Genomic DNA, 288358 nt, shown 5'->3' on the forward strand with positions numbered 1-288358 from the left:
CCACCCTTTTAAGGACTTTTATACCAGCTCATGTTACAATCTGGATTTTAGCATATTTATATAGGGTGTCCCTTCCCCATGGCAGATTTATACCCTGTGAGCAGTCACTTCTTCAGGCTCCTGAAGAGACATCCCTCTCTCTTCAGAATGAACAATCCATTGAGTTTTAGGATTAAAAAAATTATTTGAAATCCCCTTCTCAATTCAGTGTCAGAATCAGTCCTTCCTCTAGCAGCATATGGAACAAGCATGATTTTGTTCTTCATTTCTCAAGGCTGAACAACTGAGGTTTTTCCTGGAATTTAAACTAAATTAATGACTAATACCAGCATAAACAAAACAACTCTTCCAACCCCCCCAGTTCTTTGGTATTGCTCTTTAAGGACAGTCATAAAGCTGCAAAGAAAGAGACAGAACACTCAATGGCTTTTAAACAAATGCTACCACATTTTAAACATGTGCGCGTTTGCCAAAGCTCTAAGCTTCTATTGCTCAAACCACTTGTGGTTTCTCAGCACTTCTTTTTTGAATGATTGTGTCTTTATAAAATAAACATGTTTGAGACTAAATTACTTGTGTGTCTTTTGGGAATAATTATAAAATTAGCTCGTTCTAATTTACACTTGTGGGTTTTAAAAACATAGCCAAATAGCATAGTGAGTCTCCTGGTGAAACCAAAGCCTGGCATGTCAAACATGGTTTAAATCACACACATGGACTTTGATTTTCTCAGTGCAGCAGTCTGATCTCTACAGCAGGCTTATTCCTTTCGTTTTGACTTCTAATTCTCCAAATAAGTAGTCCTTTTGTGGGTCTCCAGAGACATTAATTCAGTGTGCCAACAGGTTGTGCAGTATATAACACAAGTAATTCAACTCCAGGCACAGAGCTGTGATTTTCAAAATGTACTATCTCCACGTGTGGTTTCAGTAGTTTGCAATATGTTGTTCATGCATGACGCACAGAAGAGCTTTGGTTGCTGAATGTCTCAGTGCCCCAAACACGATGGACAGATGTGCTACAGCTCCAACCACATTACCTAGGAACGTATTTAAGGTCCAATTAATACTATTCAGGGGAGCAACACCCGATATATTTTAGCTGTGTGCCTCAGTCTCACTGATTTCAGTAGTCTAAATTAAGTTTTTACAGGAAGAGAAATTATCACATTATCACAATGCTTCTGTTGTTCTGTCCTGGCACAACACGTTACACTTTGTGCATTAGGTAGTCACAGCAGCAGATAATAACTTCCAGGGAACTGCAACAACCAACCTATTTACAAAGTGTTTCCTGCTATTCTACTAGACAACACTGGTTGATGTAGTCAGTGTTTTCATACTAATATGCCAGGATTCAGTTAAAATAGTCTCAGTCAGCTACTGGCAACTCTGGAAAATTAAAATCTTATTCAGCTCCCTCCTCTTCTACTCTGGGCTTGCTACACAACACCTTTTCAACAGTGGATTTACAGCTCCATGAATCCACAAGATGTACATTTGTGATGAAAATAGTTCATCTCATTTAATGCCATAGGTTTGTTTTCACTATCAGTGGCTAGAACTTCTATTTGGCATCCCACAGCTTGCCTTTTTATCCAAGGCCAGGGGAGACGCAAAGTGTACTTTCTGTACCAAGATAAGGTGAGTTTAGTTTCTGTGTTTACATCCTGCTTTTTATCCCTTGAGGCTGCAAAGGTTACATTACCCTGGCCTTGCCACCACTGTTTAACCTTATTTTCATCTTTTCATAAATAGCTGAATAAGTCTTTTCTTAATCACATCACAACTAATACTTTAACCAGCACGTTTTCCATGAAGAGTCTGTGGTGTCAGGCTTGTTCCACATTTCTCAAGCACTATAAATTCTCCTTCCTCTACATTTTAACTACCTGTTCCCCCTCTGCAATATAAGTATATATCTCAACAGAATCTCACTCCCAGTCTGACCCAAACTTCAGTCCAGCTAGGTATAGTAGTAAATCATACCATCAACCCCATCCCTCACTCCCTTTTCCTCCCCTACAAAAAAAAAAAAAGGTTCCTGCACATCTTCCTGCCTTCCCCAATGCTTGCTGCATCCCCAGTTTGAGAATACCTGTACTTGTCCTTATTATGCACACGTGTATGAACACATGTCTGCATATAGAAACACATGCATATTGATTTACATAATATTTATATCTGTATATGTGCCTATTGAACAAGTCTATATATGTGTATATTCTCACACACATTTAGGTGGTTGTGGCAGGGTGCAAAGCACTACACTCTACACTGCCTCTTTTTAACAACCTCCGTGGCACATTTTTCCCACTGCATTCTCAGGGGTTGATTCTTTCTCTAACCCAATAAAAAAGTCAACAATAAACATTGTATTTAACAGCCTGAACTACACATGGGGTATTTTACCAGCATGGTTTTCAAGTGCACTTGAGTTTACCTTCTGGCTATTTTGAAGAATGAGTAACTCGTTCCACTCCATTCAGCAACATCCACTCCTCCCCAGCCTCCCTCTTTTGAACTGATCACCTTTTAGAAACAAAAGAAAATGAGCCACTATGTGAGAAAGAGGTGCATTCCCCAGAATTAAGGTTTTAGTTGCCTTCCTGAGCTGAAAATGGCCTACCAGTAATCTAGAACAGACTATTCTGTTAGAATATGAAACAGGAAAGGTAACAAAATGTCCCCTTGCATAAATTTCTACACAAATCAGCCTTGCTCTGTTGATATTTGTTCCAAATTATAACATGCACCTATAAACTGAATCATGAGAACAGTTGCTGAAAGATAGTTCCCAGACACAAAACATCACACACTTCACAGGCTCTGTGACTCCACTTGCAGCTTTATACACCACTGAAAACATAAATACCTCTCGATTCTCCTCCTTCAATGGAAGAATAACAGTAAATCTTTCCAACTGTAGTTGCTGGCTGTTTCAGAGGCCTGGCTTAGGATGTGGATAATTAGATTACAATCAATTAGTGGAAATATCCAAAATAAACAAGCCAAGACAACATCCAACTTCCTGGAAAGTTAAGCTCCCCCAGCAACCCAAACATTTCAGGAGAATTAAAGCTCTGCTCTTATTTTAGGAAAACAGTAACACTATTTTCCTCGCTTCGTTCACAATATAATGCTTATTCCTGCACTTTGTTTCCAAAAACATCACAAAGCAGGTCAAGCTCCTTTGAGGCAAATATTATTTCTGGGGACAGCATTTGCTTTCTGACACAGCTCTCTCTTGAGGGAGAAGACTGACCAGAGTATGCATGTGTTTGAGCATAAACCAGACAAGTATGGAGAGTGCTGCTGTCCCAAGGGGTTTTTGATTTAAGGCTCAGGGAGGAAAGAATTAGGAAGAAGTGGGGAAGATTGGAAGATTGTTGGCTTGAACTTGAACTGCGTTCTGGTGAAAAAAATGAAACTGCTTATCATAACTGGGAGAGAGGATGGAGGAAAAGTTGAAGGGCAGTTTTTGGCCTTCCATTCCCAAGTTTTCCCAGCCTGAGCTAGCAGCCTGCTGGCACGTTTTTAAGCAGACTTTTAAAGCATTCGTCCTACTCTCACACCCAATTTACAGACATGAACTTTGTGTATAATACAGAAGCATATCAGGTTGAAAATAAAGCTAAATTAATACTCAAGGGCGTTGCTTTTGGAGCAGACTGCAGGTAGAGCAGGGAACAGCTAACATTATTTCCCTTCATGAAGCCTGCAGCCACTGCACAAGTATTTAAGCTGCAGTAGTAATTGTGATATGGGGAAGCATCACAACTTAACAACTACAACTAACTTTCCATGGCAGTGTTAGCTGATCCTGCCTGTATAGCTCAAATTCCTCCCATAGTTACACACAATCACCAGTTCACACAGCCAGAAACTGAATCTGCCACTGATTAAGTTTGGGCATTTCTGTCATTAAGTGCAATCCTGCTGGATACTGGTAAATTTAAGTGTGAACTCCAATCTCTTCCACTCCCACGAAGAAACAGAAAGTGAGCAAAGTGCTGCTGCTTTGTTTGTGCAGCCATGGGAAGAATACAACTCAGAGACTCCAGATGTACTGATGTTTTTTTCTAAATAGAGAAGGAAAAGCAGCAAGTCCAATTCAGCCTATATATATCTATATATTAAAAATATATGTATGTATAAATAAATAAATATACACATATATATCTATATATCTGAGCAAGGCTTAATGGATTTACAAGCATGGAGCAACCTCTAAGAAGCAATAACTTCTGCTCAAGGTTCAGAAAATACAAGAGTACCTTGTTTCACCAGAGAACTGTGCTTTATCCAGGCAACTGATTCTCACCAGGATGGGAAGAAAAGTATTTGACTGTAACCAGCAAGTTAACACTGAAGGTACTATTAAATATTTAAGTTTATGTTCTTTCTTTGATTTATTTATTACTTTACATGAGTTTCCCAGTGTAGGAAAGAAGGGAAAAAAAAAAGAAAGGAAAAAAGAAATCCTACTCAATTAGACCCTAACACAGTAAATTCTCATTTCCTTGAACATGGGTTTTCCCACAATGAGATTAAACTCAGGCCACAATAATTTCAGTACATTATTATTAATACATTTTCATGTATGTTAGCATAGCAATTTTTCACCCTGCATCTTTAGCAATTTAACACATTCCTTCACTAGGAGTCTACAAGTCCTTCAATAAATGTATCACTTCAGCAGGAGATGGAGATTGATGGAGAATTCTTCCAACAACAGTTTACCCTGTGAGATTATTCATGGTGAGTAAATTCAAAAATCATGAGCATTTGAAATGATGGGCAATGGCTTCACAAGTCACGAGGGGGAAGAAGGACAGGAGCAGCAGGATTTGAAGGATTCTACAGAACCCAAAGGCATTTTTTTTCATTTATCAGTGGGTAAAAGATTAAAGCTAAAGCCTAAACTCTGAAACTAAAGATTCTGAAAGAACATTTCCATACCAAAACTGTTTTAACTGTGATTTGCTAAGCAAGAAGGCAGCGTAACTCCTAATGTCTATATCCACAGTCATAACGATGTGAAGGTGATTACAGCTTTCTCATCCCCTAGCGTAGTAGACTATATACAAGTAAGTATTTACACTTTCTTTAAGTTGCAATTTTAAATTATGAATTTACATTTTTATGAATTTACATTTTTATGAATGTACAAGTACAGTAAGCACTTGTAAATTCATAAAAACTGCTTCCATCCATAGTGGCATGATAGCGCTGCTTTAAACTACTGTTCAAGAAAGTTGTATCATGCTTACAGAGAAAACCTCAAAATCAGCCAACTCAGCACCAACACACAAATCTGATTTTTGGTCAGTCTTCTGATTTCTCTCCACCTTTGTTAGAGTTGTCTTTTTGTCTTTTCTAAACTATTCAACTTTCAAGAAGTAGACTTATGCTGTGCTGTTCCTGATAGCCCAAACATCAACAGAGAACTGGAGCCTTCATTCTACCATCCTGTTAAATTCATTGCTGAACAAGTCAAAAGTGGATCTGCAAATGCAGTCATTGAATAGGCAGTGATGTGCTTGGTTAAAGCACATTACCACCTTCAAGGAGAAACTGCAGTCTCTGTCACAGGATGAATCAGAAATAATCGTCTTTGAATTCCAGCCCCTTTGAACAGAAATTAAGCCACACTTTTGCTCTCTGCCTGCATTGCATGAAGGTCACATGGATGGTCACTACTACACCAGAACAACCCCACAACGAGCAGTTGTCATGTCAAACCCACCCCCACTTTCCAAAATTTGACAAGTGGAAATAAGGAAAGACGGTCCTATGTAGATTTCTGCATCAAAACCTATAATTACGAGTTCAACACTAAGCTGCATGCTCTACTTCTAAATGTTTCTTGCAGGCTTTAATTCAACACAAACCTATAAAAAGTCAGACTTTTAGCACAACATGAACAAAGAGTCATTAGGATTTGTCTGTCCCTTAGGCATGTCCCTAAGAAGATTCCAGAGTTTTATCCTCTTCTCTGTCTCGTACTTCTGACAAGCACGATAATTATTTGCTGCTTAATTTTGAAGGTGTTATCTCAATTAAAATAGACCTCAAGGTCCTTCTCTGCTCACATCAACCCTCTCTCACATGACAATACAGAGCAGTGAAGGTAGCAGCAGGCAAGCCTACACATTTCTTTGACAAGTGACATGGAGAAAACTCTACTGGTTTTAAGACCACTTGCTGAGTTTGTGGAGGCATGATGAAGTAAAATTAGGCAGGCCAGTTCTGTGGCACATGGAAAATATCACAAATACCAGGAGTAGAACAAATTGCTCTCCACTTTGTCATGCTGATCTACAGGTACCTGTTTATCTTCAGAGCCTTTACTGATACCTGTGGTAGAGTTACACATTCCATTCCCAATACAAGTTACATTATCACACATTGCACTTACTACAAAGCACAAAAGTTGAGAAAAATAGCCCAAAATAAACAAACCCTCCATCGACAAACTTTCTATGAGCTCAAAATTATGAACAGTGTCTTATCCTTATCAGCAAATGCTGTCTTACCTTTATCAAGAAAAGCTGAAATGTCCCTTTCTCCTATTCAGCTCTCAGGAACAAAAGAAACAAACTCCACCCTGTGGGCAAAGAACATTTTTTTACTGATTAGCAATATTCTGAAAAATGGTTTAAATCATTACAAAATAATACAGACCTTCCAATTCTTGTATGATACTCAGGCAAAAATATGATGCTCTCTGGAAAAACACCCACTGATGGCACATAAGTAGTTATGTATTTACTACCTTATTTTAAGACATAACATGCAAATGCTCTTATGAACTGCAGCCCACTGATGGCAAAATATTCAGCAATACTAGTATACAAGAAAAATTACACTTTTATATATTAGGTCTACTTCCAAAATAAAATGGCAATATTTCAATCCACTACACAATCTTCAACTGCAATTTTCCTTTTCATCTTAACAAAGGACGCAGAAGAATGAGATTACATGATACACATGACTAAAAATAATTCTGGATCCCCTAATAATTTACATATTTTCTAAAATAAGGATCAACACTCCTCCTTGTTGTAACAAATGCACAAACTCAAGCCCTTCCATGGAAGTAGGATGGGATTTTTATGGCAACAGAAGCTAGAAGTCTTAGGGTAAGAGCAAGAGTCTTGGAGCCTTACTGCTTCTCTACATGCAGTAGAGAAATTGAGATTCATTTATTCTGCAGTATAACCATAAAAGCCTCACTGAAGTCCTCAGCAATTGCAGCTTCAGTCAGCTTCAGAGGACTGAAGACAAGGCTGGAAAATTAACCATGGAGGCTAGAAGCAAAAGAGAAGAAGAAGATAGAACGGCTGCAGAAGGATGATGGTGAAGGCTGCTGGAGAACAAGCATATTAAAGTTTTTGTTGCAAGGAAAAGAAATTTCATATATTGAACACAAAGCACAAGAGTAGAGAGGGAAGGAGAAAAGGGAGACCAGAGCCTCATTGTATTTGCTCTTTAATTAACTACCCAATTATTACACTAGAATGTGGAGCAGAAATTATTCATTTAGACAGCTTCCCAAAAAATTTACAATCATAGAATCATTTAGGTCGGTAAAAGACCTTTAAGATCATTGAGTCCAACCATAAATGTCACTGCTTATCTTATCTGAAGTAGTTTTACATATATCAACACCAATTCAAGAGTTACATAATGGTTCAAACTCATTCCTCTCCCAAACAGTGGCCAAATACTTACATTTCCTTCACAGTGCAAGAACACCTAGAAATCTTACAAGGGCATAAATACAACTGACTTGCTGATAATGGCCAATTCAAGTAGCTGTCCTTGTTCCTACAGCACGTTTGTCATTCTGCAGTTTCAAAAACCTGATGTTTGAAAGGAAAAATTAATGTTGTTTGTTATTAAAGAAAATACCCAGGTAATTAAGAGGCACTAATCAGATGTTATATTTTAAATATGCAACTAGCTCATAATGACATCATTATTTCACAGTATACATTACCATTTCCCTTTTTCTGGGATAAAAGAAAATCTCGATTTTTTTTTTTATTCTGTGAACAGTCATGTATAAAAATCCTACTGAAGTAGTTGTGATCATTTGTTTTTGCTTCTAATTAACAGAGACCAGCTGCTAATGGTGAGTCTGTGACCCCAAAAATACCTCTAACTTTGATATCTTGGAAACTCACATGCATCTCTAACATACATTAAAACTCAGTAAAATTCACTGGAGAAATTTTGAAAGCTTCCTTTGCATTGCTGAGTGTTTCCAAAGGGCACAAATATTAGGGATTCTGCTTTTTCACATGCATTAATTTGCGTACATAAGGTCATATCTGTTCTGAAATACTCTGTTAAATTGTGTTTACACGTCCTAGAGGTTTGTCTGGTTTTTACACAGGGTTACAGGTAGAAAAGATTTGGTTTAGCAACTTATTTTCAATCCAATGTGTATCAGTATTTCGTCACCAAATTATTTTAACAGCACACACTTAACAGAGCAACTTTCAGCAGCATTAAAAGCTTTCCCAAGTTAGTAAACCTCCCTGAGCAAGCTCTCCTGGCCTCCTCCAAGCATTCACACAGCTCTGGAGCTGCCACAGCATTCTCCTCGCATCCAGCCTGTGCCAGGGACTGACAACCCTGACAGTGAGGAGCCTTTTCCCCATGTCCAATCTGAACTCATCCAAATCTGTTTGACTGTGCCTTCCTACACAGTTAAAAGAGGGGTGGGGACCTCATTGGGAGCTGACAATTTATGCAAGCAGTTGCATTTCCACAATCTTTTTCTGAAGGAGTTTAAACAGGGTGGTTGGCAGCAAAAGGATGACAGCTTCTTCCCTTCAGCTCCCACAAAGGGACAATAATATCCTCCTTTAATTTTGCCACGCTCAGCAACAGGCAAAAACATCATAGGGATATTTTCACATGGCTTTCCTGTTTTCTCAGATCTCTGGAAACCATTTTCCTAGACCTTTTTACTCTTTTTCTCAACTCCATCCTGCAGACACCAGGGATTGGTTTCAAGTAGGTAAACTCCACAGGTGAATGTCCCCAGTAATCACAGCACAGCCTCTCCTCCTTGAAACAATTTCCATATATAACCTTCAAGCATTGATTCTGTCTTATTTTTAAAGGAGTCCTTAAAAGAAAAATTTTCCTATGCTAAGCTAGAGTTAAATACACAAATGATGATATATTCCACTATTGACTGACAAGACTGGTCTCTCTTCCTGCTTTATCCATAACACTGCATGTAAGTTCCCAGCTTCCAAAAAACATGTTGTCCTATTTGAGAATGCTTTTCAGTCTTCTGCTTAACTCACTTAATTTTTTCTAACTGTGATCTAGAGGAGCTGCCTAGCAAACAAATGGTTCAGCTGGCATTTAACCATATATTACCTCTATGGGCTGGCTTAAAAATATAAAGACCTTTCTTAATTTTATTCTCAGAAAGATAGAAAAGACAAGAATGAGTAAAAAAAAAAAATTAAAAAAAAAACAAACTTAAAATTAAGCTGTACAGTTCACACTGTCCTTTACCAGACCAATGCAGCTGCAATTTGACATCCACGTGCCCGACCTCAGAACTGGTGTATAACCAATACAATGCCCATAAAAATGTGAAGAGGATTCAGCCAGCATTTACTCTAAACTGCACAAAAAACACTTGTATAATTCTGAACTAATTTATCTTTCCTCTTGACCCTGCAAGAATAGACACAGAAAGGTGAACTTAGCTCTGACCGATACAATCCAGGATTTCACAAATATGCTGATATTACAATGAAAATATGGAAAACACTACAGGAACCATAAAAATGTCCTGTTTCATAAGATAAGGAAGCTTTTTGCTACAATTAATATTTGTTTTGACTTCTTAAATGAAGCTAAGTAGTGTTTTCATTGTTCTCTCACAGCTTTTTCAGAAGGAACAGCTGCTCTGACAATCCAAGGACCAAAGGCTCCACAGCCACTGACAGGAAGGTGCCCTTTCCCCCTCCTGCCATTTGTCAGCCTTAGAGGCATAAGCTGAGAGAGAAGCACAGATTGGAATGATTACACAGAAAGTTTGCAGCTAATTAAATACATTATGCAGCATCAATAGTATTTGAAATCTATGGAGAAAATTAATAGGTGCCATTAGAAAGTTTCTAAGGGAAATAGATTACAGAAAAGTGTTACAGCATGAGGAATACTTGATTTCACTTGAAGCAGCCTCCACAAGACACCGAGAAAAACCCCAAAAAACAAACCATGCACATAAAACTTTGTGAGTATCCTTTTGCAACATGTGTGAATATAACATATAGAAATACATGGCTTGATTATAGAAACCCAGATAATTCTTCTGGACATCAGTTTTCAACAGTGGCTTCAGTTCTCAAATTACCCAACATTACAATAGTAAGAAATCAATTCAATGCATCTGCTGCTGTCTCTGCCTACCAGCTTTATAAGGGAAAATTAGAACTGCAGTACAGACAAGATGGTGAGTAGGCACATCAATCTAATTACAAGTAGACAAAAAAAATTGAATCTTAATATAAATCAATTCCTCCCCTCCTAATAGACTACATGATTTCATATGACAGGATCACATAAGATACAGCTTTTACTGAGACCAGATCATTTTGAAGTTTAGAGTTTTCTAGTGGCATATCAGTGAGACAAGCAGAGGCTCTAAATAATAATAATTTACAAAAAAAAAAAAAAAAAAGGCACCAAAAAAAAACCACGGAAGATTCTGCAAACAATTGAATTGACATGAATCTTTATCTGTGAAGAAGTGAATTTTGGAAGGACAAGATTCTAGCAGGAAGTTGTCATCAGTGACCACTGTAATCAGTGACAATTGTTAAGTCTTGTATTCCACCCCCCACACAGTCAAATGCCAAAGCAAACTGCAGCACATAGCAATAAGGTGCTGACAATCTGCCACCTTCACCATAATCCACAGATATGGATAAACTCTTCTCCAGAGCTCTTCCAACTTTCCTTTGGCTGCCAGTGTTTAACTTGTCAGGAAAAACACAAGGCCCTTTCTTAAAACGCTGTTACAGAATACAGTTTTGCTATCCACTGAATGCTCGCCTATTTCAATGCATTTCTTATTACTTCCTATTTTCTGTACTTACTGTGCTGCAAATTAGTGCCATCTGAGAGATTCTCCAAGATGCAGGCACTAAAAACACCACAGGTGATCTGTGCAATGAAGCCCTTGTCTTGCTCATGGTTTTCCAATCCCCCTATAACATCCTCTCCCTCTCTGTGGCCCCGTGCCATTCAGGCATTCACACACTGAGCCTTCTTTGCTCCTTGTTAGAATGACAAGCACCTATCTAAACAGAGAGCATGAAACACGATCCACGTGTTTTCAACAGAAATCCAACAAAAAAAAGACACTTCAGGCTGACTTTTGAAATAATATGTTTAAATATTTTCTTAGTAGGAAAGAGTAAGCTGTGCTCCTCCAGTCGGAAAAGTCCCTGCAAGGGCACTGCAAAGATAAGGAGCATGGGGAATTTGGCTTCCGTGTTTGCTGTCACTGTTTCCATGGCACACAAGTACCACAAGTCAGATGCTCAAGGAGTAAAGTTTAATTCATAATTCATGCAACTAGGGGAGAGTTATCCCAGGATTAATAAGCTACAGAACAATCATAAACAACCAATACAAGGATCAACATTGCTTGATATTGTAACAGAGTCTGTGTTTGGAGATTTTGAAGTTTTGGGGAGAGTTGTTGGTTTGTTCAGGGTTTTTTGCTCTTTTTTGTTTTTCAGATACAAAAATCTTTGGTATTTGAACATCTGAGAAGCAGCTCCAATGTATAATTAATAATCCACTCGACTTCAGAGGATCTTAATTCTTCCATATCAGCCGAAATACAGTTACGTTGTACTTGTTAGCAGTTCCTCCATGGAAAAGAAATCTAGCAATTAAACATATGTAATTGCTTAAATCAAAGTCAACGTTTAAAGATTTTGAACAAAGTCTGAGTACACACAAAATGTGACAGTATAAACATCCCTTACATTTACATGGCTCTATTGAGACCTATTAGACTTTTCATAATATTAGAATATTATATTCTAGCCAGCCACAAAGGTAGTACTTGAAACATTCTAGTGCTGTTTTTAACTCCAAAGTAGAGGAGAAAAGGCACTACAAAAATCATGTGTGTTGACATTGTGAGTCATCTATGTATGTGCTTTAAAGTAACTACCAGTATTATTTTGGGGCACATACATTTAAAGGGAGAGTCGGAAAATGCATTTCAAAGGACTAAGATTAAGAGTAGAACTGTGGCTTCCACCTACACATAGCAACTGGAAATTCAGTGCCAGCCTCAGGCCCAGGCTGAGTCCAAAGATCTCTCTTGCTCTCTACACACCAACTGGCTGGCACTATTGGTAGAATGCTGGGCCTGTGTAGTTACATTTTCCACTGACGGGGACTATCATTAGAGATGAAAGGAGCCCTAGGCTACAGGCTGTAAAGGAGAGTGGGATGTGCTCCCTGAGATTTGTAATGATCCCTACCTAAGAATGCTGGAGGAGACAGAACACAAAACTATGGGGTGCTGATGACAAATGCACGTGTGTATGTTGGAAGGGCATTTGACTTGCTCGATGTCAACTTGATGATGTCCCCAGAGGGGTCTAACAAAGCTGAGGCACACAAAATCAGGTCTGAGGAAGGACATGAGGGGCAGCAGGTGCCCACTGGCCAGCTGCACTCTTCTGCAGTGAGTGCTGATGCAAGAGTGATTGCTCAATTGCTAAGGACAAGCAGCCTGCAGGTGGTTCTCCCAGAGACACCGAGGGCCACAGCAGTGCCAGCAGGATCCCCATGACAGAGGTCCAAAAAGGAACTGCAAACCCAATCCCCTTCTCCTCACTGCATCATAGCGTGTCATCCATGAGAAAGAGAGAGATGGTGTGTCCTAATCAACCCATCTTCTCAGATTAATCTCTAAATCGGTGTTGATACAGTAGGCCACAACCATGGAATGCCTATTAAAACAGAAAAATGTTTATCCAATTTTGGGTGTGTTCTCTGTGAATGTGAAACCTTCCATTGAAGCAATAGGATAATGAAAATAGTGAAATATGTTAAAATTATCCATGCATGTGATCATGCCACTGAGAAAAATAATAACTATGATGGGACAAGGCTACCAAAAAGAGTTACAAAACTTCAGTGCTTTTTCTCCCTTTTTAAACCAGGCTAACAATGTAAATAGATAGCGAGAAATACCCAGAGAAGTGAGAATTACAGTCCCAATACAGGCTGAGGCAGTGAAAAACGCCATAAAAATCAGAGTAAATTCTAAATCCTTGTTTACAACATGACGTGCTATGACTTCTAAACAAAGAACACAACCTTTCTCTCTTATTTTTAGACTTCATAGAAATCTCTGCATTTTCCATTAAAAATAACACCACACACAGTAAATAAAACACAGTGAAGGGGGGGGTTGGAGGGAGGGGGACACAACAGGGACCCCCTTTCTGAAAGGGCACAACCACGTTGCTAGGTAAGCTACAAGAGAAATGACAGCCAGATTTTCTCCATTTATGAACAAAATTCATTGCCTTGAAGGAAGGAGAGAAAAAGGATGGGGGCTTCCATTGCAACTTGGTCATACAATGGAATTTCAAACTAGATGGCCAAAACCAAACAAACATGCACATGAGAACAAGCACTGCTTTATTGATGAAATCTCACAACTGCAGTAAAAGACTGGAGAACAAAGTGATTTGTGAACCAAATGGTTCAAACAAAAACAAAAAAAACCATGCATCTCACTACAGGACAAAAGTTACGAAGTCACTGCAGTAGAAAAGCAACTTGAACCTTGGAGCATGTTTCCTTTTGCTTGTGTTTACTTAGGAGTTGAGTGATTTCAAACTACATAGGCAGTATACTAAATAACAGTCACAGGGTTTCTGTGTGTGTATATGGTGTATGTGCAAAGATGCGTCTGAAAATTACATCAAGATTGGGAATGATTAGAAGCCTTTTGCCACCGAAATGCTGCACAGGCATGAAGAATGTATAACATTACTCTTGAATTATTAAGGGTCAGAAGGTCAGCCCACGTTTGCAGACCTTTCCTCTAAACAAGGTTACCACAGTGACCTCCTCTGAGCTGCCTGCCTCCTGGTGTATTTTTGCCCATCTCTGCTCCAGGTTTTCACGTAGCTGGAATTCCACAGATGGTCCCCATCGCCCCCAAAGAAATGTTCTTTCCAGATGAATTCCCCAGAACAGAACTTTATTTCTTTGACAGCAGAGGGCTATTTTCCAGAAATTGATGATTCCCAAAAGCACAACAACTAGCTAATATTTAGTCACTCCATCATCTTAGAAAATATGGTACAAGTATAAAAAACATTTCAGAAGGCAGTGACATTCTAATAAATGCTGGAAGCTCTCTGACCAGCATTTGATAACTGTACATTCAAAGACTTGAGAGTCCCTTCTCATCATTTCAATATCAATAGTGTATTTGCAGTAAAGCCTATGCTAATGTCATGCTTCTGAGGTTTTAGTCAACAATTTTAAACATGGTATTCTAATGTCCTTTGTTGAACACACAGAACAGTCAATAGTTCAATACTCCAGTGTCTCCCTTCTCTTACTATTTCATTTGTTGAAGTTAATGATTAGCTAAGTTGATTTCCCCATCAACCACAGCCCCTGTGTTTCTCAAAGTTCCTTAAAGATTACTTCAGTAAGAAAAGACATTATGACACAAAGATAAAAGCGAAGATATCCTAGTACATAATTTTCCAGCTGAAGGGCCACGCCTCAACACACACAGCTGTGCCCATACACTCTCTTCATGCCATCACAGTGTTTCTCGATGCATGCACATGCACCCTTCAGCAAAATAACCCACACTTAGCACAGAACATTTGCATTCAGACTGGCAACCTTTTCCAGGATTTCTGCTTGCCCCTCTGGTGAAATACTGCATTATATATTCTACACAAGGAGCAAAACACAGATTTCTTCCTGAAAAGAAATTTGGTATAATTAATAATAGAATCATTATAATAAAGAAATAACTTGTGTGTATGAAGAGTGGATGCTCGTACATGCTAAGTGGACTTACTGTGACTATGTTTTTCAGGAGAGATGAGAAATCCTGTAACCCAAGATAATGCAGAAATATGTATAAGGAAAATCTTTAATTTCCTACATTAGTATAATACTTTAAAGGGAAGTCGTCAAAGAGAGGTGAGCATAAATACAATGTGAATAAAGGAAATCTTGACTTAATAATTGATTTTTAATCTCCTTTGCATTTATACTTCACTGACCTTAAAAAAAATAGGCCTCATTTTCACTGCCTGCCGTAACCACTGCAACAAACATTAACTCTAAACCAAGCCAAAGCAGGATTTAAAAGCAGTGAAATAGCTTGCTAAAGATACTTTAGGTGAGTAGTAAAATGGGTTAACCCAAATGCTCTTTGATTCAAAATGAAGTTGTCACTAAAAGGTTCCCATGAGAAAGGTTTCCTCCACTTGTAGCTCAGATTTTTAAGGGTTTCAAGTTCACTGCCCCTAAGCCTTCCCAGGAGCTTCACAGAAGGTGAGTATTATCATCTGCTTAAAAATAGGATTCTGTTGAACAACTGAAAAAACAACAAAGAATACACTGAGATGGCACCTGTTGGGATTTTTAAATGAGCCATGGTGAGCTCCTTGGTAGCACCTCTGCAAATTGCTCCTCTCCCAGGTGAAAACCCCAAGTGCTTTAATAGGTAGAGGCTGCAGCATGGGGGGCTCCAAAGCATTAACTGAAAGTAGCCCAACAAAAAGTCCTTCAACACCAGTGAAGGCTGGTATAAACCTGCCTGGTAACTCCAACAGTATTAGCTAATAGTTTAAGATAAACTAATTTCAGGCTTTTCTCTAATTCTAAATTCAAAATTTTCTGTTACAGACTTAGCTAGTGAAAATTAAGATGAAATTAAGATGAAAATTAAAATGTTCAACCATTTCCTCAAAGACTGAAATTGAAGTTGCCTCAAAGCCAATGCATCACTCTCTTTTTAAAGAAACACACCAGATCAAATTTTAAAAGGCAAATCACTTTTAACTGAATGTTAAAATATGTTAGAAAAATATAAAATATATTAGAAAAACTATTGGAAACAAAATATATTAGAAAAATAAAAAATATATGAAAATATATTAGAATTAACACTAATCTTGAATCTTCAAATAAGATTAAATGTTCTACTTTTGCTATACCACTCCTCATAATTGCAGACCTATTATTTTTTTTCACCTTTTCCAACAATTTTGGCAATGCAGACAGACAAATAATTTTTCTTGGTTTTCCCTGCTTCCATTGTAGCTGACTCAGGCTTGGTTTCAGACGTCTGCAAAATATATTTGATGTCTGGACTACTAATCCACAGAGGTTTCTTTTTCAACTTGTTTCCTTGGAAGGTGATGGAATCAATTCTATTACTGTTATTTTCAGAGAAAAAAAAAATTGATAGAAGTTCAAACACTACTGTTTTGTTTTAAATAGAGCCAGCCTTTGAAATTCAACTACCTGCCAGTGGTCTAAAATGCCTTTTTAAGCAGTTCACATAACATAGCAAGTAATAAACATAAGGCAAAACTCTAGCAAGTATAAAAAGATAGGAAAACACCCACATGCCATTACAGCCTATTTCGGCCTACACATGCAGTATAAATCAAGCATAAGGTAACAGTAGCTTAACTAATTCTATTAATCTCTATGAGTAAGCGTTTCATTTGGCCATTTTCACATCCTGTAATTATTCCAGAGGAAACGCAGGTTAAAGGTTCAACTAGCACTTAAAATGTCTCCTAAAACATAATTATATATACAAGACTTAGCCTGTGGGTAAAACTGGGAAACCTACAACACAAAGCATTTCTTTTTCCCAGATAAACTGCTGAGTCCAATTATAACAATAACATTTTTTTATCATTATTAATACTTGGTTCTATGCAAAGTGTATCTCAAAAGGAAAAGCTGTCTGCAAGCTGCACAATTTGGGCCATAAAGCCTGAGTATTCAGCCATAATAAATGGTTAAAACCACATTATGAGCCCACTCTTCCAGTTCACTCAAAGGAAGGATCACAAAAAACAAAGTCAGAGTTGTCAATTGCTCCACGTTCTGTAGGGGATCACTGCAATGGCACAGGCTTCAAGGGCAGCCCTGTTTGTTTAATAGTAAAATATGATTTCAAAAACCACAAAACATCTATTTGCTTTCTTTCTTTTGGAACAGGAACTGATTTCCAAAGATGGAAAAGGAGTCCACAAACTGTGTGTGCCATGATGTACCTGTTTATCTAAACTGCTCTTAGGGAAGGGAAACAAAAGAAATCAAACAAGCAAACAACAACAACAACAAAAAAAAAAAAAAAAAAAAAAAAAAAAAAAAAAAACCAACTGCAGCAACAAAAAAGAAACCACACCAAAAAAATCAACAAAACAAAAAAACAGAACAAACCAAACAACTCCATAAATTTAAATTACTGGGCATGCAGTAGGAAAAGGCTGAGAAGAGGTGAGCACTCAAAACAGGCAGGAATTCAAGTCAAACAGATAAAATACTTCAGGAGAATCTTGCAACTTGTACCTACAGAGCCCATTAATCTCCTCCTTCCTATTCAATATGCATACTAAGTGCTATATGCAGTATATATTAATTTGAAACAAAGACAGTCAACTGTATTAATTAGCTATTGGAAATTTATAAAGCACATAAAGAAAAGGCCAATTGCCATTATAAAGAAGACTCTGATTCTGCTCAGCTAAGGTCTCTTAATTTTTGGATGTGAAAGTATCAACGCGAGGTGTTCATAATGAAGTCTGTAAGCACCAATTCAAAGTCTGTGTTCTGGAAAACAGATAATCTTCTCTACTTATTTCCAGAGGTGCAATTAATGGAACCTTACAAGCAAGTTCCAAGTCTTTAGTTTAAAAGTAAGAAAAAAAAAAATTCAGCCTGAAAAGCTCGTGAAAGGAATATTAGTGTTAAAAATGCTCTAAAATCTCAAATTAGTAAATACTGGAGTTAAGGCTGTTCATGAAGCACGAATTTAAGCCTCATATATATTCCTTGCAATGGCTTTGCCCAATATTAAAAAGCAAGCCATCTATGCAACCAAGGGGAAAAAAAGAGAGACAAACCAAAATACCCCAAGTTAAACAGCAATGCTCCTGTGACCATCTTGTTTCAGATAATGCAAAAGTCAACAAAATCACTGTAGCACTTCATATAAAAAGATTGTATAAAAACTTGAAAAGAGGGGTTTCAAAAGATAATACGTAGCTACTATAGTGTCAAGTTGAAACTTAAATACAAAAAGCAAAATGACCATATTATATACTGAGAAAGAATTTTGGTTTACATATTTTTCCATTATTTATTTTTAAAAACATTCCACAGTTTTACTATTAAACCCCCAACCACCCTAACTGGTTTTGACATATTTTTAGAGTTCTTCCAATGTTTTTCATTCCTTGGCAATTTTTCTTCAGACTTGTATTAACATCTCACTCACCAACACAGACAGCTAATGGATTAGTACAGGTATCTGCCAAAGGTGGCAAGCACCAAAGTAGAGGAAACATAACAAAGCCCAGTGTATGTTTTATGTTTTGGAAACACTTCCTAAATGTTTTAACCTTCCAACATCCAGACATACTGCAAGATCAGAGAGCACCATGAAAGGATTCCCCAAGTATCTCCTACAAAGTAAAGCATAAAACTGTGTTTTCAGTAAGATACCTCTTTGTCACTAAACCTGAGTTTCTGGTTGTTCCTCACCTAATCCAGTTTATATTGATGATATCTAGGGGATGAAGAGGGAATGGAAATATCCCAATGCTGTTTCAACAGTTGTACTGTGAAGAAACAGCAGAAAACTCCAAGGTCTCCCTGACCTTCCTGCACTCTGGGGCAATCTGTACACAAGGACTAAGTGTTCTCACACAGCTCCTGCTCTGTACAGGGTACTGATCTTTTTGTTAACACTTGGATTCAGGTGTTCTTGTCCTACTTCTCTTTTGACAAAAGAGCTATTCATGTACATTGTAATCCCAGCACAGCATAGGATCCTGTCCCAAACACAGGTCTGTTTTCTCAGTCCATTTCCCTTCCTTCTTCCTTGCTCAATATCAATCCCTGGAACAGGCTGCCCCACCTGTGCAAGTGTTCAGGCCAGGCTGGATGGGGCTCTGAGCACCCAGGTATGGGTGAGGTGTCCCTGTCTGTGGCAGGGGGGTTGGAACTCAGTGGTCTTTGATGTTCCTTCCAACCCAAATTCTATGATCTTAGTGACCCTTTAGACTGGAAATGGGAATCAACTCTCTGCATTAATAATGCTTTCATTTTGATGGTAAAATTGGCAAAAGATCTGGGCTTGAACATTTTGCTTGCTGGCAGGAGTCAAGTTCTATTGGTTTACAGTAGGAACACCAGAAGCAGCTTGGCTTAAAACATCATATCCACCCATGGTAGGCTCAAGATTTCCCTTCCTCTTTCTCTTCCAGTACCAGTGATTTGTTACATTTACACAGAACCCCATTCCTGCTGCTGAACAGTAGTGAGTCCATTGCCAGTGCTCACTGCTGGCTTTTTCCTCTCTGTCAGTACAAGAGGCACACCTGAGTCATACTGAAAGTTTGCAGGGCAAGAGCTGAAGTCAGTGCAGATGATGTGAGTTATTCGAGCATTCCAAACATGTCTCTTCTCAAACATCAGGCACTTGATGCATCTAACAATAAGATATATTTTTTAAGAGAAAGGCACACGGCAAAAAAAATGAAGAGGTTTACATGGAATCAGAGTGGATTCAGAAATCTCTAGCAATGGATCTTATTCAGCATGCAAAGATTTTATAAATCAAGTGCTAGTTTTTCTCAAAGCATAAGGCATCTAGAAAATTTGCATAAGAAAAAGAGTGTTCAATTAATATATACAAATATCAGAAGTATGCTGATACTTAAAACTGGGGAAATGACAGTCAATTAGAAAGAAACATTAATCAAAAACAGTATGAGGATGCATTCATTGTCAAATGTAAGATTTTCTTTTGGTTGAAGGAATGTATGACAACACACACCTGTTGTTTACAACCTTACAACGTTGCTAATGAAAAGGTGCCAATGCAAACCAACTCATGAACTCTCCACACTGCTAAGTAGAAAGAAACCAAGGCCCTGACTCAGCAAGCACCTACTTTTTCTGGAACAGGCTACCCACCTTGAAAGTTCAAAGCACCGTCTCACCCAAAATGAGCTGTCAGCCTACAATAACATTTCAACACTTGGGGCTAGAACAAGAACCTAGGAAAAGAGTCACACCAACATGTGTACTCTGTGAAGAATTGTGATGCATACTTTCGGTTTATTCCTATATTTACTTTATTCCTACTCAGAGGAATTAAGTTCCTTGTTATTTTTGTCATAGATGATGTGCTGTGGCTCAGTCACTGCCCTCTAGAACAGCTCTTGGCCATGGGGTTTCTACAGCTGCAGTTGAAGGGCAGAGTTAAGACTGATGGCTGCTCATTTCTAGAAAATGCTCAGTGCTGGTGATGGTGAGGCATGGTGTGCTCTGTAAGTCACAGGTTACTTCAGCTCTTCTGTACAAGGGTCCTACCTAGCAGGACAAGTGTTAATCAGCACCAGTTTATAATACCTTATCCAATATGTCCCATAATTATCTTCCTCAAGAACACTGCCATCACAGGCTAGTGCTCAACCTAATGGTGCAAGATGAAACACAGAAATAACCACCTGGGAATTAGCTATACAGCTTTCCATTCCCATTATTGACAGGAAAGAAAGGATGGGATGAGCAAATTAAACACTTGCACTAATTATTATTGCTTTGGATTATTTTCCCTAGAAGCTCAAAACCTCAAACCCTAATCAATGGTCTTCATCAAAGCACAATTCCAAGAAATCAAGAAAATCTCCAGCTCTTGTCACCACAATCCCATTTGACCTAGGAGTGGGTACAAAACTGCCCTGGGCCTTCTGCAGCCAGCCTGCACACAAGCCAGGGCTCTGCCCCCAGGTCCTGCAGGCACAGCATCACATTTCCCTGCAGCACCCCAAGCTGCTGTCGCTACTCCTGATGCAAAGCTGAGCATGTCTCTGAGCTCTAGAGTTTAGTATTAGTGTTTTCAAAACACATCAGGTTGAGAAGGGAAACAGAAACTTGCTAGATCTGCTCACCTCTGCTTATCTTAAATGCCCTGATCACTAGGAAGATATTAAGAATCTTAAAACATACGTGTGTTTTCCAGATTTCTTCTGTACAAGCTGCTATTATAAAACCAGATTTCATAAGAGGATTTTGTGGATTCAATAAAAGCAAGCATCTGGTGTCTTCTTAGATTTCATTTTTCAGAAGAGACCTGCTCGCCTGTAAGAGAATTTCCCATAATTTTGTCCTTTGCAGAATACTTAAAAATGTATGGTTTGATTTACTGAGCACTTCCCAGTTACACTGTTACCTCACTCTACAGATATACGAAACCCATCCATCTAAGCCTGCAATCTTTTATTACACTTGTGAAACTCCACTATGGAAAAATCAGGCTGATAGTTACATGGACAGGGAGCAGAGCTACAGCAGGCACACCACACTGACAAAGTGCTTTTTTAAGAAACAGAACTGAAGAAATGATGATGGCACTGACATTAAGTAGCAATTAATAGATATTAAGCAGTAAACTTAGAACTGAAGAAGGTAGTTTACAACAGGCAAAAACATATGACTATTGGACTGAAGTGTTCAATGTTTGAGAACAGTTTGCTTGGGTTTGGACACTTCTTAACATGTACATACAGAAAATTTCAGTCCCACGAACACAAAATCACTGTATTCCATTTTTGATAATTTCTCACGCTTAACAAATTAATTTTTGTTTCCTTCCATTGTGCAAATGCACAGAGAAACTGCCTCACAGGCATGTAAGTAAACACAAATATGTAGGTAATTTTTTAAAACCTTGATATTGCCCTGCCTTCATTTGTGAATGTTGCAAGGTGAAATTTAAGTTGTGAACTTCAGCTGAAATAGTCATAATACAATAATACACTCCAGAACATATCAAGGCATTAAGTACACTAGGTATCAAGCAAATAAATGAAAGGCGCTTTTTTTTCATTACATCAATTATTAATTACTATTTCTGGATAAGAAAGCAGCTTCTATGGTAATCAAAAGGATAATTCATCTGTTGCTGTTAGCTCACCTTCTGGTTGTAACTTCCGGATACCGCATCATATGATTTAAAATGATCCTCAACAAGTTATTATTAATTTGACATTTATACTGGTGCCATTAGTATTAATTTTCAGTTCTCATTCTGAAGAACAAGGATTTTAATCTAATAATTCCATGACTAAATACAATACTAATACTAATTATCAAAGCAACCATGATTTTAAAGTTATTATAAGAGTAATTATTTTTACAATTGGGCCTGGCAACTCAAGAGGACAGAGCTGATTTGCTGTTTTATAAATGGTATGTTTTCTGTGTATATTTCATCCTTATAACAATTAGTTTTCTCTAAAGACTGGAGGTTCAATAGCTGAATTTGAAAAACTTGGCTTCGCTCACCTGGGTGAATAAATCCTTGTCCCACAGAGAACAGAATAATTTTATTTCCTTATTATCAACTTCCTCTGAGATATAGAAAGTCCTCTTTAAAATACTGCCAGATACTAAAAAGAGATTTAGCATTTCCTTAAAACAGGAAGATTTGTGGTAGGAGATGAGCTCCCCATTATCCATCTGTTTCCAGTTGGTTTTATTCGCATTACCAAACTTTCCAGATGTCGTGCTCTTCATCCTTTGTCCCTCTGGAACAATAAACCATGTTCCTCTTACAACTTCTTTATATCTAGCCTTATATCTAAGCATGATAAATAATTCTGAAATGAGACGTGTGTTAAATTCTTATTTTCTGTAGAGATTTCCAAGACCAGCATTCACCAATTCCCTCTCATGAACTCCCTACCTACCAGAAAGAAAAGGATGGAGAGTGCTTCTTGGTGCAGGGATTTGGGCACTGGGGAGCAGCAACATGGGGTTAAGTCAGCTGGAAGTAAAACTAGAGTTAGTTCTGCCTCCAGTGAGCCATTTATACATACTGAAAGGCAGAAGCAAAGAAGAAAACAAATGACAGACCTGCAGGTGTGCTAACAAATTAAAACTGGAGCAGGAAAAGAAAAAAAACCTGCTATATCCTCTCAGCCCTGCCTCACCTCTGCACTCCCTGTGATGTAACCTTTCTTCTAAGGGGAGCTGCACACAGTTGGTCTAACCCATAATCAGGCAGGGAATATCTGCACAGGCTGGCATGACCCTGCTGCTGCCCCTAACCAGTGCCAGTTGTCACCTGGAACAAGAGTGCCCAGGCTATTAAAAGATGGAGAAAGGAAAAGAACTGGCTTCTCCCTTGAGCACAAACAGTGACACAGAAACAGACATTACCTGCAGCTATCAAGTATGTTGGAGTTTAAAAGTTTTCAATGCTACATGGTACTGTCTTCTGGTTTCTCAGGAAAGCACTGAAGAGAAGGTTATTCAAATAAAAAACTTGTTCTTCTCTACTTGCATGACTTCTCCCAGTGTGAGCTACCATAATGCACTGGAAAAGAGAGTATTTGTGAGGTTGTCGTGTGCTCTGCGTCAAAAAAGTCAGAATCATAAAAAGTCTTCTTAAATCTCCAAATTGTATTTCATCTCTGTACGTGTTCCACTTGGAATTTTCCATATCTAGTAAAAATGCTGTTCTTTCCTTTATGAACAACAGGAATTTTTATGTTATGTTACCACGTTCCTTCAGACTAAGAAGAGGAAGAAACTGAGTCATGTAGCTAAGGCGTCAGTATTTTAAATATACTGGAGAGAGCTTTCCACAGAAACCACACATACAATTTACATTTATTTTTTTTATAGAGAAAACATAAGCCATGATGTTGCTATGAAAAGGTTCCTGTTGCAACCATGCTTTCCGAAATTAAAAATCACTATAAAAGAAGCAAGCTTCTGTGCTTTGTATCCTCAAAGTGGAACAGTGTACTTTTATGACTGCAATGAAATTGTTTTCCTGAGAAAAAGACTGAATGGAATGGAAAGATTGTCACATCCAAGACTTGTGCTCATCATGGATATACACTCTGAAGTAGAGCAGAGCAATCTCACAGTCAACAAGAAGTTGGGTAGCGCTGCATATTCAGAGCAGGGAAGTAAGAAGGGTCTTGAGACACAGTGTAAGCATTGAAAGGCAACACAAAGCTCAAACACAAATTCAGAAACTCTGGAAGATCTTGTGAAACAGAGGACTCCACAGAAGTACCCTGGTAGATCAGGTCTTTGCTTTGGAGTTCACTCTGGCTTACAAAAACTTAAAAACCTAAAGACACCTCTAGAGAAAAAGAAAACTGACATGAAGTATACTCCAGAGACAGATTTTATTGTCCTAATGTTTTTTTTAATGATCACATCTCCAACCTTATACCATTCTAACCCTTTTTACTAAAAGAAAGCTTCTGGTTCTTCTTTTAAAAATTGCTTGGTAACTGCAGTCCCCATGAGGAAGTAACTTGCCTAAGGCAGTAAATCTAAAACCTGTTATGGCAAACCAACACTGGCAGTCCACTGCAGGCTTGGGATCTGCGAGTCTGGGCCACAACTCCTACATAGCTTCAAAAGGCAGTTTGCATGTTGGTATTATCAGCTCTCAATATATAGGAGAAATATACCTGGTCAGAATGACTTCCCAAATGACCCTGCCATCCTGCACAGATTTTGCCTCCCTGTGCAATTCCAGTTTCTTCTGACAATTCCCCAACAACCACCTACCCTGCTAGGGAGAGGGTGGTGGGAAAATACCAACTTTTATAATCCAATCAGAACTCACAGTTTTGGCAGCTCCTGAGCTTTTGTCATGTGGACAAAGCCCCTACAGCCGGCTCTGCGAGGGCTCAAGCCAGATTTCTTCCAGTTTAAGAGCTGGGTTCCTGCTCTGGAGTGAATTATCTTGAGCTGGTTTTCCTTTTTGCCTATTTTTCCCCAACACTTTCTTATTAAACTAAAAGCCCAGCACACTATCACTCCCATATACACAGCATGCTGGGTGCACTTACAGTACACATTTATGCAAAGCCTACATACAGTAACTGTGCTATTTGCCACACTGCAAGCAGACTGCCTGAGTGCATCCAGAAGAGTTTCTCCCCATCCCAGTAAATTCTGCCCGACTTGTAGCAGCAATACCAGGTCAGATGACGAGCTCCCCATTTCCAGGAGGCAAAGACCCAGCTCTCAGTCTTTCTTACAACTCACTGAGTCAGGGTTTCCCCCCGTTGGCAACTAGAGCCCTCTAAACCACTGTGCTTTGTGGCGGGGGGAAAAAGGGGCATGACAAGCAGACCAGAAAGCAGCTGTTGACACAAAGGACAACCCTGAAGTCAATGCAGAGCATTGTAACTCCGTTCTACACCTGCTAAACCTCTTCCCTGAACCTTATTAGAAACAGCGCTCACCCAGGCGAGGAGGGAATTAGAGGGTCCCTGCAGCGCACTCACACCACGGGGAGCTGTGCTGGAGCAGCCCTGTGCTGGAGTGTTTTCCAGCACAGCCTCTCCCTCTGAAAGGCACTCACTTTGCAGGTCAGGATTCTGGCAAGCCCGCTCCTTGGCAGGGCTTGCAGCTCGCACAGTGGCAGGGTGAAGTAGCCACAGCTGTACCAGCTGCACGTTTAGTGCTGAGCACAGGCTCCCAGCAGCTTGAATAATACGAGTTCAGTGCAGCAGGCAAGATTACACATTAACAACCACGAGCAAAACAGGAGCAATTAGAGAACGGCTAGGGAGTGCTCAAATGTGTAACCAGATACTCTCACAGCCAATACATATCAATACAGCATATAAAAACACGCTCAAGGACCACAGCTCTCTCCCTCCGAGTGTTGCAGTTGGGTGGTCTTGCAATGAAAAGGATGTGTTAAATCACATTGTGTCCACCCACAAAAGAGAGCCGGCCATAAACTGGCTGCTGACACTTGGAAAGTGCTCCAATCAATGCTGCCAGTAACTGGAGTAACCCTGAAGAGGACATTTCTGGACAAGGTGATGGCTGACTGTGGCTTCATAGGAAAGCAGCACTGGGAGGGACCTCCTGAACGATAGGTCTGGTGCCTAATTTCCTCCTTTTTCACCCAAATCTCTCTCCATACAAAACAGTGGAATGCTCTATACCTACACATCCATAGCCTGGCAGCTGCTTTGCCAATAACAATCCACATTTTCCGCTGCTCCCGATCCCACTACACAACATGACGCACTACTACTACAGAGACTCCAAAACACCAAGCCATGAAAAAAAAAAAAGAAACTGCACCAATTCACAGGTCCTAAAAGGAAAAGGTGAGAATAAATGTATTCATGTATAGGCAGGCACAATTCCTGAGTGATAAAGAGCAAACACTGTTTAACAGAATGAGTAGGCACAATGCAGAAGGGGTTTTTTTCAATTACATCCACCAGGTTACCTGTGGAAAAGACTGATTTTCAGAAAAAAAACATAAAACCACAGATGGTTGACTATGTAAAGCAACTGCTTCTAAAATACTGAGGAATAGCACTAAAATAGGCAGCTTGGGAAGTTGGACAAGGACTGGAAGACTATGCAGGAAGCTGGAAAGACTATAAAGGAGATGACAGGAAAACACAGATAGAAGCACAGAGATGCAATATGTGAGGGGTAGAAAGGAAGCTGGAAGGACAGTAACATTTTTGATGGGCTGAAACATCGGACACATGAAAGGAAAAATCTCCTTTTTTTTCCACATTCAAGATTTCAAGACATTCATTTTCTCACTCCTATACTAAAGGGATGTCAAAAAGCGACAGATTAAACAGAAGTCAAGAGTTAGTGGAAAGCCATGAAGGAAAATGGCCATTCTTCTGCCAAATGACTCTTCACCCCACAATTTTGAATTTCTAGGAAATGTACATTTCTTTGACTGTCAATTGGCTTGTGCTTTTTATGTCTTCTGGGATAAAATTAACAGGCCAGTGAATTCTACAAGCAGTTTTAAAGAATACTTACCAGTCTGCTTTCAAGATTTCTGGAGAATGTGAATTACCAAGTATGTGGTTTTATTTTAGAAACTTATAAAGCAAAAACAAAAATTGCATTTTCTTCTCTGAGATTAGTTAATGAACATGTAAATAAACATAGCCAATGTGACATCAAAATTCAAAAGAATTTAATATCCTGAAGTCAGGACTAGATAATTTACATTCCAGAGCTCTGGAAACACCAGCCCATGAAGCAGGAGGTGTGAAAGGAAATATTTTAATAGGTCTCTGATGCTGAGGGTGGTGCCATCTGATTGGAAAATAGCAAATATAATACCCACAACATGAGAAAGAAAAAAATGCAGTCTGGGCAAACAAAGTCCAGTTATTCTGATCCCAGAAGAATGCATGGCTTTAGCACAATTACTCACAGAGGAAAAAAAGTGTTGAAGAAATTGAAGTAAACAGAAATAAATACAACTGCACTAAAAAAAGAAGAGAGAAGAATGTGTGACTAACTTTTTTCTTTTCTAAAATGTGAGTGTCTTTAATAGACATCATTTATCTAGCCTTCAACAAAGCCGGTGCTAGCATGACATAAGGAATTCTTTAGTGAACTCAGAGGGGAAACTTGAAGTACATATTAGCAGTATGAACGGACTGAGTAGCTTATAGAGCTCTAAAAAGGGAAAACACACACCATGTGGAGATTATTAGTGTACCTCCAGAAACATTCGTTCAGAAAGTAATTTTATTTAATACTTTTACCAGTGAACTTAGCAAGGAGAAAAAATAAAAAACCAAACCCAGGAGTACCTTATTAAAAACAGCTTCTAATGCAAAGTCAGGAGATACAATCAAAACACAGAAGGACCATTTAGAATATCACACAGAATTTAATGGATAACTTTGAGATATGTAAGCATGAAGCCCTCCAGCATAAAATGGAAGGCTAGGTGCATGGAAGCACCAGGAAATGAAGCTATTTATCAACTGGAAAAGTTCAAGGAGGGAAAATGCCTTGTTGACCATACTCATTGCTAACAGATTAACTGTGACCTGCCAACATAATGCAGACATGCCAAAGGCAAACACCATCTGAAAAAGTATCAGGAGTTGTGTGACCAGCAGAGATAGGAAAGCAGAAATGTCCCTGTACTTCAGGAACAGCTCATGGAAGTCTGGCCACCCCCACTCCAGAAAACTGACTACAAACCAGTGGCAGAAGAGGCTTCCAGGATGCTACAGAAGTGGAGAGCCTCTCCTAAAGAAGATGACAAAAAGCCCCCCCAAAACAACCAACCAACAACAAGAAACTACTGAGCAAAACTCTCCCAACATTTATTTTGCTGGGGCTAATAACCCCTCTACAAGTATCAAAATACAAAAGACACCAGCAAAAATTGCCTTGCTTGGCACTTGAACTTCCACAACTGGTTGTTTAGATAGGAACCTGACACTTGATACAAGTTTCCTGTTTGCTGAATTTGGGATTTTAATGATACCATTTCTCCCTGATTACATGCAAATCTGCAAATAGCTTACATTCCTCCTTGCAGAGAATTTGAACCCCACTGAAGTTAACAGGGTACAAAGGCCAAAATCTAAATACCAGACACCCAAATATTAAAAATTCCAAAGGAATTCAGACATAAAATTCTTAGAGTCTTTTGACTGGAATCCAGTACTGAGTTCTGTTAGGTCCCAATGAATAACCAAGCTGAACTAAACAAACAGGAAGAAAAGCCTTCCCACCCCTACAGAAGAGGACTCACATTTGTCTGCCTGTGGTGCAAGCTGAGTGGCTGTGCTATCAGCAAGGAAGATAGCACTAGACTTTGGCCACAAGAAACCCTTCAACTAAAAAGGAAACCAAACCAAACTGAACTACCTCTACCCACCACTCCACCCCAAAATAAGAAAAATCAAAAACTATAACAGAACCTATAAACGCAAGCTGAATTGTTCAACCTGGGCCCCTGAAGTGAAATTTGGGCACTTCTAAAGAGGGCAGGCTGATTTCCACAGGTGCTGAGCAATCCCTCTGCACTCAGCTTACCTCGTGTCAGCACGGGGCTGTCTCCACCATCACTCCCCCCCTGGCCCAGCTGGCTGGGTTGGGACAGCTGTGGTCCATAAGTCAGGGCCAGGGTGCATTTAAGCTCTGTGCACAGGCTCCACAACACCTGCCTGGACCACGAGGCCAGGAGCACATCCCTTGAAGAAGCAGAAAGTGAAAAACCTTCTTTCCAGCCTCGACATACTCAATATCCTAGTTTGATACATGTCTCAACCTGTTTTAATCAAGGCAGTTCTGCCTGTTTTTCCTCTGCTGTTCATTTTTGGAAGTTACTCAAATATTTCTTACTGTTCATAAGAGCTGATGCTAGCCCAATGTGTCCTTGGTTTCTTCTCCTAAACACACCCCATTTGCAGTCCTTAAAAATACTGGCGTGACTTTAACTGCAGCCTTGATCTGTGCTGGGGGTGCTTTTGATATCACTGATGTTTTAAAAAGCTAGGATATGCACAACAGTCCTTCACATAGACAGGCAAGATGTAAATAACTTTTTATATCTGCATAGAAAATTTCTCTTTCAATAGAAAATTTCTTGGGCTCCTATTTGGACTAAACAGAACTGAAAGCAGACTTGGCAAAGCAAGAAACTGCTCTTGATAGCAAATGGAAAGTAATAAAATACTTGCAGTTCTTTTACTTCCTTCCAGTTCCTGTTCAAAACCAGCTTATTAAGTACTTTTGCAGTTGCCCCAAAAGGAACAGCAATTTATACAATCAATTTTTAAAGGCATCTATAAATATATAGTTCTTCTAAATACCCTATCTCTGATATAGCTTACTGGACTTGTTTGCTTAAACTCTCTAATGTCTACAGTAAAAAACAAACAAACAAAAAAAAACCCACATAAACTTCTCCATCAGTACACAAAGTGGGAGAAAGTGCTTCCATACTTGAAGTTTCTGATAGCTTTATATCCATCTAACAAACATCAGGAGTGAAATGAGACAAGCATTAGGAACAATCTGCTTTAAAAAGGACATGTGGTCAGTGGATGAACAAGATAAAACCAAAAGAAAATACAGAACATGAGGGTCAAAACAAATAAGAAAGGGGGAAAAAAAACCCTTAAGGTTTAATTTTCAAAAATTTTCAAGAAAACCCAAGATGTGAAAAAAGAGAATAAAGCAAACAGAAAACTTCAAAGATTGCCAAGTTGTGTCCTGCCACAGGTGTGTGCAAGATCCCTGTTACACTCATTTCACTGACTTCAACTGGAATGTCCTTAGGCACCATACTTTAGGCACAACGTGTCTGCCAGGTGCCAGTGGCTCCATGGAGCAGCATTGCTGGACAGCTAAAATGGCAAATTTACTGTCCAAGTAAATTGGTGCCTGATGCTTAGCACTAACATGAACACATCATCTTGCCAGAACAGAGCTGGGCTGGGTTATGGCACGCAGCTAAATATTGTACACTGAAGGAAAAATACACATCCAGGAGTGGAAAGTTGAAGGCTAATTCTCAACCAGAGCAGATATTATGGAATGTGTTCTTTCCTGAACATGAAACATGAAGGAAATCAGTGTGAAAGAAAGCAAAAAATGTATTCATTCTTCCCTGCCTCTTTGGAAGAATAAGGCCTTCAAATGGTTTCTTGCTTTATCCAAGAAAACGGAAAAAGGGAAGTAGGCGGTGGTAACCAACCAGTAAATTTATATACTACCTGAGGGGAATTCCATCCATTCCTGTACCCTGTGTATTCCCATAAGTCCCAAACAGACCAGTGTACACACTCTGATTTCATGACTCCATATTCCTCCTCTAAGTTGCAGACCCTTTTTCCAGGAGATCTGTTCCCAGTGCCTCCACCACTGTTGGAAGCGAGGTCCAACACGAGTCAAGCACACCGTGAATGCAGTGAAAGGTTCATGTGAAACATCGTCTCCCCTGCTGGAAATCTACCAAAAGGAGGGGCTGATGCTCTTCTGCTTGCACAAAGATTCTTTCAGTGCAACACTATGCAGTTGGTGCCCAAAGAATTGTGGTTTATAGCTCCCTTACCAACAAGTTTATGCCCTCCCCTTTTTCCTCTCCTAAGCACACCTTTAAGACAATTCCCAAAATATTTCACTTATTATATTCAAAGAGTCACCCCACCTATCTAGTAACATGGCCAGTGTGGATGATTTTCCAAAGCTATCAACAATGATCCCAAAGTTTTATCAGAATTGGGTTTACAGAGTTACTCTACAGAAGGTGGTGCCATGCACAAAGGAGCAAAGTGAACAAACTGTCCATATCTCCATGCAAACCGGTAAGCACACAAAGCTTCACAGGATGTGCAGCTGATGGGGCTGCTTGGAGGCAGGAATGAAGCAGGAGAGTCAGGAGAGCAACATGACTTAGGGAAAAAAAATTCTAGATTAAAAATTTGCAGCAAGGCGGCAGAATGGGACCAGACAATAATCATGACGGGAGGTTTTTTGGTTTTTTTTTTCCCAAATAGGATATGTAAATCCAGTACAGAAAAATTAAAAGCTGACAAAATATTCCTCCCAATAACACAGTGTAATTTATGAACAGATCTTTTAAGCTACAAAGTTGTAACAGGTAGGGTTATAAAACAAGAATTATTATGACATTCTTTAGTGAGGCCCATGCCAGTTTACCTTCATTCCAAAGATTCATAAAAGTTTTTATTTAGGAACAGACAGAGCGCTAAAAATGATGTTGCTCTCAGCTTTGGTGAATTTCCACTTGCTGTGGCATGCTACTAAAATTTGGATTCATAAAAATTATTACTTAAGTCTAACAGAAAATGTTTTGTTTAAGTTATTTACACTCGAATAATGGCTTTCAAGATTTTTTATTCTTTAAGGTATATAAAAATATATTGTTTAGTTGACAGCAAAAGAAATTATCTTTCATAATTTCAAAGAAGTAGGTTACCATAAAGGTTTTGTAACATTTTAAAGGGACATTTTCCACAACACTGTGAAATTTAATTCATCTTGAGAAAGAAGATATCAACATTTATGTACAAAGAGGCACAACCCATGATACATAAATTAGCATCTGCTAGATCAGTTGCACACTTCCAACCTGCATATACCAGTTACACTCAGGAATCTTTGTTAATGTCAGTAAATCTCTTATTCATCTACTGATTACTTTTTTTCAGTGCAATCTAAACCTTGTTCTGCTGCTGAATTCCTCCAGATAACCCAAAATACACCCAGGATACAATTTGGTTGCATCACTCTGTGGCTGCAGAGCTAATGTAAGATTTCCTAGCCCTCAAATTCTCACTTTAAGCTAATAATTGCAATACTCTGTACTTTACAGCTAGGTAACTAAAATGTGTTATGCCCCTTTTCTAAGATATTAGTATCCTTACTTGAAAAAAGTGGAAACCTGAAGAGTAACTTCAACTGTTCATACATGAAGAAATATGTCAAGAATCCAACGCCGTCTTAGCTGGCCAGATGATTTAAATACGTGCCTGTCTATCTGCGTTTCATAAAATGTTGTGTCACCATTAGCATGTGGCACTTGGGGCTTTTCAGTTACCTTCAGGCTAGGGGTCACGTTTCCTATATATGATGTAGAGCACTTGGCCCCTCCTGGGAGCTACTGGAAGCGAAACGGAACAACTCTGTGATGGGTTATTTCCCAGGGAATGAGCACTGGATCAGCTTTCCTACACATGCACTGATTTTGGAACAAAAGCAGTTTGAGATTAAGCACTTTTCAACCCAAAGACATGACGAGCACAGGACAGGACCTAGCCTCACTCCACAGCAGCTGTCTGAAGTATCAACAAAGTAAAAAAGGGCTCTCCAGCCTGGGCAAGCACCTGCAGAAGCCACTGAACACCAAGAAGAGTCAGGCTGAGTAGAGCACCAAGAGCAGCACATCACTTCCAGCCACAGAGGAACATGGATTTGCAATGCTTGAAGAGCACAGTTACTCAGCAAAAACAGAGGTTCTGTTTAAAAGCATTTAGGTGTCACAATAAACTGATGAGTCGTTTCGATGCTCACAGAGATTTATGTGGATCAAAAACTGTCAAAACTATTCTGGCCTTTGTACAAGCTCTCAGGAAGAACTGTAGATTTGTCTTAGATTTAAATCACATTTACCACTCTTGCTTTAGCAAAGCATCAACAGCAACTAACTCTCCATTCACAGATTTTAATATAGGAACTACATGGGGAAACAAAACCCATGACATTTGAAAGTACTTTACTCCATCTGAAATTGATGTGCTTAACACACAACCTAAAGCTGTTTCTTAAACAATCCTTTGTAGCATTTAGGTAAACCAAACACTTGCTAAAACAAGCAAAGTAATACGCAGTCAACACAATGTTGGGAGTTTGGGCCTTTTTCCACAATTTACAATTCAGAAGAATCACAATCAGGTTCTCTTAAATGCTATTTAACTATCTTCATGAGCAAAGCATCTGTAGCATGCCCATCAGACTCACAAAAAAACAAATCAAGAAAAGCTAAATGAGAAACCCTCTTCAGCAGTGGGAGAGGAGTTCCAGCACTCTGTGGGGGAAAGTGTTATTGTACAGTAGCTCATATTCATGTAATAATTTTTAAATGTGCTGACACGCCATTACTGTGCCAGAAAAGTGGTGTGGCTGTTGCCTCTTGCACTGAATGTTGGATTTGCTGAATGTGAAAAGCACATATCAGTGGTTCCATGCCCTGAGATCGCAGAAGGTTGATGCAGGGAGTCCCAGCTGACTGGATTAATTTTGTCCATGGCCAAGCATAACACTGGTTTAGAGCCTCACACTCTATCAAGGGAGAAATTCTAATTGGATCTAACAAAGAGCTCACTGCTTAGGCACACGTGTCAGAAAATAGTTTCCACATCACATAAACGGTACTGCTAAGGAGAATTATAAAAGGACATTTTCAGAGCTCTGGAATAATGACACATTATATTACACACATCGCTTTCAAGTATATTGCCTTCAGGAAAGTATCATGTAAATTATGAATAATGCATTCACTTGGGTAACAGTAGGTATGGTGAATCAAGGCTGGGCTCAGACACAGTTACTGCCATTCATTTCAGCTTTTACTTCACTACAGGATAATTTCTGCTACACTTCACTACAGGAAAATATGATGGAAGACGCTTCACCAGAATCTTATTATTTAATCTTCAAAATTACGTACTAGAAGGGAATAAAAAATGATGGTGAAAAAGCAATGTAAGGCCATACGAGGCTGGAAAAAACACTTAAATTGTGGGCAAAGAAAAACTGCATTGCAACTTCCCACTGAAGTCCTTTCCACCCTCCTCTTCTCGGTGGGAGGCATCTCAGTCTTCATGACTAAATGTGCACAACACCAGAATTATGAGTTGAGAGTACCACACTACCACAAACCTCACAATACTATTCCCATCAACCTTTCTTCACCAACCCATGCCTGGCTCTCTGCTCATGCCTCTCCCCCATTTACTTTCCAAGTGGAATAAGCCTACCTGGGCATCCCCTCTGCTCCAGCAATACAGGAGAGAAGACTGACAAAGTAAAATGTGCATGGAATCCTCCCCCACCACCATCTTGCCCAAAATATTCAATGTTATCACAATACTCCATAACATGTTAAAACCTTTTTTTTTTTGGTAGGAGTACCAAGAAGGATTTGAAGTTTTCAAACATCAGTGACAGAGCACTGGAACAGACTGCCCAGCAGGGTTTTAGAGTTTCCCCTCACTGGAGATATTCAAGAACCATCTGGATACAATCCTGTGCCATGTGCTCTAGGATGACCCTCCCTGAGCAGGGAGTTCAGACCAGACGACACGCTGTGGTGCCTTCCAACCTGGCCCCTTATGAGATTCCATGAAATACTACCACAAGATCATGCATTTCCATTGCAGTTAGGCTATCTTTTACCTACAGCCTGTTTAGGGATGCTCAAAAGTTTGCAAGCTGGACCCTGGAGCTGAGGGCTGCAAGGAGAAGCAAATGCATGGTGTGACAAGTCAGGTGTCTAGAATTCTCAAACTCCTGAGACAAATGGATTGTCTAGATGCAAGCAACTTATAACAAATCAACAGGAAGAATCCTTTAAAGTCTTTAGAGGTTGCACCATTTATTTGTGCTCAGTAGCATTGAGCATTGGAGCCCCCTTATCTCAAGGAAGGTGCTGCTGATTATAATTAGAGGAGAATACTGACTGACCAGGGGGAAATACTGGCACTGTAAAATTTCACTACAGCCACCCCAGCAGTCAGGGGTCACTGCCACACCACGTAACAGCAGTCCTGTACTGCTAACACTGGAATTTCAATAATGTGGACACACATACAGACAGAGCAATTAACCTTGCTGGGGGGGAAAAGGCAAAAGAGAAAGCACATCACACCAGAAATAATCTGATTTGGCTCTGTATTGAGGATGCCAGCCTTTGAAAAATAGATCACATTTTCATTTTTTGCAAGTCCTTGCTCTTATCTATAGTAGCCCCCCACCTGCCCAATTCATATTCCTGCCCTACTGATGAGAGAACACATACTGGCTGTGACAGACTTCGTAGTTCCTCATGCTGTGAATTGCTTTTGTGGTGAAAGTAGCGTTGATGACAGAGATGATTTCACTATTGCTGAGCAGAGGTTACTGGTGTCAAGGCCTTTTCTGCTCCTCACACTGCCCTGCCAGGGAGCAGGATGGTGCTACAGAAAAGGCTGGGAAGGGACAGAGCTGGGATAGTTGACCCCAGTGGACCCAAGGGATATTCCATACCATACAGCATCGTGGTCAGCAGTAAAAGGTGGGAGAAAAAGAAGAAAAAAGGCATGTTTGGAGTGATGCCATTTGTTCTTCCTGATATTTGTGATGAAGCCCTGAATTCCTGGAGATGGCAGACCAACCACCTACCCACAGGACATAGTGCACAAATTCCTTGCTTGGCAGTGCAGCTTTTCCTTTATCTGGTAAACTGCCTTTACCTTACCAAAAGTGTTTTCTCACTTTTGCCCTTCCAGTTTCTCCCACTCTGGTGAGTGAGTGGCTGTGTGAGGCTGAGTTGCCAGCTGTGGCTTGCCCACAACTCAATGTCAGTACAAATCTCCCCACCTAGTGCCTTGCTGCAGCTACATCTTCCAGGAAACAAAGACACTGGCCTTGCCTGCCCTGGCTAGCATACCTCAGCAAAGAAAGCCTAAAAGGGCATTTGATTGTTGTCTACCAGCAAGCCACAGTAGAGGTAGGAAGGCACAAATAGCAGAGAAGAAAAAGCAGCATATCTGCTAAGGGCAGCCTCAAGCCCTGTGTATGAAACAGTCATGATGATGCCCAGGTTGGAATTGAAAACAAATGTCCTCACAACTCCACAGAAACCATCAGGAAACACCCTCCATGCAGGGGAAAGAGAAAGCAGGCATTCAGCCTTCAGAAGAAACTTGCAACCTTTACATAAGGAATTGTGTAAGAGATGAAAAGGCAGAGAACTGGAAAGTGTCTCAGGAAGTCTCATTGATCTGCTGCCAGGAGAGGCTCGGAGAGCAGCCCAGAGCACAGAGAGCTCCCTCCCCTAGGTAGCTTCTTCTGGAGCAGTCAGCCTATAAGTAGGAAGAAGAGGAAATGAATCTCAAAGGCTTATTTTGATGTTGGGGTCCATATACATTAAAAAAGGCATATTTTTCTGTGCATCTCAAACCATTCCATAATAATAATAACAACAACAAAGCAAAGAGAAGTGGCAGTCTTTAAAAGGAAATAAATATTTCCTTTTAAAAAGATGTGATTTACCTCCTATATAAGTTCACCTACAAGCCCTGGTATTATTTTGATACCCCCCAAAAAAAGGACCCTGGGCTTCCAAGTATTCATTGCTCTGTCATAAAACACCTTAATGTTAGGCTAGAACAAACAGAACTGTCGTCAGGAGGGTCCATTTCCCAGCACTGACAAGGGGGAAGAGCTAGAGAATTAAAGTTAACTGTTCATAACCAGTGCATGACATAGAAAGACGAAAATCAAGTGGATGGACCCAGGCAGTTTTCCCTGTCAGAATGGGCTATTAAAACCCTACTAAGAAAGATAATAAAAAAAGACTTCACTGGCAGTTAAGGTGTGAGAGTCTTAGCTCCTAGCTAAACTCTTCTACTTAGTAACCTGTCTTCAAGTGAATTACAACTCACTTAATTTCTTTAGACTTCAGAGGAGTGCTAATTCCCAAATTCATGGGTGAACACATTAACTAATAGCTCGTAAATCACTGTAATTATTTCCAAAGTTGCTCTCCTCTCTAGCACTTAAACCAGAAGATGTCATTTTTATTTCAGGCAAATATTCTTCACCAGTGTTCTCAAACCACCCAGGAGTGGAGCTGTGACTCATCCATAATGCTGAGCCTGTGGCTGCTTTCACCTGGCTGGTCTGGTCTTGTGGGGGGCTGGCAATGCTGAGCCAGCCAAGGACTCTCCAGGAACATTACACACACGCTGCTCAGCCATTCCCATCCACCTCTCAAGTGGGACTTGAATTATTTTGTCTACAGGTTTCTTGTTTTGCTTTGAAACATAATGTTCAGACAAAGACTTTCCTGGGCTTTGCAAACAGAGAGAAAGGTAAAGGGGTGGTAAGATAAAGTTTTGGCTTGCCAAATGAAATCATGATCCTATTAAAAAACAAGCAAGTTTGACTAATGAGAACCCAATGACATCATCAAAACATCTTAGTTTCCTTCAGTAGATGAAAGGCAATTCATAAATGAACTCTGAAAAACAGTAAAATTAGAGAAAGGTAATGTAAATATCAGGGCATTTTCTAAAGAAATAAGTGAGCTGTGTTCAAAGCAACATGGAAGCACTCAGACCAGCACCAACATTTATTGAGTACTCTGCTCATTTCTCCCTTTGATACTCAGGCGTTATTTTTCCTGTAAGTTGATGTAAACTTTGAAGTTTTGCACAGGATCTTGAAAGAAATACAGAGTGTAACCAGCTGCTACATATGATTCTCTAGCTAGTGGCTGCCATGTATATTACATATAGAAAGCATAAAAGAGAATAAGTTGAGCAATGTAAACTGCCAGCAGGGAAAGTCTTTGAAAACTTATACAAGATAAAAGCATCTGTAGTCTCAACACTAATACTCTGTAGTCCAGCACAATGATAAAAAACAGCATCCACTGGAACAGCTGGAGTCCACTGCATGGGAGCAAAGCCAGTATTTGAATAAAATTAGCTCTGACTACTCTCAAGCTGTCTGAGATTCACTTCCACATCCACAATAACCCTCTTGCAAAAGCCAGCCCACTACAGGAACCATCTTTTTTCGAAGGGTTGGAATCTAGGAGGCAAGGGAGCTGCACAAAAAGGTGTTACCGAGTAGAAAGTAACCCTGCAAAGCAACACATCTGACACTGCACAGCAACAAAACTGCTTTGCCTGTATGGGCTCCTCTTACAGCTCTAAGTAATGCTTGTATCCTCTGTCTCCTGCTGCAGACTCTCCCAGGGAATTCCAAAGTGCACAAGGAGTGCTGCTGGCTTGGCCAGTGCCCACGGGCAGCCTGGGCACTCACGCCAGGCTGAGCCAGCATCCCTGTCTGTGCCCACCCTGCGCCACGGGAAGTGGCCAAAACACTTCTGCAGAAGGCATCAGTGACAGGGACACAGCTAAGTTAAACACAACTTCTCTCCTATGAAATGGAGTGAAATTGTGCCATCTGTGTTGAACTTGCTGTGTTTAGCAGGAGTTGAAGTACACTCACACAAAGGGACCACCTGAATCTGCTTCTTGCAAAAACGCCTTGCCCATGGAAAAATTGCTGAGAGGGGAGGCAGCAGATGAGCCCTTGCATGCATGTGGGGACATTAACTGAAGGTGACCAGTCACAACTGCAACATGGAAATACAGAGGGAGGGGTATATAACACACCACAACAAAACAAGCAATAGTGGAATAGGTTACTGCATTCCAGGTAAGTGTTTGGTGTGGGCAATGCAAAAGCAGTTTACCAAAATGAAGTAAGAATTGCTAATGGAATCCCTCTGGTTTACATATCTAATTTCCTTGCTTTCAGACTGTTTTAAAATGCTCATCCTGAACCATCTCATAGAAGAGGAAAGAGAAGAAGAATTACAATATTGTACTTTAAATCATGCAAAAAAACCCAGTATTATGATCTAAAGTAAATGTCATTTTTACAGCTAAATTACAGAACCACAGCATAACCAGTGAAAATGAAAATTATTTTATAACTGGAAATTGTACTTTACTAACTGCAATCCACAAACTGCTGGGTTTTGCAGCTAAAATCAGTAGACTTCAATACAACCAGGCAGAATTCTGTGGAGAGGACAAAAACATCTTCCTTTGCGTGCTCTACCTGTACACAGGCTACACTGTTAAATACTGGAACACGGTCAGAAAGTCTGACAGTCACTGAGTAAGACCAACCTAACGCTTGACACTGCAGAAATACAAAAAATTGGAGAATTTGGAGAGTAATAAAAAGAATCTTAGGGGCTGAAGAACTGGATCCATAATGGGAGATCAACATACCAGTTGACTACATACCAGATTAAATAAAAGATGACATGAATGTTTCAAAACAATGTCCTGAAGTAATCAAAACACCTCATAAAAATAATTTGTGCCTGCAAAACCAGTAACTGCTATAAGAAGCAGAAAAGGGGTCTGAAGTTAATGGATGTTCTTTAAAAACAAAAGTTTGTTCCCCACATTTTCTCCTTGTATCCTCAATGAGGGCAGAAAAAGATGGAGCTTCACATATCCCAGGACATAAGAGGAAAAAGCAGAAGAGGGAGCTAATTTTCTGAGAACAAAATTGCTCATCTGTGGAATAATAAAATAGTAACTTTTTTTATCCAAAAAGTTTTTTATCCAAAATCTCCTATCCACCTGTGGGAAAGTGTTAGAAGGCAAGAGGATGCACTCCAAGAATTTCTGGGCTATAAACAGGAAGGGCGACTAGAATTATTCAGACTTTAAAGTTTGTTTTATTTGAAAATGGGAAACTACCCACAGTTACAATAATTTGCATATCCAAAATTTCTTTCACTGTTGATTCTGTTGCAATTCATCTCCATAGCTGATGATGTAAGAACTATAGCTGGGAAAAGATGATTAACAAAAAATAAGGCAAATGAAACTGCACACTCTCAAGATCAATAAAATAACCAAGTCAGCTTTTGTAATTTCTGTATTTCCAGACTTTTTGGTCAAGCAGAATGGGACACTGCAAAAATGCACCACTGCACATACCTGACTGTAGCACTTGATCATATTTGATCATATCCATTAAGATAAAGCCAGATCTCCTTCCTGTCGGCAGTTTTGAAGATTTCTGAATAGCTAAGGATGCTTGCTTCCCATGAGTTTAAAGTGGTTTATTCATCATCATTCAAGTTTCTCAGTGTATTTTTTGGATAAAAACATATTTTAAAAATCTATAAAGAAACAATGACCTTCCAGCTTGTGATATCATTTGCCTCTTTTGGCAGGGTCATTTTGAGCTGAACTAAATCAGCTGTTGCTTTCTTTTCAGACCTTTCCTATCATCTATTGCAATTCCTTCCTTATAACTCATGAGCCTAGCGTCTGCAGCTCCATCTCATCAAGTACCCTTCTGCCTGCTCCTGAGCACAAGGGCAGCTTTCTGCTTACTGCAGGGTCAGATTTAAGGGCTAGAGCTTAAGTCTGAATAAACAAGTTTGGCTGAAGATCAATCAAACAGGGAGTTCTGTTAAATACTCATTGTGAAAAGCCTCATTATTTCTCCCAGTGTCAGTCCCCTCCAGGACCACCTTCTCTAAGGGATGGTAAAGAGACAGCACCGCAAATGTTTTGTGCCAGAACCCCCAAATTGAAAATTAATTTCTGATGAGACATTCCCACATTTAACCACACATCTGGTAAGTAAGGAAAAAAGTATGGTCTGAAATTAGCCAGCCTGCACAAAGACCAAGCAATACCAAGCTTCATTTGAAAAGAAAATCTGAGTGAAAAAAACATCATGTACATTCAATAAATAATAAACATATTAATTTTGTTAGTCAGTCAGCTGGCCCCAGCATATGTTGACGACCACCTACAGAAAGTACACAACCGTTTCAAGAAATACTATTTTGAGAGCAAACCTTCCTCAAGAAAATGTAATGACCAGATGTTTAAAAGAAATTTTAAATCCTTTCAGACATGAAGAAAAAGTAAGGGCTTAGAGAAAAAAATAAAGTCACAATACTCAAGACAGACAGGAATTTGAGAAACTCTCAAAGCAAAGAGCTCAACATGATTTGTATTCTCACTATTCTGAGGCCCTGTTTCCTGGACAATTATAGCATCAAATGGACCTCTATGAAAAAAAAAAAGGCAATGCAGCTTTAAAGATGGGGCAGAGAATAGCACCCATGGAAACCACTTCCAGAATGGTTTATATCTACTATGGTAGCACTACTTAAGAAATGTTATGGCTCGAAGAACAAAGTCTACATGGGTTCACAGGCTTTGCAAAAGCAGCTGATCAGCAAAATGCAGCAGTCACAGAATCCGCATCAAATTGGAAAAACTCAGTAAAAAGCATTCAGAGATGCAACTGGGGGTCCTGCCCAAGCATTACTTTCCAAAGTGACCCAAAGGAAGTGCAGCTGCCTCAAAATCTTGATGAGAAAAGGGAAATGACTGAGAAAAAGCCCACGTGACTGTTATCTGTGCCACAGGGGATTATCTCCATTTCCAACTCCCAGAAGACTGCTGCAATGAAATGAGGCTTCTCTACAGTCCTCAGAAAGAGGCAGAACATATTATTTTTACATATCATCTTTTTGGCCTCAAACAATGGGAACATTGTGAGTTCTACCATGCTAAAAGACAGAAAATAGATTCTGGCTAACTTCACCTGTGCAAGGGCTGGTTTTGAACTAGCCCCATCAACAGGAGTTAGGAAGCATTCCCCACAATGATAACCTAATTCAGTCAGGACCAGGAAGGACAGAAGGAGGCAAGCCACAACACTGCAAAAACAAGAGTGTGCAAGACAATTTCAGCAAGACTGTCTAGAAGAAGAACATTCTATTGTTTGATGTATGCTCCTAGTATTTTTATGCACTCTAAAGCGTATCTGTCATGCATTCACTGGTGAACAGGATTGTATTCTTTGTATATGGTACATTCAAGCAAAAAACAGAGTTACATTTATCACTTTGTTGATAACCTTCCTTGATTAATGGATTTGGAAAAGAGTTGCTATAAACAGACATTTTTCATCAGATAGGAAATTATTATCATTAAGTGTCATGAACACTGCTAAGCTAATACTGAACAGAAGTCTTCAAAGTACACAAAGGAGCATCTCCTAAGGAATGAGTGCAGTTGAAAAATTTGAGACTGGCTTATTTGACAGCAAGCACAGAAGCTGGCTGCTTTTGTTCAGGAAGGAATATCATCAAGAGAGAGAAGGAACTGGGGAAACATAAAAAGAGGTTAGCAGCTGGAAGAGAACTGAAATGGCACAGGAAGAAGGGGAGGTAAAGTCACTGAAATAGAAATAGCATGTCCATTTGTTACAGAAATATGGTAACAGCTTCCATCAATTAATTATTTCACCCATTAAATAGGCAGCCCATTCATTTTACTTCTAACAAGTCAATTAAAGAGTTATCATTGCAACACCTTTAACAAGAGTGCCTCATACTTAAATGGAGTAAGTTTAAAATGTATTTTGCAAGACATATTTCTTTTTTATTATTTCTTTCAACTTAAATAGTACAATTTCTGTCTCAGAGTATAAATACAACAAATCACAATAAAATTTTCAAACAAGCTATGCAAATATTTTTTTTTAAATCTGACTTGAAAATGTTTTTTCTCTAAGAGTTTTACTAAAGAAATATCACAAAGAAGTTACTGTATTGGACTGATGCTTCACCTTAGACACCTTAGGGAAAATATGGAAAGGATGATGAGATTCAGAAAAAAGTTGTTCTGTGCAAAATCTTTCACCACTCCTGACATGTATTTATTATTCATTCCCTACACCTCTCCTTATCTGATGGCACAGCTTACAGACTGCATGCCATTTAAGATGCAGTTTGAAGTTGCTGGCAACTCCTCTGTGATAATTTCCAGTCCCCACAAAATGAAAAGCCACAGCTTAGTCCATTCTTACACCTACAGGGAACAGGTAACTGGATCGACTTCTGTTAGAAAGCAAAAAATCACCACCAGGATTGATGTCACCAGGAATGGACACAGGAATTGCTGTGCATATCCTTCAAGGATTTTATTACAATCACTTCCAGTGTTCACCATTATCTCTAACCATTGGTAGAACATGCAGACAGCTGCAGCCTGAAGCAGCCTGTCCCTTGTGTCCTTGGCCAATGTCAGAAGCAGAAGCAGGAAGAGTCTTGACCTTTTCTGAGTGTTTTCTCCCCAGGGTTACACTGGCAGCACTCACCTTTGGCTATACCTGCAGACAACATTAAGGACTTGTTTCAGGGTACTGAAGTTTCCCTGTGTTCAGTGCCCTGGGGATCAAAGCACGCAGCACCAGTAACACATCTCCTGTTGGGCTCTACATGTTGTACCACTGTTATCAGCCTGCTGAGGTAACCTCTGCAGGACCTCTGTAGGCATGGCTGTGTTTGGATCTTCTCTGTTCTACCTCCCAGCTACTGACTTAAACCAAAAGCTAAACCTCTCCATCTCTAGCCTTGGACATCCCTTAGGCACCATTTGCACATACAGCTTTTTATAGGAGTCACAGAGAAAAGGAATTAATTTCTGTGGCAGACAGCATCTACAATTGTTCATTGCTGTGCTAGCCAGCTAGGCTAAGCCACACTTCACCAGAGGATTACCTCACCTTGTTTGAGGACAGGGAGTGAGGTTATGTCACCTCACAGCTGGAGCAAGAGACAAAACAAGGCAGGTGCCTTTGCACTGATGCAGACCAGGCACATTCCCACCTGCTGAGAGTGCTGAGGACCCTGTCTTTCAGCAAGAATAAAAAGAGGAGCTAGTCACAGCAGCTCCTCAAAAGCTCCAACTATTCCCAAAGCAACTGCCCATTTAGATCCTTAATTTTATGGCAAAACACTTCTAAAAGCTTAGGTCAGCTTTCATGCCACTAGTTTATCCTTCACACTACTACTTTTGGTCCATCAGAGTACTTAGAGTTTACTTTTCACCTCAAGCCAAGTCCAGCATTTAAGTATGATAAAAGAAATCCCAATCAAACATTTCAAAAGGCATTTAAATACATGTAAGACAACTTCTGCCTGCATGCAAAGCCCCCACCAACTTCTAAAAGGATGTAGCATTGATTATTAAACCTGTGAGAATATATCCATCTACACGAGTAGAGTCACAGCATTTCAGTTTTTATGAAATTTGCAGTAAGAGAGAAGAAATGCCAAGAATAATTCATCTAAACAGCTTAAAAGCCGCTAAGGAAAGAAATTACATTGTGATTAATAATTTCAGCATTTGAGAGCAGAAGGACAGTTTAAGATCAAACCCTTTTGACAGGCTCTCATTTGTTCACACCATTCCAAGTCACATTGTCTGAACTGGTAAGGTGAATCAGGAAAATTGAGTTATGCACAAACTTGTCACAGCACATGTCACAGTTGAGATGGCCACAATACACAGAGTAGCACCAGACAATTCCAGAAAGCTTCAGTCCATGCACAGTAACACCATACCTAACCAGAAGGCTTCAGGCACCTGCCCATACAGAGTATCATGGTGTCACTGCAGAAGGCTGCAATTATCTGCCCTTCTTGTCCTTCAGCCCAGCCTTTGTGCCCCTCATGTCCATGCCCTGCACCTGTGTGCCTCTGTTCCCTTTGGTGATGGGTCAGTGCCCCTGGGCACTCCATGGCTCGTTGCTGTCAGTGCTGCTCACCTGCTGCTCACAGCTGCAGCCCACTGGGGATGGGGCTGGCCACAGCCCCACCCCAATTACCACACACTGTGTGTACCTACACAAACTGTGCAGAAATCTACCCTTTAGCAGAAAGCTAGAAAAATGTTTATGCACAAATTAAGCACCAAGTTCAGTAAAAACGATGGCATTTTGTACACACAAAATCTAACACGATTCAAGCATTAAAAAATACAAATAAAGTTTACAATCCAGAGGATTAAAAACTATTCTTTGTGTTGCTTTGGTTTTGGGGTTGTGTTAGGCTTCAATTAAATTAATTTTCAATTAAAATTTTTTCTGCAAAACCTTAAAAACATCAAGTCATAAGAAAATTCCACACATTCAAAACACAGGCATGTGTACCATTGAGATCACGTTGGTTCTTGTCAGGAGAGAAAATTTTTTTCAAAATGAGGCAGTCTTAAGAAATTCCATAATTCAGTTTTAGAGAAGTTTGATTACTCCCTGGCAATGTATTTATGAGTTAAAAAGTTATCTTCATATTTTTCATTTTTAATTGGAGTAAACTACTGATTTCTGCATGTCCTCAACCAGCAGCCTCCCTACTACAATGAACAGCCCAACAATACTGCATAATCCCCATTGTAAACAATAATTCTGGGGTGTATTTTCCATGGCTCTGACTTAGTTGTGGAAGACAAGGAATATAGACAAGCCTAAACAGTTGTCATACGTGGTTATCAGAAAAAAAGTTGATTAGCTTCAGGATTAAAATGTGCTCCTCCTCCTCTTCAAAGGCACAAATGTGAACCTACGTGCTGCCGTGACAGCTGTCAAGGAAAGCACAAACCTGTCCCTTCCATAAAATACAGACTTATATTTCTGATGCCATTGCTGCTCACAAGCAGAACTCACATGCCCCACAAGAATATTTAACCTCAATGTAGACCCACAAGATTTACCAATTAATACCACAAATCTGGAGGAAAACGCCGGTGCTGCTTTCTTACTCTAATAAAGCGATTATGTCTGCAGCAAGACAAACTCAAAAAAGAAAATTAATACCTGTGGAAAGAAAGACTAAGTGACTCTGTTGGGATAAGGGAAAAGACTCAGTTGTCCAACCAGTTTTCTATCCAGAGAGGAATGCACACATCTGCACCATGAGCTGTCTCCAGGAGAACACTGTGAAATGGTGGTGAAGGCAGCAAAGTCCAGCTGGAGGCCAGTGACTAGTGGTGACCAGGGTTCTATGATCCTATGGATGTTTCCTACCACTAGAAGTTCACTTCATGTGAGAGTGATGGGTGTCCTGTGAAAACCACCAAGAAATCACAGAGGCAATCTTAAAACAAAGCCCTTCTTACAGACCAGGATTTTAAATCATACCAGGATTTTAAATCCTAAGCACAACACAGATTTCAAAGTTTCAATTTCATAACAGTTGCGAGGCACTGAATGCAGTGGCCCTGAATCCCTACCCAGGAATGTTTGTGAATAAAGGAAACAGACAATTTGCATTAATATTTTAAGTGATGAAAGGCGAAACAATCTCCTGAGTAACTTTAGTTTTATCCTGTCCATCAACAGCAGCAGCTTCGACTTGACCTTACTCTTAACCCAGGGTCTCAAACCACTTTAAAACATGTACCTGTGACTGCAGCCCATTGGACAGAGATACAGAGATGACAAGGACCCCTCCTGTGGCATGTCCTTGAAGCAGCACAGCCCTCCTCAGCTTGAAGAGCTCCTCCAATTCGATTTTCTGGTAGGACAAGACCCTACAAGACTTGCCTATGGATAAAAGAAGTCTATGATGCCTGCACACAATTGTATTTCTGCAGGCTATAAAAGTCTTGCTCTACTCATTTTAACAAACTACCAGATAGTTATGCCTGGAGAGAAATTCCCTGTTAGGGGAAAAAACCCTACTCATCCAACTTCAGTAGCAAATGCAAATAGCTAATTAACCTTATCTCCATTACACTGTCCTGATTTTGCAATACATCTGGCAAGGAAGCAAGTATTTTTTTGCCTTGTCCAAATCTTCTCACATACTTACAGAGCCTAGACTCAATGGGCTCTGGAGCAAATCTGACCAGCAAAGATTTAGCACGTACGTATGGGTATTCCCTCTGACCTGTACTCTAGATGCACACCTCTGCATGCCATTCCATCATCACTTTACTGGGGAAGAGACAAATTGTCACACACATGAAGGAAGCTGTATTTAACTATCTAGTTACAAATAAAGCTGTATTTGTTTACCTAGGAGAGACAAATAAACAAAGTAGCCAGATCCAGCCCATATCAATCCAAGGCAAATAAATATACTCTTTCACCCAGTAGTTTTTTCCCCTAAAAGACATATGTGCCCAAACTATGACATTCTGCATTCCCTTTTGTGGTCCGTTTTAAATACAAAACTTCTTCCTTGGCTGAAATTGGCAAGGATAAGGGAAAGCAAATTGGACAAAAGGTCAGATTATAGTGAAATGGAAATATTTATCGGAACAGCTACTTCTGCCAAGGAAGATAATCACAAAGGTAGCATCTCCTTTGATCCTTAATTGACCTGTGTGTTTTTAATTAGGAAGCAGGGGAATTAACCTAGAGCTAATTACAGTCTTCATTTTACAAACCTGTAAGTGCGTAATTTTATTCACATAAGTATTCCTCAGTGAAGTTATGCATGAACAAATACGTTTGTAGCTTCGGGGAATAGGTCTTGAATAACTTAACCTTTTAAAAACTTTTAAGTGGCTACTTTACAAATATGTCTTATATGCAATCTATTTTGTATTTTAGGCTTTAGATGTGACATTTCTCTGAACACCAAAGAATATTTCTTTTTGTGTCAGCAAAACAGCAACAGTTATTTCTGTGTTAAGGAAATAAGTGGTAGCTCTAAAGAATGAACACTTTTAATTATGTGCCTTAATCCATCCTGGTCTGCGAAACTGCAATCTTTTGCTTAATGGCATCACAGAGTAGAGGTTTGTAGCAATGCATTTTGACTTCACTGAATTAATTTTAATGTGTAACACAGTCGGTTTCAGGGGAAGAAACTTCCTGAGGCCTGTGTCAGTCATGTCCCTGCATACTAAAACTCATTCACTATTGGAAAAGCTTTCTGGAAAGGCAAACCCACGCTTCCTGGTGCTCTCCCCATGCTCACATCGCTGCTCCAACCTCTTCATTACATCCAGAGTTTGCAAACTCTGTGGACCTGTATCTGCAGTCCTGCAGGCTACCACAGATAACTCCACAATTCTGTAATGGGCTCGGAATTGCGACCGTGACTTCCATGCAAATGCCCTCCCTGCTGGCCACTGTACCACCAGAAGAGGACTTGCTTTGCATCCCGACTCAACAGAAAATAACTCCTTCAGCCTGCTTTCCCAAGGCAGTGTTTAGACTTGCTTATCTGTGGATAAACACGTCTGCCAGACCCTCTCTAGTAAGTTTTGAGTCTATTGGCCAATTATAACCAAATCTGACATAGGCTTGGAGGATATTCACTGTGACAAGCAGCAGCAAGCAGGCAGCCAGGCTGAGCATACAGCCCCTGTGAGTGATCCTGTGAGAGAAAGGCCAGAGCAGTGACAAACTGGGGACCCCAGCCTTGAGACACAATGCCAAAGGGAAGAGGTTCCTTTGGGTTTGGCTGCTTATCACAATCCTGCAGCACGGTCTGTTGTGCATGACAGCAGTTAGAGCATACTGCCTGTGTTACCACAGACACACTCTGTGCACACTGTGTAAGCACTCACACCTGGGTCTGCATGCACACTCGGGCATGGGCTGATCATAAAGAATAATTGATCACATAGGAATTTATTTTTTTTTACAGCTTGACGAGGTGTTGACGTTTTAAGCAGAGAAAAGTAAGCTCGGTAATGTGACGCATGAAAAAACTGGTATAATGTAATCAAACACTATATTATAAGGTATTTCAGTTACCTCAAAATCATTTCCTTATTACAAAAGAGTCCAGCACTTCCAGATCCTGTCACAGATAAATATTTTCTCCTTTAAGGCACTCAAAAGAACGAGGTTGTTGATATATAGCACAATGCGATTCATAGATACCATCAGAATGTTACAATTTCAAGACTTTTTCAAAACTTATTAGCCCTCATTACATTTTTGCTACCTCAACCAAATACAAACCAGCAAGAGGAAAGAGCTCACCAGAATCAAGCCCGATCTGAAACATGCACTAGGAAAAAAAGAGCTTGACACATGAACCTTAGACTAAGCTGCAGTGTTTTCAAATCAGTTTCCTCCAAATTTTGCCTATCAGCAGCAAGCTTCTCAGTTTGTTTGAGACAATTTAAAAATAGCTCATATCTTCTGAAAAGGAACAAAAATCTGAATGGTAATAAGTCTAAGATATATTTTATAGCTTGCTTTATGGGGTAGCATGAATAGGTCTTATTCATTTGTTTCTGTTCTATATTTGCCATATTTACTGCACATTTTAGCACTTGTGAGTCACATTTTAATATATCTCTCAATCCCCACCAACTTCAAAAGTTAAAGTAATGACACCCAAGACAACCATGTTGGTTTATATGCTATCCTACCCTTGCAATTACCCTAAGATTGGTAGAAAATACCTACTACAAGTTTTTGGAGGCTTTTCTGGCTTGGCCCATATTCTGTTTGAGGGCTGTAAACTTAGAATGGCTGCTGTTAGCAGCAGCACATGCTGGACCCAGAGGCAGCCCTCCACTCTCCCCAGCACACTGCATCAAGCATCACATTTGTAAGACAAAGCAAAGCAGCCCCTTCCCCACAGGATTTACAGTCTGGACAAGTGCTTTGCAGTCAGCATCAAGCAATCAGCTGTTAAGACACAGAGCAGCTCATAAAGCTTCTTCTAAAAAAAAAGTTCATCCTATTTCTTGGGAGTAGTAACACATCATTTCCCACCTGAGCATCAGACTTCCTCTCATTGTTTCCTTACACCTGGCAACAGATATTGTGTCTTACTTGTTGAAGGTTTCTTGTTTTGTAGGAAACAATGCACAGGGAAGAATGACAGAAACAGGCAAGAAAGACTAGACGCTGGGAACAGCCTTTGTGAATCTGTCAGCTTACATCATCACCAATCAAAGCTCTTTCAAAGGGAGTTTCAAAACTTGAGGGCTCGATTCTGTCAAGAGATGAATGCTCCAGTCTTGCTGCAGCAAAGGCCCCAGCACATGCATCACTTTAATTACACAAGTGCACCAATTAAAACACACCCCCCTCATATCCTTAAAATGAAGCATGTATTTAAGAGCCAGCTTGCAGCCAGAGTGTTCAGCATACTGACCCACAGGAAGGACTGCTACAAGTCAGGATTACACACACAGATAAGTACAGATACAGCTATCCCAAAGGCCTGAGGGGCTTTTTTTTCCCTGATTGCACAAGTGTCAGTCAAGGGCAGCTCAGCTGAAGCCAAGCAGGGCAGTAGGTTGTGGGAAGAGAGTCAAGGTCCTTAGGTTGTATTTACTGTGATGGATTCCTTATTTTGAAATAACTGCAAAACTGTTTCCTAACAATGCAAAATTTCAACACAAAAACCAGAGGATCTTCTTACAAACACATTATGAATCCATCATATCACTCTAATAATAAAATGCTGGTTGGGTTTTTTCTTGCTTTCAAAAACCTCTGAAAGAAACCCACTGCACATGCAGCCTCTGCCAATAAAAGAGAGGAGGAATACCTTGTGCTGTAAAGCCATGCTGGTCATCAGACAGAGGAGATTTTGTCCCCTGTAGGCAATCCCATGGTAGCCATTCTGTCACACTAGTGCACACTGCTTCCATGAGTTACTCACAGGGACTGTAGCTTTTAACATCCTAACTTTTACATGCCTGTCATTCAAAATGCTCCGTTCTCAGAAAATAACTATGTCTCTGCTCATTTCCCTCCTCTTCAGCTACACTTAAAGCAATGTAGAAAAGAGCATTTTGGTCTGAAAAGGGGACAACAGAGAACACACTGGAAGTATATAAAAGTGTGAATGGGGCAGAGAGGAACAGAGACCAGTTCTGCACCAACTCTATATCAAGACATAAGTACTATCAAAGGCTCAAAATAAAACGCTATAGGCTTTGACACAGAGTAAAGTTAAAGCTATGAACTTCCTTCTCACAGCACATTGTTAAAAGTTTATGCAGCGTCAAGGGGCACTCAGAGCAGTTCATGGAAAGGAAAACTCAGTGAGTGCCATAAAGACACCAGCTCTGCCTTAGATAGCATCCAAGCTGCAAATCATTGCATGCTGAGAGAGCCTTTGGCAAATTATCCTTATGGGCCTATCTTATTTTTAGTCTCCCTCAGGCGCTGCTTTTTGCGCCATCAGACCCAGGACGCTTAGACAAACCTCTGGTTTTATTTACAAGAGACTCCTGAACAGTGACACTTTCTGTCATTTACATTCAGTAGGTCCTTAAATCGAGTGGTTTAACGCTGTTTGCTGAACAACACCTCCGAAGGCATGGACTGCTATAATCCGGCCGGTAAATCAGAGTTCACGTCAGTCCATAGCAAGGGACAAAGTGTGTGAGTTAACGATACCGTACTGCTGCGTGAGAGATTCCCGCTTCCCGGAGATTCACAGAGAGAGGGCAAACTATCTCCATCGTCCCCAGTTACCAAACAAGATGTACCTTAACAAACCAGCGTTTTGATTTAAAAGTTCACTTCGGGAGCGCTGCAGACCGCCAGCCTCTGACGTGCGCGCGTAACGAGATCGTATCGAGCCCGGCGCAGCGTGTGCTCCGAGGGCAGGTCCGGCAGCCCGCTCCAGCCGGCTGTGGCTGCCCACACGCTCACCGCAGCTGCTGGCCCCGGGGCAAGCTCGGGCAGCCCGAGGCGAGCGCTCCGAGCCCCGCACGGGACGGGACGGGGGCCGGGCGGCCGCGGCTCCCCGAGCGCCCGGCGCAGCTGGAAGGCTCCGGGCGCGTTCGGGGCGCTGTCCCCGCAGCACTCGGGACCCCCGGGACCCCCCTGCACCCCGGGCCGCCCCGGCCGCGCAGGTGCCCGCCCGCCCCGCCGCAGCATCTCCGCGCCGCAGCGCCCGCTCCCCGCCCGGCTCCGGCTCCGGCTCCTCACCGCCTGCGAAGGCTCCGCGGGGCTGCTCTGCCGGGGCTGCTCTGCCGGGGCTGCCGCCTCCTCTGCCGGGGCTGCTGCCGCTCTCGTCCCCGCCTGCCTCCCGCGCACACCCCCTTCCCGCCCGGCTCGCAGCCGCTCTGCTCGGGATCGGGGTGGCTTGGGGCTTTCTCCCCTCCTCTCGCCCTCTCCAGCTCCCACTAGTGCTCGCACACCCGGCCAGTCGGACCAGGATTCGCCGCCGCCTCCTCCTCCTCCCGCCCCCCCGCGGCTGCCGCTGCCCCGGTGACTCCCCGGGCTGCAGGGGCAGGTTGCCCTGTCCATTCATCACCAGCCCGGTACCCAAGGTTTCCCCACACACACCCGCCCCAAGGGTCCCCGCGCTCGGCTGGCGGGACGGGGAGATTTAAGAGAAGCGAAGCAATTTACTGGCAGGATGAAATTAACAATCGAGATAAAGCGGACAGCGTGGGAACAGGCGATTGAAAGAGGAATCGCCCATACGTTGCATGGCGTTTAGAGCGTCAGCAATAATCTGTTACTAAGTGTAGGCAGCACCACAGCCCCGATGTGGATACTCCTGCTGCAAGTTGAACTACATCCCACAGGCAGGCGAGAGCCATCCCGTGCTACCTTATAGCCCAGGCTTTCTAACTTCTGTACTATCTTATTACTGCTTCCCTCTTTTCTACCTTTGATGAAAGGAAATAACAGATCAGCAGTTTAAGTTATCATAGTAGAAGTTTAAGACCACAATTTATTCCATTATGACACGGTATGATGGGGAAAATGCAAATTTAAAATGGGAATGTTCAAGGGATAACTACATTAGCAATTTAGTGTGCATCAGGAGCGTGCTTTAAAACAGAGGTGGAGCAACCTCAGTGCACATACTGCAAGCAGTAAGCCAAAAAATCTCGGTTGTTAATTTAATCCTGGGAGTGCCCCTGATGCACTGAGGGGCCAGCAGGCATCCCATGCATCAGGTGAGGTGGCAGGCAGTGCAAACACCCTGGCCTGAGCACCAGCACTTTCACATGGCAAATCTACTGGGCCACGCTCACTAGGCATGCAGACACCAGCTAACCTCATTCATCATTGCAGTTTCTCACACTCAAGTTGACACACTCCCCCATTGCTCAAGTGGGTTGGTGCATTAATGCTACCTTCACATACTCAGGAGCTAATCTATCCCCCTATAACTCAGAATGTTTAATTTGCAGAATATTGCTCCAATATTTTGGGCCAGAGACACAGAGAGAGGGGAAACTATCTCCAACTGCATGTCTCCCTGTTCTTGGGCCCAAACCTATCTTCTCCCTGCTCCTGTAGGCATGGGGCCTTTTTTCCACTTCACAATAACCTCAGTTAATTGTAGAGACTGACATGGTGGAAGTCTTATTACTAGCCAAGGCAAATGCTGAAAAGCTAGCAGAAAGCTTGTTCCAGCAAGATTTCTGCACTATTTTGTGAAATCAGTGCATACAAATTGTCCTTGTGCACTTCATGCTCCATGCTTTTTTTTTTGCCTATATCCTAGCCACAGCTCACTATAACACAGGTATATTGTCAATTGTGAACCCAAGATTTCCCTCTCAGCAGAGATACTTCACTTTTCAACTGTTTTCCCTCTTCCATTTATCTCCTACAGACAAAAAAAGAGAGGACCAAGGCAAACAGAAGTACTGGCTCTCCTAGAAAACAACTGAATATCTACTGCTGCTGCAGCAACAAGAAAAACCTAGAAATCAGAAAACTCAAAGAGAAAAGAAAAACACACCCTCAGGAAGTAATAAAGAGAAGGATGAAAAGGAAAAGAAGACATAAAAACAAATAGGAAGGAACAAAAGGAAGGTGTAACTGAATAAAAAGCGCCATAAAGTGAAACAGTTGGCAGTGAGAGAGAGACCTTATGGACACCTTTGCTTCACACTGACAAACTGAGAAAGTGAAAAGTTTTGTTTCCATTGAAGCACCAAAGTAATTAACTCTTCACTGAGTATGTGAGAATCAAGGATTTCTGCTACAGCACTCCAAAAAGGGGAAAGATTTTACCAATTTCCTTGAAAACATACAGCAAACCTTCAAAAATGAATGCCCTTCTTAGCTATGATAAATCAGCAGCAACAGAAAATATGCAGACCTGGACTGAGCTCCAATGAAGGCGTCACAATTTCTCTCTTCTTCCCACAAGCTCCAGTTAATCTCTTCTAACTGGATCATTTCAGCCACCATTCTTTAACTCCTAATTATATCAGACCTGATTATACCAACACTTGAATGAAAATGCTCAAAACATCAGGCTCCCGGAGACATTACTGAAGAGGAGATGTAGTGTTGCCCGACAAGACGCTGTTGAGACTGCTGGGTAATTGTCTAAATCTTCTATCATTGCTAAGGTAAACACTTGAAACCACAGAAATGTTTGAGCCTCCCAGCAAAGCTTTTGGCGTGCTTTCACCTTCCTGACCTCTAAGTGTTGAGCACTCCTCTGCAATTTCTTCTCATGCTGCGTGTTGCCAGTGGAGGAGAATCCTCCCCTCGCCCCCCCAGCCACCCTAAACACATTCAAATAAACCACCCAGTGGAAAAACAAATATTGTGTGATCTCTTCACCTTTTGTCTGTGTTTGGGAAAGACAACATAAGCCTTTCTATTTCAGAAGCAAGTTCTCTCCCGCGCTTTCCAAAACAGCAGCAGTGTTCTCCCTGCTCTGCGAAGAGCCTGGTGGCTCTGGGCTTTATTTGTTTCTTCTCCTTGGTAAACAACTTCATGGAGTCTGTTTGTCATTCAGTGGCCCTGTGGATTTCACAAAGGAAAAAACATACACATGAAACCCATTTCCCTGTTGATCAGATATTACGATTTTCCTACTGCACCAAAGCTGGAAGTTTTGGTAATACAAAAAAAAAAAAAAAAAAAAAAAAAAAAAAAAAAAAAAAAAGAAGCATTATAATTCCAGATTAAATAGAGCTTGTTCTTTACTTTTCAGGCAAGGTAAGATTATTCACAGCATTCTTACACTTCCATTACACAATTGCATCCTATTTTCAAAACTCTACACCAAACTTCACTTGTCTTAATTTACTCACAGATTACAGCTGATGGCTCTCTACCATCTGTTTCCTGGAGTACAGTGTCTGTAGTGCCATGCTGTGATTTTCAAATCAGCCCTTAAACTGTGATAAACAGAATATCAAAATCCTTCATCAGCCAGCTAATAAATTACTTAGGAAAGAGATAATTACCACCATGTCAAAAATGCTTTTGCCCATCAGCTAATATAACATACTGATTACCACACAATACCTCATGCAGTAGGCTTATAAAAAACCCCAAACATGTAAAACACGTTTTAATTGCCAAAACTTGATTCTAACACTATAAATAAGCATAGCTTGAGTCTGCAGATGTGCAGCACAGTCTTGTTTCATATTTGCTGTGCAAACCCTAGAAGCTCTAGGATCAAATTCACTTCTTGTTACCTCACTCTGCCTTAGGATACACACGTATATATATGTGTTTAAATATGTAGTACACTGGAAGTAAAACGCTGACAGCCCATCTCAATAAAAGGAGAGGAACAAGAAGAAAGGGTACATGTTTCCCATGTGAAATGGTAATTGTGAGAGGGACAGAGAATTGGAAAGAACATAAAAGGCACTATATTTGAACAAAATTATTTAAGACAGCCATTCCCAAACTGAGATCCAGGGACTAACTCCCTCCTGGGGAGAGCAGCTGGCTGGCTGCCTGCCTCAGCATCTTTCACCAGCAAGAGGAGCCAGCAGTCAGCCATAACATCCTCCACAAGTTTTCAGTGTGCTGGAGTCCTCTTATGAATTTCTGGCACTCACAATCCCTACTGATTTAAATGGGGCTTCAAAGGCATCAGAACTGAACACTAGACATCTTCACTGAGTAAGAAAATTTACAGTGCAAAAAACCTTCAGAGGAAATTTGAAAAAATAAAAACAGAGGACTGTCTCTAGAACAACAGCGTGGGGAAGAATACCCTCCAACTGAAAATAAATCTGTTTCCTGTGATGTTTTTAACTGCAGTTAAACTACTCAAGTCTTAAACTGCAGACAAAACATCCTGGATTTTGGGTACATCCCAAAGCACCCACGTACACCTTGCTGATGGCAGTACTGCTCCCAAGTCCAGTAAATGGACTTGCACACAGAGCTCTTCACATGCCTATGGTTCCCAAGGATTTGGACCACAGACTGCACTTTCTTGTGGATTTTGTTATTGTTTCTCCAAACTTCAGCAGTATTTTATAGCTTCTGCCCTCTCAACCACTAACTATTTTTATAATATGGATTAATCCCCTTTTCAGTTTAAAGAAACAGCTGAGATAGCAAACTTTAACAATTTCATATTCTAAACTCTAATTAGTTTAATGTAATGTTATTTGTTCAGGAGTGTTGCTCCTTTAGTCAAGTTTCAGTATAATCCCAACATAATCCCCAATTTTTTTCCCCTTTTACATCTCATGCTTCTCTGAAACATTTTAAATGTTTTGATCTACTAAACACTTACTGGGTGCCTTGTTTTTTGCTCAGCATTTTCTTTGATCACTTCTTTGAAACTTAATCCAACAGGTGTTATTTTAATTAAAAACAAGTCTGTCATCATTCTTTTATAATAATTTCATTATTACGGAGTACATTTTATGTTTTTTCTTCCTCTTAAAATTCCTTATTGAGGACTTGCACAATAGATACGTTTTTTGTAATTAGTTTGTCATGTCTACATAGGGTGTGCATATATACTTATTCTTCCTATACTGTAATGTTATTTGATCTTAGTGGGATTTCCTCTTGGATTTAAAGCCTTGAAAAGAGATGGACCTTCTGGAGAGCATAAAATGACCAATTTAATGCAATAACAACAGCAGTTTTCCTTGAATGCAGCTGTGTTGTCACAAGGCATAAAATTTGACCTTTCACACAAAGACAGCAGAAGTTCTTGGTATTCCCTAAGACATCAAAACAAGGATCAGGGCTCAGTCTTGAAGCAGCCATAAAAAGTTCTTGGAACAAAACTGTTTAAGCTATTTCACTTTTATCCAGCAGGCCATACGACTGCCTGGTGACAGCCTGACGAAATCTGCAGAGTTTGCATGGTGAAAGGCACATTTCTTTGTTGGGATCTTCCTTTGGTCATGTTTTGCCTTTTCTGTGTCAGGCTTGATGGAAAAATGGGAGTAAGAAAACAGTGGATTTCTACACCAGGGACCCACCCAAGGCAAGGAAGTCCCATGCTGAGAGACTGTTTCATTCTTGCAGTGGGAAGGAACAGGGTCTCAACCTTATTTTAAATTTGGTTCCCTTTTATTTGCAGGCACCCATTTTGCCTGCCCCAGGCTCAGCCATACAATGCATTTCTCCTATACCCCAACTGGAATGTGTAAAACCACAAAAGGCATTCATTAACTCATAAAAGGATCCTTTTCATTTGCTCACTGTTGTATGGTGTGGAAAGCAAGGAGAAACAAGCCATGCAAAACAAAAGAAAGCTGACAAGTAGAACATTGCATGTCAGGGATAAAAAGCCACTAAGAGCCAGGGAATTGTCATCACACTGGAGTTACATCAGACTATAACCATCTCCAGCACTATTTCACTAGCTCTCCCCATACACATCACTGTTGCATAGTGATCTGTCAGTCAAATAACTCTAAAAATAACAGCCAAATACCCTTGAAGTTATGGAACTCCTTCCTTCCTTCCTTGATGTGCCATGCTTTCAAGACCTGCCATGTCACACAATCCATTGGACTGCTGCTCTCCTGCACTGCAGAGATGATTTCCAGAGATTTAGGATACTGCCTTTCTCCTGATGAGGCTCCAAAGAGAGAGTCCTTTGATGAGTCAATGACAGAGCACTACACCAGGTGAAAGCCAGTGGGTTCAATGTCCATAAAAAGCAAAGTTTGTCTTCAGTTCATTATTTAAAAAAAAATAAAATTTGCTAGCAAGAAAATGTTTAAAACGGTTTATGAATCCAGAAATCAGCCACCACATTCCCTTCATAACTTTGGCTTTTCCATGCCTTCACACTACTCAGGTTTAAAATATTCACCATTGTATATTCTCCCCTACACAGCCTGACTACATATTGAAACTTGGAGAAGCCAGTCATTTGGCCAAAGGTTCCTATTACAGCTTCTCTTCTAAAATAAAGAAAAATATCATAATAAAAGCACTTAAATTCTTGTAATGCTATCAGGAGGAAAGAGAAAACTTTAAAACCAATTTTCCATCATAAAAATGGCAACCAAACAACCCAGAAGTAAATACTATTAAAGAAGCACGCACAAAAAAAAAACCCACCATTTAGTGTAATTGTATACTGAAAATTGTAGGGGATGTAAGAGATAGAAATAAAAACATCATCTGAGAAAGGACCCTCTGCACTCAGATTGAAGCTCTCAGCTAGAGGCTGGAGACACTGTCCATGTTTTCCCGGTCCACTCAATCCAGTTATTCCATACATTTCCAGAGGAACCATGGAAACATATTCTGTCCTACCCTGGCTTCTTAGGAGAGAGATCCTGAGTTTCTCACCAGCACCTTTTACCCCAGCCACTCTCCTGGACTGAGTTGCAGCTGTCATTATGTCCTTTATAAAGGCTGCTGGAGATGGGACCACGCATCCAACGAGGATTTCAGGGCACTGCTTGGTTTAGGATGCTTTACTGAAAGGCTGAACTGAATAAACTCAAATAGCTCGCTTTTACCAGAATCCATGAAAAGAAATGTTCTCAGTTTCAGGACCGCAGAGTAACTGGATAACAAAAGATATAGTTGTTGGCATAGGTAAGGAATGGGAGGACCAGTGAAATTACCCAAACTCTCTAGGAAGCAAGAAGACACTGCATGGAAAGGGGATTACAGTTATTTTTCTGCTGCATTCTGTGACTCAGGCCAAAAAAATAGCAGGATAATAAAGTGGGATTTTTTTTTTAATTCTCAGTGTAGTGCTTAGCTAGAAAGCCACCTATAATGGAGAGCTCTTATTTCACAATAAGGATGTAATGAAACTGAAAATGGTCTCCTCATGCTGCCAAGGTGACAGTAGTAAAAGTCTCTCAGAGTCCTAAATATGTCTTAGCAGATAAAAGTTGCAAATAGGCATAAATGTTGGCAGCCACCACTAATGAATGCTTGCTAAACTAATATGTTTTTCAGCAGATCAGCAGGACACAGACATCTCCAAACCCAAGCATGGAGACCACAGTTAGCTGTATTATTTCATGTCCTGATGCTGTGCTGGAAGCAGAACACAGCAAGAGGGGAGCAGCTGCCACTCTAGGAACTATTTTTCCAGCAACAAATAACTTCCTTGTTTGATAGTCAGTCTATTTCTGCTTTCCTTCATTCTTACCAAACTATTTTCCCTCAAGCAGCTTTTTCCAGGCCCTGGGCACCACATACTCTTGCACAGGAAATAAATGAATTAATAGCTTCCGTGCGACTTTGGGGTAAAATGAGACATATAATGGAAACCCATTTCTTCTCTCTTCTTGTGCTACCAGTGTGGTGGCATTGGCTAAATCTGATGTTTATTGCATTTTGTTTAGGCAGATTAAAAGTTTTTAAAGGCTTGGCTATCAAAACTGATAAGCACACCTAGGCTACCTGCAAGCATTCAGGCAGTATCACGCATGCACAGGGGCGTAATGCAGAGGAAGAATTGCTTCTAGTGAAATACAACCTTTCTTGCATCAGAGTAACAGAAACCCCCTTTAAACCTTTTCATAATGCTATTATTGTAATAAGAAGGAGCAGCACACGAGGGACACAGTCCCTTTCATCGCTATCCACCACAAAGAGAACATATATGAGATCTCTGTATTTTACTTCCAGCTCCCAAAGTGAAAGGGAAGTTATCCTGTAGAGCATCAGCTCCTGCTAGTTCTGGAAAGTGTTTTACAACATGGAAATGCAGCCTACAAATCCCTTCCTACTCAGCCCTTTTCAACCCATAAGCTCTCAGGCTGGAGCGGTCCTTGTAAGATTTAAGGAATGGATGGGAGGTTGTGGGCAGTGTCTGAGCCCCACCAAAGCCCCGTTTGGGGGGCTGAAATGGAAGGGAAACAGCACAAAAGAGTATTCCATGAGTATTCCTCAGCAGGCACATTTATACTGAGCACAGGAAGCACTGACCACCAGAGGCAAGGCTCAGAGGATGCAAATACTGAAAACAAGAAAGACTGTCCTGTTGGCTGAGTTGTGTCCTTCCCTGCCTCCCACAGACTTGCTTTTTACTCCTGAAAACAGATATTCCTGTGGGATTAAAGTAAGTCTCAGGAAGATACACCAGACTGGAGGAAAAGAGTTTTTTTATTCTACCTTTCAACCAGAGGATCCAGTTTTCTTTTGTAAAAAACACCCACACCTTTTTCACAAATATATCTAGGAAAAAGTTTATCTATGTCTTCAGCATTAACCCTTTGAAGTTTTAGAGATGGCAGAAACGTGTGGTTGTAAATCCAGAGACAGCACAAACATAGTTTGGATTCATTTTATGTTTTGAACAAGGGAAAGGAAATTTAAACCATTCCCAGAAAGGAAAAAAGCCACCGTCCCACAACTACAAGCTGAAGACTTCTATTATTAAAGCATCCACATTTTTCCTGCATTTATTTATAAGCATCATGGCTTAGAAAAATTGCTACTCATGTGAGGTGCTGTTTCAAGGTTGTGCCACATTACAGAGAAAGCATTTAAAAATATGCATATTTGGTTTTTCCTTTTTATTTTCCAGACTGGGGAAAGCTGCGTGCATTTTTACAATTGGAGATTATTTTTGTGAACAGCGCTAAAGAAAAAAATTAATAATCTATTAATATCTTTGCCCTAAATTTTCAAGTGGTTACTATTTCCTCTCGACTTCCCCCTGAATGCAGTCAATAATGGGTAAATGCTGGACCCCTGTAACTCTCTGGTTATAGCCCCTTACATTTTTCTGGTTGAGGTGCTGCAACATAGGAGGAGCTGGGTTTTTCCTCTCTCTTTGCAATGCTTAGTCTATGACAAATAAAGGTTTTCATTGAACCTTTTATGTTAGACATATTATTTAACAAAGTGTTTATCAAACACCTGGAAAATCACTCTCCTTTAAAACTTTCATGATGGAAAAGCAATTACCCTTTAAGCCATGCTTCAAAGTCACTTCACAAGAATCCTTTGGAAGCAAACCTCAGCTTTCTCTCCTCCCTAACACCCAATGTCACCCAACAAGCGTGTAAACTACAGCTGATTTTATTATTTTAAGATCTAGTAATCAAATATAGATGATGATTTTATTTTTTATTTGAAACCTATGGGTAAATTAAATCTTTAAATAGATCAGAATTAACTTGGTTTCAAATATTTCTCTTCCTTACCAGGGTTTGAATTTGTACAGCTATTAGAGCCAAGTATGTCTTCAGCTTTTTCCGTACATCAAAACAAAGAGCAAATATGAATCAAAGGCCTTGAGATTCCAGATGAAAGAAAATGTAAATTAAAAGGTCTGTGTGTAGGGAAGAAAAAAAGTAAACTAAAAGGCTTTATGGCAAGGAAATAATAAGAAACAAATTTTAAAAATGCAAGGAAGAACCAGGCCAACAATCCACATCTAACAATCTGTACTCATCTGAAAGCATAAAGCCTTACCTCCAAATTGGAGACACAGGTGTTTGGTGGATGGACTATCCAGTGGAGAAGGTATTTGGTCAGTGGCTCTATGTCCTGGTGGGGGCTGGTGACAAGCAGTGTCCCTCAGGGCTCAAAGTGGCACTCACTAATACTTTTATCAAGCACACAGACAGCGAGATCAAGTGCACCCTCAGCAAGTTTGCAGATGACACAAAGCTGAGCAGGGTGTCTCACACAGCAGAAGGAAAGGATGCCATCCAGGGATGGCACCAAATTGCTTTCTTGCTGCTGCTCAGTGATGCTCTCCCCGCCTTGCCCTGCCTGAGTGAAGGACACCGAGCTGCCAGGCTGCAGGGCCAGGGAGCAGCAGGAGACAGGGCTGGAGAAAGCTGTGCTGGGAAAGAAGAAAGAGGGATGCAGCTCTGACCTTCAAGGGAGACCCTGGGTGGGATGTGTGGGTGGAAGTCCCACCCAGGGCTTTTCTGGGCAATTAAGGCTCGTTAACATAATCATATTGGTAACAGGTGGGGAGCTTGTGAGATTGCTTAAGGCTGGATCTCGTTCTCCAGTTTATTGTTTTGCACAGAAAAAATGCAAACATCAAAAGCTGAGACTCTCCCGAGGTCCCAGGGATAAGAAATCTCCCTGAACTTGCCCTGCCTGAGAAAAGATAAGGACACACAGGAGGCTTCTCCAACTATAACTGGAGCACAAACAATTTAACATGAGACACTGTTGACTTCCTCTCTTTTCCTTTTCAAGAAAATGTATTCTCTTGATGTGTTCTGAAAGTCACTGAATTTGGGAGCAGGAGACACTTTATACTGGAGCAGGGAAGGGAACAGACTGTGCTGGATAAACTGGCATAGTTATGCTTGGGTATCTCACAAAGGCACAACAGAAATTCCAAATAGTACTAAACAGTAAGTTACAGCAGGTGCAAAACTCAGGGACAGTTTATCTGGTTTATCAAGTCTCTGCAAGGAATGAAAAATAAAATTAAACTGAAAGCCACGGTTTGGTCAAGGTCAAATACTTTTAAATTCATTTTACCACTGTTTAGGATTCTAATTCCTTGATAAATCATGAGAAAACAATGAGATCACCCTCAGTATCAGTTCCCTAAGTGAAAGATTGTCATATTGCCAATTTGCACATATATAAAGGCACCTAATAATGAAATATTATGGCTCATAATCTTCAAATACCCCAATGAAATTCTCAGTTTGCAGACATGAGCCTCATCAGAGCTACACTGTTCCCACCAAAAACAAAGCTATTCCATAAATATTCACTCCATTTACCAACACTGCAACATTTACCAGAAAAAAGTACTGCTGAGGACTACTAAAGTGGACTCTAATTTCACAGTTCGCAGTAGTGATAAGGTAATGTTTGAGATTTGTTCTTTGGACCGTATGCTCACCATTTATAGGATGTTTCTATTGTTTCCTGGATGAAAACAATCCCTTTTACAAATTGTAATGATGCTGCTTCTGCATCCTATGTAAGCTACCCTGAAGCATTTCCCAGTCTCCAAAGTGAGATGCATCAGCATGAGATGAGCACATGAACTGGAGCTCAGTGACGTTTGAAAATCTGGCTGAAACAGGGGAACAGATTGTTGTCAGCCATAGCTCAGATAATAAATTATGTTGTTTTAAACATACTGTCTGAGCCAGGGCCATGCCTCTATTTTTGCTCTCCAATGTGCACTGCCTTGTGCTGCATTCACAGCACACTGACAGCATATTGAGAAGCTTTGTTTCTGGAGCCTTCCATGTTGCATCATCTTGATTCAATAGGACTTGCACATGCCATAAAATGACTTGTTCCCTCATCAGTGTACTCTGCCATGCTGGATTGAGCTTATGGGGCTTGGAAAAATTAAGCCTTTTGAGTGAAACTTTGCTGGTGCCAAACCATCAGTAACTTTGCTTTCATAGGTTTATTCTCACAGAATAAAACTTGTTCCCTCAAGAATAAGTTTCTACCAAGGCCTCAAAACAAAAGTACCTGAGTAATGCTGAAAATCATCAAGTATGAATCCATGCAAAATATTTCCCATCCCAATCCCTTTCCAGCCAGGGGCTGTGTATTTGCTCACCCATGCCCCAGGCAGCTGACAGGGCGGCTGGCCCGTTTCCCCCAGCCCAGGAAGCACTTTCCACCACACCCAGGGTTTCTTACAGGTCAGAGCTTTTTATTTCAATTATGAGCCTTGGGCAGAATGTCAAACAAAACAGTTATTTGCTTAGCTTGGGCTACCACCCTGCCTCTGAAACTCCTTCCTTTCAGTTCCTCTGCTTTGGGGACTATTGTAGGACATTGCCTGAAACTTCAGCAGGGAGCATCTGGACATGCTTTGGACAGCTTCTGCAGCTGTACAGGGCTGACTGGCCAGGGCTCTCTCCAGCCTGCTTAAAGAGCTGCCTTTCGTGGGGAGAAAACTCTCTCTTTGGCACAGGACACTACAGACTCAACCCCTGTAGGCTTTCAGGCTTTTGATTGCAGATGTCAGGAAGAATTGCTCTTCTCCACACAGGTATGTATCCACTCATGAATCCTGGTGCCCCTCCAACCCTCACACCTCTCCCAGGGACAGGAAGCCTGACACAAGCTGGACTAATAGCAGAGCCAAAAGCTGTTCCTACATGCCTGTCTGAAGGAGCCTTTAAGGCAGATTTTTTGACAAATTTGGGAGCAAGAATAGAGTGTGGATCACCTTTCCAGATCAGCTACCTGCATTTTCCTTCCTTTTGTTTTGGAGTCCATCACTGATTAAAGAGTATTCCCATTTTATTCTCTGCTTCTAGTGAGCACCAATAATTCCAGCATGCCAAAGTGCTTTATTTGGCTTACAGGGCTCTTCTTAAGGACCAATGTCTAAAAAATCCCATTGATAAGTTATATGTAAAAGGCCAGACTGTGCAATTCATATTTTGCCACAAAAATTATGCGGGATAGATTTTTTAAAAATCTAGCACTGCAAGTATATTATTTTGTCCTTTTCTGGGAAGAAAAAAAATGAGCCTTTTTAATGTTTGGTCCCTCTGGAGCCCCTTGGCTTTTTCCCACATCTTCCAGATAAGGAAATCAACCTAAATAAATATTTGGCTTGAGTTAAAGGTGATGTCTTCAGGGAAGGGCAGCAGCTTTGCTTTTCCAGGGAGGCCACTGGGATGCAGTGGCCCTCCCACCTTCTCTGCTCACATACAAACCCCTTGAGTTAGGGACCCTCTGCATGTGTGACCACAGGACTCGGGCAAAAAAGAGCTCTTGTCTTTCACAGAGAAACATGCTAACAAATAAAAAATATATGGCAGGAATCTTCCTTTTAATTCACCATCATTTGGGAGTTGGTCTTTCCATAACCTCAGCATCACAGGCATTGCTCTTATTTTCTTTGTGCCTGTTTAAGAGGAACACAAAACCATCAAGGGACAGATTGCTGTACTAACTCAGTAATATAGCAAGGCACCACAAAAAAAAAAAAAAAATTGCAGTATTTTAGATATGTGAAATAATTTTTCCTAAGATAAAAGTTGATTTTTCTTGGACTGCGAGATGGGATATTACCAGGGTTGTCAGCATTTGGCTCACAAATGACAAATGCACAGTGTCTGAATGGATTTTTCTGGGGGGAGCTGAGGGGTGTAAACTAACATTCTGAATTAGATTTTTATGAACCATGAATATGAGCATTGACAAAAAGAACCTTTTTAGCTCTGAGCTTTCCATGACTTCGCTCTTTATTTCCAAAGCTGCTTATGACAGCTTATTCATTCCCTGAGATTGTTTATTCCTGGTAAAAAGAGTACACCCAGCCCAGTGCAGATATACATGCAGATAAGCAGTTTTCAGCCCAGAAGGGTGGAGAGTTACTTCTAGAGGACCATGAAAGGACAACAGAAAAAACTATTTCATATGCACTAATCTGAAACATGCATAATTTCTGGAAAGAGACTCAGTATGACTGAAAAAAAAAAAAAACCCTAACAATATTAAAAAGATTGAAAAATTCTGACATGGATAAAGAAATAATTTGCCAGATCTGGAAATCCAGAGGGGATTGTGCCAGGAGGCCTCAGTACCTGCTGCTGAGGTCTTGTGATACTACCCAGCCTTTTGTAGTAAAATTTTTTGTTTTGGCTTCCACAGTGGGATAATATAAAGGAAACAAGAAAAAGAGAGATGGTGTTAATACAGCCTGTTGTAAATAACTACACTGCATATTCATGATCTGAATCAAAGATACACAATTATACTTTGACTTAAACAAGTCCCTCTAAGATTATTTAGACAGCTGCAAGAAAATACCTTCACTTCGAGTGCGCAGACTTTGTGCCAAAAATTGGCCTCAGTGTAGGCCAAAAGTGATGACCTGCTTGCAGTCATATATGGCATATACTCATGTATGGTATGAGTACATGGGCTGAGGAAGTCTTGTGTCATATTGCTTTTTCTGCTCCACTCTGTGATTCAGCAGTTCTCACCTGGAAATGAAATTGAGGTAAATTCAATTATTAATGAAAAAAATAGCATATGGCCTTGAAAAAATTTCAAAGTACTCTTTACAGCATGCCCTCTGTCTCAAGGCAAGAAGTAACCCACTCCTAGCACAGAATTCGACATCCACATATCTCCTTCTGCTTTAGCATTTGTGAAGAAGTTAGGCTGCACTTTGTATAATTTGCAATATTCATTCCCCAAGTTGTCCCTCCTGTCTCCTAACCCAGGTTTTTTCAACTTGCTCTTGACAGTCTTAATAATTGGAGTTACTTGAGACAAAAACTCTGAGCTCCCCTAATAAGCAGAGTGGGAATCACCAGCAAGGACTTACAAAACAAGCTGCTGTATAAATACCCAACACTGTAATGCAGTATGTGCCAGCATGGCATTTAGATCCCTTAATACTGGTTTTCCATCAGAAAAATAAAGACCAACACATATTTTATACAATGACCACTACTACTAAATTGCATTAATTAATCTAAAAGGCAAAGAAGCTTTGTTTTCTAAGTGGTTTCCTCGTGGTCAAATTATTAACCTCTTTAGCTGTGAATGAAATTCAAAAGCACTGTTCACATCTGAAGGATCTCATTTCACATCTGTGGAATGCAGGGAATTTCTGAAAGGCACAAAAGTATTAAGCACAGATGTGCATCCATTCATTATCCACAAGACAATGCATACAATATATTAGTCAGTCTTGGAAAACCTCTTGCCAACTGCTGATCTGCAAGAGAAACCTGCAAATAATTTCGTGGGGACTGGTCTGTGGTCTATCTATAGTCAATCTGTGACACACCAGCATCCACTTGAGGAACTGTTGATGAACATTTTTCATTTATGCCTGTCTTTGCCAGATGCAGGGGTGGACTTAGGAGAAAGACTTTCTTCTCACCATGGTTATGCCCATGGGGCATAAGGATATCTGTCCCAGGATGTGATCCAGGGACAGACCTCTCTGAGATGAGATAGATAACTGGGGACACAGTGCAGGGCTTTGGTCTGTAAAGCCCCACAGGGCACTGAGCCCATATCAGGGATGCTCACAGCAGTACCTCACCTCAGGGCAAGAGACTTGGGGCTGTCAGGGGTCAGGGCTGGAGTGAAAGCACTGAAATCTGACAGAAAGAGGAAACTCAGGGTGGAGTGGTCTCATCCCACTCATAATTCTTTACTTAAAAGGTGGTTGCCTTAGGAAGTGCTCTATTCCATCGCTGAGGATGGATTGGAGAGGACAGGAAGAAGTTCTAGGCCTACCTATGCACTGAAGGACTCACCCATGCCCCCGGCTGCTGGGACTACACAAGTGATCTGGGAGAACAAAAGGAAAATCCAGGAATTTTCACACCTCTCATCTGGGCCAATTAATACAGAATTATTACTTTTATTTTTATTTTGCTCAGAGACAAACTGAAAGAAAACAAAGCTCTATAGCATGAGCTCTTTCACAGATGGAACATTCTGACCTTGTATTCCCTTCAATATTGGAAGAAATATCCTCTCACTTGGTGAATAATCTGACTAGGATGTTTAATGAAAAAGAAGGCCTTTTTCTCTTCTTCCAGCTATTCTTTAAGAGGCAGAGGCAGCTGTGTCTTCATTTTGTGAGGAACATAATCGTTTCAGTATGTAGCAGGCATTTTCTGAGAATGCCTACAACTGGACAAAAGCAGTAGTTGGGCCTTTTAATGCTTTGTGTCCTGGGTTTGATTTTTTCCCCTTTTCTGAAGGAATCACTATTTATGGGAGTAGGTACCACACTGTTTGCAAAACCTGCCAGGTCCATTCAGACTTAAATATGCCTTTGAAAAGGTTTTCACAGACAACTGCTACACTTCACTTTGGGGACACCAAGATCAGCTGTTGCTAAGGACTTCAGGGGCAAATAGCACTGTTTAAAGACCTTGATGCATTTCTCTTCATTCCATGCTAACAGCTGGGTTGCTTAGTCATGTGAAGAAGAGGGCGAAATGTTCAAAGGTTCCACCTGAGGCACCTGGAGAACATAACACCAAGCAGGAAAGGTCCTGGAGGCATCAGGTACCTCCAGAGTCAAGTTGCAGCTTAGCCAGCTTTTTCAGAGCAGTTTTGAATGGAGGTTCCTAAGATGTTTATGGCCTTTTCCACTGCACTGGTTGCTGGTAGCAGTAGCACACAGATGGTTTTTGTAGATTATTATAAAAAAAAAAAAAAAAAAAAAAAGGATGGAAAATGCCAGTCATGCCAGTTTTCTCAGAAGTTCTTTCCAAGTTTCTGAAGTGTACAGGAGTTGGCAACCTCATGGCCATTACTACCTGCAACTTCTTTCTCACTATGCCAACAGTGAGATGGAAAACCCAGGCTACAGCCTCAAAGCCTCTCATCAAATGAAGGGACCTCATCCTTTACCTGGATCAGTGTCATCCTTGGCAGATTAAAGAAGAGCTGCAGTGTCTGCCTGCACTACAACAGCGTGAAAATGGAGAAACCAGACTAATCCTGACAATAGCTATGACTCTCCTTGGAGAGGGTAGTCCTGAGCTGCTCTTAGGCAGGAAAGGATTACCATGACAATGTGGTTGTGCCAGGACAAATGTTTTCCCCATCATTTTTATGGTGGGGCAGGCCAGCTCTGCATCACACCCTCTTGAGAGCTCATTACATCTGGGTTTGGGTTTATGAAATTCTTTGATGCCCCTTGTTGCCACAAATCCAGTCATGTAGTGGTGGCTATCAAGTCACCAAAGCATGGTTGTGGCAAGGAACTCTGTATTTCAGGAGATGCATCTGCTAGTCATTCCTAGGCAGTCATCTGATGCTGCTAGATTATATAATGAATTTGAATCTGGCAAGAATGAACAAGAATTCTATAACAAAAGCAGAAACCTGTTTCACATACTAGATCAAAACAGGCAGGAATGATGGAAAGAAACTGTTTCAGAACTGAACTTCACACATTCCAGTTGCAAAGCTTGGCAGACTGTCAAGAGACTGAGTGGAGACTCTGGTCTGGGAAAAGGGAGTACCCTGTCCCAGCAAACTCCACAACATCCCAGCCGATGGCCAATGGCACAGACCCCTGACTGAAACAAGGCTCTCAGTCATGCCTTAAAAAAATGACAGTGTCAGATCCCAAGTGTCAGCAGGAACCTGATTGCTTCTTGTGCTTGCTCCCAGTGCAGCACGTGACTTTTGGGGCTGGCTCTCAAGCACTCAGCAGAAGTTGATAGGCTGTGATTTATGATCCGTTATATTCTTCCCTGTGGATCCCAAGCGCGCAAGGATGCTCAATGAGGATTAGAGCTATTCCCAAGGCAGGGAAACCAATGACGAGCAGGAGGAGCCTCTGACCTGCTGCTCGGCTGTGCCCTGCCCCACAGCTTTATGGGAAAGGTAGTTCTTTGGGAAAGCCACTCCAGAGAGGCAGTGTGACTAAAGATATGAACAGGAAATCCTGAGCAATGATAGGAGTGGATGCTGCGCTCACTCATCTCCCATCAGTTTAGGATATAATATGGACAATTGACTGCAATCTCCTTATTTTCCATCAGTTTCTTCCAGGACGGATGCACAAAGTGATGCTTCACTCTGCAAACTGAACAAGAAAGTGGCCTCCTGCACATTTTACCTTCACTCCTAAATTCTCAGTTATGTATGTATGTATGTATGTATGTATGTATTTATCTGCATACCTATAGGCATGTTCACAAATTTCATATATTCTGCATGTTCACAACATGCACTGACAATTGTTTAATTCTATCTTTTGTGCAACAGAAGGCATCTAAAATGTAATGGCCATACCTTGATCATTTTGTTCCAAAAGAGAGGAACTGCAGTCAGTAAGACCAGGACAGTAGTGAATACATCTTTGATGCTGGTATTTTTCCAAGCACTGATCCTTTTTAAAGAGTTATTCCAAGTTGGGGAATAGCACTAAACTTGAAAATACTGAGCTCTGTAATAGAGTTGCTGCATTTATTACTCTGACGTGGCTTTGGACTCAGGCTCTGATCTAGCATCTGTTTGAACCTCTGTGTTCTGTATATGGTAGGAGAGGGGTGAAAGAGTCAGGGTCAAACCACAGATCTGGTGGTTTTCTCCATCTGCAGAGCTCCAGCTTCTTGGCACCATTTGGGAGGGGGACATGTAGCCTACAGGGTAACTGTGCTGTTGGCCTCTTACTATGTCTCCTTTGCCAAAAAAAGAAAAAATAATCCTTACAAAATATACATAGTGATGAGAAAGGGATTCAAAACACCGAGCTTGTTGGTGTAGCTGCCCCCTTGCCTATTGAAAGGCAGAGCTCAGCAGAGCTCAGAAACGAAATCTGACTCTCAGTTGTTATAACCATGAACCATTTCTTTCTATGGAGCTGTGCAACAGACTGGAACTCAGGCAGTAAAAAGTGCTTGTGTTGCCACCCACCAGGTGTCTAGAAGGTGGTCTGCTACGCTCACATTCGCTGAATTAATAAGGCCACTATACCTAGAAAGCCCAGAAAGTGACGTCTGACTTCCGCATACAAGAAACCAACATTTCAGTGCAACTCCCTCATATGGATTTTATAACCAAATCCTAATTACTGATCAGTCCTTCTCAAAAATCTGCTCTGAATCAAGTGCACATCAGAATACTTAATTGGCAGAGTTAAAAAACATCAAATCCAATAATCAGCATTGCAAACAGAAACACAGACAACGTATGATTTTAGTGACTAATATGTTGCTGTTATTTTCAACTCAAAAGACCAAATATGTACTATTTTCCCTGTGTTCGGCATATGAGAAAATCCAGATTATATGCACTTCAATTTTCATCTGTTTCCTATCAAACAGTCCACTTGCATTTCACTCATAATGGTAAAAGCAAGGCTAAGCCATTCAGCAACTGACTGTCACTTCCTGAGCCTGAGCTTTAATCTCATCTCAGACTGTCCTGTAACAACCAAGATAATACCTGAGAAGTGATGGATCAATCCCTTCACTGTTCAGAGAAAAATGAGGTATTTTTTTATTGTACTTGAGAAAAAAATATGAGAAACAGATTTTGAGCTATTTGAAAGTGCCAATTTCTTATAAACTTGAAGGATATAATGATTGGCATTTTACATTTCTATCAGGACACCCACTGGCAATTAAGTTCCATGTCCATAATGTAAGCTCCTAAATATATTGGGCACATCATGGAAAGATTGATACTTCTTTAATGATGACACTGCCAAGGTAATAAAACCTTACACCACAATGTTACCTCTTAATACCAAAAATATACAGAAATAAACAAATAGAACATGTTGAGAAATTATACAGAAACTCTGTTAAACATTTTAAAGGGTAATAAAAATGCCTTTGGCCCATTAAATGCACTCTATTGACTACATGACCCAGTGCCAAAAGGTATCAAAGCCTTTACAAAGAAAGAGAAATAAAAGAAAAAGGTCTAAGAACTTGGTAGTGGATGTTCTCACTGAATAATTAAATGAATGTGCTGGGCATAACCCAGGAAAAAGCATATGGGCCGTTTCATCTTACAGAGACGCCAGTGCACACACATATACATGCACACATTATGTAAACACACCTATATTTATACCCACAAGCACACTTGATATGGGCATGAGAGCCCACCTGAGAGTTTGCCAGGAATATGATACAATCAATTCTCATTCTGCCCTTATCAATTTAGCAATGTAAATCTTTTGGCTTTCTCCAAAATGTAAAACTCCAGGGTACATTCTAATGTTACGTTAAGAAACCTGAATCACCTATTAAAAAATCTTTTCCCTTTTCTCCATTATTTTTACTTCTAGCAGTTGAGCGAGTTTCTGCCCAGATGCAAAGAAGTGTCCTACAGTCCCAAGTCAAATTTCTTCTGAGCACTGCAATGCCCTGGGACATTGATTTATCCAGATCTGCAAATGACAGATCAGACTTTGAAATAAGTATTTCTTTTTTTATTTCAGAACTGATTTATGACTAAAAAAATATTACATGTTTTAATGTCTGTATCAATGCATATTTTTCTGTCTCTTGTGCAGCAAATTCATGAGGCAAGATCTTAATCCTAGAACCAACCGTTAAAATGACACCTACTGTAAATTCTTCTGAAAAGTAAACTTTTCATCTAGAGCTAAAAACAATTCCAGATGCTGTTCTATCCCTAAACCTGTGGATCTCTTTCTAAAAGGAAATGCTTTGGGTTTTTATACTGTACATATGTCTAGCTGCAGTAATGAACACCTCAAACCTTGTGATTGCATTTGCTCTGGCATCTCTTAATGTGGCCAAAAGAGACAGGACAGGCCCTGTGCATTAAATGATTATTGGAAAACAGTATAACTCCAAATGATACTTTCCTTCAAGCTTCTGAGATAGTTTCTCTGCTTTACATCTTCCTTGTAAAGATTTCTTTTATCAGAATTTCACATGCTCTACCAAAGGAAAATAACAACCCACAATGATCTGAACTCTGCCACATACAAATTGCAACCCATTAAATGTTACCTCTTGAAAGATAACAGGGGACTCCTCTGTCATGTTATTCTCAAGTCAGCTGTCTTTTTAAGGATCCAAAACACATAAAGCATCTCCCAGAGTCACTCTGAGTTTGGATCCTTTTAGTACCAGTTTTATAAAATAAATCACTATCCTGAAGTGAAATGATTTGGGTAACTCTGTGCAGGTGAAGAGGAAATTGATGACTTGCTTGGAAAAATCCAAAGACAAAGGAAACACAGATGAAAATTTTCACTTTGCTGTTTGAAACAACCACAAAAGGTTGGGAAGTCAGACTGGGATTACTCCAGCAACTGTGTACACTCCTCTCTTTGTACAGGAATGGTAATTTAATCTATTTACAGTGACTTGTACCGTGACCTCTGGAAGGCGTCACAATAAACTCAGAAAGGATCTATGAAAAACATGCTTGAAAAATTCATATCTAACCACACGACAAAAAGGCTGGCTTCCTGTTTGAGACAGATGGAAGAGATTTCACATAAAGCCCATGTAGTTGCATTTTCTTGTGTTCAAACCCAAAACAGCTGAGGTCTAAGTGACTTTAAATCACTAAATAGTCATTTTTTCCCTTTACCTAATTTAATTTTTCTCTTGCTGTTGAATTTATGCATCCTTCAGCTGCTAAGCCAATATGTGGCATGTGACCTTCAAGGAATTTTCCATGAACATTGCTATGTAGGGCTGGAGTCAGGTTAAAACAAGATGTACATACACATGGAGGCAAGAGTAAGCATCTCTCCTATGCTCATTCTAATAGCTTGGGCCAACTGAAACAATATTTTCCTGAAAAGTTTGAAATACTATGAACTCCACAAGCGTAAGATTTCAGATTTGGTCTCTTATCCATCCATTTTTCTCCAAGAATGTTGTTGGAATTGTGTAAGTAATAACAACATTGCATAATTGACAGGGGAGAAAAAGGGTATAATAAGGCTTAGCAGCACAGATAGTTTCTTATCAGGCAAACCAGGAATGAGAATGTAGACATGAGTAAGAATTTCATAGATAACATTTGGCAGCTGGCATAAACCATGGGTAGGATGAATGAGGTGAACCCAGAATTATTGCAGATTGGCTCTTCTGCTTCAGCAGTAACTGAAGAGCTCATAATGCTAATCCTGCATGGAGTGTTATCATTAATTAATAGAGTATTAGCATTAAAATACACATAGTTCAACCTTCTAAGCTAATACAGCTCACACTATCCTGTCAATTCATTTGCCAAGCTAATCAGTCATTAACCACTCTTGTGTTTCGTCATTTATTTAATTTCCACACTTTGTAATATTTTCATTCACACCTCAAATCATAGAAGGCTATTAATGAAATGGGAGGTGGTTTGATACGGTATTTTCAGCAACATTTCCTGGAAAGTGTGTAAAATTATATATTAATCCAGTTAAGTCCTTGCTTTCCATCAAGGAGAGCATTTCTCACACACAAACGCACAAAATTGTGCCTCAAAGTGTGAAATTAAAATTATAATTCTTTGTCTTCTTGATAGGATCACGGGATAATTCCATTGGGAACGCACCTGCTGAAGTGTCTGGCCCAGCTGCCTGCTAGAAGTGAGGCACACCAGGTTGCTCAGCCATTCAGAGATACAGCTGGGACTCAAAAACTTGGAGGAATGGAGACTACACAGCCTCTCTGAGCAACATAGTACCCAATAAGATGCAATTAATTTCATGGGCAAATCCATAAGTCACACTCTTTTTGAGATGTACATCCTTTTACTATATAACTTCAAAATCAAGAGGATGAAAAAGAACTGAATAACATCCTCATCTCATTCTATTTTCCTTTTTTCATTTTTCACACATTTAGTTTTTCATTAGTTGCACTTTATGAAACTTATCAGTGTGAGGCTTTTCGTACTTGTGATCCAAAGTACAAATGTTTGAAAATGAATAGGGTATTTTTACAGAGCCAAGATATTTCTCTCAACAGTTGCATCTGAACTTATCTGAGACCCCTGGGACTGCATACCCTGCTTCCAGACGTGCCTCTATTTGCCCACAGAGTGTGTAATGGCAATAATAATAGCATCAGCCTGGTGTGTGAGCCCAGCCTGCTGCTCTCCCTGGGGCCTGCAGTGAATGAGCACAATTGCTCAGCTGACATCTCCACTATTCTTGAAAGCAAAGCTCAGCTAGACCATTTAGTCAACCCTGACTGTTCTGATTTTGCATAAAAGATCACATATTAACTGCAACTCTTTCTGCTACAAGAACTCCATCATCTGTAGCAGTTTTATAGAGCACTTTTTTTTTTCCTGTGAGCTTGTGATAGTTTTTTTTCCCCCAGTGATAGTAGAAAAGGACCTGATAGGGGCCATGAAACTTCTGCTGCATTGCAGAGCAGTTTTTAGGAAAGGTCCTGCTAGTTGGCTATTTTTATTTTCTGGCATCATTAGATGTTTGGAAAAATGCCCTGAAAAATTGAGTCCAGGCACATTGACTTCAGAAATTGTTATATATTAACCAGAAATTTCCTCTTTCCCCACCTACTTTTAAAATTTTTAACAGTGGAATATATTGAAACATGCAGAGAACTGTAAGACAGCCAAGAGGACTTACATAAAACTTACTTAAATGGTCCACTTCTGCAGCGGACTAAATCAGAGGAAATATCAGCTAGGAAAGAGGATATCTAAAGAAAGTGACTGCAAAGTGCTAGTAAAAAAAAAAAAAAGTGTGATATCCCTTTCAATTCCCTTTTTCTACTCTCAAAGAGCCACAGCTAATTGGATTGCTTTCTGAAAGACTCCCACTTCACTCCATAGAAACAAACAAACAAAGAAGTCACCCTTTCTTCCCTTGGACCAGCACAGGATATTTGCAGGCTGAGTACTTGAAGGGCAGACTGGTCCTTTGGAGTTGCATTCAAATGCAGTCACTTCAGTTGGGTACCGAGCATCTCCTGGGAGATGTGACAAGCGCTGAAATGTGTATGACAAACCCCATTCATCTGCCCCCCCGCACTTCACAGCCCAGCATCTTTTGTCTGCGGGGAGGAAGGGAGTGGAGTGCCTCCAAGATGAGGGCAAGGTTGGAAAGCGTGATCAGAGCCTGAGTGCCCTGGCATCTGTTAGGAGCACAGGGAGTTGAAATGATATTTCTAAGAACTCCCGTGACCGTTTATAACCGCGTATTCCAAGAAAACTCCCAATATAGTCGCCGTGGTGAACAAAGACTGCAGGCTATAAGCAACAGATGAGCTAACCTTCCTGCCTTCTGGGGCACATTTCCTTTGGCCTGGAGCAGGGATAGCCACCCTGGGGCAAGGTGGGGAGGCACTGGTGGGGAAGGGGACGAGTGGGTGGCTCCTGCCCTGCTTTTGAGGCCAAGGCACAGGCAAGAGAACAGGACTGAAGCATTCCTCGCTGGAACAGCAATCCTACCCACCCTGCTCCCATGGCTCCTAAAGCTGACCAAGGCTGGGGACACTACAGCAACAGATCTTGGCTTCAGCCACAGCTGCTCTGTGGCACAAAGGGATGTGCTCCTTTTTGGCTCATTTTCTGCCCCAGGATAGGCAGAGTGGGAGCCCCAGGAGATGCCGCACACATCCCAACCACCTCTCTTATTCCAGCTTCTCAGTGGTAGAATTTTGGAAGAAAAAGCCCCACACTCTGCTGACAATCCTAGCACCCAGCAAGCAGGCAGTGCAACCATCACTTGAACTGCTTTCCTCAAAATACCCTCTGAGCCTGAGCTTTGGTTCATCCGGCATTCGACTAATCATATCAAAGTCCTTACCTACGCTTTGTTTCTATTTTTATTTCCCCCTGTAATATTAGCTTCAGATGTCACTGTTTTTGCTTACTTTTTAATTAAAGACTTTGACATTTTTAAGGCACTTTTTATTTCCTATCTTGGCAATATTCAAAGGAGGGCTACACAGATGGGCAAATAATCATATCAAGATCTGAGGCAGCACTTCCCTTCATCTTGGTCCACTTGGGTAAACTCACAACACATGCCAGTGTGAACTATTCTTGTAAAGAAGACAAGGGCTGTAAATCCCTGCTGAAACTTCTTTGGGAAGAGTAATTATGGCTATGCAAAAGTGCCATATATTAAATATAGTACAGGTGAAATTTGCTGGGAAGGGCTCTGACCCTAATTTGTAAGTTAAACAGATGGTACCTATTAGAGAGGCTCAAATTCTGAGCAAATGTAAGATTTTAAGACAATATAATTTTATATATCATTTATACAGCAATTTAACATGTAATCTCTTCAGAAACACCAAACCCTTTTCAATTCCACAGTCTCTGGCCTTTAAAATTAAACAAATTCCCTTCAGTTACTCCTAGGTATTCCATGTGCAAAGGTACTGTAATATTTTTTCTTATTTCTGAATAGGTGTTCTTAGACAGCGTCTTTAAGTGAGCTGTGCAAAGATGCAAACATTTGCTGTCTCCATTCTCCTTTACAAAGCCCCTGCATCTGTCTTCCTCACCCTTTCCCCAGGGAGAAGGGAAACCAGGAGCCCCACAAAACAGCAATGGCAGCCTGAACCACCCCTGAAATGCAAACATGATAAATGTGATGGGGCTGATCCTACCTTGGGTGGTCATGAGTTAGGAACCACAGCTACAGAACCTCATTTCATTGAAGATATCCATGTCCTTCCTTGCCTTGTTGCAAAGATTTTATGCCACAGTTGGCAAATGATCCCAGCAAGCTCTGGGATATCAGTTTTGTTAGAATAATTTGCCACTGAATTAAGTTTCTCTGTAAATCTTTCATTTCTTACTATGCTCTAGTGGATTGGGGGGCACCTGAGACTCACTTGTAAAACTGCAGGTGTCAGGTTTCTAGCACACAGTGTAATTCTCACAAGGAGCTTTAAAAGTTAAAGCCACTCTCCCACATGAAGGTGGTCTAATTCCTGACAGGTAAGGCTGCTTGGTCCCACTGTACTCCTTCCCATGGCGCTGCCTTTGGCTCCTCCATGGCACTGCAGAAGGAAAACCCTGCCTGCCAGCTGGGCAGACTGGTGAACAAAGCCAAGGACATCATACATGGAAAAACCTCTCCAGCTCAAGTGGGGAAACTCTGACAAAACACAAGGGGTTTTAAGATATCCCCTAGAAAAACAGCAGCTGCTTTCTTATAAAAAGATGCAATGGTAACCAGCAGTTGCAACCATTCAGGCCAAGCCCTGTGGCAATTCCACAGTTCCTGTCTCTGCTGCTGTGTCTGCAACAGAACCAAACCTAACCAGCTTCAGATGGCCTCTTTTCTCTTCACATCATCTATAAATATCCATTTCCTCCTCTAATTCGAGTATAAAACTCCCTTAGCTTGAATCTGCCCAGCTCTGGATCAGTGAAATGTTTTAGATTTGACATCTTAGACCTCCGTGCAACAAGAACTGAAGTGTCACTGCTGCTGACTTGAAGGCAGCGTTGTTACTCCACAGGGTGTGTGGCACATGGACACAGACCTGGGAAGCAGCAGGACAGCACAGTCCCAATGAGTGCAGCTCTTCTGAGCTATGCAGACACATAATTTCAAATACTAAATATGTCAGTGGTCCAGAACCAAAAATTGCCATTTGCTGGCTCTCAGGCAGCCATAACTTTCAAGAGAAGATTCACACTGGAACTGGAATCACATGAGCAATTGCACTGATTCAACATCACATACATTTGTTACCATCCTCAAATTCAGCCACGCAGAGTAATAATAACGGTATGAATCATTTTGATAAAATCCACCTTTTACACATAATGACAAATGTGAGTAGCTTAGAAAATGTGCAGATTGCCTGGATCTGCATGCAAGAGAAGAGGTCTGCTCAATTTCAAAATAATAATAATGAAAAAAAAAATGGTTAGGAATATAAACATTGATAAACTTGCCTTACAAATATTATTTTAAAGATACCTGTGACAGACTGCTTGAAGTCAAAGCCTAATACAGCAGTTATCTCCAAGGGGACTTCTTTACATAAGTTTAAGAGGAAGCACGTGATTCAGAGCTTTGCTGGGTTCCAAGCACATTGTCCTAATAACAATCACCTGCAGTCTCTGCCTTATTCCAGCAGGCATTTCCCTGTCCAAATCTGAGGCCACAAATCCCAGAGTGCTGTAACAGAGTTGCTCTGAGTGACCAAAAATGAGAAAAGGGCTGCAGGCTGTGCTTTGTTTTACATCTTTATGAGGCAGAACATAAGTTTTTCTATACTTTGCATACATATGCAGAGTATTATCCATATGACAACCATAACAAAAGAAAGAAAATTAAAACCAGAATTATTGGAATTAATACAAAATAAACAGTTTGCTTAATATCTCTGTCTAATTTATCTTATGACAAAAGTGGAGCAAATGCTTCTAAGTTTGGGGGTGTGGTGTAGATTAGGAAAAAAAAGTAAAATATTTAACTTACCTCACCTGAAAGCAACCTCCTCTTTGATCTTGTTTAGCTTGAATTGCCAGCACCACTTCTTCTCCAGGATCATCAATTCCTTCTCCATCTCTATTTGTTCTTTTCCATGGAGCTGCATGGTATTAGCTGCTCGCTGGGGTTAAACCATGACAGGTCTTCATTTCTGCTGTGTAGCTGCACAGACACTGTAGATTTTACACTACTCAGGTCATATCCCTGACTGCTGTGCTTGGCCTTTGTTGCTAATAGATATTCTCTTGGATTTACTTTTACACCCCAAACCTCTAACAGTTTGAGCTTTCAACCAGACCAAGAGCACTGATATGAACACAATAGCATCTGTCTTTGCTGTTTGGATCATATTCCATTGAAAGAACATCTGTAAGGCTGAAAAGTAAGACCCTGTTAGGTAGCAGATGGTGCCAATTCAGTCCTCTTTGGATACAACCTCTGGTTACTGAGTGCTCCAGTTTTCCATAGCAGTCCCACTGCCTGCATGGCGTGTTTTGGCTGAGATGTAGATCCTAATTTTTAAGGATGCTGGAACTCAGATGAACAAGCTCCCAGAAAGCTGATGGATCAAAACGGAAGTAAATTTACACTATTTTTTATTATTTATAAGTATCAAACTATGTATAACTAGAAAAACACTGAAAATGCTTGGTGCACTGAAATGTTCCCCAAGTTGACCCCATGTGCTTTTCAGAGCCCCATCTCTATTCTGCCTCATGAGGGCCTGCTGGAGCTGGACAGGCTCCAGGTGAAGGAAACCTGGACAAGGAGGGAAAAGCAGAAGCTCTGAATGCTTCCTCTATCCATGGTCCAGGACACCAGCCTGGCCAAAGCAGAGTTGCCTGAGACCGCACAAGGTGAGCGTTTCACTCCTCCAGCATCCCCATCAGCCAGCTGTGGTACACAGCCCTGCAGAGCCATCTCTAACCACAGCTGGGGCAGGTGGCCAGGGAAGGGGCAGGGCGTCCTTCCAGATGGACAGGAGCTCCAAACAAGGCAGCACTGACAAAATGAGAAAGGGGAGATCAGATTCTCAAGCACTTAATAATACCCAGCTGACAAAGACTATGCAAATCTATAAAATCCACAGACCCAAAGAAGCAATGGATTTGCTTATCCTTGAGCTACACCAAAAAGCTTCCAGAAATGTGTCAGCTCCCAAAGCAGATGGATGCCCCTTGCACAGGGACATGGTTTAGCTCTGGCACTCAGTGCTTCATTGAACAGCATTTTAAACAGCATTTGAAGATCAGAGGTTCCAGCTTTACACACAGCAAAACACAAAAAACTTCATGGTAGTAATTAGGTGAGGTTGTGCAATCCATTTCACCCCCCCCCCCCCCCAAGTTATGGTGCTGCTTGAGATGCATTCTGTTCTCTTAGCCCCACAGAGCTGCTGTGCAAAACCTTCAAGTGGGCTTTAGCAGAGGTGGCCATGCCAAGAGCTGAAAGAAGTTCAGAGATACAAAGCCCTAGGGGAATTTGAGATAGGGCTGCTACCTACAGACAGCACAGAATGGGATGGTGTAATCTGAAGCAGCAGCTGGCACTGTAAAGTTAAACAAATCTCACTTCAGCCTCTGGGCAGCCCCAGATCAGCTGATGACAAAAAAGGATTTGCTTGTGCTTGTGTACATCATGAAGATAAAAAAAGCTATTTGACCCCAAAGAAAAAAGCTGTCAGAAAAAAATGTGCACAATTTGCTGATTAATATAAATGTAGAATAGAGAGGGAAAGTGTCTTCCCATGAAACTGCAAAGTCTGTGTGCATCTTAGGTTCCCCTTCAGAGCATCCTCAGCTCCTGCCAGCTGTTTTCCCTTGCCATGCCCAAATTATCCCAGTTTTTCAGACCATGTGCCCTTGCTCTGTTTCTAAACTGCTTCCTACTGTCACCTCCTCTTTCCTCCTGTCACTATGCCTGAGTCCTGCCCTCTGCTGTAGCTCACTTTTCCCTTCTGTCTTTACAGTGACTGAAAGCACAATCAAAAATTTCTGTGCAGCACACTTTTTCTCCCCTCCAGGAGAAAGATGGGAGCTTACTGTATATACATCATGGCAAGACATGAAGGACAGAATAGCAAACATGTTACTGTTCAAAAAAAAACTGATTTGAACACCAATTCCCATCCTGATTGATTTTGCAAACCCCTGCCATGAAGATATTAAGAGTCTCCTCTCAACATGCTCCCTGAAAAATAAGTCATTACATCAACATAGACACATATTGATAAGAGTAGACTCACACTTGCCCTCAACAGTGATTATCCTTGAATATATACTAGTTTAAAAACCTAACCTATATATAAGCCTCTGAAGATGTATTTTTGGGTCTCTGGGTGTGTGAGAACAAAGGGTCAGGGTCACCAGGGTGCTGCTGGGTAGAGGGAGGGGAGATGACTGGCAGAGAGGCAGCAAGCAGGGGGATTTGTTGGGATGGACTGGCTGGGTTTGTAGCTCCTGCCAGTGCCAGGACCTATCCAAGGAAGAAGCTGAGGTCTGGATGCAGGTGGCAATCCACAGCTCCCATACACTGATTTTCATTTAACGATTTGCACCCTTTGTGTAGCAGAGCAAAGATCACCACATTACTGCCACAGCATCCCAAATTATTACTCCCAGCTCCATGGTAATGCACCATGCTGTATAAATAGTGAGGCAGTGCTCCCCCAGGACACCACAATCCTCAAATGCTAATTACCACTGAGCAGAAAAAGACAAGATTCTCCTACTTACTGCCATGCAACTGCCTTTAAGATGAATATGGTGTTAGGAAACTTATGCCAAAGCTCTACAACCTTGTAAAGGATTTCTTTGGGGGGGTAGCATATCATAGGCTTAATCTGAAACTGACTGCCACCACAGACACCCACTTGGAAAAAATGAAAAAGAAGTATCAAAAAATAACATGCAAGATTTAAAGACAGATTTGCAGCCTTATTGTAACATCATTTAACTTCCACTTATACATACTGATATATTTCAGAAAAAGTCCAGCCTATTTTCTACTCCAGATAACACTTGTCTGAATTTCCCTGAATCCTCTGCTGACTGTCAGTGGGTAGCAATTGTGGAAAAAGTAGTCACATGTCAGGTTAACTTCACTGTGGTTGCTCAAAGCCAAGTGTAAGTCCAAGATTGGATCCTAGGTAAAAGGAAATCCTGATAAAACCAAGGTCCAAATCCTTTATTCTGAGCTTGCTCTCTTGACAAATGTAAGCATAAAATTAAAATAGCTTTGATACCAGTCATTTTTAACTTGGAGGGAAGTAAGTTGAAATCAGTGAGGTTGTACCTGTTTAGGTTATCCATGATTTTGGCCCTATACTTGTTTTCATGTGTATCCCTTTTGCTTGATGGATTTCAAGGAAAATAAAGACTTTATCTGGGATATAATTACATTTTGGTCTAGTATCTCGAGTTATTTTTCCAGCGGAAACTTCTGGGTGGGAAAACTTGACACTTCAAAAAGCATGCCAAAATTTAGTGCAAGTTTATATTTACCAAAGGAACATTTGACATTTCATTGATGCATCACAAAGAGAATAAGGGACACACCTGACAGGATTATCTCGTAATGAAGTATTTTAAAACAAACAATGGCACTGCCCAGCAGTAAGAAAAAGCAAAGCAAAGGCAGGAGAATTGAAAAGGAAACAACTCTGATCTACGGAAAGCGTGAATATTACTCACAGCACAATGACACAATCCTTAGTCTCACAGTGCAGGAGAAAGCTTGGACAAAAGCATATCCAAAATGCTGGATATTTTTCAATAGGTCGAGGGATTTTCAGTGCAAATACAAAAGTGCTTTATTACAATTGCATACCCTATCGTCTTAAGTATTTTCAAAAATCAGCCATGCATAAATTTTAGTGTGGTGATTTTAAATTTCTTTAGAGATGTTTTTGCTTTCACTCCTTATTATTATAACATGCCTTTCTCCCACATGACCTCTAAAGACACAGTGGTTTTCTATCCCCAAACTACCATACACAAAATAGATTGGGGCTTATCAGAGATTTGCACTATTTTTCAGTTTCCTATCTAAGCCAACCTCAACTTTCCTGGCAGATAATAATGAAAAAGACCATTAAGCAAAGCAATAAAGAGTAATATAAAAGCTCATTATAAGCCCAATTCATAAAATTACAAGCTGTAGTGTGCAGTATGCACAAGTAAAACTGAAAACCAAGTTCATGCATACCAAACGAGATTATAAATTAGCTGTTGTTTTTCTGTCTGAGAAAAGCCATTCTTTAATGAGCTTGGAAACACAGCTAAATATTTTCTTTCATAAATTCAAGAAAAAGCCATACCACTTTTGAGACTTCTGCTGGGCAGCTTTTTCTCGTCTCCCTTTTCCTCTTTTAAATTTTAAATATTGCATAGGAACCATTTGCTCTGTGCGGTTCCCATAGTTAGGACCAAACCCTTCTCAGAGGAATTTTGGCACCTTATTAATTAGCTGGTTATGAGAAGGAGCTGCACTCTTTCAGTGACTCCTATTTCACCATCAGTAAAGTGTGATACCATAATAAATTTCCATCAAGCAAACTATTTCTGGTAATTCCCCCTAATTAACACCAGACTACTAATAATAAATTAGGCCCTATGTGTTTCTGATATAACCAAGATCTTGTCTGAGCACAAGATATTAACCGACGTCCCAAGAAAGTAAAACTTGAACCTAAATTAAGCCTTTGCTGGTAAAAGGATTTATATGCAATTTTGTGAGAAACCCTTTGAAGATCTCATATAGAGCATTTTGACCAGCAAATATTTTGAGTGACAGAGAGATTTGTTCTGTGCTGAGCAGTGAAAGTGGATTTATTGTGAAAACACACCATTGCGTTTTAAGCCTATAAATCTTACACTGGATTACAGCATCTTAATGAATGAATGACAGATCTCTTTTTTTTGTTGGTCGGTGCATTTTAATGTTACATGACGTTGTGATTGATAGAAACCAAACCTTTGCCATTAAAATGTCAAATGCAGACTTCATGCCTTTAAAAATTTGGCTTCTGGAGCTTAATGTACTGTTTGCAAATAGACTTGCATTTGTCTCGCTCATAGCCTAAAGACTGAAGGGGAGGCAAGTTTTCTGTAAAGTTGCCTCTAAATTTTATAGAGCTGTGTGCAGTGTTTTCCTTTGCCTGTGTAAATAAAGGCAAAAATACAACAGTGCATTTGCCTGTTTAAGAGATGCTCAGCTAAGGGGATTCTTAGACTGGTATTATCATGAAGGAATTGGCCCTGTCTGAGCAGACAGTTAAGTGTCCCATGGTGAAAACAGACTGCTGCATGCCAAGGCTGAGTATGGTATCAGACAAGGCTTGCCAGAGCAGGCAGTATTTCCTTGGACAGTGTCAACTTAGGAAAAATATTAAACCTTTCCAGAGAAACAGAGCAAAGTATTCTAGACAGGCAGCAGAATGGAGAAAGGATAGCAAATAAACAGCAATTGGCCAATGTAAGTTTTACATTGTTACATATTCTACAGCGTTCAACACAGTATTTACACCCTTCCATCCATTTCGAAAAAATATGAAGAATCAGAGACTCACCAAGGCTGAAGGGACCTTGACTAGTCCAAGGGCTGTATCCAGTTGGGTTTTGAGTATCTCCAAGTAGAGAGACTCCACAATCTCTCTGGGCAACCTGTGCCAATGTTTACCATCCTCACAGTTGTCCTCTCACTACAGAGCAAGCCTGGCTCTTTCTTGACTCCCCTATCCAGGCATTTGTAGACATTGATGAGGTCTCCCCCGAGTCCTCTCTTCTCCAGGCTGAGCAGTCCCAGCTCTCTCAGCCTCTCCTCGTCTGACAAATGCTCCATGCCCCTCATCACCTTCCTTGCCCTTTACTCCAGTACAGCTGTGTCTATGGTGCTGGTGAGACCAGCACTGGACTCAGCTCTCCAGATGGGTCTCACCAAGGTTGAGCAGAGAAGGATAACTTCTCCCATCTGCTGGCAATCCTCTGCCTAATGGACCCCAGGAGGCTGGTGGTCTTCCTTGGCTCAGAGGAGTTATCACTGGCTCATGGTCACCTTGGTGTCACCAGGACTCCCTGGTCCTTCCCTGTAAAACAAAGCTAAAAAACCCATAAAACCTGGAGAATGAGCAGCTCAAATGCTATGTATTCATGTGTACAATCACGGCTTTCCTTTACTGGCTATGATTCAGGAAAAGAAAGTATCCAACGACCACAAAATAAGTGAAGACAGAGAATTTCAGGTTTTGAGTAGGGTTTATTTGCTTGTTATGTTTTTCAATTGTAATTAAATTTTCAAATGTGAACAGACAAAATTTAATGCCAAAGATTATTAAACACAAGCAAAGAAATCACCAGGACTTAACAGCTGGTAATTTAGCATAAAACAATGTTTGCAAAGCAGCTGGCATGGCTAGATGATGCAAGTAGCTCTAGAAGAAATAGGTACACAATTAACAGACCAACACACACTGAACCACAACTCAACTCCTGCTTTTATCTTTATGGCATTGTTATATTAAGCATTTATATTTACATGTAATCCTGAATTATTTCATTACAACATACTGAAACTGTCATCATGGATCAATTATTCACTTATAAAGACATTCTACCTCCAAACAGAGTTAAGCCAAATTCTCTCACAGGCAGTTTTGGAAAAAAAACAATGACTGACTGAAAATGCATGCAAAGATCTACAGTAGTTAGGTTACTAATATATCAGTTCTGACTCTGTAACATTCCCTCATGACATGAGTGCTATAGGTGTGTTGTGTGAAAAGAAGTTGGGAATCTCACTAAATCCCCAAATGATATTTTGCTATGTCAAATCTGCATTCAAATGCACATTTATACTTATGTCTCTCAATGCACGTGCATATGTGTGCATGTAGAAAGAAGTATATTTAAACACATACACTCAGACCCCAAAAGATTCTAGAGGTAATGGCAGGCTTCAAATAAAACAAAATAATACCAGGATGAAATAGTTCTAAACAACAGCAACAAAAAAGATAATAAATATTCAGTGAGATATATGGCATATTATAAAGTGCTCTACTAAAATCTCACTTATTAAAATAATGATAAAAATTATGTTCCTTTTAATTGATTTATATAATTTGGTAAAGCCATTAAATATTCATTATCTATCAGTGACTCTATGCCTCCTTTAAAATTTTAAACAAATAGATAAAAGCAGAAATTAAAAGGCAAAGCAGCTAAATGAAGCAGTTCTATTGGAGCCTTTCAGGCTTTTGTCCTCAAATTCATTAACAACTGCAAAATTTCAAACCCTAGAGCATATGGATTAAAAATCAAATTCCAATTAAAATCATGAGGCTAAACAAAGTTAATTGGATTTTAAGGACAATGTCAAACTGAGAAGTTTTTATCCTACGTTAAAATTGCAAGGTTTGAATCGCAGAAATTACGGAACGCCTTTTCCTGTGCATTTCCTCCTCTGTCCTCACACATGTGCAATAGAGCTCCACTGAAACCTAGTCTGTAGGTCTCATTTCTCCACATTCCACTTAATTTTAAAAGCAACCTGGATTATATTATACTGTATCTTGTCCAGTCTGCTTCCACCCTTCTGTTTTTCAGCCAAACTCACAAAAGGGTAGATCTACAAGAGTGTGTAAACATTTTAAACAGCTTTATACCGTACCTACCACCAAATTTCTTATTTACCAACATTCATCAAATTTACCAAATTTCTTCTGTACCACTGGAAGTTAAAAAAGAAACATGGTTATATTGAGTAAAAACAACTTCAGGAAATAAAGTGAAACAGCCCCATGATGTGAACCTGTCTCACTGAATTAATAAAAAGCCAAATATTTTTTCATATTTCAGTACAGCAATTTTGGTTTTCTTTCCTCCTTTTTTGCTTATGTTCCTCATTACAATTGCTTTACTCAACCATAGCAATTTTTTTTGACATTTTTACCCACGGTTTTATGGATAAAACTATCCCTTGAATCAGTAAAAAAACCCACCCCACAACAACAAAACCAGTAAATGGTTATTTTTAATGTCTACTAGAAAGAGCACTAAAGACTAACAATTCAGCTCTGACACCCCAGTTGAATCAAACAGCATGTAAATTCAGTTTCCTTCAGGAATCTGCTCTGGTCCCAAGAGAGCCCCCTTGACTGTTGTGCCATTCTGCTCAAGCAAATTCACCCTGTACAGAGGAGCACACCTCCTCCCTGGCTGCCTGCAATTGCTCCAATTAAACCAGTTAAGCCCTAATTTGAGGCTAAGGGGGACTGAGCTGGTGCACTGGTCCTGCGCTGCCTCCCTGTGTGGATGCAAAATTCCTATCAAGCCACAGAATCAGCTGATCTGGCTAGCGGCAAATGCAAAATGACAGCATTGACTCTCTGCTCCCTTGCAAGATCTGAGAGGTACTGAGCTGCTTAAACCAATGGAATATCATTTAACAATACACCCCCTACATCTGGAAGAAAAGCGAAAAATAAATCCTTAACTAATAAAAATCCTAACAGCTGAGCAAGAAAGTTCAGTTTTCAGTACGCTACCTGGAACACCACCAATATACATATTCATGAGCTACGTGGTAAAGAATGTACTGAGAAAAAAATGTCCTCAGTTGCACTTCAGCAGCTTCCCTCATTCAACACCAGAATCTCACATTCTGGGTACAAAATGCTGTTACCTGCAGATTCAGCACAATTTCCCCTTTACAAGGCACTTAAAGCTACCTAAAACCTGAACTGCAAACAGAAGAGTTGAAATCCCTGCTCCCTTAAGATTTGATCTGACATTTTCATTCTATCAAACACACTCTCAGCAGCAAGGGATTTTGGCTAGTGTTCTGGTAGTACATGAGTACAGAAAAGTATCCCATTTATGTTTTAAGTGGCATCTTCTTAATATTTTTTTTACCAGCATAGCCACTTAAATACTTTGTGAAAACCTCTGTCCCTTGCAAACCCATCAGAAATTCAAATGCAAAGGCACAGGTACATGTAATCTTGTAGAAAGCTTCCTGTATACGAATATCAGATTTAAAAAAAAAAAGAGTTTTGGAACTATATATTTTTTGTAATCTTATCTTTACTCTGAGTTTCTTTTAATGGAGTTTAGCTGCAATATTTCTGGACACACTTTAAAAACATCACTGAAATAAAGTGATCAGGATTGCTGAATCCAATCTCCTTTTATTTGTTGAATAGCAGCAAAACTGAGACCTCTAATATCAGGTATTTACTTTGATAGATGCTTCAATTCTCATAATGAAACAGATAAATGTGGTCATAAAATCACGAAATACAGTAATGTGCGAAGTGTAGAGATAAAGACACGCTAAATGTTTGGTTTGGGTGCAGCTCCTGATACCTTTCTTTTTATGAAGCAAAATCATAAATTATAAACACTTGGAAAAATTAGTGTACAATCCTTTCTGCAGGTTTCCACATCACTTTTACATTTTTGAAAAATTTTGTATAAATAATTTTAACCAATTATTGAACAGGGACATTTTAACCTTTCTCCTCAGTACATTTGTTACACAAGACGAACTCCAAGTTTCAGATGTTGATAGAGTGGGCGTGTTTCTTGCACAGCGGCTTGTCCTTCTTGGAGAAGAAAGTCTGGCCTTCCAAACTGTCACTACATACCTGAAATGGAGTAAAAACCAAAAGAACACCCAATTCAGATGGATTAATTACACCATAACCATTCAGAATGCCAAATCATGGTATTGTTCTATGCACAAATACATTCAAAGAGTAAGAATTACCTTTTTTTTTTTTTTTGGAATCCTCTTTTTATGTAATACTAGTGGTTGCTTTAAGCATAACCTTTCTTAAGACAAAAGGTGCTTAAGTGGGAACAGAGTTAGATTCAGAATTTAAGGGAAAAAAAATGTTAGATTCAGAATTAAAGGCTTCTCTTTAAGGTTTTTTTGGTCATACAATATTAGCAAGCAATACCTTGGCTACAGTGTCCTTATGTCAAAAGCATTGTTACTACTTTGGAAACACAGCCCATTCCCTTGGAACCTTCAACACTTACTCTGAGGAAGTAAACGTTGAGGGTTAAATGCTGGGACACAGGGCTGCAATCCAGGACACCTTGTTCACACCCGTGCCAAAGGCTTACAATAGCAACACACCTTCCAAATAACTGGGAAAGCACTTTTTGTTTGGGCGCAGGGGATTGAGAGAGGCTAGAGCTGTTAACTCCCATATGGGTCAGGCTAGCACTGCTGCCAGGGTTTAAAGGCAGACCAGCTTTACTTACGGAGCATACAAAGCAGGTGTCATGCCAAGTGTGGCCCAGGGCTTCAAGAAACCTGTCTCCAGCTTCAATGGGGAATTCACAGCCGTGGCACATCGTACCAAAGAGGGCATAGTAATCTGCAAGGAGATACAAACAACTTTTAAAACATTTGCTGAAAAGCAGGACTGACCCTTCAAAAGCTTTGCTCTTCCACTGGCAATACGTTTGGACTTGTGAGGTTTATTAGACTGAGTATACTGAATAAAGAGCTCCTAGCTCAAAAGCCTGGGATGTTGACTTCTTTCTAATTCAGTTCTCTTCCTCTTCCTTTAATGTGGGCAATGCTTCCATCTTCCTGGTGTTTCATTTCCTTGAGATCAACAGTGGGCTGGAGTGGGGGAAATGCACTCCTTGAGAGCACCCACGTGAATTCTACATATTCCTTACGTTCTCTCCAACTCCGCTTTGAAACCACACCCCAGCTGTTCACACTACAGACCTTCTCAGAGAGTAATGAACTCCGACCTACATCCTGGTACAATTTTTGTCCCAGACTGCACTACTCAAAACCATGTAATCATTAGCCTTCTGTCCGAATTAGAGTCTAGAAATCTGGATCAAGTCAGAATACCTTTCTAGTCACCAAAGTACATTACATGACTTTTAAAAAAACCAACAAAACAAAACCCCAAACCAATCCAACAAACCCTTCTTCTTCATTACTATGAAGAAGCTTCTCCAGCAATCTCAGGGAGCAGAGACTAAAACAAATGGCATTGAACCATTAATTTTCCTCAACCCAAGTTGTCTGTCTTTTTCACTTATTTCAACTCTCAAACACCCCATTTTGGGAAGCAAATGTTTTATTCCTGCAGAGACAGCAGTGGCATTAGTGCTATAATATGAGAGAATTTGGGACCAGCACAGTACCATGGCAAACACATTATGTCTTCATAAGATGAACTACAGTCAAAGTGACAGCCATAATGAAGCTTTGGACTCCATCTACCAGTAACAGAGTGTTACAACCATAGTAACGTTCTGCCTCTGACAGGGAAATTAGATGCCAGGGGTCATTTTCAAAGGAGAATTATAAGGGATGGGAAGCTGGGTAGAAGTGGATTTTGTTTCTCACCTAGACTGTAAACATCTGCGGAAGCTCTAATGCTTACTGCAGCAGAGCCCAGAGAGGATCATCAGATGTGTCAAGCCCAAGAGAAAAGTCCTGGTTTTGTTTCCTAAGATAGTGTTTTGTGTGATGACCTCCCTGTAAATGAATCATCATAGGAGACACCTCAAGAGGACGGGGAACACAAGTGCTCCAGAACAGCAAAGCCCTTGAGAACTGCCAGGCAAGAAAATGCTTCACTGATCACCTCCATTAATCCATGCTACTGGAATGAATTTTTAAGTGTTTAAGAAGAACGACAAAAATATCAAATTGTAGGACAGATCTGTGCAAAACCCCTGAAAAACATGGTCTCATGACTGTACTCTTTCAGCTCTTTACATTTGTGGTCATACAGAATCTTACTGATATTTTCCTGGTGCCAGCTGTTAAAATCTTTTGTAAGTTGGCCTGTGGTTGTGCTGATAAGCTTATTGGCTTTTCTTCTGAAGAACGGGCAGTAGATAAGGCAGAATGAAGGGCATCAGCTTTCTTTTGCATGCTTGAATTGCGATAGCACAGAAGCCTTCCAAGGCAGACTTCTTACAAAGTCACATATCAGTGCTTCCTGCACACAGCATTTTCTAAACTAGGCTACTAGCTCTGCACTTAAAAAATGTTCAAAGTTGTAGATATCCAGACTTTTATTTTAATTTTAGCCTCAACATCTAAACCCAGAACATTCTGCAGATTAATCCCCCCTTTAATACTAATAGCTGATGCTGTTATAATTTCAAATACAGATTTAAAATTAGAACTCTCCTTTGCACTAGGAAGAAGGAAAGTTGGCAGTGACATTTACTCCTTATTTCTTTAAAATTAGTCATAGACTCATAACTCCAGCTGGACTGAAAGTCTTTGAAAAATTAATATAACTCAAATTAACATCTAGTTAGTGAGCCAAAGCCATTACAAAGTATCACTGCCAATAACACCTCACAGATTGTGTCTGCATTAACTTGCACTAGCAACTTTTTATCTCAGAAATAAACTTTGCAAGAAGTGTGGTATACTTGACATCTTACCACAGTTTTTCCCACTCACAGTATAGAAAAAGGCACATTTTGCACAGGAATTGTAACAGTAGCACAAATCAATGCACTGCACGACATGTGGGTCATTTGGTGGCAGGAACAAGAATTGAACCTTGAGAGAACAAATCCTGTCATGAGCTTTCCACCCAAAGGGGAGTTATTGATTCCTCCAGTACTATTTTTGAATCATCAAATGGTTTCAGGATTAGGGGCTTCACATGGCTTCAGGATGAAATTTCACCATGCTGTCACACTGGAGGATGCCACTCACATACCCGTTTCCTCTGCTGCTCCACAAATTCAATAGGAGCAACACCCTACCCTACATTTGTCATCCAGTTAGCAATAGCCTACTGTGTCCTTTTGTATCAGCCAGCATCTCATTAAAGCAGCTCTTACAAGAGAAATTTTGGATAAATTGGCCTACTTTCCTCATGCTTATAGTGCCTAGCATTCTCCCTGGCACCCACTGTGAACAAGTCTGGGATCAGCTCAGAAGGAAATCTAAGCTCCAAAGAGGTCATTAGAATTTCATGCTAAATCTTTTTGGGTCAATCCATTTCTACATCTAGTGAAACTGCAACGTTCCTAAGAGTAGAAGGAAAACTGTAACAAGGGTCCAACTGACAGCTCCAACACAGCATGCACTGTGAAAACAGATAAATTTGATACAATTTTGTCTCTTTTCAATTTTGAGGGAATTGTTTTACAAATTGTTTATTTCTTTCCTAGCTCAGAAGGGTACATGGAAAGTTTTAAGCAAACTAGAAAACCAACTTAAATAAACACTGTTCATACTACTAATAACAGGTTGACAGGTGGCTCAGCATTGCCCAGAAATGTCCACTCACAGCCCAGAAAGCCAACTGTATCCTGGGCTACACCACAAGAGGAGTGGCCAGCAGGCAAGGGAGGGATGCTGAACCATCTACTTCACTTGAAGTCCTGCATCCAGCTATAGAGCGTCCAAGATGGGATGGATGTAGACCTGCTGGAGCAAGTCCAGAGAAAGTCACACAGATGCTGAGAGGAATGGAGCACCTCTCTGAGGAAATGCTCAAAAGAATTGTGGTTGTTCAGCTCAGGAGAAGAGAAGGCTCCAGGCAGACCTTACAACACCTTCCGGTACCTGAAGGGGGCTTAGAGGAAAGCTGTAGAGGGACATTTTACAAGGACACGTAGTGATAGGACAAGGGGGAATAGCTTTAAGCTGAAAGAGTACATTTATATTGCATAATAGGAAGACATTTTTTTACTGTGAGGGTGGTGAGGCACTGGAACAGGTTGCCCAGAGCAGCTGTAGATTCCCCATTCCTGGAGATGTTCAAGGCCAGCTGGATAGGGCTTTGAGCAGCATGGTCTAGTGGGAGGTGTTGGCAGAGGGGTTGGAACCAGATGATCTTTAAGGTCCCTTCCAACCCAAACTATTCTATGAATTTATAAAAAATGTTATGATTAGCTGGGAGTGCTAAAAAACAAACCAGAAATGCTCTGAACTTCTAGACCACATTGTTCATGTAATATTGCTCATCCATCAGACTTTCAAGTGCTCTAACTGTATCACTGTATTTTTCCCCTGACAGTTTATTATCCTTGATCCTGCAAAAGACTATGTGGACAGACTGCTTACTCTTGGAAGCCCCTCAGGCTGTGAATAAGGCTATTCAGAGAAAACCACATTACTCCACTGGCATTTGCTTGTGTTTGGTAAATAAGCAGATTCACATAAACTTCAGATTACTTTAAAGCCAACCAGAAAGTCACCCTAAAACTAACACTTTGATGTATCACTGATACTCCAGCTTGAGGACTTGACAGGAATAGGTAAAAATCAGTGACAAGAAGCCTGCTACTGCTGAAGCTGATGAAGAAATCCTCACCAAGTCCTCCTGCTGCAAACTAAAGGGTCTACAGCAGCAGTTATTGCTTTGAATTGACATATCAAAGTTATGTGAAATTGCTGGGGCGCTTCTAATGTGTAGCTTGAGAAAAAGGAATTTTTTTTTCCCCCAACCTTACTGAGCTCTGCTTTCCTGCACAGCTGCAGTAAACTTTGGTTATGTTGCTTCTTACCCGTCTCACAGTAGGGATCACCATCTTCTAAGTGAAAAACATTATTGCGGATGGGGTTGTGACAGGCCACACACACGAAGCAGGAAACGTGCCAAGTTTGTTTCAAAGCATTTATTACTTCCTGTGGGGATTAGAAAAAGTGTTAGGAACACATTATTTCGATGTGATGACTAGAATTGTGGTAGCCATGCCTCCACACTTGATTCATTTCAAGAATACTTCGTTTCCTGCTGCTACTTTGAAAATGGGTTGTGCACACAAGTTCTGCAATGTTAAACTTAACGAGGTGCTTTACTTATGGTACATCTCCTTATTTTTCATGAGCAATCCTTTGGGGTCTTTGGAAGGCTTGACAGAGAGTTGGACAAATTTTGACAACTCATTTGTTCAAATTCTTAATTTTGATCAGGATCTCACCTATAATGGGCCCCTGAAATAAGAAAAGCAGCCTCTCTCCCTTCTCTTGAAGTCCATGAAGAGTTAATCAGAAGACATCACACAGAAAATTACAACTGTTCTGTGCTGTTTTGGAAGATGCTATAGTGCCAAATATGACTTGAGAATTGTGCTGCCAGAGCCCTGCATGGCCCCAGTTACACAAGAATGCAGACACATTGCTGTCTGCAGCGAAACAGCAGCCGATCAGCTGGCAGGCTCAAATGAGCAATATCAGTGCCCAGTAGGAGAATGCATCTTTCCATCTACATTAACACTGGGAACATTTCAGTACTTCTCATCTAGCAAGCAGTGTGTTCTTAATGCTCAGTTCACCTAAAGGATTTTTTCCTTTTACTTCCATCCCCCACTTCCCCCTTCCCATTCTGTAAAAAGCTGCCAATTAAAAGCGTGCTGCTCAGGAAAATTTGGTAATGGCAACAGCTACTGAACAGGAAAACAGGAGCTGAGCTCAGGAGAGCCAAGGAGCCTACAGCACCTTTTCTCAAAGACACTGAAAAGGTTCAACATTAGAAGACCCAAAGGCATATTTTTATGTGATGAGAGCAGAAAAGGTGTCTCAAGAGTATATTTGAAAGAATGTAGACTGGGCCAGGTAAAATGGAATTTCATAGCAGAGAAGCACTGAACACTGCGATTATAGCTCCCACCAAAGAACAGGCCACTTGCTGGTCACTTACCCCAAGGATCTTCCTCTGGCACTTAGAACACTCAGGGGCAAAGAACTTCTCATAGCAGACCTCACAATACAGCATCCCTTTCTCTTCCACAAATCCTATGTATGCCATGGAGGTTTTGCAGTGGGCACAATTAAACTCCTCTGGATGCCATGACTTTCCCAAAGCCACCAAGAAGGGTCCTCTGATTAGAAAGAAGAGATATTGTCAGCAAAAGCACCTGGACTGGCTCCTACAAAAGCTGTTAATGGATTTATCTGCAATAGCTCTGTGCCATTACTACACTGTTCACACACATACATTGCTCCATCCCTCTTTCCTCCTACAGGCTCTAAGAAAGCTCCAAGTGTTGACTGTATCCATCTCCACTGAACTCTCTACTAGAAATGCCTGCCCACAATAAACACTAATTCTTTTCACTTCACTGCATTTCAGAAATCTTATTTTAGAACTACATTAAATACAGTGCTGAACTGTCTGCTGGGGAAGTGAAGAAGAAGAATGTTTTCCATGTTCCCAATTCCATCTATTGCAGAGAGATATTTGACTCAGTGACATGATCAGCTCTCCTATAGCCTGCCTTCGTATTGAGACTACAAGTATAAGTAGACTTGACCCCACAAGGAGCAGATGACATCAGTTTCTTCTGAGACAAAAATTCAATCACTCTTCCTATCCAACAAGGTTCTTACAGGATAATCCATCATAGTTATAGGAGGATTTTTTTTGTACTAAACTAGGTCCATTTTTTCCCAAACACGCAGCTTCCTCTATCATTTGCAAATGCAAAACAACTATACTTATAATGCCATTTGTCTGGTTAATGCAATGCAGTTAATAAGAAAAGAAATTTATCCATTTTTTCAGTCAACAAAAAATTCTTAGTTTGTAACTCATGAATCCCAGGTATGTATCATTGTCTCTATATTAATTTGAAAATATATTCAGAATGTCAATCTCTTTAGAGATTTTAAACACATTTACTTTAACGAGGTGCCTCTAAGGCCCTACCAACACTCAACTTTCCAGAATTTAGGCTTCAGATGAATTTTGTGGTTCATCTCCTTCACCAGATTTCCTGTTTTTCCAACACCAATAAAGATATAATTCTTTCAAGTAGTGAAAAGTGAAAAGATGTAATTCTTACACTTTTTTTTTATCTAATGCTGTGCTTAAAAAAACCTGAAAGGTACTACCATGACCACCTGCTGCTTAACAGTTTTTTGGAAATCAAATAATCTACAAGAACATTTTTGTGTAAGATTTTCATATGAACAAAGCAGCAGCAATAAATAAAAAACCCCAAACAAATAAGAAAAAAAAACCAAAAAACACACACACCCACATCCCCCCCCCAAATCCACTTTGAAATTTGCTTATGTTGACTCTAAAATGGAAATATAGTGGGCTGAGGACACAGGGCAATTTCATCAAGGATAGAGTGTAAAGACTGTAATTTCTCTTCTACATTTTCTCTGGCAATGCTATGTATTTTCAGCAGGATCTGAAGTCCAAGACAAGGGACTCAAACAGACTTAGGACAGACTCAAAGATTTAGGATAACCCAAAAAACCCTGTAAGATGATGAACATACTTAGTCTGGGTCGGTTTCTTTTATTCCCCCCTGTTTATTGGAGGGAACAGAGTGGAAAGGGGCTCCTGAAGAGAAGCTTTAAGGAGGGAGCTGGGGCTGAGTGCAGCTCTCCAGCCCCTCTCCCAGCGGATGCCTGAGCAGTGCAAATACTGACCTAACCCGATACCCTCCCACTGCTCTACAAGCACCTTTTTACATCAATGCCCTCTCAGTTATGTACTGATCAAACAATACAAGCCCTTATGTACAACAAAGTGCCCTCAGAGCGCCGTGTCAGCACAGGCTAATTGAACAGATTCATTAACACGGGGCTGACACTAAAGACGCTCTCCCGGCTCCAGGTAGGATTGAGTTTCTGGCCATCTGCACTGAAATGACAGGCTCAGCTCTGCAATGGGAAGCAGGCATGCCAGCAACAGGAGGAGAAGGAATTTTTACGTCTGCTGCATTTAGCTCTCCAGAGTTTACAGCCCTGACATGTTGAGGTCAGCCCCTGAGGACAGTGCTCAGGAACGCAGACGGCCCAAGAGCAGCCCGAGAGCACACCTACGGAGTTCCTCTCCCAAAGCCCCCTGACAGCTGGGGCTGTGCCCTGCACAATGTCTGCGAGGTGTTCCATTAGTGCACTGGCTCCCTGTGCACACATGTCCAGAAGAGCACTTTCTAAATACAATTTTACTTTCAATCAGGCCGCAGTTTAAACATGTCAAGCTGATACTGTGGCTTAATCATTCCTGCAACTTAAAAGCTGCCCAAAGCACATGGAAGAAAAAAAAAAAAAAAAGAAAAAAAAATACCTGCCATGTAAAATACACTAAAACATGATATTCAGAACTTGGAGGTGTTCCCAGTCTCTGCATAATTTTGCCATCAAAATGATAGCTTCCAGTAATGAAAGGTATTTATTTCCTCTATTAATTTGAAAAGGACTTAAAAGCCCCAATTTGAGTAAGGGGCAGGATGCCCACTCTCACACAATCTGACAGAAGTAGCTAGGGGGATGCAATGCTAGGAACATGGCTGTAGATTCTTCATCCTTCATTTCTTCCCCATTTAATACCAAAACCAGTAAAAATCTCACATGCCTCCATCAACTAGAACATATTTGTAAAAGCAGTGCTAAAAACCCATGTTCCTACTGTCCAAATGGGATATGGGATGACCCAACTGGCAGCAGTTGGCTATGAATGTGCCTGTGCCCCAGGCTACTTTGACATGCTGAGCATTTCTGAACAAATTTCTGACATCACCACCTAGACCACGTGAACAGAACTCAGAGATGAAAACAAACTAATAATTTATTTATTATTTCTTGGAAAGAAATTCTGATTGATTTACAAGAGTATTTGCAGAATCTAATGCTCTAAAGGTACATGATTTTAGTAGTCACCTCAGACATCTGGGTTCTGCATGCAGAAATGATATTGGGGCAAACTGAAAGGAGAAGTGAGCAACTTAAAGGAAACATAAGGGCAATTTCAATGACTTAATGCTCATAACTGAATACAACTTCTTCAGTATGATCGTGATATATTTTAGTAGTACGCAGTAATTTATTTTGTCATGTGGCTTGTATTATGATAGTAAGCCAGAATTGAAATTTGGTGGTAGAGAGATCAAAAAGGCTTTCCACATCTGCTAGGAAGGCCAATCACTTCACAGTTAACCATACAGCAGTTCTACATTCTCAGAAGTTTCTTCTCCTCCTCCCCTGAAAATGCCACAGTATACAATTTGTGTACAGGAGATGCTGAAAGGAAGCACCATTTGTACTTTTTCCTTTATGCTTTTTTGCCTTTAAAAACAATTAAGATTTATGAAAAGGTGACAAAGCCAAGTCATCATTCACAGCAGCCATGCCAAAGGGTATGTTCTCAATGGTGATCCAGAGAAAACACATTTGGACTTCAAAGGAAGAGCCAACTCTGCAGTGCAGAACTTGGTAAGGCTGTCTGGGAACCAGAAGTCTTCATCAGGAAATGCCAGAAGTCTGCCAGACCGTCACAGCAAGTAGATCAAGAGAAATTTAGTTTGCCTCCAGCTTTGATTCTTTTAGACATGGAAAGAAAAGCTTACTTAATGAAGCTTTGGAAAAAACTGGAACCTTCAGACAATCACTGTGTGAATAATTGAAGATATATTAAAAAGTTATAAGGTATCTCTAAGAAAGGTTTTGGCTCATCCAGCCATGGTTATTCTATGCCTGAGTGTAAAGTAACCAACTCCTGAATGCATTTTGGCTTCAAAACAGATGTACAATGCAATGCCATTTGATCCTCCTCCTACCTTTTCATAGGTAAAGCTACCACTGAGGGCATGAAGTGTAATTATGCTAAAACTTGAACTTGAAATGCCATTGCAGTCTTCCACATCCACTGTATGCTGTGAACATGAAGCATATTTGGCATTGATTAATGCACATCAACTCATCTCAGAACCCTTGCTTTTAATAATTGAGCAGGCATTTAACATATGATGAAATATAAGGATTTAAACACCAACAGCAAATTACAAAGAAGTCAGATGTGGGTACCAATTACTATTCATGAAAAGGTGTCACTTACAAGAGGTGACAATGGCTTAAGTACAGTCAAATGGGGCCTCTGCAGTTTGCCCTCAGGTATCCACTAAGGAGTAAATGTTTCTCCACAGACCAACAGACGGCCCTACTTAGAGGGCAGCAGCTCATCTCTTTTATGTGACCAAAACAGGGGAATGAGGAGCAGCAGAAAGTGATTTAAGGACCGAGAAGAGAGGGGAACTGCTCAGGACTGAGACCCCACAGCACAGAGCACCAGCACACCCTGATAAAACACAACTGCTGTAAAAGGCAAGGAAGCCTATTGTATGAAAGATGCAACAGATAGTGCACTTTATGTTTGGTTTAAAACTGAAATAACAGCACAAAGAAGAAAATGAATCGTTTCTTGCATGTTATTTACTAGACACAAATCCATGTCCCAGAGAACAAAAAGGATAGAATACTAAAGACAGGTAGAATTAATATATAGGCCAAACTGTTCAAGGAATTAGATGAATCTCACCCCAAAAATAAGTACGCTTTTTCTGATATTAATCTTTGATTTTTCAATGAAGAAAAATAACTGGATTAAGAGGTATAGGTGCACCTGTGTTGGGAATGTGTGTAAGTATTTTCTAGTGCTTCAAGAGGGTTAGGTTCATATATTTTTATTTTATTTCCTTGATGTATCTGGTAGAAGTAGGAATAACTTCTCCAAAACATGACAGATCCATTAGTAAATAGTCTTGTAAAATTAATCCCAGTGCTAACTGAACTGGTAGTGAGCTACCACAACAGAAATCTTGTGGAAGCAAACAAGCTGGACTCAGTTCACCCCTAAAGATCAAGTGATCTGCACTGGCTGGTTCCGATGTAGAATCCAAGCCAGGGCTGAAGAGGCTACAAAAAACCCATGGTGGAAAGGCTGATTTTCTATTATAATGAATGAAAATTACACAGCTCATGGAATTCCTAATTTTTCAGAACTTTCTAATCAATAGAAGACTCTTTCTTTAATCTTGGTGAAACATAATGCAGGCTCTCTTATTTTGTCCACTGAAAACATGGGATATAGATAAATAAATTTAAAAATACTATTTAAAAATCATTATTTTCCCCTTGTAGTTTAGCAATACAAATTACTGAATAAGCAAGAAGAAAACACTTTGGAAAAATGCATTTTTTTAAAATAATCCTATGAGATTTCTATTTAGGGAAATAAAATGCAAGGTGGATGAAAATGAGGATGATTTGCACATTGGCAATAAAAGCAATTACAATTCCCTGAATGAGACAATCACTAATTGTCAGAAACCACTGACCGAACAATGCAACTCAGATTCAATTCTTGCTCCATACAAAATTCTGGCTAATGGTAGCATATCTTATGGGATCAGCAGAACTTATTTAACTTAATCTCTATTGGCAAACTTGTGTTTCTATTGTACCCATGGTATACAAGTCAAGGACAATAGCTACCATAATGTCCAAAGGCCAGGGAGCCCATCAGAGAATTGAAATCCAGCAATACAGGAAATTATTATCAATCCAGTCCTAGTAATTGTTAAAATATCACTTGCTTTTCTTCTATTGATGTTATTTTTCTTCTTCTCAGTTAGAAACTAGACTTTAGAAATCAACATTAGTCTTTCTAAGGCTATGCTCTCTGTTTAGTTTCCAACCAGCTACTAGTCCCAATTCTATTACAATGGGTGGATGCATGAAAACTAACTTGCTTACTTTTCTTTGGTCTTATGTTTACTCCATTCCATCCAACTTTCTGGTTCTCTGTAAAATGGACTGTAGGACTGTGATTGTGAGCAGTTCACAGTATTTTTTCTCCAAAGCAGTTTCATTCTCAGTTTTGTCAGATAAACCACACATGAAAACAGTGTCCTGCATCACCGAAATGAAGCCTTAAAACACTTATGACTAAAGAATCAAAACCCACAAAGGCAAAACACAGCCCTGTTGTGAAAGAGGCTGCAGGAGATGAACAGAATCCTAGAATAATTTAGGTTGGAAAAGACCTGTAAGATCATACAGTCCAACTGTTCATTCAGCACTGCCAAGTCCACCACTAAGCCATGTTCCTAAGTGCCACATTTACACATCTTTTAAATACCTCCAGGATAGTGACTCCAAGACCTCCCTAGGCAGCCTGTTCAAGTGCTGCACAACCTTATTGGTGAAAAAAATTTTCCTACTATCCAATCTAAACCTCCCCATCAGATCTTATGGCTATGTCCTCTCACATGAGGAACATTATTTCCATAATGATAAAAGAATAATAAAAGTTCTATTGACTGCCGACCTGACTAGAAAACTGCTGACTCCTCCTCCACATCACTGCAAGCTCCTTTCAGGCAGTTGTAGAGATGGGTAAGGGCCACCCTGAGCCTCCTTTTCTTCAGGCTGAACACCCCCTGCTCCCTCAGCTGCTCCTCAATAGAACTTGTGCTCCAGACCCTTCCCCAGCTCCGTTGCCCTTCTCTGGACACGCTCCAGCACCTCAATGTCCTTCTGTAGTGACCTGCCCAGAACTGGACACAGGATGTGAGGTGTGGTCTCCAGTGCTGAGTACAGGGGAACAATCACTGCCTGGTCCTGCTGGTCACACTGCTGCTGATACAGGCCAGGATGCCACTGGCCTTCTTGGCCACCTGGGCATACTGATGGCTCATGTTCAGCTGCTGTTCATCAGCATCCCCAGGTCCTTTTCAGCCTTTCCAGCCACTCTGCCCAGCCTGTAGTGATGCCTGGGATTGTTATGATCCAAATTAATGACTCAGGACTTCGCTGTACTGAACTTCATAAAACTGACCTCAGCTCACTGATTCAGCCTGTCCAGATCCCTCTGCAGGGCCTTCCCACGCTCCAATAGAGCAACACTCCTGCCCAACTTAGTCACCTGCAAGTGTGACTAAGTGTACTCTTGATCCCAGTCTGGACCATTGATTAGGAAATTAAGCAGCACATGCTCAAATACAGAGCCTGGGGAGCAACCCTGGTGGCCAGTGGCCAGCTGGATTTTGTTCACTCACCACCACTCTCTGGGCCTGGCCATAGAGCCAATTCTGCACACCCCAAAGAGTGCCCTCAGCAAACAACACACACCTGATGACCTGGTTGCAGTGTGCACACATGGGAGTGCGTTTCCCCGCTGGAATATGCTCCGCCCGCTGAACCAACGTGTCTTGCTCATTCAGCTGGGGTGTTGTTGCAGCTTTTTCACTCGGGGCAGTCGTTCCAGGTGATTTAATACTGTTTGATGTCCATCCACTGACAGGAGCTGGGGAAAGAATGCCAAAAGCTTTTAGAGGACCATCTCAGTACCAAGTAAATTAACGTGAAGCACAAGCAACCAACAGCATTTGCCTAACATCATTGTCCAGTGCATACCTGCCTCCTTAAAGGAACATATTAAAAAACACTCATTTTCCCCTCCTCCCCCAATAAGTTAGCAGGAAAGTCCAACCTACTTTATGAAATGTCTGCGAAATAACACAGAATGGTTTTGGCTAACTTGGAGAGGTAGTGGACAAATTTTAACATGTTGAAGAAGTTAGGTAAAAGAATATACAATCTGTGAAGGCATTTTTTTGTTTTAGATACAAAAGCTGAAGCCAAGAACATCAGTATATGAATAGAAGCAGGAGAAAATGACATACCTACTCAAAAAATTTCACAGAGTGTGCAAGAGATCATACATCATTACTAACATGTTAAACAGGAACACGCATTCAATACAACATGTGTAGGAATTTAAACTAGAGTACTGTATAAGCAAAATTTGTTTCTACATTGAAATTAAACACTGGTCTAGATCAGTGGATTCTGCCAATCTGAAGCACTCCAAAGGTCATGTTCACATCCTCCTTATAAAAGTAAGACACAAATAAAACCCTGACATTTTCAGAAATGTATACGCTACACACTTCCATGTGTACTCAGGGTTTTAGAGCTGGAGAACAGACATAAGCTTTTTTGGAGTTTGAGAAATGCATTTACAAAATGAAAGGCACAAATGCTACCATTGTAAGGGTAGAGAAGAAACAAGCAGTCCTCTGCTTTTCTTTTCCCTCTATTGATATATGTACCTCAGTAATGTACAAGCTACAACGACATGGGTTTATGGGAGCAGTTATTCCTGTCAAGAGGAGGTATCTTTCTTTTTCAAGTACATTATAAAAAAGCCCACATTTCCATAGCCTTTTGTTTGCAACCACAGGCAAAAGAAACCTGGAGCATTTACTTGGTGCCCTGTCTTTGGTGCAGCTTTTCTAAAGCTTGTAAATCAATGAGTGACATTAGGACCCGAGTGAAAATTCAGAGGCAAACAACCAAGCAATGACCAAGACATTAGACAGCGCAGGATGATGTTTCTGCTGCAAAGACGCAGCTCTCCAACACCAGGGTCAAGGCATTGGTATGAAGCTTTGCCAAAAATCTAGTTTGTGGAGCTGTTACTCTTTTAAGATTAAGAAGATGCTATTCATCATCTCTTGTTTTCATATCTTCCAGGGAAAAAATGCAAAATTGTTTCTCTTCATCTCCGTTAAGGGAATGCTGATCAGCCTCTCTCCTACAGAAAAGTTGCAAATACTTTTCAGGCAAAACACTGCATTCCCTGCTGAAAGAGAAGTGCCAGAGTAATTCACAGAGAAGATAGATTTAAGCAACTGAATCCACAGAAAATCCAACATAAATGCCAATATTGTGCTATTTACAGAATATAGCCAAGTACTGCACAGTTTAATCAAAATATTACCATGAACTTTAGCAACCCCCTCCTCTACTCACATCTAGGCTAACACATCTGGAAGAGAAATCCTGTTTAACACCAATGCTTTTGTACTGTAATTAGACTTGGTATTAACCTGCTGATATGGGCTCAATACCTGCTTTTGCTTACTCTTTCTGTGTATGAAGAAGAAATATACTCATATATCTTTTTTTTGTTTAAGTGGTTGGTTTATGAAAATTTCTCATAGCAGATCATTTCAAGATTGATACAATTTTGGATCCTTTTCAGAAACTGAAGTAGCAAAAAGTATAACAATTCATAAGGTTTTCTTGTTTTAGTTTTATTTATTTTTTTCTTTTTTAAAACAAGACTACATTTCATGTAAAATTAATGACTTCGCAATATCTTGAAAAAACAACATCTTTATTCTTGAAACATTCAACATTCCTGAGTGGAAAGAATTTAGGAATAGAGGCATTTGATCTTGAACAAGTCACTCCGCTACTGTAGCTCACTTTAGATTATAAATGCCTGCTAAGCTGAAAACCTAGGAAGAGATAAAAATGAAAAAGGTGGCAGAACAGCTTTGAAGACATGAACAAAAGTGGTGTTGATTAATAGCACTTTCCTCCTCTGTCATCACACATGGTTTTTCAATTTTCAGATCCCATTTCATGAGAAGACAGGAATACACACTAAACCCAAATCTGTTTGAAGACTGCTTCTGCCATAAATCAAATTGCAACACAGCTTCTAGTGTATTGCTAATTTCTGTTTGGGTTATGTACTGAATCCCAAAGCCCATTCAGACACATCAGCTGTCTCATTTGCACTGTGTAGTTAAAAAAAGTGTTTCTGCTTGCTTAAGGGGGGGGGGGGGGAAGGCACAAACATCACAATTGCTCCCTTTTCTTTGTTCTCATTACAGCTTTCATTACTGCTGTTTTTATGAATGATGCTTTTCTGAACACTACCTAACTTCAAAGTTACTACTGGCCAGGAGGAGAATTTGTCTATGTAAACTTTCTATACAAAGCTGTTAGATCAGTCATTTCTGAGTTATTTAAAGCATTAAAAGTGAGAGAAGGAGATAGTCCATCACATTACAACAAAAACTCTCTTAAGCAAAACATAATAGAAACCACACAAATTAATACTGTGTCAAGCAAGAGCTGTGACCTGAGCAAAACCAATCTGGGCATTTAGTGTTGAGGACACTCCCTGCCCACGCTCCCCATTTGTGCCCCCAGCATTCTCACCATTCTCACAAGGATTTTCCCTCTCTTTGCTGGTAATCACATAAGACCTTGTTGGTCTTGCACCGTCAAAAATCCACCAGTAAAGTACTGTAATATCTATACCTATATAAAATATCTCATTTGATATACTGGCTTCTTTGTAAACCTTCTACAGTTACCTAGATTTATTTCTCTTTTTTTTCACCCTTCTCCCTTCCTCACTGCTTGATTTGCCTCAGCCTTTTATCTTCCTCATTTCCTTCTGAACACCAGCAGGAGGATAGCTTTTATTGGCCACTTCTGTCTTTCCACAGGCCACAAACATACCTTTAACACTTCAGTAATTTCACCAAGGGTTCATTACTTCCACTGCAACCCACAGACCATTTTTTTGTTGGTGGTGACATTTTCATTTAGTTGGTTTGCTTTTGATTTTAAAAAACCCCACTATTAATGCTCCACTTAAATCTGTATGAATTCTCAGTACTTTCCCCAACACTATTCCTCCTCTTGTAGCTAGAAAATTTCAAATATTAGGCCTGTTTTCTTGCTTAGATAAAACACTGATATTTCCCATACATTCCTTCTACTTCAACAGCAAGTTTAACACTCCAGTGGACAAGATGTTTTTACTGCAGACAGGATGGGGATACTCTGAGTTCACATCTTCCTTTCTCTTCTCTATTCCCTTGGAAATCTTTCAGATTGAAACTCAACTACTTAGATTTAAAAACATCAGGCCAAAAAACTGCTACAGGTGTTTTTTTCTTGCAACGAGAAGATTTTAGGGCACATGAGGAATGCCAAAGTAGGTACAAATCTTTACATACAATCTAAGTGAAAACCTCTCAACTCTTGGCAACCAGTCTGAGCTCTCCTGTAGTTTGTGCTTTATACTTTTCTTTTTATATTTTACACATATGATCAGCAGCTTTGTTCTCAAGGAGTACTGGGGAGATAGATGCCCCATTATCCAAGATGTGTCAAGGTGCACGCACATTTTTAATTGCAAATGGTGACTGATTAGTAATGGAAAGAGAAATCACCCATATTTTCCTGTTGCCACCTCTGTTACTTGAAATGGGACAAAGGACAGCAACGTTTGTGGGTGGCTTGAAGATTAAAAACTAAAATCAGTAAATTCAATTAATAAATAAAATAAACAATTTATAAGAATTATACACTCCAGCAGGAGCTATTCTGACCCGAGTAACAGAAAGATTTGGGTTCTATGCAAGTCATGAGGAGATGTCTGGGGCCAAATTTTAGAGTTTTGTAGGCTTCACTTCACCTTCACTCTTTTTAATTAAACATTCTAAAGCACTATTGATTTACAATGATGCATTGTCATTGTTTTTAAAATTTTTTCTAAAACAAAAAAACACTCTGTCCCTGACTATTAACTTTCTACTTTATTAGGTTTAAGTTTAGCAAACCCACAGTGTTTGCTTTCACTGAACTCCTTGGTATGGCCAGTTTAATATTTAACAATCTTTTAGGCAGGGTAAAGAACTGCCTCTTTTTTTATCCTTTTTTAAAAATCCCAGTGTGACTTTGCCCTCGTTAGTCTAACAATAGGTTGTTCCATCGCTGAGCACATGGATAACTGCAAACACTGCTGAAAGGTTTGGAAGACAAAGGGAGAAAGGCGGATACGCAGTGGTGCCAAAGTCACTTTGACAGAGGTTCTCTGGTGCGTAGCAACAATACAACAGCCTGAACTGTTTAACGCTCACTTAAACATAACATCAGCCTTCATGTAATATCTATAAATAACAATGCTACTTGAAGCAGTGGGAGTGCCAGAACTTCATTTTAAAGTGTTCTAACTCAGTGATTTATACACTGCAATCAAACTACTGTATTATAAATGGAAAATATAAAGCTTCATACGTCCAATTTTCTGACTTTTCCTAATATATCTGTCATGTAAGGAATCTTCCTGTTCCTTCCCTCAAAACCAAACAGATGGCCAGATGAAGCAACGTGTCTGAAAAGCTCTGCTGTCAGCTCACTGCTCTGGCTGCATGCAACACTCCATCCACTCCCAGGCCCACATGAAATCACACAAGGTCAGTGCAGAATGCTACAGGACAAGTACATGGTGAGAAAAAAGCCAAAACCTCAAACCCCCCCTCCCCAACAAATGCAAAGTTCAACCCCTGTATTCTGTAGTTGTTTCTTTTGTTTCTCATGAAGTCTTGGAAACACAGTCAGAGCTAAACTCCTTTTGCTGATTAAAGGCAGAACAGGATGAATTAAACCATTATCATGTCTTTAAATGCTGGGTGAAAGCTGCATGCACCCGTGGAAAATCAAAACAGGTGTCACCTTGGCCCCATTTCAACAGCCCCTGCAACAAGAGGGACTAGTTCCTGTGTTAGTAACCAGCCTTTCAACTGGAAAGGCTCCGGGTAAATTAGCTGTAAAGCATCTTAATTAAAATGAGTATGGTGGTTTTGGCTTGCTCAGCCTGTCTCCTTCTGATTTGTTACATCACTTACCGTCACAAATTTGGCACAACTGGCACTGCTTTTATCGAAAAAGCGACTCAAGAAGAAAGAGTCCTGTACTACAGTGTTGCATTTCTCTGCAGTGACAGTATACAAACCCATCTGGTAGCTTTCTGCAGATAAGATTTTACCCCCCTTGCTTTTAGGTCCTCTTCCGAACTCAACAGCCTGGCTATGCCTGCAGAGACCATGTCTGTCCAGTCTCATGTAAATTATCTGTCAGTTTCATGAAGCTGATGTTTAACACTGAATTCCAATAAGAATGCATTTACCAGAGGAATACTGGCATTTCATTTGCTGAACAAATATTAGGCATAATTCTTGGATGCCCTACACCTGTGCATCTGAACAGGACACACCACTGCTCTGAGCTGGTGATAGCTAATGGAGAGGAACTGATCTGGTGAGTCAGTCTGTGACAAGAAGTTACTTTTTAACAAATCAAAGACAATGAACATCCAATTTTGGAAGTCAGTGAATGTTCCCACTTGATGTGTGTGAAATAAGCATAGAGCCAAAAAATCTCTGCATCTCTGCTTAAAGGAACACAAAGAAACATGCATCTGTCCAAGTACTGCAAATAATTCATATAAGTGCCCAATCTGGTGCAACAGCACATGAATTTGGCAAAGCCAAAACACAGGAAAACTGTCTAAGGTCATGTCTGTAACAGAAGAGCTGAGTTTCTATTCAGCAGATCTACTGAGGCACACCAGGCCATTCTTTCTCTGAAAAGCAGGTGGTACATTTCTGCATCATTACTATGATCTGTCCCTTCTTAAAGATAAACATTCAAGTTTTAGAAACACACTAATTTTTTTCACTAACTCTACAGGAGTTAAAATTCGTACTGCCATCAAGTTAAGGTTAACATTATAAATTACTCTGGTTTCACAATGGGTTTTGCTTGGCTAAGCGACTTCACATTAATTAACTTGTAAGAACAAACTCTTGTAGTTTGCTGTCACATGATGATAAAATAATCTAGATTAGATGAAAAATTAATTACAGTCCATAAACTAGGATCAGAAAGGTTTTGTATTTTGACTTGTCAATCATAACACTTTTATGGAGAAGGCTTTCTGTTTCATGAATGGCTACATCATGGAGCAGCAACCTTTAACAATCTTTTTTGGTGAAAACTGGTGGAACTGTTTTGGGACCTATTTTTAAGAGAGGTAATACCAACTATGTAAGAATTTGTTGTAACAACTAGCAGTATTAACCCAGTTTCTTCCCCATATTCAGACTTTGGTCCTCAATGGGCAAGTAGCTCCTTGAGCTCCTATAATTAGTACTGCCTTAAAATTCCTGTTCTACAAAGGAAACAAATTATTATGAGAGGGTCCTAAAAACAAAACTGTAGAACTTTATGATCACCATGATGGTGACACAATAGTTTGGTTGCTTTTTCCACGCAGAGGTAGCCAAAGCTTTTTTCCATGCAGAGCTTGCCAAAGCTATCAACTTAACTTACCCAGCCTGTATAGCCTGTAAGATCAACAAAACTGACATAGGGGCTCGTGCAATTACAAATGAAACACAGAAAAACAAAAGTGACAAGGATGAAAAGTGCTGCAGTCCATCCCTTTATGGTATTTAACCCCTTAAGGACTTACTGGCACTACAAGCATTTTGTGACAGCACAATGTAGCTCGATGCCTTCCTCCCTCTCCACAGCTCCATATTCTTTGCCATGATGGCCAAACTCCGCAGTTTCACATATAATTTTTATCCCATTTTGTCTACATTAAATAAGTAGAAGAATAAGTAGCAAGGAAGGAAATAAAGACTTAAACTGCCAATAGAGCATGATGTTAAGTCACGCCTAGGAACAGGCTTTTCTTTTGCTTTTAAAATTTTAATATTATTGCAGGAATGGGATATAGAAAAGAAAATGCAGTAAGAAAGTTATGGATAACGCCAGAGAAGGTAAACTCAAGGCTACCAAGTACACGAAAACAACTCCAAGGAAATAGCAGAATTTTTAAAACAAAATTGTCTGGGGAGTACTTTTAATGTGCTTGCAGCCAGTTTCTAAGTGTGTTCCCTCTGCTGAAGGGATCATGTGCTTAACACATGTGCTTGCTCAGGATTAGGCAACTGACAGTTGTGCATATTGCAAAATATGCTGACATTCCCTAGCAGCTCTGCTGGAAGGAGATTATATATCCCAGTGATACCAGGCTGAGAGAGACCCTGGGAATAAGGAAACTGGTGCATTTGAGTAAAGGGTCACTTAAAACACTAGCTTTGAACGCTTCTACCACAAACCTTCCCCATCCCATTCTTCTAACTCAGCTGCAAAGCCTAGGAGGAATAAAGGGCATCGACTGCAATAAAACTCTCCTTTCTAAGAAGCAAACTAGCCTTTCTGGCTACCAGCTGTAACAGCTCCCCACAGGCCCCCTGCCATCCCACGGGACCCCTGCAAGCAAGTGGAATGCTGCCTGCCCAGCTCCTGTACTGGAAGGCAGGGTATGGGACTGGCAGTGCTGTGCCTGGCACACAGCCCCTACAGTCCCCATGCATCAGCAGCTCATCCCCCAGCAACAGGTTTGAAAGACACCAGGTAAGAGAAGGCAATTTCACGTGAGAAATGTAACCCTGGAAGTCCTGACTGCTTCTGACCATCACAGATCCTGCTATACTCTCCCTGAGAAGAGTTTGCCTCCTGGACTGACTCCAGCTGGTGTAGCTGTGCTTACCAGGCAATTACACCTTCTGAGATTGTCCTCAATTTGCCACGGTGCTATTCACTTCCTTTCAAGTTGCGGTGGAATGTGACGGCACGCTGACAAGCAGCTGTCATCTCTCACCCACGAGGTGGCTGCGTGGCAGTGGGGAGTGAAAGCCATTGCTGTGCACACACCGTGTCCTTGCCCAGGACTAGGAAGTGCTTTGGGGTTCCATGGGGGCGAGCCATGCTGTGTAAGTGTAGAGTCATAGCTACCAAATATAGAATAGCTCGCTGCAATGTAGCCAGGATGCTCTGGGTTATTTCATTCTTACAATTTAAAATTATCTTGTAAAAATCTTCTGCCTCTGGTAGGTGAGTGGGGTTTCATAATGAAGCTCACCAAAAATGAAGTGAGAACTACTATAAATTCCAGTCTGCACATACAACACAAAGTAACGGTGTGTTTTTACTTGTTTCAACAATAGAAAAAAAAAATGGAGATTACTGAGCCTCTTACCCATGCCTGAAAAGAAAACATGAGGCAGCCCCCTCTCATTTCCTCTAGCAAACCACTGAGGAATCCCATGATATTAGGATTTTGTTCCAAAGAGGAATAAAACCTCTGTTACCAGCATAGTGGACAACTAGCACAGTACCACTCATGGCTACTGCATGAATGGCCCCCACAGCCAATGAGGATAATTCAGGCCCAAAGGTGCTCCCATTGTGAGATCCACTGGGATCATGAGACTTCTGTAGAGAGAAACCCAATCCCTGAAGCATCTCCAGGTTCACTATCTCACCCATTCAAATTTGAACCATCGTGTGGCCAGGTCATGAAATAGCTCATACCTCACAACAAAATCCTTGACACCTTCAGGCATCTCTGCACAATCTCAAAAAAAAACCCAAACAACAATAATCAACAAATCACCCCAAACCCCTACACTGAAGGTAAAAAAAAACCAACATAATACTTTTATTTTAAAAAACAACAAGGTATTCTCTGGGTGGTCTACATAACAAAGAGAGATTCCAACTAATAATTGAAAAGATGCTGTCTACCCAAATGACATACCTCTGTAGTCAGACAACTTAATAAAATCACTCGTAATCTTCATGCCACACCATTAATCAGCATCTTACAGCTTCCCCAGGCACAAACAAAATCCTATGGCATGCCTATTTTGCTTTGGAAACAACTTGGTGTTAGAAACAATATTCATTAGAAGGGTGAGTGGTATCAGAGCTACCAAACTGTGCTCCCAATACATTTCTGCTATTAATAGCATACCACTATACATTTACATAAGATTGTATCTTCCTTCTAATTATTTCCTAAGGTAGACTTCAGCTATGAAAACAAAGGACTTTTTTTGTCTAAAATTTTATGGCCTATGAAGCCAAATTTTGTTTGGCCTGTGGAGCACTGAAAATTTTACTTTAAGGAAAACTTTATGCTCACAGACTGCAAAGAAACAGCAGAACTGAAGTCCAAGCATTCTCTGAAACACTTACAGTATTTCTTCAACATCTGACTAATTTTATCAAAACATTCAATTATTGAAACAGTTTTAGCTGTCTGACTGCTGTTCCACCTAGAGGGGACAAGCACTGACTGGCTTCCCACTGCAGTGGGTGACTCTCTGTGTTCCTGAGGTGCAAATGTTAACTGAAGCTCCTCTGGCACCTGGAACATCGTACCCCTCCCACCCTCTTAATTCCTGGGCAATTGCCCTTCACACTGCTGCATTATCCTCCCTGCACTTTCCAGTTTTAGGGAACTCTGAGCCTTCAATGTCTCTTTCTCCTATAGCTTTTATTTTTGGCTCCCCCAATACTTTTGGGGAGAGGTAACTTCTCTTCTTTGGAACTTCAGCAGCGCATCTCAGAAACCTTCATCAAGTTAGCACAAAACTGACATCCTCATGACCATTTCTTGCCACCAGCTTCTCTACCAGTATAAATTTTCTAAGCTTTCTTTAAGCTCTTCTGGAACAGAACAATCAAAAATTCTCCACCTGGCTTTCTTGCTCACCTGCCTACTCGGTATCTCTGATGTAAAAAAGAAAAACAAGCAAAAAAACCCCACCAAACCAAAAAAAGATTTTCACATTATGCAAGAGCATAGGCATAGATTTTCAGAGCACTACAGGATCAAGTGTAGTTTAAGTAATCTCTTTAAAACTCTCTCCTTCATGAACATCTTAAAAAAAAGGCTATTTTGAACATTTGACTCCTATTAATACTAGAGTACGCTAGTAGGATCTAGCAGTGAAACACCTACCAACATACTAAAAATGAGTGCGGTACTACAGAAAGTCCAAACTCATGGGTGGTTTCTATGCAAGCTAAATAATTCATGACTTGGTGAGACAGAAAGTTTTATCAACTGTGAAGCACAACCAGTCACTTAGAAAAATGCAGGATTATGACATGCCCACAAAAGCTTGCCTTAAGCACACCTGCTACTGAAAAGGTTACTTTAAAAACTGTTGGGGCTTCTGTTGTTATTGCTCATTTTGAAGGTTTTTTCCCTTCTAATGCTAGCTAACTCATAGAAGTAAAACAATGCTAGAATTAAACTGATCTAAATTTTAAGAAGTGCCCTCATCAGCAGACTCACTATTTGCCAGGAAAGTAAAGCAATGACAGTGCATTGCCATCTTGAGGCTTCCTACAGAACTGCACAGCCCAACCAAAGTACGCCAGCTTGTTACCAACCACAGCAGTCACTCAATCAGAAGTGCCACAGCCATTATAAAACACGCAGCATTAACACCGTATTTTTTCTCTTTATTTTCATGCCAGGGCTTCTATAGTCCCATTTTGGGACTGGATATACTTCTAAAGAGGGAAAACCCTTACATAGAACAAAACCAAACAAATAGAGCTATTTAGCATAAATGACCCTGTCAGAAAGAAAATCAAGACTACTCATCTCATATTAGCAAGAAAAATCTGAAGCTAAAGCTTAATTAATAATACAGATTTCCCAGATCCTTTGAAATTACTACACAAGTTTAATTCAGCACCAAAGACTGATTCAGTTTAAAAAATTAACCCAAGTAACTACTGCATGTAATACTATGAAAACCTATGTACACAGTCACACATACAAATGTATCTGTACTATCTAATAACATAGGAGTGCTCATAAAGAAAACAGAATGCTTTCCAGATATAACACATTCTGGTGTGGGTTCAAAGGTTTAGAAATCACCAAAGTTCATTCAAAGGTAGAAGCTATGTGAATTGTCCTTGTGAGAACATTCACACAAACCTCTGCAACCCAAACCTACGTAATAATCTGGCTCCCTGCTCAAATAAAACCTACAGATGTCAAATACATAAACACTCTAGTGCTTCAGCCTTTTTTATCTTTTTTTAAAATTAACTAGCACTTCTGAAAAGATCACTTGGAAAACACAGGTATATGGGTAATATCAACATATGTCAGTATTCCTACCTGAACTAGCATGGGATATGCTTGAATCTACACAGTCACATGGGAAGCACCAAGATTAAAATGTGGGGTGTATATACATATAACTGATTGGTATAAATGCCTTTAATAGAGGTGTGAAGCAACTGATTTTCCTTGTTTGTGAAACTAATTGCATCTATGAGCCTACTTACAAAGGGCTACCAGTTTACTAAAATGGCTAAATTGGTTTTTCTTCTCCTCTTTTCCCAGCAAACTGGCCTGTTCTCAAAACCCACAAACAGCCATTTGAAGCCTGTTGTTTTTACGCCCAAGGTGAAGTTTATTTTCCTGAGCCATCCAAAGGCCCTAAGGTGACCAAGAAAAAGCCTCTCTGGAAGTTACCTGCTTGGCTTGGAGGCTGCCAGCCCTTGGCAGAACCCAGGGGTGCCACTGGCTTGAGGCCTGCAGCAGGTGAGGAGTTGGCAGCAGCAGGTCTCACATCCACGTTGTCCTGGCAGGCAGGGATGCTCCTCACCGGGGCAGGCTGGGCAGCTTCCAGGGAATCACTGTTCAGAAACGAGGGAAGAGTAAATAAATGCCTCTTGCTGGAACAGGAGAACTTGTGAAATGGAGATGTGGAGTGACATTCCCTCACCCCAATGCAACAATGCAGCACCCACTAGTCTGTGATCCCCAACAATGCTGTGGTAGTTACACCCTAAGGCTGCTTTCTAAGAACTGGACATTTGAGTAAGGTCTGCCAAAAGTCAATAGAGTCAACTAAACCCCTTCACTATTTTCATTTTAAAAGAGCTGTAAGTTTCTTTAGTCATTAAACAACATGCACAATATTTTATATTGCCTCTTAGAGCACTTTACAGCTGCTTTTATATTTTAAGGGTTGGCAGAATTCTTTTAGCTCTTTAAAAACACATCTAATGAAAACTGAACTCAATCACAATCCACATGTAGTGCAAGTAGCCACTAATTACACTGATAGCAAGCAAATTTTTCATTTCTCACTTGCCTTTGGGAAGCTGAAAATAAATACTTTTATTTAAACAGTCAAAGTAGAGGAGTAATTACTAATGAAGGTCATTTGCAAAACAAATGTACATCAAAACCAGGAAATTAACAACATTGTGAAATACAGCCAAATACATACACGAAATGCCATTCCAAAAACATATTTTGCACAATTTAGAAACCCATCAATAACACACTAGAAGCCTTGTATTCTTTCTTCTATTGAAGAAAAACAAATTTTCAGCACATGTGCACCATGTGTATTTTCACCAGGGTCATTCCCAGAATTACAGATTGTGCCAAGTTTGTAAAGTAAAAATCCATGAGCTATTTTTACTTTACAAGTGTTGCACATGCACTGCATTACCTTGCCTGCATGACATGCAACAACTTGAAGGCCAAAACAAAGGTTCATAACCTTGATTTTTTTTGTTGTCACTAGATTTACAGGGTAAATAATTCATGTATTTAGAATCTTCTTCCAGGTAAGGGATAAAAGAAGTCATTCACAGTTTGGAGAATAAATCTGAATGCTCAGTTTAATGAGTAACAGCTATGGCAATTGCAGGCTTTTGGTAACAGCAGTAGCTGGGTTGAACCAGCACTGGTGGATTTGCTGTATGCAGTGTGCACAAGCCCAGAGAAGCACGAAGTGAGACCTTGCATTCCATTATCTTCAAATGCTGAAAAGATTTGTGTAGCCCAAATGGAGGCACTGAGGTGCACGTTAGATTCCTTTGAGACTCACGCTCCAAGTCTTTATTACAAGCAGATTTTGAGGCAGTGGAGATACAGGGCATAAAAGTGCTAATACAGACAGAAAGAAAACGATAAATAAGTACCCTCTGATGGAAAGTAGCAGCAGTGGTTGAAAATGACAAGGTAGTTTAGGATTGGCTTCCACAATGAAAAAAGTGCATGTCTGCAACTTCACTGTTACAGAAACATCCTTCTGTACTGTTGAATATATTTGACATGTAACCCATCAAACCCATTCCGGGGCAGAGTCCCTCTGCAACTTTAAGAATTCCTTGTTAGCACTGTTGGTGCTAAAAAAAGAAAGTTTACTCCTTCTCCATCCAAGAAGCTCATTACTGCTTGTCAAATAACTTTTCAAGTCTAGCACCTCTTCACTGCCTTTGTCTGGAATATATAAGTCATAAATAATACAAATCATCAATCAGAAATAAAAAAATCCTGCTGACTCAGCAGCTATCTTTTACAAGCAGAGGCTACTCAACAAGCAAAAATGGATTTCAGACAAGCAAAAATGGCTCCCTCCAAGGAGAATATGGCAAGGAAGCATCTTGAGGGAAGCCCACAATTGCAATGCTGACTGGAAACTCTACTGTTGCTATTTTTGTGGTCAAATTCTAAGGCTTGTGAATGATGTGGTATGGCAGTTCCTGAAGCAACAGAACGTTGGAGACACTCAGGCTTTCATTTAGAAATTAGGTGAAACCCTAATGGTCCCAAATTAAAAGAAAATTATAAACCCCAGTATAAGCTACCTCTGATGTTTTTTATCACCTCTGGAAGTTTACGTGCCAGGAGCCTCAAGCAAGAAGCTTCCCAAGGGAAAAGCCTGAAGCCACCACTTGGACAGAGGGGATGTTACTGGCCTCAGGGCAAAACTTCTGATAGGTCTTGGACACCCTTTGCATTGCATGTCTGACTCTTTAAAGCAAAAACTGAATAAACTCAAGCCACTAACTCAGCTTGTGAATTTAACAGGCAGGCTGCTACTGCAGCTTGGCAAGCCTCCACTGTGTGATAGCGCCCATCTATGGCAGGCTGCATGCAATAATGCACCATTTCTCAGGAATTACAGGCTCCAATCAGTTGGCTGTGAGTGCACATGCAGTGCTCTCTGCAGAAAGACAGATCCATCTTTGTCTCACTTTCAAAGATGCACTGCACCCTCAGCAGCATCTCCCTCATAAGAGATTCAACCTTTTAAACACTGAACTTGAAATTCATGCTGCAAAGTTAATTCCCCAACACTTCATGTTTTTCTACACTGGGAAACATTCAAACTCTAGTTATTGTTATCCAGCTTTACAGAGTGATGGATCTTCTCAGAAGCGCAATTATCTTCTACAAATGGCTGTACAATGCTCACAATTAGCCCCACTAGTATTTTGCAACTCACGAGGATGTACAATGATGACCAAAGTTTCACCATCTAGAAAATACAGGATTTGAAGAGGCAAAAAAATATACCGAAATCTAAGAAAATAAATATATTATAGAAGAGAGCTCCCACCTGCTTTTCAGCGTCGCCACTGGGAAGCTGAGGGAGCAATGATAAACCTTATGTATTTACCAAGCTCTGTGTGAGCACTTTCTCAGACTTCCCAGCTGACACTCACAGGTCAGCTTCAGGTCAAGAACATTTTGATGTCAGAACACTTGTAATATTATTAATGACACACCTACCTTCTGCCTCTAGCATTAACATTTTAACTCTGTTCCATAACTCTTAAACTCCTCCTTCTCCACCTGATCAATACTTACAGCAAAAATTAAAGTTTTTCAAGATAAAAACTAATGCAAACATGAGGCTCATCCCTGCAAGCTAACATTTCCTGCAAGCTGTGAATGCTCTGCTGTCAACCTTTGGGCAAGGGGTATTAACATTGCAAGAACCAAGGAATGGTGAAACACGAGTCTGTCAGACTCAGTCTTGTGTCCTGAAAACCCATGAGAAGTTAGATTAATAAGCTATGGGAAGATTAATCAAAATAATTCTGGAAGTGTGTTGCAAGGGAAACAGATTGCAAAAACAGGCCAAGAAAAGAGTCTGGCAAAGAAGCAAGCCAAAGACACCTCTCAATTTTTTACATATGCTAGCTTATACTTAACAGACACGCCTGAAATTCCATGGAGAACAGCTCCCACCACACAGTGCAGCCTTATTTTATCAAAGCAAGTGTGTGTACGGAAAACAAACAAATTTCTGGGGGACCCAGTCAGGAGGCTTGAGGGGGACACACAAGGCTCCAGTGCCAGTGCAAACTTTATTCAGAGCTCACAAAAGGCTCCTCAGACTTACCCTGTCTCCTGGTCAACAAAAGCACCGTGGAAACGGGTGGGGGGAAAAAAACTAGAAAAAGCAAGTAGTAATTTCTCGCCCTGTGAGGGAGGAAGTGGGTCCAAGTCACACTCAATATAAGCACCACTTTTTCAGAGACCAGACTGAGTGCATTTCAGAGGCATTTCAAGAAATTTGCACTGGAAAATCTTTCTGTATGTATTTAGAGGTTTTGATGCTTCTTCCTCCCTCAAAAATCCCAAACCCACAAAAAAAACCCCAAAAAACCAAAAAAACGAACTAAACCAAAATCAAACAAAACCCCAATAAACAAAAAACACCCCAAAAAGCCAACCAACCAACAGAACCCCAAGAAAACAAAGAAACAAAAAAACAGAGAAGAAAAACACATGGTCTGGAGCTATGGATGCTTAAACCTCCCTCCATCCTTCCATGGTAACTTCTATACAACGCTGTCCAGAATTTCTTCACACAAACTTCAAAGAAGCTAAAAATGGAGATGTTGTTATCAGCCAAAGCAGGACCTACTCAATAACTGAAAAGGAATTGAGCTTGCTGTCATGTAACTTCTAAGAGCACTAAGGTGATAACAAGGGCCAAGTCACTTGGACTTTCTCAAGCAGGTTTAAAGGATTTGGCTGGGCTTTCTCCTCATGCAAGCCCAAGACATTGGCTATCCCATCTGTAAAACTTACTAGTTGAGCCCAGAGCTCAGTCTGGTACATCAGTATTTTACTAATAGTTTTGTGGCTATAAATGATGGTTTAGGTATCTTGTTAAACTAACTTTCTCTGTTGTCCAGAACAACTGTGGAAGTAGGGCACAAGTGCCCTGGGGTGTGAGGAAATCTGCTGACAGGACAGGTCAGGTAGTATCTAAGGGACAGCTTGTAAATGCTTTCTCCAGATAGCCAGGATTTCTGTGACTTGGATCTCAGATTCAGTTGTTTGTCATACAAATCACGTGCTATATTTTGTCCAGTATCAAAATACATAGTAGCTGAAAATATATATGTAGGAAACCAGAAAAAGGCAGGTATGAGAATGACAACAAAACTCCATGAACAAGGGATGGCTTTTTGCAAGGGTTTTCTGGTATAACAATAGAGAAACAGAAGCCAAGAAGCACTGAGTGCTGACCTTATCCCTACTACAAGCCCAGTGTTTATATTTCATCTTAACCCAACAGGGCTCCAGAATCTTGCTAGAAAGAAGAAAAGCAAAATAAAGTAATAGAAAGAGCAGAGAAAATCATCTGGGTGGAGGTATTTCTGTATCAAATTACAGGGAGGGAGTAGGAAACCCCTCTGTAAGCAGTGCTTTATACACAGAAATAACTCAAAGCACCTTTCAGAGTATGTATTCTCTCAGAGTTAACACCAGTGCTCATCTCACAAGGTGAGACTACCAATTTTTTAGAGGATTTGAATGTAGCATAGTATCAGGAAGATAAACCAAAAGCCATGCCAAACACAAAAGGGCTGTCAACACCCATTCTTGCTAGTGTTTCCCAAAATTTCCCAGTGTTTCTGCCTTGAGATTTAATTTTAAGGCAGAGCTCCAATTCTTGGTCATGCAAGACATTAAATACATCATTTCCTGTGCTGCATACGTGTCGTTTGTTAGAAAACACGCAAGGCCCATAAACTCAAGGCCATCCCTGTTGCCATTAGGATGAAACACTTAGCTTAGTGCAAGACTGCATAGCTGCTGCACACCCCCAAAAAAGCACATTACAGACGAGCCTGGTGGGGAAGAAAATGTGTGGATGCTCACCACCACTTCAGGCCAGTTACTAAGTCAGAAAAAGGTCAAGCACTCTGGCAGCAGCCCAGTACAGAACAGTTTAAGACAGCCAGCTTTTTGGAGCAGAGATAGTGAAGTGAGAGGGATAAAAGGGAAATGTATCTGGAGGAACCTTACTGCAGAAGAGAATCAACACCCTGCTTTTGTTATAGCTATAACCTTCCTGAGTTTATCCCCAGAGATAATGCAATGAAGCCTAAGCTACCTTGGTATAATAGATTCATTACCTTTTCATTAAAGTTATGAAAGATATAAAAGAGCCAGAAAACTCCAAAGCAGTTTATTACTTGGCTTTCTTGGTTGAGCCAAACAGACCTAATTCTGTTTGAACCAGTTAATCTACTCCATTCTGTTATATACTTCTCTCTTTAGTTATGGGACATAAGATTTCAGCTCTCCTTTCTTATCAACTATTTTATTGTGGAATGAAATGAGCAGCCATTTAAAACAACTTTTCAGCATTATATTAATTTACATACCACAGTATGTCACTAGATGGATTTTAATGCAAAGACACTTTAATACCTAGTTTCACAATCAATGGGTATATTTCTCTCAAATCTATTCCTTTTTTCCTGACATTATTGATTAAATTTGCTTGATCTTTGCTGAAATTCAGTAACAATATGCAGTTGCTGACACTACATTTATCTTCTTTTCCTACATGTTTCTCAAGCCATACAGCAAAGGCTGTGGTCCTTTATTCAACAGGACAAGACAGCACAAAGCTTCATTTCTTCGGCTCCATCTACTGGCAACCTCTCCTTCCTCACCAGTGCAGCAGCTCAGGACTAAGAATGTTAATATGGAAACCAGAAATCATTACCCTCATTTGTTGTATGCTGTCTTCAGGACAACACTGGCTATTCCTGCAAAAATGCTTTTTAAAATGCAGTTTTATGCAGTGTTCTTAGACTAACTACACTGCTACATCATGTGACCCAGATTTTAGGTCATATCCTGTTTGGGATGTCCATAACAGCCTGAAAGTCATCTTCTTCCTTTATCACCTTATGCTACAGCCTTGTAGCAGCAACCTGAATAACCAGAATAGCCTGGCTATTGCAATGGCTTAAGAGAAAATTCACCTTTCACAAGTTTAAAGGTTACCTTTAAAACCCCCTAAAAATCCATGGATGTTTATTTCAAGCTATTCAACCTCAATCTTGATATATATCCAATACTGAAATGGTCTTCTGGGCAGGCCTATATGGTCTCTGTACTCCCAGTGTACCTTCTGGCTCCCTGGCACACCCTCTCCAGCTCTGTCAGCTGGAAGAGAAAAACAGATTAAGCCCCTCCAAAACTGGACTTTAGCTGTGGAAGAATGAAACCAGTTCTCCATTGTTTCCTGCCTTTTCCAACACACAGCCCCATGTACTTGTAAGGGACAGCAACTGAATGGAGACACTTTCGGAAATCCAACACTGAATGCATCTCCAAAAATAAATCTTCAACACCAGGAGAGCTTATCCCATACAGTGAGCAGACAATGGACAAACAGAAAGCCAGTTAGAGATTCAGGAAGGAGAAAGTTTCCATTAATGTAACAATCTACCTTCACTTGCCAAAAACAATGCACATTAGTTAGTGAAAGAAAAAAAAAGAGAAGTCAAAGAATTTGTTTTCACTGTACTAAAGCATCACAAAACAAACACCACAGCTAAAGAATAAATTCTAGCTGATGGCATGGCCTGGGCTTCACCTGTAGTGCACAGAGAGGTATAAGAACTCCTAAAGAGGTTTTCTCTTTCAATATGTATATAAAAGGTTTTCTAGCAAGATCATTCAGTGGCAAAAATTGGTATTTTTTGCTGTATTATATTGGTATTTTAAACTGTATTTTATCACCACAATTCTTTCAATGTTCCTTTTTTATCTTTTTAAAGTGGATATGCTACAAGTTAGAAATTTTGACACAAATAAAGTTGGCTTGTGTCTTATAAAGGACTATTTCCCCTCCCTGAGGTTAGGGCTACTTTAATCTTCTCTGGAGACTGAGGTCACCTTGGAAGCCATGAAATAGAAGTAAAAGAACGAATACTTGTTACTCAACATCAAGTGGATCTCAGCTCTACTTATAATTGGGCCTTATCTCTAGAAGGGTCTAACTCTTGTGAAGATATAAATAGGTACAAGAAAACCCACAGATTATTTCTTCCTTAGCACAATTTAATACATGCTACCCTGTAAAATAACCAAGCAGGCTTCTGCCTGTGCAGCTGAAGTCATAAAAACAGCTTTCCGCTGAAGCAAGCGTTAACATCGCTGCGGTCAGGAAAGGAGAACAAACAGTCCTGTGCACTGAACAGGATCAGCACTGGAACAAAGAGCCTAGACAGCAAATATTTTTTAAAACAGTCATTTGCTGGCCTGCATGCCAGTTATTTGATTTTATACATTCAAAGTGAGCTTTAGAAAAATAACCTAACGTGACGCTTAGCTGCTCAAGGAACTGTGGCAAATAATTCTCCCACACAGAAGTTTGAAGCCAGGACCTCTTGTTTCTTCTCTGGCTGCCTCTGTAGGCTGACACTGCCTCCCTCAGAGGCTCAGGACGCAACACAAGCACCACCATGCATACCAGAGGGCACTTGAAGCCAGTGGGTAAAGGAAACCTCTGCTTTAGTACAGTGGACTTGCACAAACACCATCAGCAGGTCCAGGGTGCACACATTAGTCCAGGTGTGCAAAGAGATGAAACCGGCAGGGCGTGGAGCTGGTAACCTCATGTCAAAGACCAGGACAGGCACAAGCATGCAGACAACAGAAATGTGCTCTGAAGGACTAGCCAGTCCCCTAAGTGCCAGCCACACGCCACACCTGGACAATACCTCTTGCTCTTTGGCAACTCCAGAGCACTTGTGGACTTCCTGGAGGGCGCGCTGGCCGGCGGGGGAGGCTTTGCGACAGGCGTGATCAGCAGCGCATCCAGCAGCGAGCGGTAGGCACTAGGCTCGTGGAGTCTAGCAAGTGTGTAAAAAGACCCCACAAACAACTGAGGTGACCAAACCAAGTTCAGGATGGCTGGGACCACAAGCAACCCAAAATCCCTTATGAGAAGTCTATTTGGAGAAACTGAATCCAGGAAAACTGATGCAGGAATTATGTCTAAACAGGCAGCCCACAAAATGGAGGCTGCACAATTCAGGGGAGGCATAAGAAAACCCACTAAGGTGTGAGAAGGATGTTCTCTGTATATTTTTACCATTAATAAAGTAAAATAAAAAGTAATGAGAAAATTTTTTCATCTCTTTTAGTTTTCTGATTTTGTGTATGGTTTCTAAAGCACATAATTTATTAGCATCCTAGAACATCTATGCAATTTAGAAATACAAAAATTTGGTATTATTGCCTATTAAAAAGTATTTTACAATATAAATGGATGATCGAAAAACTTGTCAAAATGTTTGCTCTAAGCAAGCCTTTATAAAAAGCAATGCAGTAAAGATTAAGGTGGAACTCAGCAAGCTATTGTTTTCAAGCATCAAAAAGTTCCTCAAAGTTGCAGATTATTCTTTGTCACTCACGTAACACAAATGTTATTTACAGTTAATTTACTAACTGAACTGTAAAACAGGTATCATGAGGAACAGAATGGTGGAATTACTCACCAAGGTTCAGAGCAGCTGAGCTATAAATAGGGCATGGGAGCTTTGGACATATTCTAATGACTTGCCCAGTATTGTGACAGAGCTGAATGATTTCGCAACCCTGCTAGGGACCAATTATTCTTGTGTGAACTGGAACCTCCTTAAACCAACCTATGAAACATTCCTTTGAAGTTGATGTCTACCTGGCCCGGACAGCAATAGCAGCAGACACTGCAGCAGCAGCCATACTCTTAATTTTTGATCTCTGCTCAAAAGGAGAAAGAGCTGGAGGAGGAGAGGGTCCAAGGATCGGCAGATTTCCCGAAGGATCTTCCAGCATTACTTCTGCAGCACAGAAGCTTTGAGCCAATGCAGGAGAAAACAGAGAAAGTAGGAAAGATTGACAGAGATACAGTTCAACACCAGACCACATTAACCACTGGAGAGTTATGCAAGTTTCCAGCTCACAGAGACATCAGGCAATGTGTGAGTGACTTGAATACTAATACACAAAACAGCAATTTTGATTTCACCCACAAATAAAACTGTTCCCTCATCAAGTGAGCATTTAGCATCTGTCAGCCTTTAAATTCCTCATCATAGACTCTGCCTCGCATGCCTGGGTCACTCCCACTGAACCAGGGCCCAGAACTCTCCACATGGATCCATTTAAGACTCCATGGTGTGGACAGAATTAGCCATGAAGACCAATTACCTTGTCCTCTCTTTCATAATAAACAGTAAACATAGAAAACCGGAATATTTAGTGATGTAACTTCTGCAGGTCCACCCTTACCAAATTCAGCGTGTAACCCCCTTTTCATTTTCTCTACTTATTTTAAAGGTGGAAATGGATTTGAACAGGAAAAAAAAAAAGGTGAAAAACCCAGACCGGCTCCAAAATAACTCCAACAATTTCTAACCTCTAACTTGGGTTCTTATTTTAAAATTTCAAGATTATCCACCAAATTGCTGCGTATTTTTTAAATAACTACAAATATGGACAGAACACTCTAAATACCTACAGAACTATATACAATTTCCCACATTTAAATGCAAAACCAGAGCCTGAATACCTTGCTTACACCTAGCAGCCTGCTGTAGATGTACCTTAAAATATTTACCTTGTATGACTTACAGATGATTTATACTGAAAGCTTGAGATTTTATTGAAAGAATTTGTTTCGCAAGTAGGCAGAGATGCTTCATGCCTGCCCAAAAGCAGCAAGAGAAGAGAAGTCATTAATCAAACACTTATTACACCTCTGGCAATACTAACTAAAGCTCAGGAGTTCATTTAAATGATTTTCCTAAAGCTATCCTTACCCATGAACAAACAAACAAAACGGGTATGTTTTTTTCAGGTATCCTGTAGTGTTAATTACTGAGGGAAGCACTCTCTCTCCCTACTGGTAAAGACTTATACTCTGGATGTCCCATCACTACACAAGTTAAAGCTTGTATTCTCCTCCAAAAACTTTGGCCTACCGGACAATTTAAAAACACACACTTTGTAGCAATGGTGACTATATTCTCCTCATGTCACCAACTTCTGCCAACAAAACCCAACTGCATCTCCTACCCACAACTGCTTTTCCTCCTCCATCAAAAGGCTGCTTTAATTTTTAAATTATTTTTAGAATTTTTGCTTAAAAGTTAGTTGAATTTCTAATTACTATATAAATTGCCAGAGCACTATGAGGGTCAGGAAACCCTTAGGCTGCTTCATCTTGACAGCATCATCATCATCATCAAAAAAAGAATCAGGTGAAACTGTATGGCTTTATACCTAAAGAGGAAAGACTTAGATTAGGTATTAGGAAGGAATTCTTTACTATAAGGATGGTGAGGCACTGGAAAACGTTGCCCAGAGAAGCTGTGGACACCCCAACCCTGGAAATGTTCACCTCCAGGTTGGATGGGACCCCAAGCAATCTAGTCTAGTGGCAGGTGTCTCTGTCCATGGCAGGAGCATTTGAATTAAATGATCCTTAAGGCCCCTTCCAAAGCAAACCACTCTGTAATTCAATTTCACACTCTGTGTAAAATTACGGTTTCTGACTGCACCTTTCTAACGCAGCTGGCTCGGATGTACCTGGCAAGGGCAGGAGGCAGCCCAGGGGCTGTTCCCACATGCAGGGCTGGAGAAGGCAGCCCCCCAGCTGGGTCAGCAGGCAGGGGGAACTCGGTGGTCTGTGTGGCCACAGCACACATCTTGGGGACAGGAGGGGCTTCATCCGCCGGCAGAGGGCTTGCTGCATCTGGAGCAGGCACGGTCATCTTCCTAGTTGATGTTTATTTCATGAGTAATTATAATGAGACAATATACAGAGAAAAAATTTCTCATTTGATTAAAAGTTGAAAATAGCAATGACCAACTCTTTCTAGCTGGTATTCTTGCATCTGTAATTCTTGCATCTTCTGTAGGAACCTAATACTTACACTCTGGAAATCACACCATGCTGAAAACAATTTTTGGAGGCATTTTTACAGCTAAAGCTTGAGTGCTTGTTTAACCACAAACCCAAACTATTTGGATAGTTACTTTAAAAATAACAAACTTGAACAAGAGCACAATCAGCATACAAGAAACTACCTAGCGTCAGGAGATGACACACTGAGGCTACCGGGCCCCTGGCATTTAAAACCTGAATGATTGAAGGGAAGATGAGGTGTACACTTGCCTAAGACTTCCAAAAGGTTCTCAAACAAAAGTTCTATATAATAATAGGAAGCAGAAGGACAACTAGCATTCACCAGAAGAGAGCAATATTTCTCCCCCGTATTTTGCTTCCTCTTGCTTGTCTTCACACTAAAACAACCATAAACACTCTGACAGTTTTAGTACAGTCAGCCTGAGACCTTCTCTTCTCCCAAACTACAGTTTCTGCAGAGAATGTTCCTGGATGTCCACTTATGAGAAAGTACACAGCAAATATCAGGATTAATACCTATTATTGCTTATTACTAAGTCTTTGTATTTACATCAGGAATAATTCCATTAAAAGAAAATATAAAAGTAGGTCTGCATGACTGTAAAAGGCATGTTTATAAAATACAATCTAAAGACCTGCTGGCATCACATCTGTTTTATATTAGTTATACACTTCCTCTGGAAGTGCCAGATTCTGTGGTTCACATGATCTAACACTGCCAGGATTACTTCTTGAGATGACTTTTTGAAACTTTCTGGAAAGGCTGTCATTGCTCTTAAATATTTTATTGTTAAACTTACAGGAGGACATCGTATATATGAAATAGAGTAATAATACACTATAACGTATAGTTAGTTATATAGACATACAACTATTTAAGACTTTCCATAAAGAACTAAAACGACAATAAAAAAGCATTATGAAGTCTACCTTCTAAGCAGCTCACTTAACTTTAATCTAGAAATGAAATCCAGATCCTCCATACATTTTACAGCAAGCTTTCTCCTTCTTGGTGGTTAAGTAGCGGCTGATACAATTTACAGAGCTTCGGCCAAGAAAAGATGGGGCCCATTTGGAAAATAAGGACCTAGGCCAGTCCTTGACAACAAATTCAAGGCTTCAGTAGAAAGAGCAAGTCTACTCACCCTTGGATGGCCCAATTTTGCTTTACTAAAAGCCTGACATGGCACTCATGAATTGCTGCATTCAGCTTTCCAATAGCTGCCATTTTACTAAAAAAGGGATTTGAAGACCAGATTTGCTGTATTTCCCACTCAAAAGAGCATTATAAAAGCAGCAGCATCTGCTCAGTAATAAAATATAAGTATCAACTGTAACTGCTACATTGATGACCTCTCAGTTCAGGGGAGAATCCAGACTACACAGCTGCATCAAATAACCATCAAATTCTTCTCCTTCCCATACCCAATGCTAAACCTTCCCTCTACAGCTCTGCAGAAGCTGCTCCAATTTCTGCCCTTCTTGAGCAGAAAATTCTTACCATCTACCTTTATATTTGTAAAATACTTCGGCTCTCATCCTGAACCAATGGTCAGAACATAGCTGCTTTTCAGATTTCACATTTCAAAGCTCCTCTCTTGCTAGGTTAATTTTGCCAAATAATCACATTTAGAGATATAGGTCTTGAGTAAGATCAGATTTAAATTTTTTTTGCCTGGACTCAGAGGCAGAGCTAGGATTTAGAGAAGACTCCTTGCTACTCAGAACACAGTAGCTGCAGTGGTATCTGCAAGGCATCTACAGCTCAGCAGAATCATAAAATGGTCTGGATTGGAAAGGACCTTGAAGGTCAGCTACTTCCAACCCTCCTGCTGTGGGCAGGGACAGCTTTCACTAGACTCTGCCCAGAGCTCCATCCAACCTGGCCTTGCACACATCCATGGAAGAGGTAAGTAGGTGTAATCATACTGAAGCTTCACTGGTAGACATGAAAATCAATTACTGAAGCAGTACTTTTTTCACTGCCTTTTTCATCTCAGGTTTTCTGCTTAAAAAATAAAACCACCAGGAGTATTGTCATACATCTTCTGTGTATATTTTTCATCTTTGTTGATCTAAGAGAATTTGCTGCTGAAAACATCACAACCAAATGCTCTTTACTGTATTGGCTCAAGCCAAATGTCACCATGAAAGAACCCACCAGCCTGTCAGCCTCCAACCCATCCTGCCTAAGCTCATGTTAGCTCAGGAACATACCTGCTTCTCCCAGACAACAAAAATGTCCTCAAAAGACACCATAATAGACTTCTATTTGGATGTCAGATTTCCTCTTCTCTCGGCTAGTTGAGAACACTGCTCTAAAGGTTTAAAACTGCTCAATTCCAAGTCTTAGTATTTAGTTTTCCAACAGCAGAAAGCCCACACAGCTGTAGGCAACAGTGCATTCTTGTATGCTTTATTCAAGAATGAATGGCAGGACCAGGCACTGTTCATTTAATTCTCATTTTTACAGGGAAGCTTTGTTTCATGACTTTGTGCTTGTGAATGCTACTTGGAACTCAAAAACTTCTGCACAATGTAAGACAAACCATGAGAAAATGTTATTGACCTTCAGTAACAATCAATCACCCTCCAAAGTACTGTTGCTCTCTTCTTACTGCTCCTGTCTAGTACTCACAAATTACCTCCAAAGCACCAACAATTTGCCAAAGTAAGTGCCAGTAAAACTATCCAGGGCCAGTGACAGGAAATTTGCCAGATAATCTCCTAGTCTTCTGTGGTTGTATCACAGCACAACACTGTGTTACAAATAAAATAACCCACATTTTAGAAAATTATATTTCTAAATTCATATTCACTTTTGACTTGTTGAAACCATTAAAAAGTTACTCCAAGTTTAGGTGGACACTCACTGACAGCATACACACACTAAATCCTGTACCTTGTTTTAATTAGTATCTGCAAGACTGTTCATGAATTTCCTCATCTTTATCTAATTTTTCTCCTTCCCCCTCCTACCACTTCCAGGAAAATCCCTAGTCACAGCAGCTTAATGAAGTTTATTTTAAGTGAATGACAAACAGCCCTCTCTCCTCCAAGGCAGACAAACCCAGGCTAGAAGAGCATAGATTGTTAACTGAATCAAAACCCCTGTGGATGATTTACCTCGCAGGAGCTGCTGCAGCAATATGTTCAGAAAGTCTGGGAGAGGGGACACTGCCAGGGCAGGAATCTGCTATTGGCAAAAGAGCAGCTGCAGGTTCTGGTCTAGCATTGTTTTCACTCCATTCATAGTAAAAAAACCCAAGTGAAGACACACAGAGAAAAAGATTTTTAATCTACATTAAAATAGTACGCAGAAGAGGAAACACTGTGCATGAAAGTGTTAATAAACTAAGAAGGAAAAAAGAACCCAAACTCCAAAAAACCTCCAAAAAGACCATGAAACTGATAGTAAAATACAACTGAGAGGTTAAAATGATGCAAAACACACTTAAGAAGTATCACACTTCCAGTGAAGGCTGAGAGTGTCCTTGCTGCTTTAAAACTCAGAAAGCCAAATAACAGTGGACATTTATGAAGATGGAACACATTAATTTGGGATTATATTATGTGATAGAAAACAACTTTAGAAAATACGGAAAGTGACACAAGGGCTAGTGGGATTCACGCCAAAGCTTTGTATGCTTTTTGCTACAACGTTTTGGTGGGGTTAGTTTTGTGAACATTACACTATATATTTATCAGTCTTTTTCATATCCTTTCTTTGATTCAGCTGTTATAGGAAAAAAATAATCTAAAAAATGTTCCCTTAAAGCGCTCTACTTGAAGAAAAGCACCTGCCAGACTATAAAACACAAAAAAAGTAAACTGCAAGGCAGAGAGCAATCACAACAGTAAGTTTTGAGCAGACTAAATTAGCCACAGGGGCAGGCATTCTGCAGTTTTTTTTCTTATGTTAGCATGCAGAATTAAATATCTTTTTAAAGTAGGGACCCTTAAGTGCTGAAAATTATTGAACAGATTTAAGAATGACCAGGGAGCAGACCTCAAAGGTGGTAAAGGTGTGGATGGAAATTCTGGTGCAGATGGCATCTCCAAAGTCGGGGTAGCTATGGATTTTTTATTCAAATTAATACAGGTATCCTGTGTTCCTGCTCCATCAGGTAGATCTGTAGGTATGCTTTACATATATTTATGACACGGGGGAGAGAAAAGTAAATACATTATTTTATGACAGATTGTTTCAAGACTGACTGAGAGCAGGACAAATATTTTCCAGTCACTGTGGATCAACTAAACTACAAATCCAGAAAATCTTCACTCAGGACAATGAATTGACTCTACAATTTAAGGATAAAACCAAATCCAGAGCTGAGTGCTCATGAGGAGATGGCTGAAAGTGAACATTTGAAACAAACACCTTGGAAATAGGGAACTGCAGAAAGAGAAATAATCTAAATCACATAAACTTTATACAAAGGCTAGATATTGTCTAAGTTTTAAGTAACTGGTTTAAAAGCTGCAATCTACACATTTCTGTAAGGGCCTTCTATTTCTATATCCTGTCTTTCCAGCTGCTGAAGAGAAAAATCCATTTTATCCAAACAAAAATCCCTAGTGGGTTACAGTTTAGAAAAAAACAATAGTAAAAACCACACAGAACATCTGACTTGGACAATGCCTGCCAGAAAAGCTGAATATTATTAAATTGGGATATTTTACTGAAGATCGCTGATGAAAGAGAAGTTTCCATTTCATTGTCACATAGATATTTCTAGGAGAAGTGGTTCATTTTTGGGAACAGCAACAAGAAGTCCAAAATTAAATGCCAGTAAGATCTGTGCAATGGGGATATTGGGTGAAGAGATGACATCTTTCAAGAAGTAAATGAAATTAATTTCATGCATTCATAAACCACTTCTGGAACTAGTAGAGTTTTTGCAATGAATGTATAGAAAACTAATAATTTGGCTGTCTCTCAAACTGCTTTCATATCCTTGAAAGAGAGACTCTATGTTTAATTTTACTCAAAACAGAGGCTTCTATTATTTTGATTATTTAGAGAGTGTTTATTCTCCTTTTCCTCACTACAGCAACTCCCCCTTCAAAAGGATAAGAGCTGGTAAGATAATGGTAAGATAATGGTAAGTTTAATAACAACATGAAAATATTCTCATTACCTAGGGACATCTCCAGAACATAAAAATACCTGAAGGTCAAACCATTTTGCCCTTAAAAAGAAACCTTTACAGAGAATCTAAGTGATAACCTTTCTAACATTTCACAGTTTTCATTGCATTAATGGTCTCTGAAATGCTCACATTTCGTTCTGTTCATGAAGAAATTATAAAAACCCATAAATTTAAATACACTCCTTCACATTCCCAGTTTAATATGCAGTACTCAATAATCAAATTATTATATTGTGGTGTATGTGCACTCAGTAACACACTGGGGTTTAGTAACACAGTACTCACTGCCAAGTTACGTGATGGAGGGGCACGGAAATTAAACTGATTGGCACTTCTCATCCAAACACTCTTTTGTGAAATTACTGAAGTGAATGTTCCCCTACTGTCCCTAAGGGGTTAACCCAAAAAGTGTGCAAGAGGTGACATCCCTTGGGCTATCATTACCAGGGCAAATCTGTGCAGTGTTAGGCATCCACACTGGTGACTGTTAGTGCTAGATAACTTATCTATTACCTGAAGTCTCCATTTTCTGTTTGTCTTTTCCTAAAGATAAAATGACAAATACCATAAGCTACTGGTGTACTGTATAGCAGCATAAACCACCTGAAAAGGAATCTCAAACTTAAAATGGTTCCAAAGGTCCTCTCAAATTCTGACATCGTGCAAGGAAAGAAAAACAACCCCATCAAGTCTTCTGCAGAAGCATCTGTTCACAGGACCAATTCCATCAGAGGAGTGTGTGGGTCAGCTGCAGAAACCCAAACCAACTGCAATGGTTCTCATTGAGCAGTCATGAGAAACTGGGCTTTTATGTGTGCTTGGCAATCACCTTTGTTTGAGGTCTCACATGTTATCTGGTTCAACAAGCGCTGCAAAAGCTGACAGGGAACTTTACTTCGTATATTCTTACTCCCCTAAGGGTCAATCATTTTATTGATTCCTGCAAATCTCATGTCAATTTCAACAACACAAACACGTACCCCATTTTTAAGATGATCAGGAAGTAAAACACTGAGATAATTTTAAACAATTCAGAATGTTTCTACTATGCAGCAGGGTTTTAATTGTTTATCTTCCTATAGGCTGCGAAGGTGCTATGAAATGTCAGCCCCATGCAAGAGAAGAATATCCAAGGAGTCCGAGAGACTCAAAAGAAAAACAGACAGAGCTAAGATAAAAGCAACTTTTATTAAAATACTCTCCAAGCTTCAAAATGCATAAATTAATGGATGTGTAGCTACTATAATACATTATTTTACATGAGAACCACAGGGCTGTGAAGCTTTTATAAACACAAGAAAGCCTATAAGCTTCACTCTGTAAATAAATAAATACTACTGTCTAATCTTGTCCCTGCTAGAAGAGGTGTTGAAGCTCTTACACAGCAACATTCTGCTCAATTATTGTTTTTTAAGTCTTCCAAAACATGAACATATTACTAGTCTAAGCAGCAGAATCTTTATATTCAAATTTCACTTCAAGTCAAAACATTGGAAAATAATTTTTTAAATTTTTTTTCTTTTCTTTGCTGAAAAGCAGTCTGTCTTCTTGCTGTACTTTGTAAAACATTTACAACCACTCTAAAACTGACCTGCTGAAAATCTAAGATAATCCAAGATAGTTTTCCTGGTAAGTACGATTATTTGAAATAAGTGCATACAATCCCCTCTTCATCTTCTCCCCCAGCCCCAAAATCAAGGTAACACAATTTCTTATTCATTTGATGAAAATTTTCTGCTTTCTAACAGCCTACAGTAACTCAAACTCACCAATGCAAATGACTTCTTTCAGTCAGAAAAAAACTGAAACAACCATCTCCTCCCCCACAGTGGGAGATTCAGCCACCCAAGTTGTTAAGTCTTAAATATGTATTTTTTTGTCAACTAATGATTAGCACAAAAACATTTAATCTCATTTTTTACACATCAGTAGGAAAGTGTTAGAAAAGTATAGAAAAGGCCTGAATTTCTCTCGCAGAAAGGTTACTGAAACACATTTTCTTTTTTCATTTTTTTCTTTTGAGTTTTTTGTGGTTTTTTTTTTTTTTTTTTTTGCAAAGCAGATGGAAAAGAAGAAAGGAAGGAAGTGTTTTTATTTTGCTTTTGCAACTTGGGTAAAATCACTGGACATTAAGAACACGTGCTGAGACTTCATGGTGCCAGTCACGTAATTTTGTATATTTGGGGCTAAGGACGTGGATGGGAACCTTTTCCCTGTGGAAAGAAGTGATAGAAGAAAAATAAGAAAGAAAGAAAGTTTGTCTTAAGCAGTTTCACAAGTGAGCATGCAAACTCCATGCACTATTTCTATCACATTGTCTTCCTCTCTGTCAAAAAGCTGGATCCAGCGTTAGTCAAAGTCAGTAAAGAAAGCCTCACTGACTGCAAGAGCCATTAGATTTAGCCAAAGGTTGGTGCTCCTTTTGAACACTGCTTGACCCAAAGCAAGGAGACAGCTGACCCTCACTCACAGCCAGAACAGCAATACCTCCCCAGCTATGTCTTGCAATCAGATCCACACTCACAAATCAAAAATGCCTGATGAGACTTGCAAAAGGAAAACACAAGCTGACCTCGTACAGGCAACCAAACTGGTTCAAGCTTACAGAAAATCTCTACACAAACTCCTGCACAAACATTACTACTGGACTGCACCAACAGCTTTTAAAAAGGCTTGTCTATGGAGAAAAAGACCTTGATTTTGACATGCTGAAGTAAAAGGCAAAAAGGGAAGGAACATTTTAAAAAACACCCAGATGTCACACAAGTGCACCAAACACTACAAGTTAAGAATTAAAACATGCAATGTATTAAAGTAATAAAAATGTAAAACATCAACTCACTTAGTCTTCTTCCCAGCTTCATTTTCTGGTTCTTTCACTGAAGGAAAACAAAAAATTGTTATTTTCTAGGGCACTAAAGACACTGTACCACAACACTGACATTCTCTGCTGTGCCAATGCATTCACTACAGCAGGAAATTACAACAAGGCTCGTTAGGATTCTTTGATTCTAAATCCGCCCCAATGGACACGAGTTATGTCCATGAACTTCAAGAGCCCCTTTGCTAGCAGGACTGCTGAAAAGCGGCTCTGCTGGTCTCTGCCCTTCCCCCGGCCCACTCTCCATGCTGGCACTGAGTAAAGTGATTTGAGAAGGTGAAGATGAATGGAAGTTAAGAGGTATTTCTTCTGGATGAACATCCAGTGGGATTATATCAGGTGATAATCCAAGCATCTGTTTGCAGCCAGGCTATTTCCCACCAAGGTTCTAGAGGTCTACACAAGGGATAATGCAAAATTCCCAGTTCTGATTTTAAGGCTGGCAAATCCATTTGCAGTAATTTTCTTACAGCATTTGTCAACATGATAAATTCATCTTTACTGGATAACATGTTATTTGATGTTCAGATCCTATACTCTGCCCTTACAAGGACTGACGAAGGGAACTGAACACAGGACCACAAAACAATCAAGTCCAAAGTCAAAATACTTATCACACACAGACAATAACCCTTATTTTGGGAAATGTTATCACTGGCGTCTAGAAACAGCTGATTTAATCAAATCTACCCCTGGAGAGGAGATCCAATTTCCTCAATGCCTTCATTATTGCACCTCTAGCTGAGAAAAGCTGAAGAATGAGAGCTCAAAGTCCCCGACGGTACTTCTGGTGGCCTTCACACAAAATCACAAATCTCAGCCAGTGACTTATGGCTGACAGCATAACATGAAATTGAGGTTTTAGCATAAAATTATATGACTGGGAATGACCTTCACCACATCACCTGTTCCACTCTATCAATATTTGCAATCACACCATAGCATAAGTAGAGGGTGGAAACATAACCTGGGAATAAACTGAGGAACTACAGATTTATGTTTCTGATTGGTTACATCATTGCAGATCACATACTTTTGTATGACCGACAAAGACTTTCCACGTGCCAGAAAACACCTAATTTTTCTGAAGCATTAAATTTGCTCAGGAATGTCACCATTTTGGTGAGGCGGGGGGAAAAAAACAACAAATATGAATCTTTCGATACCTTTGGGAGTAGAAATGGAAACTTTAGGATTCGTCTAGAATGTTTTCATTCAGCTCAATCCAGAATAATGTCCAGCAATGTATAAATCCTGAAGTACTTAGTAATGGCAGGGTTTTACTATATTATATATTTTAGAGTAATATTTCCCTTTCTGCCCTGAGTCCCAGCTTTAAGAACGCAGTCAGTGCGGGGGAATTGCCCATTACCCCGTGTGCACCGAGGTACTCACTGTGATCCGTGCCGGTGATCTGGGCGAGGATGCGGAAGGAGCGGGACTGGGTGGTGCCGGTGCGGGGGTGCCAGTCCTCGGTGTCCTCGATCAGCCGCTTCTTGCTGGCGTCGCTGTGGGTGGGCGTGTGGTAGAACTCCGTGTAGGTGTCCACGATGTGCTTCCGTGGGGGGCTGCGCCAGGGACAGACACAGCAGTGAGAATGCAAGGCTTCACACAGCACCTGGCTCCGGCCACAAAGGCACGGGGGCAGCCCTGACTTTTCACTGCATTTAAGGGCAGCTTCTGTGCTGCGAGGCAGAAGGGCAGCAATTGAGGCCCAGCTAAACATAGATGCAGTTTTCGGAACCAAATGTGCCTTTTATAATTACTCCAACCCCTGAAATAACCCTCTGAAATATTGTATCACTGATGGAACACTTGAAACAGTAAAAGACAGTATTATCAAGACATCTACATGTTTAGACTTTTACCGTTTGGGTGGGTTTTTCCTTGGAGGCGACAGAGTAAGACAGCAAGAGAAAGTTTTCCCAGCATAAACAGGAAAAGAAAAAAAGAAAAGAAGAAAGTCAGAAAGCTGAAATGAAACAGAAATGTAGCTAATTATTCTAATTAGTTTTGCAAGAAAGGGCACTAAAATCCAAATAATAGCCATATTCTCCTTCTACCACTAAAACCACTGCACAGAACTCACATACTTTAATTAAACTCACGGTGATTTCCCTGTATAGATGAGAGGGAAATTTGTTCTGGTAAAGCAGGGTAGTCTACCTAGGGCAGACCAGGTGCCCCTTGACAAATTCTCCCTTTAGCTCCCGAGGGGCACAGCACAGATGTGTGCACGTGCAAGGACCACCCAGTGCACCCCAAGTGGTTTGCACCTGGCAAAGCGCAGATCAGAACCAGGCCATCTGAAAGCATAGATGGCCACGTTCGGAGGCATTATGAGGAGGTACTCTCTTTGAAAGAAAAGCAGTGGGGTGATTGCTCCACCTGGAAACTTTCCCTACAGTAACCTACAGACTTATCATTATTATCAAGACTATTATCAATCCTTGCACTAGCATGACTTTCAAGAGTACAGGATCAAAAAGCTTTGATTCCAGTAAGTGATGTAAAGAATGTGTCAATTTGGGAAATTTGGGAAAAGGGAACAGAAGACTCAAACTATATAAAAAACTACTACTAAATTCTATATTTGTTATTCCAAAGCATTAATCTGTAAGACCCACATTTATTTTTACAAAATTTACAGGAGGAAAACTGAAAAACTAGCTCTTAAGACATAAAACTTCTAGTAAGTACTAAAAATCAAAACCCAACAAAACTTTAGAAGTGACTTTTATTTTTAACACTACCTCCTCACTGTATTTTTATGGTTCAAAGTATTTCTGGGGAAGAAAGGTGGAAAATGAGTGAGGAATTATGTTAACTGTTAACAAGTAAGAATCAGGCCCATTAAAAGGAATGCATTAGTAAAAACTTAAGCTTAAAAAAATATTTAATACTTGAAAGAATGTGAAAGGTATGGTACAAAATTATATCAAAAGATTTAATTTATTGACACACGATATTAGTGAAGAGCATGTATCACATATCAAAGTTGATAACAGAGAAAGAGGTATAGAAACAAAGGCAATGGCAATTTCAGGATGGAGAACAGAAAAATGGAGTAAAGCATCTTAAACAGTTAATAGCAAAAATGAAATGTGAAAGTTAAAGCAGTAATTAAAGGTGTGGAAATACATGAAAACGCAGTGATTTATGTGCAGTTTTACTGCATTCTAGCAAGTACCCCAGTGAAATAAGCAGTCTTTCACATTTGTTATATACCAAAGTGGTATAAAGAAAAAAATCCCGCTGACTTCTCTGGTCCTACTGGTCTCCTTTTTAAGGCTTAAGAGTCTACTAGTAATGACTCACTGAGGCAACAAGGTGGTGCCAGAGACAAAGGAAACCTCAGTGAGACAGGCTCTCTCTTAACTCTGCCTTGAAGCAAGGGGAGAAGAGAGAAGCCAATAAAACCTCAATGATCTATCATCCTAATATGCACAAATCAGAGTATATGGATGCTAGTTTTCTTTTCCCGTATCAATTCAGAATCAGGCCCTTCATTCCACAGTTCTCAAAGCAATTTCATCTTTATACTATATTTCACCATTTACTAGCTGTATTACCAACACCTGTGATCCACAGTTGCACCAAGAATTTATCAGTACACACAAACACCACACGAATGTTTTGTATAATAAAAATGAGCTGCAAAATGTAGTACAGTGGAAAGCAAAGTCACATCATGTCCAATGCAGATAAAATAATGTATTACACTGAGAAAAGCTGAAGCTGTTTTGCAAAATTTAAATATGTAGCTCTGTAAGAGCTGAAATTTTGCAAAACCAGAATACATGCTGGTTATTCCAATAGGAAAAATAACCATAACTGAAGTCCAGTGCTGTTGATACTAACTTTGTCACTGCTGCTATCTGCAAGGAAAAAAAAAAAGTATTTGATGTGTTAATTAATTCTTTGCTTCTTAAAACAGTACAGGAGTTTCCAAATCCAAGCTCTGGTAAAACCCTGTATCACATAAGTCAAACTTAAAAACATCAAGAGAACCTATAAGAGAAAATTTTAGTCAAGCTGAACTGAGTGAAGTCTGTGGACATCTTACCTGTTTTAAGCAGCAGGCACATCTTCATGCAAGAGCAGGCAAAAGGTCTTGAAAAAAGTGCAACTGCACATATGCTAGTGAAGGCAAGTTACTTGCTTTCTAAGGCAGAACTAAACAAGGGAAATTAAACTTCCTTTCCCATCCTGAAGTCAAATAGTTTATATCCTGAATGTTTTTCGAGGGAAGCCAAGAGGAAGGGAGGAAATTGTGAGTATAACAAGTGCATGTCTAAAGAACTGCATTTGCTAAGCAGTGCCATCTATGAACAATATCCAAGCTGGTTTTTGCATGTTTTGAGAAAATGAATCATACAAGCCACAGAAACAAAATGGACTTCATTTCACACTGATCAATTATTCCAAACTTCAATGTTTGTGATATTTTATAGATGTCATTTGATGCCATTTTCAACTGGGAGAGATTCAAGCGTCATTGTAGAAACTTAACTTTTCCAGATAAAATTAAGTAGTGTAGCATCAGACCAATATAACCACCTTAGTGGGTTTGTCCGCTTGCTTTTGGTCTGTGCTTTAGGACTGCAGGACACTTAGCCAGCCCAAACACAATATTGTAACAAGGACTGCAATATAAAGTGGGTTTTCACAACTCTGAAACGTTTTCAAACTTTTCTAAACTAGATCTGCAAGGCGGGCAGTGAGAGGGATTTCTTCACCTCTCAGCTGCGGTTATTCATCCTCTTTGATGGTATTATTCATCCTCTAAGTAAGGTAGGGCACATAGCAGCGCTCACCCAGTCATCTCATCTTGACTGTTAAGTGCTTACTCTGTGCCTGCAGGCTTCCTTCCAGGAGACTTAATTTTGTTGCTATTGTTCCTCTTTTTCAGTACTAATTGCTGCTTTTGAATACTCCTTACACAGTTATTTGCTAAAACAGTATTCCTGGAAAGATAAGAGAGGGTTTGCCAAGTGTATTCAACAACTACACCAGCAGTGAACAAGTCCTTGGGATCTCTCAATTTCAACCCACTTTTTGCAGAGTGGATTCCTGCCATCATCTGTTTAAGAAAGGGCTGGAAGTTACCATGGCTACAGTGCAATATAAAATGCATATGGGCTGCATTAGAAGTGCACACATGGAAAAATATTCATACTGCAACATAAAAGGAATAAGTACCTAAAGAAGTAGGTTTTTTTACCCCATAAGAAACTCAACTGAAACTGCCATTTAGTCAGTATTTTAGTTGGCATGGATGTTTACCTTTCTGTAGGGTTCTTCATATACTTTCTATACCGAGAGAATATCAGAGAAGAGAGGCACAAGGCCTGTTCTTACAGTCCCTTTCTTTTGTGGCATGGGAAATAGTAACCACAGCTTTTAGCTTTTAAGCTCGGGTTTTGCATTTTTAAAATTGAAGAGAAACCGACAATTCCACTCCTGCCCTTTTTATTACTTAATTCAACTGCTGGTCACAGAGGCCAACTGGCATGGGACTGCTCATGCCCAGCCTCCTCCTCTCCCTCAAGCACAGCAGGCACTGGGAACTAGTCCCTGAGGGGCTACAGCTCCCAGACTCTGCCCAGGAATTTCTGGGACAGCCCAAGGCATCCCCGGGCAAAATCTTGCTGCAGGTCTGAGTTCCCAGGACTGCTGGCGAGCTCAATTTAGTTTCCGAATCTATTGTTTACTAGTCTAGATGCTACACTAGATAAAGCTTTTTATGTCTCCTACAGTCCCTTAAATGTTCAGTCTCTGATGCCCACTTCAACATAAACTATTATTTGAATAAGGAAATTACTCCCATTTTAAATCTGCATTGTTTGTTTGGGGTGAAGGTTAAATTTCAAGTTGAGGCATTTATATTACTGCACTGCAAAAAACCCACTTAACCCCATCAGCTTCCCAGAAAACATCCTAAAGCTTCTCCTGTGTTGTGCAGAAAATTAGTGAGCCATCCATCTGTCCCTTTGCCTCCCTCCTGGGACCTTTTTCCACTGGGTCTGCCAGGGTCACGGATGTTCTTCCAGAGCGTCTCATTCCCGGCCACCATAGCACCCACTGACCCTTCTTGATAGACTGCTCTGCATTTTTGAGTGCCTGCTGCTTTCAGTCACTGTATTGGGTGTCAAAATACACAGTGAGATCGGACATTGAAATTAATACCAGGCTTGTTGTGAGGTCCAGAACGTGGTGATAGAACACATCATGTAAAGCATTCCACGGTCCTTGTTCAATTTAGCCGTGACACTCTATAAACTGACATGTCGCAAGTGAGAAAAACCATCACCAAAAGTCTAGCTGGGGCTCTTTGAAGCATCGCTTTTAAAATAATTTCTGAGAGATCGACTTCTGAGGAGCAAACAACTCCTCCAAGCTGTGTTTTCCTTGGCCCTCAAACAAGCCCGGCTTTTTTCCTGTGAGGAAAGACCCTCACAGCAAAAACAAAATCCCACCTACCCATTTTGCTGTTTACTCTCCCCCTGGTTCTCTCTGCCTCCTCGTCGCGGCCCCTCGGCTGCGTCCTGGGCGCCGTCGGCGCTCGGGGCGGCCCCGTGCTGCCGTGGGACAGGAACTGCAGGTTTAGGAGCGCCGGGCACAGGCGGCCAGGGCTCAGCGTTAGGCTTGGCGTTAGCATGCACTCCGGGCGCGGCGCACGCGGCCGACGCCTGCGCCGGCGTGAAGGCGGAGGACGGTGATGGGATGGAGGTGACCTTGGGGGAGGTTACGGCTCCAAACGGCCTCGGTGTCTTATTGAAAGCCACGCTGGCTGTGCCAGTGACTTTGGGTGCAACAGCAGAGGCAATGGGCACAGGCTTAACTACTTCGGCAGGTTCTGCCTATGTGGGATGAAAAACAAAACAGAGACACACAAAACCACGGCAAACGCATGCACATTCCTCAGCAGGGATTTTTAGCTGTTCTCGGGGCAGATGACCCACCTGGCGTGAAGCACAGAAGCAAGCTTTACCAAGAGTGCAGCCATGAAGGGTATGGGAAAACAACCTGAGCCGTGCATCTTAGGAGAGGCAATGATCCCAACATGCACAATCAATATGAAATTCCACAATGCTAGCTCCTCTTGGCATATCCAAAACAGACACTCCACAAATCAAACTCACAAGAGAACGAAAAACTGCTCTGTTGCAAAACCCAGCGGGTAAGTCACGTGGAAAAAACTAGAGCTTTGTAGAAAAATCCACATTCCATGTCTCAAACCCAATTTGAGATATGCACGCTCCCCATACACAAATGGAATGTGCAAGTGTTCGCACACTGATCTGCTGCTAAGACCTTTAAGAGCAGAACGAGAGCACATGGATACTCCCCAAAGTCTCCACACACCCATATCAGACAATGCACTCAAGAAATCTGATTTCTTGTTTGCTTGGGGTTTTGTGCTGGGAACTACGTTTTAACATTGTTGTCCCCAGACTGTGGCCCTTAAAGGTCATGGTCAGCAGAAGAGTAATATACTACACATTAATTATGTCCACTGGAGAGGCTTTTCAAGTACAGGCTATTTATAAGTACTTTCACCTTTGCAAACAGCATTTTTATCAGAAAGAGGATTTTGAAACTGTTGTATAGAATAAAAAATTAGAAGAACTCAAGAACAAATAATTCTCCAGGGCTTTAAGGAAAGTGAGGGGACTTGTTCTCTGAAATTGCAGTATTTGGATAAGTTTCTCTCAAATACCAGGAAAGATTTCAATGTCCATTAAAATAAAGAAATCCCCACAAACATATTTAAAAATCAGCGCTGTCAAAATACTACCTGCTTGTTTCTCTCTTAGATACAGAGGGAAAACACCAGCAATATCTTCGAAAAGGTGGCAAGAGTTGGAGAATAACATTTAATCACTTTATTTTTTCTTTTTGATAATCATTTCCAGGCCTCTCTATTCTTTTTTAGAAGGGGAAAAAAAGTAATCAAAGATCCAAATGCTGTAATACTCTCCATGTAACACATGGAAAACACCCATGTTATACTGAAAGTCTGAATGCCAGTGCTTATCCACAACAGGGTTTGACAGATGGGTAACAGTTAGTGCCACATGCTACATTTCTTGGTTCTGATGATGAACATACCTTTGTCACATGAAAATGATCAGGTTTTTGTATAGAAGATACTCTGGAAAAGAGAAACAAACAGAAATGTAAAAAACTAATTCTTTAATGTTTAAGCATTTCACTGTTGTACTCACCACAACCAGCCATCCATATATAAAATATTTAATTTTGTTTCCTCTATAGGAAACAAGAAGTATTCAAGTTAAATCTACAACACTGTTGTTAATACAATGAAAAGGCAAAACTGGACTGAATTAATTTCAGATACAATGTTAGGAAGTCTAGCATCTAGCATTAAATTCATAATTCTATATCATCACTTCAGAGACTTCAACTCCAATCTGCTTTCTGTTCTTCATTCTTTCACAAGAAACTGTCACATAATTCCACAGCTCTCACCAATTTATCAATCCAACAGTATTTATATGTTAAATAGTGCACAGCCCATATACTGGCCTAAAACAGAACACTTCCTTTAAGAAAAACACAAATCCTTCCAAAGAACCTGGCAAGTTAAATAACACAGTCTTTGCTTTTCAAAAATAAGGTTAATGTCACTACAATTCTATAGTAGATGGCAAAAAAATTTCTCCCAAACAATGGGCACATTGAGACTCCTGTGGGGTGGGAAGGAAAGGAAGTATGGCAATGAAAAGAATTAAGTAGATGAAGAATTGACAGATTTTGTTATATCTAAATTGAAATGGCAACGTGTTACAGGTAAAAAGCATCGCATTCAATTGGGTTTTTTTCAGATTTGCATATACTTATATGCAAAAATACACATACATACATTAAAACTTTAAAAAAATTAAAATCCTAGCAAAAACTCTGATACAGTAACATTTGTTTGCAAATATTGCTGCTATGTACACTTGATTGTTTTCATGCTGTTCTCATAGAAAATTGGATTTTTGACACATTTGTGTCATATTTCCAACACATCTTCTGAATAAGGTTTTGAAAAACTGCAGCTGGGTTCTCGTTCCCAAAAGACAATTTGCTAGGGAGGCAAAAAGGTTCATTTAACTGGAAATCAGCTAACAGAGGCTACAATTTAAAAATCCCTTCTACTGTATAAACCAGCTTTTCAGTTTTTACCAGATAAACACGGACAGCTACAAATGAATTAGGCACACTTGTTCTCTTTAACAACTCTTTTTTTATTTTCCATTCTGTCCTCTTTTTTTTTTTCCCTTAACTATTTTGTTCACAATGTTTATTCCTTCCCTCAAAGTCATTTGGCCCTCAGGCCTCATCAGATCTCAGCAACAGGAATCCTGATGCAGGTTCGGTATCTACCTTACAAAAAAGGGAAATACATATAATCCAGATGCCATACTGACAGGAGGGAGAAAAAAAATTTTAAAAAGAAGGAAAAAATAAAGGAAAAGCTTCATAGCATGAGAAGATGATGTTCTGCACTTGGCCTTCCCCACTCGTGCATGGCTGCTGGCACACATTATGTCCACATCAACAGCAATTCTTAAGAGAGAGAGGGTTTTGTCTGCTCTGGGGAACAGGTCCCTTCTCCCCTTTCCCACAGAGCGTGCAGCCTATGAAAGCCTGACCTCTGGCCCTCCACAGCACTGGGGTGCATCATTAATCTCTCCTAATTGCAGAGTTGTCAATTTGCAGTAACAAAAGCAACAAGAAGGGAGAAAATAATGCCACTACATATGGAAACATTTCTTTCTTTTTTAAGACCATCTCTACCTTAGATACACTTGTTCATTTTTAATACAGTAACTTGAAATGTTTTATCTATCTATTAAGCTGGACCAACAGAAAGAATTAGGAAGATATTAACTATTCAAGCCAACTACCACATTTCACACTTGAGAAAAAAAAAATCTTCTCTTTGCTAATGCTAGACTTTTGTTAAAGTCACATAAAAGGAACATATTAATTTTCCTTTGTTTTTTACAAAATAATAAAATTTGAGTTTGCAATGGATTACACTGCCTCTATACTCATCAACACAGCACTGAACAGAAATGATTTTATGCCACTATTACCAGACAACCAGAAGATATAATTTTCAAAATTCATCTTCAAAAATATCATACAAAAAGAAAAAAAAGTGGGGGGGGAAGAAAAAATATCTTGATAACCAAAATGTTCACGATGTTCCTTTTAAACAGACAGACAACATAACATTTTCCCCACAAACATACTTTAACCAAAGACATAAATTTGTGTGCCCCAGACATACTTAAAACAGTTTTACTTGGCCTTGTTGACTTCAGACCATAATCAGACTAAAAAATCTGTGATTTATCCCATATTGTAAAAGGAAAATGCTCACCCAGCAAACTGAGCCACCAAGATCATAATGTGAAATATGCATGGTGGTTAGACAAGACAGTACAAAAGGAAATGCACATTTCAAGTTGAAAGCAAAACACATCCAACACACACATTTAAGAAAATTCTTCCTTCAGGGCTATTTCCCACAATATTTTCATAGATACCACTGAAATGCACAGCCAAAAAGTAATTAAACTATAGATTCATGCATATTCCTTAGCTGTTAGCACTTCACTTGCCACCTAGCAATTAAACATATTAGGACTTCATGCAGGTTTGATCCCAATGAATGTATGAGTAACTGATGATAAAGGAGATGACACACTTGCCCTGTTACTACTTACTAGAAAAAGCAGGATGGCTTTAAGCATGGTATTTTCTGAATGATTTAAAACTAGCAGCTCAGCATATTAGTTTATGCAATGCTTTCAATAACATACAAACAAAGCAAAGACATTAGAGCTCAGTATTTAGGCTTATTATAAACAACTCACACAAAAGACCTTGGCAAATGATTACTGTATCAAACTTCATAAGAATTATTATAAACACCAAAAACAGCAGCTGCAGTCATTGCTTACTGACAAACTATTACTGAAAATGAAAGTGCACAATTTTTTTTCCACAGTTTCTACATCAGTAATTCATTTTTTACTGGAGGAAAAAAAAAAAAGGCAGCTATATTTAGCTTGTGTAAACAGCTCATTTTGACCAAACATGATCAAATTTGCTGTCTAAACATACCACAAGACAATCCTCTCTGATGAATACTTTCATGACATTTAATGTAATTCAAAACATTCCAACTTCCAGAGCAGCCTTATTAGGAAAATGAATTAGTCCACCCTTGACTGTAAGCAGTAGGCCCAGCAAAAACTATTCATTCTTTAAATTCCCCTATTATGCATTCATTTTCCAAGTATTTCACCCAGTTTAAAAAAAAGAAAAGACATAAGCATTTTGACAGAATCCTTCTATAGTTACCAGCAAGTGGAAAAACACATTATTAAAGCTAAAACTACAGCTCTTCATGCTTCTGCAGCGAGTACAATTTGATACACCACCTCCAAGGACTGATCATCAATGGCAACACTGTCATCTCAATAATCAACATTATGGAAGCAAACCCCCAGCCACTAAACCTCTAAATCTTCATTGAACCTAGAATCCAAAGAACATGTCAGAGCTCTCTTCTGAACTCCATTTAAAGCCCCATCATCCCCCATCCATTTAAACCCCCTTGGTCAAGGGACTGTAATGCACCCATAACTTTAAAAGCACATGAAAACCTCAATGGGGAAGTCACAAGAAGGTAACTGTGCTTATATGAGCCTTTCTATAAACAAGGGGAACACACAACTCTGGTACTAATATAGCTGCTGTGTTTGCTGTTTTCATATTTCTGTAACCAGAAGGATTGTTCAAACTCTTGTGAAAAATACAACAGGAAGGTGCAGCACCTTCAGTGAGTAATAGAATCATCCAGGTTGAAAAAGGCCTTTGAGATTGAACCAACCCATAAACCTAACACTGCCAAATCCACCAAATGAAGTCAATGATGGAAAACTTCCTCTGAACTTTATTTGTTGTTCTGAACTGAACCTTCTAACAGAAGGATGGAAGAGAGGAAGGATTCCCTTCCTGTCTCACATCCTGCCCTTCCAATTTTCAAAACTAACTCCTTTTTCCTAGCTGGTCAATCATCAGGAGACTAGTTTTGGCAGCAGATGCTACATCCCTGAAAAGCACTGCTCAGATCTTCCTTCTGAAAACCTGAATTTTTCATGGTCTTGCCATTGTAGTCTGCAGTTCTGTTGGTTAGCTTCATTTTACTTCAACTGACAGGGGAGAAAGCTAAATAAATTTGCTTTCTGTAAATTAGCCAACTTGTGGAACAAATATGACAAGCAGAAAGCATTTAACATATATAAGAAGCTATGACTTTCACTAGGGGTTATCTGAATAAAAACAAACATAGACATAATTTAAAGCACAGAAAAAGGAAAAATCCAAATATATTTCTTTTCTTCCTTAAACACAAGCCCCTTCTCCATCACAGACACAATTAATTTCTTACCAATTTTTCTCTGGCTCACAACAAAGAACAGGAAAATCGTTAAGCTTGCTTCTTATTGCAACTTACACACCTTCAGAAAAGGTTTCCTTGCATACATTAATACAAAAACATACAACTGTGTTTCTCACAGTTTAATAGAAGCACACACTGCCCCAGGCAACATCACTTGGTACATCAGCACTTTGGCAATCTTGCCAGGGCAAGCATCTGTGGCCTTTAGAAGGCAAACCTGTTCACAGCCCAACACATGGAAAAACAGAGGCAGCAAAATCATCATTAAGTAGAATGAAAATTGGAATCTGTTGCAGTCACAGCAAAAAAAAAAAAAAAACATTTAAAAAAAAAAAGATATTTCTTTCCTTTTTGCCTTAAGAAACAGGAATGTTTAACAGGAATGTTTTCAAATCTGTACTCTGGTCATTGTGGTTGCTAAGAAATGGCTGTCAACATTTTATTTCATCAGTCATTCCCTTTGTTCTAGTTTATTGTGCTAGCTTACATTTCGCTGAACACACCACATTATGACAAATAGTGTTAATTACAATCAACAACAAAAATGTCAGTGCTGCACCCAGAGGGTGGCTGGGCACTAGAACAGAGCTAGTTTGAGTCACTCTCAACAGATGCTACACTTTCATTAAGTTTAAAAGGGGATAAATTAATAGAACGTGTGTTCATTTGGTTTACACTAGAGAATACTTCACATCCTCCTAGTGTGCCTCCCCCAGCACACCAGGGTACAATGAAGCACTAGGTCAGGTAAAAGAAAGAAAAATTATGTTCTTGCTTTTCTGGCTGCTTGATAGTTGGCCAAATCAAATTTAGGTCTCTCCTCTTAAATTTAAATAAGGTTTGTGATTTCATCATTATGTGTTAAAATAAACAGTGCTGATATTTTAGGAAAGAAAAAAACTGCCCTCTGCTTTGGTATTCCTACCCACAAACGTTTAGTTGTTTTTAAGACCTCCCAAAGACAACTACTCCTCATAGTCTCATTCCTGTGGTCTGTGGCAACCCTACCAATACATTTTTAAAGAGAATTTAAGTGCAGGCAGATAATATTTTATTCTATTACAGCAAAACCAAAAACCAAACAAAAAGCTAAGGAAAAAATACCACGGAATTTATCTCACTTACCTTCTGTCAGAGGCTTTTAAAAACATGCTTTTTGCTTCCAGGAAGGCAGAAAGTTTAGCAATCTGGAGTTCCCACATTATGGCTAGCCCTGACTAGGAGAGCACATCTGTACACAGCTGTCCATGACTCCCCCAGTTAAAGCCTGAATAGGTAAAGCATCCCCAGTACCAAGTATGCCCTAAACTCCTGTACAGCAGATTGCTGCCAGTTGTCTTAGAAAAGTCATAAAGCAGCCTAGATACAAATGGTAACCCAGCATGACTAAATAGCAAGATAATTTTTATCAGTTATGCCTTGCTATAATATTTTTTTTTTCTTTAAGCCTGCCTAAAGCTGTCTTGCTAAGTAATAGTATTGACACAACAGCTAAGTGCAAGTGACAAGATAAAACAATTGTATCTGGTTTTCTAATAAACTTTAATTTACACATTTGATTTTCTTTATCAGTGCTCATTAGATAGTAATTTTAACATAGCAAACTACCCTTTGAAAACAGAAATCTTAAAGAAAAGCACCAGTCTAAATAACTCACAGATCTAGTCAGTCCTCCAAAACCCTTTAAAAAAAGGGCAGAGCTTGTCATCAAATCTAAGTAATAACTTTAAAAATTCAAAACTAAGCACTGAATTATTTTTGCTTTCCACAATATGATGACTAATGTTTGAATTACCTCCTTTTAAATTATCTCCTTTGTTTAAATAAACTCAAAAGTATAGTCATATCTATTTTAACTGGAAATTCACCACAAACAGCTCCCCAATCTCCAACATGTCCTTATATGGTTTCTATTTTTTTCCCTTAAGCATGTGTGTGGGAATGAGCATTTTTTCTCAAATGAAGAATCTGGCAATTTAGAGAGCTGTTAGTTTATATTTTACTTCTTCTGGGAACTAAGAACATGTGTCTTCTACAAAGCAGCTCACCCATTTATTACTTCCAGGAAGTCTGAGAAGGACAGTGGAAGTGTAGTCATCCAAATGGGATGAAGACTGTTTCTGAGGTGTCAGGCAGCAGCAGCAAAGAAGAGCCCTGTCCTTCACTAGGTCAGCAGCATGGGAAGCAGTGTCACCCACCCAGACTCTGAAAGTATTGACCTGAAATCTGGCAAAATCCCAGCTGCCCTACCAGCTCTCCTGCTTCTTCCTGACTTCAGGTAGTACAGGGAACAATATGAGCAACCTAATAATTCAGCTTCTGAATTTCCATCTGGTGTTTCAAGCTGTGCATCACCCTAACTATAATATGCAGACATGTGGAGAGCACGGCAGTCAGGAAAACTACTGAGTCTGTGACTGATCCAGAAAAGCCAGGGACAAGGCAGTAGTCACCAATTAAGAAAGATGATGATAATCCGTTTTTAAAAGGATAAATTAGTGTACATTTTAATCGGACACGTTATAGGTTAAACTTATTTCCCATTAAGTTTAGGAATATCATTAAGCTTTTGTCTGACTTCTCAGTGGGACCCACCAGCAAACCAGTCAATTTTCTTTCCTCCTCAGCCTCTCAGACACCGCTCTTCCCTCCCATGACATACCAGCAGCAAGGGATACTCATCCTCAGGGTGCACAAGCAGAGGACCTGACTGGCAAAGTGCCACAAAGGCTGTCAGAGGCCTTTCCACCACAGGGACTCTGTAGTCAGCTGGTCTGCAGCCGGACACATAAATCTGGTCCTTAACAGAAATTTAATTTGGCTAAGCCCAGTTCCCTATAGAAAAGAAATAAACAAGCCCTGTGGAGATTCTCAGTTCAGTCAAAGAAAATTCTCCCAGGCTTTAGGCCTGGGAAACTTAGGGAGGAAGAAGGAAAACAATTATCATCTCTGTTTCTGTTGATATTGTTTATAGATATGTACCTTCAGAGTGTGCTATTCATAGTTTACCAATAGTGTGAAAGGTTTTTACTTTGAGATCAATCAGATTTCACCCTGGAGATCCTGGTTATAAAAGGATGCTACCTCTTAATAAAGTATCTCTTTTTCACCTTCTGAACCATGGAGTCATTTCGTCCGTCCCTGACTCAACAGTGTCAAAGTGCCTAAGTGAGCAATGCTAAGATAGATTTGAACTCTAAGAGAGGACCCCCAGCCAATCCCACGCAATCCTAAATGCAGACATAGCACTGGCCAGCAAGCTGGGTGGTGCAGGGATCCCAACCAACCAGTTGTCCTAGGGCAGGAATTCTGAACCCCCTATAAAAGGGAGCACCAAACAATAAACCCAGTTCTTTGTCACAAGATCCTCAGAGAGTTCTGTCATTCCTGTCTCCAACCAATAACCTAATGTCATACCAGCACACACCCGAACCAGCCCTCCTTGCAGCAGATGTTTGGGGGGCTCCCATAAGCCATCCCCAAAGGGAAAACCAGGTAGCACTGGCTGTGGGTAACAGAGTTGAAGCACTAAAAACCACATGCCAGAATTATTACTGTATCAATTTAATGAGCATGCACTTGCCAGAAGCTGTTAACTTTTCCACTACAGACCCTTGCTTTTCTTGCACTTTATCATTTCCACGTATTGTTTATATGGTTACATATTTAAGGTCATTGGCTTAGTAGCATGTATTACAGGTCTAACATGCTGAGAAAAGCTATTTATGTCTCAACATAGCTGTCTGCTAAAGTTCTAGATATCTAACACTTCAGTTTGGCAGTTTTCTTGTATTTTCCTTTCCTTTCAACTGTGTATCAAGACCTCAAGTTAACCTGTCCAACACATCTCACCATGCTTTCAAGGGAGAAAGAAGTCAAAGATGAACTGTCACACGATGAGCTGCAGCTGGAAATTATTTTGTATTCTGTAAAAGCTAAGCAAGAAAGCAGGAGAGACCTTTAACAGTTCATTCCGGCAGTCAATAAATTGGCCAAAGAACCAATTATTTAGTGAAGGTGCATAAAGCAAAGTCCTGTTATTCTTCTGCTGTTTGCAACAACCATGAAAGAAGAGGAAAATTAATAAGCCCATCTGACTCCAACCGATCTCACTAACTATGAAGTTTTCCTTTCCCACCATCTAGTTTTTGGAAAAAAAAAAAAACCTTTCAGCCTTCTTAGCTCAAAATACTTAGGGGGTAACAGTCACAGCACACTTACAGCATATGAATTAAGTTGCTTTTGTGGGCAGCTAATCACTGATAGAAAACATCTGATGCTCACAAAGCCTGTTGAGATCTGTCACAATGCTGCAAACATTACTTTCATCTTGCCTCATAGCCGAAGTGAGTAATATTTGACAGGCACAGTATGTGTTTTTATTACCTCATAGGGTTTTGTGCCACAGACATGACTTTCTACTGACAATATCCTGGAATTTATCAAAGGCAGTAATTATTAAAAAAAATGTGTAGAAAAAAGCCCTTAAAACAGTGCAGCTGTGAGATTCAGCTCGTACTTGGACACTCAACTCTGCAGCTACCGCTTACTTTGACATGAGGTGGTGCAACAGATGCATATCTAGTTTAACTCACAGTGGTGCTATTCAATTTGTATTTAGCAGTTTTTCAGACCTCTTAGAAAATACTTCATACCTGAAAACCTGCCTGCTTTTCTCAGCATTACCAACCACCCCATCTTTCTTATACTGTTATGCTTTCATGACGCTATCTTTCAGGAAGACATTTATTTTCCAACGAGCCAATCATTAATTTATTCTCATTTCACTGTTTACCAGAGGAAGGTGGCAAGAGCTGATGAGTCAGGACACTAAAATTTTGATTCTCAACAGCTGAGAACTTGCATGGCAGAGGACAGGTTTTATTTAATCAGTGTCTCATTCTTTCCTGTGGGCTGAAGCTTGGGAGCAGTTTATCTAACAACACTTGCCAGTTCACTTACTTCTCTGAGGTTTTTTTCCCCTATTCATTACATCCCACATACACAAAAGTGCAAAATTAACTATCTGAGCTTAGGAAAATAACCAGTTACCTGCATAGGTACTAAATACACTAAGCTACACTAAGCTAACTTGAACTATTTTCAGCATATGAAGGGCATAGCCCATATATAAACCATGTAAGCTTCTTTTAATCCATTTAGAGACAACTGTCCCTTGACAGATCACCACATATCCTTTTATAATTAAAGAATGCTTGCAAGTTAGCATCATAAACCATGCATGTTGGAGAGATGTGTTTTTCAAAGGAAAGCAACAGGTGTGGGGCATAGTCTGCAGTGGGAAAACAAAAGTGTAAATAGAGACAAGTAACATTATTCATGGCACCCAAATAATGAGATGGGTGTTTATGAAGGAAAAAAGGACACAGATTACACAGCTGACTGAGATAAAATGAACTTGGGCATCCTTAGGTGAGGTAAGCTACCTATACTTCAGCAGATTTTGACCTTCTAAGAACCCAGAGTAGAAAAAACAGTGAAAATAATTTTCCCATTCTTAATGTTGTTCCTGTCATTTTCCAGAAGATTTTAAATAAACACTATCAAGCATGCCCCACAGTCCAGAAAATACCAAATACAATTCCCCCCAACCCCACTTTCTGAAAAAGGGGACAAAAGTGTCTCTATCAAATACATTCACATGGTATTCAAACTCAAAGGTAAGGAGAGTAATATTTTAAGAAATGTTTAAATTTTTCAAAATTCAAGCTTTTCCATTTATCTGGACTTGGCCAGGAGTGCAGGAAGCACCACTGCTGACGCATTACTGCTGAGCAATTGCCAGATCCCAAGGCTACTTCAGGTTCTGGCAAGTAAACCAACAGGACTTTAAAAACTTTTTGATCAGAAAACTTTTGGACCTGGATCAAATTTCTTCAAGCTCACTATCTTTTTGGCAGTCTCACTGAACTGTTGAATTTGATGGACATTTGACTTAACCCCAGCACAAGACCCTCAAAGAAGCAGCAAGAAAGCTCTGCCTAATGTTTGCAGAGAGTCATTGTTTTATTGAGTTTCTGAGACCTTTCTAAAAACACTTATCCTTACATAACTAGTATAGAGAAGAAATAAAAATGAAAGATCAGCATCCCAAAGCACTACAGACAGTACAGTTATGCAATTCTCAGGAAGCTTTTAATCAGGGTCTTTGTAAATTAGTAGCACAGTCAAAACCAGATCTGTGTTGTTGCATTCCTTAGGAAATTACAGTGCACGCAAAGCACATCAGACTTCCAAGCCAAGCTCCCCACACCAATACAGGCTTCCCCTTTATTTCCTAGCTTGAGACTTTGACAGCTTTGCTCTTAGTCTCCTTTGTAGAGGTCTCCTTGCTTTCTGCAGCTGAATCACAGGCTGCTGAAAACTTCCTCTAATAAAAACCCCAAGGGAAAAACAAGACACAAGGCAGCATGATGACAACAACAATGACAAGACTGGTTTCCATCACAGTGAAAGAATTTCTTCAACTTCATGTTCCAGTCCTCAAACATTCACTGGTACAAAACATGTGTCAGCAACAGGCACAGAATAACATTAGCTGTTGCTACAAATTGTTTTTTTAGCTGCACACTGGGAAGAAAGCAGAGGCTAGAGCACTCCTGGCATTCCCATTTCCATTCTGTAACTGGACTGCTACCATGTTAGGCTGGACATGAGCTGGCAACACATGCCTGCAGCCCAGAGAGCCAAACATGTCCTGGGCTGCATCCAGAACACCATGGGCAGCAGGGGAGGGAGGGGATTCTGCCCCTCTGCTCTTCTGAGACCTCACCTGCAAGGCTGCATCAGCTCTGGGGTCCCAGCACAGGATGGACATGGACAGGGATTGGGTCCAGAGGAGGGTCACCAAGGTCATCAGGGGGATGGAGCACTTTTCCTATGAGGTAAGGCTGAGAGAGTTGGGTTATTCAGCCTGGAGAAGAGAAGGCTCCAGAGTAACCTTACTGCAGCCTTCCAATATCTGAAGGAAGCCTACTAGAAAAATGCTGAGGAGCTGTCTATAAAGGTAATGGCCTAAACTGAAAGAGACTCGTTTTAGACTGGATATGAGGAAAAGTCTTTACTCTGAGGGCGGTGAGGCACTGGGACAGGTTGCCCAGAAATTGTGGATGCCTCACCCCTGGAAGTCTTCAAGTAACCTGGTCTAGGTGAGACGCGTTCATGCCCAGGGGAGGGGGCCTGGAGCCAGATCTTTAAGATCCTTTCCAAGCCCAGACACTCCATGATAAAGTAGTTCTGTAGCAGCACTGTGTGTTTTGCAGATCCAGCTAAGGTCTGAATGGAGGCAGCAGCACTGTAGCATATTAGACACACAAGCACCATGCAACACAGTGGCATTTGTTTGCTCTGCAAGAATGGTGTTAGATTATTTTCAGACATGTCTGTGAGCCTCCTTATATCATGAACTCTCTTAATAAAATATAATCAGGGACTGATTTCAGCAAATGAATGCATCCCAAATGACTCTCTGTATCCCCCCCAAAAGTGCACTGATAGACCCATGAGTAATTTGGACCAAATACATGTAATCTGGGGCATGAAGCAGTTTTAACAGCTGCATTGCTCTGATGCAGCTGTTCACAATTACCGGCATGTGTTGCAAGGCACTTCTGATTACTGGGTGTTTAATCTATATATAAATGCTTTATTTTACTATTCAAAAGCTTGGCATTTAGATGGTATCTGAAAGGCTTCAAAACTGATGTCTGCCCGTGATATCCCAGCTGGCTATTTCAAAGTGTGCCAATAGAATTAAAATGTCACCAAAGATCATGCCACTGAGGTATCTGTGTTATTTTAAGAAGCGAAGATAAACTGTGGCCAACTTCAGATTGTTTCTTTTAGTCTTTCGCTAAACAGCTAGAGACACAACTTGAAATAAATATGCAAGGTCAATGGCATGCTAATTTACATGCTAGCTAATGAGCCCCTGAACTTTCAGAAAGGTATTGTATGGGTTGCACGGGTTAAAGCAGAAATGGGTAGAGGGGTTTTACTTGAGAGCGTGAACGGCAAACGCCCACCAGTCACATGGAAGAACCTATGCACTGTTTCAATGTTAACAAAAAAAAAAGCAGTTATGGGTAGAACATTTAAATTATTTACTTGAAATATAAGAGCTTTGAAAGCAGTGGCTCACTGACTGCAGCAAATGTTAGTTACAAAGAGTTGGAGGCTGATTTGATCATCCAAATTATTTTTATATGGATGCTGCTTTACTAAAACATACTGTCTTGGTGAGCCATGGGGAAAAGTGCAACTTGACATTCTACTACCTGAAGGCATTTTTTCATGGCATATGAAGTCATGGGTCTCAGCTGCTTCCTACAAGAATCTTTAGGCATGGAAAAGCATAAATTTTTAGGCATGCACTTCTTGAGTGATCTCTTTGGACAAGGATGAAAAGCTCAACTGTTCAGACATCTCTTAATAACACATTTATGTTAAGCAGACCAATGACCAATGCAATTTTTCTTGGCCCAACTGCTATCTTCAAGAGGAAACATCCACAAACAAGGAGGAAAATAAATCACTGACTTGTGAAAGACTTAAGATTTCTGCAGTCTTTTGCAAAAACGAGGAAACATTTCTACACAGTCCTGAAAAATATTCTGTGTATTTACACAAAGCTTGGGCTACCATGGTTTGAAAAACAACGAAATAGTGCCAGCCACCCTCTGGTCTCCATAGGTGATATCCCATAATCATCTTCACTCCAGCAGCCGCATGCACAAAGCCTGATTTTTGGAGAGCTCTCAACAGGGTTGGTCCTCACCTACTCAAGACTTTCCTACAGGCTCGACCAGTCCAAGAAGCACAGAGTTTGAAATGACTCACTACGAGAGCCCTCTAATCCCACAGTGAAAGGCTTTCATATCTACCATCACAGAAATCTGATCACCTGGGTCCTGCCCATTTTTGCCAGTTTTGCCTTTTGCCTCCCTGCCTGACCATGAGCAATCTACAGCGATTTAAGGCAGGTAGTAGCATTAGACCATTAATGACATTCTCTTTATCTCCTATTTCCTTTTCTACTTACCTACACATGTAGCAGCTAAGTCTGACAGATCCTCTTTAGGAAGAGCAACTTGAAGCAAACAAACAAAAGCATCACAAACACGCAAACCCCGCTCAGATGGATAGACAGGCAGGAAAAAAATGCTGAAAATGTCAAGAGGTAATTTAATTCAGTGACTAATCATGAGACAAGTTTTCCACGGATTTTAAAAAAATACAAAACCTAACAGCAGGAACATGGTGCATCATGAGAAGAATTGGACTAATTCTTCACATTTTTCACTAATAAAATCATTGGGGAGAATTATACAATGAAAAGGGTAGTCAAGAGTAAATATCTAAAGTTTCCAATACTCCAGCTCACCCTCATACTTCCTTTTGGTCTCACCCACAGTGTGCAGCTATTATTAGCAAAGGGTCATTCTCTAATGCTAATGTATGGGAGGCAAAAAAGAAACCCACCACAGCCAAGAAAACTCTAATAATCAAAATAATGATAAAAATTAAAGGAGTAATTTTAAAATAAAAATTTATGAGTACATCCTCAGAAAAACACGCAAACAACTTACAACCTTTTTCATTTTTCTTCTGCAAAGAAAGCAAAAGCAACCAGAAGGAATAGTTTCACAGTGTCCTTTAGTCAGATCTTGATCAACAATGTGCTCTGTCTGCTAATTACTTGTTGATAGCAGAAGCAGTTCAGGTCCAGCCCTGCAAGGTATTATGTTTCTCCAGGAAGGCTGATAAATGCCTCAAGCTCCATTATCTTATATAGCAGATTAAGTCTTTCCCAATAAAAAAAAGAACCTTTTTTTCTTTCATATCAAGAGGAATTCAAAATTTTATAACCATATTTTATCCCAAAATACATTTGTCCTTTCTAGTATAAAAAAACAAACAGACATCTAAGTTATTAATCCATCCTTCCTACCAAGACAAATCTACCAGATTAAACCAGTTCATGGTTTTCCTGACCTTCGCCCCCAGCACCACTCACCAGCTTTAAAATTATCAACAATAACATTGAACTGATTATTACTAATTTCAGCACTGGCATGCTACCTCCACTCACCTCTCTGTGTAACATACCATAGGATTTGTAAGCAACAACTACATAGTGTATTGCAAAAATAGCTAATCTTAGTGGCTAATGTAAGTAAGGATCATTTCTTTCTGACTAAAAGAAATAAAGTGACTCACAGATTTCATTTATTGACATAAGATATTCTGGAATTTATCTGGATTCTGAATAAAACCCAGCCTAACAGCTTTTCACGTAAGTGGCTAGGAAGTGCCACTCACATGAGACATCTAAATCTCTTCTTCCTAGTTCCATTTCCTGCCAAAATACTCTCTATATGGTAACTGAGATTTCATATTGATTTTTTTTTCTTTGTTGTTGCTGGTTTTTAACGACAGCGTTTATCTGAGTTGTGCTGAAACCTGAATTTGCTCCAAGTTCCAAGTAAGCCCCTGTTCACAGTACTGTGCCACCTGAGTCTAGCAGCCCTGCCACAAGGGAAACTTCCTTTTGCCCTTGCTCTAACTTGCTCAAATTGCACTAGGAGCTTTCTTCTCCAGGGCAGCTCCCTTCAGCCAAGTGCAAAAGCTACAAAAATCCCATCACCATACTCTCCATATAATGGAGTTATTCAACATTGCTCCTTTATGTGCAGCTCCAAGAGATGCAACACACAAATATTAGTCCAGCATTCACTTAATCATCAAGCTAATGAGCAGTCACTTATGAGTTAAGAAGATTTTGTGGAAAATGACTGACTTGTCCAGTCATCACCTTCCTGCCAAGACTTGGAAAGGACATAACTGGCAACTCTTTCAGTCAATCGCCTCCAAGATCAGTATTGACAGCAGGCACACTTAAAAATTTCAGCACTTGAGAGGCCTTGAATGGAAAATATTACACATTTTTGTACTTGCAAAACCTGTTATACATTATATTTAGCCCAGAACGTGCATTTTAGTGACTCCTGTGTCACTGAGACTTATAGTCTGCTCATGTGGAGGGGCTTTGTACGTAAAGGAAAAATAATCTGTTAGCAATCAAGCAGCATTAGTTACCTCTGAAGTCACTGTCCTCATTAAAACTTTGGCTTCCTACACTCTGTAATACATTTTAAGAATGCATACCACATTCCATTTTTTGCATAGAAGCTTAGGAGCTAAAAGGGATACTATACAGTCAGTAAGACTGACTGACTAGGTTTGGTCATTTTCCCTCCAAAAGACATTGAGTGTTAAAAGTCCCTCCCCCCTATAATGAAATTCACATTACTGCCAAGATGGTCTCTCTGACAGAGCAGCAATCAGTCACAAGTTAAACAGAAACAACAGACTAGGCCAAAGAAGCAATCCCCCAAAATAATTGCCACTCAGAAAACCCATTTAACTGTTTGGTGAAGAGCTTATTCCGAACAGAAAGCGACATCAAACGTCAGCTTCAAACCAGGCTTAGCTGCTGACATAGATTTTCTATAAATTTTGTGTCTCTCAGACAATGGCTTATAGCCTCTCACACAACACATTTATTTTATTTTGGAAGATTTTGTCCTCAGCCACACCCACATAAATATGACATCAAATTTTCATGAGGTTTTGTTGTTTGTTTTGTTGGGGTTTTCCAAGTTATATTCAAATTGTATCTTGGCAAGAGTTGGAAATGTGAGGAAATTGAGGCTTGCCAAAACCGTGGGAGAAAATACTCAGCAGACATCATAAACTTAGAATTTTAAGGCATTAAGAAGAATATCAAAGATTCCAAAATATGAAAGCATATAAATCTGTTGTAAATTTAAATATAAGAGAGATTGAAATGATTTGCAGATTTCATGTTAACAGACAAACTCTGCTCAGCTAAAACAGCCACAGGAATGCTGGAAAAAAGCTAAAGCTTAACATGAACCAGTGTTTTACAAAGCAGGGATCAAACACTGTTAGCATCAAGTGTAATTAAGTCTAAACTGAGAAAATATGCAAGAACAAGAATAATTTATTCCATTTAGAAGATAAGTAGATGTCACTAAGTAAAAAGAAATAATCCAGGTTCAGTTCTGGTTCAAGCAGTCACAAGTCCCTCACTGTATCTACAAGTTCCATTTTCAGAATTAACGCAAGTGAAGAAAACTGCCCAGACTTTTAAGTACCTAAAATGTTCTTGAGATATTTCAAAAGCTTATTTTTTTTTCATTTCATCTCTCTACATTTATTGCTACTTTTTTTGTTGCTAAATTCCCATGGACTAGGACCAAAGGCAAGTTTTTGTCATTTTTTATCCTTGCAGAAGAGATCTCACTCAGCACAATGATCCAACCCTAACATCTCTGTGCTGCAGATGTGCCACTTCTGCTAACGCTGTCCTTACTTGAAAGATTCCTAATTCCCTGAAACACAATATTCTTACTGACAATTGCTTCCCTGCTTTTCTTAACATCTGAATTCCCATTTCCCAGTGCTCCCTGAAACTGGCAGGAAAGCTTCCTTGTATTGATTAGATGCCTCAGGGTTGGGCAGAAGGATCTGACATCTCCAGCAGCAGCCAGTGGCGTCAGGTCATGTGAAAGACAGAGGAGGATTGTGGCACAAAAACCAAACAAATGCAAACAAAGGGCAGTTCACAATTTTTATGAAGCTGAGATAGGAGGTTTGAGAGACCCTTACTCATCACAGGAAGGAAAAGAAACTTTCCTTTCTGAGCACTTTTTGGGCAGAGGCTGCAACACCACCAGAAGCACCATGAGGTCAGGAGGAAAGCATCTCCTCTGGGCCCCCGACCCAGCAGGGAGACCAAGTCCTTTCAAGGCCAGAAATTGCTGCATCTCCATGAATGAAAGAATGTGCACATGAGCAACTGAAAAGACAAAGGGTTGGTTTTTTTTTTTCCTGGTGGGAGTAAGGATTCAGCTGTGACTAAACTGAAGTGTCAGAGGAATCCTGAAGACTTCCTGTCTCAGGTCTCAAACCACAAAGATGACAAAGGCTCAGATCTGGGGCAGACCCTCCCACTAGCAGAGAGGGTGCACGGAAATAAGTAAGGAAAACTGTCTGACTTTTTGCCTGAACAACCCACTGTGAATTAGGCAAAAGTGGGGATGCACTGTGCATTGGAGGAAAGCACAATTGGGGAAAAAAAAATCAGTGTGAGAAAATATTTTTCATCTACATACAGCAAAAACGCTTCAATGTTGTTAGCCTGTCTGAGATGAGAATTATGTTGATAGATAGATGAAACAACGCCTATTGGCCCCCAGTTTAATTATTAGTTACAAGTGTTTATGATAATCAAACCCACATGTCTTGTGTAAGCACCCAGGTTCTCACCATGCAGGTGTTACAAGGCACGGTTTAGTTCTCACTCCCCCCTCACGCTGAATCATCGGAAAACAGCCACAGTGGGTCTGGATACCAGACTAACAGGTTCACTGATACAATACACAGACAAAGCAATCCCTACTGGTTTTAATTCTCTTGTTATTTTTCAGGCTGAGCGTTCGGTCCAGAACACATCCCCTGAAACACATCCTATTCAGCTTCAAGCCGAAACACACCCTGCCGGAAAATGTGAAGCAGTGGGGATATTAAAAAAAACAACCCAACAAAAAAACCACACTATACTCATTTATACACAGCTCTTTGTTAGTCAATCACCAGGCAAAGCTAGATTTCACTTCTAATACTGAACTAACAGCAGCATTAGAAGATGAAAAACTCAGGTCTATTTTACTGGGCCGTGGAACTCTACAGTGTTTCATTTGAACACTCAGGTGCACACCTTTCCTCAAGTTTTATTTTGTTGTAGGAAACGTCACACTTCAAAACCAATACACTATTTAACAGTTGAAAGGATCTACATCAAATGTAGCAGATCTACATCATCAATAAAACCTAAAAAGAACAGCAACAAGCAATGTTTGCCCATGGGGCTCCTAACAAGAAGAGAATATTTGAGGGGAGTTTGTGTTACCACAAGAACACAAACTTTATTTTACAAGGAACTAAGCAAAAATGACTGGTAATAGTCTTCTCTGATTTATCATCATGATACTTTATTTTTCTTAGTATCTTTTACTGAAGCCCTCAAGAACCTCCACGCTGTCAAGAAAGATCAGATCTGACTATGTGAAAGGCAAATAAAGGTTATCTGCTTAAGAGGAAATGTCTAGTTTTAGGAAATCAAACATTAAAGCCCAGCCAAGTCTGCTGAAAAAACAGAAATGGAACTAAAAATTTAAAACCTATGCTTAACCACTACATCAGTTCTGACAATTAAAAAACCACCTGATATAGTAAGATCAGTAATGGAGGACATTTTGCAAGTAATATAGCATTTTAAACCAGCTGTAATCAGCTGCTGCCTACAACAGGTAATACTACTAGAGAAACAAAAATATGTTTTTCTACATCATGCTGCACTGCTTATGGGATATTAGTGGCTGCCACCATGAATACCACGGAAGTCCATTAGAAAATAAGGAAATGAAAGCCAGAATTGCATCAAAGGCCTCCTGGAGAATATTACTTCATTAAAATCACTTCAAATGAAACAAAATGTAACAAAAACCTAAGAATATCACTTTGCTGATGGCTTTCTGTAACTCATTAAAGAAAAAAAACAAACCTACTCTCCCCTCTGGGGATTTTGTATAAAAGGGAGGAAAGCAGTAACCAAGAGAGCTTCCTGAAACACAGCTATGAACCTTTTCCTCAGAAAAACTAAAAAGCAGGACCTAGCCAGGAAATCACCCTAAGAGCAAACAACATTGCTTTCTTATCAGTCTTCAAAATCTGAACTATTCCACAGCTCCATTTCTGCCCTTTTCTAAAACAAACCCAAACTGGACCCTAAACCAATGCCCTTTCCTCCTCACCCCCAGAAATCAACACACCTTTCAGCATCTCCTCTGTGAAGAGATAATGAAAAGTAAAATGTGCCTGGATTCTTACACAGAAACAACAGCTCTTGACAACAGTGGCATAGCCCAAAGCACCTGGCATATAAGTGCCACAGAAGCATCTATGTTACTAAAAGTCTCTTTAATGTGGGGATGTTTGAGCACGTATCTCACATTCTCTTTATACTCTTCAACAGCAATGAGAAGGCTTTGCAACATGCAGAATATAAAGCAACTTCAAGCAAAACTAACTTAAAGGGGTTTGCAAGCTGGAAAATGCTGTTAAGTTACACTGAGACTCGTAGTAACACTAGTCACAACCTCACACAGCCTAGATGTTTTCTGTATTAAATTTCAGCTTGCAAATGTTACTTCTTGCTTGCAGCAAAGAGCATATGAACTGAACAATATGGAGTTCATTAAGTAATTCCCTGCTGTCCACAGAGATACTCCTGAACCCAGTTTTGGGTTTTTTTTTAATTCTGTAAGACAGGAGAAAGCTATTGGTTATTTCAGCAAGTTACTCTAAATTAAAAGCAGTCATTTATCATGATGATATCTTTTATCCATTAGGCAGGGCACTGCAAGCCCATCCTCACCTTGCATACTGAGGCACACTGTCCATCTAGCACATGCCAAGATCAAGCAAGATTATCTAATTTCCAGATACTTCCTACTGAATTATGCCATTTCAGAAAAAATAGATGTGAATAAATCTTCACTCTTCCTGTCGTCACAGACAGAAATCAATTGTGTCAGGTCTAAGCCAGAATACAGATGTGTTCATTTTAGTTTTATAATAGAATGAAAATAGGCTTCTATTGTACACCTAAACATCAAGCCAAAGCTATTACCTTTCTAATGACCTGCTTGTGTAAAGCCATGTTTTTTGCACTGCATTTTTTTGCTTTAACAATTTAATCTTTGTTTTCTAAAAGCATCATTATACATCAGAGTGGTTTAATCCCCATAGCAGAACTATAATAGAAAGCAAGTACTTTCATATTGATCTTAAATATAGGAATTAAAGAACGCAGTCTATATAATAACAACACGTGATAAGCATTTATTTTAAGGCTAATCCCAACATATCTGAAAGATATGCATGGTTTCAGGCTTTAAAACAAACATCTATAGGGTCAGCAAAATTACCAAAACAAACGCAAAAAAAAACCCAAAACAAGCAAAAAAAATCCACAAACCAACCTCAACTTTACTTCCTTGTCTGAAAACAAGTAGTATTTTTAAGAAATTTGTCAGACATCTGTGCTATGCAACAGATTGTATAAAGCAATGGCACAGATGGTTCTCACTGGATAAGGCAAAAAAAGCAAGATGACCAATTAAAGCACTTCAGTTACCACTTGATCCACTGCAAACAGATGGGAACTTCCAGGATCCAAAACTTTCCTCCCTTCATCTTCATGAGAGACTCTCAGGGGCAAACCTCCACCACAATCACTCACTACTGTTCAAACAGTGATGCCCCAATTTATCTCCTCCCAAGCTTTTTATCAGCTTCTGCTGATTATAACTTCTGAGCTACTCTCCCAAGCAACCTTACCAACCTTTATTCCACCAAGGACTTGGACTATGAGGGTAGGAATTTGAAAATTTATCCTAAATTGAACTTACAAGCTCTCAGGTTGTGAGAGACAGTTTCTTGATGATTGCCTCCTCGTTTTCACACAAAAGAAGGTGACTTTTTTAAATATCCCCCTAATCTGACTGCCCGTGGTTTAACCCACCATGACATAATTATGTAGACAAAACCTCAAAAACATAATGGTAAAATGGATGCAATTCATGCAACTCAGAGGTGATATTTTGCATTTCCCTGGTGGCAAACATACTAAAAATAAAATGAAAACTGAAATAACCAAAACCCCAACGTGGTAATGTTTCTTCTTTAACCTCCCCTTGCTTGATTTCCAGCTTCCTGAGGTGGTATTAACTATATAGGGGCCAGAAGGGAACATACCTGAAATTAGAATTGAAAAAACGTCTTTAAATTAAAATTTGAAGGAAATAGTTTGATGTTCAGTAAACAGCAATCTGCCTTTGGCACTTGCCATTGTCCACCATCTTTATCTACTACTGCATTTATGTTCCTATGCTACTTAGAGCAGTAACCTCAAGAAACTGCACAGCCTTTTCAAATCTTTTGCAGCTCTAAAGATTGCCAGCAAAACTCTAAGGTACACAATGTGAGAAAGACTGCTATTACTGTTGCTTAACCCACCCTCAGTCCCACCCATTTTCCTGGCAGATGGGTAGGAATCACCCTGTACAAGTCACTGAACTCTCATTTTTCACCCTGCAACCTTCCACTTTGATCCCAGCAACTCTCCTTTGAACTTCCAAGCAAGCCTTTAGTTTGTTGGATTCACTTAGCTGCAGCATGTTCTGTGGTTCATCTAATTGCTACCTGACCAGCAGCAAAGTGCTTTGTACAAGACAACTCTGAATTTCAGCTGGAAGCAAGAGCTGTACCCTTCCATTTATTTAGTGTGTGGGCAGGCTTTCCCAAGGCATAGCCTAGCTAGCTAAACTTGCTCAGGTCCTAAATTAGGAGCAAAAGGTTCCTACCTTGCTTCCAACAAGGGCATAGATTTATGCAACCACCTTTGGATTAAAAAAAACCCAGCATCATTCGTTAGCTTTGAATTCTCTGGACAATGTTTTAACTCAATATCACTTAATTTCAGAGCAAGATAAACCAGGAGGATTTAAGACAACACAGCTGACTGCACTGCAATGAGCAGCACAAAAAGTTCTCCAGGGTTATTTGAAGTCTCACCAGTCTCCAATGAGTGAGTTACCTGGAACAGCTGCCACCTCAAAGCTTAGTGACATGGCTAAACAAGAGAAGGGAATGTTTGTTTGGGAGGCACAGTTTTTCAACTAGTTATTTTCAGGTGTAATCACTGAAAACTAGAATTAATGATTGAAAGTAACAAATTAGCTTTGGGGAATAAGTTGCCAAAGGTTTTGAGTAGCATTTGTACTATGAATATACAGTTTGTTTACATATGCCAAGCCATACTGCCTCAATCAAGTTCTGTAAGTTTTCTTTGTCTCAGCTCTTTCAAATAAAAAGAAACTATTTCCTTAATCAACCAACACTTAGTTCTGACATTCCTGAAATAAGTTGCATAAGAATTAGTATTACTTGGAAGCTGTGGTGTCTTTCAACCAATTATTATTGTCTCTGTTCAACTGACATAGGACAACGAAACTTCTAGTTTTCTAAAAAAGCAAATCACTGGAAAACCAAGCTAAATTCAAAATACCTATGTAAGGGAAATGATGACTAAAGTTGGGAGAAAAGTATAAGACTTCAGAATGCATTCTTATCATAGTTTTCCTCAGGCTCGTCCATATATGGTTTAGGGAAACAAAATACCCACCCAAGGAACCTATGACTCATAGAACTGAAACATGAATTTTAACCATCATCTAAAGTGAAGCCTGTAAATTAAGCAAAAGATAGTAAGAAAAAAGCGTACTAAGCTAGTCCTTACTGCTGAAAAAGCTTTCCAAATTGGTTAACTGGAAAAAAGATCTTAGAAAATAGAATTCAAATGGTCCATAACATTTTCTTCTGGTTTACCCCATCTTAAATGATGAGAATTTCAGCTGCCCTTAAGCTAAAAACCTAGACGTCACATTTCCTGAAAGAATAACCAAAAAGATAAGGGGAGACAGTACGATGAAGATTAATACTCAGGCAGGCAGCTAAAACAAATGTCACGGCTTTTGAGCTTACTAACTGCAGAACTCAGCCTTATGGCTCATCTAAATTTTGTCTCTGAGTTCTGTAGGACATCAAGAATACGCAGGAGGCCCCAGCATCACCTATGACACTTGGGCAACCCCATGCTTTAAAAAGGTTTAGGAAAAAAAACCCACCAAGCCCATGGCCATCACTGAAATTCAACTACTGCTTTGTAGCAGCTGTGTTCCTCCACTGAAGAGCTGGAATCAGAACCACAGTATGTGCTCACTGCCAGCTTACTGCACCCGGAAAATTTTTTTCACCCACACAAAGAAGCACTACAATATAGCAACAGAGGAGTAAACAACCTGGAGAACCCTCCTTTCGCTTCCCAAGCCAAGTAATCTCAATGCCTTTTGTCCTAAATTAGTAAATTCATAGACAGAGTGAAAGAAATTCCTTTATAAAGCAAACTATAGCCATGCAGATCTGTTTTACTAAATAAATATGTTCTCCAGCATTATAGGAAAAACAACACCCAAGACTTTCCATCGTTTCTCTTTTACTTTTATCCCTGCATTGCTGACACTTTTCCCAGAAGATTCACAGGTATCATGATCTCATTCATCTGCAGAAATCCACAATTCTTTATCCTTCTCACTCCAAAAGAATCATTAAGGCAACTCTCTGGAGAAACAGTCCCCAAAAATAATATTTTAAAAATAGGTGGTGGCTTTTAGCTGTTCAGCAACTTAGAGATTTATTTATAAAAGTCCATGCTAAGTTACTAAACTTGAAAATATATCCAAAAAGCAAGCATCTGGTTTCCATCTGTCCTCATGGGAAACTGGAATGGCTTTAGATGAAAATGAAATATTGGGGTGCAAAAGAGCAAGATCTCAGAAAGGAAGGGATGAATACAAACAAAAATCAGAGGGGGGAGGAGATCTATCAAGAAGCTAAAATCACAAGTTACAAAATAAAAAAAGGAGAAAAAAAACCACACTCCATATTTTTGAGTCACATAATGTCACAGTTGAGATGGCCATGATAAACAGCGTATCCCCATACAATTCCAGAAGGCTTCAACCCATACAGAGTAACACCAGACCACTGCAGAAGGCTGCAAGCATCTGCCCTTCTTGTCCTCCAGCCCAGCCTTTGTGCCCCTCATGTCCATGCACTGCACCTGTGTGCCTCTGTTCCCTTTGGTGATGGGTCAGTGCCCCTGGGCACTCCATGGCTCGTTGCTGTCAGTGCTGCTCACCTGCTGCTCACAGCTGCAGCCCACTGGGGATGAGGCTGGCCACAGCCCCACCCCAATTACCACACACTGTGTGCCTACAATATAATATGAAAAATGAGCAGATAACATGCCTACATTCAAATTTCATTTCAGAACTGAAAAAAATATATAGCTTCTGTACTAAATAAGGAGACTTATTTACAGAACATATTGATTTTAAAGACAGACCTTGCCAACACATGCAAATGTTAAGCACCTACTACTGCACACAGAGCTGGCAAAACACAATTTTGTCCTTTGGTATTTGAGCAACCTCTAATCAAAGTGCACTTGCAGTTGTGTCAGCTGCACCTCCAGTTCCTTTCCAGGGCACACAACAATTCGATGTTGAAAAAACCTAGCTGCAATACTACCTTACGTGGAACAAAGGGAAGCTTTTATTTGCCCTTCCAATATTTTGCCAACATTAAATTACAAGTTACAAAACATCTAAATTGGTTTTCCACAAGGGGTACTTGCATATCTGCCTACATAAATATACTGCTTTAAATCTGTAAGTAAAGGTTTTGAAGGCAGTACTTTAACTATCCCTTCCAACCTCCCAGACAAGCTACTTCTTGCCCCTTGTTTAGTTTCTCTTAATTTTACTTTCCTACCTTGCACATGAAGAAGAGAGGAAGCCAAGCAAAAACCTAAATAGATTAACTATCAAGTTAAAATATTTATAATAATGAATCTGATAATAAAAAATTTCCTCTCTTGCCTTTGCCATAGACTACAGAAGTTTCCTTTGTAGCTTTTAAAAGGTGAAGTGTCACCATGCCCTGACCATTGTGTAAACTGGGGTGCTGGAGTACATGCTCCAAAGTAACACCACTAACCATCTAACCATTGTGTTCTTTTAAAGCAGCAGCAAACCAGGGCAGTATCTCAGAATTGATGGACTCTTTCAAAACTAACCTCAACATCCTTGCATTGTAGTTCAAACTATCAGCAGACTGTGTGAAAGTAGATAATATCTCAGAAGTAAAAATGAAAGATAAATAAAAAGCAGTAATAAAAAATAAAATATGTCTTAGATTTTCCTATTCTATGGCACCAGCCCATATTCTGAAGGCCAGCTTTGCTTCATATTGACAATATCTCTTTAATCTTGCATGTGAAGAGTAACAGCTTAAAATATTTTATTTCTTTCTGTTTCATTTTGGGAGAAGAGGCAGGAACAGAAGAATATATGAGAAGACTCAATATTAAAATGGCTTATCTTGCCACCCAGTTTATACTCTCAAGCTCCTTCCCAGTGGCAGCCAGCATCTCCAGTTAGCATCTTGGAGTCAGTCTGACTCCAAGAAGCATCTTCTTCCAGGCTATAAAGAACAAATGAACAACCAAAGCATATCTGTTAAACAGCAGGGCAAGGAAATGTTCACAGGCAGAGGAACCAGGAGAACAATGCCTACACCTTTGGTTTCTTGGGATACAGGCAAAACTCAAAACACCTTAGACCATGAGACTGCAAAGCAGCAGAGCCATAAGACACATCTGTCACACCCCCAGATGCCAGGACCAAGGCTATTCCTTTGATCACTGTTAGTCTGATCCTGACTTAGCCTTCAGCTGTCAGGTAGCCAATAGTGGTGAGTCAGATGCTACTCTAAGTGGGAAGGCTGAGAACAGCAGGGAATCAGGCTAACTCATGATTAATTTGATTTTCAAACCACTCATCTCCATAGCTAACCAGAAGCACTCTCAGACAAGTTATTACCTGACTGGGACACGCCTGCTATGACTTTCCTATATCTGATATTAACCCTGCTCATACAGTTATGGTGACAGGAGAAAGTGGGCCAACCCACCCGCCTGCTGCAGTGACTCAGTGGGTCCTGGAAAGTGCATTTCTGAGCGACCTGCCCGTCTCCTTGGCAGTCAGAAAAGCAAATGACACACTAGATACAACATGTAGTTCTTCTAATGAGCTGGTATAATGCCTGTCTTTCATCAAGAAACTTTTAATGCCACCTTTACAAGTTTCACTCAGGGAGATGCCCTAGGCATGAACCACACCACTCCCTTCCTCAGACTGAGCAAAGGGAATCCCTTAGTCAGGGCAGCTCAGCACCAAAGCAGAGGACAATGGGAAAAACAAGAAACAACAAGCAGTGCTGAACTGCAGCCTCTTAGAGAAGAAAGTACTCACACAAGCATTCAAATACATGGCACTTAGGGCTGGGAACAAGCACTGCCACCCTGGGGATGGATGTTTGTCAGATCTGCAACCACATTGCCTCTTTTTCATCAGTTGATACTGATTAACTTGCTGAAAGATGTAGTCCTTTCATTAAGGGGAGGATAATTTGCCACAAAAAGCAGTCAGTAACTGGTGAAGAGATATGGTATGGACCTTAACCAACGCTCATCAAGGAACTTTGCACTGCTGAAGGCAGGCCTGAACAGCAATCATGGCCTACAACTGCTGCTGTTTTCTTTGCAAACAAGAAGAGATGCTTTTCCCTATGTGATGGATTCAGAGGCCAATCTCCTCCAATATACTCTCTCACATCACTGAACCAAAATAGCAGTCTTCTAACAAATAACGTTTAGCCCTGGGAGGCTTTTGAGAACCGGAGGAATTTATTGCTTGCGCTGCTGCTCACTCTAGTTCAGGTTCAATAACCCGTATGTGAGCATCCTGCTCCTCTCCTGAAACAACTCCCAAAAGAGAGCCCCAGGCCATACCAGAGATATGCTGGGATTCAATAAACTCTATGACTTAGCAATGAGACTGAGCCAAGCTGTAACTTCTACAGCAGGCACTTCAATTAGCAAATGGAGGCTGCTATCTAGTGACACAGTGGTATCACCATGGTGGAAATTACATGGTGGAAACATCTCCCAGACTCTGAGCAGAAGTATTTTGATCCATTTAACTCAAGGGCTAACTATTTCAATCCATCATTTTGTTAGCCTGTAAGAATGGTGCTGTAGCACTTGACCCAAAAAATGTTCCTAGTCACTTGAGGGAGGGGAAAAAGCATTAATAAGACCTGCTTTTAAACAGATTAATTAAACAAAGCTGAAACTCAAAAGGAAGAGAAAATAGAACAGGTGACATAAAGCTGGAAAAAGTCTTTGTCAAGCCACATAATTAACATCTAATAATTTTTCTAAAATGCTGTAAATCAAGACCGATTACAGGCTATGGCAGCATATCTTTCATTTGCTGTCATTTAACTCCACAGACTTTGCCAAACCACTTACACATTTTTATCCTCCAAACCACTGTTAGGATGATAATCAATTCTCTTTAAAAAAAGAAGAAGCTATCTTACCTTTGCAGAGTCATGTTCAAATTGCCTGTACATGCCTTGATCTTGTTTTGTGCTTCTAGATGAGTCATCCCATCTGTGCTTATCCCATCAATGGTGAGAACCACATCACCGATCCCCACTTGTGCTTGGGCTGCCTTGCCACCATCATTAAGCTGAAACATCACAAGAATAGTAAATTAGAAACTTAGACAGTTTATGTTTATATTGAACACAAAATCAAAACATTTTATTCACAGCACTGTTTCATGCAAAGAGAAAAAACGATATCTTTTCTCATTTATGAGTCATGTGAAAATTGCTGTAATACCTATACGTATTCATTCTTATTTCACTTCAATGACAGGAAAGAACTGTCAGGATAGCCTGCTTTTTAAAATCAAACTCCACTTCTACTTTACTGTCTGGAAGCTATGGACATTTGTGAAGAGACACAAGCAGCGACAGGCACTCATCGTTTCCTGAACTCCAAGTTCCAGCCACCTTTCTCTTCATACATAAAATTTTTCTTACAAGAGGAGAGAGAAAGGCTCTAAACCAGCTTTTTCCTTTCTAGATTTTCCACTTAAAAATCTCTTCAAAGTTCATTTATTTGTGAATGGTCATGTGCAGGGAAGACTCTGTTAATAGCAAAGCTGACTTTTCCCCAGCTACAACTACTAGAAAGTCAAAAGTTCAACGTCACAGACAGGCTGTTTGCAGGACATTGTTTTGCCTTTCTCTCAGTAGGTTTACAGGCCCCATATTTAGATCAGGATAAGAAGAGTCCCTTGAGAAGTCTAACTCTTTGACCAAGGTCACTGCCAAAGTTCAGTTCAACTGCTTTGGTCCACTTGAATGAAACAATATTCCAACAGAAACCTCTGTAAAGTTAACACTATTGGCCCGAACTGAACAATAAATCAATCTTTTCATCTGATGCGACTTTATTTCAACTACCTTCATTCCCAAGAATAGAGAGAGAAATTAAAGTAACACATAGTAAGACCTATGCACTGATTTACATCCCTGGTCCTCAATCTTCTAATCATTTTATAGCAGGCTGAAAAAACATCCTGGATGGTGTCAATTCCCTCTATGTTTCCAACAGCAGAGATGCTGGAAAAAGCAGTCTTCTTACAGGAGAGATGTTGCAGCTGCTGGTGCTGTGCATACAAAACCTCACAACTCTGTCCTCTGCCTGCAAGCATGAGTCTGTTCCTTGAAGAAATCACTGCTTTTAGGGCAGGGCTGCAAAAGGCACAATTACTTTATCTCCATTTCCAAAAGTAGACTTCACCTTGAGCCAATACGGTGCTTTAGTACATGACTTTGAGCTGGTGGTATTCAGCCTGGAGAAAAGGAGGCTCAGGGGAGACCTCATCCCTCTCTATAACTGCCTGAAAAGAGGGTGTAGTGGTACGGGTCAGTCACTTCTCCCAGGTAACCAGTGACAGGAGAAGAGCAAACTCAAGTCATACTATCGGAGGTTTAGTTTGGATACTAGGAAAAATTTCTTCATGGAAAGCATTGTCAAGCACTGGAACAGGCTTTCCCAGGAAAACAGTAGAATCACCATCCCTAGAAGTGTTCAAATTATTTATGGATAAGGCACCTGAGGACACGGTTCAGTGGTGCTGCTACCTTGACAGTTGGACTTGGTGACCCTTAGAGGTCTTTTCCAACCTTGACAAATCTATGATTCCATGACTTTTCAAAGGTGACTTTTCAAAGGAGGGTTTTAATCTCCTTTGTTTTTTAACTGCCCCTGTTTTAGTTCATACAGCAGGGGCCAAGAAGTTTTCATTCCTTGTTACTTTAGAAAGAACAGCCACCCCTCTACAGATCATTCACTTCAACAGGAGAAGTGAGGTTAAGTCATGAAAACTGTCTGTGGGTAAAGAGATAATAACACATGAAATATGAGGAACTCAGTCTCTGCATTTGTGTAGGGTAAACCTGTAGGAAGTGTCCCATCAGCCTAGCTGATATAGTTAAGGCTTTCCTAAAAACCAGGTAACTAGAAATACATAACAGCTGTGACATGCATTGGATGGCATCTGAAGACAAATATTTCAAGTGAGAAAAAATATTGTGTAATGTTGCAAGATATATGCAAATGCAAAACTCCAAAAATATTACCATTTGACATAGATAAAACCCAAGAAATTTCACATTCAGTGCATCACTGCTAACATCAATTCCATACTTGCTGATTGCAGTAGCAATCTTGAGCAGATTAAAAAAACCAGAAAATTTTCAACAAAATGAGAAAAAAAAATCTCCCATTTAATGTTAGCCTGGTGAAAGAAGAGGCCTGCGATCAAGGAAGACTTGTCATATCTTCAGATGCAAAACAGCAGCCAGGTCCTCAGCATTACGAATCAATATACCTATTTTAGCCAGAGTTGAAACCAGAGGGTGCTAACAAGGAAAAGTTAGCAGAGCAAGGAAATTAAGTAAGAGGCAAAGGAAAAAGGAGATGCTCTGATTTCAGAAAAACAATTTGACCTGCCGAAGGCATAAGAATTGCAAGTTGTATTGTGAATCCTTTTACAAAGGCTGCAACAAAAAAGCCAAAAGTCCTCCAAAATTGGGTGCTCATACCCAAATTGTGAGTTAAGAGGCCTGATTACTATAAAACACCAATCAGGGAAGTTCACAAGCATATAGAAAGCTATGACCAACATAGCTATTTATAGGAAAGCTCCTCAAACCTTTGGGTGAGGGGTGGGACCTGCCATAAACAGATCCTGCCATAAACCGACATGTTATAGCACGCTGACATTTGCCAGCAAGGTCTGGAAAAGGGAAAGGAACGTAAGGGTACTAAAAGCTAAAGGTCAAATGGATCGCTGTGATTTGTGAATAAAATTTAGCTTTCTCAGAACGTGTGCAAATGCACATGATGCTGACATGTAGCAATTTGTAATGAAAAAATAAAAAAGCAACCTACACACTGCCCAGGACTAAGACTTCAAAAGCCAGCTTCAGGATAACTATTTTCATGGAAGGGTGGGTGGCCTTACCATCCCCAGGCATGTAAATGAAAACAAATTTCTTAATTAAAAAAAAAAAGAAGCCAAACATTCCTGTTTAACTCTAGTGGCCAACACACAACAACCCACAACCAACCACACGACTTTCAAGAGGTCATTCTTAAACTGTTGCCTTAGGGGATGAAACTCTTTACAAGTGCCTGTGGGAGACTGCTATAAAATCATTTCAGTAAAATCCTAGGATGAAATTTCCTACAAATAGGTCCTGAGAAGTGTGATGAGTCCCTAGCTATGTCCATGGGTCCTGCTATACAGAGAGAGAACTGGTTATGCCTTAGAGTGAAGCTGTCAGAGACGTATTGATGCAAATTACTGGACCAAAGTGTGAAAGACCGCACACACAGGTGATGCCAGAGTAGCAATCTCCTTATCAAGACAGAGTGGTTAAGACTTCTAAAGTAACACCTACTGACTCTGAATGAGATCTGAGTCACTAAGCAGGAGAGGTGAGGTTGATACTCCTAGGAAATCTCAGACAGAGCATGAGTATTCCCTGAAAGTACTGGTCAGCTGTTTCAGTACAAGCTGATTTCTACTGAGCATTAATCTGGTTATAAATAAGAAACCCAGCCCAGTTCGCTACACCAGCCTCTGGGCTGACTGAGAGAGGTTTCAACCAATAACATCTCTCCTAAAGTACAAGCATTTCACTGGTTCAGAGTCTAAGGGGCTTAAAGATTAGACCAGTGGCTGTCTAGACCTGGGAGGTCTGAATTGCCTATAAAAAAAGTGCCAAACAACAAAACACACTGTTTTGCTGATGACCAAACAAAGTCTGCCAAGTGGGCTGTCTCACACGCTTGACATCACATATCAGTCAGCAACCCTGGCTTCTGAAGCACCTATACTGAAGTGGGACTGAAGTTAAAAGAGCAGTTTTACCACTGGTGCAAGAGGAATTTTATCACAACATATAAAAAAAGAAAACATCTACACTGAACACAGCAGGAGGAATTAGAACATTTGAAATAATTAAGGATCTTTTTCAGACTGCAGACCCGGGGACTCCCTTTGGACACTTTTTAGAGGCTGAACCATACATTACCACCCCAAACACTAAATTGGAATACATAATGAAGATGACATATATCAAACTGTGTACACATTCAACCCAAAACTGCAGAGATAGTTCAATTAGCCAACTCCATTCTGGACTCCGCCCAGAATCTGGTCCAGGTTTTCCCTTTTGGCCCACATTTCTTGTCACAATGCAAATAAACTCCATTTATTTTTTTTATTTCCACCCAGATTTTAAAAATATTAAGCAGATATAGAAAACATATAAAAAACATTTGAAGATTATATATTATCACCTACAGATTTATCTCATTGCTACTTTTGTACCACCTTTTTTTTTCCCTTTATTTTCCCCATCCTGTACAAGTGATTTTTTTTCTTACACTGCAAATTTAACCTTCGGAACATTATCCTGCATCAGTGACCAATAAACTACAGAGTTAGTTATCTGGAAAAAATGGTGACCCAGAGCATACCTTTATTAAATGTGTCTGTATCACCATATGGAAACAATGCAACAGAAGAGTATAGCAGTAAAATATGAAGAAGAGTATAGCAATAAAATTACAAAACTGGCTATCCAATAATCCAACTAACCTCTAAGCACCACAAATATTCTTCAAATCCTTGATGGATGTGTTTTAATTCTGTATTTACAGTACGAGGCAGGTTTTTAAAGTCAATCATGAATTAGAGCTACAAAAAAAGCCGACTTTTTTTCCTCGATGTTACACCACAGACTTGAAAGCTACAAAATTGCCAAACCAGGAATGTTTCCTCCCACTTAATTCCACGTGTCTCTACTCTGGAAAACTCATTTGGAGACGGAAGGGGAGGCAAGAGGAGAGACATTTCATGACCAGGCACCTGCCGAGGCCACTCACTCCCGCAGCCCCCGGCAGGGAACCTCTGCCCCTCCGCAGCCATCAGCTACATGGATGAAAGCCAAAAACCAGCCTGTGCCATGCAGGGATGCACGGGATGCTTTTTAACAGACACAAGTGAAATCACCCATCTAACGTTAAATTTTTTTGTTTGGCAAAAAAAAAAAAAAAAAAAACCTGAAAAAATTAAGAAAAGATTGTTGTTCTTATGGTTCTCAACATCAGAATTCCAAAACTACAAATATTGTCCAAAACCACATTCCAAATGGAGACAGAACAAAAGTAAAGCAGTTCTTGATCCAGGATGGACTTCAAGGTATACAAAGTAGTCTCAGCGTAGTTCTATAGCTCAGGTTTTGAAATGCAAACAGCCCAGAATACCCAGGAATACAACTGTTTTATTGAGCTAAATTTTAGCCAGAACACTATTTTGTTTTGCAATAACCAGCAGCTTTTTTACCTTTACTCTTAAGCTTCAATTAGATATTTTTAACAAGTCTTTCCAGGGTAATTGAATGTGTGCACACATACGTGTATCTATCTCTGAATCAATGTAATTTGCAACCTAATTAATTTCTATTTAACACATAACCATCTATTTCTCCCTCACATGTCCAAAAAGAAAACTTGACAAGCAACTCTTCTTTGAGCTGTCATTATTTTGCTTTTACACAGTAATAAATGAATTACTTAAATTGCAGTCCCTCAGGACAAAGGTCTATTGACTAAAGATGGAGGCTGCCTTCTGTGTTTTCCAAACTGCTTGCCTTGAGTCTATGCTAGCTGCAACCATGTTGTACGATGGTACATCACAATGACTTTCTCAAAGAAACTGTTTTTACTTTGACAGTAAGTAATGTTCTCCCATTGCACAAACGTCCTTCAATGTCATCTGCAACTTTCTCTGAGAAGACAACTCGTTGATTCTGATTTAAAACTCCCTGGGCTAGCTGATATCCCTCCAGCTTAATTTTTACCTCTTGAGCATTTGATCCATAGTTGGCTGCAGCAATTCCATTTAATGTCATGAATAATCAAAGCAGAAAACAACCAATGATCTTTGCGTCATTACCACTCCAGCTTCTCTCTTAGTCTACATTTTTTCCTATAATAAAGTATTTTAAATAAGTAGAGCCAAAACACAACAGACTCATTTAAAGAAAGAACATTACAGAATAACTTTGCAGAATCATAACACAAGCAAAGGGGCAAACTCTTTTATCAAACAACATCCTGCTTTTCAAACCATAGGTCTTTATCTCCTTGCTACAATACACTTCATGCTAATATTTACACTCATTACCTGCCACTACTTTGTTTATCCCTAGCTTTGTTTCACCTAACCAAAGTATCACCTTGCACAGATAATCAATAGTTTTAACAGCAACCTCATAAACATATGCAGAGCTAAAAGTAAGCTAGAAATGCCACTTTGGTGAATTAATGAAAGAAAGGAACAGAAGCTCACTCCAAAATACTCCAAGGAGGGGGGACACACTAATGCTCTGCAGCAGCACCAACTCCCTCACAAAAATTGCACATCTGACCCGACTCCTGCTCCCCCAAGACCTCACAACCCACAGAGCCTGAGCATGGAACACTCAGGGCCAACACTGTCCACCACAAGCACAAATAGGGGAACGCAGTGCTCCAGCATGATACACCTAATGGGATGGCTCATCAAAGCCCTTCCTCGCCTGCTTCCTTGATGGGAAGGAAGCAAAAACCTACACTCCACACTCCTGGCATGTCTGGGACACTTGAGGTCCAGCTTAAAACTTCTGCATGAGGGGGAAAAAAAAGCATGAGAGCACCTGCTCTTTGTGACAAATAAGCTTCCTCTGCACTCAATGGAAACTGAGAGCTGTATCGTGTTCCTCAAGCCTTTACTACAGCAATATTATTCACATAGCCAACAGATTAGCCAGCCAGCTTTGATAGTTGCTTCCAAATCAAGAACACACATGCCAGTTTTAAAGTCCAGATCAAATTTATACAGCTGAGTTATAAGAACTCTAATGCAGGGTTTGCTGTGGAAAGCGCTGACACAAGCAGCTATAAAAAGGGGTTATGAGGCAGTCCTCTAAATAAGCTAAAGCTTTTCCCCAAACAAAGCAAGGATCAAAGTTAGCTTAGGACAGAAAACCTGTCTGATTACCAGAGTACTTTGCTATGTATCACCACCATGAAACCCTGCCCTCACCTCGCTCCATGTGGCTGTACTCCCATTTGCTATATTTTCATTTCCCTCCTTCTTCTCCGTGTAACTTTAAAGGTGTTTTCAGACTGATTTATAAAGCTGAAACCTAAGGCATGCACAGCACAACCATTAAATAACCATTAAAGATAACATATAAGGAAAAAAGTGTAAGACAAAGCATCAAGCATTCCTCTTGGTCTGGCTGTGGACCCCAACAGCAGGCTGCATCCCAGTTCTGGTGAGAGGGCTGCCCTTGCCTCCTGGCCTATCCTCCCACATTCCTCAGGTCTGCTTCATCCCTTTCCCTCCATACACATCTCCACTGCTGTGATGCAGCAGTGACTCGGTTGAAGCAGACCCAAACCAGCCCTTTCACTCATTACAGCCCAGGGGAAAATGGGGGGAGCCCACAGGCATGCATTCATTTTGCCAGCAAGGAACCACAAAACCATCTCTCACATTTCATTCTCAGTTCTGACAGCAGTAACCCTGACAACAACATATATTTTAACATGATTGACCTGTGTATACCTATAGTCCCACATTCAGAAATTATGTCGAAGAAAAACTAACACAGTTTGAGTTTTCCCTCTAAGCAAACATGGCTATGCATGCCTGTGGGTTCATATTCTAAGAAAAAGATTAATGGTTTCAACCCTCTCTTTTTTCCTTAAAATTTTTTTCTTACTGTATTACAACCTTTAATATTGATCTACTGTCTTCCACAAAAAACAAATAAACAAAAAAACCACCAAATAAAACAAAATAATTTGGTTTTAGCACTTTAAATGATGTCTTGCATGCATGAAGCACTCATTCTATTTATCCATGCATGCACTAAATGTGGAGCTATGCATCTACAGAGGAGCATGAGAGGACACTGACTACTTAAAACAGGAGAGGCACCACATAGCTTAGATCACTCTTACACACGATTGGGTTGATGCAGAAAAGGATCCAAAAATATACATTAGGTTTATGAGGCAGAGTAACTGCACCATGTGCAAGCCATTTGAATATGTGCTCTTTTGTTTTTCAACCACTTAACACCAAACAAATGAACTTGAATGCCAGTAGCAGCTCTCAGCTTCCCTCTCTTGTCCCAGAACAGGTTGCCAATAAGCAGGAACAGTTTCCACATGCCAATGCCAGGAGGATTATTAACTGGTGACACCTCTCACTTGTCATGGCTTGACTGATCACGGATTCCTTGCAGCTCTGCTCTTCCGTGAGCAACAACCTCTACTACCTTTTCTCCCTCCCTTACGACAATCCAACTGCTGCAGGATGTAAGGAAGCAGAAACAACTTCAGAAAAAGTTCCTTGTATATTGGACAGGATATTTAATTTTTGACAGAATGCCACTATCTTGTGATTACCGCAAGTCCAGCAGCAGTTATTAGAAAGTACAATCCCTGCTTTTGACCTTGCTGGTGTGAAAAGGAAGTAGCTAATTACATACAGTAATCAATTCTGATACAGCTCATCTCTATGACATGCAGTTTAAACATTTTATCCAGGTACTAACACACAAGTTAAAGTGTGTGTTAATTGTGTGCTGGGAAACACCAACTGGAATTCAAAGGATTATTAAAATGAATGAAAAGTCACACTCACATCAAAGAGGGATAAAGAAACTATTTTGTTCAAGTGTAGCTGTGTTGGTATGTAACAAGACTAAGCATCTGGTCTTGCTTTTCCAAGCCACTAGCATTCAGGAGATCAGACAGGAAAAGATTGCCACCAAGATAGGATGGGCAATAACTTCTTGACTAACAAGACATAATTAATGTTCTCATCTGGAGAAGAAATAATGTCACAATGACAAAAAACAAGTTGTCAAAAGGACTAAGGAAAAATAATTCAGACATTGTGACTAGAATCATATTTGCAAGAAGCACATGGGTAATTCCAAAAAAACTTTTTAGAATACTTTTAAAACACTTGAGTGATGGAAAACCATTTACAGTCACGTGCCAGAATGTCTGAAGATATTTAAGACCCTATCATCCTTTAAAGAATGCTTAGCTTTCATTAAGCATTCTCTCAAGGAGCTCAGTTGTGTTCTCATGCTGCCAGCATGCCTTAAGAGTCTTATTTATTTTAACTGGCTCTCTTCTCTCTAATGATTATTCTTCTGTTCAGAGAGTTTACAGAACTGATCCAGGTTCCTCCCTGGGAAACTATATGCCAGCGGGTAAAAAATACTGCCTACTTAATTTTTCAGAGACAGAAAGAGAAAATGGAAAGAAAATGTAGCTAGAAACTTTGTGTGGCTGCTTTAGCTTTTGGGACCTGCATGTCTCTCCTCCAGTAGTGGTTAGCTTTGGGGAGTTTGGGGGTTTTTTTGGACAGCCAACACAAATTAACTCCACAACTAAAGCGCATTATTTCTTAGGACTGCTGAACAGGCAACCCCTCAGGAGCCACTTGATTTGCACCAGAACAGAAGCTTCAAGCCTCTCTCATTTGGAGCAAACAATTTGGAAACTTACTAAGTTTTACTGCTGGACCTCCCAAACAAACACAATGCAAAGCAGTTCGTTTTCTCTAAAGGAGCTTAAGTATGAAGCGTCAAAAGGGACTGAGCTCAGCTACTTCCAAAGAAATTAATTCCTATCCTGTAAAGGCCCTACGTATGACAATGTCTGCAGAGCATAAAATGGTCTATGTCCTCCCTTCCCAGACAGTTTTATGTTTACTCTTTTACAGATGATAAAATTAGTTGAACTAACTGAACATCCATCTCCTTATTAATCTTAGTAGCCAAATATGTGTCATCTTGTTTTCATAAGGCTTTCATAGTCTATGATTTAGCTCCTCTTAATGGGACATACCTTTTCTGCATTAAATGTGATGCAATCACCCCATGCTTGCCAGAACATCCAATTCAGAAATTCAAATAGCACAATATATTTATACTGTGTAATTTAAAGATACATTGATTTTTTTCTTTTCAGTACCTCTCCCAGGACAAAGAGCCTTGTACATGGCAGCAACGAGAAGGAAACACAACTAATGAAGCAATACTACACAACTAATGAAGCAATTCTACACATGAAAGTAAAGCAGAGAATCAAGTGGGGAGCCAGTGGCAAAAAAATGCTACTACAAAATGAATCCCTTGTGATACACCAGCCATTGCTTCACTTTCCACCTATCCAGAATCCAGGCATGCATAAACAAGCAGAAAACAACCTGCTTGCTTCAAAGAACTGAGATAATGTCAAGCTGCACCATATAAAGCAAGGAGAAAACGAAGGCAAGTTCAGACACTCCTAGAATTGGTTATTGGCACAATCATCTGTCCAGAGAGGACAACTCACCTGAATGCCATCCCAAAGTGTCATTCTGCAAAAACTGTACAAGTCCATCTCAAGGTGAAACCAGAGCCCAGCAAAAAGAGCCACCACACCCACAGAACTAGCAGAAGAGGCTGAAGACTGAGCTGCATTTGTGCCAACTCTCTGTTGGGCATGGAGCTTAGCACCAAGGAGGAAATACACAAAAAACACATCAGAGTGCAGAAACTCCTCCATGCTACATCGATAGGGACATCATATTTTAAGTATTTTTTTTAAGGCACTAAGGCTTATGGCACCTCCCTTTGGCACCACGGAAGAAAAAGGCAATCTTAAACATGTGAAAGGTGACAACTCATTTTAGATAAATAAGCATGCTCTGAAGTGCATGGAGTAACAAATAAACCAATCATGGCTAATATGCTGACAGCATAAGCACACAAAAGCACTGTTCTGTATGTATGTGCATTTGTGCAATGGAGAGAGAACTCCATTTGCATTAGGGTTACCCAAATGCAAACTTCTAGCACAACGAAGTAAAACAAAATTAGGAGACATTAGTAAGTCCTTGTGGGTGTCTTGCCTTTTATACATCAAGAGAATATTATAGCAGTCATTTGTTTTAGGCCAGTTACATACTGGCTAAAACCCCAAGTATGAAATATTGCAGAAAAAGAGTCCAATAAAAAGCCCTCAGAAAACAAGAAACACATTTTAAAGCAGTTGCATATTATTTAATAAATTCATACAGCTGTTTTCAGCTAAGAGACACAAATCTTTATTATCAACTAATAAGGCTCATGAGAACATATAACAATTTCAAGTCTAACTTTCCATTTTATATGTATATACATATACACACATGCAATACATTGTTTTAGTTTGTTTGACTTTAAACATTACTTTTATGTGATTTTTTTTAATACAGTTCCACGTGTGGGTGTTTGTGTATACATTTTTTAGTGAATGTAAAACACTGGATATGTTACTATAGACAGTGGTATACATATATATTCTTTAAGAAAATATTTGTGTATAAATATTTATTCTTACACACACCTCTACATAAATAAAAATGCATTTGTCCTCTATGCTAGAGACCTGTGTGAGAAGACCACTTGAAAATTATCAGCATTTCTTTAGGCAGTGTTCAACAAAAAGCAGTTGTCCAGAGCAAACAGGGAGCCATTCAGGACAAATTTTCTGACTGCAAAACTAAGACCCTCATGTTAAGTAAATTTTCCTTACCATTCATTTGCCAAAAGCATTACAGACGTGCAAGACTTAAACATAAACTCATGCAAAACCTCCTTACTAAAGCTCCAGAGATGAAAATACTTGTCTACTTGTTGCAGCTGAGAACTTTGACAAAATTTCTTGCTGCTATATTTTAGCTGTCTTATGAGTTTTGTTGTTGAGAGTTGCACTCTAATTATAGTAACGTAGAGTCTGAGTTAGGCTGCAACATGTTTTTTTCCTCCTTGGACATCTAGAGATCAGAAAATTACACATACAGCTAAACAATTAATAAAGCTGGTTATCAACTAGCCCTGAGAATACAATGAAGAAAACTCAACCCTTCAAATGCACTTCCTGCAATAGTCTACCACTTGCTCTCAGCTTGACACTGTGCAGTGGAATGTGTCCGGCCATTCAAAGTCTGGGCTTGCAGAGGAATCCTGTAAGCTTAAGCCTGTTAGCCATGACAGTTCTCTGGTGTATTTCTTTTTTTAATTTTCACTTTCTTTTCTCCCTCCCCCCCATTTGTAGGTATGTAGCCCTACACTACCAAACTAAAATCAGAGGACATTTCGAAGTTAAGACACAGAAAAAGAAACCCTCCCTATCCGAAGCAGAGTTTACAATCAATACTGTCACATTTAAAGAAACAAGCTTTTAAATCATTTAGAGTCTTGCATTTTGGGACTAAAACCAAGACTGCTCTAGCATTCTGAAAGAAAAAAATCCTATATACACTGGTGGTTACAAGCAAAGCTTGGAAACAATTCCAAGTAAAACAACAAAACACAAAAACACAGTATGCATTCATTCATCCAACTTGATCCAAGACAGATGGTATGGAAAGCCTGCAGGTTGGTTTTTTTTTTCTGCTATTTTTGTTTGGTGGGTTTGAGTGTATTTTTTGATTTGTTGGTTCTTTTGTGGATTTTTTTTAGTGAGGGTTTTTTTGTTTGTTTGGGGGGATGTTTTATGTTACTATTATTGCTGACAACTGTAGAAAATATTGATCCTTCACATAGCAGCCACAGGTTTCCATGTGATTTAAACTCTTCTCAACCTCTGAGATCCAGATACAGCCTCTTAAATGCCTTCAAAGCTAAAGAGTAAATGCTGACCTACTACAATGACAAGGCTTTCAAAAAATATGATCATACAGTGGACATATCAAGTCCATTTAACTTTTCAGCACAGAATTTCAGGGTTTTTTTTTCACTAACTATTCAACAGCAACAACAACTTTTACTGTAGGAAGACTCTTACTAGATTTCAAGTAATTTCCTAAAGTAAACATTACATAAATAATTGCTGGAAATAAGACTTTGGAAGAGTTTTATAAAAAAATAACAATGGGTACTTGGTTTATTTTTTCATCTTGTTTTCTTGAGTTAGGCATCAACTATACCAAATGAAAAGTTTCTGGTCCTTATAAATAGTGCCCTTTTGGACCAATATTTTGGTTGCAGCCACAATGATTTGGTGTTTTTTGTCTTGCCCTACTGCCCTGATTGTTGCTCAATTTTGTACACCTCAAGTTTGTGTAGGCCACTCAAGAGTAAAGCTCTGGCTAAAGCTGGTAGTGTGAGTGACAACTTATTCTTTGGCATAAGAAAGACAATTTCAAAACAAAAAGATATTCAGAATAAATATTGGATGTTTACTGCTGAAAGCTTAGCCTCAAAGAGATTCTCCACACCAGTCCAAATCTAAGAGAAATTATGCCTCTCTAAAGCAGTGAATATCTCTTCACCTACCAACTAAAACCAGCAGATGGGAATATCCAAACAAAGCGAGTACCTGCTCCTTCCCCACAGCAGGATGCATCCATCAGCCGTGACAAACATTCAAGCACACAATTCAACACACACCAGCATATAACTCACTTCAGTGAGACAGAAACCTTGAGCAGCAGTGTGTTAATGTCTGCAAAACAGCTCCTCAAGACAAAAAAATCAACTTTCAGCTGCAGAACTTGGGTTGGGGGGAAAGAACCAACCAAGCAAAACCACCCCCATACACTGAGGTGAGACAGGGAATGCAGACATTTCCAAAATCACTGAGGCTCCACCTTTAGTTTATGGGACTGTTTCAAAAAAGACAGAAATATCACAGCCCTGACCATTCTCTGTCTCCCCAAACATCATCAGGCAGGATTAGAAGGGTTATGCTGAGGCCAACACAGACTCAGGCTGGCCACCAGAACCAGAAGGGTCCAGTGGCTGCCTACCCACACCCATGATTGAAGACAGGCTTTATCAATCACCAAACAGCAACAGCAGCTCCAGTCCTGCTTCAGCAGGTGGAAGGCAGTAATCACAACACATGCGGAAGCAGAAAGTGAGAGCAGCCAGTGACCTTTGGTAAGCAATGTCCTCATGTCACATGAGCTGGTGACATCAACGATTCATATCAGCCTGATCTGAAAACGCAGTTTGCATATTTCCTGCCTATTTAACAAACCAATTCTAGGGGAAAGCTTTCTCCTCATAAATACATCTTTTTTGATTCAACCCTTTTCTAAAATGAAATGTTCAAGGGAACAATATAAATGCCACTGAAGGGTCTGAGCTCTTCAAACAGCCAACCATAGCGTCTTTCTTGAAATTAACAGCTTCAGACATTCCTCTCCGGCCACCTATTAGAAGGCATCAGATATCCTAAAATTACATAACCTACCAGAGGCAGGTTCTGGATTTACAGCACACGTCCCTGAGTGGCTCTTCCAGACACTGAATGGTCTGGAAGCATTTCATGCTTCTCACTAGTGTTCAGTTACAGCCCGTACCACTAATCCAAAAAAAGGTTTGATTTTCCAGGGAACACAGGGGTGTTTTCCCTGTCTTCTAAGCTGCTAGACTTAAGCAGCAGCTTAGCACAATTATAGCCATGAAAATATGTTTAGGCATGCTGAGAATAAAGGATCTTCATATCTTAAATAAAAATAAGAGCACATTGTGATCAGAATTTTGAATAATTAGCACTGACATGGCTACAAAAAATGTAAGACCTATCCCTACTTGAATTTGATACTGAAATTATTTTAATATGCTTAAATTCTCACTTTAAAGTTTTGTTGCACTCACATAAAGCAATTCATGCTGACCTGGAATGATCACATGCAAGCTAAATTTGTATTATTTTCAGCAGGAGTCTTGCAGTTGGTTACTGAGAAAAAAAAAATCCTCTACAAGAAAGGCTTGCAACATAGTGGGAGATGCCTTTTTTCCCCTTCCCTCCAGCTTTCCAGTAAGATTGTCCTTTAACCTCTTGAGCACTAACTGGAGACGGTTATAATAGCTTTTTGCACACCATAGTATTCTGATCTCCATACACTCTGCTACAAGTCACCAACTCAACAGCCATGCAAACGTGAGAACTGAAGGAGATAAGCATCTTGCACAACCTTTTCTTGACCCAAAATTAATAACACACTAACAAAGTTACTATTTAGAAGTTCAACAAGGCCAATACTTCACCTCTGATACAATACAACCTCTCTCAGGTGAGGTTTTGCAGAGCTTTTTGAGTATAGAGATGAAGAACAAAAACCAAACCAGGCTAGCAAGAGGGAACAATAAGCATGACATAAACAGAAACATGAATAAAGTTGGAGACCTTGAAAGTGACACATCTTCTCAGAAATATGCCCACTTATAAATGAGGTTAGGGGAACAGCAGGTTAGTGTGGCTTTGTATGTTTTCTTCTCCATCCACATATGGACATCTGTGACCTGACAGGTCAAACGGAGACACTGAAGTTCCTTCTCACAATATGTGTATTATTCAAGAGCATGAACCAACAGAGCATTCATGGCTGAAACACAGGATTCTTTCCCTTACTACAAGAAAAATTCATGCAACTTGCCATCTGTTCCAAGGAAACCATCTGAGGGAGTAAGTCACTACAGAAATACAAAGGGTGTGAGGTTGGGTACCCTCAATGAGACCATGGTGCCAAACTGCAGATTGTTGCAGAGAATTCCAGCTGATGCAAAGTTTGGGCCAAAATACCAGCAAGGGTAACAACATCCCTTTACAAATCTGATACTAACCAATTCACCTCATACTTGAACCCTCCCTCAGTGCAAGACTTCCCCAAAATCCTTCTACCTCACACCATAACCATGGGACAGGGACTGCTTTAACAAGTGCACTCTAAGGAGTTCAGTACAAAAGGCTCAGTGTTCCCACCAATAAAGAAGTTAACATGCTGTCCTCCAGGGCCACACACTGAGTGCAGCACGTTGTCACACACGTTCCCAAAGCCTGGGAACACAGCAGCATCTAAAGCAGGACTTGTGGGTAGGGGAAGGGGGAAAATCAGTCTCTTGCAGTGTTTCCAAATGAAAGCATGAACACAGGATGATGGATATGGGCACTTGGGTACTCCTACTGGGATGCTAATTGACTGCAGCAGCAGTAACAGGGTCAGTCCCACCCCCTCTTGTCCGTGCACTCCACTATCACTGCTAAGACAAGGAGTCACTTGTGCAGCTATTAAAGGATAATTGTTAGCCTGACAGAGTTACCAGCCAACTGCACCTTGAGGCAGAGCCACAGAAACAATTCCCATCTCCCACTAGGACCAGTCACCTGGTGACTCCAAGGTCTCTGTCCCAGGTGTTCATCCTGCTAGTTCCCAGACATAGTCGGCGCCCCAGGACAGCACCCATCCCAAGGAGACAGGCCCTCCTTCATCATGGGAAGCCAAGAGCCTGGGCCAGCCACCCCCAGGGTCTCTGGATATTTTACTGCCCCAGAGCACCCAGAGGACCTGTCTCCTATTTATGGGAGCTTCTTACTAACATGAATTTCACCAAGTGTTTCATGATTTCTGAAGTGCTTCTCTGATAAACTAAACAAACTAAATGTGCCAATGGAAAGACCAGCACTGGCAGCAGTGTATTTTGTAGCCAAGACTCATACTGAAGAGCATGATGAGACTAAATCAACTGATGAAGAAATTAAATTCCAAGCCCTTCAGATGCCCAAGGAAATCAGTTCGTTCCTTCAACTCACTGCACTTAACTGGAAAGAGGAAACTCAAGCCTTTGAGAAATGAAAGCACACAAAACTCAAATAAAAATGACAGCAGCACAAGATGTGTACCAGGCCAGAGGCACATTTATTCTGCATTCCAACTAAACTGAGGAGGAGAAAAAAAAAAATACAACTTTTCTGCATAAGCAAAACTTAAAGCAGAACATTATCTTTCTTCATCCAGGCTAATGCAAGCTACTAATAGAAACAAAAACTAAAGAAATATCAACCAGACATATAAAAATCCTGGTGCAGCTTAAAGTTTGTATTCAAATGTCAATGCGTGGAGTGATTAACCTGCCTGAGGTTACACCAGACCTCCCTGCTTGTCTGTTACCATCACATGCACTTCCTAAACACTAACCACAGCACTCACTGAACATAAAATAGCTGTCATTCCTCCCCCTTTTGCAGAGAAGACACAAGCAGGCTGGTTTTCATCATTCTAAGGACTACAAAGCTGAAGTAGCAACTTAACAGCAGAAGAGGAAGGTTGGAACAACAGTGATCAAGCACAATCTGATTAAGAACAAAATCATCTGTCACATTCAAACACATCAAAGTGTGCTCATTACAGCCTGGAGGAGAGACAGCAACACAGAGCCCTGTGCACAAAAAGGTGTGCAAAAGACACAGAAAATGAAGGCATCAGAAGTAAATCATTTGTGAAGCATTACTAGTCAGACACGCTTAGATTTAGATTTATATCACTGAAGCTAACCCAGGTCAGCAACAAGTGATGGTTAATTTCTCAGCACAAGGCGAGGAAACTCTCATGTCCCTGGGGCAGGATTACACAAACCTCCCCAAAACAAAGGAAGAATGTGCTCTAACTTCCAATTTATATCATTAAACATGACACTTCAATAGCATAATGCCCTGCAGTTACAGGTAGTTCTCCTGAAAAACAGGTTTTAATGAGCACATATCCCTAACTGAAAAGCTGATGGTATTACCCACCAAAAATGAAAACGAAGTCTATTTCTGTGCTCTCTTTGCATAAGATATGAATGGATGAGCAGTGGCAGCAGCACAGAGGCTGGGGGGGGTACATGAAGTAAGGGGAATAGCAGGATTGAAGCAATACAGACTGATGGCAGTGCTTCAGGCTGCACCTTCCTACTCAAGGTTCCTGGAAACAGAGCTGAGGAACTCTCAAACCATAAAGACCCAACTTGTAATACCAGAGGAAACACCCCAAGACTGGAAAAGAATTTTTAGTGACGATGTAAACCACATAAATACACATCACAGCAAAGGCAATTCGAGGCAAGCTCCTCTCAGTTTCTGGGATACACCAAATAAAGAAATTAGTACTTGTCTCAGGGCTCACCAACCCTGCCCCTTAATGAAAAACATTTCAATTTCTTTTTCCAAAAAATATGATATTTTGGATCCATTGATGGAATGACAGCTGGTTTCGTTCTGCATAATTAAATATTTCTAAATGGTAGTTTCAAATTTTAAATTTTTAAATTTTAAATAAGGTATAATTAACACATTTTAGCACAGTTGCCCAAAAATCTAATCTTGATCAAATGCTGTTTCCCCCATATATACCATCTGGAAGTAAAATTAAAATCACTTTATTCTAATTTAGTGCTACTAAAGGCATGAGGGTGGTAAGGAACAGGAATTAAATGGCACATAGCCATGGCACATATCATCTCCAGACAGATATGGCTTAGGAAGCAAGAGCTTTGTCTTCAGAGCTGTGAGTTAAATTTAGTTTAAAAATAAAAAGGCAACAAAAAACCCAATCCAAAACATGTACACCCCCCTCCAAAAAATATCAAACAAAAAACCCAAAACAAAAACCACCCAAACAAAAACCCACCCCCCAAGTCCAATTAAAAAATAAATGGAAGAGCAAATGATAAAGGTCTCCAAAACAGACACGGGTGTCCCAGAGCCTACGTGTTGAACAGTGTACTCCAAGCGTGGTGTAGGCTGCCCAGCAAGGGTCTAAACTTTCATCTGGCACTCAGGGGACACGAATGCAAGTTATTTAAAACCACAGCACATCCAGCCAGCACGTCACTTTAATATTCTGCTATAGATTGTGTTACTGCTATGCTTTATAATGAACCTTTGGCTTCACGTCCAGTTCTCTGGTGAAGCACAGCAGTGCCACAGCTTTAGGGTTTTAAGAATTACAGGAGACAGTTAATGCTCCTGCCAAATCCAGACATTCAGCAGCATCCCAAAGGCAGTTAAAAAATGCCACAGGCTCCTGAAAAAGGGTCTCGCACTGAACAGAGATAAACAAGCTGAGTTTGCAACTGAGTTTAGCCATGATCTCTGGTCTCCTGATCTGATTTACAGCTCCAATCTTCACTGTTTAAGTGTGAACAAAGGCCTGGTTTTAATGCAGAAATAATAAAAGCATGCAGAAGTATCCACCTGAAGCCTACTTAGCAAAAAGTGAAGGGCCTGGGTGGTTTCCCAGGGCCGGGCTCAGGCAGCAGTAGCACAGAGCGCACAGAGGTCAGCAGAGGCAGCAGGGCAGAGCGGTGCCTGCCCGCGGGGCTGGGCACACACGTGGTGCGACGCTCTGGGACACGGGGGACAGCCTGTGCCATAGCTGGGGCATTACCTGCGCACATACTGCCCGCTAAAGGGCAAGGCAAAAACGGAACAAAGCGCTGAAACCTTTCAGACCTCTGCTCCTTCCCAGGGCGGGTGACAAGCGCTGTGCTTCCAGCAGGGATGTGAAATGCAACAAATACGAGCAAAGAATTTGAGACCTCTGCCACTCATCTAGCTTGACAGTGAAATTCATCCCTTCTTGTTTGAGACCCCAAAGAGGGAAGGAGCTTGAAAACACACAAATCAGGTTGGTTTTCGCTTCAAATTCACGCACAATTTGGCAATCACTTTCTTTTTCTTTTTTTTTCTTTTTTTTTTTTTTTTTTGCAGTGCAGCCAACTAGCAGAATGGTCAGGCCATAGCAAACTATTGCATGTACGAAGCTGCCCGACAGGACACAGCCCGAGCCACACCTTCCCCGGGAGGCGCCAGGGCAGATCCTGCTTTTCATGGGAGCCAGTTCCTAATCCTGGATCCAGAGTTGTGGTGGGTGCTTGCAGACTCTGAACCTACCCCAAACGGAACTGCAATGCTCAGCTACAATGTATAAACACATACTGATCCGAAGATTTTGGTAATAGGGCTGCACTGAAAAACCTCTAAGCCATGACCCCTGCAGGTATTTGTTACCACCTCTGTGTCAGGGCTGGTACGCATCAATAAAAAGCTGGGCCTGGCATGACAGCTCTTCAGTGCCTGCTGGCAGCAGATCAGATTGTACTTTGAACAAAAAACTTAGTGTTGCAACATATCCCTCCTCACCGTTCTGCAGCACTGAAACAAACCGGGCAGAGAGATATATACATGCATATTTTTTGTCTACACTAAAAACTAATAAACATGAAAGCCTACTTATGTCAACATGAGTCTGTTTATTACTTGCAAGAATTTATAAATTGGCATTTCAAGATCTTAGAGACATTCTTGACTAAAGAAAATAACATTAAATCAAGTTTCAAAGTTCATTAATAACTCAAAATATTTTCTAGGGAGGACCAAAGTAAACTTTTCTGTAACTGCTGATGAGGAAGAGCTTGTTGAGAGATATCATCTCATCCTCCCCTAAAAGGCGTGACTATTTGTGTTTTGATTCCTGCATTTTTTAATTTTGGGGTTTTTTTGGTAGCCTGGCTCAAATAATCTGAGTGGTTTTTTTCCCCAATGCAAAAATATTTGAGTTCTCAAGAGACCTCTAAGTCTTAAAAGAACTGGAATAGAGAAACAAATTACAGTTTCATCAGCATTCAAGACCAGCAGTGAAGTGGAAGAGCAAGGCATATTTGGAAGGAAAGTACCACCTTCTTATTTCAGCTTCACTTTAAAGGAAAAAAAAAAAAAACAGTGGAGAGGAAAAATTGTGAAAGGTAAGATCATTAAGGAGAGTGCTGGCAGGAGGCGACCACTCCAGACCAATGATGTGAATCCCAACACCCACATTTTCAAGTGTCCAAATTTTAGCATCTGCTTATATACTAAAGCACAGTGGGGAGAGTTGAACGGAATTTGCCCACAAACAACACAAAATTTCTCATGCACCCTGAAGAAATGTAAAATATTCACTCAACAGCTAAATCAGCTCTATGCTGTAGTCTTCATTTGAAGTTACCAAAGCCAAAGCACACTAATAGAAGCAAGGAAAAATCTCTTGAAAACCAAGGTTTTATTCATCATTTATGAAATGATTCATTTACTAGTAGGAAAATACATTTCAACATGTGGAAGAAACAGGATTGTCTAAGCTTTTCTTTTCTAAACAGTAACTCTTTGTAGGCAGATTTCTTTTGACCAGATAATTTACGAAACTCTGCTAAGGGATATAGGAAATACCAAGAGTATTCTAACAAACACACAAAGTGAAGCATTTAAAATTGAAGAAGGTACATTTAGATCAGATACTAGGAAGAAATTCTTCACTGTGACCATGGCAAGACATTGAAACAAGTTGCCCAGAGAAGCTGGGGGTGCCCCATCCTCGGAAATGTTCAAGACCAGGTTGAATGGAGCTCTGAGCAGCCTGGTCTAGCAAAAGGCGTCACTGCCCACAGCAGAGCCATTGGAACTAAATGATCTTTAAGGTCCCTTCCAACACAGCCCATTCTATGAGTCTCCATTTTTCAAGTTTCACTTCAGACTAGGATAAATTCCCTTCCACAAGTTTGCACATTGCAAATTTGCTGCAGTATGCAAGTCTGGACTGTCCTAGGAAGTACTCCAAGAAGCCTGGGAATGAGGCACCACGCTGGAGGAGATCTGTAATGAAGCAGAGATAGAAAGCACAAGCTCCATACCCAGAGACAGCATACAGGAAATGCTCAAGTAAATTACTGTATGGGTGAGCCAAAGGAGGAAAGTTCAGGGGATATTAACATTTTTCTATCTGATGAAAAACAGACTACAAAAGGTATGAAAAACAGATTTGTCGCTATACAACTTTCCACACATATCCAGCTGCCAGAAATGCTAAATGGCACAATTCAAAAAGGAGGAATCATGCCAGCTGTCATATTCCTCTATATCAAGAGTGAACTTAACAAAGAAAGGAAAAGATATTAAGGCTGAAGTTTCTCTTAAGGGGATTGTATTAATTAAATTTTTCCCCACAATGTGTTAGTTAAAAATCCAAGAGGTAATCAAACTTAAAATATAGAGCCCCATCTTGCACTGAAATCTGGCTTCAAAGTAAATGCACTGAAATTATGTCCTGTAATAACTGCGTAGAGTACTTTGCTTACACATTTGTTACATTCTGCTCTCAGTTACTCATTTTAAACAATAGCATATGGAAACATAAGGCATATATTGTAAGCAACATTCTTTCTTCTCTGCAAGAGAAGTCATGAGAGTTTACATACATTACAATCCCCAGAGTTTACAATGGCAGGGCCCAGCCCAGATATGTATGCAACATCATCTAGACCTTTCCCATACCTACTTCCAGCATCTTTATGTTGTAGTGCTTTTGAAAAGTATCACAAATTTATAATTCAAGCAATATATTTCCTACATATATTCAAGAAAGATTCAGGTTACTATTACCCCCTACTTACTTATTCCAGCATTTCCTCACAATCTTGCCTGCCATGCTCCATTCCCTATTAACAAGGACTTCCCCCACATAACATATATTTGTTAGAAGAGCAGCAAACACAAGAAGCAAATAAGCTTTGTGGAGTAATACAGAATTTTCACCAGCCAAAGTCTCGTCTCCCTCAAACTAGAAGAAACCAGTGAAGCTGGCCCAGGAGAGGGGACCTCATCAATCTTAAGTATCTAAAAGGGGAGTGCTAAGAGGATGGAGCCAGGCTCTTCCCAGTGGTGCCAACTGATAGGACAAGAAGCGACAGGCAGACACTGATGCACAGGAGGTTCCAACTCCTGAATATGAGTAAGAACAGGGGATTGGGCACTGGAGATTGCACAGAGAGGGTGTGGAGTCTCTCTCACTGCAGATACTCAAGAAGAGGATGCAATCCTGTACCATGCGCTCTAGAACTGCTTGAGCAGGGAGGCTGGAGCAGATGACCCACTGTGGTCCCTTCCAACCTGACCCTTTCTGTGACTCTGAATCCTTGAAAGAAAAAGGAAGCTCAAAACTTTCTTCATTAAAGGGCCTATCAACATCGCATGGAAGTTTGGACTCAACATGCTTCTGACAGACAAATTACAGAAATAAGTGTATGCATTCATTCATCATCTTCATCTGGAATACCACAAGCAGAAGAGACCCTCCACATGCTGCTGCCCACACATAGCTCTCAACCTCATTATTTCAGCATAGCACCAAACAGCTTGTTCACATTTGGACATTCAGTACTTGGAGAAAAGCAATTACCAGCTCAGTTCCCATTTTAAAGCTAGCAGAGCCCTTGTTCAGTGTTTCTGTCAAGTCACACCCAAGAAATGCATGAGGCCAGCGCTTACACTGCCCATTCCTCCCCACAGTGCCAGAAGTGGCTCTGTGGCATGGTAGAGGACATGCTGCCTCTCTGCCGGCCGTACCCCACATCCCAGGTTTAATGAAGTCCCGAGCAAGAAATTCCCACACACATCCACTGAAAGCCTTCTCCATCTTTTAACATTCCACGCCTGCTGCAACTTGCAATGCCTTGTAAAAACTAATAGAAATATACTTCCCCCAGAGCACAATCTGTCAGAGGATAATTCATTTAGGACTTGGCTGAACGAGTTTCAGGGCACCCTGGGCTTCCTGGAAGGCAGGAAGACTTATTCGATTATTCCACACACTACCACTACCATGGCTTTTGCTTTGCATATGCTGACACCAGAAGCTGGAGCCACCATTAATAATCAGACAATTTGCCCGATTTACTTTCCTAACAGGGTAAAATTCTACCACACAGGCCATGCACTGTTTAGTTCTGAAGATCTCTAGCAAGCCAGCTGCTCCGTAATTCACTTTCCTGTACCACATATACATGAAACACCATGTCCCAATAAAACAGCTTGTAGACAGTCGACAACACTTTGGTCACTATGTAATTGATTTAAATACTTGAATTTGATGCACCATTTTCAGAAGTTTTGAGATTTGACATGTTGTCTGTTTAATTACACACACAACCCAGATTATAAGAGATCTGCAAAAATTTGTTTCGGGAATTAGGAAAAAAAACCAAACATGAGAAAAATATTTGGCACAGCTCTGTGCCCAAAAGTCCTGAAATATTTATAATGCTACTTGACCAGCCAGCGCTGCCACCCTCACACATTCAAAAACCATGAGTCAGGCCCTAGAAATAAGTAGTGCTTTTTAATCTCACAGTTTTATTGCCAAGATACACTCTGAGGTTTTGCTGGGTTTTCCAGCTTACTTTTCTTAAATCTGCAATGCAAGACCAAAGGATTATTTTGATGATTTAAACTGAATTCAGATTTTGATACAAGCACATCAATACAAAGGACCTGGAGCTTAAAAGCAAGCCCCCGCAATGTTCCCCTCCAAAAATTCACAGTTACTTTGACACTCAAAACAGCAGCAGCAAAAGTAACTGATTTCCTTTATAATCTTGACTGCAGCAGTTTTGGAAGGGCTGCTTTAGGAATATCTCTTCACCATGCAGAAAGACAGCAAGAGGTTGAAGACAGCTACGTGTGGTCCTGATTAACATCCAGATGAGGTTACTGGTGCATATCACAAAGCACTTCCTCCTCTTTATGGGACGACTGGTAAAACTAACTCAGATCTGGTGCGCCGCAGTGAGGCCCCTCTGATGAAACAGATTTTGGCTCCATTTTATTCAAGCCTTTCAACAACCTTTACTCTTCCACCCAGTGTGAATAAAAAGGATGGGGGAATGGCCAAACTGGTCTCTTCTGCATGCTTTTTAACCAACAGTTTGCTTGTAGAGTCCATTTTTTAATGAACAGAGATCAAGCCAATGAAGCTGCTACCTTCTTTATGTCATTTAACCCTATCACAGTGTAACAGCCTCATGGGTAAATGACACCTAAACCCCGTGCTCTCCTGAATCACAATGGCCTGAGGCAGCTGAGGCTGAGGGAATGAAACCACTAGCATTGCCATGATGTTGGGACTGCAGAAGGGATCTTGTGGCAGGCTCCAAAAAACACCCACACACTGGGCAGCAAGAAACTGGAATACATAGTTGAGTCATGCCCAGGAAGGTCAAGAATCTGTCAGGAAACAATAAAGTGACAATACATCTCTAGACCCACTTCTCCACCTCACATATAACACCAGCTATAGAATTTTCCCTAGAAGCCTGCAGTGCTTTTTGGGTTGGAAACCCAAAGCATGCATGTGCTGCTGACAGTATTTATTCAGGAATCCAGGGGCACCCAGTTGCTCATAAAAGAGCAGCTTGTTTCTTGATCTGAAGCATTTCCTGTAACTACACCCATAAAGCAAAAGCTGCCTGTATCCAGCCCTGCTTTTCTGATAACAGAAACCCAGTGCTGAGCACAGTGTACCCAAACTACATTCTGCAAGGACTAGCACAGCTCAGAAAAATGGGAAGGAAAAGGATGGTTACAGACCTGCAATGCAGTACTAATGCAATTCAAAACAAGCTATCCCTATAGCTACTTTTACCACCTCCTTTAGAGTCCAAAGCTCTTACCATTTGTCACTTGGATCTCTCTGACAAACATACTATATATTCACTAGTTTGGTACATTTTTTAGCTTGTGATTTTTTTGGTTCCCAATTCTTATTTCTTTTATTCCTATCCCTTCATTTGCTTTATTAATCCTAAACCCTGTTAGCTTCACAGGCAATAATGGATTCTGAACCGCACTTCTCTTAAATGATAACCAAGAGCAAAAGCTCCTGGTAGAATTATTTCAGCAGTAAGGCACAAGTCTTCAGGCTACGAAAAGGAAAGACAAAAGTTAAAGGCAGTACAAGCTGTGTTCTTGCAAAACTACCTTCCTCTTTCTGATAAAACAGTCAACAAACTAAAGGACTCAAACCTATTTAGCAGAAACTGAAAAAAATTGCACTAGAAAACCAACTCTGATTCAGTTTGAGTGGTTAGCTATCTTAAATACTGAAGTGAGGTTATTTCCTAATTCATAATGTCCATTGTTATGCACAATGTTTCCTAGAATTGACAATAACATTACTTAAATGTCATTGTGCTTAAGTCTAAACTATTTGCATGCCACTCCTCTCAAGTGTATGCCTTCCCAGAAGCACAGCAGTTACACATTCCACTATGCTCATCTTTATCCCCTCACTCTGAGTTATATTCTTCTTCATGAGGAATTCCCTCTTGTGAGGCCTTATGTCCCACACCCAGCCCCCTTCCAAGTCATACAGAAATTTCTCTCAAGGGAATGAGTCCCTGCTGCAGGAATAGAGGCTGATTAGGTAATCATCATCAGGGCAGAGCGGGACGGGAAAATCTCTACAAAACCCCATTTTGTGCCCTAGGAATACGCTCCTTGCTAAAGAAATGGAATTCGGAAATGGAATGTAGAAAGCAGGAATGAGAAAATTAGGACATGCAATTAAGAAGAAAAAAAAAGTACAGAGTGAATGAGTGGCAGAGCAGGCATTCAGAGTTAGCAGAAACACTGGAGGCACTCATCCTGTTGATGAGGTCAGGAACCAGTTGACGTCAATGCTAAGGAATCCAAAATCCTGTACTTCACCCATCTGCCTCCATTCCCAATGCCAAAAGTATTCCTGACGTTTGTTTGCAAGGAGGAAGCAGTGGGAGAACACCCCAGCAGTTTGGCCTTCCACAGTGGTAGGAGGTTACAAAGTAAAGCATCAACACCAACTGGTTTGCCCTAACTCCTTCCTTTGACTGCTGTAATCAGAGTTTCCTGTGAGCAATTTCCAGTCATTTTATCCCACACCATCCAGAACAGACGTATGCACTGATCTGGGCTGTCAACTACAACAGCAGCAGTTTTCATCAGTTCGGGAATCAAAATTAATTAACGCAATTTTAAGTTTCAATGATCAGCAGTTTGTACATTTTAAAGCTGAAGTGGAGATGTGTCAATGGAGGAAAATACTCCCACAGAAGAGCTACTACACTGGCCAGTGAGTTTCACATTCCCTCTGACGTACGAGGGATGGCGATACTTTTATTCAGAGAGATAGTGCAAGAATTCAAACCTCCAAGCTTTAAGTGCTCACCTCATGGAAACCATCTTTAGGTTTTCACATTGAAAGTGAATTGCATTTCTAGACATTTACACAAAATTTGTTCTTTCAGTCAAAAACACCTACTCATCTGTATTTTCTTCATAAGCTCAATTATTTAACCAGCAGCTCAGAAGTTTTACAAAGCTACCCAAAAAAGGGCATGCTCTGAGGGTAGTCATCTCTAGCTTAAAAATTATAACTTACGCAATAATTGCATACTGCAAGGAGAAAAGGGGATGGAGCATCTCTACATTTCCAGGGCAAGAGTTAGCACTACTAAAGCACTTGATTTACTGATGGAATTTGGCTGTCTGGTAAAGGCCTGTTTCTATTTGAGTTCTCTGGATGCCATGCAAACATCTCTGCTAGTCACTTCTCTTAGGCTAACAATCACGGCTCATGCATCTTTGAGACAAAGTAGAAAGTTGTCTGCGAAAGGTCACCCGTCTCCTCCAAGCAAGTCTGTGCTTCTTTCTTCCTGGTAACAAGTCTGAAGAACCAAAACTGCAAGGTGCTGAGCCATGATGTACATTGACACAGGCTGAGCCTTATGCAAGAGTCATCTTATAAGAACAACTTATATGCCCACAACTGCACTTTTCCTTGAGTGTTTTTCCAGTGTCGAGGCCTGGGTCATTAGCATTTACAGGATTACAATTGATTTGCACAATGCCAAACTAATTTAATTTACAAATTACACTCTCAAAGGAGATTCATGTAAGCCCCAGCTACAGTGACTTTCGATTCTAGCCAGCTGCCAAAATATGACAGCTGGAAAGTGGAGAGAAGAGAATGTATTCATAGCTGACAGAAGTTGTTATTTAATAAGCATTCAGTGGCAGTTTTCACAGCTTAGTATGCTGACAGATATGTCCTAGCAAGTCTGGCTTCAGCACTTCTAGCCTGTACTGTCCCCAGGTATCTGCCACCACGGTGCCAGCAGACCCAGCTCCCGTGGCCAAGCCTGTTGGGCTGAGAGAACCTCTGCTGCACCAGTCCCATCTACTATCCCAGCTTAGGGCACTGATGGAGGAAGAACTTCTGTGGAGTTAGCTTTAAGCTCCATCACAAAAATGCAAGCACAGGTTTTCTTCTGCCAACCTTCTTCAGCCAGTGAGTAGCACTGACAGGAGTAGGGGCCAGTTCACATCCAAGAGACCTATTTGGTACTACATAAGCTTATTCCCACTTTTGAGAGTTCCAATATTTAGGGGCCTTCCTCACACCTCTCAGTGTTATAAGAAGATTTAAAGAAGACAGGAGCTCAGGCAGCCAGGTAAGATGCCAGGCTCTCTAACCATTACTGCTTCCTTTGCACAGCTGTTTATGGCTCCTGATGACTATTTACATTACACTTGATCAAGTCATGACTCCAACAATCAGTCCCCCACGAAGAACTAGTGCACCATCCCCCAAGGGTTAACTATATCCTGAATCTATATTTTGGGGGTTGCCTTTTAATTTCTAAACAATTGCTAGCATACTACCAAAGAACATTCCCATTTGGTCTCAATTCAAAATACTGTGATTTGATGAGCAGCTGCAGAAAGCCAGCAGAAGAACTGTCTGAAATTCAACAAAGGCTTTTGCAGGGTCCATGCACCAGCACAGACTGGGGGCTGATCTGCTGGAGAGCAGCTCTATGGAAAAGGACCTGGAGGTCGTGGCAGACACCAAGCTGTCTGTGAGCCAGTAGGGTGCCCTGGGAACCAAGAGGGTCAAATGGATCCTGAGCTGCATTAGGAAGAGCATGGACAGCAGGTCGAGGGGAGTGATCCTGCCCCTCTGCTCAGTCCTGATGAGGCACATCTGGAATGCTGTGTCCGGTTCTGGGCTCCTAAGGACAAGAGAGACATGGAGCTCCTGGAGCAGGTCCAGTGGAGGGTGACAAAGATGATCAAGGGATTGAAGCATCTCTCAAACCAGGAAAGACTGAGGGAGCTGACCAAGAGGGGACCTCACCAATGTCAGAAACTGATGCACAGGAAGATCCACATGAATGTGAGGAAGAACTTCTCTACTGTGCGGGTGACCAAGGACCGGAACAGGCTGCCCAGAGAGGTTGCAGCGTGTCCCTCACTGGAGATATCCAAGAACTGTCTGAACCCAATCCTGTGCCACGGGCTCTGGGATGACACTGCCTGAGCAGGGACACACTGCAGTCCTTTCCAATCTGACCCATTCTGTAATTCTATGAATTTATCAGGAGGTCTTTGACATTTAAAGCTTTACAAGGCTACTATTTCCCTATCGGTCTAACAAAAGCAAGCCCAACCTGACTTCCACAAGCTCTGTGGTTTGCAAATCTCCCCTTTTTGTTTGCTCTTGTCCCTCCTTTTAAAGGCATTAAGTAAAGAAACTTAGAACAGCACAGAAGGTATTGCTCAGATACACATGCAAATTGTAGACAAACAATCCCATGAACCTGTCACCCCTTGTCTTCCACAATGTAATGCAAAGTCTAAAACCACAAAGAAAAGAGGTAGAAAACACTGGACTCAAAACTACACCTGGCTTGTCATGTATAAGATGCACATTAAATAGACAAATCTTTAATGGCTGATGCACTGTAAACTTTGAGATTGAGCTGCTCGGCTTGGTAGAGGGAGCTTTTGCACAGCAAAGCTGCTTTTGTTTTTCAAGGCTTCTGAACAAAATGTTCTATAGCTAGCATTTCCACCAAAGTGATACAATCTTTTTAATAAAAATACACCTTTGTGCGTGCATTTTTTTCTATTTACAGCATTTTGCCTTGGCTCTACAGAATTTCTTTTAAAAAAAGCTCAAATGATATTGCTACCAATACAGCACCACACTTACAGACACTTGGATCATTTTCTCCACAGCCTGAATAAATTTTGGATGCAAGATTAACTAAACATAATCCAATTACATTCATAAATATAAAAGCTAAATAAACAACTAAATAAACAGCTAAATTACCCTCCTGAAATTTATGCACTCGATGTTAATCCAGGCTTAGCATCTAAATCACTAGTCAGGTCTTCAAAAGAACTATGAAATAATTAGCGCAAACTAAAATTTTCTGCTGCCTTCCCAGGACAAGTGCTTCACATTGTTTTATTACTTGTCAGGGAAAAAACTAGATACTGAGTTAGATCATTCCTTAATATAGCCCAGGATAAGTCAAACTTCTTTCATATCCAGTTAACATGCAAACCATTTGACCTTTCCAACAGGACTACCAGAGACCTGGCAAGATCTACTTTTTAGCCTATGGGACTTCACACAAGGCATTACATTTTACTTTAGGGCTTTGCTACAGGCATAGCTGACAGCAGTTGCAAGAGTTCATTCGTTCAAACACTTTTAACTACCTCTTGCATTTACATCTACTAAGCTTAACTGTTTAAGCTGAAGTTTCAAATAAAAAAGTAACTCAAAATGAGAAAAAACTGTAATACTATTCCATAGTGGTAAAATATTATGGACTATTCCACTTGAAATTTTCTGGTCTACAAGTCTCTCTGCTCTGTGGCCACTTACCCAGTAGTTTTGGTGTAAAGTACAGTTTTAAAGCTCATTAATCTGCTTTAAGGGTGTGTATCATGATAAGAACATCAACTTACTGCATGCCATTTTGTCCCCATACTACTTCTCTACTCGGGATAGCACAAACAAGCAGCTACACAAAACTGCACTGGTGTCTTGAAGTGACAAAAGATGAAAAGCTGCTGCGTGTGGGACACTACCTCAGTTGTTGCTGGTGTTTCAACACCGACAAAGCTGAAAGGTGAGCAATGAAAGAAGCAAATAAATGGGAAGAGGGAGGGAAGCCATATCTGCTCTTCTGAGAAAAGACAGTACCTCCCTTTGCAAATTCAGCCTGAGGACCTCACACAGCAAGGGAACGTGAAGAGGTACTTCTGTCATACTTTCACTGCTGTCACCACCCTGAAGACTTGAGTCACTCAAACTCACAGAACACAGGCCTTAGCAGTGGCCTCCATCCCTCCTGTCTCTACTCTTGTAACAGCCACCTGCAGAAGCAAACTAATTTGACAAAACACTGGGCTGAGGCATGAATGAGGCTCAACAAGGAAAAGTTCCTGTGCTTGGGTCACAACAACCCCATGAAGTGGGCAGGCTTGGGGCAGAGTGGCTGGAAAATAGCCTGGTGGAAAAGCACCTGGAGGTGCTGATTGACAGCAGCTGAACATGAGCAATGTGTGCCATTGTGTGCCAAGAAGGCTAATGCATCCTGGCTTGTGTCAAAAACAGCGTGGCAGCAGGACCAAGGAAGGGAGTGCACCCCTCTACTCATGACTGGTGGGGCCACACCTTGAACCCTGTGTCCAGTTTTGGGCCCTTCATTACAAGAATGACACTGAGGTGCCAGAGAGTGTCCAGAAAAGGGCAAGGGAGCTGATGAAGGGTCTGGAGCACAAGTCTCATGGGGAGCCAGGGGGGTTTAACCTGGAGGAAAGGAAGCTCAGGGGGACCTTATTGCTCTCTACAGCTACCTGAAAGGAGGCTGTAGTAAGGTGAGAGTCAGCTTCTCCCAACAAACAAGAAGGACAAGAGGAAACAGCCTCAAGTTGTGCCAAGGGAGGTTTACATCGGATATATACAAAATTCTTCACCAAAGGGGTTATTAAGCATTGGAACAGGCTGCCCAAGAAAGTGGTTAAGAAAGTGGTTGAGTCACCATCCCTGGAGACATTTAAAAGATGTGTAGATGTGGCACTTCAGGACATGGTTTAGTGGTGGACTTGGCACTGCTGAATTAGTGGTTGGACTCGACAATCTTATAGGACTTTTCCAACCTAAATGATTCAACGATTCTATCCCTCATATTTGTTCAAACTAACCTCAGCCTCAATTTTCATTTTTTATGACCACTGGCAGGAAGAATATCACCTTTCCCATATTTCCACTGCCTTAGGCATATGAGAAACAATTTTCTCTCACACTTTCCCTTATATTGGTAACATATGAAATCTATTCTCAAAAAGTCAAAACAAATAATAATTAAAAAGAAAAAAAGCCAACAATGTTATCTCCTGGCTCCATACCAAAGCCAAACAAACAAACCTTTCAACACCATGTCTCTTCTCACAATGCCTTTTGATAGCCATCGGCCAATGAATAATGAGAAAAACAGTTACACTAAAAATAGCATCTCCAAATGGTGGGGAAGTCGACAGAAGCTGTCAGGCCTCCAGGGCGAGATACTTGCAAAGAAAACATGCCTAATATTTTGCAGTTACTATTCAATAAATGCTCCTGTCTTTTGGCCTCTGGAAGGACTGCCAATTTTGCATCTGCTCTGAACATCTAATCAGAGTTTATTTTTTCACTACGTCTGTCTTTAAGAAGTAGACACTGCAAACAAATACTTCAGCTTTTCCATCATGAAATATTTAGCTTATATTCCTCATACTGTAACTAAACCGTCACTTATAAGGGAAAAAAGAAGAACCAGCATTTTTTAATGTAAAAAGAATGTGCTCACACATAACATCAGACATCCCTCAGCTACAAACTCTTTGGTTCATTTTTCTCCCAGTACAGCCACCTTTGGTGGAATGACATCAGCAGAGGAACTGATTTTTTTTTTTATTTTCTTCCTACTCAGTCTGAAGAGGCTGTCTAAGCAATAAGGTCACAAACAGAACAAGATGCAGACACTTTTCTTACGCCTCTTCTCCCCCACACCCTCCCTTCTTCCCAAGCCCACACACCAGTGCTGGTCTGTCATTCTTTAAACCACACAGCAGAATAGACAAGGGAAGGAACACAAACGGTCAGAGGAAACAGCCCTTTTCCCAATTTTCAGCACAAAGATGTCAAACCATAGTGAGACAAGAGGCAGCCAGGAAATAACATCCGTACCAATGGATCTTTCTTTCCATCTTTAGGTTAAACTGAAGAGCTCTCTAAAGACAGTTGCTTACAACTACACTAACTGAAGCACCAGCCAGCACTCTTAGGACTTTCTCAACATTTGCTCATATTAAACTACTTGTGCAGCTGGGAACTTTGTAATCATCCAAAGGAAAACCTCTGCTCCTTCAGGACTTGGTGCACAGAGGATGTAGACTTTGGCACTGGTAGCTCATTTTGTCATTGTCAGTATATTTTTCAGTAAACCACGTCTTGTTAACAACATTAAACTGAACAGAGTAACACTTCTTGCTTGATATCTTGGCAAATCCCATTCACTTCAAAAGCACTGATAGCTCCTGTAAAATACAGCATTTGCTGCCCCAGGAGCAGCATCAGCAGGTACAGGCTGTGATGTCCAACAGCATCCCTGACCTGTGTCAGGAAGTTAGAGAATTACAGAAAGGTTAGGATTAGAAGGGATGTCTGGAGAGCATCTAGTTCAACCCTGCTGCTAAAGCAGGCTAACTTGTGACAGCTAGCACAGGATTGTGTCCAGGTGGGTTTTGAGTGTTTCCAGATAAAGAGACTCCACCGCCTGTCTTAGCCTGCTCCAGTGCTCTGCTACACTTGAAATAAAGAACTATTTCCTCATATTGAGATGGAGCCTCCTGTGTTTCAGTTTGTGTCTGCTGTCCCTTGTCCTGGGCACAGTCAATGTCTTCTCCAGGTCCAACTCTCTTGAACTTCCCTCAAAAAGTGATGCTCCAGTCCCCTAGTCATCTTCACAGCCCTTTGTTAGACCCCCCCCAACATTTACTTGTCTTTCTTGTACTGAAGAGCCCTGAACTGGGCACAGCAGTCCAGATGCAGCCTCACCAGGTCTCAGTACAGGAGCACAATCACACTGCTCTTCCTAATGCACCTCAGGATACCACTGATCTTCTTGGCCACTAAGACACACTGCTGGCTCACAGAGTTTGCTGTCCTCCAGGACCTCCAGGTCCTTCTTGGCAGAGCTGCTCTCCAGTAGATCAGACCCCAGCCTGTGCTGGTGCATGGGGTTGTTCTTCCCCAGGTGCAGGACCCTGTATTAGTGCTCTGCTGAACTTCATTATGTTCCTCTCTGCCCAGTGCTCCAGCCTGACCAGACCTCTCACTGAACGGCAGTACAGCCTACTGGTGTGTCAGCCACTCTTCCCAGTTCTCTACCACCAGCAAACTTGCTGAGGGGACACTCCATCCCTCTGTTCGGGTCCCTGATGAATAGGTTGAACAGGACTGTACCCAGGATTGACTCTTGGGGAACACCACTGGCTGCAGGCCTCTAGTTAGACTCTGTGCCATTGATCACAACCCTGAGCTCTGCCATTCGGCCAGTTCCCAATCCACCTCGGCTGCAGTAGTGGAAAGCCTCTTCAGCCGCATTTTGTGCAAACCATCACAACTCGGTAACAAATCAACCCAGCACACCAAGCCAGCAGCTGCCAGCTAGGGTTTAGTTAGGAGCTCTCAGCAGCTTCCAGGATGAAGCGTAAAGTTACTGACACAATTATCACTGGCCAGGCCAGCAGTTCTAATGTTTCTCTCCTATTCACATACCTGCTTGAAAGACTATTTCCCCAGCCCTCCATTAAAATAACGTACTTCATACTTACACAAAAATTGATTTTACTGGAAATGACACGTACAGCTTAATAAAATAATTCACACAAACACAAGGACAAGAGGCTCAGTCAGTCAAAGTTGACATGCTCCAGGTCCACTCAAAACATCATTTTCCTTTATTGTCTTCTCACTATTTTCACACATATTAATGACCTCCCAACACCAGCATAAAGAATATCAAGATGCTCGTGTGGGAGGAATACTGAGCAGCTAACTTGTTGTACTTGCACATTCCCTACTTCATCCCAAGGTGGGCTGCTCTCCCACCTACTCCTTGAATGTACTGTTTGCCAACAGACTTATTATCAGGAGTATTCTGTAAACTATAAGCTTGTAACTTCAACACAAAAACATCCTTGAAACAGCTGAAATAATGAAAACTGAGAAAACTGCAAAACCAAGTGGTTATTTCTGAGGCAGGAGTGGTGTTTGTTTGTTTTGGGTATTTTGAGGAAGAAAAGTGATCAGTGAAGCAGAAAGGAGCTGTGGGAAACACACTGAAAGAAGCTGCAGCAGAAAAACAGAGCTGTCAGTCAGGTGAAGCATTTCGACACGACTGTATTCCATTTAATTCCTACAGCAAGAGAAAAACAAACAGCAAAACATCTTCTGAAAGACAATAGCTAAACTTGTCACCAGGATTCAACAAGAAAGTAACTTAAAAATAGGAAAACATCTGATGTATTAGCATTAGGTGGGAGGGTATATATTGCCTACAGACTACATTAATCTTCAAACTATAGCTTTGCTTGAGTATTTCCTTATTTCTTGTCATAAATATTGCCATAAAACAGAGAGAAGTACCTTTTAGAGACTACATCACAAAAATTTTGATAAGCTACTAACATGTCAAGCACACATTTGGAACAAGTATCCAAACTTCTCACAGGTCATCCCAAAATAATGAATACATCATCAATACCAAACACCATTTATTTCAGCCTGCAGAGGACAGCAGTTTCAACAGTTCCAATGTTAGTCATGCTAACTGAGATTATTCTGACTTTTTTAAAGAAGTATGGGGAACTAATCAACTCACCAAAAAGTAAAGCAAATATAATATTACTTCAAAGTTGAAAGAAGCATAGGTAGTTTTAAAAGCTACTGTGTTGAACTTAAACAACAGAAATGTAGGAGATATGATTAACCCCAAATTCTGTTAATATAGAATGTAGCACATCTGAGAGCCACTTCATGAATCCTACCTAGCAATATACTGGAGTACTTTATTTCCAAAACTGCATTTGTTCCTTTCATGGAATAAGAATAAACTCCCGTGCAAACAAATCTTGTTCTCATCTCCTCTAGATTTCCCTTTTCTTAATTTTTGCATCATAGTATAGGTCTTGAAAGAATAAGGACAACAGTTGCTTCTTTAATTAATATAAACCACCATAAGGAAACAGTAAGAACGGCAACTCAGAATAATCTAAGTTTGCACACCTGGGCTCTAGTAATTTCGGTATTCATCACTGCAAGCTAGCTGCTCACAGTTTGCAATATCTCGTTACACAATTGCCACCTCAGAAATCACTACCTGGAAGCCCAACAGTACATTTACATGTGGCAGCCTGAGCCACTTGAATTTGTCTGCTAACAAACCTCAACCCACCCTTTATCCCTTACAACTTTCAGAGCAACTTCCTTCCCACGGGCCCTTGCTTCATGGGAACCACACCGCCCATCACACTCCCACCACCCTGCAGCAGCTTCCCAGCGTTAAATTCCTGACCTGTGCCATGGCACTCTGCAGGGCCCAGACAAGTGCCTTCACCAGGCAGGGAGGAGGACTGGGAAAAGTCACCCTCTTGAAGTCCAGCCAGAGGCAAGTTGATGAAACAAGTGCCACATGCATTTGTGCTATATGGACATGTATACAAGTCATGTATGTACACATAACTGTGTCCATATATGGTATATACTTACACTGCTATGTGCAATAACCATCACATCACGGCAACCCCAACGTCATGTTTACTGCTTCCCATGAAATGTGTACAGCTGTATAATTCAACATAGCAACTTTACAGCACTCAGCTATAAAAATGACTGACATTACCCTGCAATAACTGTTGCTATTGGTTATGAAGTTCTGACTAGTCTGCAATACACTAATTGATAAAATATCAAACACTACCCCTGAACTAATGTTAATCTTAGCTGACCATAAGAATTTCAACTGAAGGACACAAAACAGGCTTATTTTACCCTTCAGAGGCAACAAGTAATACACCCATTAAAACTGTATCCTGTCCAAACTCATGCAACTTACTAAAAACTTTCTTTGAGGAACTGTGAGATCTTAATTTGTTCAAATCATTAGTGAAGAGACTAACTTTTCAGATAAGCATCTTTAGATTGTATTCTCTGTGTTTCATATACTACACTTTATTTAAACCTAATTTCAAGGAGTTTAAACTAAAGCAGGAAATTGCCCCTCAGCAGCCCAACATTCATCTTCAGCATCTAGAGGACAAATTAAAAACAAAACCAAACCGAAGAGTCCTCCTTGCCAAAGAACATAATTATGCTGTCTCATTACTGTTTTGCTGAAATAATTTAATTAGCAGCCTTCAGATACAGGAAGGAATTTATGCTACATCAGGAAAAGAACGGCTTGGGGGGTGAATTGTACACAGTGTTCTAGTATACCAGGAACACGGGTGTTGAATTCTTCCAGTAAAAACTATCGGGCCAAAGCTGGATTGGCATACCAGCACTAAGCCTTTTTTTTGATCCAAAGGAGGGGGGGGGGAATACAAAAAAGGCACCAGGCAGTCTAATACTTGCATACTTTCAACTGCAAGTAGGAAGACACAGTGCAGGAGTGGTGCTGAGGTGGAGATTGTGCTTCCCCGCCCATGCACAAATTAAAGCTCCAAAACCACAGCAGACCCTGTCTTTCATTATATTCTGCTCTTGCAGGCACTGACATTTGTCATTAGGGAATCCCATAACTGAGGCTTTTATAGGTAGCTCTTGAGGCCAATTCCTCCAGGCTACGCCATGCGACAGCGAATTTGATTCCTGCAATAAAGTTGTAGTCTAGGCTAATTCCAACATATGTTTCCTCTTTTAGATGGGAAGCCTGCTTACAGCAGGACTGCACTCTAGATCTCCAGGATAACAGAGGCCTGTACAAAAAAAGTATTACCCTTTCCCAAAGGTGGTTGTTTCACATGGCTGACTGCCTATAGCGCCTAACTGCTCGTCAGTATCACCCACAAGGACCCTGTGCAGGCAAGCTCCCGTACCTTTGTAAATCCTTGTCATGAAAGCCCTTGTACCATCGAATCAGTAGAGTTCCATCCACATCCCCACTTCATACTTCTCATTAGTGTACAAGTAACCAGCTACTGAACAACAAACTGAATTACAGTTCAGCTTTAAAGTCCCTGCAATCCAGGAACAAACTGCTTTTCAACCCCTTATTGTCTCAAATACTAACTGTCCGAATCAGTACACAAGCATTTCTACAGCTCTCCAATCTATTTTAGTCATATAAAAAGAATTTTTCAGAGCCAAACTGTACTTTAATTTCACCAGCATAATCCACCAGTCGATAAGATAAGCCAAGACTAAACGAACTGGAAGGGTTTGAAACACTAGTTAAGATTAGCTAAAAATATCACCATGATGCATAAACCCAAATAGAAACCTGCTCCATCTCTCAGGGCAGTATCAATTCTGCCATCCCAACAGGTGTAAAAAATAATTCATCTTTGTCACTAAACTCCATGAAAATGCAGAAGGGAGAGGAGAGCTGTTGACAGAGGAGGGGCCACTTGTATATAAATGACTCCACCTGGCTAATCAGATTTAAAGGTGTCAGGGTACAGAGCCATTAAAAACCCGTCCCTTCACCCAGAGATTTCCAATGATCCTAGAAATTCAATACTGCAAAGTTTGTCTCCATATTCTATGTGCAAAGTGCTTCAGCCATCTGCAAAAGGCTTTGAAACTTAGCCCACAGCGAAAGACAAGCCTTCCTGAAAACACAGTTTTAAAGTAGGAAACTAGTTAGACAGTGCTGGGTACAAAGATCATATTTGTTTTGACTTAGTTCCTTAAATCCTTTGAATACCAGTTCAGAGCACATACTCTATAAAACACTCATGAGAAACTGGCAAGTTCACTCAGGCACATATTGATGAACTGCTATTTACAACTACTGTCATTTAAGTACTTTTTTATTACAAATGGTAGGATTTGTAATAACAGACACCACAAGATCCTCGAGCAGCTAAGAGCTGTTGAATAAACAAGTGTAACACGAGTGATTTTCCCCCACTGCTTGCCATTTGAAATGCACAGGCTCAGCCCAGCAAAGTAAATTGCTTGTTTCCTGTCAGCCTTCAACCTCCGCATCTCTGTTTTCTGGATGGGAACAGGGAAGGGAATCCGAGGGTAATTTCTTTTGTTACTTGAATAAACAAATGCAGATAAAACAACCATTTCAAATGAACAAGTCCTTCCTAAGCTAATTTTCTTGGAGCCTTTAACCAATAAAGATTTATTTTCCCCTTTCTATCCCTCACTCCCCGACCCCCAACAGTCCTCCACGCCACAGGGCAAGTAGAGCCCCAGTGTCTATAATTAATGGCTTTGTCTGAAGGCTGTGGGTTGGCCACAGCATAACAGATACCCACATGCAGGAAAAGAAGCAAATGCACTTACTCGAGAGATAGACAGAGGCACATTGAAATCCTTGCCCCCTTGAAGCCTGAAACCCCAGGGAGCCGGCCCGACCAAAGACACGCTGTAGTTGCTCATGATGTTTAGTATTCACGGACCAAATCCAAAGAACTGATGCCTGCAGAAGAGGATTAGAGATTTAGTTTAAAGATGATAAAAACAAAAGGCTCTGTCTGCAATTTTGAAAACCTTCTTTCTTTGGCTGTATTCCCCTGCCCCCAAAAGAGCCAAAAACCCCACACCAGGTCTGTCACGACTTGTGCTTTTATTCCCCATATGTTGTTTCCCTCCATGGCTTAGGAAGAAACAGAACTTGGAGAACTGCCGCTGCCAAAATGTTTGACAACTACTTTTCACTAACAAAACACTGTGTGGGGCAGGGGTGGTAAAACCATCCAGCATTAAAGCTCAGCTTAAAAAAAGTCAATATTGAGACAAGCATGAATTGATAGCATCCCTAAAACCGAAGTATGGAAGACATTAGCACTACTAGCACATTCATTTCTAACAAAATTAGTATCATATGCCGCCCTGTCATCAGCTCAAAGCTTATTTCTAAACACAACAATGTCAAAAGCATCACAACTTTGCAGTTAGTCATACAAAAATAACGTCCCTGTGATTTTCTTATTTTATAGCATAGCTTCCTAGTGGCAGAACAATGTCACAGATGAGACAGGTATTAAAACCAAACCTCGAAATGAGAGCCGTGAACTAAAGCAAAATATCCACAGTCACATTTTAATGCTGAGGAAGCAAAACCCAAGCGTCTCCCTCTCCACAAACGTGGCTAACAAATTACCTTTAAAAGGCAACTGAGATATTTAAGCGCTGTTCAGCGTCAAAGATAAGGGCTTCAGTTCCACCTCAGATAAGTAATGTTACAGTGACATCTTAGGTAGTGGATGCCGTCTATTTTTGTATAGTTGGAGCCCGGCAGGAGCACACCAGGGCAGGCTGGTGTAAGACTACACCGGGGCACAGCCAGATTCCATACTCATATAGGGACATTTAAGGTGGACCTTCAGCCAAGCGGCAGCAGGCGGCTGCAAACCCCACCAAACTCTGAAACGCCCGGTTTTAGCTGTTCGTACACTGCAGGGGGTCACGTTAGTTTCTCAGAGGCGGTGGGTTTTTCCAAATGCAGCCCACCCACAAGGAGCGTGAGAGCAGGGCTGTCGCACAGCCCCCATCGATGAAAGGATGTCACTCCCCAGGAGAGTCATCCACGACGCTCGTTTTTGGGTTCACCTCCCAAAGCAGCAGAAATACACTGCCCAGACTTTTTTCTAAATCAATCTTTATTCACACCGATGGCCACTCAGGTAACCAGAGCAAGGCTACTGGCATTAGACAGCACGATATTATATATATATATAAGGAATACATATATATATATATATATATATAAAAGGAAGCAGAATTTGGAGCTTGCACCAGAGGTGCCAGGGTAACTGGGCTATTCCCAACCCAGCACTGCCTGCTGGCATTCAGCAAAGGGGCAGCTCTGACCCCAGGCGCTGACTCAACCCACCCTTAGAAACCTCGACAAGCACCAATGAACAGAAGGGGAAGCACACAAGACTGAGCTCTCATGAGGCTAAAGAGGAAGAAAAGTACCCGCCAAGTTCGAGCTAGGATTCTTAGGAGGCTTGCTCACCACTAAAGCGAGAACTAAGTCGTTTAATTGCCCTCCGCACAGAATTCTCTTAAAAAGAGGATCTGAATTAGTCACAGATTTGTTTCTGCATTAAAATACACATTCTGTTCACTCCTGCTAAATGAAAACCACTGCAGCGACAGGTCACTGTAAATTATGAGACTGCAGAAAAAGCAAAACACATCGACTGACCAGCATACAGTGTGGTTGTTTCACACAGGTGAGCAGGCTTTACTGCCAATTGAAACTAAAGCACCTGTGTAGCTTTTTTTTTTAACTGAGCATCAACCAGATTACACCTACAGACCCATGAAGAAAATGAATTCTCTTAGGAATTGATGCCATTCTTTTTCACTTGTACTAACTAGAAACAGGAGGGAAGAAAGTGCGCGCTGAAATACCGTGCATCACACTCAGCATCACTCATCTTTCCTTTCTCAGCCCCTTAATTCTGGTATATCTGCATCTCTAGCTTGACAGATACGCCAGGAAGGAACGGCAAACAAAGAAGACCCGTTCCGAGTTTTATTTAGTAAATTTCTTAAAATGTGCCAGGGCAATAGCTAAAGGGAAACACCGCAAATCACCAATCTCGCTTCACATACGAATCATTCTTCAAACAAACCAGCTAAGGGTGAAATTGTGCAACTTTCCTTTAGGCAATCAAACGCTCCGTGGACCCGCGTCTGGAAGGGGGAATTTCGAATCCCCGCCGAACTCCGGCCGCACCGCAGCCGGCCCGCAGCACCCAGCGGGGCCCTCCTGCCCCGGGCGGCCGTGCCGGAGGGACGCCTCAAGCCCCCGTACAGCCCAGCAGCCCGCTCTGCCCACCTCCCCGGGATGAGCAGCCGACGGGCAGCGCAGGCTGAGGACCAGAATTCCCCCCAGGAGCGCTCGGTCCCGGTTCCAGGCGCTCCCACAGCCCCAGCCCCTCGAGGGGCAGCCGGCGTGCAGCCCCGCGGGTGCCCCAAAGCCCGGGCAGCGGGGCACACCGGAGCACCGTGCCCGAGCAGCCCTACGGGCACGGCAGCGCTCGGCTGAGGGCGAGGAGCCCCGCAGGTGTCCCGCAGCCCGGGCCCCCTGAGGCGCTGCCCCGGGGCCGGGCCGCACCCCCGCCGCACCCCGGCCGGGCGCTCCGCCACCACGGCAAGCTGCGCGCCCTGCTTACAGAAGTTAAACGAAAACAAGCACGGAGGAGCTTTACAAACAGCGCCCAGCCGACGGACTTTTTTCCTAATTCCCCCCCGGTTATCTTCTGTTCGCGTTCTGCCGCCCCGGCACTCACCCGGCGGCGCGGCACAGCGCGGAGAGGCGAGGACACCGCAGCGCGTCTGCGAGGCGGCAGCTCCGTCCCCCCGCTCTTGTTTTCACTTCCGTCTCCCGCCGCTCCTCCCCTGGCCCGGCCCGGCCCAGCCCTGCCCGGCCGCCACGGGACGGGGCTGCGGAGCGGGGCAGGGGCCGCAAAGCCCGCGTGGTGCCCAGGTTTGCCGCGTTGTTTGATTTGTTTTGGTTGGTTTTTAACAGGGGAGCGCTCCCTTTCGCCCCGCTTTGATTTACGCAGACGCAGCTGCGGGCGCACCTGCGAGGCGCCAGGGCGAGCGGGAAGGGGCCGCTGCCCGTGTGCCCGTCCTGAGGGATGGGGTGCGCTGCCGGGCAGGGATGGGGGGAAGCGGCGGGGGCAGCCTGAAGCGGAGCAGGAGAGCCTACGAAAAAAGGGAGTTTGGCTGATTTAATGTGAGGAATGATCGGGATGTACTTGCCCCCTAAGGACATCAAAGTGAGGGAACGGCGGCGAGGCAGAAGAGCTGTTGGAGCTGACAGAAGGCTGGCAGAAGAACAAACAGGTATAGAGTAGCCATGCATAAGATCTGTTCCGAAATTGGAAGGGATCCGCCAGAAATTAAGGTTTCTGGCACAGCCTCGCTGTAGGAGTGAGTCCATTAAATGAAGCAGGTTCTAAGGTGATGCTTGATGAGATTGTTATAGGACTAATTCTTTAACACGAGGACTGTCCAGCTGGGAATGCAGCTGGGAATCCGTGGAGCGGGGCGGGCGGGCTGGGACAGCACTGCTGGGCCTGCCAGTGCCAGCCACGGCCGCTGCCTTGGGAGAGGCAGGAATAGGGCGAAGATGAAAGAGCAGTGGCGCTCCGGAGTCACATTCAGCTGCACCTCCCGGCTTGGTGAGGCTTGAGGTTCCTGCCAAACTTCACATCCGACAAGAAGTCATTACAAGTAAAAATGGCTGTGAAAGAAATGTGCATCTAGTTAACAGCACCATTATCAGTACAATTCAAAGGATTTCAGTACCCTCCTCAAGCATGGATTTACTGTGGAGAAGGAGTGCAGAAGAAAGATTTAAATTCTTATTCATCACCAATCAGCACAACACGCAGTCCTCATAATGGACAGCCCTGCCTCACCCTTCTGGTCCCAGAGCACTGTGCCCAGCTTTTACTGTCACTTGCACAGCCCTGAGCCTGATTTTGGCCCTGCTGTGCCCATTGCCCTCACAGGCTACCCCAACCAGGTGCCCTCAGGCTGGAGCTGATGCTAGGTTAGAAGATCTGTGCCCTAGGTGCCTGGGTGTGCATGAAACCGGGACCTGTCCCACCCTCTGAGCCCTTGCTCAGTGAGCCTTAACAGGGGTATTTTAACAGTGTCCCACTGAGCTGTGGTGTGTCTTTAACTAGGACAAATGCACCTCAAACAGCATCTCAAAAGAAAAGCATCTAAACCTCCCACTACTGTAGCCAAAACAGTTTCAGAAATCTTCCTTCCTTAGTCTGCTCTTTTCCTATTAAGTCTCTCCAATTGGGCAAAACTAAAGAGCCCTGTTACGCAAACAGACTCTCACATGATTTTAATTCATAGAGGTAAGAATTACCCAACAGAGGGATTTTTCACTGTGTCACAAGGGCTGTAGGTCACTCTCAAGCTGTTTTATTTATTAGAGTAGAAAAAGCTCCAGGACCCTATGCCCCAGTGTGACTCACATATCTCCAGTGTCAGCATGTCCCTGTGCTGACTGCTCGGGTAGCAATCTGCTCAGCTCACCATGGCACACAGCCTGTGGTCCTGCTTGATTTTACACTTTGACACGTTAGTGAAAAACATCCTTTTCCACTTCAGTTCTCCCAAAGCCTTCAGCTTTTCCTGTTGGAGAAGTAGCTTGCACATGCAGCATCCCAAGACAGTATTACATCAATTCATCATGACCGAAGAAGGACATGCAGAGTGACTTTTGCTGCTTGGTGTTGCCGCAGGTTTCAGCCCCGGCAAGCCTGCATGCAATCTGCTCCATACCCACCCATCGCAGCAAGGCTGGTGCCACTCCCAGCTCAAAGCTGGCAGTCTCATCTCTAAGTCCGTCATCACTTCTCTGTGGCGTGATCGGTTTGTAACAAATGAATCTGTTTTCCTTTGCCTCCAGAGACAGGGCACGGGAATAGAGGCAACTCATTAGCTGGAGATCGCTCCATTCTTGGTCGCTTTTCAAATATTCTCCTCTTTGAGAGAAAGCTTTTCATTAAGATGAATAGCAAAATTTGAGATAGTAAGTTGAGCAAGAAACCTCGGCAGCAGCTAGAACTGTGGCCTGCCTGTTCTTCCTACCCCTACCGGATTTTAGACAGAGCTTGCATTTTCCCCTCAGAACAAGGAAGGAAAGAGTCTGGAAATTAATTAAATGCAGTAGTCAGCTAGCCAGGCAGATACAGCCTATGTCAGAATTACTCAGGCACTTAAGTTTCCTTTAAATGCTAATGAAATGCCTTAGGTGCCAGGTAATGGGCACTGCAAAACTGACAGAGAATATCACCTGCGGTGGTGAAGTAGAAAAAGGTGTTTGTAAATGGGAAAAGTAGCCCATAAATTATGAACAGATTAACAATGCGCAGTCGAATTATTTTTAATTAAACATCACTTAATGTTACATTACCTTTCTGTGTGCTAAAGCATTGAACTACAAGCTGTGCTTTTACTGCATTGCTACTTTCACTTTTGCTTTTCTTCCAAAGGTAAAGCTAGTGTAAATATTTACATTCAGCGTATAACTGCTGTTCAGCAGAAAGTAATCCTCTCTCTAAAGAGGTTAATGTGCATATCATCTAGAGCATAACAGCTTATTTCCAGTTCCAGGATAGCTCTGCGGCCAAAAAATACAATAAATTAGATAATTTCTATGTGTTTCTGAGAAGCAGGAGCTGCAGTCAGCTTTTGACAGGGCAAGCTATTACACTTGGTCACAGTGAAGCCCAAACCATCTAGAACTGGTATCACAGAAGAACTTTTTCTGTTTGTTTGGTGTTTTGTGGTTTTGTTGTTTGTTTTGTTCTGTTTTTCTTTTTCCTGTCCCTGTTTTGGAAAGATAGCCTGTGCTGAATTGCATCCTCTCTCATACATCCTGTCTACCACAATAAGTCCAGTTAGTCCAAAGACTTCTTCGCGTGGGAGGAGCCATCTGGTTGGGCAGAGTGGCTGGCAGGAGGTTCAGGATCCAGCCAGCCGGGCAGCTACACCCACCCAATTCACCTTGGAACGGTTTTGTCAGCCAAAAAAACCCTCATGGTCGAGTTTTCTCTTACTTGTCACCTTTTTTTCTCACCTCTTAGAGCACTTTTCTCCCCGCAGCTGTGCTGGCCATCTTCACCACTTGTCATCAGCCCATTTTCTCACTGAGCATGTTTTCTTGTGTTACTTCTGCTGTAGCTGTGTCCTCTCTGGCAGCAGTTTGCTCCCCTTCTCGGTGATCACGACAGCTTTTAAACCCGCCGTTTTCACCAGATTGAAAAGTTAAGTGTTAGTGTTCCCACTCTAGGCCATTGAAGCTCTTAATGTTATAAATGGATTTATTAGTATTTTTCATACCCTGATTTCTTTTTTATTCTAGTTAATTAAGCCTACTTTAGTTTTTCTTTATTGGAGCTTTTCTTTGCAAAGAGAAAGTAATATTTACCAGTAAAATATTTGCTTATTTACAGTGTCTCTAGAATCTTGGTAAATTGCATAGACAGAGGAAATGTATGTTATCACTGGACTCCTTTGTAGTGACTGAGCAGACATACTGGAGCTTGGTCATTCCTAGTTCTGAGCTAGGAATATCTGTTTTGTTCCCTCCTCCTCAGGTAAAAAGGAGGAGCACGTATGTGGATGCCACAGCGCATGTCACAGGTTAAACATTTCTACTCTGTGTGTCCGAACCAATGAAACAGCAACTAAACCTCTTCATTCCAGGAAACACAATTAACCTTTCCAGAAGCTTAAGGTTATCTTCTTATCACATTAAACATGGCCCATTTTAGGGACTGAAATCAATCTGGAGCTTCTCAGAACGTCACAGCCTGAACAGCTTCATCCTCACAGCCCTGCTGTGAGGCATTAGCCTCATTTTACAGATGGTGACCAGAGGCAATAAACATTTATACATGCAAGGAATCAACTGGCAAAGAATTGAAACCAGTTCTTCCAAATTCCTTCACCACTATTAGCAACTAACTACTGGATTACTCTACCCCAGCCTGACACAGCCTTTCTGCTTCTTCAAATGGAGCAATTCATGGAAGAAAAAAGGAGGGGGAAAAAAAATCAGGCTTCATATTTACCATTTTTGACAGAGTTATGGGAGTAATGCCTTCAATTATCCCCGTTCTTACCTCTTGAAGGGAGCTGCCTGCCCTGATTTTCTTTTCCTTAATGGCAAGGAATGGTTAATGCAGAAACCTGTGGCTTGGTGTGGTGTAAGTTCAGTCCATCAGCTGTGCAGGAGGGGCTTGCTGAGTGATGTCTTTGAGCTATGTTTGAGATCCACCACCAATACCAATTGAGCAGGGTTTGGCAGGTAAACAGCCAAACTTTCAGAGTGATCCTTGCAGTTATATGAATTAATGCCACAAGAGGGGAGGTGCTGCTTTGCCTGAAGACTTGTGCATGATAGATTGCCTTGGCGAGGGAGGCAGCGGGCGCAAGCTGCAGCATGAAGAGCCGAGCAGGTCAGGAGCAGCCAGGCACAGGAGTTTGGACAGGGGGCACAACAGGGGAGCAGGCAGCTCCCTTGCTTTATTCCTAGCAGCACCACCCACTCACAAAAGCACAGGCTTTTTGTAGGGTCTGTTCTGCTGCTCAGCCTTTGCACCCAACAGACGCTGTTTGGGGCTTCTCCATCACAACCCCACATCATCCTCAAGTCAGAGCCCTTCAGCCGGCTCACACCACTGAACTGGTACAAAAATGAACATAGTCCAGAGCTGTGACACCCCACTGTATAACAGGTCTAACAATACACTTACAAGTGTTTGGAAGTAAACTAAGGGGAAAAAAATCAACTTATCTTTTCTGTTGGATTGACTTAGTTGCCCTGGATTTTATAGCTGCTTAGGTAAAGCCATACAAAAATCTGTGCATACAGAGAAACCTCTCTAGGCCTTTGTAACCACCTCTAGAGCTGTTTGGGTTTTTTTCTCCCCCAGAGAAATACAAAACAGGCATGAGAGCAGTAAGATCAGAGAACATATTCAGGAGACCTTATTTTAACTGCTGCCCACATAAAATATATCAACTAATAGCTATTCCCACAGTAAATAAAATGCAGGTGAACTGTACTGACAGAGGAGAACAGCAGGAAAAAAAAATAAACAGCCACCAGAGAAGCTTGTATTTATACATCTTAAGAATTTGAACCAAATTTGTACACACCAGTGTCATATTTAAATGTGAATTGTTTTGTGATGATTTATTTGTGAAGACACCAGTTCCTTGTTGGCTTTGCAAGGTTGGCTGCCACATAGATCTGGGTGCCACCCCCAGAAGACTGAAACCTGCATTGTGCTCAGAAATTTGCTCAAAATTCTGTGCATAAATCAAGATGAGCAAGAGGGGCAGAAGGGACCAGAGGTACGTAGAAGCGCCTCTCACTGTCAGAAACAGTTGTGCCCTCCCTGGGTGGATCCAGGAGCCATCAAGCCTGAGCCTTTTCCTCCTGAAATGCTACAGCATTTCTTCCCAAATGAATTTACATCTTGGAAGTGCTTGTGCTTTTCTGGTCCCAGCTGTTCCCATCAGAAGGCTGTTCTTGCTTCTGTTTGTTCTAACGGCCAGCAACCTGCGTCTTATTTCCAGACTAAGTTTAGTCACATATGGGTTTAAATAGTTCTCCCTCACTGCTGTTTGAGTCCTGGGTATTTTTAGAGGGAAACCATATCCCCTGTCAACCTTCATTTTTCCTGGGCTGAACAAGCCGAGGTTGCCTTGGCCTCCATTTGTAAGGAAAGATCGCAGCACTCCTGGGGATCTCAGTAGCCTTTCCTTACACCTGTTCGGATTTGTATTTTCCACGGGCATGAGACATCAAAATCATGTGCAGTGTCCTAAGGACACCTTACTGATGTCATTTTCTGCCATTTAGTGTTTCCACTCTGAACATCTTGATTGGCACGTCCCAGAATGACATTTCCCTCTCCAAAGAAAACCATAATGGTGCTCCAAAGGTACTGGAGAATCTCCCAGTTCATTAATTTTTTCCTATTTTTATCAGTAAATTTCAGTTTACTGATAAATTATGTCCATATATCTGCTTTTCTTGTCTATGCTTCTAAATTAAACTCCATTACATTGTTGTTCTTCCCATAACATTTTTCAGATCTTCTTCCCTCCTGATAGAACCTCCCAACTTTTGTCATCCACAAATGTCATTAGCAAACTTGCAATCTTTGTACCCAGTTTACGATGAAAACATTAAGCAGGAAAGTTTTCAAGACCTTTTAATTTATAGCCATATATTTATATAATTATATACAAATATGTAAACAAACTCCATTAACTACCTTCTGCATCATACTTCCTTATTGCAGTCTTCCCTGCTGCAGTCTTCCTGCTCACCTGGCAGGAAAATGAATGGCTTTGGGAGTGTAAGGATTGAAGCAGAATATCAGATGCTGTCCTGAAGCCCAGATGAATGAAATCTGACCCATTTGCTTTGTTTATAACCTCAGTGACAGGACAGCTGTGAGGTTAGTCTGACACAGGCTGCCCTTGGCAAGAGCAAGAAGCCATGCTGGGAGGAAAGTGCAGAAGTGCTGTGAGCTTTCTCTGGAGAGATGTTCAGACCAGAGCCACAGGGGTCAAGACTGCTAAGAGTTGTGAGCAGAGATGAAAACAGAGAGAGCCAGTATTAAATTGCATTTCACGATGTCTTAGGTGCAAAACATCATTGTGCTGATGTTTGCAAGGCAGCAGAATAGAGCACTTAGCAGTGTCATAGAGTCACAGACTAGTTTTGGTTGGAAGGGATCTGAAAAGGTCATCTAGTCCAACCCCCCTTCAATGAACAGGGACATCATCTAAATCAGGTTGCTTCGAACCTTGTTTGTTTCAAAACAGGATAGGGAGCAAAAGAAAGATGGAGAAACAGTATTTTAGAGTTTAAGGCTGTTAAAGCAAGGATAAAATACTCTCTTAGATAATTTAAGGAAAGTGAAATAGAAGGAAAAAGCTGCTGTTGAAGTTTCATTTCTCATCCATAATTCCTATGAGCAAGGTGGTCACCTAACATGGATAAATCAAAGCTATGGATATCTCAGTTGGTCTCTGAGCTTATTTACTATACCCACATATGGAAAAAACGTTCCAGCCGCTTCCTGTAGAGGTCAGGCTATATATAAACAACTGCAAGGGAAGCAGAACCTGATGCAATTGGCTCTAGGAGCTGCCTGTCCACAGCATCAGTGCAGCTGCAGGTGGGACGTGGAGTCACATCAATCAATCTAGGGTTAAACAGGAGCTGACAGTACTTTGGAGGAACATGAAGTGCCTGCAACCTATTTGCTGGGCACACGTCTGCACTTTGCCTCTCTTTGCACGAGAACCCCCCTCCAAAGCACAGTGAAACAATCCTCTCACTCTCGAAGCTTTCACTCTAAAGAATACATGGGAGTGGCAGAACAGTGACATCAATCGCTTTAGGCACGGTGTACCTGTTGAAATGCATGACACAGGTTGAACAGCAGTACCCGCAGTGTCTGTGCTAAGTGACAGGAAAATATATTAGAGACTAGTTAAAGAAACAGCTTGAAAACAGCTTGAAGGAGAAAACAGTGAAAATGAGAGGGGAGAAGAGTGAAAAGTTCCAGCCACCACCTATTGCGTCTGAACTCATATTGTTTCTAAAAATACAAAAGCAGAAAGCTGGTAGGAAACGTTGATGCCAGAAAGCTTTCAGCAAGTAAAGGACCATGCTGGTGCCCAGTGTAAAACTGAGCCTCCAGAGCTCCAGGATTCGATCTGACAGCCATGTCCTAATGCCACTGCTCAGCTCCACCTCAGCTTGACCAAAACTTCAAAGCCTATTAAAATCAAGTAGGAACTTTCTGTGGCTCTGGCTCCTAAGTTTAAAATTGGCACTGGACTTGGTCTCGCATTTCGCCTCCTCCCCAGCCCTGTAGCTCGATACCCCTCGTTAGCCTGCTCGGGATGGTTTCTGTCCCTCTCTCTGCAGAGCATTTGTCACCCGGGACTGCTCCGGCCCCTGCTTACTTCGCCAAGAAGGAATGTTGGCAGCAATTAGCTGAAGTGAATTTCAGGACCTTCAGCCTGTTTGTTTGACCTCTGGAAGTAGGTGGCTAATTCAAGGACAATGGACGCTGTGGTGTTACCTGTTCCCAACATGAAATCAATCAGGGCAGAGCGGGAGTGAAGTCAGCCTTTCTGTTTTGATAAGAGAGTGTCTAAAGATCCCTGGAATGAGTGGAACTCCAGCAGCCACTCGGGCACAGGAACCGCCTGGCCTGCTATTTATATGCCCGGGGGCAGGGCTGGGGAACAAAGTGGTTCTTCTGCTCCTGGATTTTTTTTATTTGCCTGAAACTGAAGGGGGAGGGCACAGCTCGTGGCTTTCATCATCCAGAAGTATGCATGGGCAATTTTTTTTTTTCATTTATAGTAGGGAAAAAAAAATGTTACCAGTATAGCCTTGTGTCATCTATCTTATATATGTATTTATATAATATTCTATATCGTATATATATCATGTATATTATCATTCGATGTCTAAAGATTGTTCAAACTTTCAAAAACAGCATCTCCCTAAAGACAAACTTTAAGAAAATGAAAAATGAATCCAGTATCCCATGTGTAATGATGATGTACCTGGTCTGTGCTCCAGGTGCCAGCAAACAGAAGATGGCTTCACTCAGGAAGCGGTTGCCTTAATGACACAGAGGGACAAGGATATCAAAGTAGGACAGCTGAGAGAGACATGAGGCATATACTTGTTCATATTTTGTATGGCAAAAGCCAAAATAATGGAGTTTCGTGGAGTTTAATTCACATGCAGAGCTATGTTTGAAATTCAGTTATACACATATTTGTGCTAAGCCCCTTAGGAAGCAGATCCAAGTCATCCCAATGTTTGGAATATTTTAAACTGGTTGGAGACATAACTTAGTCATTGCAGTGGGTTTTGCCTTTGAGGAAGGGAGCAGTAGCACTTAATTTCATTTAGAAGTGCCCTTTTCCTGTTGACAGAGATAAGCCCCAAGAGAGCCTCATCCAATTCTGTGCGCTAAATATGACAGAAAAGAGTCTTTGGGAAAAGAAGTCCAGCACAAGACCCTGGGGAACGCTAATTGCAAGCTTATTTTAAGCATCTTGCATGTTCTGAATAGTTTACAAGGCTGTTCCAGTTGCTGAGAAGTCAGAAGTCTTGGTAATAAAGACTCTTGGGAAACTGATCCATCAGTTTTACAAGTTTACAGTGCTGCTGGAAAAGGGCCAGTGAGCTGGTCCCTGGAAATGAATGAAATATTTCTCTATTACCTCATATAGCTTGCAACACCATGGTAGCTGAGTAACTTGCAAGTATTACTGCATTCATCCTTGCAGTATCTGAATAATCCAGGGAAACACAAGTACAAGCAGCCAAAAAAATATTTCCACCTCTCTTTTGTGGGCAAGGTTTCCACCACTCCTAGCCCAGCAGGGGAAAAATCTCAAAAAACTCCCTCCATGGGGCACAAGGACATCCTAAGCATGGACCCTGTTCCTTCTCCCACTCCAGACTGCTCCCAGGCCTCTGCTAACGGGGCAGCAATGCTCACCCAATCTCAGTTTGTTTCCCACTGGACTAGTCAGGGGATTATGACAATTTTCTGTGGAGACAGAGGCACATACAAGAATTACCAGATTAGCCTCTATGGGCCCGTTTCCCTCATCCCACAAACTTTTGGGACTGACGCATGAATCCAACATGGGGCAAGTGACACTTGGGAGCCATAGGTGCTTTTCATTAATAGCTACATGACCTATAACTCTGGCCTTCTCATAGATTATTGCCATTATTCTATTTCTTAACATTAGCAGTCACTGGGTATATATCTGTGTTTTCAAACAAAAGCATGACTCCAGCCCAGAGATTCTTTGCAGAACAATTTGCTGCTCCTTCCCCTTCCACCTCCTCTTTTCCTTCCCTCTCCACCCATAAAATTCACATCCAAATTCAGTTATCTCTGTTTATCTGTCAGGAAGTGCCAAAGGAAAAAAAAATAATCAATGACAGATTTAAGAAAATAATACATCGTGTATGCAGTACATACACACCATAAAACATTTTACAATGCCATAATCCAAAATATGTGCTAGGAGTAAACTAATCAGACTTATTTCAAAATAGCTGGTTGGAAGGAAAAAATACAAGAAGGGCTGATTGCAAACAGAGAGAACGGAGTACATTTTCCATGTCTCACAAAAACCTTTGCAAAATCGCTTCTAACCATCTCTGTGTACAAGGGAGGAAAACTGCATGAGAAATTACTTTTTTCCTCCTTGCACAAGTCAGAACTTGACTTGAGAAACAATACACCCTTGTCCTGCAGCACTAACCTTACAGCCTGGGGCACTGGATTGAAATGGCTCACAAAGCAAACAAACCCTTCTGGAGAGAACCACCTCCTTATCTATCCATGGAGAAAGGAAGAGGGAGAGGATGAGTGACTGCAGGAAACTCACATTTCATTCCAGTGACGAATTTTGACCAGCCTTTCATTCCTTGCACTGGAGATGCAAGTGCTTAAGAGGACCACAGAGGGATGAGTGTACACAGCTCCTTTTAAGCACTAGGGAAGCTCTTTTTGGCAAATAAACGTGTTTCCACTGTTGCTCAGTCATCAGGATCACCAGACAGAGGGCGTGGGCTTATGTTTTTTCTTTTTTGGGGTCTGTCTAGCCAGAGTTTTGCATGACTTCCTCCACCCTGTTTCACTCATCTTTCTGCAAGAATTTGAGCAGTTCATCTGCATAGTGTTCTGTCTGACCTTCCCAGTGATTTCTTAGGAAGTCGGGAATGCATTGATCCCTGGGTAGGCGCACAACAAACCCAGGGGCTGGGGCAGGTCCCTGTGCTGCCAGGGACAGCTCTCATCACAAGTGCCAGCTAGGGGGGCTGAAGCAAGGTGGGCACACCAGACTGTGACTGCCAAAACTGGGGATATCTCTAGCAGCCAGGGATTGTAGTCAGTCACTTGAGATCCTGTTAGTAAGGTCTGACTTAGGAGAAAATGTGTGGGGGAAATAGTGAGCCATATATAGTTATTTCAAGCCCTGAAATATGCAGGAGTGTAAATAAGCTTTTTGTATAGTGGAGGTGGATACAGATGTCAATGAAAACCAGGACAAAATGAAGCATATTAGCAAAAAATAAATGGTGCTGTCAGACTCGCTCCACAGCTCTTCTGGATACAAGAGTTCCTTTGCCAGACTGCGGAAATGAAATAGATTTTATCTCCCTAAACTTCAGGAAAACACCAGATCTAGGACTGCCTGGTAAGCTATAAAACAAACTGCAAGAAAAGGGGATGGCTAAAAAAATCCTCCAAAAAACTAGGAATTTAAAAGAAATTAATGTCTGTAAAAGTGTTAAGGTATGCATGGGATTGTAGAAGGGCTTCTTGCAGAGTTACTCAGAGTAAATTTTGAAACAAAGTATTAGATGTCCCATTGGCTGTGCTAATGCCAAAAATCTGTTTTCTTATTTTTGATGATAAATAACCTTAGGGGGCTTTTCCTATCCCAGAGAGAGGGCGGAATAAATTAAGGGTGGATGTTGGCAGCCTTGCAAGACTGAAATCTTGGAGCAAACTCCAGAGCAGCTGGGACAAGGCAACCTCACTGGAGCTTCAGGATGGTGTTTAGTCTTTTCACAAAGGACTGAGTGATATGAGCAGAATAGGAAAGTAGCAAACAAGGCTGTGCAACACCAGTCGCCTTGCTGTAGAAGAAATCAAATGTAAAGGAAATGTATGAATCATTTTGTATTATCGCTTTGTCTTAAAAACATGTGATATTGAACATAATCTTTCATCCTTGAATCTTTTGAAATGGCAGGAATAAATTACTAGTTTATGGCCTTTTACCCTTCCCCAACTCTTTGGAAAGTATCCATTTCTCTAGCTAAGGACAAGATATTGGATGTATCATTCCAGTAGCGATCATTCTTCACATTCCAATGGCTACACACCTCTCTTAACCCCAGCTAAATTAAAAGAAAGAGCTAAAGGAAGAAGAAGGTTTAATAAAAGTAACATTGCATCAGGTGCACAAACTTCCTGGAACAGCTAAAATTTACAGACAGAGTCATGGATTTTGGCAGAGCACTGGCATGTTTTGATGAGATCACCAAAGGTGTAAAGTGACTGCAAGGCATGTATTCGATTATCTCTTAGATTTATAGAGGATTTGCTTGCTTGGAAAGAATTTTTAGAATGATTGGCATACACAATTTGTGTAAGCTAATGGTGTTGGGATTTTATATACAATTCTATTTATATACAAACTGGGGGGGAGTTGTGCTCCTTGATCTAAGCTCCCACGTAGGCAGGGGGTGAGAGTGTCCATTTGCTGCCTGCACGTTTGTTTGGACAGAACTCCTCAGCAAGTGCCAAAAGATCCCACATCAGAAGGGCAGCATTTTACTCCTGCTGTAGACTGTCAGAGACCCAGTCAACAATAATCAAACTGCTTTACTGAGAAATGGCACAGGCCTGCAAGGAACTGAGCAAGATTTACTCGCAGCCTTTACATAATGGATACAGAAAACTTTGTGTACTCTTGTTCTAAGAATAGACCCTCCAGTGACGAAGGGGATTTAATGGAAAGATAGCTGTAGACCCTTCGTGCTTTAAAAAGCATCTCACAGTCTGTGAGTGTCTATTTATTTGCTTGTGCTCATCTTTCACTTCCACTCAAAACTGTGTTTTGGCCATGTGTGTGTGCATCCACAAATTTCCAGAGCCTTAGAGTGAGAGCAAAGAATGGTCTCTGTAAGATGTAAAGGGGACAGAGTGGAGTTATTCTGCTGACATCTCCTCCAGAGAACAATGTTCTCTTCCCAACATCTTGCCACCAGCCACATAGGTGAAAAAAAAAGCTCATCTGGTGATAAAAAGGATTGAAAAATTCCTTTCTTTTCCCATTCCTCAAAAATAGACCTTGAGCACCTTTAAATCGAGCTAACTGCTTTCTTTACTCTGCAGATGAGTAAAGGCACTCCAAAAGCAACAACTCCAGAATATCTCAACAGTAGCAGAGGAACAATGGCAAAGGACTGAAAACAAACACTTCCCACTTTAAAAGTAGGGATTGCTTATTAGAAAAATGATAAGAAAGAAGAAGGATCATGCCATAGGGCTTTTGGGCTTTTTTCCTTTGCTAAAGCAAACAGTTTTGCAAGGATGGAAACAACATATGGAGGGAAAGTGAAACAGACTGAAAATGGGGAAGCAGATAAGGATCAGAGAAATGAAGCTTCTTACCTGTGTGCCAGATGTGGGTGTGGAGAAGACATAATGGGGCTTGTACGTGAATTTGTTGGATTCACTCTACACTGTTGCTCTCCAACTGAGGCAGCTAAGTGAGAGGCAGCCCTGCCATCCCTGTACATAGAGAGTTCAAAACAATGGAAACAAATAAGTTAAGAATAAGTAATATTTCAGCTGAATTTAAAGGAGAAAAATGCAGCCGAGAAAAGGCTGAGCTAACGCACCCTATAGGTCCACAATAGTTTTTGTGCATCTCTTAGTTTAAGAGAGATGTGTGAGGTCCATTGTTACTTAAGGACTATTTTGGGAGCTGGATCAGAGGCAGAGATATGGACAAAGAACTGAAAAAATGAAAAGCTCTGACAGAGGGCAAAGCATGAAGAGTGAAGTGCGATTTTTTTTTCCCATGTCTCCTCCAGAAGCACTGACCCTCTTCCTAGGTTTACTCAGTGTTTATTTGCAGTCATATTGAGGACCACATTTCCCACCTTCCCTCTGGCTTTGTGAAGCACAGCCAGCCCTCAGTAGTGTGTGTGGCTGAGAGTTACCACCTACAGCCATTCTGGCTGGGAAGATGAAGCAGACACTGGAGAAAAGCCTATTTCTTCCTCAGATTGGGAGGTATTAGAAAAAAACTCACTGTCAGGGTGGTCAGGCATTGGAATAGGCTGCCTTGCCCAGGGAGAGGTAGAGTCACCATCCCTGGAGGTGTTTGAGAGGCATCTGGTGCTGGTTTATTGGTTATGGGGTTACAGTGGCAGTGCTGGGTGGATGGTTGGGCTTGGTGATCCAAATGTCTCTTCCAGCCTTGATGACTCGATGATTTAATGAAAAAATTGCTGTTTAGAAATCATTTTGGTTAGGAAGTAGCCACAGAAGCTGGATGGTAGCTGCAGGGCATGACTCAGGATCACATCAGCTAGTGCTTTTTTATGTGACAGTTCTTCTGATGGGGCTGACTCAAAAACTCTTTCTCCACTTAATGGCAATAAAAAACTATTTCATAATTTCCAGTTCTTTAAGCCACACTTTGCTATTTATGGCAGCATTCTCTCCCACAGATGCTGCCATCTCTTCTGCTTACAGCTAATTCCTTAAGCACCACAATTTCCTGATTTTTTTTTCTTTTCCAAAGGATAAGTGTATTCTTTCTGTCTAATCCAGGATTTGCACCAGTCAGCAAAGGGGCTCTGGACTTGGCCATACATCTACTTTTTAGACTCTGTGAAGAGAGTCTGCTTTAATTTCATAGATGCTAAATTAGATTTTATCTTAAATATAGATCTTAGTTTTATACCTGCTACCACTTGAGCCACACTTGTTTTATAGCAGGGGTCTGAGGTATTGCCAAAACTGGCAAGGGAGGCAAAAGGGTTTTTATTTAGCCCAGAATGCACACTCATTTGTGAAATGTGATGTTGTAGAGGTTTATGAGCCAAAATTATGGCTAGACTGTGTGGGTGCCAGGATTTGCAAGTCTCAAGTGCCATTACAGCTGTCACCTGCAAGAACTGAATGGAAGATTTGGAGCATCTGTGGCAAGTTTATTCCCTAAACACAAACAGATGAAACTCCCTCATTCCTACCAGCTCCAAGAGTAGATCTCAAAAAAGAACATAAAATTCCAGCTACCTAAAATGTATTGGAAAAAAAACTCTTTTCTTTAGCATTAATAATTCACATATGTGGATTATTAAGAAGTGGAAAGTAGATAAAATGGATTCTCTATTTTTGGAGTTTGCCCCTTTCTGGCTGCCACCTCCATCCTTGTAACCTTGGCACTGAAAATGACTGGGATGGAGAGAAAAGAAGAGGGCTACTTTTTAAAAATATTATTCTAGACAATGATTCCATCTCCTTTTGGTCAAACAAGGCCCTTTTATACACCAAGGCTTGGAGGACTCAGTAGAGGACAGTGAAGTCATAGCAGAGACAAAAGCAGATTTTTTCCCCTGCCCGAGGATTTTTAATCTCTTTGAAAGTTCTTGGAGCAGCTTCAGCCTCTTACATTTTTTTCTGTTCTCCTTGTAATTCTTATGTTTGGGGGTCTTTTTCATTTAATTTAAAAATAATTTTTAGTGACTTCCCTGCCCTCTTTGGGAAAGCTTCCCTGTGCACCTGGTACACTGCTGTTCATCTCTCAACAGCAGAAAATGGCCTCTGAATAAGAAAGCGATTGCCATTTTATTTTAGGGACACTGTGGGAAGAGATTTGTGCAAAGAGGAAGAGAAAAAGCAACAGCTAAGAGAAAAAAAGTCCTGAGTAAGATCTAACTGATAACTGAAACACAAAAAAATATTTTTATTTCATTTGGTATTTTAATAATGTTTTCATTCTTCATAAAAGTGGGCTTTAAAAAATAGCCTTAAAAACCAAGCCTAATCCTGACATGATTTTTACTGGACAACCTGAAGCCTTGCCTAGACTTGTCTGAGACAGGGATTTCAGAGACTCTTCCTGGCTTTCCAATAAAAATGCATCAGCATCCTGGGAAGATGGATCCAGGGAAGCTATAGTCTCTCCAGCCTTGGCTGTAGGTTCTCAAATGCATGTGTTAGTGCCGGGAAAGGAAACCTCACTGATGACACCTAGTGTTTTCCCATATCCCAGGAGGGAAGGCTGCTCTGAGGGCTGCCAGGGCGCCTCTCCTCCCACCGGCTCTGCTAGTGAAAACCACTGGAGGTTCAAGAAGTGGTTTACACTGATCTTCAGTAGAAGAAATGGGCTTCTGGCTGTGGGTGTATAATGATCCTAAGAACAGAAACTTCTCTTTTTACCCCTTTGAAAAAGCAGCTCTAATGAATTTAACAGTGACTGCTTTTAGCAGCAGATAGACAACTGTGTTTCCTGACACAGCTATTCCTATTTAGCATCTGTACAATGGCACAGTGGGAGAAAAAATTGGTGTCAGACTTTTCATCTGATATAAAGGACTCAGCATCAATGTATGCAATATGAAGTCCAAAATCACAGCTAGGAAAAATATGGAGTGGGAGCAAGTCCATCATACAGGAATGCTGTTGTTTCCTGCCAATTGACAAGTGGAAGGTTTTCCTGGCTGTGAGGAGCATGGTGTAAAGAGTCCCACGTTTTTGTTTCCATTTCCCCATTTTAGGCAGGCAGAAAATCAGCCAAAGCATCTGAGAGGATCATGAAAGAATGAAAGAGTGAATGAGTTTTCCCAAATCTCTTAATCCTCAGATACCAACCCGCACAATCAGGACCAGTCACATGTATTGCAAAAGGCCAGTATCCAGACTAATTCCTGCAGAGTTACAGACAGTGGATGATGTTTTAAAACCTTCTTATTATTTTCTTTAAGCAAAAAATAAAAAAAAAAAAAACACAACAGTTTTTGAAGCATAAGAGAAGAGCACTAAACACTGAGACTAACTGAAAAGGGAAGAGGGCAAAGTTGCACTTGCCATGCCCTGTTGCACACAGAATCCTGTAAAATTCAGCCTCAGTCTACGGTACTGAAAGCAAATGGAGAAAGGTACAGCATTCACACATGGGAATGCAGATAGTGAGAATAAATCAGCAGAGACAATTCAATAGAGGTACAAAGCTGGCAGAGTAATGCATTGGCACAGCCTCTATTCAACAAATGAATCCTCAGGGCAGCATATTTCTGGGAAAGCTTTTGGTCATTCCTTTCTCACCACTCCTCTGCACCCCAAATGAAGCGATGACTGAGTATTTACAGCCTGGCCATGTCAGAGGGTTGACAGTCCTGCTGATTTAAAGCACAGCTCTACTAGGAAAAGTGGCTCTGTGAATGATAACCTCATGGCTTTCTATTTATTGCATCTCACTGATTTCCAGTCCAAGTTAACTGGAAAGAAAAGAATACAAATAACTCAGCTAGGTTGGCTCTTTCTGGTTTATCTGTCAATGGAGTTAACAACACAAGTCAAGCTCTGTCTTTCCATAGCTGAGCAAACAAAAGCTGAAAGGTTCAGTGTAGCTTTTCTACTTTTGCCACTTAAATGAAGAAATGCCTCCCTCCAGAGCTCCTTTCCCTGCAATGTACAGCTCCCCTTTTGCAGCCAGATGCCCTGAAGCCCTTCTCCTAAAGGGAGAAGCTTCAGGATCTCTCCTCCCAGATAGCAGAGGAAGGAGAATCAGATACTATACTGCTTATTTTTTGCTTATTGTAGAGAAAAGTGAACTTTAGGCACAATTGTAGTGACTGTATTCCCCTACTGTTTTTCCTTAGCTCACTTCCCTGCCCAAAACTGCCATACACTTGAAATGCCCATTGTTCTTTCACTTTAGCCCTACTTAAAGCATCATTCTACTAGCTATATATATTACAGGGCAACACAAATGATTAATAATTCCATCAAAGTGGGTGAAAGCAAGCCAGTAGAAAAAAAAGAAAAAGAAGTCCAATTTTTCCCCTATTAATCTAGTCCATGTGTTCTCCATTTTCTTTTCCATTAGGCAAATATCCATTGAATATTCAATGCTGTGCATAAAATATTGCAAAAATGTAACCAAGCAGCTCAGTTCAGCCGCTCAGATCATGCAAGGCTATCAGCATTTTAAGATTGTCTCTCAGTTTGCTCTTGGTCAAACTCTGAGGGGACCAGGACCAGAGCTGGACACAGATGGGCCACAAAATAATGTTTTTTTTCTTTTATTCAGGTTTGGTGGTTTTTTTTGGCTTTTTTTTCACAAAATACCTAAATGCAGAAAGCTGTTCTGAATAGATTTTTCAGCTTTGTTTTTTTTTTTCCATCACAGTAGAGCAGCCTAGATTTCCTGTTGTACTCTTTCCTCCTGCTCATCCCCTTCACTCTGCTACACTCAGAGATCCTTTTCCATCAGTTTGCTTTGTTATGCTGCAGCTTTTCAAAATTTGGCTGTGTTTAGGAAAACACTGAAAAACAGCAAAAGGAAAAATGAAAAAAGGAGAACTGCCAACCCACAGATGCAGTTAACTGTTACCTCCAGTGAGGAAGCATGGAAAACAAGAAAGAATGCATTTAAAGATGCAAATACTGCCTTTAGAAGTATTTCATAACAACTGAGAGACAGGCAATCCATTTAAAGCAAAGCTTTAACATGTTTAAGGAGTCTCAGCTCTGCTTTCTCACAGGAAGCTGAACTCAAACTTTGACCTCCAGTCCTTCCATCTCTCAGCTTTAGGTAACAGATGGGACTGGGGGGGGGGGAAGGTTGGGTCTTGGAGCAATGCTTGCCAGTTAAAAATGGAAAATAAAATGGTTTCTGGCAATCCCCAAGGAAGCATTGCTTCTCTTTGGGCAATGTGCTTTTATATGTCTATTTTTTTTATTAATGAGATACATTTTAAAAGAGGCCAGTGCCAAACCAGCAATTTGATTTTCATTTCTCCTTGCTTGTGCTCACTTTGCATTTCTCCTGCAGGTCAGAGCATGTGAAAATACAAATAGAGACAAGCACCACTTCAAAAATGCCTGTTTTTAGAAGCCAAATTGCTCTTCAATTAGCACATAGCTCTTCTCTTAATAAACTGCCACGTATCTCTGAACACAACCAGTGGCAAGTTGCATTCTCTCCCTCAAAAGACACTGAAAGCAATTCGTGGAACAACAAGTAGCTATTGTTAATAGTTACATTTTCTGCCTGGACTGCCAGGTCCAGTGGGACTGTGACAACCACCAGCTCACAGTAAAATGACTTACAGCAGGCTGCTCAGCCAGACAGAGCACCAGGGAGAAACCAGTCCCTCCGACAGACTCTTCCCCCTTGCATCCATCAGACATACAGATATAAATGTGCAGCATGAAAGGCCACATTCAGACATATCCTTAGACTGCTGCAGAGATGATGGCTGCAATCACATCATCTGCCCCCTCAAATTTACCTGTTCTTTTGAATTCTTCTTTCCAGTATTTTTGAAGGATTTTTTGCTTGACCAATCTTATTTTGTTCACACTGAAGCATTCCATTGTTTATTTCTTTTAGGCTCTTAGAGGGAGAAAAAAAACATTCTCAGACTTAGAGCTCTGTCTTTGTAGCAGTACCCTCACAGGCCCAATTTATAAGGGGAAGCAAAAGCACTCAGGTGGTGCCTGATGTTAACTTGAGACACCTGCCATGGTAGCAAAGCTGAGCAGAAGAGTGTCTGAAAGACTGAAAGAAACGGTGTATTATTTTCCAAGTTACCCTGCTGTTCCAGTTTTAGGGAGTTTTCATCCTGCCTCCTGTAAACCTGCACTTGCTTTTTCCCTACTGTGTTCCTGCTTGCTGCTCTGTTCTGAGCAAATCTTCCAACTTTCAGCCACAACACTAAAAAAAAATGTTCTCTCTCACTTCTTGGTCCATACATTTCCTGCTTTAAAATGCCAACACCTATGTCTTTGCCCACAAAACAGTGTGCTTCTACTATACAATAGCTTTTAGCTATACCAGAGCTTTCAGTTCCATTGCGTATTCATACAGAAAATTAAATTTTAGATGGCAATGATCCCTGCTACTTTTCCCCTGGACCAGGCTTTGCCAGACACTTTCTCATTATGTCACTTGGATTCAATTACACTTTCCTTCGGACTAAATATTGCCACAGATACCCAATACTTTCACTCTGCTATATAAAAATAGAGAGACCTTTCATCCCCTTTTTTTTTTTTTTTTTGAATTCTAGCAGTGTTCATGTGTAATACGACAGAAGCCTTTGCTGCCAGCATTTCTGGTTTTTCCCCAAACTCTCAACCAATTGGTTGCATTTAGACAGCTGGAATCTAGCCCTGTGTTAATAATGTGAGGAGAAGTGTTTTCATTCACCCTGGTGCCCGGGAGCTGGATATGGCCTCTGCACACCTGAAATCCAAGAATACCCCTGTGGCATGTGGCATGTGGCACAGGACATTCCAGGAGCTGCAGGCCATGGCCTCCTTTCTAATGGGCTTGTTTCCTCTCAGTGCTTTGGAGCAGCAGGAGAATAAAAGGTTATATTTGTAAAAACCATCACTGCTTCAGATTGCAGTAACATACGTGGCTTTTCCCAATACATTGCCACTAAAGGTCTTTACAGCTTCCCTTGCCTGTTACCTATAAACCAGCCTCTTTGCTTCCCCTGCCTGCCTCTTTGGCTGCTGGTGGAACTGGGAAAAAAATGTTTTTACTGGCAAAAAAACCCATCAAGCAGGCTTGGAGACACCTGTGATGAACATTGAGTAGAGAGGGGCCCAGTGGGACATAGATATTCAGGCGTGACACGAAAATCCCTAAATTAATCACAAGGAATTGAAGCAATACCTGAAAGACCCTTGATGTGGAAAAGAAGTGACTAAACTTTAGGTCCTCCCTGGCTGCCTTTGCAGACAGCCACCTGATACATGGGTGGGTGCATTTTGGGCCACAGCAGCGTGAAAGCACCCAGGATGCATCCAGCTACAGAAGCTGAAGTTAGTGACTGGAAGGTGTTTTTTTAGATGCATTTTCTGTGCAAAACATTTTCCTCAATAGGGGTGGCAGCAGCAGCAGTGGAGGGAATGACCACAGTGTTTGGAAGTCTGCTCAAACAGATCCTCCTCCCCAGTAAAGGTAAATGACCCTCTTTTAGTCACCTCACAGCTTTCTGGTGGGGCTAGAGCAGATGCTGTGATACCAATATAGCCACAGCAGCAGTGCCTGTAATCATTAGCCAGAAAGAGCAGGCTGTGGAAAAGAGCCGCTGTAAAATAGCCCATTACTTCATGGCACGGATTCCAGGAAAACACGTTGTATTTTGGTTACGGATACTCGCAGCAAGAACTGCTAGTACGGCACTTGAGATAAGGAAGAGGCCAGATAGACCTAAATAGCAAAGCTTGCTATGACTTCTTATGTAATTATCAGCTCCCCATCACCATGAGGTCTGCATATCTCAGGCAGCTAAAAATAGAGCAGCTTCCTCCTGCCTTTCTCTCCTTCCAGCCTGTGTGAGGGAAGACCTGACTCACTTGTGTTTGGGCGAGCCCTCTGAGCTCCCATGGGCTTTCCCTTCAAAGGCAATATAAGAATAATATTGATTTCCCAAGAAATCATATTTTTATAATATGTTTTTATAATTATAATAACATATTTTTATAATATGTTTTTTTCCATGTGGCACACTCAAAAGATGCTTGGACTTTCACTGTCATTGCCAGTGCTTGATAATACTGGGGGAGACATTTCAGTTACTAAGCACAAAAGGAAACATCCTGCAGGCTGGAATAGAAACGTGGGCAACACTTCTTCCAAATTGCTTATTTAAAAAGTTATATTCTTTGAGAGAGAAGACTTGGAAACCTTGCCCTTAGAAATACAATGTTTATATTATTTTCTGGTTCCTTCCATGAGGCATGCCAGATTAAGGTGTGAGGATAATATTAATTCAGTGCCTACTGTTTATTCATTATTCCTGGAGATGGTCCCAGGCATATATTTTGGTGGCAATTACAGCTTTTGCATTTGAACCTGTCATAGAAATTCAACATATTATACAGATAGAAATATTAAGTGGCAAAATTTTGACCCCAGTTGGGTTCCAAAGTTTCAGTTGTTGCCTTGCTTGGATCTAGGGGATTGCTTTGTATTTCTGATGTAATAGATAGAGTTGAAACCCAGATATTTGAGTGATATTGACCACATCCTGCATTCAGGAAGCGTGAAGTGTCTGGATTTGGGCTGGAAAGAGGAGGCAACACTGCTACTGTCTGCTAACACTTTATTCCAGCCTCTGCCTATGTTAAATGAGGATAATTAACATTTTCTTTCCTCTCAGAAGATCTAAGAGATAGCCTGTTGATAAGTTATTCCTCACAGTGCTTGCCAGCTGCTTAAATAAAGTCTGTAAATATTTTGTGAGCGCTCTGTAACTGCAAACATGTCACATTTCTACTCCAAGTCTTTCACACTTTTGCACGAGGAATGCCGTCATAAGAGCAGGGATACTCTGGGGTGGGAGAGGAGGAGGCAAGGGTCCAGAGCAGGGTGTCTGAGGCAAGGACAAGGGCAAATGACGCAGGATGTCCTCCTGGGATGAGCAGCCAGAGCAGCTTTGCAGTTCACCCAAGGTGTGCAGTGCTTCCCTGTGCTTCTGTGCCAAGGGGATGGAGCTCCTGGATTCAGGTGGACAGAGTGGGACACTCACCTGGGAGAGAAGATGATGAGTGGAGGTGGTGCAGGCTCAGGGGAGCTCCAAGGAAGGTGCCCACAAAGCAATGATCATCCATTCTCTCCCACCCCACAAGAACTGGAGGGCACTGAATGAAATTGCAAGCAAAGGGGGGCTCTGTTTTGTATAAATCACAATGGAACTGCAGAGCCTGTGGGATGTTTTCGTAATTAGGCCTTCACGTGAGTCCCAGGAGTGATTTTATAAATTCATGGAAGCAAAGAGGTCTGTGAAATCTAATTAAATACCATTTCTGGCATAGAATCACCAGAAGTTCTGGAAGAGCAGAGCAGGAAAGTATTGGTGCCTTTTTTTGCTTCTCTTTGTGGTTACTTATTGCTGGTCACTATCGGAGACAAGATATTGACTCAACCAAACCCTTGGTCTGAGTATGGATGGTTGGGGTTGGGGGAGGGCTTCCATTTTTCTGTGCCAAAAAAATACTCGTTTCTATCTATTCAGGCTGGAGAAACAAGCTTGAAAAAAGGTCAAGACTCATGAAAATTCACTGTGGTAGTCCTCTGGTTTTTACCCAGTTTCCCGTCTTGTTTGAGTGTTTGTGATCACTTTTCCTGAGCCTTACTGCATCCACTGGAGTCCAGGCCCAGATTTTAGGAGTACAAACGGAAGGGACTTCTTTACCACCTGCCTTTTGCCTTGATAGCTCCTTTGATTCCCACCTACAGATTGATTTTCTCCCCTTTTCAAGCTTGGGTTATTGAAACTGCTGATTTTTCTGTAGCCTGTGGTATAGAAGTTTTCAGTATTTAACAGCAGTGATGTTCCAAAAGTGCACAACAGTCTCTTCTGAAACAGAGTCATGTGAAGAAGAGAGACTCAAACCATCAGACTTTTCAGGATGGTTAAAACCTTTTCTTACACAAGTTTGGAAACAGCACATCAGTCAAAACAGAAAAATGCTAGTTTCTCTGGAAATTTTAGTTGTTAATTCTTGCTGGAGAGGAAGACCTTCACCCAAAAGCAAATGTCTTGATGCATCAGCAGCACCAGAGTATGGCAGAACAACCCAGTTGTGAAGGATCATCTGCCAGGCTCCCTCAGCACTGCTCAGAAACTGCTCCAGGAAAAATCATCACACAATAAAAATAAATCAGACCAGCACAAAACCAAACACTTTCTGAGTAAGCATCCTATGCCAGTAGGGACCCTTGCCAAAGCATCCATGTAAAAAAAAAAAAAAAAAAAAAAAAAAAAAGAGAGAGAGAGAAAGGAAAGGGGAGGAGGTGGGAGGGGAGGGAGAGGGAGAGGTTCAGTCACTCCCAAAATAGGCAAGATAGTAAAACCCTGAAAAAGCATAGAAGTCTTTTTTTCACTTGCCCATTTCTCTTGGCCTCTCAGACCAGCACATCTGGCAGACTGAAGCCTGGGGGGACAAGGCACATAGGAGAGAGCCCCAGGGGCTTGTCAGGGAGTTCAACACTTGCTGCTGGGCTCTGATTGCAGCAAAATAAGGTTTTAAGCTATACTGTGGTGGAAAGACAACTTGGTGCCAGGAGGAAAAGGCCACACCACCTCAGTTCCAAGCCCCAGGAAAGTGTGTGGCTTTTAGGTAGCATGACAGCGAGGAAGAAAACATAGCACAACGTGGACTCGGCCCAGCCAGGCAGCTCAAGTTCAAGTTATTTCCACATTACAAAATACCTTAGGGGACATGCAATTTTTCCACTAAAGTTTACAAAAAGGATAACAGAGATCCTACTGGTCTCTTGGCAATTTTCCTCCTCAGCAAACCAGAATCAGTTCCTTGTTCAATGGCTGTGTATTGTCAGGAAATTTACTGCGTTTCTTCAGCAGGACTCCTGCTTTGTGCACTCTGCTGACAATCACACATGCACTGAGACTCAATACAATGTCAGCCTGTTTGAAATCATCTCAAGACATTTTTTAATTGCAGGATTTGTTTCTGTGGGGTTTTGCACTTTTAAGGAATTTATTATTATTATGCTGGAGCAATCAGTGTCTGAGACTGGCCTCTGATGTCTGTCACTGACACTTCACTTGAATATCCTATTTTTCATCCCAGATGTGTAAAAAGAGTAGTCACATCCCCCTTGGATTTTTCTGCTGCATTTAACAAGGCGAATGAAGTTTTGTCCTGTAAGAGAAACTTTTCATCCCATTTTCTCTGCATGCTGGTGCCCAGACGGTCACAGTGACCCAAGAACAAAAAAGTTTCTCTGAGCAACTTGATGACTCTGAGCTCACTTCTGTTGGATTGTCCATAGATGGCATTAGGCAAAAAGACTTGGCTGTATTAATTGCTTGGATACACCTTTTTTATATTTTTTATGAAGATAGAATTGGCCCTTCTGTTGCTTCTGGTGGATCAACAGTTTCCACTCTAAGCTGCTGTTTTCATTTGCTTTGCATTTACCAAACACCAGCGTGTTCAGTTTCACATTTTCCACACTTGTAGTCTGCTCTGGGCTGGATTTTTTTTCCCTTCCATCTCAGGAAATCAGGATCATTTATTTCCAAGTACACGCCTGTGGAAAATTAGTTGTTAATGTTAAATACATCCATCTGTTCCTTTGAAGAGATTTGCCACCTGCTTGCAGTGGAAAGGAACCAGAAATTTGGCAAGGAGAAAATCTAGGGAGATATCTTCTGCTGTCCCATAAAAATCTACTCACACTGAGCTCCCTATAAATGTCTGGAAAATACCAATTTCATGTGGCACCCACTAGCGCATGTCTGGCTGTTCCAGGAGAGCAGTTCTGCTCCTCAACATGGAGGGAAAGGGCTGGGATGCATCACCCCAAAGACCATGCGCCATTGATAACAGCAGCAGCCCATCTCCTCACCTCCTATTGCCTAATTAGTCTTTGATTCAGTCCAGAACAAGGTCCTGAAGATGATAAGGGTCTTCTGGAGCTTTGCTTTAAGGTGAAGAATGCACCTGACCTTTTAAATAAAAATGCCAACATGATAGATAACTGGGAATACAGAGGAAAAATGCTTCAGAGTAAAAAAGTCAATATAGTGCACAACACAATCATCCCTCCAGAAATTTTCTCTCAGGGGATTTTACCATTAAATATTGGCACCAGGATTGCTGGCACACAGTCATCTCCTTGTGCTGGCAGAGGGGAGAATCAGTAACAGTGGATTTACACCTGACTTTGACATTTTGCAGTTAGCTTTTCATGTCCTGCTACAACCTGCAGCACTAACAAGTACAACCAGAGTGCAATGCAGACACAACATAAAGCAAGTAAAATATATGGACAGACATTTGAACTCTCAGTAAGCCGTAGTGTATGTTAATGCATGGGTAAAAGTGACAGGTACAACAAAGGCATCCCGGCACCAAACTTTTCACCTAAATACTTGTCCATTCAAAGTGCAGACAGAACACTGATTATAGACTGAGGCTCTGGATGAGGTGCAGAGCAAGAACTGATCATCAGCTTCTGTTGAGACGAACCAGGAGATGCACCTTGGCTGCTTCCACCTTGCTGGACTTCATCCTGCAGCCGCCTGGTCCATGCACTTGCTGAACCCAAGGACTGTGGGCAGTTTTGATTACTCTTGTGTGAGAAAGGAGTCTGCTGCGTAATATTTACCCAAGTTTCATCTCCCCACTAACTTGCTTTGCTTTCATGTATTTGTGAAAGAACCAATATCAAGGATAGCCTGCACAGAGAAGCAGTAAAGAGCAGATGTAACAACAACAATAACAACAATTAAAAAACCAACCAAAAAACAAAAACAACAAAACCCAAACAAAAATACAAACAAATAAACAAACAAAAACCTATAAGGACTGGGGGAAAAGTATGGAAATTTAAAAAGAGGGTATTTGCTGTGCAGTACTTTCTTTGCCCTCTGATCCCTGACATCCTGACCCTTGACTCTTACACTTTACCCCTTATCCTTGGCTCCTGGCTTTTGACCCCTGGCTCTGCAGCCTGGACCCTGGCCCCTAACCTGGTCCCTAACCATCTGCCCTGCCTGTACCCAGACCTGCTGCTGTGTCCTGTAACCCCAACCCTGGTGTGTAACCCCCAGCCCCCAACCCCTGCCTGTCACTGCAGCCTGCCCGTGCCATCCCTACCTTGCTGGGGTGCTCTTGTCCTCCTGGGAGGGTTCTGGTGCTGGCCTGGTGTGACCATTGCTGCTGCTGCTGCTGCTGCCACGAGGGTGAAAATGGCACCCTTAGGGCAGGGCAACTTTCTACTGCTGCTTTTTCATTTTAAACTAGAGAGAAAAATTACAGTCTGGTTTAAACACAGAAGAGCAGAGGAAACGAGGTCTCGGCGAATAAAGCGGATCAAACCCAGAAAGGTTTGAAATACACCCAAAAATGTGATTCAAACCAAATAAGGTTAGATGTTGGTGCCAAAAGTTCCTTGTTCAGGTGTGTCTCCTGAAAGGAGGGAAATGGGTGGATGTCTGGGAAATGAGTGAGCTTTCTGGAAGAATGTGGTATTAGGTCATGTTTCATACCAGCCCAAAGCTGCAAGATTCATTAGGATTCATGTAAGTAAATTTTTTTATTTGAAAACTTTATCTAACCATTGATTTAACTATTAAAAAGTACCCCTGCCCATGAAAAAAATAAAGTGTTTACACTTGTGGTCTGGATTTTCTGTTATTCATGAAAATTGGAACACATCCTATAATTGTGCTATACAGAGTTTTAGCAGAAACAACTATTCATTAACTTTTAGTCAGATTTAGGTCAAAGATCAAAGTCTGCTATCACAGTTTTGATGTATTGACTTTGGCTAATATTTTTCAATTTTGTTCACCTGATACCTGCATCCCAGCTGAAGTCTTTGTGTTTCAAAAGTAGCTGTACAACTCCAGGTTTTACCCAGCCAGTGAACTGTAAATTTAGATGTTATGCACTCAAGCAGGTGAGTGCTTGCACCTGAGCAGTCTAAATGACTTGAAAATAAAGTCATATATATATATATATAATCTTACTATTAACTGGATCAGAGCATAGGTTTCAAAAGCTTTGACTCAACTTTTTTATTCCTCCTCCTGGCTCCAAAAATAATGATTAAATAAGAAAAACAAACAATGGATAATTCAGTTTAACTCCTAAGAATGTTTTATTCCATTTAAGTGAACCAATACATTCCTTTGTGAAAGGGGAAGCAACATTAATTGGTGTACATTTTTATGTGCCGTCTATTCTAATGTGGCAACAGACAAGCTTGCAAAATTCTCCTGCACTGTATAATTCAATTTGAGACTAATTTACTCTGTGACTGATGTTCTGCACAAGTCTGACAGTGAGGGCAGTAAGTTTACCTGGTATTTCATACAACTTTAGGTTTTATCTCTCTACCATTATACCATTTAGTATTTTAGCCAATTTAGACAAGCAGTAATCTTGATAGCGGCTTCCGAAGCAATGGTACTAACAGTATTTGACACGAACAGCATGAAAGTGAAACGTTGTTTGCACATATCTCAAGCCTGCTAATTTTCTGAGACACACTCACAGTACCAGCACAGTAATAGTACCAAACACATACAAGAGATCACTGGAGAGCCTTCTTGTAGGCTAAGAGATAGAACGCAAAACTTCAGATATGGAGGAATTTGTTGGCTATGACTTCAGGTCTTCCATTCTTCATCCTGCCAAAATCTATGGCAATACACTGCCTACATCCTTCCCAGTATGTTTTTATAACATGGAACACCAAATGCATTTTCTATTGTTATTTGAAGTGATTGCAACAGTAAAAGTCAAGTCTAAGGCTTGGAAGCCTTGAAAGAACACTCGCTTCCTAACATCTGGCTCAAGAAGAAAAAAGATGCAGTAGCTGAGGATATTAAATGCAAGAAGAAGTAAGGTCACTGACTGCACAGTTGGTGTAGGGAAAAAAAAAATCAGAGAGGGCAGGTTCAGCAAAAAAAAGGACAAGAATTCAAGATGGCAGGACAGTAAGTTTAGCCTAGGACTAAGCCTGCCCCGCTTCCCATGAGCATAATACCTAATTAACATTTGATTACTCATTGTGGCCAAAACTATGCAGTGGATGAAAACCTGACGCTGTGGAACTGTGAGCACGTCCCTGTCCCTGTCCCTGGCAACTGTCCTGCACTGTCTGCTCACTGTGCCAGTCCTCAAATGGAGGAATTGCCCTTGGAATTGCTGAGCTCATTGCAGATGACCTTGGCATGATTGCTGGCCCTGTCAGAAAACTCAGGACACAATGGGCACAGGCTTTGGCAGCCTGCCTGCAGGAACCACAGCCTGGTGCTGCCCCAGCTGAGCCTTGGTCCCCAGCACCCCACACCAGGGCTACACACAGGCAGTTGTTTGCATGATGGGGCTCTATCCCCGATTTCCTCCCTGATTTCCAGAGTAAGGAAGTATGAGGGTCTCTAGCCAGCAGAGCACCTCAAAGAATGGCAGCATTAAGAGTATCAGCACTGCATTAGGCAGCCTCTCCTACAGCAATCATCTCTGTAAGCCATCGGTGCCTTTTTTTTTTCCTTTTTAAAAATTGTACAGTCTATATCAAAAGCAAGTATCTCAATCCTCTCAAAGGTCTGGCAACTTGCAGAACCTCAGGTGTGCAAATTTGGAGGCGTTCTTCACTCTCTTGTGCTGCTCTGGGTTTTAATTGGTTCTTTAGTGGTGGTCCTGTCTAGCTCATTGAAAACAAGATTTGTGTTGCCTTTTTTTGTAATGAAAAAAAGTAATTAAAAGAACTTCTATGATTCCCATCTGTTTTCTGCATCAGGAAAACAGGCAAAGAGAAATTACTTCCCGAGATCAGGCAGTGCAATACACAAAACCTGGAAGTTCTCTCACTGTTCTCTGCATAATCTAGGATACAGCCAAGGAAATAAACTGAGACTATGAACATAAACTTTCACTCTCTTGTTGAATGTCTGAATGCTATTAGTCTCCCTGGACCAAATATTTCCACTATTATACCCAGAAAAGCACCTGATTTCTACTAATATATTTTGATACTATGTCAAGAACAATGCAGTTCAACTTGTTGTCTATGTTGGAAAGTCAGAGACTGAAAGGGAAGATGTGGAGAAATGGGAAGATAAGTATAAAAAGGAGGAGTGCAGTTAGGAATAAAATGCTAGGAGAGTCCTGTGAGCCTGAGCCATAATGTGAAGTACAGATAAAATGAGCACAATTAGTAACCACAGATAATGATTTAAGTGGAGATCCGGTAGCAAACACCACAGTACCATGTGGTTCTCTCCCAGGGATGATGTTTTACCCATTTTGAAGGCCTCTGGTAAGTGACCTGTAGAAGACATCTGCTGGTTTGTTTTAGAGGAGATGAGAAGAACCTCCTCTGAACAGACAAGTGATATACAGCAGCCAAGGCTTTATTTTTGTCAATGACTCGTCAAGCCAGCTGTGAGCATTCACCCTTTCAATCACAGACTCATTAGGATACATATTTAATCAGGACTGTAACTCTGAAGGTACTCTGAATGCTTCTACAGTACTGTGTGTTTTAGCATATAGCACCTTGCATTTTGACATTTAGGTGACCATGCTAATACTGAGGTAAAATCCAGATTTCTACCACTAAGCTTCAGAGGACTGGAAGCTGGGAATCAGCCACTTCCCAGTGAAAAACCACCAGTTTCTTTCCTTATGTTTAGCACGCTGCCTATTTAAAAATAAAACACAGCAAAAACAATGCTGAGAATGATTGGATTAAACTCTAGTTGAGGTTGTGTAGCCATCTGCCTTACTGCTGGGGCTGGTGGAAGCTGCGGTCTCGCGGTGCTTCCCATCGCTGTGCAGAGCAGAGCTACCAAAACAGGAACGCTGCTCCATGTGCAGATAGCAGAAGCATTCAGCAGCTCACCCTGCTCTCAGTCATTTTCCCTTCTGCTGGCACCCCCATCAGTGGCAACAGATCAGGCAGCCTCCTTGACCAATGCCACTCAATCGTGCTGCCACATCTTCCACTGCTCATTTCCTGCAGCACAATCTGAAAGAAAGCCTGTTTCCATGCCTGAGCTGGTTTGGACAAAGATAAATCTGGAGGCTGCCTAGTGACTACTATATAAACATACAAAAAACCCTGATGATCTAACCTACAAGGCTTCAGTTATTTGGTATAATTAAGTGGAGAAGATGCCAAGAAAATAATTACTGTAAAGTTTTCTTTTGACAAACTTAGGATAGAAATTTCTCAACAGCTTCAAGGAAGTCCATGGATGAGCTAAGCTCTTCCAAGTCCAGCAGATTGCCCTTTTTGTCATGAAAGTGGAATAATTCAGTCTCTTCCTCTTCCAGTTCTTCCCGAAACAGATTGGTCTCTGAGGTAGGAATGATGATGATGCGAGGGACTGCATTGCTAGTGAGAGAATCCACCACTCCATTCACTTGACTTCCTTGAGTTGCCATATGTGAAGTACTTGAGTCTCCACTGGTGACACTGCTGCTATTCAATCTGACAGGCAGAGAAGTTGCTCTCAGGGAGCTGGACATGAGTGGTGCAGAAGGACTGGGTAGGACAGGCTGCCCAAGCACCTTCTCCAAACAGCTGGAGGAGAGCGAAACCTGGAGCAAAGACATAAGATTTAGCAATGTCAGACACCACGGGGCTGTGGAAGACAGTATTTGGAATATTCATTGCCGCTAGTCAATATCTGAGCCACCAGGACAATTTTCTAAATACTTGAATCATTAACTTGAAGAAAAATCATGATGTGCTAACATGTACTGCTTGGAAAGCAGAACATTAAATGGGGCAAAAGAAGATGTATTCAAATATTAGCAGAGACTGAAAAGAAGAAAAAAGAAAGAAGAAAACAAAAGTTCATACTTGTATCTGACTTATTTAATCATTAATGAAATAGTATTACTTCATTTTTAACACATCTTAGGGTATCAAGCTACTAGATTATTGCACTTCTCTCTCTTCTCGTGGAAGAGATCACAGATAAGACCCAAGTACACTCCATTCTTCATTTTTCTAAAGCTTTTTCAACCTTGTGACAATCTCTGTCTCTCTCCAAATGGCTCCTGATACTACCTCAGGGAAGCTGGTGGCCTTGCATTCACACATTGGAAAGTGTTTCCTCCAAGAAAGAAGCAATAAAGAGTTTCTTTGCAAACAATTTCTTATCTGCCCATTTTGAGAGAATTCTGATTTCTAACTTGGCTCTGATGGCAAGACCTCTGTGTTCTTTCCATAAGTCTTGTACACAGTGTGCAATTCAGAGTCAACTAAGTAAGCTTTGAAAGCATCAGTTAATATTCAAATACACAGGCAAGGGAAGGCATAAGTAATCAGTTTTGGCTTCTTTAAAAAAAATGACAAGGTGATAAAACCACTGTGTCAGATGGAGAAATAAGCTGGAACTCACTCCTTTCTAGAGAAAACCAATATTTCAAGTAAAGTGCAGGTTTTACTTCATTTCCATGTGAATTCCTATAGTCCTGTGTCATTCTACTCCACAAGCAGGAATCATTCACAAATCCATATTGATAATGATTTCTCCAGCTGCTCTACCTACCAAGCGGAGGGAAGCACACTGTGCTAAAAAAAGTGGTTTAAATCAGTGTGACAGAGAAGAAAAGTCCATTCTTCCATATGAAAGATAATAACAGAATGAAAAAATCCAATTCCAAAGCCACTCCTCCCTGTTTCAAGTGCTGTTTACACTGCAACAGAAGGATAGGTTTCTTTTGGATGTGGTTGGCACAACACCGACTTGCAAGTTTTTCACATTGGGTAATTCCCTTGAAACAAAACAGGTGCAGAGGGGACATTTGACCATTCTTCTCTGAAATCAAGAATCCAAACCCACATTTTAATACTTCCAGAAAAGCCTCTTCACTGCCATGTTAAATTTCCAGGTGTCAGCCTACATCAAGTTTGTTACTATCATAACTGAAGTAAGTCATGGGGCTGGATCATATCTTTGTGGCAGCACAGAAAACAGTCACATGCATTTTTATGCTTTGGAATGTACCAAGGCTTGGACACTGACTGACTTGTCCACAACTGAGTGTTTTAGGAAGTACTCTAATTGGAATTCAGTCAAAGACAATCCAGTAATGCTATTAAAACCTTAAAGTAAATATAAAAAATGCATTGGTGCTTCTTTAGGGTTTGTTGGGGTTTTCTTTTTTTTTTTTTTCTTGAGGATAAATGGGTAGTCCCATTGTGAAACATGAGCTAACTGAGCTTGACAAATAAATATTTACTCAGATAGCATGACTAGCGATGCATTGCATTGAGCTGGAATGAACACACAAAGGGTCTTCACAACACACAGGAGCCTCTGCTGGAAACAGTAAGAAAAGCAATGAGGCTTTGAACATTCCATGTAAATAAACTCCTCATAGCTCAGTGAATGCCACTGAAAGTCTAAAGGGTTATTTATCAAAATAATTCAAGAGGTGCCTTTCAAAGGCAAAGTATAGCACATGAGCCTTCTTGTGGGCTACACATTTGCTAAATACCAGACACATATATATTTCTTTTATTACTGAATTGTTTATGCAGACCACCTGAGATTTACTTCCCTTCTCCTTCCTTGTGAGACCAAAAGCCAGTGATTCTCCAGAACTGGGAGACAATATCCTTTGCCACTTGGCTACAACCTTGGACACGCTTGGCTGCTGACAGAAGGCAGCAGAACTAAGTTGTAGATTTGAACCCATGTTGCCTGACACCACATTTGAAGCTGTTGTTTTTCCTCCAATACTGTTCACCACAGTTACAGGAAAAGAACAAGGTTTCTCAGGACTTGATCTTGATGACACACATGAAAGACAGGACAGAGGCATGCAGGAACTGGTTCATTGGGCTGCTGGAAATTTTCAGAGCAGTTCAGTCTTCAAACTATACTGTCTCTAGACAGTTACCATCAGATCTGGAAGGGAGCACAGGTGACAGAAGCAGATGCTGTAGCTGCCCAAGGTGTGGGTGTTTGTCCATATGCACTAGAGTAACTCCATGAAAGGGTGCCTTCATCAAAAAAGGGGTGCTACTCAATCCAGGCACCTACAGGGGATTGTAAGCCACATCAGTCCTTCCCTGGAAAGGCAGCCTGACACTATGACACCCATACAAGAACTCATTTGGAAACCGATGTTACAGTCTGGCAGAAGCTGACTCATGGGTAACCTACGGCTCCCATCAGGGAATGGGGCACTCCTCAACAACAGGACAACAAACCTCAGTGGTTTGGCCAACGAGGGTGATGCATCCATAGAGGATGCACTGAGTACTCACCATCTGCTCTTTCAGTGAGGGAAGGGTGGCAGCTGCCAGACTCTCCCACCCTTAGGGAGAAATGGGAGTTTCTTTCTCATCTTCCCCCTCAACAAAAATAAAACATTTTAATGTACACTGAAAAGAAGGAAAAGGGTGGCTTCTATCATGTCAAACTCATTTTTGCAGACTTGACTTTACTCTAAAAGGAGACTACCACAGTATGGACACAAGGACCATGATGGATGGAACAAAAGCTGGGGTAGATTAACAGACAGAGAATTCATCTTCTTCCTTCTGATGCTATTGACTATGCCTTAATGCAGCTTCAGAGCTGTAAGCACAGCTGGCTTTCCAAAAACAGGCAAATATCAGTGAAAAAAGTTAATTAGGCATTACTGGCACTCGCATTTGTCACACAGAGACATGCAAAAAAAAAAAAAAATTAAAAAAGAAAAAAAAAAGAAAGGAAGAAAAGAAATAACAGCAAGGAGAAAGAGGATGTTGGAAACAATATAAATAAAGCCCACAGATGAAACAGATGGGCATAAAGGCTGAATTATCATTCCAGAGATGATGGACTGCAGCAAGATTAGCACTAAAATGGAGAGTTCTCATCTGAGACTTTTTTCTGTACCTTTTGGGCAGTGGCTGCATCACAGCTGCAAGTCTTTGGGAGCAGGTCTCTCTTCTCCTGGCTCAGACTTGTGGAGAAAGAATGACTTCGGCGAGGCTTCGGCTTCTCTTGAGCGGGCTCCACAGGGTCAAGCTCTACATTGCCCCAGTTCTAATCACAAATTGATCAAGGATTTCAGACAGTTGCATCCTTTCTGAAATTCTTCTAAGTTCTCAAACTCTAGCAAAACCCATGCACATTCACAGAAAAGTAAAGCCATTCTAACAAGTCTCATACTCAAAACTCCATAGTGGGGAGGCTTTATTTTCAGTCTTGCAACTTTCCCTGGATTATCTTGCTTGCTAACCAAAAATAAAACCAACTTGGAAATAACGAAAATTTATTTAAACTCTTTTCACCCTTTTTTATCTGATTGCTTATGCTACACTTACACCTGCAGAGGATCTGAATTCTAAAGACAGGAGCCAATACAATCAATCTGTTTAATATGTCTTGTGGCATTCTGTGTGACCACCAGCTGATACAAAACCATGGAAATGGACAGATCCAAAAGCATGTTTGCATACATCCCAGCAGAATGTCCAGAACATCAAGGGCTTCTCAATCTGCCTGAGCTTGCTGATTCTACAAACCCTCATTAGTACATGGGAGGCAGTGGGTGACCTTTGCTCTAGTTTTCTAAGAGCGTGTCAGTAATGAAGCCCAAATGGGACACTGCAAAAGTGCTGTTCCCTTTACAGGCTTGGGGTAAGGCTGTCTGTCATCCCTTACTTTGTGGTGACTTTTTGATTGAGTATCAATGATAAGATCATTCCACTCCAACACCAGCTTTTAAAAACAGATAGACAGAGGCCAGAGAGGCGGGTGGACAGACAGGGCTCCACACAGATGGGAAGATAATGAGTAATTCCTCTGAATCACCTTGCTCATACTTCTATGTGTGGGCACCTGTTTATTTCCCCTCACCTGTTGAATAAAACTCCTTGAATGAAACATTCCTTGACATGAATCACAAACATGTTTGTTCCCTTCACTGACATGTATACAACACACAGAAAAAAATGTTGGTGACAACAGCTGCATCTTTTACCGTGTTCCTAGTGCTATTTCTTGCCCATCAATGTTTTATTGGAGCCTTGCAAAATTTCAGTCAGTCCTGCTATCATGCCAAAGCCATCAAGCTTAGCTTTTATTTCAGCAGCTGCTGTTTGAGCTAAAACCTCTACAGTTGCACTGAGCTCTCAGTTGCCCCAAAGGACAATTGCCTTTGGCTGCATCAACTCAGCACAGCACTGTGCACTAACAGCAGGGGTTTTAAATGAGACTCCTAAGCCAAAGCTGTGCCAAAAGCTGAAGCCTCTTACCCTCATTATCCTGTTTGTTTAAGCAGCAGCAGCATCAAAATACATGCAATAACCTGCCAACATGAGCAAACCAAAACCAAGTAGTGACCATCAGTGAAGAACAGAAAGCTTCTTAGATCAGGATCATGCAGCTGAAATTACTTCATTTGGCACCAAAGGAGTAATGTGAGAAAAATTAGGTTTTTATGCATAAAGGTATAAAAGGTATACCTAGGATTTATAATTTTGTGAGAGGTTACTGGTAGCAGCTGTCACTCTCGGAGGTTTCTGATGCCCAAACTGAGGGGGAGCAGCACAGGCCCCCAGGAGGGCCAGCCCCAGCCCAGACTTTGCCGTGACTGCCATCTCTGGTAGTGTGTTTTTATACTTTGGAATACTTTGAAGTAGTTTGGGTTTTGTATCCCTGTAGTTTTCCAAATAGTTTACCCCAGACTGTACCCCCGTTCCCTTTACCTATGTAATTCTTCTCCCTTGATGAAATCATCCCCAAATCTCCACCCCGGCCCTCTGTCAATCGCTCAGCATCCCATCCCCTCCATCTAGAAGCTTCAGTTCAAGATGTCGAGTGATTAGCCAGAGGCCAGGGCTCAGCCCCCTGAGACTTGTTTTATACGCTGTCCTAAATGTCCATCCCTTAGTACCCATCCCTCAGGGTCATCTATTGGTTGGTAAAATGTTATCTACTGTTGGTTTCCACCTCCCTTTAAATGTAACCTTGGCACATCTCCCGGGACAGGAGGCCCCCTAAGGTGTAGGAGCTCCCCTGGGTCCTGAACAAAACCTTGGATTAACCCCTGCTGAGTCGCCCCCTTTCTTCCCCCGATGTCTCTGGGGTCTCTCCTGCTGCAGAGGCGCCCAGCCCAGCTGCCCTCGGCACCCTCGGGGCACAGACAGAGCCTCCCCGCAGTCGGCCGTGCCGGGGTTGCTTCCCCAGTGTCTGCCGACTCGGGGCTGGCCAGGGGGTCCTGAGAGGCTCCCAGAGGGACAGAGAGCCATCCCCCTGAGGAGCCACCTTCCCAGCACCTCTGCAGGCAGACAGCTTCTGGTGACTGAGAGAGGCTGTGAAGAGTGTCAAGGGATTCTTTTGTTTCTATCTCACTCAGTCACCAGCCTTACTGATACTTGGGGTATGTTCCTACAAAACACCCCACCATGCTCAAGAGGCAGGAGCCTTTCACTCCTCATGGTTAAAATCCAGGTAAAGAAGTCAAAAATTTCCCATCCTACAGAAAATGGACTTATTCTAAAATAATCAGAAAGCTTTTGGATAAGTTATAAAACTTTCGATGGAAGATTGTTTTCTTGTCCTCCAGGCCATCGAGATACCTAACATAGCCAGTAGTTGGTGACACAGGGAGTGTCTGACAATGGCTCTTTTTAGTTCACATTAAAGACTTAATCTGAAAATCCTTGCAGGACTGAGACCCACACAGATATGCTGGCCTGAATGCTTTTTCTGATCATAAATTATCATCCATGAACTTCCAGCTTTGCAGAAATGACCTTACATGACCAAAAAATTTAGCTACACTCTTCCCCTTCCCTTTTCTGTTCTCTAATTTTGACTATGTATTTATAGTGTTGCTTATTCAGAGTCTGAGAAATGTTATACTCACGTTCTTTCATGGAAACAAGAAAAGACTTACAGCTTCTCCAGTAGAAACAGAAGAAACACAAGTGCTCTTGGTCCTGCCAGCAAGAGAGTGGTGGCTGCAGAGAGAGGTTCTGAAGGATGACTCATTTATGGATCCCCTCAGGAGGTCATTCTTTGATATTCGTATTAGGAACCTCAAGCAGGGAACAGCTTTGTGGATGGTTTTTCTGAGGGAAAATGTGAGAAGAAAAAAAAAAGCCAAACCTGTCACACTGAGGACACAGCTTTGAAATTCATGTGGGGAAAATGCTGTCTCTTTCCATCACCTCAACACAGCTTCTGTTTTGATTAAGGGGGTCTTAAAGATTTCGTGCAAACAGCATGGTAGCTGGTGCAAACAACTCAACAGGCTGAAAAGAAAATAACAGGTCCTTCTGGGCCTTGTGTCAAAACACACACAGAAGAGCTGCATAGGTAAGTGATAAGAATTAAAAATATCTTGAAGAGCATGATTGCGTATGGTTTATTTAAAATGTTAACCCAGAAAATTTCTGGGCTAGGTGGTGAAAGGTCTTCACTGTGCAAAGGCACAGAATGAGTGGAAACAAGGGAAGAGGAAGAGGGCCAGAAGAATCAGATGTTGTTAATTATTTGTATCACAGCTACTGTAAATTCCTATTGAAAATTAACACTGTACAAGCATTGAGGAGAAGGACGGTCTAGACCTCAAATCTACATTATTCATTAAATAATAATCTCAGTCATGATTGTGTGAGTCTATTTCTCCTGACTCCAACTGTGGCCCTGCATGAAGCAGAAGTGTCCAAAAGCCTCCCCTGGGCAATGCCAGCTGGCCTTTCTCCTCACAGGGCAATGCTAGTCAGAATACTTCATTTGGTGTAACACCTCCCCAGCACTACCCAATCCATTATTTAAGCCCAACAGATGAAGCTAATGAGGACTAAAAACTAAATGAACGAGTCAAGAAGTGAGGCATCAAGAGGGTATATGGCAAGGAACTGATGCAGGGGACCACGGATCGCTGGGGGATGGCAGTACATTGACTTTACACTGAGATGCAAGTCAAGCAGATGTATATTGTAAAGTATATTGTATTTTGTTTCTATATTTACCAGGTTTGTTGAATAATCAGGACATTTAAAATCATAATTTCTGTTCTCACAAAAGATCACTTATGTTAAATTTAAGAAACACGATTCTGGCGTCATGAAATGAGGCCACTTGCTTGCGATCCAAAAAAGAAACCCACCACCACCAAACCTCAATATCTGGCACCATCACCATGCTCTGAATAGTTCTGCCTCTCTTTCCTCTGTAGTTTCAAAGGCAAGTGAACAGAAGCTCTGTGTCTGCTCTGGAGATGAGGACTGAAAAAAGCTGTCTGCACCATCATTCCTGATCCTGCCATGATGCCCGTTGGTGACCAGGCAGGGCCGACTGAACTGCTTGGGGCAGAAGGCTGCTCACATGGTGCTGGGTAAAAAAAGATGGTTAATATTGTGCATAAAATAAAAGGCCCTGAGAAAGGGTTACAGGACATGAGAAAATGTCAAGCCCCCATAAATTTCCTTTCAGGCTGAAGACCTCAATCTGGTGCTGAAAAGCAGCTGCCAGCTTTTTTCCCCAGCTAAGCTGAACTACTTCCCTCTGACAAATCAAGTTTGTGCAAAACACACCATCCCATTTATTAAATGGGGTTTGGCACAGAGGTCTCCTAATGATGGAGATTCAGGAAATAGATGTCTGATGGTGAATTTTCAAGGAAAACATATGAATGTCTTGAGAGACCAGAATTTCTATTTTACTAATATTTGGGAGGAGTATTGAGGACATTTTGCTGGCTGGGATGAAAGTACAGATTTTGAAGGGAGTTTTAATATTGTATGTGTGAAATAAAAGGCATAAACTGAGGTACTTATTTAATGGTATTCCTATAATCTGAAATAAAAGAGTCACCTAAAGTGACTCATATAGTAAGAGTAATATAGTAATTGCAAGCAACTTTTAAAAAAATACTGCAACTCAAAGTTATTTGTGATTATCCATTATTTATGATGTAGGAGTTTTGAACCAATATTTTTTCTGTAATTCTGCTTTGCTTGGGAGCCAGCTGGAAACATGGAGTTGCAGAATTTCCTGTTTGCTATGAAAGAATGATTCCAAAACAAAAAACTTCCAAAATGTAAGGAAGTTTCTGCAACAACTTTAACACTGCAATGTGTTAGAGTTATTGTGGAACACAGAGACTACACACAAGTTGTTAAAGATGTAAAAGCTTTCTTCCCCACAAAAGAGCATTTCACAAATTAAAACTTTGAGTAGATTCCTCACATTTGTTTGCTCCTGTGAGTCCTGTTGAGAGGTGTTATTCTCCTTTCTGCTGGTAGGGAATGAGTGGGCAGAGAGGTGGGTAGATGAGGAGGAAAATAACAAACTCTCAAACCAGTTCTTAGAAGCCAAGTGCTAGCACAAAGGTCACTGTTACATTTTCAGTTACATTCACTTTAATATACTTTTTTTCCCCCTCCATTGTTTAAGGTAAGGAAACCCCACAAAAAGGCTTGGTTTTGTTGGGATTTTAAGATGTGCAGTGCCAGGAATTCTCTGTGCAAAAAAGCATCTTGTTTTGCTAGCAGATTGAGCTGGATTTGAACACTTTTGATCCTGATTTCTGGATGCCTCTTTCTAGAAAGATTTGGGAAATAACTTAGATGTAATTTGGTTCAGTAGTTCCAATATAAAATGACAAATTATCCCCTGCTCAAACCCTTAACCCTTTGGCCTGAACAGACTGGCCCATTTATCTGTGCTTGAATAAATTACTTTCAAGGCATAATGTGAATAATTAGAAGATTTGGAAATTATCCAGAAACAATAACCTTAACATATATATTCATTATTCACTGTTTAAGAAAAATTGGTCCTGCCAACATATTTTTACTAACTGACTTATTAGTGTACTGTAGGGTTTTTTCAGTTTTGAAACTGCATTCTTGATTCATCACAAGGGACCCAACATTACTTCTTTTCCTGACTGGATTGCTCCCAAGTGCATGAAATGTCTTCACAAATCCATAAAATTTTCTCTTGATATGTCTAGAAATATAGATTAGAAAGCAGGGGGAAAAATAAAACAAGATAAAAACAAGATACTTATAAAGAAAATGTCTGAAAGCTTGTTGTGGATTCCAGTCTTTTCCTTAACAGTCTTAAGAAACCAATGCTGATAGGAAAAAGACTGACTAAAGCAGTTCAATGTCACAGAGCCATAGGATGGTGTGGGTTGGAAGGGATCTTGAAGGAACCTTAAAGACCATCCAGTTCCAAGCCTGATGCCGTGGGGAGGGACACCTTCCACTAGACCAGATTGCTCAAAGCCCTATCCAACCTGGCCTTGAACACTTCCAGGGAAGCACCCCCAGCTTCTCTGGGCAACCTGGTCCTTGCAAAAATAATAAACTGAACACAATAACTTTGGTTCAGAAACAAATAACAGGTACTAAATACATCAGCTGGCCATCAAAACTTCTCATTGAACTTCTGCAACCCATCAGAAACTAGGCATTCTCCTGCTCTAAACTAAAATGCTCTGCAGACATAAAAAAACTCAGATGGTTTTTGAAGGATGCAAAAAGGTGTTGTGATAGCAGACATTTTCAAACAAAATATGTCTCCAAATGGAGAGACAGGGATTTGACAGATGAACCCCTCAGTGGAAAAGGAGCTGTCTGGGTGGTCACAGTCCAAGAGTTGTGGTCAGTGTCTCATGTCCAGGTGGAGAGCGGTGACCCCAGGGGTGGGTGTTGTGACCAGCCCTGTTTAACATCGCTGTCGGTGACAGGGACAGTGGGATCGGGAGCACCCTCAGCAGGTCTGGTGATGACACCAACTGTGGGATGTGGCTGCCACCCTCGAGGGGAGGGATGGCATCCAGGGGGACCTGGACAGGCTGGAGAGGGGAGCCCACGGGAACCTCAGGAGGTTCAGCAGGGCCAAGTGCAAGGTGCTGTGCGTGGGTCAGGGCAATCCCAAGCACAAACACAGGCTGGGCAGAGCATGGACTGGGAGCAGCCCTGCCCAGAAGGACTTGGGGGTGCTGGTGGGTGAGAGGCTGGACATGACCCAGCAATGGGCACTCACAGCCCAGAAAGCCAAACGTGTCCTGGATCATGTCCTGCATCCAAAGCAGCGTGGCCAGCAGGGGATGGAGGGGATTCTGCCCCTCTGTTCTGCTGAAACCCCACCTGCAGGGCTGCATCAGCTCTGGGGTCCCAGCACAGGAAGGACATGGACCTGGAGTAGCAAGTCCAGAGGAGGCTGTGAAGATAACCAAAGGGCTGGAGTACCTCTCCTCTGCAGATAGGCTGAGGGAGTTGGGCTGATCAGCCAGGAGAAGAGAAAGCTCTGGACAAGGCCTTACAGCACTTTCCAGTACCTGAATGAGGGCTACAGGAAAGCTGAAGTATTTCTCACAAGGGCACGTAGGGCATAGGACAAGGGGGAATTGCTTTAAACTGAAAGAGGGAAGGTTTAGATTGGATATTAGGAAGAAATTTACCATGATGCTGGTGGGCTCAAGAACAGGCTGCCCAAAGAAGCTGTGGATGTCCCATCCCTGGAAGTGTTCAAGGCCATGTTGGATGGGGTTTTGCACAACCTGGCCTTGTGGATGGCGTCCCTGCCCATGGCAGGTGGTGAGAACTTGATGATACTTAAGGTCCCTTCCAACCCAAACCATTCTATGATTCTACAGAATTATAGGGTGGAAGGTTTTCACCCTTTTTGAGCAAGTTTTGACTAGCCTTCTGAGAAACTTTCACTTTTCTTACAACCACACTGTCATGCATCAGACATTCTAAACAATGAACTCAATTTCCAGATCGCAAGTCTGAGTCGTCAGGCAATGGAATTTACCAGCTTTTCCACTTCTTGGGTGAAATAAGCCGCATACCAATGACTAACCCTGCCATCTAGTGGCATTTATACATTTATCACATTTACCACCATGGCATCCCCACGTCTTCTCAGAACTTTAGACACAGCATCACTTTGCAGTAGCCACGCTTTGAAAGACACACAAAAAATTCTACAGGTATGATGGATAGCAATTCTGTTACAAGTATATCCCCTTGTTGGAATAAAGTATTTTTTCTGCCAGTGTCCCAAAATGTTTTTGTGAAAAAATGCTTCAGAAAACCAAACCTTGAACATATGCATATAGAGTTGCTTGAATTGGTATGGATGTGATTTTTTGAGATTAGCTGGTTGGGATTTTTTCTCTAGAGAGTGCTGTGTAGTGGCTGTCTCTGGTATGATGAAAGGTGACCTGAGCATCATCATCTCCTCCTGTCGGTCATGGTGTTGTGCAGCTTCACAGGGCAGAGCAGGACTCTTGAGGGAGAGGAAAGGTGAAGGGAAAGACTGTTCTCTTTTGACCACTCCCCAGGCCATATCTGGAGCTGCCATATACCAGCTGGGTGTGACCCCTGGGAGCCCATCATGGCCTGGGCAGCGCAGGAACATGGAACATGCAGTGCACAGGGTGAGGCTGAAGGAATGAGGGTAGTTTGTTCCGTGTAAAAGATCCACATTTGCATGTACAGTTATACACATACCTATACATTTACTGTACCTGTATCTTGGGTGAATTATTGCATAAATGATGGGGTTGTAGATTGCAGAAGCTTTGGCAATAACTGCTGGCACAGATTTGGAATATGGTGTTAGGCTGCTGCCTCGACTAAAACAAAGCAAAAACATTACACATAGCTATGCCATGGATTACATGGATACTACATTACTAAAACATATTACTCTTTAAAATTGGTTTTGTGAAATACACCTATAAAGTTAATTCATTCCAATGATTTCTTTGCTCAGAGGAAAGGTTTGAATTTGACGGCATGTACTTGGTTTCATTCATTTAAAGAAGACCAAAGACATGCAGCAAGTAATTTTAGAATGACTAGGAACACAAAGAATCTTCCCTGTTTCTGCAAAAGACAAAAATAAAGAAACCCAAAACCCCAACAAAAGAACTCCTATTGTGGTCATCTGGGAAAAGTGAATGGCGATAGAAAAGAAAACAGAATCAAATCTAAAAAAATCTTTCAGCAGCAGCATGTGTGCTGCACAATAATGTGTGTCGGTGACTCAGTTCCAAACACTGTAGAAGGAAGAGAGGACTGGAAATGGTTTGAAACCAATATTTCCCTTTAGACTTTAAGCTCCCACAGTCAGCGAGGCGTGACCAATGCCAGTGCAGCATAAGCACAGTCAATATCATGGTATCACAGAATGGTTTGGGTTGGAAGATACCGTAAAGATCATCTAGCCCAACCTCTCTGCCATGGCAAGGACATCTTTCACTAGATGAGTTTGCTCAAGGCCCCATCCAACCTGGCCTTGAAGAGTAGAACATGCATTAACAATCCACCAGTGTTGTGAAAAATAGGTGGAGGAGAGAGCAGTAGATGGAAGGAAGGAGGGTATTAGAAGATAAAGGAGGTAACTCCTCCAATTTATACGAAGAAAGCATCATGTGGAATAGAAAACACTAAAATATTAAAACTAAAAAGTCATAATAGTTTCAAAATGCATAGACAAATAATCCCTTTTCTGCTTTGTTCACAAGGATATAGTGAAGAATGAATATCAGCTATAATGTAGTAATTATTTAAGACCCATTCAAAAAGGAGATTTGCCTCATGTGGATGATAGTACTAATCTTATTTGCTTAACCCCTGCTGTGTGGATTCCTCTTCCACTTACCCTGCCCAGGCAATCAAGGTGACACAAGCATATGGAGACCAGGACAAGACAAACACAATGATGACCACAAAAGCAATTTTTGCCAGCTTCCACTCATTCTTCATGGACTGAGAGAGGTAGGATTTCCGGCTGCAGGACCCCAGCTTTTCAACATCTCTGTAAGGGGGGAAAATACAGATAATTCAGAAGGATAATGGAAAAAGCAATACCTCTACTGTGTTCTCAGCAATATGCAAAATGAAGTAAATTTCTTATTTCACCACTCTTACTGTTCTATTCTCCTCTGATATTTAAAAACTCTGGAAGGTAATTAATGTGGTTGCAAGAGTTGTGTTTGCTGTGAGACTGAGCCAGAATCCCTGGGACAGGACTGCTGTGTCCTTATCCCTAACATGAGGAGGGTTTCAAGTTGCAAAGATACAGAAATTGGTATCCCTTGCCCTGTGTTGCTTTTAGAGGTGGAGCAAGAAAAGGCACAGCTGGTTGGGAAAATCAGGACTTATGTCTTTTCCTTTTTGAGGGAGGAACAGCTTGCAGAAATTCCAGTTCATGAGGTAGCACATGCTGGAATACCCTGACAGCTTGGAGAAACCTGTCCCAAACACTTTCAAGGACATTTTTTCTTACCTGCAAATTTATTTATTAAAGAGTATTTTCAGTGGGAGGTACAACAGGCAGTCCTAATATTTTTGTTATGAGAAATCAAATTCTCTTCCTACACCAAACACCCCACATTTTATTTTAAATGTTTTATATAGGTAGGCATTTTATATTCTTTAGCATAGAAATAATGAATTGTACATATTAGTGTTGTTGAATGGAGATATATTTCAGGCTGAAGACATTAATTACCAACCAGAAGGGTAACAAAGTCTCTGCTGGCACACTGTAAATATAGAAAAAAATCAAAGAAACATACAATGGCCTGGGTTGGAAGGGAGCCTAAAGACCATCTAGTTCCAACATGCCTGCCATGACTAGGGGACACCTTCAGCTAGACCAGGGTGCTCGAGGCTCCCTCCAGCCTGGCCTTGGAAAAGGCATAGAAAAAGCTAATGTCCACTGTGCTCCATGGGTGTACAAGGCACCATTATTTTAAGGATGCACTCCTTTGCTTGGTATCAAGTATACGTACACAAAGCACAATAAAAATCAAGACAAAGGCCAAAAAATAGAGTTCAGAAAGAACTTCATTTTAGGCATATATAAATGTACTTATAAAAGTGGAATTTAGGTTTATGAAGCCAAATGATTTCAACAAGTGCCTGCACACAGGAGCAGAGAAAAGCCATCAGAACTGATGACACAGTTGAGCAGCAGGAAGGACTCACTGCACCAGCTGGTGTTGGATTGGACCAAAGATAAGCCATGTGCTCATTAGCACAAAAATAATGGATAGAATGATGTTAGTTTACAGATCTAACACCCTGCTGATTTTTCATTTCAAATACAGGCCAAAAATTTTTTGGGGAAAAACATATGAGCAAGCATAGCCAAATATTGTGCATGTAGCTGTGAGGCTTGAGTGAAGCACAATGGTTTTTGGGATGCTTGCCTTAAATAAAACTGTCAAAAAATATGAGGACTGTTTTGTTTATAGAGCTGTTCAAAAACAGATGATTCCCCCATTGCTACATATTTTTTATTATCCCTTGAGGCTGAAAACTGCTGGAATACACAAGGATATTGTTTCTTGTAGTCCAAATCTGAAATGCAAATAACTCAATCCAAGTGTCTGATGTACTATTAATTACTACAGTGGAATAAGATTAGAACCACCAGAGACTTCTACTCTGAAATTCATACATCCATTCCAGTTTTAAATTGGCAAAAAATAGTTCTCCTGTTACAGCTGTCAATTTCAATTCAGACTAATTTTTAATTCAGATTTTTCTGCAGCTAAAGAAACTGAGAAAATCTCCTGTTACACAAAAAGGGATATGTGCTTCTTTCAGCTAGAGTGCTTACCTGCCAGTACGCCTTATGGCCAGGAACATTGATAAATAGCAGTGGAATATTATTACGAGGGGGATAAAAAACACGCAGCAGCATAAAATCATGGTGTAGCTTCTGTTTGCAGGGGAATAGGTTACATAGTCCCATGTACAGGATATCATCAAGCCCTCAGGCACATAGGAACCTGTGGAATACATGGAACATGTTATTCATACATGCACCCAAAGTTAGAGCAGGTGCTGATCCAGCCACTTGGAGCTTAAAATAAACCCTGTCCTGTATCCATGGCCTTCAAGAGCTGTGCCAGCCAAACTACACATCATACATGTGGTCTGATAAGTGAGTGCCCATGTGGAGAGGAGGTCCTGACTACATAACTCCCAGGTACACACCTAATATTCCATCTCTGGTTGTTCTGCTTTAACACATCCTGGGTGTAGGGGGGGCAGAGGGTTTGTGCGCGCAGTAGGTGCAGATGTGTGCTGCAACAACAAACCATTGTGTGGTGGCAGAGCATCCTCACGAGGACTGATAAGAAAACTCATTTTTTTACACCCCAAACAAGACAAAAAAGAGCACACAGGGAATGCTAGGGGAGAGAGAGAGCAGACAACATACTCCAGCCAAGGAGCGGAGCCACGCTCCATCCCAGCGAGTAGAGCCACACCAGGGCGATGATCTGCACGGTGCGTCTCTTGGAAGTCCACTGGATGGACTGCAGGGGCTTTGTGATCACCAGGTAACGGTCCACAGAGATGGCCAGCAGAGTCATCATCGAGGTTATCCCAAAGAGAGCCCCGCAGAAAGCATACAAGTTACAGCCTGGAGAAGGAAATGGCAATGTCAGGGGCTTTCTTGAAAAGAGGCATGCTTTCTCTCAGAGCTCATTGTAATAAATCTCCCTGGTTTTTTCCCTGCTCAGGTCTTCTTTCTCAATAGAAGCATTTTCTTAGCTTCACATTTTCACAGTTATTAAGTGTTTATTAGAAAAGCATAAAAATAAATAAAATAAAAATATATGTATTTAAACGAGTCCTACTTCACTGCAGGCTGCAACTGGGAATGTTTTGTCAACGGAAAACTGCCTCAAAGAAAATCCAATCTAATTAAAGTTATATTTTCCTGGACTGTTGCCGAATATATTGATCTTAACATGCTGCAGCAGACATCTGTCTGTTAATGATGGATGGGTGGTTCAAGAAATGACTTTGGTTTATGGGGCTTAAAAATGCAGAAATGGTTTAAATTTGGTGACTAAGACACCAACTGTAAAACATAGCTCCAACTCCTATATTAAATGGCAGTACTTTTTAACAGAACTGACATTTTTTACATGAAACAGACCTCTTAACCCCCTCTGCATTCAGGCACTGCACTACCAGATGGAAAAAGTTACGCTGAATTTAATGGAGCAACCTGTGGAAAGATCATCCATTTTTTGAAATCTTGCATTGCCCCATGTGGTTATAGACAAGACCCCACCAGGAGTGGCAGACAGCAAAAACACTAGATCCAACCTTAAAGCAGAATTCTAAAATCTATACAAGTAATTTGCAAGTAAGGACCAAATCCCACTCAACCCAGATCAAATGCCTCATTTGTGACAGCATGGTAATTTGCACTGATTTTATCTAAGGGGATGAGCAAGACTAAAAACATCTTCAAACAAAGGCAGAGTCCTTTCTGTGCTGCTGAACAGTACATGGTCCCTGGGCTTGCTCTACCATTGTACAGCCACCAGTGGGTGCAAGTTTTCATCCATAATATGATGAGGAGCACCAACCAGCATTGAACCTTCTGAGGTTCTTGCTATACCCACGTTTCAGCCTTAATTTCAGCATAGATGACCTTTTCTTTCTTGCAGCTGGAAAGAAAGAGGCTTGCATTTGCTGTCCTCAAACAACTATTGTTATTTAAATCTCTTAATTAAATATGAGATTCCTCGAAGCATGCCAATGTATATCAACCTACATTTCTAAATAAAAGTAGTAACTAGTCCTCAAAATGATACAGAAAAAATATTTACAACTTACTAAAACTCTCTACCTGTTTTCAGTCATAACACCTCCCTTACAAGCTAAAGGGTGACATGATTACATGTGGATCTTGACTCCTTCCTTTCCAAAGTATGTAAGATAAAAGAATCACAGCTGTAATACAAAACATGTGACATCACACTGACTGACGATGTCTGGGGCTGTGACTCAAGAGATTCGTGCTGCTCTAGCCGTGGAACAAGCCAAGGCTGTTGTGGCTGAAACAGGGTGCAGGCAGCGTAAAGCTGGCGAGGTGTGAATTAGTGTGAAAAGTACCTATGTCTCCAAGTATCCATTCTCTGTGCAAGCTGTTGACAAAGCACATGGGTGCCTGAGAAGCCGACATCAGGAAGTCGCTCACAGCTAAATTCATTATAAAGTAGTTTTGGGGAGTCCTCAGCTTCTTGTTGCTTAAAAACATGAGAAATACATAGTTTTAAAAAGACAAAGTGGAAAGTTAACTTTATAACTTTTTCTTACTAGCATAAACAAATACTGTCCAGGTTGGAATCGATGGTTACTCGCAGTGAATCAATTGCTAATCATCGGTCAATTACTGCAGCTACACCTGTAGTCATTTCAAAATGATTGAAAAGACCAGGAGCCATAAAATAGATTGTTTCCTCTTCAAGCTAAGGAGAGTTTCAGCTGTCTTGATAAATATGGATTTGTTCAGAAGAGCAGTTCCCTAGGAGTGCTGTGATATTGATTGTGCCTTGCACTGCGCAAGAGGAAGATCTGAAGAAAGTTATAGAGCTAAAGGATCTGCTTTGGTGATACTTTAAAAACTGCTGACCTGAGGTGGTGTGTTGACGCAGTTGGCCTCAAGTGGTTGACACACCACTAGCTAAATGACTTTTTGCAAAGTGCTACAGCATGAGCAGAGCACACACGGAGATTTGGAGAAAGTGCTTTTGCTTATATACATCTCAGAAGAGAGAATGAAACCTGTCAGTTGTAGATGAACAGGCAACATTAAACATCACAACAGGGAGTGTGAAAGCAAAGGTCTGCAAGCAAAGCTTATCCAAGGACAAACCTTTCTGATGTGCTTTGCAATATCAATATTTGCAGCTAACATGAATTTCCTTCCTCATGCTGATAAATACTGAAAAAGAAAGTGAGAAAGCCATCTCAGTGCTGCTACAATTCTAATAATTTCTGGGGTCTCACAACTGTCTGCAAAAACAAGGTAAGAGAGAATGCAGAGTTCATACATTCCCAGGTGCTAATCTGCCCATGCAGATATTCCTACTTTGACAATTTAATGCTTTTATTACACCAGCTAAACCACACACATTTCAAGAAAAATACAGGGCTTGTGCTGCATTTTTAAAAGTCATGAAGGTATCTACAGTTGCAGAGAATAAATTTTCTCTAAATCATATTAGAAGCCGGTTATTCAAAATAACTAATTTATTTGTCTTAAACATTTAAGAATAGGAAACTAATGCTTGATTCATAACCCCACTGGTGCCTCTAGCATTGTAAGGCCCTGCTGCATCACCATGCATAATGACAGCAAGTAGTGAATGCAGAGGATTTTGAAATCCATCATCACATTAAGGGACAGAGGGCAGATGTTTCTTTTTTCCATGAGATTTTTGCATACTCTAGCTGCAGTAGCTTTGGCTGCATATTACTCTGCCAAGAGAGCACACAAACTGACAGAAATCCTATGATCTGCCTGAAGCAGGAAATACACTGGTGGCATGAGCTCATTTCATGTAGCAGATTGCCTTCTTGGTCCTTTCAGGACCACTGGGCTCCTGGGGAGAGTGTCACTTTTTGTCAAGTATTTGTGCAAATGCTACAGGGTAAGTGAACAAGTCAACAGCTGCGAGACTGTGGTTTCTGTCATTAGAAGTATTAAACCATTCTCTAAACTTTCAATTGGAAACTGTTTAGAGACCAATTTTTTTTTCTCATTTTATTTGAGTCTTTAAACCATCAGGAATTTACACTGAGGCTGTCAATGATGCAAATGGACGTGTTTTAACCGTGTAGGGTTGCCTTCTCCTCCCTTTCCCCCCCACACTTGTTGCCATTAGATTTAACCCAAGTGGAAAGCAATGCAGAAATCTGCACATGGGCAGAGGTGAAACTCAAGGCTATTCAGATCAACCACAAAAGGAATTTTTGTACCTGTAAAATGCATAGAGGACTAGGAGGTTTCCAATGATGCCAATGGAGCCGATAATGAGCACACACGTTCCTACGGTGTAAAGAACATGACCAGGGATCTCTGCCTTGGTCACAGTGTGTGGCTGGGTACTCATGGTCAAACCCTGAATGGAAAACAGAGGAAAAGGAAAGGTTAGTCCATTTGGGACCCCTTAGTCCATGGAACAGATGCTCAGGCTGTTGGCATTCACTTCCACAGCTCGTGCAAATGAAAAACATGCTTCTGAGTTCTTTTCACATCCCCTGTAATCAAGTTTCCCTCAGGTAACTTTCACAATTTTGACAGTAGACATTTATCTTAAGAAAAGAGCAACAAAGAAAGCAGACTGGAAGAGACAACTAAGGAAGTTATGATGATGATGATGTGAAAAAGAAGCATGAGCATAAAACTCGTTCTGGGTAACTGCTGCACTCTGGGGCACAGAGCTGGCTGACAACACAGACTGACAGCAAGAAATAACTTGTCACAGTTTGGTTTTTTCAGGAACAATGATATCAAATCCCACACTTACAAACATTAAATCCCCTGGGTCTCCCCAGGTTCACTGTACATTAACTCGGTGCTAAAATCCCGGGAATTCTCCATGCAAAAGGGAGGAGATGAGAGGTATATAATAGCAGCACTAGCACTGCCTGTGTAAGAAAACATACATTGAATAGTCTTGACACCTCTTCCACTGCCCTGTATCTTCAGCACATGAACAGTCTCCCTCTGTATTTTTTTGTTTTTTTTAATCAAATTCAGATTTATCACTGGCTACATTCAGCAGCAAGGCAGCCTACAGCTAATTCACTCAGCTCACATCAGCATTAGCAATGAGAAGAGTCCAAATTGCCTCGTGGAGATTCTTATTTACCAAGTTACAAGCAGCTAAGCCTCACACTCACATTGGGCTCTGGAGAGATGAGTCAAAGGTGTGACACCTTGCCACAGCTGGGCCCCTGTTCCATTTTATCCCTTTTCACCACTGCACAACTCAGCAATGTGTGGAGTGTGTGATAAGGCTGATTGTGGCCAGTGAGAGAGGAGCTGGGTGACAGAAGAGGTTAATATGATAACTATGTGATGATAACCACTTCTAGTATTTAAGCAGTCATTTTTAAAATGATGAGTACACCCTTTCTTTCCCATAGCTACCTCCTAATCTCCCGTACTGCTGTTTCTCCTTTCTGCCTTATATTCCTCACTCATCTGTGAAGTGCACACAGCACAGCTCCTTCCCTGTACAACAGTCCTAGATGAGGGCATTATCCCCCCAGCTCTGCCACCCTGCTGAGGCATGCCCTGGGGAGGCTGCATTTGGCAATAAGGAGGGCATGGTGAAGTGCACTGCACACCCTGAGCACCCACACTGCTGTCTGGGGCAGAAATACTGACAGCAAAGCTCCCTGGACTGAAGTGGTGTAGTAAAAAGTACAAAAGCTATGCCTTCAAAGCAGGAAGGTGCTTTCAAGCCTTCTCAGTCATCTGACAGACTCTACCCCTGACAGGATGGCTACTGCCTATATGGCACTTCACCATACAGAGATCACATCACTGAAAAAGTAGGAAGAAACGGAAGAGAGTATCTGCTGGTGCTGGTTGCACCTGGGGCCATGACTGTTGTTTCCAGTACTTAGGCAGCAATAAAAATGCCACTATGTGTAAGATTTACCCTTGAGAAAGGTGTGAGAGTTCATGTAAGAGCAGGCAAGGTGGCCCAGCAAAGAAAGTAGTCACAGCTGTTTATGGCACCAGGCAGAGGCAGCACTGTGCTCTCAGAGCAGGGCTGCCTGGGCATGCAAGTTAAGCACGGTAATGCCCCTCCTTCTCTCTCAAACCCAATAATCTTAGCAGGGTGTGTGCACTGAATTGCAACCCTGCCACATTTCTGGCAGTGCATACCAAAGAAGCTAAACTGGGGAGAAAGGAAAAGGCTTAATTTTTTCTTTCTTTCCAGCTTATCTGTTAGGCATGCCAAGGATTTGATTCTACCTAGGGGTTTATTATATAGAGGGCTATTATATAAATGTAATTCAGGGTAAGTAGTACTTGCCTGTCATATGATTTATGTTTTACTTCCAACATATGGGAATTCACTGTTGCAGAAATTCATTTGAGAAATGGACTATGAATTTCACACCCAAAGGTGTCTCACCTTATCTCTGTGCTGAAGAGAAGCTGACTTGAACATTTTGGCCTCGTTTACTCATTTGCGGGTGGTGAGCTGTGTCAAAAGCTGAAAAATATCTCACATGACACATTTGTTAACTCAGCTTACAGTTTGCTGGCAATAGTGGATGAAATATAAACTATTGATGCTTACAGAGTGGAATCTGGAAAGCAATAAATAGCAGGGATTATACAGAGCCTTCTATCTCAGTGAGAAGTTAAAGTGAAAGATGCTTAGATTACACAGACTTTGGATCTTGCCTCCAGGGGAGTCCATGAAATACCATGGCCCCTTCTGCTCCACTGTTAATAGCAGTCAGATAGCTTTCAGATCTGAATGGAAAGACAGCTACTCATTCCCTCTGCTGGTGTTACCCTGTGAGAACAGGATGTGGCAGGCATCCAAGCTGAATGAAACAGGGCAAGTTGACAAAGACCGAGAGCCATTTATAACACTGTCCTTTGAATCTGAGAGGAAAAAATGTGCATATCTATGTGTGCATGTGTATAGATATATTTCAACAGAAACTCAACTTAGATGAAAAATAATTTCATTAAACTGGTGGAAAATTTCTAAATAGTACAGGCTAAACCAGTACAAATAGATGTAGTCTAATCAAGGAGAATATGTACCTCATTTTGCTCACATCATGCATTTCACCAATTTGGCATATTTTTGCAACAGAAAAATTTAAATTTAGAGATTCAAATACTCTTAAGGTTGAGAATTTAAGATCTAGTATGGTGAACAAATGCTGCTTTTCAAATACAGACCCATCTTCCACACAGCATAACATCCAGCTGGAGGCAAGTAGCACTATGACCAAGGCTTTTGGCTGTTAATTAAATCTAGGCTTTTTCTCTTTCCCTACAGTGTCAGCTCTGAGAAACTGGCCTTTTAGCAGTTTTAGTTAACAAGATAAATACTTGCCAATGTAACTATTTTGCCATATAAAGATGAGAGCTAGAAATATAAAAAGAAATTACAAGCTTATTGATGAACTTTAAGGAGAAGCTGGTTTTTACATATCCTCTCAAAAGCTGTTACTACTTTACGCATTTCTTTTTTCTACTTCTAGTTTTCCACAACTAGTAAGAATAAAATGAAATTATAGGAGAATATTCCATGTTAATATGAGTGTTTTAACCGAAGAAAACTCGAATAATTATTAAAAATCTTTCCAGATAACTTGGTAAGCAGGACGGCAGCTACATACAGCAGGTTGCATTCACTATAGACACTGATGAGTCTTACTGTGTTATGTTCCTATTAGGTTCTCTTAGCACCAAAATTATGTATCAAATGGTCAATGACAGCTGCCATGAATCAGCACAAGATTAGTTTGGACTGTGGGGAAGGTTCTGCCTTTTAGGCTTGGAAAAGCACGGATTTTGTATTCATCTCATGTCACTGAGATATGCTGTGCAATACTTTGACTTTATACTTCAGCCTGATCACTTCTATTTTATTAACTCCAAATTTAGACCTCTTGAGAATGCAACTGAAAAAAAACTTTAAAAAATTAAAAGATATACTGGGAGAACTTCCCTTTCAGCCATTTCACAGTTCTATGGTGATGCACAGCTGACCTGGGTTCAACACACCTAATCTCAACTGTGTTTACGGGTGCTCAGTATCATCACAGCCATGCGATGTAGAGTGAAAAGCCTGTTCTGTATAAGCCTCAGTCTTGCTCCTTCTCTTTAAGGATGTGATTTAACATAATGATAATGAAGGAAGGCATTCCATTTTACTCAATATATTGAATACTTAATGGGTGAACCAAGTTTTCAAGTGCTTACTTGAAATGAGTTCCCCGGTCCATTTTTCCCCCAGAATTGCTTTGCCTCCCTCCATATTTTGGTCCTGGGACAGAATCCTGAGCACTCTGCTGAAGACACATCCATTTGCTGAGTGAGCATTTCAAAGGCACCATCCAGAATGACCTGATTGCTCAGGTCAAAAATCCAAATGTAAACAAGCAGCCCATGAAGATGCCAGTAATTGCACTGGGGCCAGCTTCTGGCATACTTGCCAACCCTGTGCTCGCTCTGTTTGACTCCTTCTGAATTAATGCTACAATCATTTGCATTTTGACTCTATGAGCTGTTGGAGGACCTGACAACTCACATAAATTATGATGTGGCCTTACCCTTATATATGAAGTGACTACAACATCAAAACACTGTCACCTACATGGCTGCTTGGAGGGCTTTCCTGGCAGTGTAACGAACAGAACTTTAGGCAAATGGACAGTAAACAATTAACAGTTGTCCCTCAACTATCTGGCAAAGGAAGCAGGCACCAGATATAAAAATAAACTTTCTCCCATATTTCTCCCAAAATAAAGATGGAAAACATGAAACAGATGAGGAAAGTCATGCTAAGAAAGCTTTTGTAATTTGATTTTTAGTGATAAAATGATGGCTAAATAATTACAGCCATCTGTTTCTGCTTTTCAGATGCTAAGATGAATAAAGAAGACAAAAGGGATTATACACAGAAGAAAAAACTTTGTTAAAAAAGCAGGGCAAGGGCAGGTCCCCCTCAATGGGTAGGGATAGAAAATGGACTGAAATGGTTGTATGATTGGCATTAGGTGGATGTAAGATTATCCAAAGCTTTATTCACCCTCTGGTTTTGCTCATGGGTGCAAGCTCATCTTGTGGAAATGATTTACACTGAAATGAGCTTAAGGAAGGGCTTGCTTACATGGGGGATTAATGTGCACTAACAAGGGAATAAATTAACAACATAGCAGCCTCCTCTGTGGATTCACAACACAGAAGTTTGATTTGATGTTCAAAATCTTGTCCATACTGTTGCACCTGAAAATTTTAAAGAAAAATACTGAACAATGTTAGGTATGTTAGCTGAGATGGGAGAAATCCGAGCATGCTAGCTAGCAGATAGTACTTGCCAAGGTCCTTATAATTTCACTGATAGTCCATATAATCCAGGTAATTTCAGTAGGAAGCACCATCTGGTTTGAAATTACAACAAAATTTGGTGCTTAATGAAATATCTTGTACTAGGAACTCCTGAAACAGCAAACAGAAGGTCATTGCTGTGCAGAACTATAGCAGAACTAGTGATCCTCAGATATTTTACAAAAGATGACATATTTAAAATGAAGATTTTTGGAAAATGTTGTTAATATCTTTGGGCTTTTAAAAAAGCCCCAAACAAAATCAAGACAACAACTTTGCTTGTTCTGGATGACAGTACTCTGTTCCAAAACCACACAGTAAGGTCAGATTAATTTGGCCCTCAGAAAGTCAAGTCAAACCGTGATCACCCACACGTGGACAAGTTGCTTTCCTTATCAGCCTCTGGGTGACAGTTCTCTTCCTCACTTGTTCCAGTCAGTTCACATGCCAAAGCCAGGAGCACTCAAACAGACACTTACAGCATGTATTTAATCAAAATGAAAATTGGTTTAGCAAATGGACTTCAATGTGTGTGACTTCCATGCAGTCCATCCAAAAAGAAGAACAGGAACTGCCTGTGTATAACAGGGCAAGGAGCAAAGTCAGGCATCTGCCCCAGACCAGGCAAGTGTTCACGCAGATTGTCATCATAAATTTTTGGGAAAACTTTGAGAATTTTTTTCCTACAATAAAGTATGTATCCAGTTGATTCCATTCCAGCAATTTGTTTCTGGGCTTCTGTCCAGTTGAAACAAAGCACTGGATTTCAGGACTCATTTGTATCCTTAAAATCTCATGTTTAGCACAGCCTCTGCTTTGATGAGATGCTTTCTTTCAGACCCTTAATATCTGTGCTTAAACTTCTTGCAAGCAATCTAATGAGGCATAGCTGGGGATGGCAGAAATAAACATTGACTCCCCCCAAAAACCCCAAAGAGAAAACCATCAAAACCTCATCAAGTTCTCAATACGAGAAGAAATCAGATAGATACTTAAAACAGGCATACTCAGACTTTTACATATTCAGCCTAATGAGTCAGTAAAAGCAATAGATATTAATAATTCAGATGTTTTCTAAATTAATGATATTACATTAAAATGATAACATATCAATCAGTAGCAAACAACGAGACTAAAAATAATTTAAGTTTTAATATCTGTCTGCTAGTTACAAAGCTCTTAAAGGGCATATTTTCATCTCTCTGAAGGGTGACTATAAGAACTTTAAAATGTAAAGCCTTTTCTGGAAAGCACAGAGACATTGCTTTCTATGTACATCCTCAGCTACACTGCTGAAATCAGTGATAAAAGACACATTTGTTGGTCAGAGCACCAAAGAAAAAAAATCCAACCGCAAATATCAGCCCACCTGAGAAAAACTTGTGTTCCAGCTCTTGTGCTCTCTGCATGGCTTGGGCAGGGATTGGCAAGGGATTACCCAATGTTCTACAAGTTTTTTTTAATGGAGCATGCCTGCACAGCCCAACTTGACTTTGTGGGAAAGACCTGGCAAATAACTAGCACTTGGTTTCCTTTCCTGAATCCATGCCACTAGAATCAAACCTTGAGGCAATGGACTTTAATTTCAAGACCTGAAAATTTTAAGCCAAGGTACCAAAGGCATGTTTCCTGAGAACATTTCTGTTCCAGTATTAATGCACTTGTATAATCCAGACAGGTAACATTAGTGAGGCTTTCACAACATTTTCCTCTACAGAAACCTTATGTTCTATTTAAATGCATCCAGGTCTAGTCTTAAAATTCTACCGTGAGTTACGAAATTTTGAAAAACAAGCTAATAGAAACCCACTACCAGAAGCTGCTCACACTCAATAGAGTTGGGGCCTCAGTCCATCTTTCCCCTGTCATCTCTCACAGGCTTGCATGCCAGCACAGACAGTTCCTTAATGTGACCCCTGAGACACTCACCATATTGTCCCCTTGGCCATAAATGACATCAAAACTATCTGACGCTCTGTCCAAATGCGCCTCAAATCACAACCCAAGCTATACACGCTCGGGCAGGCAGCACACTGAACAAATCTAATCAATGCTAACACTGCATCAAAATTAGCTGGACTATCACAGTTCAGTGCATATTTGTTTGGCCACCAGGGAACAGATGACTGCTGGCACAGTGCAACAACAAAGCAGTAGGCAGAAATCTCAGGACATATATATCTTTTATAGCCTTAGAGCATGTTAGTTAAAAACATGGGTGGTCAGAACATGATATGCTGGTTAAGTCCTTCAATATAAGAAATTTAGAAGTCATCATCAGGGAGAAGCTAAGCTATAGCAGATGTTTGTTTTAATCTTAATATGCAGCCTATTTTCATATGTTATTTTTCTCCTTCTGAGCATCCTGCTGCTAACTGGAATTCTTTACTAATCCCACAAAATTCACCTAAAAAACAAATCTCATTGTTCTATGTTTGCCACATAGTGAGCAGTGGTGATTGTTTTGAACTCACTTTGCTCTGTAACCCTTGAGGATAACTTCGGCTCTTCATTCACCTGAGCTTCTCTTCCTCCTCTCCCTCCTTTGAGCTCCTGCAGCTCATCCTGCTCTGTTCCACTCATACCAGGCTACCAGATGATGGGCTGCTCCCATTTCATCAGCCACAGATACCTCATACCAGGATGCTGCAGCTCCAGCCGGCCCACCACGTGTCAAAAGCCATTTGATCAGCTGCCATTGCTGACAAGGCAATGCCACAGCACCCATGGTCAGCCTGGAACAATCCCTCTCCCACTCCATCAGCCCCACGTTACTGGATTTAACAGAAGTGCATGGTGAAATGTCGGCCTATCCACAGCTGGCAACACACTGAAATTCTGATCTCTGGCAGTGGTTTCTGAGCTCTGCTCTGAGGCTTCAACATATACTCTGGCTTCTGGATGGCTGAACTTTTATATTTTAATTTAAAAAAAAATTTCTTCCTTACTATTGACAGCTGAAAGCATGTCCTTCACCAGTCACCTCTGGCCTTATGCACCTTGTCTAGATGTTAGTAGTCTTTTCATTCCACTGCTCAGATTCTTGGGGAGACCCACTCAACTGCTACTGGAAGATTTGTGCATGGAAACTGCTCTGAGAAAAATGCCCTGCAGTTTAAATAGATTCCATGAAATATTGTGCTTATTTTTAAGGACCATGAAAAAAAATCCCATCAGCTGACATTGACTTTTCAAAGGCTGATTACAAAATGAAAGCACATCCCAATAAATCAGCTAAAGAGAGCAAGATGTTAACAACTTTTACTAATCCCATATGGTGTATTTAATGCTACTTTTTAAAATACAAACAGCTAATAATTTTCACCAATGTGGTCATTTGGGTCCTGCTGGATTCTCTGCTCTAGACTTCTTCCGTCATATATGAAGAACCGTGGTGAATGATGAAGGAAATACAAATAATAATAATAGTAGAATTACACTTCTTTAGCTACATTACAATGAAGCCTTTTTGCAATTTTTACTAGCTATGCATAAAGAACTGTAGATTTCCCTCTCTACTTTTTACTATTTTTAAAAATCCCACTTCTTCTTCTGCAGGAAATATTCTTAGCTGAAGGTCTGAAACCAGAGACATTCTTCACCAACCAGGGTAATTTCCATATTTCAAAAAGAAATTTTGGTCATGGGTGGCATGGGTGAGGGTGGGGCAACCCAACTTCTTGATGCCATTTGCTCATTCTATCATGTACATTTGGGAACAGGAAATCCGCTAAAAGTAGTCAGATCAGAGCTCCACCATCTCCTGTGTCTCACACCTGGCAGTCTGGCAACAGATGCTTTTAAGAGGAAGAACATGGGGAATAGAGCAACTGAACATTCTCAATCTGCTAACTTTAGGCACATGTGTGATATTAGTATAAACACTGTAGCATTCAGTTTCTGTTTAGATCAAAGAATTGTCTGATCACTCTAAGCTGAGGATTCTTCCATATTATATCTGCTTGTGTCTGTTTAATATTCCTCTATACATGGAAGGTGGGGTGTGCAGAAGGCAGAGCCAGACACTTCCCAGAGGTGCACATGGAATGAACATAAAGAATGTCAAAATGTTGAAGTGAGCTGTGCTTGGAACAGGTGGTAAGACTTGACAACCACCATTCCAACATAAAATATTCCATAATGCCAGCAATAAAACCTTCAAACTCACTGTTAATAAATAAGGGTTAAAGCCATAAGTGAAATGAAATATGATTTCAATTACTTGAGGACATGTATTCTGTCTCAGTAAACTGAAAATCTTCCAACCTACTTTCTGTTACTTTCACAAGAAACTGGGGACATAAAGAGCCAAGTGAACCTAAATGCTGTTTTACACTCAGAGACTTTAGATACTTTTAATTGATCATCTCTGTGAAATACCGAAAGACAGTATTTCGTTCATGGGGAGGCTGCATTAAAGTGTTCCACTACATTTGCAACTCTTTTTGCTACTGTGCCTTTAAATCCCAGATTAAAAGAATGATTTCCAGAGGTCTTAGGCACTTCACACCTATTGATTGCACTGCTGGCAAAACACCTACTGTTTTCCTGTGGTGCTGAAAACACTCCCTGGTGTTTATCTGCACTCTTAGGTGCCTAAGCATCACGAAAATCCACCTTTAAGGTGTTTTATGATTAATTTTAAAGAATCTAACTGGATCACTGTTACAATCTTAAGTCAAATGACCTAACGCATTTTAGTCTGACAACTTCCCACTAGCCACTCAGCATAAAGCACCTAGCCACCACAGGTAATGGAGATAATCAAGATGAAAGGGATGAGAAAGAAGTTACTGGGTGAAATACGTTCAAGAAGACCTAACCCAGCAGCAAAAGGCAAGTCTTTATTGCCAAATGAAACCTTCTGGCAGGAACATAACTACCCTTAACTCTCTAAAATAAGAGTAAAACAAACTCATCCAGGAAGGAGGTCATTGCTTTTCAAGTCCTGTGGAGGTTGAAGAACTTGGATATTTCTTGTGGATTTAGCATTGTTAAAGGAAGAGAGACACATGTCTCCAAATGAACAAGTGAAACTGGCTGCTCCATTTACAATTAGAAATCTACTGCAGCACTGAAGACATTTCAACGATTGAAGCAATACTTGCAAACTCATACAAAACTGAAATATGAGCATAATTAGAGATAAATTACAGCAATCAAAAGACTTTTAGATTTCTAAAGCACTAAACCAACGAAGCATAGATTGACACATTTGATGGAAATAGGTGTGTATAGTATAAGTAATGTCTGTATCTCTTAGAAAATAATTTCATGGCAGTGATTATCCTGGGAGAAGAAACAATATCTTACACAGAAGCAAGCAACTTTGGTTTGGAGAAGCATCAAGACAATTTTGATACAACAGTGAAGGAAGCTTCATCTTTTCCCTCTCCACTGCACTGTGTAACCCAGTGTAACCCTGAAAACAGGGATGATGCAGTTATTTTAATGTAGTCCCTTGTTTTAATTCTACATTCCACTTTTCAAGACTCTACAAAAACTAACAAAAATTTTAGCACATCTATTTTAAGAAATGTCATCTTCTTCTCACCCTCATGATAATCTCTGGATATGGGGTAGATTTAAAGCATCTCCTACATTGCCTCAGCAACATCAGCTTGGAATCAGGATGAAGTACCAGAACAGAAAATCTCAGCACAAGGCAGGTCCCTTTTCTCATTTAAGAAGAAAAGTGCCATTTATAGAAAAGAATATTTATGTTAAAAAGAATATATAAAAAAAGCCAGGAAAGTAATATGCACCAGAAAATCTCAAAAAACAAACAGAAGTCTAAAAAAGCACTGTGTCTGCCTCAAGTCATGTCCATACTAGATTTGAGCTCACACTGCACCTTCCTTTGTCCACCCAACTCTGGAAAAGCATCACATTAAAGAGCATCTCTCAATGGAAAAACAGCTAAAGGAACAATATGCCCACAATAGCTGTGGGAATAAGAATGATATTTGAGTTTTCTTTAGGAGTAAAAGCCCATTGAACAAAAATAGTTACTATTAGTTGTAAAATTGCATTGAACTTCAGCAAAAGTTTGTTGCTATTAGTTTTGTGGTATCAAACACAGAGCTAATGACAGATTGCAAAGCAATTCAACAGCCACTGACTCTAAATACCAAATAATTCTAATACAAATGGGTTATTTAAGATTTTTGAAACATTACCCAGGACATCATCAGACTGCTACCTCCTTTGCTGTGGAGGAGGAATGGCAAATACTGCAGATCTTGCAGCCCTCCAGCATTTGAGCCATGCTGCCTGCCCTCACCAGCTGCTTGAGGAGTAACTGACTGGTGCTTACCTACAACAGTGCCACTGGAGCTTTCCAAAGTGCCAGCATTGATCCACTAAGAGTCCCCCTGGTGCTCCTTCATTTGCTTTCACTCAACTGGGATGCAATGGTCTCTGCAGCACCACGGAGGGCAGGACCTCTTATGACAGCGACTGCATGGTGACAACAACACTGCATGTTTCTAAGCCATGCTGACCCTTTCCCTACCATGGTAAAGTCAATTACATCATTTGAGTACTTGCATGAGTTTCAGTACAGAAATTGTAGCAAAAGATACCAGGTATATAAGAAACTATGCATATTTTTCTTTCTCAACAAAAGGCAAGTCATTTATTGAGCACTACATTATTGGTTGCAGAAAGTTCGATGAAAGTACTTTGTCCTTTTTTTAATTCGAACCCAAACAAATTTCCTTCTCACTTGAGATCAAGTTCTTTTTTAGGCATTGCTAACTTTGCAAAGCACAAAGTGAGCTCTTTCCTGTTGCTTTAGGAGGTTTAGATTAACTGGAGCTGTTTAAATGTTGCCCTTTATATCAGGCAGCCAGCAAGGGCTTGGTTTCACCTACACAGTCATTTCACTGGCAGCACAGCTGTGCTGATGGCAGCCAGTCCAGAAGGATCAGCAAACATCGGAACAGTCCCTCTCCCTATTTCTTGGGCTTTCTGCTTAGGGTATGTTTGAACTTTGCAAATGTTGTCAAATGAAGCTGCTGCTCCCATTTCCTGGGCTGTTGTCAGCAGGATCAGCTGCTAACTCCCAGCTCAGCCCTCACTGTAACAGGCTGGCCCAGGCACACAGGGTGATCCAGCTGCACTGCAGCCCCAGGCTGCATCCTTGAACCATGCCCTGCATTCTTCATGTGCCCCATCACATGTTGTGGTGCTGACTGCCATCTGTACCAGGCATTTCTGACTGCTGACTTATTTACCTGCCAAGCACACTTTCAAGTCCCAGTGCTTACCAAAGCTGCATATGAAGTCTGAGCAATATCTTTTTATTTAAACCTTCCTAGGGTGGCTGTCCTCATCACAGAATTTATAGAGCGTCTAGCAGCCTGCAACCAATTTATGCAAGTCAGCCTGGTGCTTCCTCTCAGCTGCATTATGAGTAGCTACTTAAATTCCCTTGCACCTACACACTAAGATTTCCTGCTTTTCAGGACTGAGAGAGTTTGACTTGTACTGCAGCTGCAATGTCTTGCCAACTCCGTGCTTCTATTGAATTTGCATAACTTTAAAATCTCTCCTCGGGTACATTGACACCAAAGGCTGAATCATCTCATGCAGCAACACTGCTTTGTCATGCCCTGGGGGTTTAGGAGTGTGACCAGCCTCGCTTAACCACCTGCACCAATATGCAGACACACGTCTCTACTCTGGGTCCTGCTCGTGCACTGAATTCTGCTTCCCAATTGCATAGCCAGGGACTGCTGGACTAAGCAGATCTTCTTCAGCAGCCACCCTCTCTCTCCAGGCTGGCACCTGAAGGCATTAGAAACACAGGACATCCTAGGGGGGCATAATTTGCAACCTCTCAAGGCAGACAAACAAAGTCGACCAAATTTCAACTTTAGATCCCTTGATCAACTTAGTTGCAAATACACATGATTTTGCACAGTTAAGCTTGCAGCAAGAGAAAGCTATACAGGATGTGAATTAGTTGAAAATTTGGTGAGCATATAATGAGAGGGAACAAACCTTGTATTTCCTTAGAAACTTTAGAGACAATTTAACAGCAGAAAGGATCACTGTGGTAAAGAAGGGATTAAAAAGACAAACAGAAAATTAAGACCTTTAGCAGTGCCAGACCACAATATTGGTAAATAATTTGGAGTTATGAGTTATATGCTCAAATTCCTTTTCACTTGCCACTTATTTATTACTTTAAATGACTCTATAAAAAGCTTGCCCCAACTTTTTGTCTTACTTATTCCAGGACCTGTTGCAATGAAACAAAATCCACAGTTTCCCTCCCAGCTGGAGTTTCTCCCACAGCATTCCCATAACATTTTCTCTTCCACTCTTCAGACAGAAGCAACTATTCTTGGTAGACTTCTTTGAATGCCAGGGCTGGGCTGGCTAATAAAACTAAGTCCCCACAAGTTAGCAAAGACTTAGCAGTAAATCTTCTGTACTAAAATCTCTACAAAACATTGTAATGGTATAAGGTCAGGGTATACAGGGATAGGGCTGTATGAGGACAGACGTACACAAATTCTTTATATTTAGCTTGCTGACTTATCTCAGTCTTCTGCCTCAAACCATCATAACTAATTTTTAATGCACAACAAAATCCTCTTTTCATTATGAATGTGTTCAAATAATCCTAGCTTAATGTATGAACTATTGACAAGCCTTTCTACAGCACTTCATTTAGGTCACTTTACATTCTATTAATAGGTTCCACAAAAGGATAACAGCTCTGAAATCTGCTTTAGGACTTCATTTATATTTCCTTTCTCATAAAAATGTTCCTGCTATTATGGATCAGATCCAATAAGGTTTAATCAGTCAGCTCTTGATGATGCAACAAATACCATCGTAAGCAATCTCCTGCTACACCAACCCCTTGCACAACCACTTCTCCCATCAGCCAAGGCTACAAATCAGTCCTAAAAATCTAAACAAAACCGCACAAACAAAACAAATACATACACAGAGAAAATAAATATCAAAATTCACATTAGAACAACTTCAGTGCGATTTTCCTTTTAAAGCAGAAGCAGTCAATTTAAATTATACCTTAGAAAACAAAGCAGAAGAGAAATGCCCCGTTCCCTCCTCCCTGCCCAGCTCCCACTTCTTGAAGCCTTCCTCCTGGCACGTACTTTTTTGATTCAGCCGAAAGCATTTCCCTCCCCTCCGCACATCTGCTCTGTGCAGGGCTGCCGAGCTGCGACTCATCCTGAGGAGCGCTGGAAATCCCAGGCTTTAAAAAGCCGCTCGCAAGCCCCTCCTGGGCTGCCAGGCTGCCAGCTCCGGCAGCGATCGAAGCGCAGCATAGCCCCCAGCAAGCCACACGACCCGTCAGTCACCCTCACTGGCCACACCACCGCTGTTTCAAGTGCAAAAAGATGACTTGAAACAAACAAATAAACAAACCCTATCCCCACCCAAATACCTCACAATTCAAAAAATAATACATATATATATGTATTATATATATATATGTATGTATATATGTACATACACACTCACACACACATATATGCATATATGTGTGTGTATATATATATAGGTATATCAATATATGTATAGATATATAGATCTATATTTCTAAAAACAATGGACACCCAGAGGAGCTCGTTTCCAGGGCAGCCCAGCTGGCTGTCTCTGCCCAGCCCATCCTGGCAGCCCTGGAGCCCCTGTGGTGCCACCAGTGAGGCTGGGCACCCTTTGAGAGTCAGTACCTGAGGCTATGCCTGCTGCCCTGCAGTCCTGAGTGGGCAGCCTGGGATGGAGGGCACTGCCTGGGGTTTCTCTTGTGGCAACTCATGCCCCTGGCCTCTTAGGGTTATGCTGGAAGGAGCCTGGCTCTGCCTTCCCTGGAACCCCTTTTAGGGGGCTGGAAACAGCAGCTGGGCACCCGCCACCGCCCCCCCCCCCAACCTCTACTGGCTGGCCAAACCTGGCTCCAGCTTCCCCTTTGCAAAGCTTTCCCTGTGCTCCATCCCCATGGCCCATGTGCCCCCTTGGCCAGGTTAGGGCGGCTCTGCCCTGCTGCAGAAGTGAGCAGCAACATGCCTAAGCCATAGCTGGGTTTCCTGCAGGGCAGTCAAGAAACAAGGTATAAAACAGAACCACTTCCCAGCAACTCAGCCTGCAGTTACCAAAACTTCATTTGCAGACTATATGCATTAACATTCAAGCATTTCCTGTCACAGAGGCGCTTGAATAGCTGCAGAAAGTTTAGTGAGCAGCAGTGAACGGGTCACAGGAATTTCTCACCTCACAGCAACTTGTTGGTGTCATGGTGGTAAGGCTGAACATTTCAGAGGCACTGGAACATGATGAAAAGAGCAGGGATCTGATGTCAGGCATGCTCTTTGAGAACCCCTCTCTTGCACTCTGGCCAGAAAGACATCAGAAAAGTAGTTAGATTTCTATCCCTATATAATTTTTATTTTCAATGTATTAATATTTTCCACACACTTGGTTTCAGTGTTCCTCTTTTAAAGGGGGAATGGGAAGGATGTGTGACAATGAGTTTTGTCTGAAAAAGTTTGAAGTAGTAGAGAAAGGAGGTAGAAACTACAATTTAAGCAAAGTTTTGAGAAACTTACATGTCCCCTCCATTTAGGGCATGACAATGGTCACAGCTTCACAGGAGAATCTTACAACTATTTCTGTCCACACATTAACCCTTTTAACTGATGATTTTAAAGACAGTAGAAACTGAACTACAGACATCAAACTTATAAGAATGGTGAACATATACCACATGGATAATCTGCAAATGCTGGAGAATACTGCTGAAATCCCTAGACTGCAGGCCTAAATTTCAAAACAAAGTTTAATTTGGCATTTAATAGCCCAAAGACAAGATGAATATGTTAGAATATAATGGACAGTCAGCCAGAACAGAAAAAAAAAAAAACAAACCTATTTAGTGAAAACACAATATAGTGTTATGGATTGTATCATAAAAGTAAAATTATAGTGTCATTGTCATGCATAATTTAGACACCAGTATTGTTTGTTGGTCATTATTACTTCATCCCTGGGTTTCATTCCCTACTGAACCACCTCACTTCCATTCAATCATTTGACCTGAGGGGTTCTCCTTCCCTACTCTGAAGATGCCCAGTTGTTAGCTGCTGTCTTTCAGTCAGTTGTATGTTGGCATCATGATGCTTTACCTTTTAGGTGCACCTGTTGACCTGATCCCTGTGATCTGCTGGCTGATGATCTGTTTGGGGGTGAACTTCACTTCTTTCCATAACTTTGTATGCTCCAAGTTCAAATCCACCATATGACACATACATTCAATATTGTTACAGTTACATTTTTTGGTTACCTTACAACTTTTTCCATAAATATGGCCTTTCAGAGGAAAATCTATATACAATATTGGAGCTACTATATACATCAGTGATAGTTTTAGAACCTGATGATTTATAATTTGTTGGCTAATATTGTTCCTTATCTCCAGTGTGGTTTAAATTTTCTGTAAGGCAACAGAGATCACACAAGAAATTATCTAACCCTATTATCTATCTAACCCTACTATCTATATTACCTACCCCTATATATCTATTATCATGCCTTCTAACATGCACAGGAGGGTTCCCCTTTTTTCCTTTCCTGACAAAAGTAAAATACTGGAAATGCCACTCTCTGAAACCTGAGACCTAAAAAACTGTTCAGATGTCCTTTCTGAGGAACTGCTTTCTTTGCTCATTTTGTTCACTGTCATGTCTGCAAGCTGGAGCTGACATTTCTCTGAGGACAAGCCAACTACATACAATACTTCACTTAGCTGGATCAAACTGAACCCTATCTTCTGTGAGATATTCTGATTAAAGCTAAGAATTGGACACCAAGGGAAAAGTTAAATGCCAACTAAAGCAAACTTCTTCACACTTGTTTACACTGACAGGTTCTTCACTGACAATTTAAGTCGGCTCCATGAATGACAGTGTTTAGGTACAACTAAGCCTCCAGCCAGAGGATTACTGAATTCCTGTCCCACACATCTCTCCTGCTCTCACATCAAGATTAGTTCTTCATTAGGCCTTTCTATTTCAGCTGTTTGTAGTTAATGCTAGGACATGGGAAAATACAGTAAACCTAACAAGTGAGTACAACCAAAGTGTTTGGACTCATTGAGCTTTATGAATTGCACTTGCATCTTAAACTAACTGTGTTTAAATAAAAACACTGAAAATCAGTGTCTTAAAATTAGTCACAGAAAACAGATTGCTCAAGTAACTGGAGAAACAGGTAAGGGAAATAACTGCTGAACAAAAGGTCAGATAAAATGTCTGAGACACACTCAAGATCCAGGCACTAAGTGGTAGCAGTTCTGTATGCAGATTTAAAGGAACCAATCAAACATTGAACAGAATGCAGGAAAGAAGTATCCGTGGTTGTTTGGGGGGTTTTTTTGGAAAACAGAGTAGCATGATTTTGGAAGAGTAATAGCATTTTACATTTCTATGACACCTTCCATCCCTCAGGCTCCCAATGCAGTTGACAAATTTAACAAATTGAAGGACCTTGTCCTCTGTACACTGGAATCATTTTATCTGTCACCAAAGGCATCCCTGGTGAAGCAAAAAGCAGTATCTGTTTGACAGGTTAGATCTATTGCGACAAACACCACACCTCAGCAAAGCCACAGGGAAAGGATAATTGTCAACAGCTGGAATTAGTGCTGAATCCTAGATTAATCAGTTGTTAGAAGATGTTTGCTAGTATTTCTCCAGTTACCACTGGTGATGATGACTTTACCACAGATCTTGCAGAGCTGCCGTGCCCAGGGCAGGCTTTCTCATGACCCAGCTCCTCTGGGCACCTGCCTCAGCATGAGGTGCCTTCACATGCCACAGTCCCCCTCCTTGCAACACTTGAGTGTTATATTCACCAGACAGAGTGAGAGCAGAGAGGGACTGTAAACATCCAGGCATGAAAACAGACCCAGTGGTCAATCAAGAGATGCTGCACACTGAGAAATGTAGAATCATAGATGAGTTTAGGTTTGAAGGGACCTTTAGAGGTGCAATTAGCAGGGACATCTTCAGCTAGATCACAGCCCCCTAAATGTTTCCTGGTGATTCATCACCTCTCTGGGGAACCTGTTCCAGTGCTTCACCAACCCACATTGCAAAAGACTTCTTATATGTAATCTAAACCAATCACCTTTTAATTTATTTAAACAGTCAACTTTGACCTAAGCCTTCACCAAGTTCATCTTTCCTTCATTGTAGCACTATTTCTGGCAACACAGAAAGTGTCAAAGGTGTTTCACACACAACAGACTGTTCATATATGCTGCTTCCTAATGCACATGGGTCTGACAACAGCCTGACCAGCTCCTTGGAAATCTCTGAACATTGAGATTAGAAAAGCAGGCTAAAATCAGTTACAGACTACTATGTATAATGGCAAAGGGAGCAGAAATGCACTGAAAAGCTTCTCTGGGCTTCAGGTTCAGTGGAATAGGAGTGAGCTTCACCTTCCCCTTGTCTCACAGTCACATCAAGGATCTCAGTCCTCCTGTCCACTAATAGCTACTGATACACTTACGGCTCCTGATGCTATGATCACTGAAAAGCAAAAAACAAGGTGAGTATGGAATGATTATAAAAAAACTATAAACAAAACAACAAAAACTGGAAGAAAGAAAAACTTCAATGAAAACGAAACACATGGCCAGTGAACTTGTACATTCTAGCTTTAAAAAGAAAAGAAATAACATAGAAAACCCTTTCCAAATGTGCTATTGGACCAAAAGACTGTCAAAGTCTGATGGGTAATCCACAGTCACATGTTCATTTAGGGATGGAAGAGAGGCATGTTTGGAAATGTGTTTTGAGCTGTTAAATAACAAATTTTTATTTTGAAATAAAAAGTGGGAAAATAATCATATGCCAAGGAGAAAAATGGATTTATTCAGCAGTTCATCTTTTCACTGGTTTAAAAATAGCCAGAAAGTAGATCCGGGAATTATTTTTGGGACTGGTATAAGCTGCTGTGCAAACACTCAATGCCATCCTGCTGAGCTTCTGACAAGTCTAAAAAGTCTCACATATTTCACATGGCAGCTGAAATATTTTAATTGCAAAGGAAAACAGTGTTAGCATGGATCAGGCCAGCTGAGTGTGAATGAAACAACTGTAAAAACTTTAGGGCTTGGAAAAACTCAAGAAGTTCCTTGGTCAAGTGCTTCTCAGGTAGGGTTAGTCATCAAGGACAAGCAATAGTTTTTCAAATACTGAACTTCTACAGTATAAACTAAGCTTTAGGATATGAATGCAGTCAGTTAACATCAAGGTACGGGTTAGACTTAATCACAGAATTAGAATGCAAATCTCTCTGTTATAGTTTTCAAGGGACAAAGAAGACCCAACAATGCTTATCTAGGACACATCTTTTGCACAGGTCATTCACTAGCAAAAATGTAAACCTGTACAAGCTTGACTCTTTACTTCTACTCCCCCCATAACAGACCATATCCCAATGGCAGTGATTAATTGGGCATTTGTATTTCCTTTCTCCTTCACCTCTGCCAAATCTAGAGAAGTTTTGCTTGCTTTCATTCCGAGAGTGAGAAGCTGAAGGTGGCGGTCCCTGCATGAACAGGGGCTTCAGCATAATTCCTATCCCCTTCTCCAAGTCCCTTCCCTCATGGAGGCTGATATCCCTGCTATTCCTTTTTCCACCAGCAGTAATGAGTTACCAGGACTCAGATACAACTTTTCGTCCCAGGCTTACACTTATCCAGAGTCCTTCCCATGAAAAGAACAACCCAGTCGAGACCCACACCCATTCTCATTCCTCAGTTGAAGACATGGATTTTCTCAGGTACAGCAAAGGATTTTTAGCCATGGCATATCTTCACAGCCCTTGAAGCTGCTGCCTCCCAAGGACAGGGTCCTCAGCATCAAGGCACAGCCAAGGAATGTTATCTCTGCTGGAGACACAAAATGGCAGGGGAAGAAATGCAACTGTCAAATGACCTGAGGGAGGAATTCAACTTCATAATGCTCTGGGGAGACACTCACCTTGGGCACAGAGATCTGGGCTCTTATTTACTACTCCTAGCACTGCTGTGTGCCCTCTGGAAAGGCTGTTTGAACTGGAATGGAAATGGACCTGTCCTAGAACTGGGATATCAGATTAACATTTTGCTACACCACCAATACTGTAAACTTACTCAAAATACAATCTCTTTTGCTTTCAACACTCAGTTAAAAACACTTTTCATGATACCAGTGTTTTCCACAGGATAGACATTCTGATTTTTTACTAACTCAAGTTTTTTCTCTGGCCTAATTCAATCACAGAGTTTTCTCCAACAGCTTATTGAAAAACCCTAAAAGTCACAACTTTTATTGTCAAAGTCATGGCAGTGACAGTCACACAGATTTTGTTGTTGTTTTGTTATCTTCTATATTGAAGTTTTCCCATTTCTGGTCAAAGGTGACATATTTCTATAAATAGAAAACATTTTCACACTTCAAATGCTTAAACAAAATCCTTTTGTGTAAAAAGCCAGCCTGGAGGATTTCATCCTGGCAGCTGAGTGAATCAGTCCTATCAATGCTTAGACAAATAATGAGCTTAAAAAAAGAACCCCAAATTTGGTATTGGCTCCCTATTTCAGACATTCTTTTTAAAAGAGGCACCGAAACAAGGAAGCCCTTATGGGTATCCAGTTCCTATATGACAAATGATGGAAGAATATACTTGGATGTAAAGCAGCTATGACCCACATGTCCTTGAAGAGCCAGAGGGACAACTGTTCCAACCCATAAGGAATACACGTTAGGCAACAGCGGTTCTACTGCCCTGAACACTTAGCAGAAAGTGCTGTGCCCTGTTAAGTGCTGGCTCCAGGGGCTCCAGCCCAGCCCCTAACACAGCTCTGATGGTCCCTGCTGACACAGTGACAGGGGCTCTGTGTGTGCTCCAGGTGATGCTCTGCCCTGTTCCAGCCATGGCACTTTGCAGAGCACGGTGAGGGAAACACGTGTGGTGTGACCTTTCAGAGCTCAGCCCTGCTCTCACTCTTTCAGTGACCAGACACCAGTTCCAGCTCTGCAGGAACCTTCAGTGTGACCCATTCCCACCAGCAACCTCCTAAACCAGGAGAATTAAAATACAGGTTCCACTGAAATGAGATAGCAATGTGTTTCAGAAGATCTCAGAAACTTCTCAGGATCTTTTGCAAAAAACCCCCATAATTTCTTCAGCCATTTCAGGCCAAATAATCCTATGGTCTGAATTGCTCCTCAGATGACATTGCCCTAAAGCACTGGCTGAACCAGAAAAAAAAATTAAATTTAAACTACAAACTTGTTTAAAAATTTGGCTTGAGTCTTGACTTGAATATCCTCAAGACTCAGACAAATAGCAAGACCATTGCTGATTCTTACCTCAGAAAACAGAAGCAATTCCAGTAACTGAATTAGATGTGTAGTAGTACATTCATCCTGAGGTGAGAAGAAACTTGAATTTCATCTCTGCTAGAAAAAGAAGCTATCACTAATACCTTCTGGATGACAATCTCACTTGTGAATCTGAGACTGGTTTTCAAATGCAGGTCCTAAAAGTAAAGGAAAATAAACACAAATTGTCTAATCTTTCTTTCTAATGGGATCTTCTCTGACTTTTTATCTTCAAAAATTTCAATTCTGTTCCAGAAAAGAAGGAAATGCTATTTGAAAGCACTACCTCAGAAAAAGATTTCATACTTACAATCACTGGGTTTTTCTCCACAAGAAAGAACAAAAAAACCTGTTAATAAAACCCCTGTTCTTCCCTTCACCAAACATTCTCCGGACTAAAATTCTCTCTCTTTCAGACTGAGATCATTTCTCAGCTTTCCTGGTCTAATGCCACATGAGTTCCTGTAATCCCTCTCCCATCTGGTACAGAAGTCATCAGGAAGCACTTAAAATACTCATCAAAACAAGTATTATTAAAAAAAATCCAGCACTTCACTAAAATGAAACCTTTCAGACAAAACCCCTTTGCCTGAGAGCAGGGCATACAAATGAGGAGACTTGATGAGCACCACAAAAGAAGCTGGAGAGGGACTCAGGAGTTTGGGCTTCTTTGACCACCTGGTGTCCCCCTTCCCTTTGCAACAGGTACTCCTACAAGCAGCTTCTTTCCCACACTTCTCACAGAAACCATAACAAAAATGTACACATTTCCTGAAAAGGAAACAAAGTTTTGCTTGGTCTAGAAACCATTAACAAAGAAAGCTTTGAAATGAGGTGGGTTTTTTTTTCCCCAAACATATATTGAGCGAGAGCCAGAATGTAAAAACAACAATCTGCTCTAGGAACTTTCAGGAATGGATACTTTTCCCCAAAGCTTCTGCTCAAAACTGCAGGGTAGAGAATCAGACAGAATAAGATATTAAAACAGCAGGGTAAAAGGACATTTTTGTCAGGTAAACTACATAGGACAACTTAAGGGATCATTTAATGTTTGAAAGTGGTTTTGAATTTCTCCTAAACACTTTAAATAGAGCAGGTTGTTTTGGGTTTTTTTTAAATGATCATTTTATTTAGAAATACTACAGAAAATTTTGCATTAGAACTATAGAGAGGTCAGATCACATCCTCAGTTTCTGGGAGTGCCTGCATGCATGCGCCCACATGCACACACTTTGATAAAAAATTGATTTAAGTAAAAAAAATGTTTCCTAATCTAGGGAACAGTCCTCGTTGCTGAAGTTAACTGTACCATTACTCATCATTTATTCTGGCAGCTACAATTTTGAGCACTCCATCCAACTTCTCACTCAGGAGAAGGCTGGCCTACAAAAAAAAAAAAAAAACCCAAACATTTTTTCATACTTTCAGAAGCATAAAGGGGTGTTAGATTGTAAGGTAAGCTTTGCTACAGTTTCACTCATGAAATATAGCTGCATATTACAACAGATAAACAGTATTAAATTATTGAGTTTCCTTATTCTTATTAAGCTTTTCCCAATAGTCCCAAGAATTCTCCGCACCTTTTTCCCCAAATGACACAAAGAATAGGAACTGTTTCTTGGACAGAGCTATACTCTGGCAACAAGGCACATGACTTTGAGGTTTAAGCACTTCAGCAACAGCCATGCTTCTATATAAACTTATTTATAGATTAAAACCAAGGAATAGAAAAGTGAGAAACCAAAATTCAGAGATAGTAAAAAAAAAAATAATCTATTTAGAACATCCATTCTCTCTTGCCAGCTCGATGAGTCAGAATGGCATATTGCCATTCAAAGAATCATCGGAACCATTCAACTGGAAACAGGAAGTATTGCAATTTGTTTCAGAGAAATCAAAGCAGCCTATAGCAGATTCTGTCAGGCAGAGAGCATAGGTTTGTGAGCTTTCAGGTATGTTTAGAATTGCAGTATTTGCCCAACTACACCATTCAGTTCAGGGTTGCAACTCTGTCAGGAACCAGCAGCTGATGCTGAGGAAACAAATGAGACACTTCGTTCAGCATCACAGCCACAGTGTAGCTTTAGAAGTCAAGGAGAGAAAAATTCCTGTGCTCAAATGGCAAAATTTGCCATAGTTGTTTTGTTATTATTAAACTAAAAAATTAAATCCAAAAGTCACTTCATCCATCTCAGACTTGTAGAGCTGAATGTCAGCAAATTGGGATTTGGTGTAACACACAGGAGAAATATTAAGTTGCTTTTCAGCAAAAACTGTTGATACAAATACAGTTTTATTATTCCTCCTGTCAACTTCTTTTTCGGCCTTTGGTCCTGAGTAACAAATCACTTTTCTTAAGTGATTAATTTTCTTATGTGGAACCAACTTCTACTGTTATATCACAAGCTTACATTTGACTTATCTATTTGTGTTAGGATAGAAAGAACAGAAGTTGGTTTACAACACTGATCTTCTTCACACATGCATTAAAAAAAACACCTTTATTGTATTTTCTAAGCAGAGATATTTCTGGGCACAAATAACCAGGATTTGGCCTTTACTTTGAGAGAATTGGCCCTTCTTGTTCTATATCCTTCACTTGGTTCACTTTTTAAAAGTCTGCCCAACACAGAGCTGTACTCTGAGAGTCACAGAACCAGTTAGGTTGGAAGAAACCTTTGAGATTATCAAGTCCAACAAACATCACCTTATCAATTAGACCATGGCACTAAGCACCACATTCAATCATTCCTTAAACACCTCAAGGGATGGTGACACCCTCTCTCCCTGAGTAGTCCATTGCAATGTCTAATCACCCTTTCTGTTAAGAGTTTCTTTCTTATATCTAACCCAAACATTTCCTGGCACAGCTGAAGACTGTATCCACTTGTCTTGTCACTGGTTGCCTGGGAGAAAAGACCAATAGCCACCTGGCTACACCCTCCTTTCAGGGAGGTGTAGAGAGTGATAGGGTCACCTTTGAGCCGCCTCTTCTCCAGGCTTAACACCCCTAGCTCCCTCAGCCACTCCTGACAGGAATTGCACTGCAGACTCTTCACCAGCTTTGTTACCCTTCCAGGGAGATACTCCAGCAGCTCAGTGTCCTTCCTGAACGGAGGCACCTTGAACTGGACACCAGATCTCACCAGTGCCAAGAGCAGAGGAGCAATCACTTGCCTGGTCCTGCTGATAGTTCCTGGTACAGGCCAGGATGCCATCAGCTTTCTAGATTATCCGGGCACACAAATCAGCATCCTGAATAGGCCAAAGTCTGCCCCCTGCAGCTGAGGCTGCATCTTCTTCCTTTTGTTTCCTTCAGCACCTATTGCTTCAGACCTCCCTGACCCTGATTTGGTGTAATGGGAACATGGCATGATGCGCAGGGCAGCACTGGGCAAAACTGTGCAGCCTCCATTTTAGCCATGCACCAACTTGTTTTTATTCCACTCAAGATGCCCCACTGAAAGAAGGGCACGTTCATTACCATTGTAGCACTTTATAAACAAAATATCAATCAAAGAATTAACTACATAAACATCTTATTAAATTTGCTGTCACTATTTCCTTGTGATCTGATGATAGCTGCATAACTGATTGCTAATACTAATTATTAGTCTTAACAGTTTTGGCACATTTAATGATTTCTACATCTACTTCCAGGCATTACTGTTTCACTGCTTCCTGATCACCACTGATTTTGTGTTACCTAGAGAGCCTTGTGCTTTCTCCAGAGAATTTTGTAACCTCCTATCTGATCCCACAGCTTCTGTACAACCACCTAATTGAAGCAGTCACCTCTGGACAGGAAACATAAGGTTAAATTGATATCATATTCTTCTGAACATGGTATTTCTGAGTCATGTCATACATCACATCATGCAGGGAGGATGCATCTCAGGGAGAATTGAAAAGAAGAATTCAAGGCAAAGAAGAAGAGTTGAAGGCATATTTTTCTTTCCTTTGTGGTGCAACAATTACAGCCACTGATCTAAATTAATAGTTGTCTCATTATAAGATTTACAACAGTCAAAACTCTGAATAGATAGAACTGCTTTTTGACTCAGAAAATTGTGATGATTCATAATTATTTTTGTTTAAAAGAGGTGACTTAGAACCCTTAACAACCAGGGTGTCAGCAAACTCCTAATTTTGCAAATGCTGCTCCAAAAATATCTTCCAAAAAACTTGTCTCCAAGGTATGATAAATATGTACACAGGAAATTTAGCTCGAGCTTTTGATTTAGTTTCCCAAACTATGGGTTTTGGATGCTTATACTGAGAGATAAATTTCTTGGTTAAAGTTAACTGAAGTTAAAAAACACTCTACTAAACCTTCACTGGTCCGGAGAAGAGGATATTTGGTAGATTTTAGAGAGAAGTATAAAAGCAGAATTTCTGAGGGTGAGGATGCTAGCTAGTGCACATCCTTCACATTTTATAGAAAGCAAAGTATTCCCAAAAAGAGACCAATATTTTCCATAAATTTATGGAATCTGTAAGTTTACCATATAGATTTATTTTGTACCTTTTGCAGAAAGAAAGTAAGTTTGATTAAACAAAAGAAGTATCCATACATAAAATTTTAATGTTAACTAAATAAAAAAAAATTGCTTAGAACCTTAGGGAAAGGGAAGATTTTTGGAATTTTCCTCGGCTGGGCTAGGAGAGGTGGAAACCTTGCCCACAAAAGAGAGGTGGAAATATTTTTATGGCTTCTTGTACTTGCCTTTCCCTGGATTATTCAGATGCTGCAAGGATGAATGCAGTAACACCTGCAAGTTACTCGGCTACTACTGTGTTGCGAGCTATATGAGGTAATAGAGAAATAGTGAGTTCATTTCCAGGGACCAGTTTTTACAGTGCTGGCCCTTTTCCAGCAGCACTGTAAATTTGTAAAACTGGTGGATCAGTTTCCCAAAAGTCTTTATAACCAAGACTTCTGACTTCTCAGCAACTGGAACAGTCTTGCAAACTTGTAGTAAAAGCCAGATTTCTTAAAATCTGCTGGCCTATATTAGCTAACAGAT

The 288358-nt window shown here is 40.9% G+C and overlaps 3 protein-coding genes across 4 annotated transcripts; all 3 read right to left on the reverse strand.

Moving 5' to 3' along the window:
• Positions 1 to 88285: 88285 nt before the first annotated feature.
• Positions 88286 to 129539, reverse strand: LOC311152600 (PDZ and LIM domain protein 5-like). Its single transcript, XM_084203827.1, has 11 exons — positions 128664 to 129539; positions 125198 to 125386; positions 124227 to 124313; positions 123306 to 123461; positions 122344 to 122475; positions 114026 to 114189; positions 102136 to 102310; positions 94907 to 95087; positions 93771 to 93891; positions 89517 to 89632; positions 88286 to 88891 (listed from the first exon to the last, which is right to left on the reverse strand). Exons 2-11 carry the CDS (start codon positions 125380 to 125382, stop codon positions 88802 to 88804), a joined length of 1407 nt encoding a protein of 468 aa, XP_084059953.1. The 5' UTR covers positions 125383 to 125386; positions 128664 to 129539; the 3' UTR covers positions 88286 to 88801.
• Positions 129540 to 131862: 2323 nt separating this feature from the next.
• Positions 131863 to 211539, reverse strand: LOC311152601 (PDZ and LIM domain protein 5-like). The gene is made up of 9 exons (XM_084203828.1): positions 211412 to 211539; positions 208449 to 208584; positions 169309 to 169460; positions 141690 to 141732; positions 140058 to 140437; positions 135443 to 135460; positions 134970 to 135142; positions 133536 to 133572; positions 131863 to 132906 (listed from the first exon to the last, which is right to left on the reverse strand). Exons 2-9 carry the CDS (start codon positions 208542 to 208544, stop codon positions 132813 to 132815), a joined length of 993 nt encoding a protein of 330 aa, XP_084059954.1. The 5' UTR covers positions 208545 to 208584; positions 211412 to 211539; the 3' UTR covers positions 131863 to 132812.
• A 30673-nt stretch (positions 211540 to 242212) lies between these two features.
• On the reverse strand, positions 242213 to 277209 carry LOC311152681 (melanopsin-like; the record flags this gene model as incomplete). 2 transcript variants are annotated; one of them, XM_084203984.1, is made up of 11 exons in its annotated part: positions 242213 to 242599; positions 245902 to 246051; positions 248912 to 249086; positions 254513 to 254620; positions 255652 to 255807; positions 257620 to 257791; positions 258226 to 258429; positions 259920 to 260053; positions 261789 to 261931; positions 263966 to 264046; positions 274918 to 274967. In XM_084203984.1, the coding sequence occupies 10 exons, from the start codon at positions 263999 to 264001 to the stop codon at positions 242213 to 242215; spliced, it is 1665 nt and encodes a 554-aa protein (XP_084060110.1). The 2 variants fall into 2 exon arrangements, with proteins under 2 accessions (XP_084060110.1, XP_084060111.1); XM_084203985.1 differs by lacking the exons at positions 263966 to 264046; positions 274918 to 274967 and adding an exon at positions 277168 to 277209.
• Between the last annotated feature and the right edge of the window lie 11149 nt (positions 277210 to 288358).

The sequence above is a fragment of the Fringilla coelebs genome, assembly GCF_963513975.1.
Source record: "Fringilla coelebs genome assembly, chromosome: 4".
Lineage (NCBI taxonomy): Eukaryota > Metazoa > Chordata > Aves > Passeriformes > Fringillidae > Fringilla > Fringilla coelebs.

What these genes read in the sequence shown, in the direction of transcription:
- LOC311152600 (XM_084203827.1), bottom strand. Translation starts at nt 125,382, where the DNA reads ATGACCGTGCCTGCTCCAGATGCAGCAAGCCCTCTGCCGGCGGATGAA. An exon ending in CACTGCAACCAGGTCATCAG is followed by an intron (nt 95,088 to 102,135) that starts GTGTGTGTTGTT and finishes CTTTCTAATCAG; the next exon opens with AGGACCCTTCTTGGTGGCTT. An exon ending in ACACCTGCTTTGTATGCTCC is followed by an intron (nt 88,892 to 89,516) that starts GTAAGTAAAGCT and finishes ACTCCATTTCAG; the next exon opens with GTATGTAGTGACAGTTTGGA.
- LOC311152601 (XM_084203828.1), bottom strand. Translation starts at nt 208,544, where the DNA reads ATGAGCAACTACAGCGTGTCTTTGGTCGGGCCGGCTCCCTGGGGTTTC. An exon ending in TGCCTCTGTCTATCTCTCGA is followed by an intron (nt 169,461 to 208,448) that starts GTAAGTGCATTT and finishes GTGATGTTTCAG; the next exon opens with CTTAATGATGGTGGCAAGGC. An exon ending in GAAGCTGGGAAGAAGACTAA is followed by an intron (nt 132,907 to 133,535) that starts GTGAGTTGATGT and finishes TTCTTTCCACAG; the next exon opens with GGAAAAGGTTCCCATCCACG.